At 54.2% G+C, this 255,469-nt stretch overlaps 9 protein-coding genes across 17 annotated transcripts; 5 read left to right on the top strand and 4 right to left on the bottom strand.

The window, feature by feature from the left end:
• Positions 1 to 17,265: 17,265 nt before the first annotated feature.
• On the bottom strand, positions 17,266 to 26,383 carry ISG20L2 (interferon stimulated exonuclease gene 20 like 2). Its single transcript, XM_032792098.2, has 4 exons — positions 26,239 to 26,383; positions 22,221 to 23,073; positions 20,871 to 21,071; positions 17,266 to 20,245 (listed from the first exon to the last, which is right to left on the bottom strand). The coding sequence occupies exons 2-4, from the start codon at positions 22,947 to 22,949 to the stop codon at positions 20,132 to 20,134; spliced, it is 1,044 nt and encodes a 347-aa protein (XP_032647989.1). The 5' UTR covers positions 22,950 to 23,073; positions 26,239 to 26,383; the 3' UTR covers positions 17,266 to 20,131.
• A 130-nt stretch (positions 26,384 to 26,513) lies between these two features.
• METTL25B (methyltransferase like 25B) lies at positions 26,514 to 36,585 on the top strand. Its single transcript, XM_032792097.2, has 9 exons — positions 26,514 to 26,585; positions 27,571 to 27,702; positions 28,064 to 28,185; positions 28,815 to 29,028; positions 30,269 to 30,331; positions 31,998 to 32,141; positions 33,573 to 34,420; positions 35,059 to 35,243; positions 35,847 to 36,585. The coding sequence occupies exons 2-9, from the start codon at positions 27,592 to 27,594 to the stop codon at positions 35,963 to 35,965; spliced, it is 1,806 nt and encodes a 601-aa protein (XP_032647988.1). The 5' UTR covers positions 26,514 to 26,585; positions 27,571 to 27,591; the 3' UTR covers positions 35,966 to 36,585.
• A 1,734-nt stretch (positions 36,586 to 38,319) lies between these two features.
• MRPL24 (mitochondrial ribosomal protein L24) lies at positions 38,320 to 42,205 on the bottom strand. Of its 2 annotated transcripts, none has more exons than XM_032792095.2 (6): positions 42,106 to 42,193; positions 41,378 to 41,613; positions 41,161 to 41,256; positions 40,505 to 40,608; positions 39,710 to 39,840; positions 38,320 to 38,670 (listed from the first exon to the last, which is right to left on the bottom strand). In XM_032792095.2, the coding sequence occupies exons 2-6, from the start codon at positions 41,558 to 41,560 to the stop codon at positions 38,534 to 38,536; spliced, it is 651 nt and encodes a 216-aa protein (XP_032647986.1). In that variant the 5' UTR covers positions 41,561 to 41,613; positions 42,106 to 42,193; the 3' UTR covers positions 38,320 to 38,533. The 2 variants fall into 2 exon arrangements, with proteins under 2 accessions (XP_032647986.1, XP_032647987.1); XM_032792096.2 differs by having other exon boundaries at positions 38,443 to 38,670; positions 42,116 to 42,205.
• Positions 42,206 to 53,186: 10,981 nt separating this feature from the next.
• On the bottom strand, positions 53,187 to 87,181 carry HDGF (heparin binding growth factor). Its single transcript, XM_032792094.2, has 6 exons — positions 86,763 to 87,181; positions 58,018 to 58,094; positions 56,712 to 56,850; positions 54,394 to 54,576; positions 53,832 to 54,049; positions 53,187 to 53,452 (listed from the first exon to the last, which is right to left on the bottom strand). Exons 1-6 carry the CDS (start codon positions 86,847 to 86,849, stop codon positions 53,446 to 53,448), a joined length of 711 nt encoding a protein of 236 aa, XP_032647985.1. The 5' UTR covers positions 86,850 to 87,181; the 3' UTR covers positions 53,187 to 53,445.
• Positions 87,182 to 95,233: 8,052 nt separating this feature from the next.
• PRCC (proline rich mitotic checkpoint control factor) lies at positions 95,234 to 110,688 on the top strand. The gene is made up of 7 exons (XM_032792082.2): positions 95,234 to 96,024; positions 99,597 to 99,644; positions 101,826 to 102,410; positions 103,822 to 103,917; positions 105,932 to 106,075; positions 107,999 to 108,064; positions 110,204 to 110,688. The coding sequence occupies exons 1-7, from the start codon at positions 95,518 to 95,520 to the stop codon at positions 110,288 to 110,290; spliced, it is 1,533 nt and encodes a 510-aa protein (XP_032647973.1). The 5' UTR covers positions 95,234 to 95,517; the 3' UTR covers positions 110,291 to 110,688.
• Positions 110,689 to 111,149: 461 nt separating this feature from the next.
• On the bottom strand, positions 111,150 to 129,055 carry SH2D2A (SH2 domain containing 2A). The gene is made up of 10 exons (XM_032792079.2): positions 128,741 to 129,055; positions 124,619 to 125,018; positions 120,869 to 121,062; positions 119,152 to 119,381; positions 118,602 to 118,691; positions 118,075 to 118,240; positions 117,192 to 117,395; positions 116,571 to 117,113; positions 115,659 to 115,814; positions 111,150 to 114,228 (listed from the first exon to the last, which is right to left on the bottom strand). The coding sequence occupies exons 2-9, from the start codon at positions 124,650 to 124,652 to the stop codon at positions 115,659 to 115,661; spliced, it is 1,617 nt and encodes a 538-aa protein (XP_032647970.1). The 5' UTR covers positions 124,653 to 125,018; positions 128,741 to 129,055; the 3' UTR covers positions 111,150 to 114,228.
• Positions 127,860 to 157,584, top strand: LOC116831803 (death-associated protein kinase 2-like). Of its 8 annotated transcripts, none has more exons than XM_032792084.2 (14): positions 127,860 to 128,601; positions 140,656 to 140,739; positions 144,024 to 144,211; positions 146,584 to 146,705; positions 148,203 to 148,424; positions 149,848 to 149,986; positions 151,069 to 151,198; positions 152,674 to 152,722; positions 153,403 to 153,429; positions 153,655 to 153,807; positions 154,570 to 154,615; positions 155,063 to 155,152; positions 155,736 to 155,819; positions 156,473 to 157,584. In XM_032792084.2, the coding sequence occupies exons 3-14, from the start codon at positions 144,143 to 144,145 to the stop codon at positions 156,551 to 156,553; spliced, it is 1,212 nt and encodes a 403-aa protein (XP_032647975.1). In that variant the 5' UTR covers positions 127,860 to 128,601; positions 140,656 to 140,739; positions 144,024 to 144,142; the 3' UTR covers positions 156,554 to 157,584. The 8 variants fall into 8 exon arrangements, with proteins under 8 accessions (XP_032647975.1, XP_032647981.1, XP_032647983.1 ...); XM_032792083.2 differs by lacking the exon at positions 127,860 to 128,601 and adding an exon at positions 136,166 to 136,317; XM_032792092.2 differs by lacking the exons at positions 127,860 to 128,601; positions 148,203 to 148,424 and adding an exon at positions 136,165 to 136,317.
• Positions 157,585 to 160,896: 3,312 nt separating this feature from the next.
• INSRR (insulin receptor related receptor) lies at positions 160,897 to 200,606 on the top strand. The gene is made up of 22 exons (XM_032792078.1): positions 160,897 to 161,011; positions 171,309 to 171,860; positions 180,734 to 181,046; positions 181,742 to 181,884; positions 182,536 to 182,680; positions 184,508 to 184,722; positions 186,631 to 186,757; positions 187,367 to 187,605; positions 188,021 to 188,188; positions 188,742 to 188,937; positions 189,822 to 189,863; positions 190,054 to 190,349; positions 190,673 to 190,809; positions 192,229 to 192,394; positions 193,216 to 193,324; positions 195,296 to 195,366; positions 196,084 to 196,313; positions 197,543 to 197,653; positions 198,538 to 198,697; positions 199,249 to 199,378; positions 199,641 to 199,775; positions 200,282 to 200,606. Exons 1-22 carry the CDS (start codon positions 160,897 to 160,899, stop codon positions 200,604 to 200,606), a joined length of 4,125 nt encoding a protein of 1,374 aa, XP_032647969.1.
• Positions 200,607 to 220,649: 20,043 nt separating this feature from the next.
• On the top strand, positions 220,650 to 244,117 carry NTRK1 (neurotrophic receptor tyrosine kinase 1). The gene is made up of 16 exons (XM_075070675.1): positions 220,650 to 220,654; positions 223,332 to 223,406; positions 223,807 to 223,878; positions 225,946 to 226,014; positions 226,950 to 227,104; positions 228,123 to 228,271; positions 229,597 to 229,723; positions 230,949 to 231,278; positions 232,623 to 232,711; positions 233,563 to 233,665; positions 234,606 to 234,752; positions 235,377 to 235,507; positions 237,479 to 237,651; positions 239,950 to 240,190; positions 241,874 to 242,032; positions 243,235 to 244,117. The coding sequence occupies exons 1-16, from the start codon at positions 220,650 to 220,652 to the stop codon at positions 243,418 to 243,420; spliced, it is 2,211 nt and encodes a 736-aa protein (XP_074926776.1). The 3' UTR covers positions 243,421 to 244,117.
• Positions 244,118 to 255,469: the final 11,352 nt, after the last annotated feature.

Raw genomic sequence — 255,469 nt, 5'->3', positions numbered from 1 at the left:
GTCGCTTGCTGGTGGATTCCCTGCAGCTTGAGGTCTTCAAATCTCAATTTTGAGGATTTCAATAACTCAGTCATGGGTTCGGGGTTGTTATAAATGTGTATGGGCAGGGTTTTGTGGCCTGCCTTGTGCAGGAGGTCAGACTAGATGATCATATTGGTCCCTTCTGACCTATGAGTCTATGAGTCAGGGTCAGCTGTTCCAGGCTACTCCACTGCCACCCTCCAGTCCTTCCCTCCATCTAGCCTAAGGAAATAAAAACCCAGCCCCCAGCGCAGGGTGACATCTGACCCAGCAGAGCACAGCCCTGCATGCAAATAGCATGGTGATCATATTAAGTCATTTGTGACCATGGAGTTTAGGAACTTGGCTTTCCCAAAAACAGCTTTTGAAAGGGATATAAAGTCCAATCTTCATGCTTCAGGGCATCAGCCAACAACTAATTAATGGGGGTCAGGAAGGAACATTTGGGGAAAAATTTAATCTTTGCTGTTGCTGGGTTCTCTAAAGCCGCTGGTACTGGTGAGTATCAGAATAAAGACAGTAGAACAGATAGACCCTGTGATCTGATCCAGCTGGGTGATCCCTATGTTCCATATTCCTTTTCTTCTGTTTGGATTCAGATGTTCCTCTTATGGGGGACTTTGAGTCAACAGCTGGTGCCTGGGCCACATCCATTTCACCACAGGCTGGCGATCAGTGCAGGGGAGGAGCTGGAAGAAGCTTTTCTAGGAATCAGGCAGACGGAGAGAGAAGAGGCCAGAAGAGGGTTGGATTCCGGAAGCACATGGACATTGTGCAGGCAGCAACAGGAGTTTTCCCCTTTACCTTGCCAGGGTCATAAAAAACCAAGTGATTTAACTTACTTATGAAGCAGAGACACTGGGTGATGTCAGGCTTTGTTCCTTTAGCCTGAATGAGCTCTGAGCTCTATCATCCCAGACACATACAGGGCCAGACTGGCCCCTGCCCCAGACCATAGTAGATGAATCAGGGGTTGAGCCAGGGATCTCCAGAACCATCCATCTAGTTGGGGCTGTAACAGAGTCATCTCCTCTGTGGATCAGCACCGAGGGGGGCCTGTTACACACTCAGCAGGCTATGTTTGCACGTCCCCTAGATTGCTGCTGGGAAGGCCATGTTATAAGCTTGGGCAGCCCAAGGTTAGGAATAGGGGTGTGGCCTATCATGCACCCTCCCCTTGCAACTTGTAGCAACAGAGAATGGCTAAATCAGAGGCCACACCTCCCCCAGACCCCTGCCCCAAAGAGCTTGCAAACAAAAGGAGAGGGGAAACTGAGGCACAGAGATTAAGTGACTTGACCTAGCAGAGCCAGGAAAGAATCCAGGAGTCAATCCCTGAGTCTCAGGCTAGTGCAGACAGTTACAGAACAAATCCCCAAGTTGCTACATTTCTGGAGCCAGTAAGACGGAGTGGTGTCTAAGATCTCTGTTATGGGCGGCCATAAATCCTTCCAGATGAGACCGTAACCCTTGATCCATCCCGTGTGTGACTTTATCAAATGGCTTTCAGCAGCTTGTATAACAAAAATAAAAGTTTATGTTCAAAGGCTGCGAGAACGAATGTGGTTTTAACAATTGAATTAATATGTTTGGTTAGTTTGTGTTCAAGGAACATTTGATCATAAAGTTGTAACCCAGGAGATTAGGGTCTGGTGGACATGTGTCCTCTATGGGCATGCAGCTGCCTTTGGGGCCAGATCCTCAGCCAGCGTGAACTGCTGGAGCGCCATTGACTTCAGAGGTGGATTTATCCCAGCTGAGAATCCAACCCTAGATGTCTGTGAAAGCACCTGTCACCTTCGATTCTTTGGGTCGAAGCTCCAACCACCGGGGCTTCGGAAGAAATTTCTTCCATAGGCAAGATTATTCTGTAGGTTCTCGCTAAGGAGTTTCTTGCGCCTCCCTCTGAATCGGGGAATTTTTGAATTTGATCCTCCTAAATCCCAGAATTCCAGTTGCTTGTACCTCACAGCAAGAAACATCCCAGAATGCAGAGAGCTCAGCAGCAAGGCAAAGCACCCTCCAGAACGCTTTACTCCAGATTAAGTCCCCGCTGCGCAGACACAACGAAGTAGGAAATAGCTGCATGCGGACGCAAGTACTGCAGGTTCTCTCAACTGCAACAGTTAGTGTGCAAAACACTCAGTGCGAGATCCCTTGGCCCTGCCCTCCCCCTGCCATTTAGACAAGGCCTTAGAGACCAGTCTGTTAATTCCTACATTCCACGCCAGAGTGTGGCTATTGAACCTTCCATTAGAGGTTGTCACCTCCAGCCAATTCCTGGCAGGGCTGCAGGAAAACCAGCCCCACCCATCCTTTTGGAAAGCCCAGGGAGATCTACAGTTGCCAGTTTTGGCTGGATGCATTCCTGGAGGTTTCATCACATGACAATCTTCAATTAAAGATGACTCTTTCTTTCCTGGAGACTCCAGGACAATCCTGGAGGGCTGGCATCCATACAGCTCCTCAGACGGGAGATGCTGTCGCAGGACCAGTAGTGATCGCTATGGAACAAGACGCGTGTAGCCAGATAGTCCAGGCCTCAGGACCCACCATGAGGGTCAGATTGTGAAAGAGGATCAGTGCACAAGGCCTTGAGCTCTGAAAAATCAAACCACTTATTTCTGCGGCTAAACAGGAGCTGAGTTCTGTATTAAGACCATCCCAATTCAGCTTCTTAGATCTTGTCTACATTTAAAACCACAGGGATTTGGCTCCCACCTCCCCAGGAGGCAGCAGCTAGGTCAACAGGAGACTTCTCCCACCAACCTAGTACTGTCTACACTGCTGGTTACGTTGGGTTGAGTTAATGGCGTCTTTCAGGGGTGTGGATTTTTTTTACCCCATAGCGATGTAGTTATACCGACCTAATCTCCTAGCATAGACGAGGCCTTAGAGAGATGCTAGGCATGCCTGAGGAACTGGCAAGGCCTTGGAGACAACACAAAGAGGAGCCATATAATACAGTTCATCTTTGCGAGCAGGCATTATGCAAAACAGCTCCTGGTGCTAGTCAATTCCACGTCTTCGTCTAGGTCGCTCTGGCACGGGGGCCACTCAGCCTGCTTCCTTGCACGACAACGGGCCGCTGTGCAGGGATCCAGCCGAGATCTGATCACGAGAGCACAACCAGAGAAAGGGGAAGGATAGCCCTGCTGTTAAGTCTCTGGACTGGGGTTTGGGAGACATGGGATCTGTTCCTGCCTCCGCCTCAACTTGCTGTGCATAGTCACCTCCCTCAGAAAGGTCCTGCTCCCTGCAGCTTACCCAGGGAGGGGTTGTTACCTAGACATAACGCCCCCCAGGTTACACATTTCCTGGAGCAACGGGGCAAGTAACTTCTGCTATCACCTTATCACCCCCCCTCCTGAGCTAGACTGCATCAGAGACTTGTTGGGAGGTAACTAACGCAGCAAGTAGGTTCAGCCAACCCGTGCCCTGACAGGGAGGGGAAGAGCAATTTCTCATCCCCTTCAGGGAAAATATGTCTAAGGGATGGTGCATGAGGCTGGGACTTAGGAGAAGTGGTTGAACTCTCAGCTTAGCCAGAGTCCCTAGGGAAGTCACCAGATCTCTTTGGTTCTTAGTCCCACATCTGTAAAATGGGGATAGGAGTAAAACCCACCCCCCAGGGGTGCTGGGAGGGTCAAATCCATTAGTGATTGTGAGGCTCTCAGCAATGCTGGAGCTACAGCTAGAGCCAGTGGTACTTTCTCTGCAAGATTTAAAGCCACAACCTGAGCCAAGTCTACCTCAGGCTCCTCCTACTTCCATGGGCTTCCTCACTTTTTCTCTTCTGCACTGTGTGTTACCAAAGCCCATAGTAACGCTGACGCAACCCAGCATGCTCCACCCCCGAGACAGCTGCATAACACACCAGAGGGTTAGTAACAGAATAAACTTTATTTCCTGGCCCTGGTGGTGATTTCTACATACAAACTCCCCAGGTGCTGTGGAAACCTTTGGTTGCTAATTAGTGCAGTCATCGTTCTAGGTGACAGGCAGATGCAGCACAACAGAAGACCCATGAGTCTGATTTTGCAGGGTATATCCTAGGCTTCTAGCACGGATCCGTGACAGGGCCCCAGCTTTGGAACTGTCTTTGGGAGGAGCCCCTCAGTGCCAGATCCCCGAGGCGTCTCACACTCCCTCCAGGGTAGGGCAGGTGGCTTCACTGCCTCTTTAGAACCGGCCTCTGGGCCAGCAGCACCCCTGCTTCACACCGTGAACTCCGGTCAGCGAGGGCCACTGAGACAGATGCTGATGGAGACTTATACGATCTTCGGGGATTCATGCCCCTTGTTCAGCATCTGTGGCGACACTCGCACAGCTGCTGTCAGAACCTTAGGGATCCAATGTGATTAGCCCTCGGTTCAAGCTCTGTCTGACCGTCCGCTTGGCCTCCTTCCTCCGACTCCCGCTGAGAGTCCTGACTCCTTCCAGCAGCCAGCTCAGATCCCCCATCTCACCTCCCAGCCCTTTGCTGGGGAAATGCTGCTCGGCCTCCCGGAGGAGAGGAAAAATCCATATCCCCCTGGGTTGTTGGTTGCTAGTCGTCGGGGCAATTGGATTTGCCATGGTTTTCTCAGCTGCTCCACTGAGGTGGGGCATAAGCGCTGGACAGCTAAGCACCATTGTCACCAGTGTTCTAGCCTACCCCGAGAGCAGACAGCCCTTGTCCATCCACTCGGTAACCATGCACATATAGGGGAAACTGAGGCACACACAAGCATCATAAAAATATTACAAATGATCCCCACTTTGTCATGCCTCAAGCAGCACTCCAAGCTCAGAGGGTCAAAAGGGGACATACCAGACCCCATGGCTTTAGAGGAGGAGGTGTCCCGTGCAGCTGTAACTCACTGGTGAGCGTGCGCATCATGGGTCCTCTTCTGTTTCGGGGCAGAGATGTTGTGCTGGTCACGCTGGACAGGTCGGCAGCCCTGGCTCTTTAGATCAGCTCAGGTCCCCGGTGTCCCGGCCAAACCAGTGTTCACCGAGCACCTAGGGGATGGTCATCTGGTAACTGTGGCAGCTGGCCATGGATCACCTCTGCCAGTGGCCGTGTGCCACCTTGGCCAGGACAGCATTGGGGGAGGTCTCTGCAATGTTGAGAGGGCTCCCCCACTCACAGCACATTTCTATGTCAGGCTGCCACTTCTCTCACTATGAAGTCAGGAAGTTTCATTATTGGGACGGAAAACTGAGGCACAGGCAGAGATGAAGTAATTTACCGAGGCAGAGAGTCTGAGGCAGAGCCAGGAACCAAGCCCAGGGCTCTTGAGTCTAACACCGCCCTTCCTCTCTGTGCTTAAGCAACTGCCACGGCTTTCCCACAGAGGGATAGCCCTTCCATCAGTGCAATGCATCTACCTCTGAAGTGGAACCTGGAAGCTGAACAGTTGTTCTGAAACAGCTTTTAATCACCACTGCCTTGGGGCTAGCTTTGAACCCCTGAACAGGCTGGGAAAGACTCTGGAACACCTGAACTAGCTAGCCCATTCCTCTGGTACACGCTCCCACATGAAGCTCCTCCATCCATCATCAGAACATTTCCTTCTCCACATCTGGTCTCCCATACACTCCCCCTGACCCCTGGATACACGCACTAACTATTCCAACTATGTTGTGGCTAGTGGGTCCTTTCCAACGGCTGAAATATTTCTGGGGATCAATTGTTTTAATGTCTATTTCACCTCTCCATTATTTCTCTAATAAGGTCGAACATCTGGAAGGTTGGATGCTTTAAGCACCACTGCTTAGTTCAGTTTAACTATCACACCATGGTAACAGGAAAAAAAAATCTATGCTACAAACATCCCAGACCATAAAATGCCACAGAAATTAAATATAAATGCAAAGGCCATGTTTCCTTTGTGGGTGTGATATGTTTGCAGCAGCTAACAATCAAAGTAAAAATCTTCCAGGACATGATATGCAGGAGTATGATTCTAAAGGGGAATATTTTAAATTCCTCTTGGGTGGTACAGCTAATGGACCCCAAATTTCTCTAGAGGCAAAGATTTTACAAAACTGTCCCTGGAATGCAGCCACCTCTGGGGTGGGGCATGGTAACCATACAACAGCCACACAGAACATAGCACATAGATCATTCACATGTAACGCAGCAATCTCTGGGGTAGGGGACAACAGCTGTTTAACGGTAGGGACAGGAAGTTGGGCGCGTTTGGATACAACTGAAAGCAGAGAGGAGTTATGGAGGTGAAATGTAATGACACCTTTCAGAATTCGGCCAGCCCTCTGGCGTTAAAGCCCCAACTCTTGCACACGCAAGAAGGCACCAAGGATCTTCAATGGCCGGGAGAAACATTTTTTGTGTTTTATCAGCACGGAGGGTACTTCTAGCATTACAGCACTTTCTACAGCTCACATCCCCTGCCGCTCCACCACAGCCAACACGTGTGAGCCTTCAGGTCCCACTGCAAAGCCCATCTGTTCGCCCTGGAAGGAGGGATGAGCGGACGGAGGAAAAGCATGTTTTGCTTTGGACAGAGGCTCCTGTTGGCTTGCATTTTTTTCCTCCACCCATCGCTTGCCAGCTTCCACCATATTTGGCAATGCCCTTTAATCCCCAGCTCCTGGGGTCACGTGGTTAGGGCAGAGTCTCCACTTCCATTTAAAGAAAAGAAAAGCCAAGCTGAAAAGCGTGCCCCCCTCCCCCTGAAGGCTCAGACATCAGATGGAAAATAAAAAGAACCCAATACATTGTGGTGTTAATCCCATCTCAACTTTAGGGGCCCAACTCATGAATTCAAAACACTTGGGGCTGCCGATACTGAGCAAGCTCTCTGTGCTGGCAGGGAGGAAGGGAGACTCCCAGATACCCTTGCTGGCCAGAGAATACAGTAAACCTTACAAGAACATCCCATGGCAGGCTTCCTGCTTTTCCAGAGCTTCAGCTCCTGGGCTAGAAAACCCGCTGAGCTCAATGCAGCCACCACATCAAATGTTACTAAAGCCTACAGCTGCCTGTAGCAGCCCTGGTGCTAGGCGAGAGGCAGGGCTGGGCTGGGCTGTGACGAATATGAAGAGAGCTGCTAGGCGCAGACAGACCTTGCCACTAGGCTGGGCTATATAGGTCACCAGACAGGGTTTCCCCAAAGACTAGCTGACAGAAGGATCACATGCAGGCTCTGCAGTTCTGCTCCCATCATCAGGACCTCTGGCCAACACCCTCTGTTAAGTTGGACATGTTTGCTGGCTAAGCGATGATAACCCCATGCTATCACACATCCCACCAGCCCCTCCGCACCCCTTACCTTTGCATTGGTGCCATGGGTCCAGGCAGGGGCTGTTGTTTTTGGCACCAGGGCAGAGTGCAATTGCTGACAGATTTCTCCCTCTCCGGCTTCGCTGCTCAGGCTGTTACTAAGGCAAAAACTTGGCCAGAGGGAAGGGGAAAGAACTGTGTTTGTAAAGGCCCCTGGGCTGCACCTGATTGATTGATTGATTGATTGGAAGCACACAATGTAGACACGCCTAAAGGCAGCAGGAGCAGGCAGTCTGGTGGTGATTTGGGATTCCATGCCTAGCGGGTAAGCCAGGGGTGACTCTTGCTCAGAATCAGCGGTTTTATCCTGATGCTCAAAATCTGAGACCACGTTAGCAGAGACCCTGGATAAAGGACAGCATCTCCTTCCTTCGAAACATGGAGCAGGGACTGCCCCATAGGAGCAAACCCACCCAGTCAGCATCTTGCAATTGCAAGAGGCTCTGGGTCAATGACTGTGTTTTTGTTTGTGGTACAGTCTTGTCCAGAGAAGCCACACCTGAGATCAGAGCCGCTTTCTGCCAGGCGCTGCACAGACATGTAGTGAGACAGTTCCTGCCCCGGTGAGCTCACCATCTGAACAGACCAAAGAGGGAGCAGGGAAACTGAGGCATGGAGCAGGGCTGTGACAAAGGTCATACAGCAGGGGAGGAGTGGAGTTGGGACTGGAACTCAGGACTCCTCACTCGCAGGCTAGACTTACCCATTGGGCCATGCTGCCATTCGCTTGCTGCAGCTGAAGAACAGCCTGGAAAAGGGACCCTGAAAAAGATCTGGGGGTCATGGTGGATAATCAGCTGAACAAGAGCTCTCAGCATGCCCCTGGGCCAAGAGAGCTAACATGATCCTGGGATGCAGAAACAGGGAAATCTCGAGTAGGAGCAGAGAGGTTATTTTGCCTCTGTATTTGGCACTGGTGCAACTGCTGCTAGGATCCCATGTACAGGCCTGGTGTCCACAATTCAAGAGGGGTAAATTGGGGAGGATTCAGAGAAAAGCCTCGGGAGAGATTCAAAAACCTGCCTTCCAGTGGTAAACTCAAGGGGCTCCATCTCTTCAGGGTAACAAAGAGAAGGTGAAGGGGTGAATTGATTACGGTCCCTACACGGGCAATGAACGGGCTCTTCTATCTCACAGAGAAAGGGCTCCAGTGAGCCAGCAGCTGGGAGGTGCATCTGGACAAATTCAGACTGTACATTTTTAACAGTAGGAATTCTTAACCATTGGAACAATTGACCAAGAGGCGGCTCCATTCTCAAAGATCTGCCCTGGGCATTATTGTGGGGATGGTCTCTGCCTAGTGCTATTCAGGAGGGTCTTGGCGCGGTTCACCCCCGTCCCCGACACCTGCCCTTTCTGTGGCGTGAAGGAGACCTTGGCGCACGTTTACTTGGAGTGCGCCAGGTTGCAGCCCCTGTTCCGGCTCCTCCTGAATATCTTTTTACGTTTCTGGTTGCACTTTTCCCCTCACCTTTTTATCTATGCACTCCCCATCCGTGGCCCCACGAAGTCGCGGGATCTCCTTCTCAACCTCCTCTTGGCCCTGGCCAAACTAGCCATCTACAACACCCGGGAGAGGAGGTTGGCCGACGGGACTTCCTGCGACTGTAGGGCCTATTTCCGTTCCTCCGTCTGTTCACGCATCCGGGCGGAGTTCCTCTGGGCGGCGTCCACTGGCTCCCTTGACGCCTTTGAGGAGCAGTGGGCGTTGTCCGGGGTTCTCTGCTCGGTTTCCCCATCCGGTTCCCTTAATTTAGCCCTCTGACCTCACTCCTGATCCTGTTTTTTTCATTCGTTGTCCCCCGGAATCACTTGGTGTTCTAGCCCTGTGGATCCTCCCCTTAGGCTGGGGGGAGGTCCTTTAGAAGTGGGCGGGCTTCGCCCGCCCTCCCCTGGGATGCCAATAGGCTATTCAGGAGGGTCAGACTAGATGGTCATGTTGGTCCCGTCTGCCTCAGCATCTATTTCCAGCCAGGCAGGGGCATTAGATGCAGTGGCTGGACTTGGGCACTGCAAGATCTCTGTTCTCCTGATGCCCTTGGCATCTGCTCCACTGAAGCCCAGCCTCACAGACAGAAGCCCTGTTTTTCTATGCAGCCCATTCTCTCCCCATGACTCTCCTGTGCCCAGCCACTACACAGGGGTCCCTCTACCACACCCACAGCGGGTGCAACAGGCTGGGGAGTCAATTGCATCTATCTAAGGCTCCCGCTATTACCAAAGCATCCCCTACGGTGCTAGGGGCTGTACGAGTATCTGAGCACCTCACCTTCTTTGATGTATTTATTCTCACAGCACCCTGTGGGCAGGGCAGTCCTGTTATCCTCATTGTGCAGATGGGGAAACTGAGGCACAGAGCGAAAATAAAGTCTGTGGCAGAGCAAGGACTGGAACCTTTATCACCTACTTTGCAGGCTAGCATCCTAACCACTGGACCAGCCTTCCTCCCACCCCCATGACATCTGGACCCACAAGCCTCATGGGGTCCCCTGTCCAGTGAAGGGGCTGTCTGAGACAACCCTTCCCACCCCTCAACTCATTTCACACAAGTCACTGAACAAATCTGTGACAGTTTTTGCTCACACCCAGCCCGGCTGAGATTCAAACTGGTGACCTTAAGGTGACAGACTCTGTATCCTGTTTCCAATGCCCCCACTGCCCTGTAGCCATGCAGCGCCCCCATCCCAAACACAGCTCCCTGAGTGGTGTGAGAAACCCTGCAGATGTGAAAGGAGCTAGCCAAAGGCCCTAATTAGTTTGGCATGTCCTGAGGTTTTGCAATCATAACGCCAGGCGGGTGTTTTCACTTTTCATTGTTCGCGGGGCCCCCAGGGTGAGGACGGAGGGTAAACAGGGCCTGTTTCTAACCTTCACGCCATCCCAGCCATTCCCACGGCACAGGGGAGATTGAAAACACTTAAGCAAACGAAAGCTGAGCCGGGGGTCTTTCCTGGCAGTGTCTTGAGCAGATCTCAGATAGGATTTTTTGTTATGACTCTGGAGGGATGAAGGACACCCACAAACCTATACAGATCAAAGGCTCTGGGAGGAGGCGGGGGGGTCAGCACAGAGGTGGTCCGGTTGAGTTTGGAGTAAGGGGCAGCAGGGACTTGACCCCAAAGTTATTTGCCTTATGGCTTGTTTCATTTATTCCTGGGGTCAGGGCATGCAGGAAGAGCACGCAAAGGGGTGGTGGGGGCCTGGGGTTGTTTGCAAAGCACTGGCTGGATTTCATCCAATGCTGTGCAGGGGTAAAGACAGACTGGAGACACTCTGAGGACAAACGGACAGCTTTGTGTTTGAGGCAGCGGATGGGCACTGGCTTCAAATCCCAGCTCTGCCACAGCTTCCCCTCATCTCTCTGGTCCTCCGCTTTCCCTCTGTTGAATAGAGCTCGAAAGCCTCCCTTTGTCTGCTTAGGCTGCAAGCGAATTGGGACAGGGGCTGTCTCAGAGTGTCTGTGCAGCGCCCAGCGTCATGGGGACCTGATTTGGGGAAAGATCTCTTTGTGCTACTGAGATACAAATAGGCTTGGAAGGGTCCGACTGTTATTGGCGACAAACGTCAGTTTCACCCTACACACTCGAGCCCAGGAAAGAAGATAATTGAAATTTACAGTCTGGCAATGTAAGAAAACTGAACTTCTTCGAGTCCTGCCTTCATGTGTCGTCAGGCTGGCCTCAATGGGGCTGGGGCAGCGGCGCCAGTTAGGTCGCTTTAACTTGGTCAGTCTCAACATCTCTGATCAATACATAATGATGGCATCATGCCTCAACACAGCCCATCGTTTTGCACCCTGGTGAAAATGTAAATGGAATAAAAATCTCAAAACATGCTAAAAAAGAAACGTCGGGATTCTAGCAACGGAATTCTGTTGCACCTAAATATCACTAAAAATAACCCTCCTGGAAATTCAGGTACCCCAGTAGTGTCGGCTCTGAGGACCTCCAGCTCATTCCCTGTGTAGGTGTTGGTCTTTCCAGAGCAAAAGGGGTCAGAGCCGGTTTCTCAGCTCTGAAAGGGAAGATATTGCTCCCTGCAACAGGGACACAGGGGTCAGTACTGATCCAGAGAACAGCGCCTCCTACTGAGCTTGCTGCAGCACAGCACAGCACAGCACAGCACCCCCTCTGCATCAGCTGGATTTTCACACATGGTTTGGCCTGACAGCAGGAAAGGTTATAGCCGCACGGTGGGTTTCCCTCCCCTCAGTGCCCCACCAAGCCATCTTTCATCAACACTTAGCCAGGCTGTCAGCCTCTCTGGCACAACCTGTTTCAGGGTTTGTGGGTCGGGCAGGGGAAGCTCATTTGTAACAGGCGCGAGGCACAGGAGAAAAGAGGGCTTGGGGAAGCAGATGCTGGTGGGTGACTGGTGATGCCTGCAGAGCTGCCTGACAGAATCCATCCTGCCCCCCACTAGGTGCATACTAGGTCCTGGAAATCCTCAGCAAATCGGCTAAGAAAAGTTGGACGCAAACATTAGACAGCTGTATTTTATGGGAGACATTTTTAAAGAGGGGTCACCGGGCAGTTCCCTTCAGCACACTGATTTGCTGGCCAAATTCTAATTAGATTCATTCCATGGCCTGCCTCCCCAAATTTCCCTTCCTTCGTTGTGCAGTGTTGCTAAGTACTGTTAAACCACTGCAACACCCCATCCCAGAGGCAGTTGCATTTCAGTGTTGGATGAGTGAACCCTGCGCAGCGTTGCTGAGGGCTGTTAAGCCAGTACTGTGTCCCACCCCAGAGGTGGCTGCATTTTAGTGCTGGGTGACTGAATCCTGGGGAGCAGTGCTAATAAACAGCTGTCACACCTCACCATAAGAGGACAGAGCTGCAGTGAAAGGAATGACAGATCCCATGCCTGGCACAGTATTCCACTACTGTACACAGCCTTCACAGCCAACTCTGCCCTTCCTAAACTAGCCTGATCTTACCCCAGTAAGGCAGGGAAATATGATCTCTAATTTATAGATAGGGAACCTGAGGCACAGAGCGGCAACTTGATCAGCTGCCACAGAAAGTCAGTAGGAAAGGAGGGAGTGGAACCCAGAATCCTGAGTGCTAGTCCTCTGCTCTAACCACTAGACCCCACTTCCCTCCCAGAGTTGCGCTCTCTCTCTCTCTCACACACACACACACAGACACACACACACACAGTCCTGACTCTCAGTCTGACACTCTGCTAGATCACAACTCACCCCTGCAGAGCTGGGAATACAAGCCCACCCACCCCCCACCGCTTGAGGCAAAACACACTCATCTCCAAAACCATCCTGATCCACAGAAAAACTTGAAGAGTTGGCTCCGGGATGTGACAGGCAACAGGAAGATCAAAAGGCAAGTCAGAGGGGTGTTGGGTGCTATCAGCAGGAGCCATCTCTCTGTGGGGAGGGAGCACCTCCCTAATTAATCACACCACCACTTACCCGCCTGCATCCCCCACCCAGCACTTCAGACAGGCCGGAGCTTGCAGCTGCTTTATCCAGGGGGGGGTATTAGCTCGGCTCTTCCACCTAGGGGTACTGGCCCATGTCCTAGGGTTCAGGGCTGGCCAGGGCAGGGCTGGGACTCTGGAAATCTGGGTTCACTTCCACCCTGGCTGGGGATGTAGGCCCCGATCCGGGAAAGTATCTAGACAACTAACGCCTAGGAACCCAAATCCCTTTGAGGAGCTGGCTCTGAGTCCCAGCCTTGCACCTTTCCCATGGCTTCCTATCTATCCAGGGCGCCCATTACCCGTAGCATCTGGGCTCCTCGCAACCTTTTCTGTATTTATCCACACAGCCCTGTCCCCAGGCAAAGGGCACCTGATCATCAAGATCAGGGTCCCACTGTGCTGGGTGCTGTACAGTCTCCACCCGGCAGAGCTTGCAATCAAAGCAGACAAAGGAGAACTGGCCCCCTTTTCCAGATGGAACCTGAGGTCAAGAGACTTGGGATGGGCTTCACGCAGACAGCTACGTCCCGTTCTGAGATCCTGCTGCGATCCATGGTCCTGCTGAACCCGCAGGCTCCTAAGTCCGCTCCGCGCCTACGACTCTGCAGCAAAAGGATCCCAGGTGTCTCCAAGTCCAGGCACCCAGACCCTCAGCTCCCACCTGAGCGATCCAGGAACCAGGTCGGGCGTTCGGCTTCCCACCTCACTCATGGAGCCTGATCTAGTTGGTGTCTCAGCAGCCACCTACCAGCTCGGGGCCCTCAGAGCAGTCACCCCAAACACTCAGCTGGGAGGGTGGGACACCCTCACCTCTCTTACAGCCTATAGTCCAGTAGTGCAGGTACTCACCTGGGACACCCCTGGGCCCATCCCCCCCCCCCACCTGGTGAGGATCAGCCACCTCTCCAGTGCTTGTCCTCCCCACTGACTAGGTTTCTTCCTAGTTAATTATTCAGCTATTTAATTACGGTGTTGGATTGGGAGACAGAGTGGATGGATAGCTGACAGGCTGGCAGCTGCAAATCCTGTCACATCAGGCAGAGTGAGGGACTTATACGGGGTCTCCCCCATCCCACCAGGCTAGAGGGAGGTGCCCTCCCCACTTCCCCCACCAGCTGGTTTGTGTGACTTCACTTGTGGGGCCCAATCCGGCAGCGCCCCCCCCAAGCACATCTACTGGATTGGGACCCACCCACAATGTAGGTGCCCCGACGCCTGCCTTCCCCAGTTACTGGAGAAGCAGAGCTAAGTGCCAAACATTGGGGGATGGGCAAGGTCCTCCCTTCAGCATCTCCCTGTGTAACCCGTCAGGATAGCCCTCGTTTAGCTCGCCTGTGGGTACATCTGCTCTGCAAAGACCCATGGCACGGCTGGGGGCAGCTGACTGGGGCTTGGGCTTCAGGGCTATGAAACCGCAGTGTAGACATTCGGGGTCTGAGACCCCATGAGGGGGGAGGGTCCCAGAGTCTCCCCCAGGGTTAGAACACGGGCCCCCCAGGAAGCAGGGCTGGCTTTTCCCAGCTGTGCAGACAAGAGAAATCCCCCTGTTCTAACTCGTCGGGGCCGTGGCTCAGGGGAAAGGCCGTCATTGCTGTGGAACAGGCAGAGGTGCGGCTAGACAGCAGAGCGAAGGGATTACGAAGGCAAAGGGACGAGGGGCCCTTCCAGGCAGGCAGGGGACGGTTTGAGGGAACTGCAGAAGAGAAGGGGTTAAAGGGAACGGAGCTGCTCCTGATTTACATCAGGATCAGGCCCAAAGGAAAAACCACAGGCCTCTGTTCCACATTGCCCCACCCCTGTGCTTTCAGTGGGCAAGTGGGAAGGTAGCTTTAAGTCTCCTCTGGATTCCCTGTATGGGGCTGTACAGCCCAGCCCTCAGGTCAGTCAGAGCAGCCTCTGGGCTGCTCTAATTTACACTTGGCTCCCCATGGCCCCAGGAGGCAGAGAGTAGCCACGGGGGGCTGGAGCAGAGTGGATGCAGGGCCCTTCCCCCAGTTCCACACCTGAATAGGGTGGGGTGGGGATTCTTATGGGGCCATTTCCACCTGCTGTCCCCCAGCAACACTGAGAATCATCCCCCAGCACTGACAGGAGGCTGGGGTGGGGCATTCGCTGCCCACATGGCACTAGGGCCTGTGTGGAGATCGGTGTCTTCAACTCCCACCTCCCGTTGCTCACTCGTATTGTCAAGTGTTGCCCGGCTACAGCTCAGCCCAGGAGCTGCAGCCACCCCAAGCCTCCTAACACCGGCTTGCCCTTCCCCTCCGCTCTGCAGCCGGGGGTGAGGGAGGAGGAGTGGATTCAAAAGTGCTTCCCGTGGAAAACCTCCTCGGCTTGCTATTTCCCAGCTGGCTCAGAGTCACGCAGCCCATTCTGCAAGGGCTGGAGCAGGGCCAGCTGACTGGAATCGCCATCAGCCCCTGGCTCGCCCAGCCGCCTCGACCTGCAGCGCCCTGGGGGCCATCTGAATGCAACGGGAGCTGTGCACGGGTTAATACAAGGGGGCTGAGAGTCAGGATACCTGGGGTCTATATCCAACGGTGGGAGGGAGCAGATCTCCTGCGGCCACGTGCTCTAACTGCTTCAGCACATCCACTCCCAGAGCTGGGCCTAGAACCCAGGAGTCCTGGCTCCCAGGTCACTGCTCTAACCATTAGCTCAAACTCCCAGGGCTGGGAACAGCTCCCCAGAGCCCCCCTGCTGTAACCACACGAAGATGTTATAATCAGTCCCGTCTCCTGCTAAAGAGCGCCTAAGGCAGCACAAAGAGCGGTGTCGAGAGAGGGCTCTGGCCACAGGGCTAGTGGCCCCCACGCTCCCCAGCGCTGCACCCACGGGCCTAAATACCTGCAGAACAGCTCAGCAGCCACAGACGCAGCCGTTCTCGCTGGGAGCCCGGGAACAGGGCTGTTCAGTGGAGGTTTTTCTCCTGCCCCAGGAGTCCAGAGAGGAGGGAGGCCTCGGGCTGAGCCCAGAGAGGGAGGGCAGCACAGGGCACACCCCCTCCTCCCCAAACACATCAGCCTGCCATGGGTCCCTCCCTGCAAGAGCCGGAGGAGAGTTCAGTCCCTCTGGTCTATGTGGCCCCTGGCCACAGTGCTATCCGCTGGCCCTGGCCCTGCTGTTCCCCTTCTGGGACCCCCCCCTCTTCCCCAGCTCTGCCGCTGCCCCACAGCCCCCTGCTATCCCAGCCCCACCAAACCACCCTGCACCGTGCATTGGGGGAGGGGGGGGTTGTGCTTTGTTCCAGCAGCCCCGCCCAGTGTACAAAGCTGCTGTTGCAACCACACTCCCCTCCCACCCACTCCCCCAACCCCCGGTGGCCCTTCGCTGACCCCCTTCCCGGACTGGTTTAGATTTGGAAAAGCAATATCAAGGGGAACCAAGCACTCGGCCCCAATGCAGCAAAGATGTGGGAAATGCTCCCACCCCCATCAACTCCAGGGCCTGCTCAGCCTCAGCTGTCAGGGGAGGTACAGCCCAGCCCAGCCCAGCTCCAGGGGGGCAGAGACGGGGAGATCCGGGGGGCGGGAAGGGGAGGAGGAGCAAGCCCTTGGGTTTCATCATCTGACTTCTACTAGTGTGAATACCCCCCCTTATACACCCACCTCCCCACACATACACTCCGTCCCCCTTTCTACACCCTGCCCCTTACACCCCTATGCATTCCCCTCCCCATTCTGTTCATGCCCATATAACCCTCTCCAATACACGCTCCCCCCTCCCCCTTTCTCAGACACCCCCCAACTTCCTCCCCTTTGCCCATCATCCCCCTCTCCTCCACTCTGGAGAGTAGCAAGAAGAAATTCAGCCAAAATCCTGGCAGCTTTGGGCCTGATTGGAATCAAAACCCTCCCCTAGGATGCAGCTGCTCCGCTGCATTAGTCTGGCCCCATCTGAACCGGAGAAGAGCCGCTAATTCGCTGAGAGTCTGAACAAAAGCCCCAGATCTTTAAAGACCCCCACGTGTCATTTCCTCTCTAGGCACCAGGGGTGGTGGTGGTGCAAGCAATGATTTCCTCTCTGTTCCCCAGGTTTGACTGGGGAGCTGGTACGGGGGGGGAGGTGCATCATACAGTTCAATTTGGCTTAGCAAAGGGGCTGGGGAGAGGGACAGTAGCACCTAGAGGTCTAACCAAGATCCCACCCCCTTGGGATGTACAGATCCCAACCAAAAGCAGGGCCCCACTGTGCCAGGCGCTGCCCAGACCCCAACCGAGATCAGGGCCCCCTTGTGCCAGACGCTGCCCAGACGCCAACTGAGATCAGGGCCCTGTTGTGCCAGACACTGCCCAGACCCCAGAACAGGCAACTCTATCAAAAGTAGAGTTTCATAAGGGTGCCCATCACCATAGTAGCTGGGCATCAGGAACATGAACCAGCACTGTCAAGCCCTGCCCTGGAGTCTGATGGGAATTGTAGTAGAGTGCCCCTAGCGAGAACCAGACCTACAGCTCCCCTGCGGATACTCTGAGCCCCCCGCGAGCACACACCCAGTGCAGACGCAGAAATGAAATGATCTTTTAGGATTTATTTTTCGACAAGTGATTTTGATAGTGACATATTTCATTTTCAAACAACCCAACTCACTCCCTCAAAGGACTGAATGGTTCATTGCTGCAGGGATTAAAGGGCTCGGAAACATTCTGATTTCGAAAAATGCTTGTGCACAGAGCTGTACATGTATGTGAAAAGCACCGTGCTCCATTCCCCAGACAAACAGTTTGGTCCGAGCACTACGGCAAAGGCGAATTCGAGTAACTGTTACTTGGGCAAGCCTTCTCACCAAACGGCTCAACCACAGAGCTGACGCCAGCCCTGCCACACTGCTAGAGCTGGGATCCAGTTCTCCAGCACTCTGCTGCTCCTGTCTTCACCGACACCAACACAAAGCAAAGGAGAAACAGAGGCAGCTCAGAACAGGCAGCATTTCACCCCCACTTTCCACTGGTGGAAATGACAATGCCAGAGGATCCAGCCCTTTAAAGAAGTCAGTGCCAATCTACTTGAAAGAGATCATAAATTGAAATGCAATCTGCCAAATGAGAGTCGTCCCAGTGAAGGATCACAAAGGACTTTACTTCACAATTCCAGCGGGGCGAATAATTCACTTTTGGGGTTCAGTGGCAAAAAGGCCATTTCAGGTCTGTTTGTGAAACGGGAATCTGAGCCCGTCTCCCCCACCCCTCGGGTGAGGGCAACACCACTCCCACCGCCACCTTGAGCCATCTGGTGACCAGCCGAAATTGTGTGTCAAATTCATGAAGAGTGGTGGGTTTGGAAATCATTTGCTAGCTCTACTCGCAGCACCGCACTGAGGTCAGGATCATCCTCCCCATTTCACAGGTGGGAAAACTGAGGCACAGAGCAGCAGTGTGACTTGCACAAGGTCACCCGTTGGGCCTGAGCTGCTTCTCGGTCACGTCAATGTAAATCAGGAGTAGCTCCACTGAAGTCAAAAGGACTTCCGCCCATGTAAATGAGAGCCGAATTGGACCCAGGATGACCCCAGTGATTAGAACCTCACCCTCCCAACGCCCTGGGTGACCGCTGTAACCGCTAGACCATGCTTCCTCTCCTACAGACTTGTCTCTGAAGTTCCTCCCTTCGTCCCTTATAGCGAAAGTTCCCTGTTTGGCAAAGTTCACCCATGGAGCCTGAGGGGTTGTTTGGGGGAGCGGGTATCTCTGCTGATTTCCTTAAGCTTATCCAGACTGTGTGTCTGCTACCCGCGTCCTGCCTGCTGGAACAGACCCAGAAGCCCCTCTCTGTCTGGTGGCCTGCCCCCAGGCACTGCGGATCGGACACTGCTCCACCTCAAAGATCTCACCCGTTGCTGTCTCGAACTCAGGGCCACCCCCTGGGTCTTGTCCCAAAACCCGCAGTGACAGTCCTACCCATGATCCACGCTCAGCCAAGCCCAGCCCCAGAGCCTGAGGGAATCGTAGTAGACCACCTCCTGGCTAGAATCAGAAGATCAGGGCCTTTGCTGAACTCAAGGGGGTGAAGGCAGCAGCTCCGGGTGGCCCGCACATATGGTGCTGGGAGATGATTCGTCACCCCGGAGGGGTTCCCCCAGGCTGAGGCACGGCCCTCGCAGAGGCAAAGGCTGGGTGGGGGCAGAGATGAGTCAGCTGCGGCCTTGACCTGTAATGGAGATTTTCAGTGGCCCAAGTGACCCCATGCTGCCCTAGAGAGGCCACCATTGTGGTGCCAGCTGGCTCAGGGGACGAAAGACGGGGTACAGAGCCTCACTGCTGGATGCTGCCCTGACCCTAGAACAGGCTGGGTGTCTCGGCAGAGTCTTTCTCCCTGTGTGAGATGAGTTTGGTGGGTCTCACCCGCTGCCCGCATTAACAAGCCACCGCCGTCTCCAGCATAACTGCCAGCCTCAGTGGGGGGCCAAGGAGGGAACGGGCCGGGGAGGATTGACTCGCAGAATCCCCCAGCAATGGCAGGTGGCACAGACCCCGATGCCCAGGGTCTAGAATTTGGGACCGGATTCTCTGGGATAAATCAGTGCAGTGCCAGTGGAGCACCACTAACTGACCAGCTGGGGCTCTGCAGGGCCGTTCATCAGGCCCCTTAGAGGCACTGAGACTCGCAAACAGCTGGGTCAACCCATCCCTCCTCCCCCCAGGGTGGGGGAACTCTTGAGAGTCCCTTACTTCTGATCCAAAATAAAGCTATGGTGGGAGGAGTGTTGGGGGGAAGCCACCAAACACCACTGAGGTGCCACAGAAACCTTCCCAGGGAAAGGACCTTTGGAGACATTTATTTACCAGCGTCACTTTCAGACCCCGAGATCTTCTCCTCTAAAGGTCTGATTCGAACTCACTGCCTGACCCGTGCCCCCTATGGAAATCAGATCAGAATGAGAACAGAATGTGGGGCCTGTCCACATGGGAAGAGGGCACGAATCCCACCCGGAGGCCTGGACCAAGCAGGTTCTAGGACACGAGGGGCAGCCAGCAGAACCCACGGCGTGACCCGGGCAGGGAACACTGGGGGGCGGGCAAAGTATGGGCTCCCCAGCTAGGAGGTAGCACAGTTCCCCTCCGGGGTTAAGACAAGACGGAAGAGGCGGCACTTGGTGAGGCACGTGCGCTAACAGAGACCTGGAGGTGACGCATGATAGCTGCTACTTCCTTGTGCCTCTGACTCCCACCTGCGTCAGACACACTGCACCAGGCTCCTAGCTGCCCGCCCACCTCTCCCTCGCCTGCTTTCACTGGCCCCAGGCAGCTGGTCCGTACTCCTACTCCCAGCCTGGCCTAGGATCCTCCTGCCTGGCGCTTTGCTGATCCCCTTTTCGCTTGCTCTGGGGTTCGGGGCCTGCTCCTTTCTTGGCAGCACTGGGGCAAGCCCCAAGGCCACTCACTCCTGCTCGGGGTTCAGCGCCAGCTGCCTCTCCCACTCAGCTTCGATCACCCGGTACAGCTCCATGGTAGCTTTGGCGTCTTCCACTGAGGAGTGGCCGTTTTTGCCGACCTGCGAGGAACAAGGGAAGAGAGACACGATCCATGAGGGGTGCTAGAATCAGAAACACTAGCCAGTGTGACCGTCCGACAGCTCTGATCCTCACTCGCTGCTTCCCCAGGTGATCAGCACACTCAGAACAGCCGGCGACCTCATTAGCCCAGCTGCACAGATGGGGAAACTGAGTCCCAGACAGGGGATATGACTTGCCCAAGGTCACCCAGTGACAGAGCAGGGGAATAGAATTCCTGGGCTCCAGTCCTGTGCTCTATCCACTAGGCCACAGAGCAAGCAACTCCTGGGAAAGGAAATACCTCACCTCAGTCTCTAGTGAGGCCTCCTGGCTAGCCAGGGGACTGCACTTTATTTTTCCATTCAGGTACTGCGTCTCCCTTGGCTTCTCGAGGGCGTCTCTCCCTGAAGTAGCAGCTCAGCTCTAGAGCGACTCCCTGTGGCTGATGCTGGGAACCACAGGAAACTTTCAGGATGGGGAAGTGGCCAGACACAGCACAGGCAGCAAGGAGGAGAGAAGACGTGGGCCTGGGCCCAGATTTCTAGGGCTGCCTGCATGGCCTGGGGCATTGCTAAGCATGGGCATGGTTGGTGCCTGGGGGCCTGCCCCAGAGGCAGAAGGTACCTGGATGTCTTTGTGCAGTAGCTGTTTGGTGAGGCGTTTCAGCGAGGCCGACTCGTTCTCCGGGAAGCCGGCCTTGCGGTTCAGCAGTGGGATTTTTGACGTGTCCCTGGTCACCGATTTCGGATGGAAATACTTCAGCGCCTTGAAGTCATTGTGGATGGCGTGGCCGACCACGATCTTTCCCGCTAGGAGCTTCAGGATCTGAGAGAGAACCAGGGCGGCTCAGGGGCTGGGGAAGCCAGGGACTGGTGCTCAGGCAACAAGGAACGTGCCACGGCCGTCTGATCGGGGTCGACGCTGGCTCTGAGGGGGAAGGCGCTCCCTACTGAGTCACCCATGCTGCTCCTTGCAGCACAGCACCGCCAGCCCCATGCCGGTGCTTTGGGATCAGCACTGACTGCCAAGGGACAGTGCCTCCTGAGAAACCCACACCACTCCCTAGCACCGGGGTCAGCACCGGCTCAGAAGGGAGAGCATCCCCTGCTGAGTCACCCACACTGCTCCTGAACCACCCCACGAGCTCCTCTGGTCTCTGGTTCCAGCAGTGACCCAACTTTGTCTGGAAGCTCTGCCTGTCGGCTTATTTCACCCCAGCGCGGCCAGAACCCCATCTCCATCGTTTTAGAGCTTCGCTAGTACCGGCCTTCGAAGTGGCTGCGCCCTGGACCGTTACACAAGGTGCTGAAAAGCCACCAAGAGCCAGCTACACCGAGCTGACGCTGGGGCAACCCGTCACCCACCAACATGTCTCAGAGGCAACAACAAAAAGGCCTCAGCACATTTGATTGAAGGGAGGGCTGGAGCGCCCCCTAGTGAGCTTTGGACAAAACAGGTTACAGGCAGAGTCAATGCTTCTCAGTGGTCAGGGAGGGTGTTTAAGCAGAGGACGCTGGCCCCCTCGGGCATGGCTAGTTTGGAGGTGCTGACTGCCTGGGGATAGCCAGTGCGAGCTTAGCATTGGTTGAAACCTCTAGTGTTGCCGCAAACGGTCTGTTCCTCAGAGATGCTGAGAGCCCCGACCTCCCTGGTCCTGTAGCTCTCTTAGTCTGGTAATGCCTAGAGGGCCCAGCCGAGATCGGGGCTGATGGACCTCAGGAAAGGATGTGCGAGGCCTCATGCCAGTCATGGAGAAGCAAAGGGCCCCCCAGCCCCAGCAGGGCAGGGACTTAAGGCCTCTGAAGGGCAGCTCCCAGAGGCACCAGAAACCTTTACCCCAAACCGACTGCGAAGAGAGAGCGCCCCCTCCTGAGTCAAGCACATCACTGTGCTCCCAGCCACGGTGCTGGGCTGAGAGAGCAGAGCGCCCCCCACTGAATCCCTATAAGCCCAGCCGATGCCCTGGGCACTTACCTCTTTCTGGGCTGTTTTGAACGGGGTGGCGTTCTTCATGTGATGTTTTCTGATGCCGCTCCACCGGGTGCGATAGTCAGTGATGGGGTCAACGGGCCGGACGTACTTGTCATACACCACGTCACCATGGTAACTCACGATGCTGCACCTGGCCAGGTCACTGATCCGGCCGCCAGGGCCCGTGCCCACCATCTCGCAGTCTATGGCCACCACTTTGCTGGGCTTGCCCGGCCGGGGCACTAGGGGCAGGCCGCTGTCATACTCGCTCAGCAGGCTGGCTTTCTGCACGCCAGCGAGGGGCTGGGCGCTGTGGTTCCCAGGGGTCCCACTGACCTTTGCTGATCTGCACGTCACCTTCCTCGTTCCTGATGGAAAACAAGGCAGAGCGGAGCCAGAGTCTCTGGTGGCGCTGGGCTGGTCAAAGCAACAATGGTTATTTGCCTTGGGGAAGGTTTTTAGCTGATGGGAAAGCCCATCTGTCTGGAAAGAGTTCTGATCCTCAGCGAGCCATTTCTTCTTGGTCCTCCCCCACGAGCAGGAGTCCTGATGGGAGACTTGGCCTTTGGGGGGGTGATGCTGGGGTGGCGGCAGCTGCTTCTGCTTCAGAAAACCCCTCCTCTCCAGGAAACGGCGCCGTTTCACAAAGCGCTGGTGTTTCTGGTTGCTGTCGGTTCCCCTCTTGGGAGCCTGCTGGAGGCCCAAGTCCAGGTTGATGATCAAATTCGACATGGTGGGTTCAGGAGGAACACAGCAAACATGAGGAGGAGGGAAGATGGAGAAGGGCCCCCGGTCTCTTTCACTCCTCAAGCAGCCAGCCCCATACACACGGCTCGACAGAGGTTCACGCCCACACCTGAAATAGAAAATCAAGACCGTTGACACTCCTCATCAGAAGAATTCAGTGCTTGAGAAACGCTCTCCACATTAGAATCACTCCACGCCCCAGTGAATTGCCCCCACCTTGGTGTGTGCTACACCACATACGAAGCCAGGAAGTAAAGAAGAATCCGGCAACCAGCTGAAAGTACAGGGAGGTCTGAGATCCAGGGCTTTGGCCAGGCCACCAAGACTAACACACTTACCTTTGTCGAAATAATCAAGGTCTCCACGTTATGTCTCAACTGAAAATCAACACTGGCAGTAGAAAAGCATATGGGCCCCGGGACTTTTCCCCAGAGGGTAGGTGCAACATTTAGTAAATATCTGACCACACTGCAGGGAACTCCCTGGGTTTCTCTTCTAGTTTGACACTATTGTGAAGCTGACTCAACCCTGCTCAGCCTGTGACCTGATGAAATCAGTCTGTGGCACTATAGCAGATACAACCACCATGAGAAATTTGGATGAGTGGCATCCGACAGCTTGTTAGACGGTTTATCAATCAACCAGTAATGAAAGACTCATCTTTGGGGTTTGGTTTGGTTTGGTTTGTTTCCTTAGCCTTGTGTGTGGAAAATACCCAACCAAAATGTAGGTTTAGGGAACGTATACGGGGTGTGTAAAAGAACAAACCTCCAATGTGTGTAGAACGACAGACACTGCTTTCACTCCTTCAACATAACCCATTTTAATCTGGATTGAAACCTTCCAGTGAAGTGCTGGAGACGCAACCAATCAGTTTTGTGCTGGTACCTGAGAAGTGGCAAGTGACTCTAGGGGCACTGCCAATGCCCGCATCTCCACGGGAGCTGAGAGAAGTTTACTAACAAACTCCCCCAGTCCCAGCCCACTCTGACTCCATGATTCACCCCTTCCAACCCTCCCACCCACTAACCCCCAAGTGCTTCATTAGTGCAGCCTGCTCCACTCAAACTCCCTGCTACTGCCTAGTCTAGTCTCTGTCCGGGTCGTACACTCAGCGCCATGTCTGGGCACCTTCCAGTTATGCATTAAGCAACGGCACCCACATCTGCCACTTGTTTGTTCTCTCATCATCTCCCCAGGGGAGATGCAGGTGCAGTGAAGTGTCTTGTTCTTTGTGGGTTTTTAAAAAATGATACACTGTGCTGACCCCCGCCTCTTGCTCATCCCCTCCCCCATGAACCCATAACCTCTTCAGTGACACTTCTCCCCCAAGAGAGTAACCATCTCCCTCATTCACCCGCACCCAATGACCTCCTTTTTCACCAACATCCCTTCCCTTCTGACTCCCTCCTCGGCCCTCCCTCACTGATCACCCCTTACCAGCCCCAACAACACTGCTGCTCCCCACCCTATCATTGATCAACCCCCAACCCCCTCTGTGATTACTCTTCCCCCGTCCCTACACAGCACTCCCCCAACTGCTCCTCTCAATACCCCACCCCCCCGACCGGTCTCCTCTCATTCCTAATGCCTTCTTCCCTCACTGACCCTTTTCTATCCCAAAGCTTCCTCCTCCTCCACTGATCCCCATCTCAATATTCCCCCTCCCCCACCACCCACTGATGCTCATCGTCAATATCTCCCCTCCCCCCACTGATCTTCCATCCATCCTCCCACTGATCTCCATCCCCACAGATCCCTCCCCCACTGATCCCCTCCAACATCCCATCCCCACTAATCCCCCCCATCCCCATGATCCCACCGCCTCCCCCACTGATCTCCCATCCATTCCTCTATTGATCCCTAAACCCTCCCCCACTGATCTCCATCCATCCCCACACTGATCCCAATCCAACATCCCCCTCCCAGTGACCACCCCACTGATCCCCATCACCCACTGTCCCAACCCTCTCCCCCCACTGATCCCAATCCAACATCCCCTCCAGTGACCCATCCCCCACTGATCCCCATCACCCCACTGATCCCACCCAACATCCCCTCCCAGTGACCCCATACCCCACGATCCCCCACCCACTGTTCCCAACCCAACATCCCCCTCCCAGTGACCCCATCACCCCTGATCCCCTCACCCACTGATCCCCACCCCTCCCACACTGATCCCAATCCAACATCCCCTCCCCAGTGACCCCATCACCCACTGATCCCATCACCCCACTGATCCACGCCCTCCCCACACTGATCCCAACCAAACCCCCCTTCCCAGTGACCCCATCCCCCCACTGATCCCCCATCACCCCTGATCCCACCCCCCACTGATCCCAACACCAACATCCCCTCCCCAGTGACCCATCACCCACTGATCCCCACCCCCACTGATCCCAACCCACATCCCCCCCAGTGACCCATCCCCACTGCTCCAACCCAACATCCCCTCCCAGTGACCCATCCCCCACTGATCCCCAATCCAACATTCCCCTCCCAGTGACCACATCCCCCACTGATCCCCACCCTCCCACATGATCCCAACCAACATCCCCTCCCATGACCCCATCCCCCACTGATCCCAACCAACATCCCCTCCCAGTGACCCCATCACCCACTGATCCCCAACCCAACATCCCCTCCCAGTGACCCCATCACCCCACTGATCCCCAACCCCTCCCCACACTGACCCAATCCAATCCCCCTCCCCAGTGACCCCACCCCCACTGATCCCAACGCCCTCCCACACTGATCCCCAACCCAACCATCCCCTCCCGTGACCCATCCCCCACTGATCCCACAATCCAACTCCCTCCCAGTCCCCTCCCCACTGATCCACCAAAATCCCTCCCAGTGACCATCCCCCACTGTCCCATCACCCCACTGTCCCAACCAACTCCCTCCAGTGACCCTCACCCCACTGATCCCCACCCACTGATCCCACCAACATCCCCTCCAGTGACCCCATCCCCCACTGATCCCACCCAACATCCCCCCCCAGTGACCCCATCACCCACTGATCCCCCTCCCCCCACTGATCCCAACCACATCCCCTCCCCAGTGACCCCATCCCCCACTGATCCCAACCCAACATCCCCCTCCCCAGTGACCCCATCACCCCACTGATCCCCCTCCCCCACTGATCCCAACCCAACATCCCCTCCCGTGACCCATCACCCCACTGATCCCCCTCCCCCACTGATCCCAACCCCCCACATTGACCCCATCACCCTATTGATCCCCTCCCCCACTGGCCCCCATCCCCCCTCACCCTCTCTCCTCGGCCGGTCAGACCAAGCCGGGCAGCTGCAGCCGGAAGCGGAAGTGAAAACTGCCCCGCCGCTGGGCACACGGGGAGGGACGCACAACGAAAGTCAGGAAGCAGCATGGGCAGCGGAGAGTCGTGCGCATGCGTCAGGCGCGAGCGCGGCGGCGGTGTGTGTGTGTGAGGTGGAGGGGGGGGCGGTCAGCCGTGAAACAGTTTACGCATGCGCCGAGGCTGCTGAGGCACAGAGGCGAGATTGTGCGCATGCGTGTGCACCTCGGGAGGCGCGCGGGGCTGGGAGGGCGCTTGCGCGTGCGCGGTCCTGCGGGGAGGGAGACCATAGAGAGCTGGCGGTGAGTACATGCGATGTGCCGTCGGGCACTCTAGCGCTGCGGAGGGTGAGCTCTATGGGGCCAAAGGCGTCGCGGGAGGGGGCGGGGCCAGGAGCCTCGGGCTGTGCCTCCCTCGGGCGGGGACAGGGGCTGGTGACGTCTGCTGGCGACACAGACAGAAATGCATCATGGGTGATGTCATATCGTTGCGCCATGCGATGACATCACAGTGTTGTGACGTCACGATACTACATGTGTGTCACGGGGTGCATCACAGCATGATGTCACAGTTATCCTGTGTAATGCCATGACAACATCTTCTGGTGATGTCACAGCCCAGTGTCATGGCAATGCCTCACTGAGTGATATTGCACTGATGCCCCATACATTGCGATGTTGCAATGTAGTGTCATGGGTGATGTCACAGTGACGTGGTGTCACAGCACAGTGTCACGGCCACACCTCACTGAGTGATGCCACACTGGCGCCCCATGTCATGACATCACAACAACGTCCTGTGAGTGTAACGTCACGGGAACCCCTGGTGACGCACGGTGTGCCGTGTGACGGTGCAGCCACAGTGCCCCACCCAGCCAATGTCAGAATGGCACGGCACAGCGCAGCAGTGGCACGAGGCAATGGGCTACGGGCCTTCCCCTCTCAGGCACCAGCTTGGATCCAGACCTTAAGAGGGCTCTTCAGCATCGTACGGGAAATGAGTTGGCTGGACCTCAGCCCATTTGCTAGTGTAAAGGAGCCCACGTCACCAACCCACTCCCAAACCTGGCAGAGACGTCAGGGGGTGAATGCCCCATTGGACTGGTCTTGCCTCTCCCCCAGGAAGTGTCCCTCACCCCCATACCCTTTACATAAGAAGCCCCTGGCTGCAAAGAGTAATTAAAGGAGCCAAGCGCATTCATTCAGACCTTCCTGCTCAGTGAGTCGCTCCCTTTTTCCTTTTAGGAGGTTGTAACTCTTTCTTCATGCACCATTTCCCATCTCTCAGGTTCACCCTACAGCCACTGCCATGACGGGGCTCTCCGGCCAACCCCTCTCTTTGGAGGAGCAGAAGCAGTTAGCAGTGAACATCACCCATGTCCTCTCTCTCTATGGCTCCATTGTGGACTCCTACGTCATTGTGAGACCTATTCAAACCACGATTGGGCTTTGCTGAGAGGCAGCATGGTCCAGCATGTAGGGCACTGGCCAGGGACTTAGAAGACTGGGGATTCATTCCTGCCTCTGCCATCAACCTGCTGTGACCTTTGTCAAGTCACTGCCCTACTCTGTGCCTCAGTTTCCCCTCCCACTCTTTGTCAGTTTTGTCTATTTAGATTATAAACAATTTGGGGCAGGGACTGTCTCTCACTATGTATATGAACAGCGCCTAGCACAATGGGGCCATTATCTCAGTTGGGGTTTGAGTGCTGGGGATGGGCTGGGATGATGAATGCTGTTGCCTAAAATTTCCCTTTCCCCATCACCCTTTCTTCCCTTAGGAGTTTTTCACCGATAATCTTTGGGAGAAGCTTCCTTATTCCTGGCAGGCAGTGCTCACCGATCTCCCCTCCCCGCAACTCGCTGCTGTCTTGCTCGAGAAAGGAAAACCAGAGGAAGTTTGGTAAGAACATGCTCCTGTTAAAGGGGCTTTACTAGTGTCCTCTGCGGGCTTGTTTTAGCTGCAGGGGTTTGCAAGGGGCATAGGACCTCAGGCAGGGCTTGTGTCTGCAGGCTGCATTGTCAGTTATAACAGAGGATGTTTTTCTCTCTGAGTCAGTCCTAGACCAAAGCCCTTGCATGGTGCTAGGGAGTGCTGTGGTGATAGGGGAAATGCCTATCAGAGAGGATATGAAACCCTGACCACTCAGTGGCTGGATATGTTGACAGGTGCTTTGGAAAGGCTTAGAGATACAGATAGGCAGAGACTTGTGGCCGTTAAAGACACCACAGAATTTTTTTTTGTTCGCAAGAGTCAGGATGGTATTCCCAGTGGCCTAAATCCAGCATTCTGCCTCCTTAAATTCCCCATGCAGTTCAACTTGGATATGATTTGCTTCGTTACCGCCCATCCTGAACTTCCACATACTGTTCCTCTGTGCTGTTAAACAGCTGTCGCATTCTACTCCAGAGGTGGCCGCATTTCCCCGGTGGGTGAAGTGATCTGTACAGCTGTAGTCTGTTCAGTCCCTTTGGTGTGACAGCAATGGGAACTCCTTGTCCATACACTAACTGCGGTCCTTGTTCTTCCAGTTACAGCGTGGTGTGGCCGCTCTCCTTGCTGGCCTTTAAAGCTACAGCGCACACATTGGCTTTCTCTAGAACACCTCGTGGCAGAGGCGGCACGTCGGCGAACGGGAGGCCAGAGGAGTTCAGGGAGAACCGATGTCAGAGCTCGAAGCTTAACCCCCTTTTCCGGAAGCACGTCAAGCCAAAAAAGCAGCATGAAATCTGGCAGCTCGGGAAGGTCTGTGGCTAACATTTCTTGTCCCCAGTAGGAATGATGACTCCAATCCAGCAGCCCTTGGGTCTATCCCCATCTCTAGGGTCTCGCTTTCTCCCATCCTAGCCTCCTCCCCCACTTCACATCCCCAGGAGCATCAAGATGCATTTGCTGAAGGCAGCGGGAGTCTTTCCATCAAATCCAAAGGCCTTTGGCTCAGGCTCTATCTCCCTGTAGGCAGAAAAGAAGACAGCATGGTACTGTGGCCAGTGTGGTGAATGTTGAGGTCTCGGTATTGCCTGCAGCACTGAGCTCACCAGAACTTTGTGTCTCTGCTTATTAAAGCCCCATAAGCTATGCTGAAAGACAGCCTGCGGGAAAAGAGTGTTCATGAGGGGCCTAACCCAAAGCCCTCTGAAGATGATGTAAAGATGCTTATTGATTGGAACAGGTGCGGAGTGCTCAGGAACAGAGCCACAGAGAGAAGATTCCTAGCAGCACAGGGTTCTGGTCCATGACTGAGTCTCCTAGCACTAGGATAGCACAAGTCATTAAGAGCAATGCTGTATCGTAGGCAAAGGCAGCCTAACGTGCCACCAAGTCACTCCATTATCATGCACCTTCCATCCACCACTATGGCTGGCTGTATTGTTCCCCGTTTCTCCACTGTGTCTCCAGCCCACGTGACTAGAATGCCATCAATCCAGAATGAGCAACAGCCTCCATAGTATAATTCCTAGTAGCAGGGTGATGAAGTGATCAGATTAGTTAGAAGGTGACTCTCCTCAGCTCTGAGGAATGGCATTTCTTGGAGCAGGAAGACCAGCGCTGGAGTCCAGTCCTTCCTCTGGCAAAGGCCAAGATCATGGGTTCCCAGCTGGGGAGTTGCAGGTCCAGAGGGAAAGGAGGTCACACACAGGTCTGAGAGCAGTCACCGCTGTCCTCCCTTGATCAGGGGGTCCCCACAGTTTTTTCGGTTGCAACATAGAGTCACGGTAAGGAAAAATGCGAAGGCCATTGGCCAATGTTCTCCTAGCTGAGGGTTCTCCTAGCTGCATCCTTGACTGAGCAGCCCAATAAAAGAGGCCCGATTTGTCAAGATGTTGTACTCTGAAGTTGGCGGAAGCTGCGTTGAGAAGCAGGCCAGCTCCCTAGGTGTTGCAATATGGATTTCGGTGGCTAACTCTCTGCACCGAAGCTGGACAGCCTGGGCCTTTCTGCTGACAAGTTCCATGATGAGTCTGTATCTTTATCTTTTCTTCAGGTGGTGAAGAAACTGAGCGAGATCACAAGGTGTGACCAGGTGGTAGATATTGGCTCTGGCCAGGTAGGTCGCTGGGAGCCTGTAGTTCCATAGTTTGCATTATTCTGTGTCCCAGATCCTTCCCTGGAGGGATGAGGTGCATTGTCTCCTGCTGCATAGGAGGGGTGACAGGCTGGCTCACAGGGTTCCTTTCACCTTCATGTCACCCATTTGGAGTCCTGCCCTGGACTGTGGGTGACCCTAAGACCTTGCCAGCTGATGGCGCCTGTGACATAGTGGGGTTGTACTCAAGGTGCTGTACGGGATCTTTTCAGGGGGATTAAGGCACATTTCTTAGTAATACAGGTATTAATTAATACTCTATCATATGCATATGATATATCACAGTCATGCATTCACACACACACACACACACACACACTATCCGTCTTGCTGTTGTACCAACTAGTTGCTCCCTTAACTGCACTGGCCAGGTGATTAGATGGGAGGGGTGAGCCGGCTTCTGCGATCCGGATCGATGCTCGATGGTGACAAGAGGACCCGGGTCCTCTGCAAGACACCTCGTATTAAGGCTCCTCTTACGCAAATCCAGACCAGTTCAAAATCTGGTCTATGTCGTTGGTCTTGTCCGTTGTCTTTGGTGCTTTTTTTTCTGGTGTTGTCCCAATGCTGCTCAGAGAGGGCGTTTTGTAAGAGAGTGCTTGCTTCTAATCCCTGAGGTCGTCAGATGTCTGCCTTCTTTATTGGGCCCACTTGACAAGTTGTATGTCTTTTGCTCTGGCTCCATTCCCTTTAACTGTTGTAGCTGTTCGAGGTGGGTGTCTTCCAAGCCTCACTCATTCACACCGTCATTCAGTCAATGGGGCCAATTGATTAACAGAGTGGGGGGAGATCTTATTCTACTTCTAGCAAAAAGGCACATGTTTCTTTCACTTTAACTATACTATCCTGAGGGGCTATAACATTTGATACAAAGTTTTCTACCAATTTTCTAATACAAAGTTGTATGAGAGAGGCACAATGCCAAGTCATATGAAATACAAAATAACATCATGCAAGATGCAATGTCATAAAGATACTTAATATAGAAAGATACTTAATACAAAATAACACAGTGCAATGTTATCAAGATTTGTAGAGAGAGTTAATACAGAGATTTCTCTACAGTGGGGAGTAACTCACTTCCCAGGAGACCGTATCCCAAAACTCACCAGCATGATCAGTGCCAGGTGCTTCCCTCGCTGGCAGCCTTAGTGGAGAGGCCAAGGACTGAATGGATTATGGAGACCAAACTCACCTAGGAGTTGTCTCTCTATGGTCCCTTTACCCTGGCTTTGCTGGCCTGCCTTGCTTTCTCTTTTGCCTTTTCACTCCCCTCTTGTGCTCCTTACTCTTGCAGTTAATGGGCTAATTATCTCCTTAGCTCTCCCCAGCTCAGGCTGAGCTAGACATTAGCCATTCCCTCCCTCAATCAAGCCCTTTGGTGAGGCGGGAGGGGAAGAAATTGGATGTACAGTGACCAGAGTGCTGATTCGGCTGCTGGTTCTCAGCACTCTGCCACAGGCCCCCAAACCAAGCACTCAAAAATCATGACTCGCCCCAGTGTGGGGAAATGCATCCCCCTCCCTCCCTAGTAATCTTGACTCTTCCAGTGCAGGGGGAGGGGAGGGAGCTTTCAGAAACCCCCAAAGCAGCAGCAGTGGTGACGGTCGGCGTGTTCCCCTTTAAGGGCCATCTCTCTCGCTTTCTGGCCTTCGGTCTGGGTTTATCTGTCACGGCAATCGAGGGAGACGGACGCCTGGTTGACATGGCGACTAAGTTTGACCGAGAACTGGTGTGGGCGCTGGAGAAGGAGCAAGCGCGACGAGCCCAGGTAGACGGTGCAGTGGGGGGCGGAGGAGGGGGCCCAAGGCTAATGCCCTGTGCGGATCAGTGGGCTCTTCACGTCGGACAGACAGCCTAGTGGGTAGGGCACTGGTTTAGGACTCAAGAGACTTGGGTTGTGTTTTTGGCTCTTTGAGCGACCCTTAATATACCCTGTGCCTCAGTTCCCCATCTGTGAAATGGGACTAAGCCCCCTACCTGCCAGGGGTCCATCTCTTCTAGTGAGGTGCTCAGATAACCCGGTGCTGGACAGAGATATCCTTCTGACGCTTCCCGCCCCGAGGAAAGCCAGGATGCGGCCCATTCAAGGAGACGATGTTCATATTTTTACCCTGAAGACTGTCTAGGGAAGAAGCCAGGCTCCAGCTGAGGGAGCATGGTCTAGTACAGAGGTGGGCAAACTACAGGCCTGCGGGACCGTTCTGCCGGCCCCAGAGCTACCAGCCGGGGAAGCTAGCCCCCGGCCCCTCTTCTGCTGTCCCCCCTCCCCTGCAGCCAAGCTGCCATGTGGGCAGTGCTCTGGGCAATGGGGTTGCGCTCTCCCGCAGAGCAGCGCGGCAGCGTGTCTGGCTCCAGCTGGGCGGCACGGCTGCCAGACATTCTACTCTGAGTGGCCTGGTAAGGGGGCCAGTGCCAGGGGGTTGGATAAGGGGCAGAGGTCAGGGGGGCAGGGGTGTGGATAGGAGTTAGGGGACAGGGAACGGGGGGGTTGGATAGGCATGGGGTGTCAAGGGGCCTGTCGGGGTGGGGATGTGGATAGGGTCGTGGGGGCAGTCAGGGGACTGGGATCGGAGAGGTTGGATGGGGGTAGGGTCCTGGGGGGCGGTTAGGCGCTAGGGGTTGTAGGAGGGGGCAGTTAAGAGACAAGGAGCAGGGGGGACTGGATGGGTCAGGGGTTCTGAGGGGAGCAGTCAGGGGGCAAAAAGTGAGAGGGGGCGGGGGCCAGGCTGTTTGGGGAGGCACAGCCTTCGCTGCCCGGCCCTCCATACAGTTTTACAACCCCAAAGTGACCCTTGGGCCAAAAAGTTTGTCCACCCCTGGTCTAGTAACTGCGGCGTGGGACTGGGTGTCAGAGATTGGGGTTTTCATCCTGGCTCTGCTGGGTGACTTTTTGTTAACAGCTTACTGGGTCTGAGCTGCCCCCGATCAGGACAGCCAGGGTATCCTGTGCTCAGGCTATAACCAGTCAGTCAGGAGTTAACCTTTTTCTGCCAGAGGCGAAGGAACGTCCCTTTATTCCTTGGTGGCCCACTGGGACGGCGCAGTTTGCACCTGCCTCTCAGGCAGCCGGCATTGGCCTCTCTTGAAAGCAGAACCCCAGCCTAGCCAGATCCTTAGTCTGATCAGCTGCTGCAGTATTGAGCTCAGACAACCACCGCTGAGTGGCTGGCTGTGATTCCTTGTTTCTCCCTTCCTGCAGGATCCGGGGGAGGTCTCCCTCCGTGGACCGAGCCACGTGGCAGGGTGGGTCGACCCCCAAGCACCATGGCAGGAATTCCTCCTTCCACCGCGGTCAGGAATAGACCCAGCTCATTCTCCCATGGCAGAAAGCAGCCTGTCCCCGGAAGCCGGTGCCATCTACGACTCGCCAGGGCCACAGAAGATCATTCCTCCCACTGCCCTTTGTGGGGATGGCAGAGATGGGGCAGAGACGGGCAAGGCTGGAGAGAAGGGGCCAGGAGGATGTGGCTGCATGGCTGCTGCAAGAGAGGAGCAGGGGGGATCCCCAGATCCCTTCAGAAGCAGACGCTGTGGCTGCATTCCCAACAGGCCTCACCCTCTTTATCAACCGAGCCACCCAATGGCAGTAAATCCCCTGGGACCGCTGGCGCAGGGCAGGCTGCTCCTGACCGGCCTCCACGCATGCGGAGACCTCAGTGTAGCCCTGCTCAGACACTTCACCCGCTGCCCCCACGTGGTGGCTATGACCTCGGTGGCCTGCTGCTACATGAAGCTCACCACTCAGGAGGAGCCGACCCCCCCTGGCCTTGCTGCACCGGCTCCTCCTTCTACCCACCGACCTGAGTATGGCTACCCCCTGAGCGCCTGGGTGGCTGGCCTGCCGGGCCACGCCCTCTCCTACAAGGCGCGGGAAGTGGCCTGCCACGCCGTGGAGGACTACGTACTGCGGCTGAGGAGCGAGAGCTGCGTCCTGCGGACTCACTGCTACCGCGCCATGCTGGAGACACTGATCCGGGCGGCTGACCCAGCCAAGAGACGTCTTGGAGTGCAGACCATCAACAAGGCCCACCAGCTAGCCTTTGAGGAGTGAGTCAGCCGGCGCGGTGTCTCTTAGCATAGTCTGGCCTAGCTCACCGACTAACGGCCACGCAGCAGAGACAGGCCTCATCCCATCTCGACAGCCCTAGAAGCCGGGGAGACCAGAGGCAGGGCTCTAATTCTGGCTCCTTACTGGAGATGGGAGAGCTGATCCTGCTCAGAAATTCCCCAGAACTCGGGGGCTGTTTGAACCTCATTGAAAGTGACCAAGGCAACTGTCCCCTGGTTCCTAGCACCCGTCTCTCCACTCCCATTGATTGCTATTTAAACAACTTAGGGGCACGACTCTTCACTTCTCACAGATTGGGGAAACTGAGGCACAGGAACATGCCATCACTGATCCGCCCTATCTGACTGGCTCACCTGAGGGTAACTCAGGTTCGTGGGCTCTGGGCACAGGCCGTCTGCTCCCCATGCTATGGCTGACAACGGATGCCCAAAGCTGTATATACATGAGTGGTATACAACCCCTGGGTTCCTTTCCCTGCTCGGGGCTGGGAATGCGGCTTGGAGGCTAGAGCTAGTGGCAGGGTGGCAAGTGCAGGGGCGGGTCTTGGGTTGGGGCCCTGCCAGGGTCCCGTCAGCTCAGCTGGAGCTGACAGGGCTACGCTGTTTCCCCTTGGCAGGTACGCCCGGCTGGGCTTGCAGCGCGTGGGGCTGGACTCCACTGCCCCCCTGGATCGGGCCTGTGTGGACACCATGCTGGCTCAGCAACAAAACATTGTGGCCTTCTTCAGCCTGGCCTTGTTGCTGGCGCCACTGGTGGAGACCCTCATCCTGCTGGATAGGATGATCTACCTGCAGGAGCAAGGTGAGTGCCTCGGACCAACCCACCTCCGGTGCTGGCCTGGGATCCAGGGCACCGACACCCGGCTCCTTCACATTGGGGGGTGAGTGGGCTGCAGCCCTTTGCCCTTGCCCTTACCCTGAGCTGCACCTTGTAGCCGTCTGTCTCCAGCGTGGAGGTATTTAAACCCTACACCTGGCATGGACAAGCACGTTCATCCTGGGGATGCTGGATGCAGCGGGCGAGTGTTTTCCCCTCCCCTGTCCCTCGCCTCGCCAATAGCTGCCCTTTGTAGGCCACAGAGCCCTGGCCTCAGTAACAGTAACTCCCCAGGCTACCTCCTCGCTGGGCGAGCGAGCCCGTGTCCCCCTCTGTACGGCTTCCACTAGCTGGGGTAGCGAGCGGGTCCGGCCGTACGGCCTTCTGTTCACCCAGTGAGCGAGCACGTGTGTTCCTGTCTCTACTGCCACCTGTTCGCCAGGCTAACGTGTGCGGCTGGGGAGTCTGGGGGTGGGTGGGGGGGAATGATCCTTTTGAACAAGCCGTCTGACCCGTAGGAACTCAGTACAAACCCAGGGGCTGCCCCCACGTGAACTACTTTGTGTCCCTCCCACTCTTCCCCTGCAGGCTTCCAGTGCCAGTTGATTCCCCTGTTTAACCCCAGCTTCTCGCCCCGGAACCTAGTGCTGGTGGCGGCCAAGGCTGGGCTGGACTCTGTGTTATCCACGCTGGCAGGGGAAGACTGACTCACACCAGCCTCCACTGATGCAGGGGAATCGCCTGCTGCGGCCTCTGAGGAGGAACGTGGCAGCTGTTTAACAGCGTATGGGAAAGGAGCAGGCGCTCGGTGTAAGAAGAGGCAGGCACTGGTGGAGTGCGGGTCTGCCTGTGGCAGGCTGTAGCAGCCTCACAAAGTTCAGCAGCAGTTGCAGATGGGGAGCGAGATGATGTGGCCCACCCAGGACCAATCCTCCCGCCTTCAGCCCCACTCAAGGGCAGGGAGGTTTCTTCCCTCCCGGCACTGTTTCCTGAGGCTGCAAGGCATGCTGTGGGCTGGAAGAGTCCAAGAGGAGCCAGCCTCGGGCACCAGAAAAAGCCCAGCAGGGCCCTGCTGCAGCAGCGAATCAGGGACAACAAAACTAAGTGATTGGGCAACAAAATGGCAAATGAAATTTAATGTGGATAAATGTAAAGTAATGCACATTGGAAAAAATAACCTCGATTATACATACAATATGATGGGGGCTAATTTAGCTACAATGAGTCAGGAAAAAGATCTTGGTGTCATTGTGGATAGTTCTCTGAAGATGTCCACACAGTGTGCAGAGGTGGTCAAAAAAGCAAACAGGATGTTAGGAATCATTAACAAGGAGATACAGAATAAGACTGAGAATATATTATTGCCTTTATATAAATCCGTGGGACGCCCACATCTCGCATACTGTGTACAGATGTGGTCACCTCACCTCAAAAAAGATATTCCAGCACTAGAAAAGGTTCAGAGAAGGGCAACTAAAATGATTAGGGGTTTGGAGAGGGTCCCATATGAGGAAAGATTAAAGAGGCTAGCGCTCTCAGCTGGAAAAGAGGAGACTAGGGGATATGATAGAGGTCTATAAAATCATGGAGTGATTGGAGAAAGTGATAGGAAAAGTTATTTACTATTCCATAATACAAGAACTAGGGGGTCACGAAATGAAATAATGGGCAGCAGTTTAAAACAAATAAAAGGAAGTTCTTCTGCACGCAGCGCACAGGTCAACCTGTGGAACTCCTTGCCTTGAGGATTATGAAGGCTAGGGCTATAAGCATTTAAAGAGACTGGATAAATTCATGGTGGCTAAGTCCCATAATGGCTATTAGCTAGGAAGGTTAAGGAATGGTGTCCCTAGCCTCTGTTTGTCAGAGGGTGGAGATGGATGGCAGGAGAGAGATCACTTGATCACTGCCTGTTAGGTTCACTCCCTCTGGGGCACCTGACATTGGCCACTGTTGGTAGACAGGATAGTGGGCTGGATGGACCTTTGGTCTGACCCGGTACGGCCGCTCTTATGTTGACTGGCTGGTTGCCAAGGCTCTGCACCTCCACCTGCCTCCCCAATCTTCCTGGCCTTGCATATCCCTCCCCCCCTTCAGCTGATCCTCTCAACCAAAATAAACACCCCCCAAAAGAGCAGTGGGATGTACCACCAGGTTTGCATTGTCTGTCACTGCTCCCTGCCTTGTCTACATGGGGACAGGCACCAACTCTCCCACGGGTCTGTGCAGAACACGATGAGTGAGGCTGGGCGCTGCCGTTAACACACCGTCTTAATCCTAATGGGGGTAGTTTATGGATCCCCTTACATCCCAGCTTATGAGGTGCTCACTCCTCTGGTACTTATCCCACTCCCCCCCACCCCACCCCCCTCATGGTGGAAGGAATTATCATTCCCCACCCCACCCCTTACAGAATGGAACAAGGGTTAAGTGACTGCCCTAAGGTCACCCATGCAGCCTGTAGCAGAGCTGGGATCTGATCCCAAACTGGCACCCCAGACACCAGGCCTCCTTCCTCGGTACCCAGAGGCCGAACCAAACACGGGGGCCAAATGGGGCTACCCTGCCCTCCCCAGTTTAGCCTTGGGGGGGGGGAATTGATATCCAACTGTCTCGGCCTGTGTGGCTTGGCTGTTTGCTCCAGCCCTCCCCCACCGTCTCTCAGACTCAGCTCCATGCCCCCCCTTCCCCTCCCACCCTGCTTCTCTCAGATGCCCTCCCCCCTTCTTTGCGTTCAGTCCATCCCCTGCCAACTAAACCTACCCACAAAATCCCAGGAAACTGCCATGCCACTGCTGTGCTGGCTCCTCGGGGATGCCGTACCCCTTTCCCCGAGCCCGCAGCTGGTCAGACTGTCCACTCTGCGGCGCAGGGACTGGCTTTGTACAGCACCGAGCACAGCGGGCCCCCACTTGCGCTCTGCCATAACCAACAGGATTCATAAGCCAGACCCAGTTCCGCTCGGCTCTCTGCCCAGGCGGTGGCAGCGAGAGGCCACGTTCGCTGCCACAGGAGGGATGCGCGCCCTGTGGCTCAGAAAGAAAGATGGCCAAGGCTGGCGTACAAAAGGGGTCAGGATGTCTTTATTGCCAGCCGACAGGAGGGGCAGGCCCTGAATGCAAAGGGCCTGCAGCCACAGCTATCGCCTTGGGCTGGGCAGCAAGGCCTTTGCCGTCCAGACGTACGAAGGCAACTGGGGACTTCAGGAGAGTGGGCCACCCACGAGCCACGTGGCATTAGCGCCAGGGTCACAGGCAGAGACAGCTGCAGAGGTGCTAATACCAATAGGACTTCTTGGCTCGGCGCGTCTCCACGATGCCCTGCAGCTCCAGGACTTCTTCTTCGAATAGTTTCAGGGACGGCTGGTAGGTCCTGTCCAGCGCATCATCCACTGAGGTGTCCTTTGGCCCATCTGCCCGGGGACAGGAAGCATGTTACAACCTCGATCTTGGCCCCATCTCCAGGACGCTGCAGAGAACAGCATCCCTTTCACCTCTGATCTGCACAGCAGAGGCAGCTGTGGGGAAGAAGGGGGTTCGCTCCCATGAGGCCAGCCCAGCCCAGCTGTGTGCGAGGGAGCTCGAAGGTAGCCCTGTGGGGCCAGCCCAGCTCTGGGAGTAGCCGAATTCTAGTCCGGCTCACATCTCAGGGGAATCGGACCGGGCCACATCATGGCCAGGGTAGGAAGAAACGAGCCCGGCTTGAGGCACAGATCCGGGGGGAGGGGCTTGCCACCGTTCTGATCGGGTCCATGCTGGTTTCAGCAATGACACAACATGCTGGGCAGGGAAGAAGCAGGCCCATCTCTTGGGACCTGGGATCGCCAAGGCACACACTCAAAAGCCACGTGGGTTTATACGGTCGCTTCCCAGAGGGGAAACGAACATCAGTGGAAACAGGGCTAATGAGAGAAGTGTGACAAAACCCGCTCCTGGCTTCCTCGAGTCTGGGCGAGGCCACAGCTCTTCTGACCTGGGCTCCTCACCCGAGCCATCAGCTGTAAATGCAGTCAGTGCTCCAGGCTGTGGGGCGACTGACAGTACAAACAACTCAAAGAAACACTTTCCCCTCCCTGGCCCAGCAGCGAAGCGGGCTCCACAGAATGCTTTAAACCTCTCGGCCTGATTCTCAGCCCCACGCCCTCAGGAAAACGTCACCAGCGCCCACTGGAAAGCCACTTGGCCCTGGGAAGCAGATTGCAAATTAGAGCAGCTCTGTGGTTGCTCTCACTTACACCAAGGTCTGTGCGGCTCCAGAACACAGAGCACGAAGGCAGCTTAGAGCCAGCCACAGGGCTGGAGCGACTGAGAGTCAGGCCCCAAGTGTGCCACATGCTGCACACACCTTCCCATTACAGCCCTGTTGATGGGAGCTGCTGAAAGGTGCCCAAGCAGAAAGCAATGGCGGATCGCCCAGGGCCAGCTGGGAGAAGCCCCCGGCAAACTGCTCACCTTTCCACTGCTCTGGGATGATGCCGTCCCGGCGCTGGTGGACGGGTGCAGGGATGATCCTGCCGGTTCGCAGAGATACCCTCACTCGCTCACCCTCTTCGGTGTAGCGCCACTCCACCTCGGTGGGCTCCCTAGGGGAAAGGGCAGGGGGTGGAGGGATCAGACAAGACCTCGGAGGGGTTGCTCAGACCAGCCAAAAGCCTTTGAGGAGGTTTTTATTGGCATCTTTGGAAGTCTCTCTTGCTGCAGCAAGGGCATTGCAGTTAGTGCTCACCCAGAGGAAGGAGCACCCTCTACTGTTCCCTCCAGTGGAGTGTCCCCTAGTACCATGCTGGGGCATTGGGGTCAGCACAGACTCCCTGGGGCAGGGCAGAGCACCCCTTACTGAGCCCCCGCCCCCCACTCCCTGGGGCACAGCGTCCCCCTCGCACGACACTAGGTCAGTTCTGCGTTTCCTATCGATTCCTTGCCATGTCCAGCCCAACTCTTGGTTTCCCTTATTACCCTTTGCCTCGCAGGAGCACCTAGCGGCCCGAGTCATTGACTAGAACCCGCCCGGTGCCAGGTGCCGTACAGAGAAAACAAAAACAGGCCCTACCCCCAAAGAGTTTGGACTCTAACCTTGAGTGTCTCCCATCCAAGTACTGGCCAGGCCTAATGCTACTTAGCTAGACAGATCTGGTAGGTTCATGGCTGCAGGGAGTGCCTTAGGTGAGGGTTTAAAAACAGCGCCAGCCTCCCGCGGGCAGCTGGAAGGATGCCAGCGCGCCCAGCCGAGCCCTGGGGCGGGATTACCTGTCCGTAGGGTCAACCAGGGCAATCTGTCGGAGCAGCAGGGGTGCCTCGCTGGCAATGTACGTCCCCGGGTAATCGGCGGTTTTCCCTATGTAGTGGTAATGCTAGAAACGGAAAGCTGGGTTTCAACCTGCCACCTCTTCCTCACCCACTGGCCTCGCCCCGGGGTCCCTCGGGCAAGGAGACCATCCCAGCCAGGGCAGTGGCTGAACCGGGTTGTGGCCTTTTACACTCTCACGTCACTAACACCAGTGACTGTTGGGGGGAAGTGGGGGGAATAATACCACCATTCTGCAGCACATTACAAGCTGATTAATCCTCACAGCCAAACCCACATAGTGTAGGTTAGCCCTTCTTACAGATGGGGAAACTGAGGCACAGAGAGGGGAGTGACTTGCCCCAGGGCTTGGAACAGGCTCACTGCACAGTCATTCTTGGGGTTCCTTGGGCACCGCACACCAGAGACTTGGAACTACCCGAGCAGCAATGGGGATAGAAGTCAGATCCTCCTGCACTGAGAGCCCAAGCCCCAGCTGCCTGAGCCAAAGGAGAATCCTCATTGGCAGTATGGGACATGTGACACACAGCAGAGCAGTTCTGATTCCAGCTGGCCAACATATAGGAGATTTGAGGCTTTCCCCCTGTCCTTCCCTTACCGTATTCAAACCTTGCACAAAGACCCAGTTGCGAGCTCGGATGACCTGGTTCACCATTCCTTGCTTCCCAGCATCCTTCCCAATTAATATCTCCACCTGAAACCCAACAAATCCCCATTAGAACTCCTTTCGGGACCCCCCGGCTCGGGGCACGGAAACTCAGCGACGCCCCATGCTAGACAATCCCAAAGGGGGACGACTTATGGCTAGGGCTCACCGTGTCCCCGCGGAACACCTTCCAGTCCTCCTTGCTGATGGGCTCCACAAACACCTTCTTGCGTCTCCGCCCGGGGGGGTTGTTGGCCTTGGCCGCCGCCGTCCAGGGCCGATAGATGCCGTGGCGATAGTCTGGGGGCAACTTCATCCTCGCCGCCATGGCGACCAAGGCGGTCAGACGCATGGTCCCGCTCCGCGAGGGCGGTCACAGGTCAGCAGATCCAGCCAAGGCCAGGCCTAAAGTCACAAAGAAAATCAGCAGCTACGCTAGGAACCAGAACCCAGGTGTCCTACCTCCTGGTCTCTTCCCCTTCCCCACAATCCCCAAACCCACAAAGCCTCACTCCCCTCCCAGAGTCAGGGAAGGAACCCAGGAGTCCGGGCTGGGGGAAAGCAAAGATTTTAAGGGGGACACCAGCAGGGAGCTAGCTTTTCCCAGGGGGTTTCAAGCCTGCTCAGGTCCCCGTTAGGGTGACCAGATATCCCGATTTTATAGAGACAGTCCCGCTTTTTGGTTCTTTTTCTTATATTAGCTCCTATAACCGCCCACCTCATGTCCCAATTTTTCACACTTGCTGTCTAGTCACCCTAGTCCCCATTCGCAGTAACCCTGCTTCTTGCAGCACCTACCTCCCCAGCATCCTCCCTACTCCCCTGCCCCACGGCCCCTGCGTGCATGCCAAGCAACCTAGCCCGGGGGCAGCCCCCAGGAGCCAGAGGGAGCCGCACCCCTTCTCACCTTGCTCTTCTGCTGCTCGCAGGCCCCTCCAGCAGCAGTTTGCAGTTGCAATACGCTATGCACATGAGTTTTCAGAGGACAAGCAGCATTGCACGCCAGGGACTTGTAGTCCTGCGTGGGAGAGCCCACTCGCAATGCACCCTGGGATTTTCTGTCATAGTAGCCCTCCAGCGTTGCACTCTGGGATTTGTAGTCCCATCCCGGGGTTTTGTTGCATTTCTGGGTGTTGCACTCCCATCTTCCGGCCTCTGTCCGGTTGCATTGCATTCTGGGCTTTGCAGCTCCTCCCCCCCTTGTCCTGTTGCATTGCATTCTGGGTATTACACCCCCTCTCGCCTGTCCTTTTGCATTGCATTCTGGGTATTGCAACCCCCTCTCTCCCGTCCTCTTGCATTGTATTCTGGGCTTTGCAGCTCCGCCCCCCTTGTCCTATTGCATTGCATTCTGGGTATTGCAGCATTCCGCCCCCCCATCTATCCTGCTGTATTGCATTCTGGGTATTACAGCTCCTCCTCCCCGCCTTGTCCTGTTGCATTGCATTCTGGGTATCGCACCCCCCAGCGCCCCATCTTTGTTGTGTTGCCTGGCATTCTGGGTGTGGTAGTACCACCCACTCCGCTGCATTGCAGTGTTTTGTGGGATTGGTAGTCCTAGTTTGGGGCGCTGCTTTCTGGCCCTCTGGGGGCGGGTCTGTTCTCGCTCGTCCTGTGCAGAAAGGACATGTTGCATGTCAGAAGCATGTTACCCGTGTGTGCGCTGGTGTAGATGGATGCGAGGGGGTCACTTTCCATAGGGGCTGACAGTCACTAGCTAGGGAAATGGCCACAGAGAGCTGGGGGGACAGACTGGCAGCCTCTAGCAACCTGTACCCCACTAAGGAATAAGCAACACCAGATGTCCTCAGGGGATGCCCACACACACACATATCACAGTGTAGATGTGTAAAAAATGAGGCTATAAACAATTGTCAATTTTCCAACAGAATTTTTGACGTTTCAGGGGGAAAAATATTTTTTTTTGAATACCGAAAAATGTTGGCTGGAAAGCAAAATATTTAAGTTTTCAGATGTTCATCTTTATACATAAAATCAAATTTTCCATGGAAAGCAGATACTTTTTGCAAAAAAAAAAAAAAAAGTGGTTCAGCAAACCCCTTCCCACTCCCACCCACCCCCCAATTTTCCATCAGTTTTTTGATGGAGACTTTTTGACCAGCCCCACCGCAAGCCTTTCACTAGACACAGCCCGATTTATTTTGTCCCCTTTGCGCAGATCATCACTTCATAGAAATGTCAGGCTGGAATCATAGAATCATAGAATCATAAGGTTGGAAGGGACCTCACGAGGTCATCTAGTCCAACCCCCTGCTAAAGGCAGGACCATTTTCCCTAAATAATCCCAGCCAGGGTGCGGTCTAGCCGGACTTTAAATAGCTCTAAAGATGGAGATTCTACCACCTCCCTAGGTAACCCATTCCAATACTTCACCACTCTCCTAGTCAGAAAGTTTTTTCTAATATCCAGCCTCGACTTCCGCAACTGCAACTTCAAACCATTGCTCCTTGTTCTGTCCTCCGTCACCACTGAGAACAGCCTAGCTCCCTCCTCCTTGGAGCATCCCTTCAAGTAGTTGAAGGTTGCTATCAAATCCCCCCTTAGTCTTCTCTTCTGCAGGCTAAATAAGCCCAGTTCCTTCAGTCTCTCTTCATAAGTCATGTGCTCCAGTCCTCTAATCATTTTTGTTGCCCTCCGCTGGACTCTCTCCAATTGTTCCACGTCCTTTTTGTAGTGTGGCACCCAAAACTGGACACAATATTCCAGATGCGGCCTCACCAGTGCCGAATAGAGGGGAATAATCACATCCCTCGATCTGCTGGCAACACTCCTACTAATACAGCCCAGTATGCTATTAGCCTTTTTGGCTACAAGAGCACACTGTAGGCTCATGTTCAACTTTCCATCTACCGTAACCCCAAGATCCTTTTCTTCAGCACTGCTACTTAGCCAAACAGTCCCCAGCCTGTAGCAGTGCATGGGGTTTTTCTGTCCTAAGTGCAGGACTTTGCACTTGTCCTTGTTGAACTTCATGAGGTTTCTTGTGGCCCACTTCTCCAATTTGTCTAAGTCTCCCTGAATCCTATCCCTGCCCTCCAGCGTGTCCACCACTCCCCCCAACTTGGTGTCATCTGCAAATTTACTTAATGTGCAAGCTATCCCACCATCAAGATCATTAATGAAGACATTGAATAGAACGGGACCCATTGAATAGAACGGGAAGGGACCTCAAGAAGTCACCAGGTCCATCCCTTGTGCTGAGGCCAGAACAAATAAACCCAGAACATCCCTGATGGGTTTGTCCAGCTGGTTCTGAAAAACCTCTAGTGAAGGGATCCCACAACCTCCCTTGGATGTCTGTCCCAGAGCTGAACTCCCCTTACAGTTAGAAAGTTCTTCCTAATATCTAACCGAAACCTCCCTTGCTAGGCAGGTTTGGTTCATTTTATACATCAGCTGCTTTTGCCAGACCCAGACTGTCTTTTAGTATGTGCTTGTCCAGCGTCTAGCACAATTGGGCCCTGCTTCTGCCTGGGGTCTCTGGCGTGCGTGCTCGAATCATACAACATTCCCATGTGGTTTTGTTCCATGCAGACCTGCAGCCATCCCCCCGAGCATGTGGTTGCCTGACACTGTAGTAGCCACACCCCTGCCGCTTTCCATTCTGGCCATTACATTCCTACGGGGATGTGACTGTGCCGCATGCTGTAGGAATCAAGCCTACACGGCTCAGCACATCGGGAGCTGGCTTTGGCTGGGGCATTTCCGCTCTGATCTCCGGGGAACATAACTGCTGTGCCTGCCAGACCTCAGCACTTTTCAACAGAGACTTCATCACAGAGGGGTGCAGGGTCAGAACATAAGAATGGCCACAGTGGCTCAGACCAAGGGTCCATCTAGTCCAGTGTCCTTTCTTCCAACAGTGGCCAATGTCAAGTGCCCCAGAGGGAATGAACAGAACAGGGAATCATCAAAGGATCCATCCCCTATCGCCCATTCCCAGCTTCCAACAAACAGAGGAAAGGACACTATCCCTGTCCACCCTGGCTAACAGCCATTGATGCACCTGTCCTCCATGAATGTATCTAGTTCTTTTCTGAACCCTGGTATAGTCTTGGCCTTCACAACATCCTCTGGCAAAGAGTTCCACAGGTTGACTGTGCAAATACTTCCTTTTGTTTGTTTTAAACCTGCTGCCTATTAATTTCATTAGGTCACCCCTAGTTCTTGTGTTAGGACAAGGAGTAAATAATACCTCCTGACTTACTTTCTACACACCAGTGATGATTTTATAGACCTCTATCATATCCCCCCTTAGCCGTCTCTTTTCCCAGCTGTAAAGCCCCAGTCTTATAAATGTTTCCTCATACCGAAGCTGTTCCACACCCCTAATCATTTTTGTTGCCCTTTTCTGAACCTTTTCCAATTCTAATACATCTTCAGATGCGGCGACCACATCTGCACACAGTATTCAAGATGTGAACATACTATGGGTTTATACAGAGGCAATATGATATTTTCGGTCTTATTATCTATCCCTTTCTTAATGATTCCCAACATTTTGTTTGCTTTTTTGACTGCCACTGCACACTGAGTGGATGTTTTCAGAGAACCAGCCACACTGGCTCCAAGATCTCTTTCTTTGGTTATAACAGCTAATTCAGACCCCATCATTTTATAAGTATAGTTGGGATTATGCTTCCCAATGTGCATTATTTGCATTTATCAAGACTGAATTTCATCTGCTATTTTGTTGCCCAGTCACCTGGTTCTGAGACATCCTTTTGTAGCTCTTCGCTGTCTGCCTGAACTTAACTATCTTGAGTAATTTTGTATCATCTACAAATTTTGCCACCTCACCATTTACCCCTTTTCCAGATCATTTATGAATAAGCAGAATAGGACTGGTCCCAGTACAGACCCCGGGGGACACCACAATTTACCTCTCTCCATTCTGAAAACTGACCATTTATTCCTACTCTTTGTTTCCAATCTTTTAACCAGTTACCGACCCATGAGAAAACCGTCCCCCTTATCCCATGACAGCTTCCTTTGCTTAAGAGCCTGTTCCTATGATTCTATGTCAAAGGCTTTCTGAAAACGCTTTGCTCACTCCTCATCTCCCTGCATCAGATGCGAGCACCAGGGATGATTGCACATGCTCCGAAGAGGCTCCAGGGGCATGCTGGGACATGTAGTTTCTGGAAGCACTTGGAACTACTCCAGCTCATCTCCATTTTCTATTCACGCTCTCTCCCCTTAGGTGCTGCAAGCCTGGGCAGCTCTGCTTCCCCTGGGCTTTGCACAGCCTGCTGGGCTGAGACCTCTCCTTTGCAGTGAATGTGCTTGTAGCTCAGCACACGCTCTCTTAGGGGGATCTGACAGCAAATGTGAAAAATCGGGACAGGGGTGGGGGATAATAGGAGCCTATAAGAAAAAGCCCCCAAAATCGGGACGGTCCCTAGAAAATCGGGACATCTGGTCACCCTCCGTTCCCTTTAGCAGAGAGGTGGCACATTTTAACCCATCGCCAAGACCTCCAGCTCCCCCCGCGTGCTGTGGCTAAAACTCTGGGCCACAGAGGAGGGCAGGTGTGAGCCTGAGTATTTCTTAGCAATTGCTGTGCGTGGGGCTTTTTACAAACAGTGGCCCAGGTCCGCGTTCCCATGCAGTGCAGAATCTAAGCAAGAGCAGTTTGCATTCACCGTGCCCCAGGTAACGGGGGCAGGAAAGTGGGGGAGTTCTTCCCTTGTCTTACGAAGTATTATTTGCCCTGCAGTAGCAGCCAAAAACCCCGACTCATTTCGCAGCCCTATTGTGCCAGCTGCTGCGCCGACAACACCAGCAGAAGCGGCGAGGTTTACAGAGAGATTGAATGACTTGCCCACAGCCCCGCCCGGCGTTGAACCCTGCTCTCCTGCGCGCCAGGCAAGTGCCTTAGCCATAAAACCCCCCTGCAGCTGGCTTCTCACCTCGCTCTCAAAGCAGCGCACGCAAGAGCTCCCCATTACAGCTGGGGAAACCGAAGCACAGAGTGGGAATGCAATTTGCCCAAAAGGACAGAGTGAATCGAGAGGAGTAGGTAGGTCGCTCTCACAGGCAGGCATAGCCCACGGGGCAGGGTGCTAATCTGGGATTTAGAAGCCCCAGATCAATCACACACGTGTGTGACCTTGAAGTCACTTAAGCCCAGATTTGCTAAAGGTAACTAAGACACACCAACCTCTTAGAATTGTTTGAGGGTGTTAATAAGCATGTGGACAAGGGGGATCCAGGGGATATAGTGTACTTGGACTTTCAGAAAGCCTTTGACAAGGTCCCTCAACAAAGGCTTTTCAGCAAAGGAAAGCAAAGGAAGCTGTCGTGGGATAAGAGGGAAGGTCTTCTCCTGACTCAGTGACTGGTTAAAAGATAGGAAACAAAGGGCAAGAATAAATGGTCAGTTTTCACAACGGAAAGAAGTAAATAGAGCAGGGGGCAGGGGGACAGGGGTCTGTACTGGGACCAGTGCTGTTCAACATACTCATAAATGAACTTGAAAAGGGGGTAAACAGAGAGGTGGCAAAGTTGCAGATGATACAAAATTACTCAGCATAGTTAAGTCCAAAACAGACTGCAAAGAGTTACAAAGCAATCTCACAAAACTGGGTGGCATAATGGAGATGTAATTCTAGGCTGATCAGTGCAAAGTAATGCACATTGCAAGATATCATGAATTGTCCATACAAAAGGATGGGCTCTAAATTAGCGGTCACCGCTCAAGACAGAGATCTTGGAGTCACCGTGGATAGTTCTTTGAAAACATCCGCTCAAGGTGCCGCGACTGTCAAAATAGCCAACAGAATGGTAGGAACTATTAGGAAAGGGATAGAAAATAAGACAAAAAATCTGTTCTTAGGTAGTTGCCTCCATTTCTTTAAAAATCTGGTTCTGAGCCACTTTGGACTTCAGATCTGTACAGGGGGATAACAGCACTGCCCTTCCTCACAGGGGGTTGTGAGGATAAATACATTAAAGACTGGAAGGTGCTAATTAATGGGAGCCAGCTAAATGCTTGGATCAGAAAGTGGGTAGACACCAGAGGGAAATTGCCTCCATAGATAAATAGAAACCACCGAGAAGTACGTACTATGGCCCACTGAAAGTCAAAGCCACGGAGCCTCAGAACAACCAACGATAAATAACAGCCACTCCTATAATAACCAACATTTTTTATTGTCCTAGAGAATTAAAATAATCTACATTTTTCTGTGTTTCTTTTATTCTCTGTACTATTCCAAAGCTAAATTCAACAATGGTGTTCATCACAGCCTCAGACAGAACCAAGGCAGGGTTGTTTGTCTTTTATTTTCCAAATCGGAATACGATTACATCACATGGCGAGAAGGACGGGAGAGCGAGAGAGAAAAAGAGGAGACACCTGGGCTCAGGGACAGGTAGAAACACGAGTTTAAAAATAAGGCAGACTATGAAAAAAAATTGCTAAACCAATGACTTTTCCAGCTACTCATCGTAGTTTCGTTTTTAAGAACTTTTTTTTAATATATATATATATATATTGGTAAAAATGTCATTGTATTTTTTCTTTTTTACAAATATTTTGATAAATATTCCCCAGAAACCTTCTGAATTTCCTTTCAGATCCGTGACCACAGGCCATGCTGTGGAAAAACAAACCAACCCTCCATGCATATTTCCACAACGGACGCTGAATGTGTCTTACATCCCCCTGGAGACCTGGACTCAGGTTGCCACTTGGACCACAAGTGAGGTCTAGTTCCCGTTATTTTATAGGCACATTCCCTGGGGTCAAACTGGCGGCCCCTGAGGTTAGCGCTCTGACTCTCAGACATGCTCAGGTTGGCCGTTCAGGGCCTTAATATAGGTGGAACTGGCTCTCTGGGAATCACACCGGGGCAGGGAGTTGGTGTAAAAGGGAAGATTAGGGGTGTAACCAAAGCATACTGTGCACTGGCTAGTCTCTGCTTCCCAGGGCCCCTTAAGTGACACGGGGAGCAGAGCATAAGTTAGAGCAGCCCCTAAGGCTGCTCTAATTTAAACTGCAGGCTGGGCAGGGCTTCTGCACGCCCATGGATCACAGGAGACCTGGTTTTCCATTGCCCTGTGCCTTCTGCAGGATGCTTTGGTATTGATTCGCAGTCACTAGTGTAACTAAGTGCACAAGGTGATGGGTGAAGGGTAATTGGGCCCGGAGAACATAAAGGAGCTCTAAAACAACTCCCCCTCCAATCCCAAACACAACCCCTGCTCTGAGCACAGGAACAGAGCAACCAAGAATCAAGCCAGTGTCTTTCTCTGAAGCTTCAGCCCTAGACTTGGTCTCTGGCTACCCCTTTTAGGAGTCTGGCAGCGCCCCTGAGGGCGCTTAGACTATCTGGTGAGGGCTGGAAGCACCACGAAGGCAGCACACTCCTTGTGGCATGGACGCCCCCATTCCTGTCCTTCGCTTCCTGGGATTGTGGGTCTGGGAGCCCTGGAGGGGCACAGCACAGAGCTTCTAGCAAAGGGAGCACCCCCAAAATGGCATCATTGATGGGTTCCCCTTGGCCAACAGGAACTGCTGGAATGTGGGGCTTTTGGAGAAAGGGGATCTCCTTTAGGGGAGACTCCTCCTCACACAGATGTTTCCTAGAAAGGCTCTGCCCAACAACAGCCCATCTCCTGCCGTTGCCCAGCAGACTGCTCAAATGCACCTCCCAAAAACGTCCTGCAAAATCAGAGGGCCCGCACTTGAAAATCTGCCAGCTGTCTCTGTGGAACAGCAGCTGCCCTGCTCGTTCCTGGCGCTGAGATCTGCAAACACCTGGTACCCAGCTATCCACCGGCCTGCCCGTGGGACAATCCCCGACACCAGTGCAAAACAAGCAGGTGGCATCAGTATCATTTTGCACCCATGTAAACGACTGCACAGGACGCAGGGCACTGGAGAACCAGGCCCATTAGACAGGCAAAAAACTGGGCTAGAGGCGATGCAGAGTCCGCTCCTGTTCCTGTTCATGTCAAACGGAAAAACCTGCAGCAAGGCCAGAATCCAGAACTCAAGTAACGCACGTCCACCTTGCTGGGAGACATCTGTGAGCACGCAGGATCTACACGGAACCCCAGGCCCCATGGCTGCATAGCCACGCCAAGCCAAGCCACTAGATTCGCAATGAAAACTACTTTCAACCCAGATCTTCATTCCGCCTCGGGGCAACAATCAGCAGCAAAGTGCCAGCGAATCACTGCTCTATAGCCTCCAAGGTTTTTCCAGCTTTGTCCTTTCACGAGACAGTCACAAATACAGCTGGTTACGGGTGGAAGTGGGGGGTGGGAGGGCCAGTATGGAGGGGACATTTTTTCCTCTATTGCCTCAAGAAAATTAATGTTTTTGAATTTTCTCAACTATAGAAAATTTTCCCCATTTTTTAAAAAGAATTGTCATCAACATTTCAGTTTTTGTCAAAATGGCAGCAAAAGTTTCGAAATTCCAGCAAGAATTGTGTCAAAAAGTCAACATTCCAACAAGAGTTGTGTCACAATTTCAAAACTCCAGCAGGAATTTTGACCAGCTCTGGTCGCGAAAGCTTCGGAAACATTACATGGGTGGGCAACCAGCTGTATCAAAGCCCTCATCTCGTTGAGCAAATCTTTGGGTGGCTCCTTTGCTTCCCTTAAAAGACTGAACCAGACTGGTGAACCCAGACGTCTGAGTTCTAGGAAGGTCGCTAACTGCACCCTGATGTCTAATGGGGAGGTGGAGGAAGGGGCTTTAATTGGTAAAAATCTCCAATTCTTTTTCTCCACGGAAATTTTCAACTGAAAGTTTAAAATCTGTCAATCAGCAGCTTGAAACACGGGTAAAATTGCATGCAAGTGGTCAGCATTTTCCTCATTCCCACCCCCATAAGAATTCTGGAAATCTTGTGCCCATCAGCAGCGTACGAAAACACCTAGATAAAACACAGCAACATGCCCGTCTAGCCCAATTGGCCACAACATCACCGATCAGACCAACCTAGGACTAGCAGCGATCACAGGTCTCCGCTAATTCCAAACCACCACATGGATGCTAGAAGCGTTAAAACACTTTAGCAATTCAGTTAAAAACAATAATAAAAAAACCCTACTGAAATAAAGTAAGAGCGGTCTCTATATCAGAGTGCACACTTCATGGATTTCCATGGGTTCACTCATAGAATATCAGGGTTGCAAGGGACCTCAGGAGGTCATCTAGTCCCCCTCATTACCTCCCCCAATAGGAAGAGGGGGCAGAGTGTGCAGCGATCGAGGGATTTCTGATTAGCTGAACACTTTGGAGGCAAGGGTTTGTGAGCTGTTGTCAAAAGAGTTCAGATCTGCTTGTAGTTCCCCTGAAACTTGCAGAATGACACCAGGGACAGATTGTCCGGATTCTTGGGATCACAGACAGGATGGAAACGGCGGATAAAACTCGTCCATCTCCTTACAGGCGAATAGGCCAATCCTCACGGCCGCCTTTGAAATTTTGAAAATGAATTTAGTGCTGGGTGAAAGGTACTGGAGGGACAGCCCAAGGCCACTTGATTCATAAGCTTGGGCCACACACATCATTCCACCATGTTTCCCCAGAGGCTCATTCGGCCATTGGCTTCTCTGGCAGTCTCAGCAATTTAGGGGTGAATGGTGATGGCTTTCAGACACACCTATCCCTTGGTCCAAGAGCCGTCAATCATCACATGAAGGCTACGAAACGGCATAACCATCCTCCATTGCACTGGCTCCAAAATGGGGCCCCAGAGACAAAGAACTTCACAACCTCCCATTAATCTCCTGTCTGGGGCTGGCTGAAAGTTTTTTCCATCAAAACTGGTTTTTGACAGAAAATTGGGTTTGTGGCTAAATGAAATATTTTGGGGAAAATTTCTGTTTTGCTGTGGAAATTTTGAATACATATTTTTTGGGGGGCTGAACAACCAAATGCCCAAAAACAGATATATGTTGATTTGGACATGCTGCCACAGTGCATCATGGGAATCTCCCAGAATGCACCATGGCCAGGGGCTCCCAGGATGAACTGTTTCTTCTCTCTCAGAAGCAAGACTCTGGTGCATCATGGGAGATGTACTCTGATCAGGGAGTCTGGTCTGAACTACAACTCCCATGAGCCTCTGCCACAGCATTTCCCAGTTGACCTTTTTACAGTTTTTTCCCAAATTTTTTTGGTATTGAAATTCCTGCCAAAAAATCTAAATTTTCCACAGGATTAAAAAAAAAAAATTCAGCCAACTCTATCCCTGAGCCATCCAATCCCATCCTGTACCGGCTCAGCCAAACGACCTGCTGAAAGATGACCTGGTAAGACAGAGGTGCACATGGCTAGCACATCCTGTAGTCAGCCTAGGACGGCAGCAAGGCTGGGGTTTGGGCACCGACAGCAGAGCAGCACTTGCCACCGAATTTGAGGGGAGACCTTGCAAGGAACGAGACCAAAGACTGTCTGACTGACAGGGGCTATGGAAAACAGCAGCTGGGGCAAAGCGGGATATTATGCCTCTGGTCTTGTTTAAAGGGACTCGTGTCCATTAACAGAGCAAGAAGCAGAAGCCAATGGTGAATCCCACTTATGGAGTAGGGCATGCAGTTAGGTCAGGGATCTCTGTGGTGTATCCTCACAAGAGCAAGATTCCCAAACCTGATTGGTGCATCTCCCTCTGCCATTGCTCTTCCGGGATTCAGAACTGGAAACAGACCAATGGTCATGCAAAGGGCCCTTCGTGTGCATTTTAAGGCCCTTTTAACACAGCTCATGCAGCACCCAGGGGCCTTGATGTAAAGCAGAATGAGGTTCAGTTCATCTAAATTATCCGGACATCGAGGAAACCCCTCAAAAACAAAAAAAAACTATCCAGCAATTCTTGAAAGAGACAGATTCCAACTCTGCCTCTCCTCCCCGGCTTTCCGGTGATCACCTGACTTTAAACCCTCACGAAAGCCCCACTGAAGAGGAAGCAATTCGTAGGAAGTGATAGGAAACATTTTAAAAAGGCATGAATCGCTTTTATTTCAAATCAACTGATCAGCGCCCCCTAGAAATCACTATTACAAGCATGCGCCCTGCTACGGGTGGGCGGGGACAGGGGACGGGATGGTTCGTGTTACTGGTTTCTTTTTATTTCTTTCTTCCCGAATTGCAGATGCGACGAGCCGACTAGGAACGAAACTGTTTAGCACCCAGGGAGCCCAGCAGGAAAGGAACAGCCCAGACGATGAGCTCAGCTTGGGAAGGCCGGCCAGCTACAGACTGCGGGAGCAGAGAAGGAACAGGGAAGAACATCAAGGATGATGAACGTTGCGGTGGCAGCAAACAGGATCAGGGCCGCATGCTGGAGGATAACGGGGGGCGGGATCTGCTCCTGCCATTGGATCCTGCCTGGAGCTCTCCCATCCAAGGAGTAACCAAGCCTGGCCCTTTGACTCAGCAGAAGGGCAGGGGCCTTGTTACGCACCCTCCCCTGTTTCTTACATCCCTCTCCCCCTGAAACAGACGGGCAAAGTCCTGCTGATTTCCATGCGACCTGTACCAGACCCTTAGGGCCTGATGCTGTGATGGGAACCAGACCCCAAGCCTCCCTCCTCCGGAGGGGTGACGTGCCAGACTCTGCCCTCCTCCAGTCCCCTACCTCTCCTTGTGATCTCTGATTTCCTCCGCGGCGGCTTTCTCCTTCCCTTCTGGCTTGGCCTCTCTCGCGTCCGGGACTCCAGCGGGGTCGCTGTTCTTCTCTTTCTCCCCTTCGGGGGGGCTGGGCTTCTGTTTCTCTCCCTCCTTGGGGACTTCTTCGTTCTCTACTTTCTTCTCCCCTTCCTGGCCCTCCGCCTCTTTGGCGCGTTTAGGGGAGTCCTGCCAATGGGAAGGGGGGTCAACCGGGACCCACGGCGGTGCCGCCCCCTCCCTGCCCGGGCGATGAGAGAGGTCCTGCGCTGGCTCATGCTAGGCCCTTGCCTGCAAGCACAGATACCCCCACACGGTGCTGGTGGAGGGGCGTCTCTGATCTTTTCTCAGAACACAATCCCTCAACCCCCATCTCAGGGACCAGCCCTGTTCCCCGGTCCCAGGGACAGGCCCCGATCTTTATTCCATGAGCTCAGTTCCAGACAGCACTGTCCCCATGCCCTGGTCTGTCTCCGATCTACAGCCCGATCCCTCCCTGGGCAGCTCACCGGGGACCTCCCCCTGACCGCTACCTCCAAGGCATCTTCCGCTTTCCTCTTGATCCCAGCCTTCTCGTTCTTCTCCTTGCTTTGCTCGTCGATCACCAGCTTGCCCTCCTCGTCACTGCTGCCCTCCGCGTTGCCTTTCTTCTCACCGTCGCCCTCCGGCTCCTGCTCAGGCTCTGCATCCTCTGGGCAGCTCTTCTTCTGGGTGGGCTGCAGGAGGACGGGGGGGAGCGGGGGAGGGAGGAGAGACAGACAGAGGAAGATGGGAGGGGGATACAGTTATTGCAAGGTGATAGGAAGATCAGTGCCCTTGTCTTTGACGCTCACGCCTGACAGCTGCTCCCTGGTGCCAGCTGCTGTCCAGGGTCAGGGATGATTCTACACAGCCTATTTCTTCCCCCACGACAACAGCATCTTGCAGCCGGTGGCCTCTCAAAGCACTGTGCAGCCGTGGCCAAAGGACACACAGAGAGAGCTGCAGCCACTTCTGGAGTGGAGCGTGACAACGGCTCATGGGAGAAGAAGCAGAAAAGTTTCAACGGCAGGGGGAATTTAGGGAGGTGAGACTGAGTTTGCTGATTTTTGACCAGGACTCGGGCCAACACCCTCAATGCCTATGAAAAGATGGGTCTCAAATGACCACAAGTCCTTGCTTTTAGCCATCTTCCAGAATATGGCACCTCCCAGAAGCAAAGCACCCTCAGGGGTACTGCCTCCCAGAGAAGAACGCTCCTCTGTGAATGCCCCAACCCCACTTGCCGAGTACCCAGAATGTCTTGGAGGTCTCCGATCTACAGCTCAGCCCTCGCTTAGCTAATAAGAGCTGACAGCATCGCAGCAGAAAGCAGGGCTGCTGCAGGCTACCCAGAGAAATATTTTAGTGACTGCAAAGCAGAGCATTCTGCAGCTTGCAGAGAAAACCCACCCCCAAAACGTTAGTGCAGCGGGTTCACTCACTGGTTCAAGTCATGCAAGACGCACCTGGCTTGAGAGCTGCACTGCCCGCCCCATGCACCTGAAGTAAGCTATTACTCTTGACAGGGTAAAGAGGGCAGGCAGCGTGAGCCCATTATTCAAGCACTGGACAAGGGCTCAAGGGATCTTGGTTATATTCCCAGATCTACCACTGGGTGATCTCGAGCAATTCGCCCCCTCTCTCCCCAGCCTCAGTTTCCTCTCCCACGCTTTGCTCTTGTGGTGTATTCAGACTGTGTTGGACATACAGCTCCTCCCACTTGATATCGGTTGGGGTCTCTAGTACTGTCATAACGATCATCATTAACGGACAATTAAAACAGATTAATCCTTGAAACTGGAGCTGATCGAAGTTTTCCTATAGAGATTCCCTACCCCAAAGCGACTTTTCAGCAAAACTGAAATTCTTGTGAAAAACTTCTATTTTTGTCAAAACAATAATCATAATATTGCTTTTCACTGAAAAGCTAAAAGCCAACATTTTTTTATTTTAAATCAGAAAATTTTCAGTTTTGGGGATTTTGACTTTTCAACAAAGTTTTAGTCTAAAAATGTTCATGGGTCGGGGGGAGGGGAGAGAAATAATTTCCCCACTGTCTTCACTCGCCCCCTCCCCCCGTAAGGGACTGAAGGAATAAGGCTCTCGTTAACTTCAATCAACTTTGGATCAGGGCAGGAGAGATTGAGGTCAGCTTTCCTGTCCTATCCCCATTTTACAGACAGAAAAACTGAGGCACAGAGAGGGACAGTAACTGATTAAGATCACCCAGCAAACTGAGGCAGAGCTGGGAATAAATTCCAGGAGTCCTGATTCCCAGGGCCTCCTGCTCTAACCACTAGACCCCACTCCCTCCTAGAGCCAGAATCCAGGAGTCCTGACTTCCAGCCCCACACTTTACCCACATGACTAAATTCCCTTTCTCCCTTGAGGATTACCTGTCTTTAGGAGAGTGGTATCTTGAGCTCAAGACTGAAAAGATCACTGGGTTGGGGTCTCTTAAACCCTTCAAACCGCCCTGCTCACCTTCCCCAAAACCCCGACTTCGTATGTAGGACGTGTCTCTCCAGTGCCTGGCCCCAGCAACTACAACAACCTGCTACTGGTGCACCCGGGGAGAAATTGCTACTTCACTCCAGTGGAAGACGCTTGGGGTTTTTGCTGGCAAAGGTCCTGGGTTCGATCCCTGCCGAAAGCGATAATGCCAGCATGGACTGGCCACGACTTGCTTGTATAACAAAGAAGCCCAAAGCAGAGTTGCTACAGGTAAAATTCACCTCTGGGCAAAGGATGCGCAGGCCTCTGCCCGAGGACAAGCTCTGCCCTCCAGGAAGCAGCCAGGCCAGCAGAGAGGTTTAACGGGTAGACGCACCTGATACCCAGAGGCTTTGACGGTCGGGTTGTTCTCGATCTCCCACAAGCCTTCGCTGAACCCTTTCCGCTTGTTGGGTTTCCCGAACTTCTCCTTGCACTCTTCATAGGGGAAGAGGTCTTTGGGACCCAGGAACGCCCTGCACGGTGGGAAAGAGAAGCAGTAACGACAGGCCACGGGTAATACGCCTCCACAGCACCTCCTGGCTGAGGATTGCTAGGCAAACGTTCCAGCCGCGACCTGTCTGGGAGGCAGGGTTCGCTGGTGAAACAGAGGCACCAGGCATGGAAGTAGAGAAACACCCAGGTCCTACAGAAAGTCAGCAGGTCCCTTAGGAGCTTCGTAAATTCCCGCTCATTTCCTGCACCTGCCTTATCCGTTTTTTGTCGGTGAATTCAGTATTGGGGCTTATTAAAAACAACCCTCCTTTGCTTCAACAGAACTCTGCACTGGGGGGGTTGTTACATCACTGAAGGGGGAAGGGGTCTCTTGAAACTTCTCCACGATCCAGCTTCCCCACCCGTCCCTATACAGCAAACCTGGATACATTCCTAGCACCACGATGATCAAACCACCCCCAGTGGCATTAAATACCTTGATGTGACCCCACCCAGGCACTGAGCTGGGAAAGGCTGCTGCTGGGTTGGAGGCGGACAGGCCTACGCTGGTCAGGGGGATATTAACATTTCTATTATTATAATTATTAGCATTGCAGTGGCTCCTAGGAGCTCTAGCCATGGACCAAGAGCCCATGGTGCTAGGTGCTGTACAAACACCTGGTCCCTGCCCCAAGGAGCTTACAATGAGAATATCTTGGTCCATTACATTCATTTTATATTTAGTGCCAGTCTGTTGGAGGAGGGAAGCTCCCACCTACAGGGGACAGCTCTGGTTACACCACAGGAAAGGGGAAGGCACCAACGGAGACCATTTCCTTTCCTTTCCTTTCTCATGTCGTTTCATGCTAGGCTCCCCCTTGTCTTGCTCCCATGCCCCTCCCTCATCACCATCTCCCCTCTGCCCCCGTGCAGCTGACAGGAGGAGGCTGTCCGGAGGGGGGCACAGCTCATGTCCCAAGAGCATGGGGGGTGAAGGGGGGTCTTGCTGGAAAGAGAATGGCTGCCATTTGATGACTCTGCGAAGATTTGAATACAAGACCCTACCCTTGGCCAACTGATGCGTTTGCCTTAACCCTACTCACATGATTCTGACTGACACCCCATCTCACTTCCCTAACACACACACATTCCCCTGCCCTTACACACACGTTCCCCCCACCTGCCCCCATTTTAAAAATCTCACTCACGTTTCATGGGTCCCGAAGAAGAAGACTTGATATTTATTGGAGGAGGATTTGACGGCGGCTTCTGGCATCTCATCGATCTGTTCAGGGGACACAAATCGTGGGGTGAGAAACAGAGAACAAACAGCCCCCTATGCCGCAACCCAAAGCCAGGCTGAACGGACGCAGCTCCCCCACACACACACACAGTTGAGCCTCAGCCGGGCACAACAATGCTCAGAGATGAATTGAGAACAAAGGCTGAGGAGTTCAGCAACCCTTGATCTCCAAAGTCCTCCAGGAAAGAAGACGGAAATATTTGGGCCACGTGTTAGAGGCCAATGGAAAGCATCCCTCCACCCTTCAGCAAGGGTCAATGTATGAGCTTGAACAATCCAAATCTCCTGTCTCTGTACAGAGCCTTGCTCTTCCAGAGCATCTTTCACTGGCAGATCTCAAAGAGCTTCACGAAGGAAGGTCAGTATCATTAGCCCCATTTTACAGATGGGAAAACCGAGGCTCAGAGCGGGGAAGTGACTTGCCTAAGGTCACCCAGCTGGCAAAGCTGGGATATAGAGATTGTGCAAAGAGCGGCCCAGGACAGACAGGTGTGTGCAGCCTTGTGGATGCGCTAAGTGATGTCTCATGGCATGGGCCAGTTTCCAGTTACTTGGAAATGAATCATTTACTGACAAAGACACAGGAAAAGAAACAAATAATGTATTTAAGACGTAGTATCCAACTAGCTGCAGGGCTAGATGAGAAATGAAAACATTTATTTGCAAATTAAATTTTTTGCTAATTGGGAGGAGAGGTGCTAGACAGGATGAGAATCTTAACATAACACTCGCAGGGAATATTATTTCACGTGCCCTGAGCCGAGGGCCAGGTTAGCAGAAACGAGCTAGCAGGACCTGTCTGGCCTTGACCCGTGCACGGATCAGGGCATAGGCAGGGATCAGGACCAGACATTGTTCTTGCCCCACAGAGCTCACAGTCTAGACAAAGGAATGATTTATTACCTCCATTTTACAGAAGGGAAACTGAGGCACGGGGCAGAACCAGGGATTAAAGCCAGCTCTCCAGCCTAGTGCCTTTCCCACAACCCCACCCCTTCTCCAAAAAGGCTCTTAACCACGCTTCCTCTGCCCAGCGTGAAGGGGAATTTTACATCCTGAGGCCTGGGCTATACACACCAGCCATCCCAGAATGCACTGCCCCACCTGCTGCTGGTGCTTACTTGCATGTGTGTTACTCAGGTAGTCTGTCCTTGCTGTGGCATTATGGGATAGCTCCCCAGAGCTCCCCCGCACCACACACACACACACACACACACACACGGCAGGGACTGGCTCTTGTTTTGTGCATGCACCAATCCCGGCTGAGGCCTCTGAGCACTGGTGAAACATTACTGGAATTATTAACCATTTTCTCAGAAGGCACCAGCCAGGTGCTGTGGTTGGTAGCAATACAGCTGCACCAAGACAGGTGACTTGTGGCAGGGCTGGGACCAAAGCAGCCTGTCAGCACAACTTCCCCGTATGGGTCACCGTCAGCCAGAGCAGTGCAAGGATACATTGTTGTGCTTGTAGTGTGGACGGGACCTGCACGCTGGTTTTGTGCCAACATGATTAACTTGCTTTGCGATAGCGCCCGTGGTGCCAGGCGCTGTACAAAACGCAGAATAAAGGACAGCCTCTGCCCCAAAGAGTTTCCAACCGTTCTCTGTCCCTGGGCACAGTGGATGGGGTAAATCAAGCCAGCAGCTATAGCTTTGAAGCACAGCTCTGATCCCTGGGCAGTCAGTGGCCTCCAACTTCCTAGAACATTCACCCTGCAGACATGAATATACTGAACCTTGAAAACAGGGGCATGTTCCTCTACCACCCTTGCACAGCCATTCAAAACCAGGGGCCGAAACACAACCAAACCCCCAAGGATCTGGCCTGGCGTGAACGCCTCCAGCAGGCAGGGAGCAGGAATGAAATACAGCCAGAGAACCCAGCAGGCACAGGTCGGGTGTGCACATAACCTCCACAGTGACCATGGACATTTTACTCTGATTCCTGCTGGACACCCGCAAGCTCTCCGGCAGCCAATTAACTCCTCGCTACTAAATTATGCCCCCCACAGAAATAGCCTCCCTCTCGCTAAAAATCTTAATTTTCCTGCTCTCCCCCGCCCCCCACCCGTCCAAACCCAGCCTCTGCAACTGGTGACAGCACAGGGCACAGCCCGAAGAGCGAGAGATGATTTAGGATTGGCTGTTTTCCTAGCCAACCGTAAGCTCTTGTCTAGACTGGCTCAGACATATTTAGCTCAGCAAATTCGCGGGCCCGCGCTGGGGCCGTGTGCTAAAAGGAATGTCCGTTTCAGAGAATCTGGGGACGGTTGTAACAAAGCAGGAAAAAAAAGACCCCACCCACAGATCAGATCCAATCAGGACAGCACTGAGATGGAGAAGGGGAAATTTCCAACTATCAAAGTTGCTTTTTCCTTCCGTACAATTGAGTTGGGCCTGCTTGTGTTTTCACTTCTCTGTTTATTCTCCCGGGGAGGCATGATCTGAAACCGTGGTTCTCAACCGGGGTGCACGTACCCCTGGGGGTACGCAGAGTTCTTCCAGGGGGTGCATCAACTCATCTAGATATTTGCCTAGTTTTACAACAAGCTACAGAAAAAGCCCTAGCGAAGTCAGTGCAAGCTAAAATTTCATACGACTTGTTTATACTGCTCTACCCACTATACCTGAAATGTAAGCACAATATTTATATTCCAATTGATTTGTTTTATAATTATATGGGGAAAATGAGCAAGTCAGCTACTGTTCAGTTACAATGAGCTGGGACACTGCTGTATTTTTATGGCTGATTTTGTACGCAAGTCCTTTTTAAGTGAGGTGAAACCTGGGGGTACACAAGACAAATCGGACTCCTGAAAGGGAGACAGTCGTCTGGAAAGGTTGAGAGCCGCTGGTCTGAAACATACATAGATCTGAAAGTTGGGGGGTAGACCAAGGATCCATGGGTCTAAACTGGCAGAGGGCCCATGGACTTGGTGTAACTCTAAAGCAGTGGAGTTGGCTTGCTGGGGTGGAGTCTATTAGCAACTGGGAGCCAGAGACAGCATTGGCAGGGGGGAGCCACTTTGATTTGCTGCCACTTAACCTGAACCCAGCCCTGCGCAGTGAGGTTCCTTCCACAGCACTATCGTTATCCCCCCCGGGCTGGTCGCTGGGTGATTCAACAGTACAGCTGCAAAGGGGGCACGGCTTTCACATCCAAACACAACCCGCCTAAGAGGGCAACAAAGCAAAACAAATCCAAACGCCATTGAGCAACAAGCTGCTCTCTCTCCTGGCCCGGTGAAACAGCCACGAATTAAACCAGGAATGTTTCACTGCCAGATTTAACGCAAATGCACATAGGCACGCAGCCTCCAACCAGCCCTAACGCCCATGCCCGAGGGTCGGCACCAATCTACACATTGCATCAAGCTTCGGAATTCCCCACCCAGCCCCCTCCTCACGTCCAGCTGCTGCAGGCAGGGAGCGTCTTTTGGGTCTGTGTTTGCACAGTGCGTGGTACCAGGGAGCACTGAGCAGGGCCCTACCTGATACTGTGAACCCCAATAATGACCAGAAACATTTATTTTTCTGGTTATTCCTCCATTTTCCAGGATTCTTCAGAACCGGGCCCCACACGGTGACAGGGTCAAACTGTTTAAAAACGATTCTCTCATGTGACCTTTTAGATCTTTGCAAAAATCCTGCCCAAAGGGGTTTGCACTGATGCAGTGGGGGCTTGGTGGGTGGGTAGGAAAATAAGCAAGGGGAGGGACCAGACTGAATAGTCTTGATTCCAAGAAAACATCGCAGTATCTTGTTTACACCGAGCCAGGGTCAAGGCCCCTTTTCCAAATCACTTTCTCATGGCAGCACCAGATCCGGGCATTTCGGAGGCCTAGAGGGATGGTCATTTCCACCGCAAACATTCAAAATGTTCCTAGAAGCAGTGCTGGTATCCAGGAAAAACAGGCTGGGCAGAATACAACATGCAAGACCCCAAGCATCCCCCCCAACTCCCTTGTTTCATAAATTGCCCTTCCCAGCAGCAGCTGGTCTAGGGAACACAACACCGTGACACAGAGAAATTCCTCTGCCGCCACACACCTCCGCTGCATGGGGTGTCTGACTTCAACCACAACATTAAAATTCTCCATAGCAGGCTGGGATAACAATGCAGCTTTTCTACTTGGCTGGTGATCAAAGGCTTCCCTGCGGGATGTCTGGGGTGGGGCGGGGGAGCTAGGGGGTGGGAGGTCATATCCCGGGGCCCTTTGCATGCAGGGAATAGAAAGCCCCTCTCCTAGAAAGAAATAATCACTCCTCCAATGTCTGCCCTCCACTCCCTGGGTTTAGAAAGGAGGCAGGAGTGGGGGAAGGTGGTCAATTGTAATTGGATCGGCTAAAAACCATCTAGGAAGGTGAGGGGCACTGTTCAAGTGATGCAGTGTGGGTTAGTAGTTGGAGAAGGGGGTGGGGGGGCTGGGAATCAGGACTCCTGGGTTCTAATCCCAGGCCTGGGAGGGAAGCATGGTCCAGTGGGTTACAGCAAAAGGCCCTGGGTGTCAGGCCTCGCGGAAGCTCTGGTGCTGCTGTGCAGTGTGGCTTTCATCAGGTCACTTGTGCCACGCGCTCTGCCTCAGTTTCCCCATCTACAAAATGGGGGACAAGCTGTTTATAAAGAGCTCTGAGATCTGTGTAAGTGCAGCACCCTGAACATCCCCTGGCCTTGGGCCTGCACCCCTCCCAGCCCCCCCCACAACCCCCTACACACACACACACCCAACTCTACCCCCCCACCACATAACCTGGCCCCCCAGTCCCACCAGGTGACCACACATCAGCTTCCCGCACTGTCACACCAGCTCTTCCACACACAATCACAGTCACTCACTCACAATCGCACCCCCCCTTAACTCTCTCCCCCAACAGATACTCACAACATATCACACTACCCCTCCCCCAGGCACATTCGCAGCAGCCCCTCCCCCTTGCACACACCTGTTCCCCTCCCCCTCCGAAAGCAGTTCCCCTCCTGTGCACACTCACACACACACACCCCGGGCCCCCACCACTCTCACAATGTATCCTTCCATTGCCCCCACTATCACTTCACTCCAGAACCTGCATGTGCAACCAGACGGGCATACACACCATTGTATGCCACCCTGGGCTCCTCCCCCTAGCTCTCTGGCCTGTCCAATAACCAGCTCCCCGTGCTGCCCCGGCTCAGCGTGGAAAAAAGGTAGCCCCATCTGCCCCGCCACCCACTGCCAGGCCTGATAGAGACGCCACAAAGGAAACCACAACCTCCTGGTTGGGCCCGATCCCCTGCCCCCAGCCACACTCTCTGTCCTCCCCCCAACCTCCCGGGGATCATCCACGCCGGGGACAGACTGCAAAAGAAAGTTTCACCAACAGGGAAACCTGCAAGCACCCAAATCAACAGTGCAACAGGCGAGTCGCCAACACCTGGCCCCATGCAGCTTGGGTGGAGAGCCAAAGGAACAGGGGCAGGGTGTCTGCCAGAGCGGCAGCACGGACCCTTGCTGCAGAATTCAGGTGTTATTTTCCATCCACGCCAAGAGGAGTTTGGATCTGGAGGTTTCAGGCTGGACCATCTCTATTATTACAGAGCAGATCAGAGGCCTCCCAGATCTAGGACGAGAATCCAGGCGTCCTGCCCCCCACCCCATGCTCTGACCACTAGACGACACTCCCCTTCCAGATCTGGGAATAGAACCCAGGAGTCCTGGCTCCTCTTCCCCATGCTCGGATTTCTAGACCACATTCCTGACAGAGTGCTGGGAAGTGAGGTCAGCCATCCAGGTGGAAACCAAACAGAAGCAACATTACACAGCTCAAAGCTACAAACACAAAACAGTCCTCAGGAAAAAGACAAGTGGGACAGGGGGGAGACGGTGCAGGCTCCCACATCCTTCCCCTGGATGAGCAGCTGCTGCCTACACCTGCCTTGGGTTTTATTCTAGAATCAGAGCAATGTGGGGCTGGAAGGGGCCACGAGAGATCATCAGGGCCAGCCCTCTGCGCTGAGGCAGGGCCAAGTAAACCTTGACCGGGTGTCCCCAATACAGTGCGGGGCATCCATGTGCGCCCGTGTACTGGCCGGCGGACGAGCATCCGCTGAAATGCCGCCGGAAAGCGCTGATTCTCAGCGGCGACGCCTCTCGATGATGCTACTTTGACGGCATTTCGGCAGCAACGCCTCTTGACATTGACGCTTCTCGGCAGCATTTCGGCAGATGCTCGTCTGCCAAGCATGGTCCCCGGTGGCTCGTCGTCCAGCGCCCACCACCCGGAAAAGGTTGGGGAGCACTGATCTATTCTAGACCATCCCTGACAGGGTTTGGCCAGCCTTTCTGAAAAACCTCCAGTGAAGGGATCCCACGACCTCCCCAGGATGCCTGCTCCAGAGCTCAACCCAAACCTCTCTTGCTGCAGATTCACCCTGTTACACCTGCTCCCGCCTCCAGTGGCCACGGGGAACAATCGACCTCCGTCCCAGTCCTAACAGCCTCAATATATTTGAAGACTGTTCTCAGGTCCCTTCCTCCATCTGCTTTTCTCAGGGCTAAACGTTCTGGCTGCGGCGTATGATCTCATTTCCACCGGCAGCTCTACCCCACTGTTTGATGGGGAGAATATCCCCCTTTGGGAACCAAACCAGCAAAGCTCCAGCCCTCCTGCACCCCATGCCCTCCTCCCTTATCTCCCTCTGCTGCCAGAGCAGGTTATTCTGCAGGCAGGGGTCAAGATAATGTCTCCCTTACAGAGCAAATCAACTTTGTGCCCTGCTCAACATAGAGGGCACCTCCAGCGCCTTGGCAAGCAGGTAATGGGGCTGGAGGGCCAGGCTGGGTCAGCCCCTCGGCCGAAACTGAGTGGTAAACCCTGAACCCCACCCTAAGGGCCATGCTGTCAGGGCACCACCTGTGGAGGGTCCAGGAGGCTTCCCCCAGCTTATTCCTCTCCAGCTGATGGCAGAGATGACAACAGAACCCAGGCGTCCTGTCTCTAGTTCCTATCCCTGCCAAGCGCTGGGAACTGAACCCAGGAGTCCTTGCTCCCAACCCTCCTCCCACCACGTTAAGAACTAGACACCCTTCACTCCCTTCTCAGAGCTGGGGCTAGAACCCAGGATTCCCGCTTCCCAGTCCCTTGCACTAGCCGCAGAATGACCGCTCCCTTCCCCCTGCCCAAGGACTTGGCTACACCTGAGAGTTAATCTGCAATAAAGCAGGATGTGAATGTAAAGGGGATTAACTACTCCCAATGACTGCATGCACGGGCAGCACACCAAATGCAATTCGGAATCAGGTGCTTTGATTCTGGAATCAGAGCATCCACACAGGGAGTTAATCAGGAACATTCAGGGACCATTGCTGATGGCTCTGGCCAGAAGGATCAAGGCCAGGCCAGAATTTCCTCCTATTCACCCCTCGTCTTTTTAATCTCTGTGTTTAAAAAGAAAAAGAAAAACGCAGGCTCCCCGGCTTTCATCTTCACCGTGTCAGGGCTGGCTGTGCACAGGTGCGGGAGATCTCCCTGGGGAGCCAGGAACACAAGCTGCACCTGCCTTTGGGGATAAAGACGCTCTGGCAACACAACATCACAGGCGGGCGGGGGACGGACCCAAGAATCGCCCCTCCCCCTACGCAGAAGCTAGCAAGTGGGCTAGGATGGAGAACAGAGACCTCTGTCTGTGCCCAAAGCAGACACCCCCCAGGCAAGGTCAGTTTCCCATGCGCCCTGCTCTCTGCCAGCGCATGCCTCAGCCCGGATCTAGTGGGCAAAATGGGCCTTCAGAGCTTTGGCCTCTTTGCTAAATGACTACAGCCAACTGGGGCTGAGGCTTTCTGTGATTTTTTCCAGCCTGTTGGCCCGCCCAGCCTCCTGCACCACCGGCTGCAGCAAAAGGATCTAACTGTGGGAACGGGCAGTGATGGCCCAGCCTGTCCATCCCTAGGAGATCTGTCCTAACACCAGGCAGCCAGCGACTGGCTAGGATGGTTCCTAACTCTAGCTGGGAGCAAAGGAAATTTAGGTTTGACCAAAAGATTTTTTTTTTTCCAGGAAGCTTCCATTTTTGGCTGAAAAACCCCAAACAGCAAAATATTTCCATTTGGAAAATTACCGCACTGCTTTCTGGAAGTTGTAGTTCAGTTGATTCCTGTCCCAATTTTCCATGACAGGCCTGGCTCCCTGGCCAGACTACACCCCCCATGAGGCTGTGGGACTTAGGGCTTGGCTACACTTGCAAGTTGCAGCGCTGGTGAGGGGGTTACAGCGCTGCAATTTACTCGGTGTCCACACTTACAAAGCTCAGCCAGCGCTGCAACTCCCTGGCTGCAGCGCTGTCTGTACTCCTGGTCTGCTACGGGTGTAGCGAATCCAGCGCTGGTGATGCAGCGCTGCTCATCAGGTGTGGACACTCACCAGCACTGTTATTGGCCTCCAGGGTAGGGTATCCCAGAATTCCTGTCTACAACAAACTGGAAGGTACTCCCGGAGCTACCAAACACAGCTGCTCTTTGCTCCAGCGAGTGAGCCGAGCCGAGTGGAGGCTTTGGAATGTTCACAGCTGTTTGCTTGAGGAGACAAACAGCACGGCGCGGGCGGGGCGGGGGGGAGGGAGTCATCGGAGAAGCTGCTTATCTGGTCTGAAGCCTTTTTACATTTAAGAGTGATTGAGAGAGGGGTGGGGGAAATGGCCAGAATTTGCAAGGCAGGGAGCTCACAGTGTCTGCTCCAAAAATCCGCTCTCTCTGTCTCCCCGACGCTCCGTCACACTCCACCCCACCCCCCTGCTTTTGAACTTGCACGGCAGGGAGCTGTCACAGTGTCTGCTCCAAAAATCCACTCTCTCTGTCTCCCCCACGCTCCCTGTCACACTCCACCCCACCCCCCTCTTTTGAAAAGCACGTTGCAGCCACTTGAACGCTGGGATAGCTGCCCACAATGCACCACTCCCAACAGCGCTGCAAATGCTGCAAATGTGGCCACGCTGCAGCGCTGGTAGCTGTGAGTGTGGCCACACTCCAGCGCTGTTCCTGCACAGCTGTACGACCACAGCTGTACCTCCCAGCGCTGCACATTTCCAAGTGTAGCCATACCCCTAAATTACAGGATGGTTGTTCTTGCTTGGGGCTCAGCTACAGGTAAAGGGCCAGATCTTCCTGTGGTATGAATCAGCACAGGGGAGTGGGGCAGCGCCTGTTCACACCAGCTCAGGTTATGGCTCCAAGTCTGGATCATCATCCCACATAGGGTGTTTATACCAAGTTCAAGTCTCATTAACAAAGTCTGTTTCTTACATAGTGATTTCACTGGTAGATCTCAAAGCGCTCAACAATCTTTTGGGCGTTTTATCCTCCCAACTCCCCATGTGAGATAGGGAAACCTTGCTTTGTACAGATGGGAAACTGAGGCACGGACAGTCTAAATGACTTGCTCAAGATCACATAACAAGTCCATAGCCCTGCAGGGAATTGAACCTGAATCTTCCTGCACATTAGGCCAGTGCCCCAAGCATTGAACCATCTTTCCTCTCTAGTCGACCCCTTCTACCCCATCCTCCCCCAACGACAGCCAGTTAAAGCTTACACCAGGTGCTATTGTTTCAGCAAATAAAAATCATACACACACGCCATCAATGTGTGAATAAAAGCAAAAAGTCACTCTCTGGAAGCTTTTTATAGCTTCTAAACATAGCTCTAAGTTTCAGCCAGAACTAAAATTCAGCCAAAATGTCCAGAGAAAGCCACCTCAGAGGATTCACAGCTTGTTCTTGGGTAGAGAGATGTTGGAATCAAGAACACCGACCCCTGGGAGCCAGGGCTCCTGGGCTCTGCTGCTGACTCACTATGTGATCTTGGGCAAGTCACATGCCTTCCCTGTGCCTCAGTTTCCCCATCTATAAAATGGGCAACAGACCTACCTAAATCATACAGCTGCTGCAGGGAGTTAGTTATGGTTTGAAAAAGGGGTTCAGTAATCCTTGGAGGGAAGGCTGTGTAGGCACAGCACAATATTAGGGCACATTTTAATGTCATATACGCAATAAATTATGTCTAAGGTAACGGATTCTTTATTGGACAAGCGCAGAGCCCGAATGACAGTTCTAGAGAGCGCGTTAAAGATTGGCTGAGATGCTTTGCAGGATGAAGCAGGGTTGCTGGGAAGGCGATCCTGGTTCTGCTCTGGTGATTGAACCTGGGTCACTAACAGGTTATTACAGCACCAACGTTAACTCTCCGCTCCCACCCCAGTATTTAAAAAGTCCCTGACCCCAAAGCCAAGGCTCCTCCAAAGCCAACGAGCCTTGGGGAGACCCGGACTCTTTGCAGCTGTTTGCTAACAAAAATTAGAAATCAATCGATATGGACTTCAGCCCTGGGAAACCCAGAGTACAGCGTGTTCTGAATGAGCAAAGTGTCACGTCTAGGAAAACCTAAGGGTCAAATCAGGACAATTCCCTGCGTCCAGACTGACGATGGATTAGATTGGAAGTCTACCCAGCGCAGTCTCCGGTCACTATCAAGGCAGAGGGGCAGTGGAATCCAGAGGGCAGGATACTGGACTGGGACACGTTCTATGCCTAACGTGGGGCTGGCTTTTCAAATGCACCCCAAACAGAGGGGTGAATTTTCAAAAGAGCTCAGCTCCTGTTGTCCAGAGCTCCTGGGAAATCAGGCCATGATGGTGACGTTGCACTCCATAATGCTTTATAGAAATATGCTTATGAGTGTAAACATGACATAACTGGATTATGTTTTATTCTAGATCTGCCATGTAACACATCTTTGCAAAGGTTGTGTTCTTCTGCATGTATTCGTCCTATCCGTATGCATGTATCATTTTTACATCTGGAGTTATGAGCATTGCCTTGATGCTTGTATTGAAAGTGTTTGTTGTAGAAAGCACCTAAGGCAGATTAACCCCTTCACACTATGTTGGCTAATTCACGTAATTGGGAGTACTTGGCGAACAATGAACCTTGATAGATGCCAATCCACATTTGAGCTTTTCTGGGAATGTCCGGTAGAAAATGGAGTCATGCATAGACTGAGTCATGCAAGGGGCAGGGACAGCTAAGTGGTTTGTGCATTGGCCTGCTAAACCCAGGGTTGTGAGCTCAATCCTTAAGGGGGCCATTTAGGGATCTAGGGCAAAAATCTGTCTGGGGATTGGTCCTGCTTTGAGCAGGGGATGGGACTAGGTCCCTTCCAACCCTGATAGTCTATATGACTCCCAAACTCCATTTTGTAGCTGGATTCTACACATGAGGAGAGAGGGGTTTCCACCCACAAGAGAAAGTCTATTGAAGCCCCTCCATTTTGTCTTCAGCTGACTCAGGAGATGGCCTCTCAACCCCAAAGGATACTTGAAAGAAGCTGGAACAAAGGACAGTAACCACAGGGGGGTGGGTGATTGTTGGGTCTGTAAAAGAAGTTTTTTGGAACATCTCTGAGGATGAGATTTCATCTGTGATCACTTTCTTACTGTATCAGGCTCAGACTTGCATGCTTTGTTTGATTTTGCTTGGTAATTCACGTTGCTCTGTCTGTTATTACTTGGAACCACTTAAATCCTACTTTTTGTATTTAATAAAATCACCTTTTACTGATTAATTAACCCAGAATATGTATTAATATGGGGGGAGAGGAACAGATGAGCACCTCTCTCTATCACCGTTATAGAGGGCAAATGATTTATGAGTTTACCCTGTGTAAGCTTTATAGAGGTTGAAACAGATTTATTTGGGGTTTGGACCCCACTGGGAGTTGGGTATCTGAGTGCTGGAGACAGGAGCACTTCTTAAGCTATTTTCAGTTAAGCCTGCAGCATGTGGGGAATGTGGTTCAGATCTGGATCTGCATTTGCAGTGGGCAAGCATGTCTGGCTCACATCAGGCAAGGCGCTGAAGTCCCAAGCTGGCAGAGAAAACAGGCTCAGAGGTAGTCTACGAAAAAGATGGGAGGGGAAACTGAGGTAGAGAGAGGGGAAATGACTTGCCTGAGGTCACCCACCGGGTCTGTGGCGGAGCCAAGACGAGAACGCAGGACTCCTGAGTCCCAGCGCTGGGCCGCTTTAGACCCATAAGCCTCATCGCTTGGGGTGGAGGAACTAAGCTGCAACATGGCCCCCTGCCCTTGTGCGCAGGGCTGGAGCTCAGCTCCCCCTGGCGTGCAGTGGGACCTCAGCTACCTGGCTCTTGGCCTGGGGAAGGGGGTGGGAAGGAGGGTCAGGTCGCCTCTCATCTACTCGTCGCTCCCGTTGCTGGGAGAGGACAAAGCTCCAGGATCACGAAATATACCTGCCCAGGGACTGTAACCACAGCCGGGGAAGCTGTTAGCCCGCAACAGACAGGAAGCAACAGAGTTTTTGATTTCAGGCTGTTTGCTGCCTCCCTGACTGCCCCCCCCCCCCCCTCTGCCCCATCCAGCCACCCCTTCTCCCTGTCCCTGATCACCCCTGGAACCCCTGCCCCTGACTGACCCCTATCCAATCCCCCGTTCCCCATCCCCTGCCCTCCCGAACCTCTGCCCCATCCAACCGTCCTTCTGCTCCCTCCTCCCTGACTGCCCCCCCCGGAACCTCTGCCCCATCCAGCCACCCCTTCTCCCTGTCCCTGATCACCCCTGGAACCCCTGCCCCTGACTGCCCCTTGCCCCCTCATCCAACCCCTCCCTCCTTCATGACTGCCCCCCCCAGGACCTTTGCCCCCATTCAGCTCATTCCCTGCCCTCTGACCACCCCGACCCCCGCACATCCTATGAAATAGTGCGGCCTCTCTCAGTACGTCTACTGACCAATCACACTCCACAGCTTCCATCACCGGGCAAAGAAGCTGGTGGTGTGCGCCCACGGAAAGACATTAGAGCCAGGAAAGACTAGTGGCGCATGAGAGGCAATAGTGTGGAGAGCAAGTAGCTGGTACCTGTTCCACGTCTCGAGCTCATACTACGTTGCAGTGGAGTCTTGTATAGTCACATCTGTCACCATTTTATCAGCCCCGTTGCAATGGTGAATCTGCCATACGTAGCAACCGGAGTAGTAGCGTCGTGGATTCGCTCATGTGGGACGTCCTTCGACGTGCGATAAGACTTATACTACCGTGATGTGAGACATCGATATAGACGGTGCGCTGTGATAAACTTATTTTAGGAAGTCTTACTGTTGGAACTTTGCCTACAGTCGATTCACCCTCGAGTGACACGATCTAGATTGCCGCCCTGCAGTGTCTTATCTCACACCGGGGCAAAGAGGGGTGGGCCGCACAGAGGGCTGGGAGCCAGAAGCACAGGCTGAGGCCAGGTGGAGGGAAACTTCCTGACCGCACATCATTTTAACTGCATAAGACTCTGTTTAATGCCAGCGTGCACCGGTGGTAGTGGGGTGGATTCCAGTGGCGTCGCTGCACTCGTACAACCCCTTAGTGTAACAGGTGCTGCACTGATGTAAAAAAAAAGGTGACTGGCTCCCGTGCAACTTGCACGGGTTAAAGGAATTTACCCTAGGGATTTGCACTGATGCAGCGACGTGGGTGCAAAAAACCCACAGATCCCTTGAGCCTGCAGCGACCCAGCCCAAGAGTCTTAGTGTCGTTGATAAACGAAGCCTCCATGTGCAGGTACCGGATAACCAGGGCCGGAAGGAGGCCAGACGCAAATAAGGAGTTACGTGATGGGGACTGGCTACTGTCTGGAAAGTTTAGGAGCAAGGGCCGCGAGGGAGGACCCATGCGGTGAGGCTCCAGTTATGCGATTACAATAGCTGCAGGGGGCTACAGTGTGGCCTAAGGATTAGAGTACTGGATGCAGAGACCTGGGTTCTATTCCCAGCTCTGGCACTGACATGCTGGGTGACTGTGGGCAAGTCAACCTGCCTGGTGCCTCAGTTTCCCCAGCTGGAAAATGCAGCTAAACGACCGTGACCCCCTTTGTAAAGTCCTTTAAGATCCAGCATAAGAACTAAGTGCTCCTATATTAAAGTATCTTCACACTCCCTCACCACCCTCCACCTCTCGTATTAATGGATTTCATTCCTCTCATCCTCTCCGAGAGGCTGGGAAGGATTATCCCCAATTTACAGACGGGGAAACTGAGGCACACAGCAACCAAGGCCCAAATTTTTAAGGGCTCAGCATTGCAAACGTAATGCCTCGAAGAGCTTAAGTCTCCAGTAACTAAATCCTTTTTTAGGCTTAGGCTCCTAAACCCGTTGAGTCTGCAACACTGAGCGCAGCAATGCCTCAGTGCCTTTAAAAACCAGAGCCAAAATGGTTGGCCCAAGGTCCATCAGGGAGTCTGTAGCAATAATGGGATCTGAACCCAGGATATCCTACCTCCCAGTCTGGTACCCTACCCACTACCTCGGGGGGTAGGTCTGTGACTCCAGATATCACAGGACCCAGAGCTCCGCATCTCCACCACACGCCTTTGTCTTTCACTAGCAGTGGTGCCCGCAGCCGTGCACACGGGCAGGGGGGAGGGGGGAAAGGGAGTCTGCCTCAGGCCCCCCATTTGAGAGCTGTCCCCCCAAAACCATCACAATGGGGGGTGGCCGGGCTAAACCAGGGCCAGGCTGTGACCTCACATGCCAAGTCATGATGCCTGGGGCGGGGAGCCAGGCACAGCCCCACGGGATAAGAGCCGCCCCTGCGAGATGAGTGCAGTTCAGTCGTGCAAACCACATGAAAACACGGCTGTGGTGGGGCCCTGGACAGAAGCCGAGTGGGGCGACACTGAGCGACGCTTGTTGCTTTCCCCAGCCATTCTCCTCCATGGCACCGGGGAGTCCCACCCGCTCACAGTAAGAGGCCTGGGCTGCGGCACTGGGGATCGAACCCAGCTCAGCTGTCCGGAGATGCAGAGGGCAAGTCCAAAGCTCCTGTGCCAGCCGCTGCCACACCCCCACAGCAGACAAGCTGAACACAGAAAGCTCTGTCATACGGTCACGTACGGACTGGCGAGAAGTGACTCAAGGCGGGTGACTAATCGAACTTGCCTCTGCTACATGCGATAGCAGATGATAGGCAAACTTCCCTGGCACCGCTCTGCGTGTGCCCTCCAATCCTGCCCCAGCCCCCCTGCTGCCCCTGCCCTTAGCCCCACTCACACAGGCAATCTCAACTTGCAGTACCCCCCCACCCACCCACCTCTGTCAGTGCCCCCTCCAATCCTGATTTGCAGCCCCCCTGCTATTCCAAGCCGAGTTCCCCACCCTGGCAACTGTGCCCACAACTCCCCTGGGCCTCCCCTGATTCACAGGCTGCGCTGAGGAGGCTGAGTGTCTGCAAAGTGCTTAGGGAACCTCAGCTGATCAGCTAGTCTCTGGCTTGCAATGTGAAAAGGCCCCATTGCTTCTGCTGCCCGAGCACGAACGTGCCAGGCAGCAGCTGGCGATGGGCTGGCCCCTGCCAACCAGCAGCCTCAGCACGGCTGATGAAGGTTGGAATTGGTTCCCTAGCCTGATTCGATAGGACAAAGGTCAGGCCCACCCTTCCGTGCAGCTGTCACGCCCTAGGCTGTGCTAGCAAACTACAAGATCACAGGGTTTAATCTTTAAGAATTTGTGTTGCGTAGACTGCCTGCCTCCCCCCACCCCAACCCAAAGGTGTTCCCACCTCTCGGCCGCGTTGGAATGGCTGTGACTAATCTTGAGCAGCAATGAGAAAGGAACAATGACTCAGAGTCACCGCAGACTAGCTCCCGATTCCATACACCCTCACCCACCAAGGACAATGCTGGCCCTCAGCAATCCTGGGGGGATTGAGACCCCAGGCCCAATTCTAGCGTTTGCACCATTCCAGCAGCGTAAAGGAGCCTTGGTGTAAACATGTGATGTACCAAGAGTCTGATGGGTTCCCCAGAGTCTGACTCACTTAATTCAAACCGCACAGTACTCCTGGGAAATAGGGATTACACCCACTTTTACAAGTGGGAAAACTGAGGTAGCGAGGGGCCGAAAAGCTGAGTCTGAACTGAGGAGACAGACGGCGGGATGAGAGATGAAATGGAGACAGCGTGAGAGAGGAAGACACTTCTCTGAGGGCAGCGGCAGAGCCAGGAGCAGAACCAGGGCTCCTGGCACAGAACCCTAACCACTAGTCCCCCCAGCCTCTCCCAAAGAAAGAGTCAATAGCAGAAATGGGGCTGATTCTTGGCTCCTTGCCTCCCCCAGGGCCCACCATTGGGCAGCACATCCTTGTCCACCTTGAATCCCACTCTTCCAGCGCATGACTCAAGAGGAGTCTGACTCCACTGGGCTTAGGATCAGGGCCTTCACAAACCCCACTGCCTTCAGCTGGTGTCACAGTCCCGACGGAGTGTCCCCCCCCGCTTCCCCAGAAGCATCAGTGGCCGTGTGCTCCACCTCCCCCCTTCCAGGGCCCTGCCCCCTTACACAACCATTCTCTCTAACACCACATGCATGTGAGTCACTGTCACCCTGAACCTGGGAACCGCTGTGTGCACAAGGCACAATCCCGGGGACACCAGGGGCTGAGAGACGACGGGTGACATTTTCAAGCGGGTCTAAATGACTCCTGGCCCTGGGATCCAAGCTGGGGAACTGCCCAGTGCCCTCAGCTCCCTGCAAGATCAGGCCCGTCAGGGAGCAGCGGGAGATGCACCGGGCCTGGCTCTCGCTGACAGCACGCTCTGGGTGAGTGAGAATGTAACCGACACCCACCACAAGGCCCCAGAGCAGCGTAAAGGAGCCTGGGTGCAAAGGAGAAGCAGGCCCCGGGGTTTCGTGTTTACATTTAATCAGCAGGAAGGTCAGGCAGCAACCCAGCTGCCACGTGCAGGCTCCGTGCAGGGAGAGGTCACAATAACCTAGGGGTCCTTTATCTGTTACAGGGGATTGCTCAGCCTGCTCGTGTTCAGTCGCTTTCCCTGGGCCTACTTTCTCCAGCTCACTTGCAGCTCCTAGTTGCAGCTCTTTGGGTGGGAGGAGGGGGGGGTAAGAGGCAGATCATGTGATCTAAACCACTCGGTCACCTCAAGCAGGGGCCTGGGGTCAGAGCACAGAATCCTGAGCTGGACGGGAGTCGAGCCAGGAGTGCACTGGGGTCTCTCTGCCACCGCTTCTTATGGGAACTCGGGCACGGCTCTTCCTACACCATGCCTGTGCCTCAGTTTCCCCACCTGTAAAATGGGGGCACACGATGAAAATTCAGACTGTTGCTGTAGCAGTGTGACAGACTGACAACATTTGTTACCTGTTTAGCTAGAGTGTTGTGGGCAGGCCGTGTGGCCTAATGACTAGGACTCGGGAAACCTGGCCTCCCTGCTGGGTCACTTCCCCTCCTGTTCCTGAGTTCCCCTTCCCATTCTTTGTCTGCCTTGGCTATTTAGACTGTAAGCTCTTTGGGAGGGGAGGTGGGGGGGCTCTTACTATATGTCCGTACAGCGCCGAGCACAATGGGGTCTTGGCCCATGAGTGGGGATCCTAGCCGCTACCACCATGTGGATGGTAAAGACGTGCCTCCCTGCCCTCTGCTGGATGGAATCTGAGCAGTTCAGTGGCATGTCACAGGCCCTAGACTGCACTCCTCAAGCGGGTGATTCTCCCAGCACTCAGAACAGGAGGCTGAGAGTTCCGTCTCCGCTGCCTCCACGCCGTGCCAAGAGGCTGTGGCAGGGAACGTGATCCTGGGCTTGGTACTGTAGCATTTTTAGCACACGCTGACTCCTTGAACGCCAGAGTCCTTGCTTTAGAGAGAAGCCGGCTCCCCCAGCAAGGGATGAGGGTCAGAGCAAGGGATGCTACTCAGACAATAGCCCCCAGGCACTGCCCCAGACAATAGGGCTGGGCAGGAGGGAACGGGACAGGCCTGAAGAACAGGACAAAGAAAAGAAAATAATACTGCACTCACTCTCTGCCACTGGAGAGCCCCAGACATCCCCTCAGCCAGCCTGGCATGCGACGCGTCTGCATTACTGCACGTCTTGTAAGCTGGGCAGGGAAAGGAGGGCTGGGCTGGCTCTGCACAGAGGGCCCTGGTGGATTGGAGCCCAGTGAGCAGTTCGGAGGCTCCCAGCAGTGCTGAGAGGAGACAAGCAAGGCAAGACCAGATTAACTCCCGCAGGCTCTGGGGCAGTATCTGCTGCACACTGCTGGCCTCTGCACCTCCTCCTCCAAACAGCACCCCGACCCTTTCCCGTGCCCGGATCACACCGTGCGAGGTGAACAGACGTCCATCAGGACAGGCAGAGGCTGGGCTGAGGACAAATACACTCGTGTCATCTGCCTTCCGAAGGAGGACTCAAAACCAACTCTCTCGGGTGGGTGGCAAAGGGCTACTCAGCAAGTCATGGAGCGCGCTGCGGATGCGCAGAAAGTCAGCCAGGTTCTAATCTCAGAGTAAAACCAGAAAAACTCTGGAATTAAATTAGCATCTCCGAGACCGAGATCCAGCTGGAAAATCTGTTGCGGTCTCGTTTATCGAGAAGAACTTCACCCCAGGACTAGCGCCGAGTGAGAATTTTCCAGCAGGACTTTTTTCCACTGGAAAACGTCACTGCGCTGAAATTGAAACTTCCCGCAGGAACACAGTGATTTTGACAAAATTTAGGGTTTGTCTGGTTTTTTGGGGAGAGGGAAATCAAAATGAAGCATTTTGATAAGGTCGTAACGCTCAATTTTTGCCATCTGCAGAAAAGAGTATGTTGACTTTCCATTTTGAAATTGGACATCCTAAATTACTGTTGACGTGGTAAGTGATAATACAACGAACATTTCCACAAAACCTGTGAAAATTCCTTTTTGCGGGAAATTCGGAAACTCCGACGCTGAACGAAAGCCAGCTTGGAAGTCACGGAAGAGCCAGCCCGGGCCTGAAGGAGACCCTGAGATTGGGCACCGTGCCCTGGGGGAACAGGGCGATGCATTTGAAGGGCTGGGTGTGCATTGAGGAGAAGCTGCCCACTCCCTCAGGGCCATCTCTGGAACGCTGGGATGGCGTCACTGATGTGGCCGACCCAATTGGCTTTGGGGGTGTTTCTAGGAGGTGGTGGGTTATGGGTAGAATGCACAGTACAAGCTAAGCAAGGTCTGCTTCACTCCACGACTGGATGGGAAATCCACTGTCCTGCTGGAAGGGGTCCTGATGATTCAATAGGACCCACGTGTCCCTCGGAGTCGGGGTGAACCTCCCCCGCAGCCATAGTGCTGGAGGAAGCAGTGCGTATGACTCAGTAGGGGGCGCTCCCCCTTCATGGCCAATGCTGGGGGTGGGTTAGGTGCCCGGTTAAACGCAGCAGCTCCTGATCACAGCTGATCCGTTAGGCCGGGACCTTGATGGTAGAATCAGGGCTGCCCGGGGGGGGCGGGGGCGGGAGAAGTGGGGCAATTTGCCCCAGGCCCTGGGCCCCACAGGGGCCCTGCGAGCCCTGGCCTGGCAACGGTACGGGTCTTCGGCGGCATTTCAGCAGCGGGGGGCACTTCAGTGCCGCCGAAGTCACAGAGTGACTGAAGGGCCCCCCCGCCGCTGAAGACCCGGACCGCCACTGGGTGAGTATAAGCACCGGAGCTCCCCCACTTTGTCCTCGGCCCCCTGAATCCTCTGGGCGGCCCTGCCTAGAATCCCAGGCACGTTCAGATCCCATCTCCTTAACTTATCCCCCTCATTCGGAGCTGATAAGGCCCTTCTCATCAGTCAAAGAGAGGAAGATACTTGGGAACTTATCTCACTGGCCAAACCCAACAAGACTTTAGTACTGGGGGGAGATTTCCAATAGCGAGGCAAATTGGCCCGATCTACCCACAATCCTTATACCAGTATAACTGCATCAGTAAGGCAGGGGTAGGCAATCTATGGCACACAAGCTGATGTTCAGTGGCACTCCCACTCCCCAGGTCCTGGCCACTGGTCTGGAGGGCTCTGCATTTTAATTTAATTTTAAATGAAGCTTCTCAAACATTTAAAAAACCTCATTTACTTTCCATACAACAATAGTTTAGTTCTATATTACAGACTCAGAGAAAGAGGCCGTCTAAAAACGTTGAAATGTATGACTGGCACGCGGAACCTTAAATCAGAGTGAATAAATGAAGACTCAGCACAGCACTTCTGAAAGGCTGCTGACCCCTCAGCTAGGGGCATGATTTTCTCACTCATCTAGTTATACCAGCGCAACATGAAGCACAGACGCAGCTATGCCAGTACAAAGGTACCTTAGCCCAGTATAGCTTATTCCTCTGCCTGTATGGAACTGGCTACCCCCGGTTTAAGCACCTTTATACCAGTAGCCCTGCACCCTCGCTGCACCGCTTTAACTAGACCAGTGTTATTACAAAGGTTCTGCTGCTTTGTGTAGACAAGGGCTAAGCGATTTGACCAAGGGCACTCAGCAGGCCAGCAGCAGAGACAGAATTCAAACACGGATCTTCCTGGGCCTAATCTCAAGGCCAGCCTTCCTCACACCCCATTTCTAAATAACAACAACCTCATGCTCTTCAGCAGTAGCTCCTGTAGCACTTTCCAAAAGGTCAGTGTCATTAGCCCCATTTTACAGATGGGGAAACTGAGGCATGGAGTGGGCCTGATCACCCAAGGTTCCCAGCAGGCCAGTGGCAGAACCAGGAATAGAACCCAGGTCTCCTGACTCCCAGTCTGGTGTTCTAGCCACTAGGCCACTCTGCAAGCAGCCCTTGAAGCTGTACAGAACTTTGGACATGTTGGGTCTCCCATCACCCTGTAGGCACGTAACAGGCTGCTAGGAGAGGATGCTGATGGATCCAACGTCGCACTGAGCCTGGAAACCGCAACAGGCTGCTCCAGAAAATCCTTTAAAGAAAAAACTCTCCAGAGCCCATGATCTGCCGGAACCACCTGTGTCTCCGAGCGGGGGGCGGCTAAGCATGATGGGGAATCAGGCCCGAAGCGAGAGTCACACCCGGGAACAGTGGTGAGCAAACAGCTCGGGGGGGAAAGCAAAGCCAGAACCACCAGGCAGAGGAAGTGTGAAGCCTCGGTCCTGCCGGGACAGTACTTTGAAATCCTCAGCTAAACCGAGGGCAGCTCCCCTTCGAGCTGCTGAGCTGGGAAAGGCTCCTCCTCGGAGCCCCTTTCTCTCACACGGCCAACACGGTCAGCCTGGCCAGGACTGAGACACACCCGCGTGCAGCCTGGTTCTCAGCTACTCCATTGCTGGGTTTGGGGCATTGAGCCCCCTTTGTGCTTCCCAGATTCCAGGGCCCACTGCCAATCGCAGCAGCCTCAGGGCTGCTCTAATTTAACACTCTGGTTCTGTGCCCCCAGGAAGCAGGGAATAGCCACAGAGTAGTTCACAGGGGCTGGGAGCAGAGCAGATGCAGGGTTACGACAGTCTCACACCAGCCAGAGGGCCCCCCTACTCGGGGGACAATTCTTAAGGGGACATTTCAACCCCTTCTGCTGCCAGAGTGGTCTCAGCATCACTGAGGATCAGGGCCCCCCAGAGGCACAAGGTAACAGACCTATCCCAGGTGGATCCAAAGCTAACAGGGCTGGGATCTGGGAGTCCAGCCCTCGGCAGGGTCTCCCATTGAAGCCGCTGGGAGCTGAGAGCACTCAGCACTACGCCCCCATGGCACCCCGCACCATCGGGCCCACAGGCTGCTCAACCAGACCCTGCAGCAATCGGTGGGCCCTGGCTACAGCAGAGCCTCAACTTTGTCCAGACAGGACCCAAGCAGTGACCCAGCCTGGCTAGAAAGCTGCCTCGCCCAGCACTGAGAAGGGCGTGGCTCAGGCAGCATTATCCAGGAGGGCCTGGCTGCTGCAGGGGGACAGAACGCAGTGACCCAGGCACCCTCCCTGCAGCCGCTCCCACACCAGAACCGCACCTAATCTCTGTGCTTGTATCTGGAGCGAAACATTGGGACTCGCCCCGCAGGCCAGGATCAAGAGGGCAAGGCAGGTCCTGCACTCCAGGCAGTCGCTTGGGAGAGCCAGGTTCAATTCCCAGCTCTGCCACAGATACCACATGCCCTTGGGCAAGTCCCTATCGTTAACAGATGGGGAAACTGAGGTTGACAGGGGTGGCAAGAGGAGGAAATTCAGGTGGCTGCAGGCGGTGCACAGGTAGCCTGAGCATTCGGCAACATGGGGTGCGACTGGAAGCCAGAAAAGACCACAGGGTCTGTCTGAGTCCAGCAGCCACAATAAAAAGCCTTTTTATATTCAGCCGAGTCCTGTCCTTTCACTGCTTCTGGGGATGCGGCCGCCACCTCGCTCTGATGTGGGGGCTGAGACCAAACCCGGGATCCCTGTCAGAAATTGGCAGGCTGGGTTCCGCATCGCTCTAGAAAGATGGAGAGAGAAGAGAGCCCGGTGGTGTCACTGCACGGAGACAGCAGGGGCCTGGATACAGATTCACATGGCGTTTCCCTTTAAGAGGTTCCCGACTAGTTTCTTGCCTTTCAGAACAAATGGCGTGCGCGGCCCGCGGAGACCAGCTCCATAAAGCGGCAGCGGAGCCTGGGGCTTGCAGCAACAAGGCCAACTGGATCCAGTTTCTTGTTTAAAGAGGCAGGGAGCACAAGGAAGGAAGCGCCAAGAACAGCTGAAGGGCCCAATCCTGCAGGGTGCCAAAGATCCACCTCCTCCCCCCACAATCTCATGTATGCATGTATGCATCCAGCCACAGGAGCCTCTTGGGGCCACGATTCTGAAAGGTGCTGAGCACCTTTCCCCCCACTCCCCTGGAAGGATCAGGAGCAAACCTGCAACACCTCCTCTGAAGTCTCTGTAAATAAATAATTTGATTGTAATTAAGAAGGGACTTGGATCCCACAGCTGCAGAGGGGACGTCCCTAAGGTCGGGAACACAGAACGACTGTAGCTGCTGTGTGCTGCACGTATGTCTGTATTGCTACCTGCAGCGACAGGCCTCAACAGAGATCAGGGCTCCATTGTACCAGGGGCTGCACAGACAGAGAGAGATGTGATTCCTGCTCTGCCGAGCTGGAATTCTGAACAGACACCACCAAGGTCCTAAAATCAAGAGGAAGCGCGGCCTTGTGCTTAAAGGGCTGGGCTACGAAGACCTGGGTTCGACGCTCATCCGTACCATAGGCCTTCTGGGTGACCATTCCTCTCAATGCCTCAGTTTCCCCTCCAACTTCTTGTCTATATTTAGATTGTGAACTCTTTTGGCAGGGACTGTCTCATATCACACCTACGTACAGCACCTGGCACTGTCTCAGCCTTGGTCGAGGCCTCTAAGTGTTACCATGATCGGTGTAATTATTAGTATGGAGAACAGAGGCCTACAGAGCTGGAGCAACTGGACCCAGCTGAACTGGAAATTGAACCTGGATCTCCTGAGTCCCAGGCTAGTACCTCAACCACAAGGCCAATCATCCCCTCCATCCCTTAGGTTACAAATATTATTTCATGGGTTAGGTTTGTTGGGATTTTTTTTCCTTTGAGGTGGTAGTGATGACGACGTTCGCTTGGTGGCCCTCTCAAAGCTGCCCAAATCCCATCATGGGAACTGGGAGTTTAAACCCACTGGGGATCCCGGTAAATCTCAACCTAAAACTAAGGAGACATGTTAATAGTGAAGGTTGGTTAGTCATGTTAATTACAGTAGAGCCTAGGGACCAGCCAAGAACCCCATTGTGGTAGGTGCCGTGCAGGCTCCCGGACGGCTCCTGCCCTGAAAGAGCCGACGATCTAAGTGAGCTATGATCTAAATAATTTGGCTTTCAAGCAGTCCCCACTGGTCACACCTCTCTCCTGTTTATGTCTCTCTATTTTTAATTTATTGATTGTCTCTTCAGATTCCACTCACACCTGATTTAGACCTGGGGTATTTTGCACGAATGCACCAGACCAAAACACATTAACAAGAAATCTTTAAGGTTTAAACAAATTGGCTCATTTCTTCTGTGAGCAACCCTGCTCGGTCTACTCACATGAGTAATGGGATTATCTGTGGGAGTAAGGCCAGGAGCATCTGCCCTTCCAAGGCTGCATCCTGCAGCCATTTCCTGCCCTGACGAAGGATTCCTCCCTGGCAGGCGAGTTGCAGGATTAGACTCTTGAGTTGCAGGATATTCGCTCCCGACAGCAGTGCTTACTACCACGAGCAAATCTACTGGGTCCTATTCCCACTGCCCTGATGCCTGTCGTGTCCTTTATCCCAAGGCAAACAGAGAGAGCAACGCTACCGTTCTGATGTGGGAGTCCTTTACATCACTGCACTGGTGCGAACGGCGGCACAAGGTGCAGGGAACAGAGGATACAGCCCCTCATCTTCACATGGCTGCAAAGGGACAAACTTGATTTTGGCATCAGAGAAACAACTGCCCGTGCGCTCTTCGGGGCAGGGCACGTCTCTCGCGCGTCTGCGCAGCACCCGGCACACGGGGGCCCAGACCGGGGCCTCGAGCTCTGACTGGCCTACGAACAATTCATGAGAGAGCTGTTCTTTGTGTGCACCGAGCTGATCACACGCCCAATACGAAACCTGCCCATGTTCCCCTCCTCCCCCAACCCCACGCTCTGGTTTTATAATTTGATCTCCAGGGAGCTCAGGCAAGCTGGCTCCCCCCGCCGAATTCCCAGCGGAAATTGCAGAGCCCGGTTCCCAGTGACTCCGCCGAGAGGCCCTGAGGCACGTCAAGGGGCCTTAAAGCGGGTACTCCTGTAATTCACCCCCTCCACACTCCTAGGCCCCTCTGGGCAGCATAAGCGAAGAGGAGAATCAGGCCCAGGTCCAGAGATTTTCCTCTCCTGAAGCAAAACTGCAGCCGGGAATTAAAAGACACATCCCTTTGGGAGGTCCCCGAGAAACGCAGCAGGCCTCTCTCCCCCCTTAATCGGGCTGGGAGAAACGTAACTAATCTGAATAGCAACATCGCTGCTCCCCTCAAGCCAGAGATCAAAAGCCCCCAAACAAGAACCTGGCCCAAGCTGCCCCCTTCCTATCCCCCCCAAATAACCCCCCCCCCCACGCTGGAAACGTTCAGAATCGGCTCCTCCTAGAAAAGCTCCTTTCAAACACATTTCCAGGCCAGAGCCAAGTTAGTATCCCCCTGCCCTTCCCCCCACACAGTATGAAACTAAACACAATTCCACAAAAGCCAGGAGGTAGGGGGAGAGAGATGGGGGAGGGAGGGCTGGGCTGCAAAACTCAGGAGGTTTTGAACCCTCTCCATGGCTTTCAAACATGCTGCTCTTTGGGGCGATTTTTCCATTTGAAATCGCTTTCGGTTTCAGACTGTTCTGTCTGCACCGAGGAGGAAGAGGGTGGGGGCAAATCCTCCAAGGAAATTTTAAACTGCATCATCAACCACTTAAAAATAACCAGCAACGTATTCTGAAGCAAGAGTCTGCCTTCCCCACCCTCTCGCTCCAGAGCGACTAGATTCCTGGCGAAGTCTCTCTCTTAAAGATCTGGAGCTGGCTTGCCGTTGAAGCGCTTGGTGAAGGCTCTCGCTGTCTTTCTATAAGAGCAGGATCAGGCCCCAAAGAAGCCCCAAGTAAAGCAGCGAGGAAAACCTCACTCCCCCGAGCACATATGCTGCAGCCCCTGCTCACACCTACGTCTGGGGACAACAGCAGGGCTCAGGAGAACCAGGGTGCAGGCCCCAATTCTGCCAAGCGCTGCACATGCTTAAGTCCCCAGCTATCAGTTCAGTATCAGGGGGTAGCCGTGTTAGTCTTTATCCACAAAAACAACAAGGCATCCGGTGGCACCTTAAGGACTAACAGATTTATTTGAGCATAAACTTTCCTGGGTAAAAAACCCACTTCTTCCGTTACGTACATGGGCCAAGCGCTTTGCTGAATCAGGACTTCGACTCGATCTTCCTCTCGTTATTATTAAACAACAACACTATGGCAGAGCCCAAAAGCCTGGATCAGGGCTTTGCCATTGGCTTGGATGGGCCCAGCCCGGGGAGTGCAGAACACTCCCCCATAATGCTCGAAATATTCATATTGATTTTTAAAATGTAGGTGTTCACACGTGTGCCAACCAGCCCCACTCTGGTTCCAGTTCAAACAAGGGCAGAACTCCTGCCAGCTGCAACAGAGTCAGGCTCTCTGCACAGACCCAGAATCGGGGCAATCGTGTAGGAATCCCACTTTATGATATCCAGCTGTTCGGACACAGCCAGTAACATCAAATCAGGCTCATTATGAAATAACAAAGTACGTTTAACCTGAGCAGCACCACCTAGGAGCGAAATTAAATTATAACCAATGCACGAATTCTCCGGCAACATAATCCTATGCCTGGGCTCTGCACCTCTCAGTCTCTCCTGGGATTTTTGCTCTACTGTAGCTACATCAATGTACTTAGAGACACTGCAACACCTACCCCCTAGCCCCAACATCCATGAGCTCCACTGGTGCAACGGGGGGCCTGTACTGATTTTTTTCTTCCTTCACTGGTTAACCCCACTGTGTACCAGTGCAGCACAACTGCATTATAGGGTTTTGCTCTGGTGTGTCATCACCCATGTAGTCCCACTGGGATACAATTCCCTACCCCAGCCTCATAGCGTCTGGCACACCACGTGACTCCAAGGACCCCACACGTGCTCAGAAATTACTCGTGGGACCTATGTTACAACTGAGCAGCGCGCACGCACACACACACGTGTGCGCACACAGACACAAAACAGGGCCCCCATCCCAGTAAGGGAACCAAATGGTTAGAATTCTGAGCTTGTGGGCCTACGACCCAGGTCTGTTAACAGAGTTTCACTCTAACAGAAGCACAAAACTAAACTAGGTCAAAATATGAAGGAAACGTCTAATCTGAAGTTCGGGTTCGGTTTTGGTTTGTTTTTTTTTCTGCCGTTAGTTTGAAGTAATGAAGAAAACACATGTCCACATTTGTGTTACCAGCTTATAAAATATGTCGTCTGCAGCCTGGTCTGATAAACCTTCCCCGCCACAAGCAGGCAACGGACCAGCACACGTGCTTCCAGAATTACACCCGCATTTCCTAGGCTGAGCCAACAGCTTCGCAGAGAAACTTTCTTAGCACTAGCTGGGCATTTGCTGTTTAGTACCGTGCAAAATTAAAATTCCAGCCAATCAAACGACAAAGGAACCCCCAAAAGGGCCAGGTCCTGAGCTGCTGTAACACATGGGAGCTACTTTACACCAGCTGGAGATTGGCCCACAGGGCCCAGGGGGCCTACATGGAACTACCCTGCCTTTAAATGAAATTTACAAGATAAATAAACAACCCTTAAAGCTCTGACAAAGAAGGCAAAAGCAGTTACTAGAGACCTCCTGACTGCAGCTTTAATTCTGTTTGGCCGCTAATATTACAAAAATGAAAAAAGAGCTCTGCTTGTAGCACTGAGGATGAAATATGACAATCCCATTGGTACCCCCTCCAATTCCCCTCCTCCCACTAAAACACAACAGGGAAAGTCTAGTCTCACTTACTGTCTCCAAGGAGATTAGTAAAAAAAAAAAATGCAAGAACACCCCCTAGCAGAAAACTTTGAATACAACCCAGTTTACTTTTTAAACAAACTGCACCATTTTCATGAGCAGGTAACAGACCAAGCGATATTTATTTTTAAGTTGCACCAGCTTTTAACCCTGATGGAATAATAATGCACGATTGTAGAAACACACTGACAAAGGTGAAATACTGTATGTGCCACAAAGATACACTATATATATTTATTATAACCTACTTTGCTTCCCATATACAGGTGTATGATCTAAGTTCTGTTCCCAGGGATGCCTATTGCACAGCATGAAACCAGACAGGACCATGTAAACACTCAGGGAACACTAATCAGATTCTTGTGCACTTTTTTTTTTTTAAATATTCACCTGTCCTCCATACATTTATGAGGTGGTCTTTTCTTTCAGAGCAATATATGTATTGTCCAGCATGAAAATGCTCACGCCAGAATATACAAACATTCATTAAAACAAAGTAATGGATTAACCTAGTTACAAATCTACTTTGTTCCCTATTATACGGCCTAATTTCAGTTTTTGTGCTTGCACAGATGCCAGCATCTACACTGAATTTCTTTTTTTCCATATAATTTATCTGACCTGATTTCACACAAACTATATAAAATACACCTCTCACGTGGAAGCTGAAATTCGATCCTCTGAAATATGGCTGAAAAGAGATTATGAAGAAACTACAAAACCTGAACCCCGATATCACACTCTCTTGGGCATTGGTAAAATTGAGAGTTATATAGATAATCTGAGGGTTTATAATCCTTGTCAGGCAGTGCTCCATTTCTAATCGGTAGGCTCCCAGGCCCTGTTCTATCCCAGGTTTTGCAGTGTTATCCCCTAATCTCTGTTTTCCAGGAAAGACTCCATAGGTTCCCTGGCTACGTTTAATTTCAGAGCCACGGGGTTTATAATCCAAATCCCCCTCCGCAGGTGGTGCCCCACTTCCAGGGCTCCGGGCCCCCATGCCTAGGTTTCTAATCCCATGCACGGGCTGAGTCCCGCTCCAGATCTCTAGGGTCTATCCCAGATGCCCAGGCTCCCAATAACCTAGATCTCCAGGCTCCCATGCCATGCCATACAGGGAGCGAGCCTGGGCCAGCCGGGGGCGCTGAGCCTGGTCGGCCTTGCACCCCCCGTGCAACGTGCAAAAAGCCCGCGTTATGCAACTGGGGGGGCAGTGTCGATCTCCCCCCCTTTGCACACAGCCCCCCCCCTTTGCAGGCTCCTTACCCTAGCAGGCCAGTGGGGGTAACCCTTCATCTTGGCAAACACCAGGTCCCCGCATTTGTACTCCTTCTGCCTGTTGGACCGGGACATCTTCGCCCTGAGCGCCAGGCTGCTGGAAAGTGGGGGCTTAGGTGTGCGTCGGGGGGGGAGGAGGGGGAAGTTTGGAGGCAAAACCCAGCGATCTGGCAGGCAGCTCTCCCCCACCCCTCCGGAGAACAAGCGGCCTGGGGGCGGGGGTGGGGGGGGCAGGAGCCAGCGGCGCCCAGGTGGTGCTAGCAGCAGGTTGGCTCCCGGGAGACGGCTCGGTGCCCCATGCAGTTGTTTGTGTTTGAAATTCAATTGCTCCCTCCCTTCCCCACCCCCCTCCCGGTGGATGCGATCGGAGGCTCGTTTGCTGATGCCTTGTCCCAGTCTCACCACTTGGTGTAACGCCCCCCCCCGGGAGGAGCAGTAAGCGCTGGGGGGGGCTGAGGGCGCGGAGCCCAGAGCGAACAGATACAAAGGGGTGGGCGTGGAGGGGGGGCTTGGGAGAGAGACTCCAGGCTGGAGACGCTCAGGTGCAGGCAAACACAGTTGCAAAGAAAGAGTCTGTGGTGCTACATTTGTCTTGTAACAAAAGAAAATGTTCCTAACCCCAAGTATCCGGGGGGCGGATCTGGCTACAGTTGTTGCAAATCAATAATTGATCAATGACGTGTCCAGCTCCCAGGTTGGTCGGGTGACCAGATGTCCTGATTTTATAGGGACAGTCCTGACTTTTGGGTCTTTTTCTTACATAGGCTCCTATTACCCCCCCATCTTGATCTTTCCTATTTGCTGTCTGGTCACTCTACAGGCCCGGGAGGCAGAATCCAGCTAAATATTGTCATGTTGCACCATACAATTAATACTCCTACAAATACAGCATCCAGGTGACTTTTGGGGAGGTTAGGAGGGGGGACTAACCCCCTAGATTTGTCTTGTTGCAAACTAATGACAATACTAATTATTTAGCCTCGGGGTGGGGGGATGGAAGCCTCCAGGTAAATTTGGCTGGTTGCAACATAATAATTAGCTAATGATAAAATATCCAGCTTCTAAGGATGAATAATCAGGCAAATGATACAGGATTTTGGTTCACGGTTTTCAAGCTAAAGGTACAAATATCCAACAACAGTTTCCTCTCTCCGCACCCCGGAATTAAGTCAAAATCTGACTCCCAGTCTTGCAAAGATTTATGCACCTGCTTAACTTCACATATGTACCAACCCCACTGACATCAATTGAATTTATGCTCAGGCATAAAGTTAAGCATGTGGCTGTGATCGGGGCCTGAGCTGATTTCAGTTTGTCTGCATCCCTGGTCTTGCAAAGGGAAGGATGGCTCATTGGCCTGCTAAATGCAGGCTTGTGAGTTCAGTCCTTGAGGGGGGCATTTAGGGATCTGGGGCAAAAATCTGTCTGGAGATTGGCCCTGCTTTGAGCAGGGGGTTGGACTAGATACCTCCTGAGGTCCCTTCCAACCCTATGATTCTAAAGAGCTCTGAAACAATTTGGAGGATCAGGCTTTTGTTTTAAACCAAGAAAAAATAAATGTAGTTAAGATCCTCATTTCCATTACCACTGAAGCACCCAGGTAACTTTCCATTTGTGAGTAGCCCCACTGAGTTCACTGAGGCTTACAAAGTGTATTTAAGTTACTCACTCATGTCAGTGATTTGCAGGAGCTGGGCCTAAACGTGTCTTGTTGCAAACAAGGTAGGAAAAAAAGAAAATACAAGACTGTCCAACTAAAGATACTTTATATGGACAGAACATTCTGGTTCAGAGCTGCTATTGGTCCTGTACAAATAAATAAGTAAACAGAGTTTCCAGCTATAGTTAATGAACAATGGCCCACATACTTAAGGCCCCAACAATGAAGCTACTTATGTGTATGTGTCAATGTGGCCAACTCTGGCTGTATTTAGTATGTTCCTTAAAGCTGGAGTCATAGGATTAGGTAAGAATCTTGGCTTTCATTTAAAGAAGAGATATTTCTAGCCCTTTTGGTTGCAAAGAAAAGCTTGGAAACGTGACCCTCCCTGAAAGGCTCTAAAATGAAAAGGGAGATAAAAGGAAAGCCAAAATGTGGTGGTGGTCACAATTGTGAGATTTTGAAGCCAAGGACCTGCTTGTGTGGATCCGAATCCAGGGTCAGGGCCTTGAATAAGGGGACGACTCACAGCCTGTGAAGTCAAGTCTGTGAGTAAATCTTTTCAGGGGGGCAGCCGAAGTTGTGAACAGACCGGAGAGGTTACTGAGTTGTTAATGTCTGATTCATAAGCTCCCTCCACCACACTTTCCCCCAACACTACAATTAAAAGCAGCCAACTTAAATCAGGACTGAAACTGGTGAAGGTCTGAATATTGGGGATTTCCACTTCTGTACTCCCCCTTCCATATAATTAACGGACAGTCGAAATAGCAGGGCCAAGGGTTGAATGGGGAGAGCTCCTGGCAGCTGAGGGCTTGATCTTGCAAGGGGCTGAAGATAATTACACCCCTAAACTCTCATTCATTTCAATTGGAGATAGGCACCTAACTACCTTCAAGGATCTCGGCCTGACCGCTTTGGCCCTGATCAAGCAAAGCAGTTAAGTAATGAGCGGTTCCATGGAGTTCAATAAGGCTACCATGTGCTTAGCTGTAAGCATGCACTGAAGTGCTTCACTGGGTCAGGATCAGAGTGCTCGGTACCTTGCTGGATCAGCTTAGCTGGTAATTTCCCCCCCAGTGGCTTTAATAATCCCCTGGATGGATCGGTCTTCAGCTGTCATTAAGACTGTGCCGGTCACAACACATCCACCATTCTTCTCGCATTCTTGCCTTTCTTCTCCACGTTCGTCCGAAACGTTTAACAGTGTGTCACCTTCCCATCTTCTTGGAGGCCAACCAGGTGGTCTTTTCTGTTCTCGCAGGTACCACTCAGGAATGATTGCGGTCCACCCATTGTCCATGAACCGTGCTCTGTGGCCCGCCTATCGTATCTTATTATATCTGCTTTCCATGACAATATCGTTCACACCGCGGCGTTCGCTAATCGTTTCATTTGGGATACACTCCAGAGGGGAAATTCCCAACCTAGCTGGTTCCATTGCCCGTTCAGCTACTGACAGCCGCTGTTCTCTCTCTGTCAGTGCCCAGGTTTCGCTGCCATTCAGCATGGCTGGCAGCACTGTTGAATTGAAGGCATTTGTAACACAATGGGAAACGGCTCTCAGTTTAAGCCTTTAGCCACTATTTTAATACTAATTATTAATTATTTATTAATTATCATAAGTCTTCAACTGAGAGTAGGTCCCAATTGTGTTAGGGAGTATTCACACACACAGCAAGAGACAGTCCCTGCTCCAGGAAGCTTACAGTCTAAGCAGACAAGATGGACAAAGGGTGAGGAGAAGGAAATTCTGTTATCCCCATTTGCAGGTGGAACTTCCAGATTTAATTAAAAAATTCGTTCCCTACAAGTATTAATTATTATCATTATTATTGTATGTGTATTACCATTAGTCCTAGCCCTTGTGGTTGCGAAGCTAACTTCTGATGCAGGAACCAGCTGTTAACCGGATCAGTGAGGTCTACCTGAGTTTGCCACCCACCTGAAACAATAACTCTAAGAGGTCTGAACTTTCCCATTCATCTCAATGGGTTGATCATTCTGAAGCCTCATAATGACAATTGTAATGCTCATGCTGCTAACTACAATATCTCACTACTGGAAGAGAGGGAGGAGGGCAACCGTTTTATCTTGCTGGAGAAGATCCAGTCCCAGCTTCTTAAGAGTTTCCTTTATAGTCCGTGTCTGCTTCCCGAGTCACTAGCTCAGCCCCAAAGTCTGGATGCTTCATCCCATCTGGTGATTGTGGTTGGCTGCCCAATAGTCCCCTTTCAAGTTCATGCTGCTTTCTTTCACCTCCCAGTTTGACAGAAGACAGAAGGGACTGTCTCTTACCATGGTCCAGATCGTGCTACTATGACTGTCACTAGATTGTGCCTTATGCTTGGCATAATCTCACTGAAGTCAAGGGGGTTACTTGAGGAACAATGTACAACTCAGTGTGAGGAAGGGTGTGGTAATTAACCCTCTGTCTACATACAGCATGTAAAACAACAGGGCCCTGATCCTGGCTGAGGCCATATCATATGCATCTTTCCCAAATCTGGACCTTAGCGTCCAAAATCTGGGTGCTTGTATGAAACTCCCCCAAGCTTATTACCAGTGATCTCGCTGCCACCATCCAAAATTTCCAGGGTTTTGGCCCCCTCTGGTCTCCCCAAAACCTTCCCTGGAGGGACCCCAAGACTCAGAAACCCTGAGCCTACAACAAAGGGAAATAACCCACTTCCCTTCCCTCTCTCTGTCCCACCCAGACTTTCCTCTCTGGGCTAACCTGGGAGTATTGATGCAATCTCTTTACATCACAATACCAAGAAGCATGTCTCCTCTATTCCACAAAGAGACAAACCCCAAATACAAGGCACAGAAGAGATTCTATCTCTCCTCCTTAGCTTCTTCCCGCCCTGAGACACTAGGAGAGTTAAACACAGAGCGTAGTGTTTCCTCTCCCCCTGTCTTTCCTTTCTCCTTAACCAGAGAAAAACTCAAACAGGTTTTAAAAAGAAAGCTTTATGTAAAAAGAAAGAAAAAAGACATAAACATATATCTCTGTAAAAAGATGACAATACAGGGCTATTGCTTATAAAAAAATATGAATAAACAGTCTGATTCAAAAAGATATCCAATTTGAAACATTCCAGCAAGTTACACACATGTAAATACACCCAACAACATAAAAGCCTATATTGTTTTTCTACCTGTACTTACAAGTTGGACACAGAAGATTAGAAGAGAAAAGTTCTCATAGCTGAGAGACAACAAAAGACCAAAGATCCAAAAATTCCCTCCCTGACTTTGAAAAATCCAGTTTCCTGATTGGTTCTCTGGTCAGGTGTTTGGTTCCCTTTGTTAACCCTTTACAGGTAAAAGAAACATTAACCCTTAGCTATCTATTTATGACAGGCCAACCCTTAGATCAGGGTCCCATCATGCTAGGCACTGTGTGTGCACATAGAGGGAGACAGCCCTTGCTCTGGAGATCTTTGCAGTCTAAATAGTAGACAGACAAAGTGGGAGAGGAAAACAGAAGCAGAGTGGGAAACAGCTTTGGCCAAGGTCAAACAGCAGATTTGTAGCTGAACTGGGAATACAACCCGGATCTCTGACTTTGTTTAGAGAGCCCTAACCACTAGACAAGGTTGCCGGCAGTGATCGTGTAATATCATTATAATTATCTAAGTAAATCAACCAAACGCATAGAGGGAGAAATAACTCCTCCCCACTATTCAGAGTTAACACAACCATATAAAACCAGCCACATCACAAACATAGTAACCAAAGCCCCTTCCGCCAGGTTATAGCTCAATAAATCTGAGGCGAAGCTGCTCCGCATTGCCACCTAGTGATGTGGACTTGTGAACATCCCAAAGAAGCTCCCACAGCAACTCACAGGATGATCTCTCTCCTCTTTTGTTTTCATTGCCTTGCATGGATTTTGATGACTTCTGGCACTGAAACAGCCCTTGCTCGGAAATGATTTGGGTTCGGTGGTGTAATGACAGTGCACGAGAGACATTTTTACGAGCAGGTGTGTTTAAGGAACTCCCACAGGCAAAAATGCCGTGGAGGCGAAGGAAAACTACAGAACATGGGATGAAGTGGATACATGAAGGGAACTCTAGAGATCTCTTTTGAAGGAGCACGGCTGGTTGTAGTCTTTGGAAGCTCAGGATAGATTTTTGAGATGAGTATCAAAGGAGGTGGGAGCGAAGTCCTGACTCTAACTTCATTCATGACACTAAACTTCCATTGACTTCAGTGGGAGTTTTGCCTGAGAAGTGACTGCAGAAGTGGACCTGATAAGAGCTTCCATGATTTTTTGGTTGTTGTAAGTTTCAGTGAAAATGGTTTTTATTAGCTTGTGAAGAGAGAGCGGGAGAGGGAGAGAGCGAGCGAGAGCAGGAAGACTATTTAAACATTTTCCAGCTGTGATGGAAACCCAGTCTCTTTTAGGATATGTACAGTAGCATATAAAGGCCCCAAGATCAGAGCCCCGTGGTGCCCGGCACAGTGCACACATGTAGTGAGAGAGAGACAACCCTGCTTTGAAGACTTTACAATTGGAATAGACTAGGCAGAGAATGGGTTAATATTTCTGTGTCCCAAACAGGGAACTGAGGCACTGACAGGGGAAACAACTCTTGAGGTCACACCATAATTCTGCAACAGTGGCAAGAACTGAATCCTACTCTCCTAAGTACCACACCACTACCTTTAACCGCTAGGCCAGTCCTCCTCTAGCATGCTCTAACATGGCCAAGAAAGTAAAACTGACTAAAAACAAGAGTGAACCCAACCAGTTTCATTTCATAAGAAATGGAGAGAAATTCACAATAAAGATCATAATCAGTGAGAAATAAATTTGGAGGTTAACCTTCTTTCAGCTTCTGAAACCTGAGGTCTTCATAACCCATTTTTAACACAGCAGGGACTTGCCAGTTCTTCACGCTAATGTCTAGGGGGTGGTGACCATCTGCAGCTTAGCCAATACCCAACCCTTCAAAAGTGGAAAAATTAAGGGATTTTACTAATTTATCTTGATTTAACTTTAATGATTTATGTTAATAGTTCACAGCACACTAGCAAATAGGCTTCAGCAGGCTTTGGATCAGGCCTCACATTTCTGAAAAATAATATCTCAAGTCTTCATTCTGCTCCTGTATGTCAGGAGGACCTCCATTGAAGTCAGTGAAGTGATACCAGTGTAAAAACAGCTTGCATGAGATTATTATGATTATTGGTCTGTATTGCAGTAATGCAAGAAGCAACTTTCCTAAGCAGCAAATCAGTGGAAGAAATGAAAATAGATCCACGGTCTTGTCAATCAGAATTCATCCCTGGGCCACACAGCCCTTCGCTAAGCAAGATGAGAAGTGGGACTTTTGGTGAAAATGATTCAGTTTGTGGCTAACCCAGATTCAACCCTTTCTGGTCCAAATCCTAGGCACTGAGGGATTTACCTGGGTATTTGCACTTGGTAGTATTCCTGTAAACGCAGGGCAATGATATGGCAAAGCAGCCTGTGCAGTAACAAGGAAAGTCTGGGAGCATGGAATCCAGTACGTGAGCATAAGGAAAGTAGGTATTTTGGTTGCAAGGCCTGTGCAAAGATGGACCCAATTACTGCATAACTATTTTATGTGCTACCAGGGGCCTGCTGCTGCACCGATTGACATGTGTAACCTGAATAATAAAATGGCTAAGTGCTAATGCCCCCAGCTATACCACCGGAAACAGCGCACAAGGTGAAAAACGGTGGCTTTCTACACTGAGGGAGCAATGGAACAGTTTAGGGGAGCAATGGGGCTGTGATTAAGAACATGACACTGGGCGCCAGGGCTCCTTCCAATGGTCCCTGCAGCCTGGAGCCCCTAACTGAATCCCTGACACCACTCACCACGCTCGGCTTTGGGGTTAGCAGTGACTCTAGGATGTGAAAAACCGGGACAGTGGGTGGGGGTAACAGGTGCCTTTAGAAGACAAAGTTCCCCAAATTGGGACTGTCCCTATAAAATCAGGCCATCTCGTCACCCTAAGTGACTCTGAGAGGAAAGTGCTTGCCTAGTGAGCCACTCACCCTGCTCCCTACACCCCGTCACTGCACTGGGGCACTAGCGTTAGCACTGACTCGAAGGAGAGATCACCATTTGGTGGCAACAGGGCAATTACTACGAGTCCCAGCATGCACAATAGCGCCCCCTGCTGTTAGGGACTGAGAAGAGTCTCCCTTGGCATTGTGGGAGTTGTAGTCCGTCTGCCATAGGGCACTCTGGGTCCTGATTTGGCGATTAACTAACAGTCCTGGTACACGGTGCGTCAGGTCCCTCTCTCAGCCAATGAAGAGTTCGGCGTGGTGCATTGCGGGCGTTGCAGTCCACCAACTGCAGTGCACCATGGGAGTTGTAGTCCTGTCTCTATGAACGGAAATCTCTAGCTGACCTTTTTTGCAGATAATAAATGGTGGGATAGGAGAGGGCACTAATTACAATGTATTATGAGAGTTACAGATATTTGAGTCTGGGAAAGCTATTAAATCCCTACGGCCCAGTGCACTCTGGGAGTGGCCGTATGAGACCGCGGTGAGCGTGCCAAATGACTACAAATCCCAGGATGCCCAGCTTCCTGTCTCTGTGGGCTTCAAGGGCGTTTTGCTGCGGTGCACTCTGGGATTGGTAGTCTCCCTCCCCTGAAGGGGTCCGTTAATTGGCCGTCTGCCGCGTTGCTTTCTGGGAGTTGTCGTCTCGCCCTTGGGTGAGCATGGACTCCCCTTCCCGAGGTGCAGCGCGGCGGCCCCCCGGGGAGAGTCAATGGGGTTAGGCCGCGGTGCCCTCTGGGAGTTGTAGTTTTGTTGTGCTGAGAAGGGGGGCTCTCTCGGCGGCCATTAGCTGTGTGCGCGCTGGGCTGGTTGAGAGCGGCTGGGTCGGAGCCTTCGCCTCCCCTTTCCACCCGGGGGTGGAGCTGCCATGGCGGCCCGCGCGGCTTAGCTCCGCTCCCGTCCTCCCCCCCAGCTACGGTAACCGAGGAAGCGGGCGCGGCCTAGTCGAGCGGGCGGATCCCCGGACGCGCGTAGCGGCCGCTGCCGCCCAGGGCTGCCCCTCGGCCGGCCGCGGGGCGGGGGCCATGTCCCTGGTGGCCTATGGCAGCAGTGAGGAGGAGAGCGACGCGGAGGAGGCCTCAGGCGAGGAAGAGGAGGCCCCACCCGTCCAGCCCCCCCCGGGCAGGGGGCTCTTCTCTGCTCTGCCCCCTCCCAAGCTCCCCCTGCTGCCCCCCCACCAGCTTTTGGGCTCCGGCTTCCCCCTGCTGCCCCCGTCCCACGGGGGGCCGCCCCCTCCCTTCATGCTGGGGCCCCCTCCCGGAGTCAGGGGCTTCAGCACCCCGCCTCCAGGCATGAGCCCTGCCCAGGCCTCTGCTCTGGGGCTGGGCCTGCCTGAGCCAGCAGCCTTGGGGAGCCTGGGGGGGGAGCAGCCCAGGCTTGGGGGGCTCCCCCTGCCCCCGCCCAGGGAGCCTGCTGGACTGAATCTTCCCCCTCCTGCCATGGCCTTGGCTGCTCCCCCCGGGGCTGGGGCCGGCTCGGGCCTCCCCAAGCCGAAGAAGAGGATTGTGGCGCCCGAACTGCGCAAGGGGGATGTGAGTATGAAATAAAGTCTTGTGTTCTGGGGATCCAGTGATGCCAACACCCTGAGCCGGGGGTGCACCCGTAGAGAGCATCTCCCGTAATGGGATGGGGGAACCCCTGGTGCGGGGATGTCTTCAGCCCCTGGTGGGGGAGAACCCCTTGGGAGACTATTCCTGCAACTCTCCCTCTCTTATTGGGGTGATCCCCCGGCGGTGTCAGGTGCCCGTGAAATGTTGTCATGACCCCAAGCATCCAAGCACAAGAAAATGCAGAAAAAAGTTCACACTGTCATTGCAGCGTCTCAGGGGAGACATGTCCTTGCCAGTAACTCTAATCCTAAAGTGCTTTGCAGAATTAAGCTGGCATAGAGACCTTATTTACAATCATCATACAGCAAAAGTAGATTATCCATAGGCTTGTTCGTTAGAAAAGTTAACTAGTTAATGAGTCGAAGCCTGACTCTACCAGTTTTGGGATATCCAAAATAATTTTTATTTTGCTAGCCAAAATTTCACGTCAAAACTAAAATTTGTTTATTTAAAACTGATTATTTGAAGGTTTTAGATTTCTCCTGGGACATTTAGGTAATAGGTTATCTGTAACTTGCCTTTGTGTTTTCATAGTATTTCTGATCCCACTGGGTCCCTAAGCACCATGAAATTGCAACTAATTAGGTTCTGTACAATAGGGAGGGGAGGAGAATATTCTTGGTCAAGAACAGAGGGTGACCACTCCTGCAGAAAATGTCATTCTCAGAGTATGCAGAACTGATGGGACCTCAGTTTCTCTTTTGAAAGAGCCTCCACAAAACTCAGTTCTTTTACTGCTAAAGGATTAGGGAGATAGTCTGTGTTGCTCGGACTGGAACCTTTGATTCTAGGACATACATGTGTCAAACCTAATAGTGCAACTAGTTGGGTTAGGACTACTCCCGTCAGCAATGCCTTCTATTTGGAAAGAATCTGTTATATTTTAGCGTAAGGACTCAAATATAAACCATGCGTGGGAATGGGATTGATCTGTATACCAGTAAAATGCAACCTCCTCCTGAGTGGAAAGCAACAGCTTTTTAGCAGTGCTTAGCAGTCCAATTTTGTAAGACTAGGAAAGGAAGTGGAAGAATATCCTAATCCAATTGCTGTTGTGGCAAAAGCTTGGGGAGGCAGATTGTAGTTAAACCCCACAAAGGGTCAGGAGTTTGTTTTAGGTCTCTACTGAAAGATGGCATTTTCACTGACACACTGGCTTCCTGTTCCCTGTCATGGTGTTACCTATTTTATATTGCCTCTCAGGATGCAAAGAATAATCAGCAAAGTACTGGAGAGACCACAGGCTGTCTATTTTGAGACAGGCAGCTGCAGGAGGTGGACTCAGAGTATGAGCTTATAAATAGTTGCAGGGATATAATTGGTCAGCCAGCATCTTAGCCTTGGGAGAACTGGAACTGTGTCAATGTCAGTTTCCCTCTCACCTTGCTAGGAGTCTGCAGGGATGTCAGAGGGGACATTGAAGAGTATACATTGTTCTCCATAGTCCCAACAACTCAGGGCGCTGGTTTGCCTGTTAAGAGACCTAGCATAACAAATTCCAGAGCCATAAATCCCTCTGCCAAGATGACCAAAACATAAGAGATGTGGCAGAGAATGTCTTGTTGCTATACCTTGGGACTGTTTTTAGCAAACTTGAATTTAGTCAAAACATTGACAGACAACAGGACAATTCTTTCATTCCATTTCACACCGCTTTGCAATGTGCATGTCTCCATCCCAGTTAGGGTCATAGGGGGAGGAAATGGCTTCGCTTTAGGTGTGCTTCACTCTATCCATCTCTAATGTCCTGTGTCGTAATCCTCTTATTTCTATCCCTTCTGCTGGCTCCAGTGATGATGTACATCTGTTGGGCAATGCAATGTATTGATCAGTCTTGTTAGCAGACTCAGCAGTAGTGTTCTGCTCTCTCACATCCCCTGTTTGCTCATCCCCTTCTTCACGGCATTTGGCTGAGAAACAGACATTTCATAATAAAACAGATGCCAACCTATTGCAGTAAAGTTAATGAGGAGGCTTATTGACAACTCTTGTGGGATAGTCTTATACGAAAGGGATCAGTTTCTCTTCATGTATTGATCTCTCCCTCCCCCCAGTGTAGCAACATATTAACTTTGAACACTTATGTGGCACAGATTATCACTGGCTATCATGTTGATGAGCAAGGGTCAGTAAAAGAAATGCATAAAAATGGGGCCATTCTTAATTCTTCACTACTCTGTACCTCTTTTCCATTGTGACAGTCATCCTAATCCTTCAAACCCCTCTTCAAAATTCCCTTCTTTCATCTTGCATCCCACTGAGGAATTCTACCTCAATCTCTTATTCAACATAAAACAGAACTCATCATGTAAATTCTTAAAACACTTGACTCTCCTTATCTGTTTACTTTATCTAGCTTCATGTTCTACGTTTGTATAATGTAGGTAGTAAACTGGGATGAGGGCCATGTCTCCCTTAATCTCTGTAAATCACCATGGAAAGCTAGAGGATTGTACATCTTTAGGGCTGGATTCTCTTGTACGCTAAGGCCCCGTTATGGAGGCAGAGCGTGGAAAGGGGCCTCAAGTGTAAGAGAATCAGTCTCCAAACATGAATTTCTAATAGGACTTGGGTGTCCAAATTTCTAAGCACCTTTGAAAAATCTCCACGCTAAATTATCAGATCCACAATGTTATGAGTTTGTCTTTCCACTTTGGTTTACATTGTCTAAACACAAAAGCAGAGGGCTGTCAGTTTTGGGGTGGGTATTTGTTGTGATTTCAAAACAGAGCCTGACTTATAAAAGACTCAAATTGAGATTTACCTCAATGTTTTATTTCTTATATTAACAAACAAACAAACAAAAAATCCAGCAAAAAACTTTAAAATGCCAGAGCTGTTGGTATGCTGTGTGCTAATCGCTGGTGAGCAGCTAAATAGGTGTAAGCTATGCCTCTCATTTTCTCCTACTCACTCCTGCTTTGTAACAGTATTAAAATGACAGTCTTAATATTTTAAATCCTGACTTAAAATTAAGTAAATGGGGTGGGGTTTTGGGGGCCACATACCTTACAGATGAGCTTAATCTTTAGTTGGACAAAACATTGTTCAGTTGTGTTGAAATTGCTCTTATGAGATTTAAAGCTCTAATACCAGTGTACGTCTTTATATAGCTATAGTTTTTACAGTAGCTTAGTGTTTTATACATGGCCCTCTCCAAACTGCACTGGTTACAACTGTTGCTAAACATAGCAGCAAGCAGCACAGTCTTGCTTCCATTGTGGACAGTTTGCTTATCTCTCATGATAGTAACCAGGGCTGGCTTTCAATAAGACAGCACTTCTTGACCTGATCTCCCCATATCAGCAGGACTGGAGGTGAAAGAACCTCGATCTCCTACCGCCTTTTCAGCAGCTAGGTCCTTGCTTATCAAAAAGCTGTCCCTGCTGCTAACATGATCTCTTCGATAATGAGTACATTTCTTCTTGTTTTTTTTTTTTTTTTTTAACTATCACAAGTGATACTTAAATTGTTTGGTTTTTTTTCTTTCTCAGTCAGATTCAGAGGAAGATGAACCATCAAAGAAGAAAAATTCTCTTCAGGTAATGACTTAAAATGTAATTCTCAAACTTACACTTCCTGTGGAAGCAACCTGATCAGGGGTTCTCAAACTGGGGGTTGGGACCCTTCAGGGGGTCACGAGGTTATTACTTGGGGGGTTGCAAGCTGTCAGCCTCCACGCCAAACTTCCTTTGCCTCCAGCATTTATAAAGGTGTTAACTATATAAAATGGTGTTTTTAATTTATAAGGGAGGGTCGCACTCAGAGACTTGCTATGTGAAAGGAGTCACCAGTAAAAAAGTTTGAGAGCCACTGAATTTGATTGTCACAATCTTGGGCTTACAGCTGGGGCCCTCAGGCAGGCTCTTATCAGGACTAAGGGGGCACTAATGTACAGTAGCAAACCGCCAGAGTTCCTAGAGGAGACTATTTTTGTGGCATACAAGTATGGTATATTCAGGCTCTACAACAACTGGTTAGGCTGGTACTAAAACTTTATCAGTCAGTTGAATCAAGTTGCCACAGGTTAGATGACACATGAAACTTAATCTCTATTAGCAAACAGAATAATTGGCAGAGTCTCAAGTCACTTGGAACTCTGAACCTGCTTCCAAGCCCATAAAATTGCAGGAAAGTAATCAGACACTTGATTATCAAAATGCAGCAGACTTCAAAGTATTGTACTTCAGAAAAATGACTGTAAGCCCAACCCTGCTATTTTTGAAATCGAAGCATTGCATTGTCTTCAAAATGGATGGCCTTTTGGTCAAGGCACCGGAATGGGGCTTGGAAATTGCAGGTTCAGTTCCTGGCTCTGTCACAGACTCTGTGTGACCCTGGGGACTTAGTTCCTGATCCTGCAACTTGTTGCACTTTGGCAGCAAGATTTTTAGTTCAGGGATCCTAAGGGTCCATTTCTTTATTACTTAGCCAAATTACTTTGCCTCTTGACCTCCATAGACAAACTGGTTACTTCAGTGTTTTCAAACTATCAGCCAAGCAAGCCCATCTCCAGAGATTGGTGGTAGTTCCTAATAGAAGCAGTGTTTTAAAAAGAGTAATATACTTGCAGATGCATTTTAGGTTGGATAAACAGGAGAACTGAAGGTAACAGTTTATTGCTTCCTGTCCTATATGGGTCTGAATATTGTTCAGGAGTGTCTAATCTATTTAAAAAACACCTTTCATGAGAGGCAGTATGGCCTAGTGCATAGAATATGGAACTAGGACTCAGGAGACCTGGGTTCTTTTTCTGGCTCTGCTACTGGCCTGCTGGATGACCTTGGTCAAGAGACTTCACTGCTCTGTACCTCAGTTTCCTTTCTGTAAAATGGGGATAATGATAGGGACCTCCTTTGTAAAGTATTTTGAGATCTAATCAAAAGCATGGAGCTGTAGGGGACTCTTTAGTGTCTTGTTCCCCCAGTATTCTGCCTCCTATTGCTTCCAGATGTGAACGTGATGATGGAATTTATTATGGCTTATATTACGATAGCTCTGACGGGCCCAGTCGTGGATCAGGGCCTCATTGTGCTAGGCTTACAAACACATCAGAGATTCTCCCACTCCTGAGCACTTACGCACTATTCATGCTTCCATAGTAATGAGTGGCCTGCAGGGTAAAGACTAAGCTGTGTGGTATGAAAAGCCAGCACAGACAGACAACTCATCCATCTTTCCCTTACTTGCAATCAGCCTGTATATATTAAAGTTGGTTTAAACCCCATACTGGAGGGTCTAAGGCAATGGTGGGCTGCAGGTTGCCCACCACTGATCTAATCTTAAAAGGTTTCTTTAGGATAATGCTCTGAACGTGGCTTTAATTTGGAGAACATAGACTGATGCCTTTGAGAGCTATACAGTCACTTAAAAGCCCCCTCTTAATTTTGGATAAGGAAGTCTCTGGCATTTTTCCCTTCTCTGTTGTAGAAGTAAAGTAAAACCTCAGTTCACAGCGCTAGCATTCTGCAAAACCTGGTTCTCTGGTCTGTCAGATTTTTCCTGTCACCACTTCCCAGCAGAATACAGCCTCCTTTGTATCTCAGGCCAACGTAATTTTCAGTCGCTGCAGTGCATGCTGAGTAGTGGAAGTGCCCATTGGCAAGGTTAGATAGAAGTGAAACGGGGGGAGATACTGGGCACTGGGTTAAGAAAATAAACTCGCTCATCTATTTTCTTGTCTCCTATTTTTATGAACCATCTTTTCTGAATGAAACAACCAGGGACTCAGCGAGGGCTCTGGTTTGTCTGCTTTGCTTCCTCAACCCAAAAACTTGACGGTGAAAGAGACAAACCGGTTGCTTTTGCCCTATGCTTTCTCAAGGAAAGCTGCAGAAAATACCCCTGAGTCGAAGCCAGCTAAGGCTCCAACCTCCTCCTCCAAGCCAAAACCTTTGTCTAAGCCAGCAGTGGCCACGACTCCTTCGCCATCCGCCATCAAGGCAGCTGCCAAGAGTGCTGCCCTACAGGTGACCAAGCAAATCACCCAGGAGGAGGATGACAGTGACGAAGAGCTAGAGCCAGAGAACTTCTTTTCTTTGTCTGAGAAAAGTGAGCCCAGCGTGGTCAGCGTGGAGACGTATGTGTATTCCGGCACCGTGGTGACAGAGGATCTGCCCCCTGGGACGGAGCCGGAGCCTGAATTCCAGGATGCTGCCGCTAATGCCCCTCTGGAGTTCAAGACGGCTGCAGGTTCAAGCACCACTCAGCACAGCTGGGCCCCCAAGCCCGGAGAAGACTATGGCAACCAGCCATATAACCAGTTCTCTGGCTACAGCGTTGCCAATGCTCCTGGGGCATACTATCAGGTAAGAACCAGGATTACCCATGGGCAAAATACAATGGCTTTGGTTTCAAAAGCAGCCTTTGAATGTGTGGTGTGAATTACCCACCAGAGCAGGTTATAGCACTTGGAGCTTGAGCCTGTGCAAGCACTTTCGGGCTAACCCCCCAGCACACTGAGCCCCTGCTGTGAGGAGGTCTCGAGGCGTGAATGCTCTATTACCTAAGTTTTGAAATGCATCCGCAGAATTGCACCTGCCATTGTCTAGATGCAAAATCAGGGGCCTGTTAAGACCATTACAAAACCTGGGGGCAGCATCTGTGACAGGTTCTTACTGATTCAGCAGGAGGGTTATGCTAGGGAAGTAGCAGTTGAGTACATGTAGCCAATAGTAGATCTTAAAGGGGAAAAAACAGGGTGTGTGTCCTATGTGCTGCTTCATAATGCCTGAAGGTGGGCTAGAAATGTCTTTAAGGGTCTCTAGGGTTTTTTTTTTAATTTTTACCGTTAGGAAAGGAAACGAGGAAGCGTACACCACACCCAGCTCAAACTGCAGGGGTAGCGTAGGCAGGTTGAATGTAGTTCCCACGAATGGGATCCTAGGAGTTAACATCTCTGCTCTTGCAGAAGGTCCCCTGCGTTCTTGGACTTGGTTTTATTACATCTCCGAATGCCTGTCATTGGCACAGCGCCTCCTCACGCTGTGCTGGGGTTTTGGTTTGATGTGCTCTTCCCACTGAGTCAGTATGTACTGACAAGCCGACCCTGCTTCTAGAGCCTTCTGAGTCTGCCTTTGTGGTCTCACCTGCCAGCATTAACCACTCCTTAATCTACTTTCCACATGAAGCCAAAGGATGGGGAGAAAGCCTTAACAGATTGTCCGTGTAGTGGAGTTCAGGAGCTCCCCAAATATTCAGAGTCTTTTTGAGGGCAGAAGGAAATCCATGCATGTCAGCTTATCCTGAAAGTAGGCAAAGGTGCAGTGAACAGTACATCACAGTGTTGGCATGGGGACACTTTAGGTGTGGTTGTGAAGACACAAAGCTATGGCTCCAGCCAGAGCAGAATAGACTGCAGTCTCAGGTAGTAGTCGCCATGTACACGTGTGTAAAATGCCACTCAATCTGATGGCGCTGCCAAAGTAGTGATGAACCAGGGGCAAGGGCTTACAGCAGGTTGCATTCCCCCTGAGTGGGGAAATAAATTCTCTTGTTGGGCCCAGGGCAGGGCATGTGAATGGCTTATCATGTGCATCAACAGGCTAACACACCTCTAACATCAGGTGATATCCCTGAAGGCAGCCTTTTAAAGGTACCTCACCCTGAGGGCATCTGGTTCCAGATCCAATTCTGCATCTTGGTATCTGTGTCCAGTTTTGTTCCAGTAGCTGTCTGATCACACCTTGATGACAAGCCTATTTTTCCTCTCGATTACAGGATTACTACACCAGTGGCTATTACCCAGAGATGGATCCAGCCCTTGGACCACCACAGGAGATGGGCACCGACTCGTCCTTCATGGATGATGAAGCGGTTGGCATTTATTATATATCCTACCAGAAAGTTCACATTGAGATGTTATAGGGTTATAGGAACATAGGCTCTGCTTGACAGCTCAAAACACTGGTCTCTCAAGCTTGGTGCCTCGCTACTTGCCATGTCAGATCTGGCTGTTGTTCTTTCAGGTCTAGTGTCCTGGTGTGGGCCTTGGTTGATAACTGCTGCTGCCCACCTCTGCTCCCTTGAAGTACACAGTCAGTTTGGTAACACCAGATCTCATGGGGAAAGGGAAGAATTCCTTAAATGTAACGATAATACATTTGCTTCTAATGGTGTTGAGTGTTACGAAAACATTCCCCCCCCACCGTCCCAGCTGGATAAGCAACATAGCCAGAGAAGAAGAGATCAGAAGCAGTATTAACATTGACTGATCTGACGCCAGTCCCCAGAAATAAATAAATGCTAAAGAAGGAAATTAACTCTGGGTTGTAAGTCAGTGGAGCTCTGCTGATGTTGATGGAACTACAGTAGTTTACAGTGAAGTCAGTGGAGCTGCACCAGCTTGCATCAGCTGAGAATCTGGCCTTGTTGCCTGTACATGAGAATGATCATACTGGGTCATACCAGTGGTCCATCTATACCAGTATCCTGTACCCCGGCAGTGGCCATTGCCAGTTGCTTCAAAGGGAATTAACAGGGCAATCATCACGCGATGCATCCTCTGTTCTTTAGTCCCAGCATTTGGCATTCAGAGGCTTAGGGACACCTAGAGCATGGAGTTGCATCCCCAGCCATCCTCGCTAACAGCCATTGATGGGCCTAGCCTCCATGAACTTATCTAATTCTTGTGTTTATGTTCTTGGAAGAATGTTTGGCAAAGCCAGTGCTATGTCATTAGGCTTTCCTGCCTTTTTTTCCTTGTATACTAGTCCTCATTATGAGATCACTGATTTCAAGATGGGCAGCTCAGACACACTTTTTCTCACACCCCAGCCTCTTCCAGTGATCTCCAGATCTTCTACTCCAGCTGATCTGGTTTACTTTATAAGCTGATATCAGATATTTCCAGCAGGAGATAATCCAGCAAGTCCAGCGTAATCTTTGCTCAGGATGTAGCAAGGAGTAAATGTCACACACAACATGGTGTGTGGTATGCACAGGTGCTAGCTGACTTACAGCTGCAAAGCAATACAAAAACTGCAGCTAAAAGGGCTCAGCATTTTCAACTCAAAGTCCGTTTGAAATGCACGACAGATTGCTGCCGCTGTCCAGAAACTGCCAGAAAAGCTGGCATCTGGAATCAAATGATGCTGCAGAAAGCACTGGCTGTGGTGTGCAATTCTGTTCCAGCTGCCTCACCTTATTTCATGTGCCACCACCCTGCTGTGTTGCTTTGGAGCCCTGTGGGAGAAGGCTAGCTCAGTGGTTTGAGCATTGGCCTGCTAAACTCAGAGTTATGAGTTCAATCCTTGAGGGGGCCATTTAGGGATCTGGGGCAAAAATCTGTCAGGGACAGTACTTCGTCCTGCTGTGAAGCCAGGGGATTGGTCTCACTGACCTGTCAAGGTCCCTTCCAGTTCTGTGAGACAGGTACATCTCCATATTAACCTGTTCAGTTGCATAAGGTGGATTTGCCAGTGACAGCATTTTCAGTGCTTCCTTGACTCTTAGAATGGGGGGCATGGAAGCCAGGACTGCTCAGTTCTATTCCTGGCTTTGCCAGTGACTATGGGCAAATGTCTTTACTTGCTTCTGTCTCTCAGTCTTTTAAGATATATTTCCCTACCTCCTGGGTTAGGTGTGGGGGAGAGAGTTTGTGGGGCTCACTGTTTTTAAAGAGCTTTGAGATCTGTTGATCTGTAGAAGAGCAGAGTTATACTATAAACACAGGACTCTCTGGCTGGGAAGATGAGCATAGTCATGGCCCAGCACTGCAGGTGATAAGCTGGATTGTTCCAAGACCATCACCTTTGCTCGGTGCAGTGTATCAGAGCCATGTCATATGAGTGTAATTCTCTTCTAACCTGTATTTTAATTCCTCTTTCAGTTCAAGCGTCTCCAAGGTAAGCGGAACCGTGGGAGAGAAGAGATCAACTTTGTGGAGATCAAAGGGGATGATCAGCTGAGTGGAGCTCAGCAATGGATGACCAAATCCTTAACAGAGGAGAAGACCATGAAATCTTTCAGCAAGGTATGGGTAGGGCGTATTGCCTAGTGGGTAGAGCACTAGACCAGGATGCAAAAGGGCTTGCCTTCAGTTCCCAGCTCAGCCCCAGACCAGGGGCAGGTCATTTAACCCACCTTTTGTTCCAGTTCCCCATCTGTAAAAAGGTGGTGATGAGGATAAAATCCATTAATGTTTGTGAGCCACTCAGGTGCGGGTCAGATAAATAGATAGGTAGCAGAGGGATGGCAGGCCACGGGGCTGCTGTTTGGCTGTCCCTTCAGAGCCTTAGGGAGCTTGTTTTCACATCTCTGGATTGCATGGGCGAGACTGCATCCATTTGTGCTCGTGTTTTAAAAGGAATGTTGAAAAATTGGAGAAGGTGCAGAGAAGATCTACATAAATGATTTGAGGCCTGGAGAAAATGTCTTACAAGTGAGAGACTTTCGTTTATCAAAAAGATCAAGAGATGATTATGGTGTAGATGATGGGGAGAAAACACTGGGTACTGAAGGGCTCTTTAGTCAAGCAGAAAGAGGCAGAACAAGAACCAGTGGCTGGAAGTTAAAGCCAGACTGATACAAATTAGAAATAAAAGTCCAAGAGGAGTGGTGGATTCTCCATTTCTTGAACTCTTCACATCCAGACGGAATGCTTTTCTGGAAGATGCTTTAGCTAGACACAAGTTATTGGGGTCAACACAGGCGTAGCAAGGTGGGAGTCTCTGGCCTTTGAAATACACGAGATCAGACTAGGTGATGTAGTGGTCCCTTGTGGCCTTACAATCTGTGACTAATGTAATGGTGAATAGAAATTAAAGGATACGCCTTTCCAGTTATCCAGCTGCAAAGGGAAGGCCATTTGGGAAGCAGTCAGGAACACGGTGCAGCCTGTATGGTTGTGCCGTTCCCAAGCTGATCACTGGAAACCAGCGGTCATGAGACAGCAATGAAGGTTGAAGGGAGGTTGTTGGGAATGAACAACTGAAGCAGGAAGGCTCTGGTGTGGGCCCCAAAGTCCTGCTAGACCTTGAGAACTTAACCCACAGCTAGCTCACTGCTCAGGGTAGGGACCATGCCTTGATTTATGAGGCACTCCAATCTACAGTTATGTAGGGAGTATGCAACCATATATAGCGTAGAATGGATTGTATAGCAGTAGGCACAGCATGACCCTGCTCCTAATCTGTGCCTCTGAGCCATCCCCTAATAGAAATAACAACAAACGATTATTTACTGCAATTGACTGACCACAGAAACAGTGAATCACAGAATAAAATCTTCCCATATAGCAGGCACAAGGAGTCAGCATGGCGTGGGGATTAGAGCAGAAGACTTGGGATTGGGAGATCTGGGTTCTATTCCCAACTTGGCTTTGACTCTTTGTAATTTTTGTAACCCATTTCACCTGTCTCTGCTTCCATTCCCCTCTCTGTAAAATGGGTATATAACACCTAGCTTCTGTATATGCTGTGAGGCTTAATCAGTGTTCATGAAATTCAGAGCATGTGGAGGAAAGTGCTGTGTAAGTACAAAGTAATTAGACACAGCGTGGCAGTAGAGCATCTTGAAACAGGTATGTAGCCCCAATGCGTGAGTGGTGAAGACTGAGTAGGAGCTGCATGAACATTGGATCTGTTGTACAGATTCATACATTCCAAGGCCAGAACGGATCATCACCACCATCTGGTCTGACCTGTATGGCGCAGGCCAGAGACTTGCCCCACAATAATCCCTTTTAGACTAGAGCTTATCTTTTAAAAGGAAAAAAAAATCGCTACTGATGGAGAATCTACCACACCCCTTGTCACAGGCTTTAGAACAAGCCAAACACTTCTGGTTTCTGGAGCATTGGCTTCCTGTCCACGTGACACCATCCCTTGCTGATTTCACTAGGCAGGGCAGTGTCTTTCCAGCACTGATAGTCACTTTGATTTTGTGTTTTCTTTAGAAAAAAGGAGAGCAGCCCACAGGACAGCAGAGAAGAAAACACCAGATCACGTACCTGATCCACCAGGTCAGCTGCCTACCGTGGGTGTGAAAACATCTCTTGACAATGTTATAAATGTGCTATCACTTAAGAGCAGAGAGTATCAATGGAAATGAGCTGATGGAGTCAATAACTTCTTCAGTTACAAGAGAGAGGCCCCCTAGTGTGTCCTACGTCAGGCAGACCTCAATCTATGCACAAAGAATTTCCATTGCAGCCTGGAGTGGTTTTGCGGGAGGAACTGAGGACTGCAGCAAGTGGTATGGGGCAGAGGCCAGGGCTTTCTTTGCTCCTTGCACAGAGCTGAGCCCACTGTTGGTGCAGCAATAATTTCTGCCCTTGGGCTGAATCCATTTGTGGTGTCTTCTGAGATCCCATCCGAGCCCTGAGCGGCTTTCATCTCCCTCTCAACTCTTGTGTACATGCATCTACCAGAAAGGGACATTAGAGGGTAATGCAAGCCACTTCCGTTCTGCCTGTTTCCGTCCTCCCTAGCTGGGGTGAATGTGCTGTGCAGGCTGATATATGTATGACTGATCTGCAGAAGATAAAAGCCCTAGGAGATGACAACAAAGCCATGTGGTAGAGGAGAGTGCAGTGACACCCTGTGTCTCAGGAATAGCAGACAACCTTGATGCTTGTCTGAAGTTATGGATTTGTTGCACCATGAGAGACAGCTCAGCCGTGGAGCTTTGGCACCAGGCTAACAGGGTATGCCTACGACATAGGGAAACCGAACAACAGAGATAGGTAGAGAGGGATCATGCAAACAGTTTACAGCCTGGACCTCCCTTTGGCAAGCTTGCCAGTATGTGCATCAAGGCTGGTTACTGTGCAACTTCTCTGGATTCCCCAGACACTCAATTAGCTATACCAGCCTCTTAGTGGGCAGCACAGCCGTAACACTAGGAAAAGGCATGCCCAGGCCAGAGGGAAAGGTGAGGACCCTGACAGACAGTACCTCTAAAGGTATTTCTGGTAGATCTCAGGTAACTCCCTGACATCCCGCAGTGCCGCCCCCCTGTACTTCTCCCCTTCCTGTCTGGGACTGCATGTAATGGGACCAAATGCTAAAGCCAGTACTGTCTTGCCACTAGATTGCAGAGGGCCTCCTTTTGTTGGGAAATCACCACCACCACTTCTGGCTTCCTGGCTGGAGGGTGAGGGTGTCAGTGCAGTTGCCTTCCTCAGCAGAATATTTTCTTCTCCCACCTGAGGCCCAGCACCCCGATGTGGAGCTTTAGAGAGATGGTTTGTCATCGGTTTGTGTTTGGAGGTCAGTGTCGTGAGGCCACTGGGTTAGCCACCCACTGTTAGAGTTGGCTGAAGGGAATGTTGACTAGTGGCTAGAATGGGGGCTTGAGTCTGGACTCCTGGGGTCTGTCCCTGGCTCTGCATTGACTCACTATGTGACTTTGAGGCACATTAACCTGCTGTGGCCCCCGTCCTCATACTTTGGGGGGGGGGGCGGGGGGGTTGACTGCTCTACAGGGCTTTTGAGACTTGATGCGTGTCTGTGATTGAACCTCTTGGGCAGTCTCTGAGGTGAGACCTCTAAGGAACTAGCTGTTGCGGGAAGGGTTCTGTAGAATCAGCACTGAGCCATTTCCCAGCACGAGTTGAAGGGTGCTGTGCTGCTGTGGATGGGCCTGGCTGCCTGGGGCCCCTCAGGATCCCATGGCACTTCTCACATGACTAGGGACTCCGAGCATTGTTCCAACTTGGCTTCTCTACATCCACCTGGATACAAGATTATACATTTCCTCTTTTAAATCGGGTGGCATTGTTGTGTGGCTGCTAAGGCTCCACCCCCAAAGGAAGTGACATTTCAAGCATGGGAGCTATGATGCCTAAGTAGCCCTTATCTATTAATTCATGTCTCTCTTAGGATATTTATATTACACAAGTGGTTTTCAGCCTGTGGTCTGCACACCCCTGGGGGTCCGAAGACTATGTCTAAGGTTTCCAAAGTGGGCCGCATCTCCCTTTGACGTTTTTTAGGGGTCCACAAATGAAAAACGATCGAAATCCCATAACCATGGTACCAGAGGACTAACTTAAGTGCTCTGAGCTGCTCACTGTGGAGGGACAGAAAAGGGCCAAGGACTACTAAAACAATGAACAACTGTTCTGATTTTGACCTCTTCTCCACCCCCTTTTCTGCAGGCGAAGGAGCGAGAGTTGGAACTGAAAAACACATGGTCCGAAAACAAACTCAGCCGACGTCAGACCCAAGCCAAATACGGATTTTAGCACCTCTCCTATTCTGTGGGCATTAGCCCAGGTGACCTACCATGTCAGACTCCTCTTGGCTTACCTAGAATTGAGGAGGCCCCTTGATCTAACTGTGTGGGTGGGACGATACAGCACTCCCCTGTCTGTGAAGAGAAGGGTTAAATACTAACCATTTCTGAAACCCACGCTGTAACTTTTTTAATGATAATGCAGAAGGTTCAAATCAAGTCTGGTTCGTGCAGCTGGGGACTCTGGCACTGAACAGCCACAGGCTTGTCTGAAGAGGACGTGACTGGCACAAGGTTTTGAGCTCTCGTCCTGTAGGTGTACAGACTACCCATTTTTTTCTTTAGTCGCCAGAACCTTAGCTAGAGTCTCAATAAATTTCCAAGTCCAACACTGCTCCTTTCTTTAGACCTACTGTGTGTCAAGAGTGTAATTTCCTTTTTGAAAGGCAGTTTCAAGGCAAACTTTTTGTATTATTTGAAAAACCCTTTGGGATAGTTGTACATGTGTAGACACATTTCTCTTCTTACAAGCAGTCTGAGCAGGTTTGAAGTGTGTCTGGTTATTTTGTTTTCCTTGCCATGTCCTCCTGTAAATTTTGAGTCACTTTTGAGGGAAAATTTTTGTTTTCAAGGTGGATGTTGGCTAACAAGACAGTGCTTGTTTCAGTTTGAAAACAGCGCACAGATACCCCCAATCTCTGGACTCCATGGAAGATATTAGGGTTTCCTCTGCCAGCACAAGAAGCTATTGTAAGCTCTGGGACATATAAGAATGGGGTAGGTGTGGGTGTGTGTCTCCAAGCGAAGGCCCAGAGCGCTGTAAAAATCTGATTCAAATACTATTTGAATCCAAGTATTTCTGGGGTGAGATGGTGCCCTGCAGCTTGCAGTGAACTGAAGCCACAGCAGTATTGCCTGTAATAACCCAAACCTGGGCAAAAGCTGCCTACAGCACACTTTTTTTTTTTTTTTTTTTTAACTTATCAGCCTATCTCTATAACTCCTACTTCCTGCTGAGGCATCAACTCTGGTTTAAATGTTAACTCCACCCACCTGGCTGGAAAAGGGAGGCAATATCTAGACTTAAACGTGTTTCACAGAACACTTGAAAAACGAGTTTCTTCATTTCACTTAAGCTGCTGAACTTCCCAGAGGCAGAGACGGGCATGTCTGCAAATAATCCCCAGGCCAACTCTCTGAAGATGTGTGTATCTAACCATTCTTGCTGGCCTCACTTCCTAGTTCACTGTTTGCTGCCGAACTCTTACGATGCTGAAGCAAGGAGTGAGTCGGTCCAGTTCTTTAAGTTACATTCCTGACATCAAAGGTTTTGTTTGTTGTACCACAACTAAAGCAGTTGATTGTGGCAATTCCATTGAGAAAAACGCCAAAGGGCAACTTGCTCTCATCTACTGTTCTCAAAGAAAAAGTACCTGGTGAACGAAGTCTGACGGGATTTTAAAATCAGGTTTATAGGTTAATTCCCTGGTGGTTTTAGTACTTTGCAAAGCCCATTTTGAGTGTTCCAATGACCAGAAAAAAGTTACTGTTGAGTAATTTATTCATATCTGTACAGTGAAATCCTCTGACAAGAGATTTGATAAAGGAATAAAACTTTTAAATGAACCAAACCACCCCTCTGGTTGCCTCTTCAGGGGATGAGATTGTTCACACACTCTTGCCACTCTCAGGAACTGGATTGGCACCGAAGTGATTAGATCTTACCGGTTTTAATACACTGAACCCACAGGGCCTGACTCCTGTACACCAAAGCCCTGTTGCACCCTACTGGCGTGGAGCGTTACAATGGATACAGCTGTAACTTACACCCACTTGAAGGCCCCTTCTGCCAGAGCTGTGAAAAAGCATTAAGGCTTGTCTACCACGTGCAGTGTTGTAGTGCTTAAGTGAAGATGTACCTACACTGAGAGGGGAGAGCGTCTCCTGTCGGTGTAGGTACTCTCCCCTCCCCAAGAGGTGTGGCTTTGTTGATGGGAGAAGCCCTCCTGTCAACGTAATGCTGGGTACAGCCGGAGTTCCATCAGCGTAACTGTGGCATTCGGGTGTAGATTTCCCACATGCCTGGGCGATGCGGTTGTACCGACGTAAGTCTGTAGTGTAGACCAAGCCGAATCAAGGCCAGGACCCTGAACACTTGGGACTACTCTAAACATATACATGGGTGACCTTGCCTGAGTATTGGCAGTATTTCTACATCAGAGAATAGGAGGTGACCTGCTGGGCAAACGGTGGAAACCAGAATGATTCCCCTCCCCTGGAATTGAACAGGGAGACTTCAGGGCCATGGAACATTCAAATGGCTTCTCTTGGTGGAGCTGAATCATGGAGGGGTCTCTTGGCCCAGATGCTGGCTCATGTGAGCCCAGCTGTTGCTTTTATGCTGATCTGTTTGTGGTTGCCTTCCCCACAAAGAAGTGGTAGGTCTTGGGGTGGAGAAGGGGGAAGAATCTGGCAGACAGCAGAAGCTCTCTGGCCACCTGCTGCTTAGTAGCCATGTTACCAGGTGCATATTGAGTCAGATTCCCCCTGTGGGAGGGAGCTGAGTCAGGGAGGAGGCAGAGGTAAGGGTGTTGGGGGTCTTAGGGACCTTTCCCATGGAAGTTTCACCTTCACTCTGAATTTTCTGGCTTTGAAATATTTATTTTTTCCTAACTGCAGCGTTCCCTAGGCCTTTCCTCCGGATGTTACCTAGTGGAACCCTCAGCCGCTGAGACTTCTCGCAAACTGTCCTTGTAGCATGCAGCATTTCCTGCCTGCCAGCTTCCACAATCCATCCATTTCGTAGTCCTGCCACTCTGTTCCCACATCCCCCAGTACATCCACCCTCTGCTCGCCTCCCCATGCTGCTCCTACCCTGTGACACGTGGGTTCCTGTCTGCTACTGGGCCAGAGCCTAAAGACCATCCTTCCTCTCTGACAATGCTGCCTTTGAACCTGCCTGTCGACCTGGCGGGGGCGGGGTAGGGAGGGGAGGAATTACAGCTGTGCTTGGGCTGAGCAGCATCCAGATCAGATACTTTTCCTTCTCTTCGTTCTCTCTGAGGATGCTAAGACACCTTAAGGGCAGTTCACGGCTCAGTGAAGGGCCATTGCTTTTATTTACAGACAGCACCTGGCGATCAAGGGAAGGAAGAGCGAAATACAGCCCATCTGGTTACAGATCACGCGGCAGAGGGTCCATAGGACTTAACGGAACTTAAACCCTGAGGCCCGCCCCTCATTTAAGCAGGATTTAAATGCTGCCCACCCTGCATGTAAGTCGATTTCATCCCATTTGCTTCTGTTTATTCCCCTTATTTAAAAATAAAGATCCTTCTTATCTGAACAGCTCTGCGGCGTCAAGTCAATGAGCATCTCCGTCAATGCCAGAGCGTGTTCGTCACCCCATTTGGACTCGGTAGTTCCACCCCATGAAGCAGCTTCTACGACTGCCCAATGACACCCAGAAGCAACGACCCCCCTCCAAGGGGAGAAGGGAAGGAGATGACATCATGGGTCCAAAAAAGACATGAGTCTTGAGTACCAAGCAACCTCTGACTGAGAGCAGGAGGGATGGGAAAACCGACAAAGCTGGTGTCGTAGCTGTGAGGAAGAGGCTTTGTGAGTCGAAGACCTCGCTGGGCTTTTTATTGGCATTGGATCTCATTGTCCTTTCCATGGAAGGATCTTCCCTGCTTCCTGAATCTCCCACCCTTGGAAGTGGGAGAGAGCGCGAATGTGTGTGAGCCTTGAATTCACAGAGCAGGCTGCTCTCTGCACAAATGTGAGAGAGGCAGTCGGAGCAGCAGTGTCTTGAGGGCTTATGTCTGCAGCAACTCTGCGTCCTAGAGAGCAGCTGATGGGGAAGAAGTCTTCTCTGGCAGCTCTCAAGCCCTGGAACCCTTGGCAGGGGGTGTCCTGCTGGCTTGCCTTGAATCTGGGAGGGCTCTGAAAAGAGTGAAAATGCTTGTGTCAAACATCCCAAAGGGTTAGGTGTTTGCCATTTTCCTCTTTCCAGCCCAGGGAGGGTGGGAGGGCACTGCAAGGGCTGGGCATCAGGGCTCACAGGAGGGATATGAGGGGATGCAGGCATCTTGTGGGGGGTGTAGTGACACAAGCTATGGAGCATATGACTTCTTGCTATTTAGATGACAGAAAACTTAAATGCCTGTGAGAAAATCTAGCAACTTCCTAAGAGGTTAAGACCCCTCAAGTGTCCCCTTCATCTCGTAGTTCCCTGTCCTTTTTCTTTCTTCCCTCTGTTGAGGGTGGCCGTGGCTGGCTCTTTTCACTGCACCACTGTTAATTCTGTGCCACTGGTTTACAGATGAACTAACTAGCAAACAGGCCGGGCAAGTGTCTTTTAAGAGTTGTTGAATTTAGATTCTGCAATGAGTATAAAGCTGCAGCTCCATGGGCCTGGTTCTCAGTAACTCAGACCCACGGATGTTGGCCTGGAATGTAAAGGGGCCGCAAAGCGGATGGAAATGGCTGGCTGAGGAGCCCCGAGCTCTCTGGGTAGTGTGGAGCTGGTGACAGGCCCTGCTCCCATCTGCTAGGGTAGGAGGTGAATTGGGGGCATGGCCGGAGAACCATAGAGGGCCCAGCACCTGCTTATGGGGAGTGCAAAGATGGCTGAAAATCCATCCCAGCCCCAAGCCCAGAAAGGGGGCAACTGATAATATATCGCCCTTCGGCTCTTATCATCCATCCATCTCAACATGGGTCAGTATCGTTAACTCCATTTGACTGATGGGGAAACTGAGGCACAGAGTGGCAAAGTGACTTGTACGACAGCAGGCTAATGGCAGAGTTGGGCCTAGAGCCGATGTTAATTGACTCTGTCCTATGCGCTGCCTCCCTTTCATGCCTTTGGAGAGATGCTCCCGTCAGTTTAGCCTATTAGTGGTTGGGTTCTTTTCTAAATTAAAAAGCAGATTTTCCTCCCCAAAAGGCTACTGCATGAAATGCCTTTCCCCATTCTCCTTTGAGATTCATTAAATCCACTCCCTGCCACCCCTCTTCAATCCCTCAAGGGTTTAAGAGTCAGAGCAGGGCCACAGGCTGGAGCGTGAGAACCCGAAAGTGACACTCGCCCACGGGTAAGTTCAGTGCTGCAGTGGCGTACAGGCCTCGTGCTCTCTCTCTCTCCGCACAGGGGGAAATTTCAGCCACCGACGGCCTGATCCTACCCCCGCTGAAATCCAGGCCCATTGCAATGGAGACTGGATCTGGCCCATCGGCCTGGGTCCCCCTGCCACTTACGATGTCATTTGCCCCAGTGGGTGTGGACGCTAGCTGTGGGCTGGCATGATGCATAAGGATTGACTTTCCCCTTCTGCCTACCTAATTTCTTCTGGATTTTCCCTAATACCTACCTAGGAGTTACTGCTCCCCGAGGCATGCAGGCTAGGATGGTCTCCAGAAATCAGCTCATAAATGTTTTCTAGACCTTCCTGTCCCCTGGTGGCCACCGGTCTGGTCAGGCTGGCTGCCTTCCTGCCGTAAACTAGGTCGTCAAACTCCAGCGGGGTCTGAGAGGAAGGAGGAGAGAGGGGGTAAGTGAAAGGGGCGCAGAATTGCTCCGCGCCATTCCTATTCAGGCCCTGGGGAGAGGCGTGGGACAGGCAGCGCTGGGGACGGATTCCTGATGCACACACAGAGCAGGGACAGCAGTAGATCACCCTCCTTCCCCACCCCCATGCACCATTCCTCACCAATATTCCTCAGGCCTGACTTCAGCGGCAGCATGGGCCTGTGGTAGGGCACTGGCATGCGACTCAGGAAGCTGGAGTCTGTTCCTAGTTCTTCCACTGCTCTGCTCGGTGACCTTAGTCATGTCCTTGCTCTGTGCCTTAGTTTCCCCTCCTACCCTCTGTGTTTTCGACATAGATTGTAAGACAGAGACAGGCTTTTGCTATGTATCTACAGCACCCAGGACACGGGGGCCCTGATGTCTGGTGCAGCCTCTAGGCATTACCATAATACTCCAGAATAGTGGAAGGTTCAGGGGAAATCGGTCTTGGCCCATTAAGTCCACGGTCTCTACCAGCAGAGGGGGGAAGTAGCATTGGTGGGTTCTGTGGGAGAGACCCCCACTCACTAGGATCGGGACTGAGCCCCACCAAACTCATTGAACACAGGCCCCCAAGAACAAGCACACGTGAACAACCAGCTGGATTTGAACCAGCGACCTAAAGTGTTTCAGGGTCCATCAGACGCGACTTGTCCTGATCCCTCGTGGCCATTTAAAGTGCCACTCCCCACTTTTCCTTCCTTGTGGTACCCACCTCTGAGGATGGCCTAGACGGCCTCCTCTGGTCCCCCTCGACGGTGAGAGCTGCAGGCAGCCGCTTCCTCCGGGACCCCTGCCCCGATGTGCTCCGGAGGAGCCTGCGGTGTCCTGGGGATGGCTCGGCGGGAGGTCTGGATGAGCCCCGAGGCAGGTTGGAGGCTGCGTCCTGCAGGACTCTGGGTAGAGCCTGGGGCCGGGACTGGCACGCCAGCTCTACCTCCGCGTAGACGTTCTCGGGGTCGGGGCTGGGCAGCGAGCCCCGCCCCATGGCATAGAAGGGGATGGGCTCATCGGGTTCATAGTAGACGTGGCGTTCACGGGGCGGGAAGCCCTCGCGGGGCTCGGCATAGGTGTGGAAGCGCATCAGCTGCTGGTACTTGACCTCTGTGGGCTGGGCAGGCGTGGGCTGCTCAGCGGGGACAGGTGCTTTGCTGATGTGGGCGTAGGGATCTGCAGAGGCCCCTGCCTCTTGCACAGGGCTGCTCGGCCTCAGAGCGGGGCCAGCCTTGGCGGGGAGCAGGGGAATGGAACAGGCAGCCTAAGGGAGGAATGAAATGAAATCAGCTTCTCTCTAAGCAGCCCTGCTCCTCCCCACTTTCTCTGTGTCCATGTTTACCTTCTTGGAAGGGCATCCCTGGTTCCTTTGCCCTGCAGCCAGCGGGCAGGGATGGGTCTGTTGGCCTGGTGCCTGCGGCTGTCTGAGAACCAGGCTGTATGCTTGGCCACCTGCTGCTGGGGGGACATTTGCTGGCTCAGGTGGGGCGCCGGACCCTGCTTTGTCTCCAGCTGGGATCTCACCACTTTCTCGGCTCTTGTCGCTCTGCGGCAAAGGGAAAAGCTGCTGAGTGACAGATGTGGCATTACAAGAGAGGGGAGAGAGTGTGGTGCAGCGGTTAGAATCATATTTTAGCTGTTTGTACAGCGCCTAGCACTGGGACTCCTAGGTTCTACGGCAATAAAAATAAGAAACTGCAACAGAGCACAGGGCTGGGTGTCAGGACACCTGCCTTCTCTTCCTAGGGTGCAGGGCATAGTGGGGAGAACAGAGCACAGGGTATCAGGACTCCTAGCTTCTATGCTACTAACTCACTGTGCCACCTGGAACAACTTGCCTTTCAATTGCCTCGTGGTGGGGAAATTCTCCCAGTGCACTGGGGATAGTTCTGTGCTGCTGCACGTCTCAGGGGGATGATTCATTTAGGTGCTAATTACTCTAACATCTGTGACTGCCTCAGATTCCACGGCTGTCATGGTGCTGACCTCAGCCCCTGATGTTGCACAAGCCCAGACCCTCGCTGCTTGGCCTGGAGAATCCCCATCAGCGATACAGGGCCTATGACACACAGTGGAGCAATTCTGCTCCCCTCCAGCAGAGGTCAGTGGTGACACCAGCCAGCCAGCACATTCCCGTGCCTGTCTTATGACGGCAGTTGTGGCATTCCAGCGATGCCTGGGCACGCAGTGGGATGCCAGGCGCTCTGGGCAAGTCGCTGGCTTACCCTGGGGCATGGTGCTGTCAGGAACTCATAGTACGGGGTGACGGGGGCAGTGGTGTAGTGCTGAAGCAGGCCCTGAAGCTCGGCATGGGCGCTGTCCTCTCCTAGGATCACGTAGCATTCGTCTTCCAGCTGGTCAAGGATGAAGTGCCGGCAGCGATCCCTGCCCCTGGAGCCCAGAGAGAAATCAACACGGGGGTGGTGAAATTCCAGACGCACTGGAGTAAATGGGAATTATGCCACTTCCACTCAGTGCGTCTGGCTCAGCGGCATCCACGTCTTCAAAGAATTGGGGAGGCCGGGGGTGGGGGGTGGCAGAGGCACTCTCCACCCCCAGGCAGCTGGGCCACGTAATAACAGTGATCCCTAGCTCTGAGAGACCGACCGTCCCCCCTACACAGTGCGACGCTCAGCAATCAGCATTGATGGGGACCTGGTGGAGCACAGAGAGCAGCGAGGGGGGCTGTGGTAGCTTGGAGATCTCACCTGCGGGGCTGGCTTAGGAGCAAGGGGCGGCCAGGTGACCTCACCTGTATGACAAGACAAATCCGACTGTGCTTTCACTGAAGCGAATCAGGAAAGAGCCCAGCGGCTTCTCCTGCAGCAGCTGCTCCGTGTCCCTGTGCGGGAAGGACAAACGGGGTCAGAAATAACCCGAGCAGGAAGCAGCAGCTCCTGCGTGAGAGAGGCGTCCTGGTAGGGCTGGGGTAGATGCTGCTGGTAGTTCGGGAACAATATCTCAGCCCCCCGCCCCCTGAGCTTGGAAAGGGGCAGTCTAGGGATGGAGACTCCTGCAGGCTCAGAGCCTCCTGTGTCCTAGCATGCAGCGAGTGGGGCAGATCCTGCTTGTTAGTAGGAGGAGCTGGGGAAAGAACCCAGGAGTCCTGGCTCCCTGGCTTTCCCCACTGTCACTCCCTTAATTTAGGCAGGAGAGTGAAACTCCTCCCTTAACCCTATTTGTGGCAGCAGGACGTGGCGCTGCCTGTGGGAAAAGCCCTCGGGTCCTGGGGACACTGCTGTGAGGCCGAGGGCAGGCAGCCGCGTACCTACCCCTCCGGGGTACCTGCCCCAGCCCCTCACCTCCTGCTGATGAAGCCGTGAAACCAGGGCGGCAGCTGCCCCTTCTGGCGGATCCGGCTCGCCTGTGTTTGCTCGAACCACGCCTGGGTCCAGGCCTGCAGCACCGACGCGGCCTCGGGAGGATCCAGGCCAGGCCCCTGCCTCGCCCGCATCTCTGCTCCCTGCGCGGGGTCCCCGAGCAGGGACCAGCTCAGCTTGGCGCTGGCCGCTGGCCACGAGCTGAGAGGGGCCTAAGGGAGTGAGAGCAACAGAGGCCTAGATGAGGGGGAGGGTGGCAGAGATGGGGGCCATGTCCTTCCACACACCCCCCCTTAGTGCCAAGCTGGGGCAAGCAGTGACTGAGGGGAGAGCCCCCCGCACCGCTCTGCAGCATGGTGGATGTGGCAGGCGGAGCGCCGAGTCCTTAGCCTGGGCCTGGTGAAGGCAGGAGAGGCCTTGCCCCCTTTGTCAAGCCCCTTCTTTCCGGCAGCCCCTTGGGGTTCCCTGTGTGCTGACGCCGCTGGGGAGCTGATCTCTGCTTCTCAAGTAGAGGCTTCTGCTTCCAGAGACCCCAAGAGGATCCTCGGTGGGTTTCTGTCTTTCTAGAACCAAAGGCCCTGGCCGATCTGATAAGAAACCCGGGCGAGATGCCATGAGCGGGTGACTGGGCCAGGCAGGCATCCCAGGCTGATTAAAAATAACCCCACTCCAGGAGCCAGCTCTGGGTGGCAAAGCACCTGCAGCTCAGCTGGGGGAAGGGGGGCATCTTTGCAGCATTCTGCTAAGGCAGTCGTGAGGGGTCTGCCACTTTGTGGGCTTTGGAGGGTGGGGGGAAGCCAGGGAACAGGCCCCCCTGCAGAATGGGGGAATAGTCGGAGCTGGACAGAACCCAGCACTTCCTGCTGCTTTCATCAGCCGGAAGCTGGCGGCAGGGTCGCTGACGGTCCTGGATCTGCGAGCAGGGCTCAGAGCTGGGCTCACAGCCTCCCTTTATGCCCCTGGGCTTTCCCATGCTCAGGGCTTGGTGCACCAGCTGCCACATCCACAGAGCCTGCGTGCTGGGGGCATGTGCCTATACACCCCCGGGGAAATAGCTACTGAAGGTGGCTAGGCATGTGGACCGGTGGGCAGGGACTGTGGGGTGGATGGACGGACGGATGGAGAGATACTGTAGAGTTCTCAGGTGGATAGACTAATGGATGGATGGATAGATACAGGACGGGGAGACAGAAGGATGGACGGATGGACAGGTACTATAGAGTGGACAGATGGATACTGGAGAGTAGCTTGATGATGGACAGATACTGTAGGGTTGTTGGATGGATAGACTGATGGACAGGTACTGTAAAGGTGGATGGGTGGACAGCTAGTGAAGGATGGACAGATGGACGGATGCTGTGGAGTGGGTGAGTGGGTGGACGCTGTAGGGTGAATGCCCAGTCATAGATGGGTGGCTAGACAGATGGATGGACAGAAGAGTGGGGTGAATAAGGTACCTGATGGATTTCCCCCCGGCGCACACATTTGTTCCATTATTTAACCCGCTCTAGCAGCCAGACACCCAGGCACGCTCCCCCAGTTCCCCTCCTTCTGCACTCGTCAGACGCTCCCCCCGCACCGCAGAGCCACGGGAGGGGTCCTGCACAGCCCCGAGCAGCTGGAGAATGGCCAGTCCTACACCTCCCGGGACAGTGACACGAAGCCTCAAGGGGCCGGATCGAGAGCTCTCGATTCCTACCCTGATATAAGTGCCCTGGTCCCTCTGAGAGCCAGGCGGCTGCTCCTTCTTCTGGGCCCCAGCTGGCGCCTTGCTGAGCCCAGCACTGGCGCCGTCCAGCTGGACCGGCTCGTCCGCATTGTCGTCTTTGCTGAGGCCGTTGGGTTTAAATGTGCTAAAGAGGAGGGGTCCCTGATTGTCCCAGACATCAGCCTCTGGGGATGGAAACAAATGGGTCAATCCTCCAGCAGGGCCCCGCTGTGGGTTCAGAAGCCTTCCCCTCCCCCTGCGGGTGCAAGAGTCTTCTCCTCCGCTCCTCTCATTCCCATCCCAGGTCTCTTTCCTGCCTGGCCTTTGTCCCCTTTATGCAAGCCACCTGGGGGGACCGCACTGGGCGGGGAAGAAGAGGTGGAGCTGACCTGCAACATAGCTCTGCATGGCATCCACTGCCCTGCTTCCCATGGGCCCTCCCAGCCAAGAGAGTATTCATTGATGGGGAAACTGAGGCACAGATGTGCCATGCCCAAGGTCACCCCCAGCAAGCCAGAATTAGAACCCAGGTCTCCTGAGTACCAGGCTAGTGTTCTATCCACTAGGTCACCCTGCCTCCTAAGTGACAAGGGCTGTCTGTCAATCCTAGCCCGACCAGGCCAATGGGAACTTTGGCACTGACTCCCTGGAGCCAGGATTTCACCCTGATGCTGGGAAATGGTGCCAAATGGGCTGGCTTGAGGAAGTGCCCTCTGAGCTGGAAAATGCCCCGGGAACAGGGTGGCCTGAGGCCTGACTGCCCTGTTCCATTAACCCGGCCTTGCTACACCTGGGCTGGGTGCTGACCCTAGAGGTGGAGAGCCCAGGAGCTGGTGCTGATTGGGGTTGCTTTATTCTGCTCCTGTGGGGGTGGAGTGGGGTTGGAGGCTGGCTGAGGACTGGGGCTAGCCTGAGCCCTTGCAGATGGGAACAGCCTGGCAGAAAAGTAGTTTGTTTTGGGCTCTGGTTAGCCTAAGTCTAAAGGACGCTGTTACTCGTTACCTGCCGAGTCTAATCTGCAGCTGGAGCAGGCTGGGGAAACTGAGGCAGGGTGGCTGCAATGCCGTGCTCTGCTGTGAGGGGGCACTCTGAGATGGTACGTCTCACACCCTTCCTTAAAGCCTTGCGGTGCTGGGTTCTTCACACACCCACCAGCGCTTGGGCCTTTATCGCTAGTGTCACGATTCTGGGTGTTTTTCATCAAGCCCCAGCTCTTGTAGTCCTGTGATGAGGTGAGGCCCCTAGCTCGCTCTCTCTTTGTTAAAATACATTTCTAGCGTGGGGTGTGTGTTCATTTTTTTTTCCAAAATATGAGCCCTGGTCTAATCCTAAAGGCACAGAAAACTAGAAGGCAAATAAGAAGCTCCCAGAATGTCTTATTGTTTTAAACAAAATTTCATGATTTTCTGGGCTCCGAATCATGGCTTTTGAACCCTCCTAGTTGGCAGAAGTGCACCCTGCAGATAACCCTTGGCGCCTGTTTTCCCCAGGTGTTCATGATGCCATGGGAGTGGAAGGGAAGGGAATGAATCCCTCGGTGTGCAGCCAGTTTCCAAACACAGCCACTTTGCTCCAGAGGCATGAGGAGAGGCAGAAAGATCATTGTGCATCTTCTTCGCCCAAGCAAAAAGATGCAAAATAAATGCAGCTGCTTTGCTGAATCTTCTCTGAGGTTGTGATAAAACAGCTGCTGTGCTGGGACTGCAGCTGGGTCAGCTCAGCCACTCTCTCCGCTGTGCCCTTATTCTGGACAGCACTGGGAGCAATGCCTAGAGCGGCCGCTGGGATGCTTTCCCTTTTAACAGGCAGTTTGGGGTTGCTCTGAAACTTTGCCAAACTTCCACCATTTGGGGGAAGTTTCCCACACTGGGTATCTGAATTTTTGGGGAAAATTTCCGCTAAAAGCGTTCAGCTGTTTCGGAGAAAGAGGGTGGGAAAAATCCATCCTTGTACCCATGCAGAAAAAATGATTCCTATTCCGTATGTGATTGTGTAATCAAAGACTGCACCAGAATTCAGCCCCTTGGCAGCAAGTTTTCATGGGAAGCCTTAACTGGGCACTTCTAAACTTTGGAGGGTTTGATTTTTTGCGAGCGTAATGTTCTTTTAATGGTTTTTTAATGTAATCGCAACCTCTTTCAGGGCAGGGACTCTCTCCCAGTGTGTATATCTAGCACCTGTGGCCCTAATCCTCGACTGAGACTGCCAAGGCTACTGTAACAATCACAGGAAATACAATTGTTCTGTTGTGTTCTAATCCTGATCTAATTACAGGAGATCTCTCAATAGTGTTTAATAACAGTTAATTAAAATAGGAAGTAATTATTTAAACCAGTTGATCCATCCCACCTTCTTAGCATCCCAGAGATGTCTGCCAGCGATTGCCGTGGCATGTTTCAGAGTCATTTTAATAATACCCATCTCTTGCTGCTCGAATGGAGACCAGCGTTGCAAGGCCCCAGTCCTGCAACGTGATCAATGCGTGTTTGTGCCCACAAGTTGATCTCCTTGGAGCTCTGCCCAGGGCCAGGGTTGCATTCCCAGGGATCTGACTCCAGGATCAGGGCCTACGCTGGGGCAAAAGAGAGAGACACCTCTCTCGAAAGAGATCTAACCCTCTTTTCTTGTTGCTGCAGCTGAGTTTGTCCCAGGATATCAGAGAGACGAGGTCGGGGAGGTGATATCTCCTATTAGAGTTTTGACTCCTGTTAGAGTGACCAGACAGCAGATGTGGAAAATCAGGACAAGGGGTGGGGGGTAATAGGACCCTATATAAGAAAAAGACCCCAAAATCGGGACTGTTCCTATAAAATCTGGACATGTGGTCACCCTAACTCCTGTTGGCGAAAGAGACAAGCTTTCGAGCTACTTGGAGCTCTTCTTCGTGGCTTGAAAGTGTCTCTCTTTGACCAACCGAATTTGTTCCCATAAAAGAGATCCCCTCCCCCTCTTGTCTCTCATTTTTCCCCCTTTTTTTCTTTAAGAAAGGAAAGGCACTGATTCAGGTCCCCAGCCCCCTGGTCAGCACGAGCACGGCGGGAATGCAGGCTGCTGCCCATTCCACTCGGGCAGCGTTTGACATCTGCTATGCACTGGGGCAAACGGCCAGCCCGAGGCGCAGGAGGATCGGGCCTCCATCTTTGACAGCATTGGCGCTAGGACAGAGACATGATGTGCTCACCCCTCCCCTTGGAGAAAGCATTGCAGGGATGGCTCCGGAGCAGGGCATAACTGGCCCATCAAACTGTCCGGCCCAGGTCGGCAGCTCAGGGCGTGGATGTCTCCTGGAGGCTGGCATGGAGCGATCTGTGTGGGTCTCAGAGCGACCCCTGCCAGGCAGGCGTCTGCATTCCCCCAACCCAGCCCCCACTGCTGGGTAACCTCCCCAGAGAACCCCAGGATTGCCTGGGGATGGGGGCTGAGCTCCGCTCCGAGCTTGGCTCGTGGGAGGGGACCCGGGGCTCCATTGCCTGAGGGGACATGTCCTGGTCACAGCTGTGTCTGAACAGCTGCAGGACTCATGCATTGGATCAGCTCAATGCCTAGCAGGCAGTTGTCGTGCTGTGGCATGGGGCGTAGATTCCCCTGGCACCGCTGCCCCACTCCTGCCTGCAGGACTCTGGTCTCCATGGCTCTCGCCCACATCCCTCTTCACTGGACTCCCCTTAAGGGAACAAATCCGTTCCTGTGAAGCGTGGTCGAGGTTGCTCCTGTCTCCCCCCGCTCCCCAGCGGCTCCTACCTGTCCTAGGTTCCTCCTTGACCTGGGAGTCCATGCCCTGCGGCGGCCCAAGCGCCGAGGCCCTGGCAGCGATGTCTGCTGGAGGCAGGGGAACTTAGAAGTCCTCCTTGCGCTCTCTCTGCATGCAAAAGGCAGGAAGCAGCTACCGAAGCCACAAGATGCTGCTCGTTCACGGGCAAGCAAAGGAGCGCTACCGGCGACGTCATGGAAAAGGAAAGTGTCGCGGCAGAGTTCTGGGGCGAGGTACTAGGGCCGGAGATCAGAGGGTGGTGTCACTGCAGCGCTGGGCAGGCCTGGGCCTGTGACACAAGGGCTGTGATGGGAGAACGTCCCTGGATCTGCGAGACGCTGCATGAGCCAGCTGTGAAAGGCTGGGCTCGGTCGCCACTCCAAGGGGTGGCTGCAAACAGTAGGGTGACCAGAGAACAAGTGTGAAAAATCGGGACAGGGATGGGGGGTAATAGGAGCCTGTATAAGAAAAAGATTCAAAAATTGGGACTGTCCCTATAAAATAGGGACATCTGGTCACCTAGCGGACAGCCAGCACCTGTAAGCTATTTGACTGGCCCTGATTCTTATCTAGGCTAAGCCCCTCTGTGCCAGTCTGGGACACTGAAAAGCCAGCCAGCTAGTGGCGCCTGAGGATGCTTAGAGGGGTCTTCTGAGTGCCAGGCCATAAGATCTGGGTTCAAGTCCAGATACTGCTCTGGGTGACCTTAGACAAATCACTTGACCTGAGTTCCCCCTTGTATAATGGAGAATCAGCTTTCCTGTCTCTCGTTAGACTATAAATGGCCACTGCCCCACTGGAAGGAACAGTCTGTATCTGTGAAGGGCCTGGTGCCAGGGGGCCCTGATCTCTGTTGGGGTGTCTGGGTGCTGATGCTAGACAAACAACTACCATCAGACAGGAGACCCCCTTGGTAGTATCCTGCCTGCTGTTTGAGATCAGGTGCATTTGCTATTTGGAGGCCTGACCTGGGCTACATCAGCCAGGGGAGACCTGGAGAGCAGGGCACCCTCTGCTGCAAGGAGTGAGGTGGCTGACTCAGCAGGGGGTGCTCTCCTCCCCGGCAGGGCTGTGCTGCTGAGAGCAGAGCAAGTGAGCTAATTCTCTTCCTGAGGAGGCAGGGGCGTGGGTTCAAGGCTCAGAGCTTCCACCACCATTCTGTGTGCCCAGAATCTGTCCCAGATTTCCCAAAGGACTGGGTATTTTATGATCCCGGCGGGAGGCTTGTCAATTAATCAATTAATGTTCGGCCAGGGCTTTGGCAACTTAAAGAGCCCAGTCTTGTTTATCGGACCCAGCCCACAGATCACCTCGTCTGACCCAGAGAACGGCCCCAGAACAATCCCTATAGCACAGCTTCTAGCAAAAACAGCTCGTCGTGATTTAAAAATGGCCAGGGATGGGTTAAGGAAGCAACTTGGGAGCCAGGACTCCTGGGTTCCTTTCCGAGTTCTGGCAGGGGAGACCTTAGTGGTTAGAACAGAGGGCTGGCAGGCAGGAGTTCTTGGTTTAAACTCCTCTGCCAGTAATCCTGGGTGAGTGTCTTCCCTCCTCAGTGCCTGATTCCTCCCGCAAAATGGGGTGAAATATTTGCCCCCTTAGGCTGTGAGCAGAAGCCCCCTCTCTCTGTGGAGTTGGGGGAAAGAGAAATTTAGGAGAGCTCGTAAAGCCGGTGGGGGGGGATGGGTCAAAGGTTATGGCCCCACCCACCAGCTGATCTTCATACAAATATTTTTCATCCCCCGAATCCAGGCCAACCCAACCGGGTGTTTTGCTATCAGCCTGTCTGTGAAAAGTCTTCAATCAGTCCAGCCAGGAGGGAGGAACCGTCCCATGGGGTGGGGACTTCGCCAATGGCTCCCATAAGCTGGAGACTTTGTCTGAACAGCTCATACTTGGCAGGAAAAGGAGGGTGAGTCGTGGGCCACTGGGAAGCAGAAAAAGAGCAAAATCCTGTAATTTACTTATAAGGAAAAATGGACCCAACTCAATGCAGCCAACTGCAAGACACTGGCTCCCTCTAGTGGGCCAAACTTCTCCCTGCAGCCTAATTAGCCCCTGGGTGTTGCAAATTTGGCTTGGGGTGATGCCATGTGCTTCAGTGGGTGCCTTGCTGTTTCTATGGCAATCGTTCCCAGAGGTCTGGGTTCCAGTCCCAGGCGCTTTGCCTCTCTCTCACTTTCCCCTCTGTGAAATGGGGGGAATGCTCCTGACCTTCCTTTGTGAAGCCCTCCAAGTTCTATGAATCTGGACAGCCAGGCTGGTTATCTGGGGTAACACAAGCTTCATTTCTTCTTTGTGTGTGTTTTTGCCCCTTTCCCTGACTTTCTGCAGTTACCCAGCTGGGCATTTCAGGGCCCCTCTGCACAGAAATGCTTCATTAACTCTGTCTAGTGAAGTTGGCGGAAGCCCTGTGTTAATAACTTTGATATAACACCGTGTCTACACAGGAAAGTTTGACCAGTTACCACAGCGTAACCCCTCATGTGCATGCACTGTTTCAACTACCAAGGTACCAAGTATTTTTGTTTGTTTAGTTAAAATCTCTTCTTAAGCAACATAACTTAAACTGGGGAAAAAATAATAGCCCCTGGCTCTTATAATCCATAGCTATTGACATGCTTTACAAAGGATCTCAGTGTCGTTATTGCCATTGTACAGATGGGGAAACCGAGGCACAGAGGGACAAAGTGACTTGCTACAGGCCACCCAGCAGCAGAGCCAGGACTAGAGCTGTTCACCTGAGTCCCGGTCCAGTATGCTATCCACTAGGCCACACTACCTCCATCTGCCAGATACTCTTAGCTCAGAATGGCTTATACCAGTATTACTATTTCAGTTTAAATTCTCTCTGTAGGTTACACGGTGCAATTATCCCAGGTGGACAAGACTGCAAGCTCTGTCCCCTCGTCAATGCCTGGACAGCACCTAGCACTTTATGGATGGGGCTACAAATGCACCCTCAAGCCATTGTGGCATGGCTGAGTTGGGGGAATCCCTGCAGTTCCAATGTCCTTTAACCAGCTGGGGGTTCAGTCCCCACATGTGACATGCAGTTTTATACTATCTTAAGAGATCTGTCCCTCCTCTTTCTCTTCACACCTCAGCAGCCTCCTAGCCTACCCTGTTTCCCCTGGGGGCATTTTGGTTAGAATATTTTTATCTGTCAAACAGGTTTCCTGTTTGCAATCCCCCAGCTTCTGAGCCACAGAGCAAAGGCGGAGAAAGGGGAAGAGATGCCTTTTTTTACAGCTGATTCGCCCTGCTTTCTGAGCTCAGCAACTGTTAAGCAGAAGGCAGGAGATCCTGTGGTTCTGGGAACAGCCGGACTCTAATTCCCTTGGATTTGCTGTTCCAGCGCTGGGAGATATCAAGGCACTGCGCAGTGCTGCTTTGAGTGATGTTAAGAAACCTGTCCTAGCTTCTGCTTGCTATAGGCCATGATTTTCCATTGGGAAGACCTATCTCGGGCTGTCTCAAGGGAACTTGATGGAAGGATCATATTTTTTTAACAGGTTTTCTCAGGATCTTGCTCATTTCCAAATTTGCTGCTGCTTATTATTATTATTTATTATTTTTAAATCCCATGAAAATCTAGGAACTCTGAGTCACTTGATTTGGAGCCTGCTTTGCTGAGTCTGGGGGTGGTAGTTAAATAAAGAGGAGGAGGAGGAACCAAACAGATGGGATTGGTCAATATCAGAGGAAACTGGCCAGAATTCCCCACCAGGAGAGGTGTCATAGATCCGAGCTCCTTCATATCTATCGCCTCTCAACAGAAAACTAACCAGAGCTGGTTCATCTGAGCTGCCTACACACTGGGGAGATAAGACATCTTGTTGTCCAGGAAAATTCTGGAGCGACTCTCCTGTATTTGTTCTGTGTGCGGTGGGATTTCTGGAAAGGACGCAGTCACAAGCCACCAGGAGGCTAGTTCCAAAGAAAAACAAGAGGAGCGTGAGCTGAGAACTTGGTGAGTAAGGATAGACGCGACTCAGAGTTTGTTCTCATCCACCCAAAGCAAACAGGTGGTTGGCTTTGTAATCAGCAGACCCCCAGCCAGTGTAATTCAGCCGAGGTGCAGCAAAGTCAGCGGAGTGATGCTAACTTACCCAAGCGGGGATCTGACCTTGCCTGGTTTTGCTGCAGGGGGAAGATCTCAGGGGATGTTCTGAAGTCAGTGATGGGGTGCGGGAGGTGATCTACCATCTTGTTGTGATCCTTTTAATCTGGCAAGTTTCAGAACAGTGGCTGCAATATAGTCATAGAAATCGAATCAGAGAAATATAGGGCTGGAAGGACCCCAAGAGGTCCATATTCCCTCCCTAACCCCACTGAGCCAGGAGCATTTACCAGTCCATACACAGAAATTATTTGCCCACTCCAGAGAAAAAGCAAAGGATGTTTTCACTTGCCTGAACGGATCAGAATTTTGCAAAGCTGTTTGTGCCCATCCATGGGCTGCTTTCCCTGCTTTTTGCTAGTTGGACAGGGAGACAGAGGAATGTCTGGATCAAAAGGCTGAGTTATCTCTTTCTCCACAGCTCCGATCGTTGTTGTCTGCCATCCCTCCTCATTTGGGCACCAAGATCTTTTGAAAGTGAGATTCTATACTTGGAACCTGGCTGGCTTCTTTTCCTCTTTATTGATTGATGCAAATAATATTCATTTTGTGGCAGCTGCTTAGTGGAGAGGAGGCTGATTTCAGTAAACAGCCCCTGTGGGCAGCAGCAGGGAGTGCTGATGTATTTTTGGATCAGCTACCAGGAGGGGATTCTTGTCACGGGGAGCAGATCGGTCCCTGTCACTGGGATCAGTGGCAGATGCGACAGAAACCTCCGGACCGTTTGCCTTGCTTGGTTGGGTCTGTTTGGAGCAGATAGCTTTGGTTGCTAGTGCTGTTGAGTTAATTCGCAATTCCCTGGCTTGACAGTGATGTGGGTTTTACACAGCTGAAAACAACCCAGCCCTGGGTGTTGACTGGTTTTAAATCCTATTTGAAGCCTTCTGGAAACTGATGTCTGTGTAGGTTATGGAGCCTTTTCTCTTGTAGGTTGCTGTTGTTACTGTTATGCCAGGATATGTTAATGACCATCAAGCAGGCCTTCGATCTAAGACAATCACAGACCTGGTTAAAGCTAAGCAGCCTTCTTCCAGACTAAAGGGAAAGGAGTAAGTAAGCCCCCTTTTACACAGTGAGAGCTGGAAACAATAGAAGCCACTGCGCAAGGCAATGTGTGGCAAGGTCTGATCGAGATGCTAAATTGTGTGGGCTGAGGGGTTCCTTGACTGCAAAGGTTGGGGCAAGGTGAGTGTTAGGCAAGCTGGGTGTGTGAACAGCAGACAGCACGAGAAGCAATGTCGCGAGTGGCACTGAGAAAGAGCAGAGGCAGAGCTCTTTGGGCACAGAACGCACTGGAGAGGCAGGCGCGGGGATCACTGAACAAGGGAAATGGGGACTGTTTGTTCCTGCTGTGTTCAGGGGCACGAGACCTTGTGCTCACTCTTTATAAATAAACAGGATTGCAGCAAAGAATATACCTGCCTCGTATCATCGGTTTCTGAATGACCCAGCGAGGCCCTGAATATTGTCTAAACGCTCGGGCCAAAAAAGCAACAGAACCCTTTAATATGTGTCCAGTGGCTTCTGTGAAATGAGTCAGCCTCAGCCTGTCTTCCAGCAGGCCAAGTGTCAACGTACATGGCACGTAACTGACTGGCTCTGGCTGGTGATCTTCTTGGGTCACAGAGACCTAATTCCCTTTTAGCCCTTTGAGGGGATCCCAGCAAGGGCAGAGCTGAGGAACATTGGCTGCCCAACTGAAGACCTGGCCCTGCATGTTTTCAAAGTCTCCTGCTGCTCCAGTGAGAGCTAAGAGGCTACGTAGTGGGCTTCTGGATAGCTGATCTGGCTCTGATATTGCATCAAATCTGGGTGCTTCCTATTTGGGGGACAGGACCGGGATTCTGTTCTTGGCCCTGCTGCTGGCCCTCTGGATAACCATGGGCAAGTCACTTCGCCTCTCAGTTCCTCAGTTTCCCCATCTGGAAAATGGGGATAAAGATCATGACTTCCTTTGGAATCCCTTTTGTCTCTGCTGACAAAACGTGCCCGATGAGCAGTAGGTGGTCAGCATGATGTTGTTGTTCCGTGTACTTTGCTCTGGACGGGTTGAAAGGTCTGTTTGTATTTTTTGCTTGTGGGGAACAGCTGAACTATTTCAAGCTTAACCGAGGGTACGACTCAGGCTCTTAGCCACTCCGCATGCCTCCTCTCCCTTCTGGCTGGTTCCCTAATGGAATTCCTGAGGATTATAATGGCCGCACCGCACACCATCGGCAAGACATTCTCAGGCCAGGCAGTGAAAAAACTGCCAGCTCCCTCCCTCCTTCCCCCATCCTTCTGCAAGCATCACGAACCCACGGCAGTTATCTGGAGCTTGCCTCTGGACCATAAGAATGGCCAGCCTTGGTCAGAACAAAGGTCCATCTAGTCCAGTGTCCTGTCTTCCAACAGTGCCAGATGCTTCAGAGGGAATGAATGGAACAGGACAATTAGCGAATGATCCATCTCCTGTCGTCCAGTCCCAGCTTCTGGCAGTCAGAGGCTTAGGGCCACCCAGAGCATAGGGTTGCATCCCTTACCGTCTCGTTCCTCAGTTTCCCTCACATTAGACTGGGGACAGTAACACTCCCCTAGCTCTGTCATTTAATTCATGCTCCGCTCGAGAGCAGGTTGGAGGTGCAGGGACAGAGCAGAGGCTGGGACGAATGAGGGTAGATATTTATTAGTAAAGGCAGCAGGGCTGTGCCATATTTGGTGATCTGGTTTCAAGGAGGGAGAGGAAGGCGGAACCCCTTTGGTTTTATGTTCAAAGATCCCTCTCCTGCCTCAGAAACAAGCCTGCTGAAAGTTCACATTCAAGTGATGCAGGTTTTCTTTGGCTATGGTCTCTGAGGCCCCATTCACGCTCTGAACCCCCCGGGAGTGTTATTAAACCCCTTTTATATAGGGGAAACTGAGGCCAGAGAGGGCAAGTGACTTGGCCAGGGTCAAACGGAGCCAGGAATAGAACTCAGATATCCTGACTCCCAGTCCAGCTCTGCTCCCCTCCCTGAGCTGCGACTATAACCCTGAAGTCTGCCAGTCACCTGCTCTAACCACTGAAGCACACTCCCCTCCTCCCACAGTTGAGTTTAGGAAGCAGGATGCCTGGGTTCTGATCTGTTGCCTAGCCATGTGGTCTCCCTTCTGGGCAGGACACTAACACCAGTCTGGGGCCAGTCAGGGAACTGGGCAGTGCCGCATGGCCTCTACCAGCTCCTAGCCCAGAGTCAGATAACTGGATTATATTATCTGTATCCCCTGGCAGAGGGCTCAGCAGCATGACGCACTGTTGCCAAGATCTTCCCATCAAAGTTTCATCCCACTAAAGCACAAACAATGTCTGGAATTTAGCAACTGCAACATATTTTCATGTCAGTAAATATAGCCTAGGGCCACCTCCCTACCCCCTCAATCAAGGGACTGTCCATTGTATTCAGGCTTAAAGGGACAGTTCTGGAAAACCTGGATGTTCCCAGCAGCTCCTCTAATGCGCCTCAATGCCGATCCACAGCCCCCTGCTATCCCACCCTGGGCTCCCCTCCACCGCTCTGTCAATGCCCCTCAGTCCTGACTCCCAGCTGCTATTCCAGGCTTCTCCTGGCCATCCTGTGCCCCTACGTTCCTGCACCCCCTGCTTTGGGAGAATCAGGTCCCAGGATCAAAGCTCTCCTCATTCTGTCATATCTAGATGCTCCTGCTAAGCCCACCTGCTGCAGCAGGGCTGGTAGTGAAATCCCTGCAGCAGAATGAGCGTCTTCTCTTTAGTCTTTTGTTCTGCTCTGGACAGGGGCTGGGAGCCTGGGTTGGGGGATGCAGCTGATCAGAGAATGGAGGAACATGGCCCAGGGGCTGCAGGGGCCAGGCTGGGAGTCAGGTGACCTGTGGTCTGGTCCCAGCTCTGCCACTGTTCCGCTGGGCAACCTTCGGCAAGTCCCTTCCCTGCTTTGTGCCTCAGTTTCCCCCATCAGGAAAAATGAGGCTAAACCTGATGGACCCCAAAAGGACTTGGTTAGTGTTTGGGAAGCCCTGTGAGAGTCCCAGGGCAATGCAGCATTTCAGCTCCTGCTGCTGAAGCCTCTAGCACCTAGTCCTTTATCAGAGACCTGTTCCCCCCTAGCCCCCATGTTTCTGGCATGTTTCCCCTCCTTGCACCCACAGATTCCCCTTTTCATCTCTCCTTCCTCTTCTTGAGTCATGGGGCCAGATCCTCAGCTAGTGCAAACAACGCAGCTCCTCAAGCCCTGATTCTGGTTTGCATTGGGACCCCTTTGCCCCTCTCTGGCAGAGCAACGTGGTCTTGAAGTGAGTGTCACTGGAATTCATGCCGCCAGCTGACAGATCAGCTCACGGATGAGAATTGGGCCCTTTGATATCAGTAGAGCGATGCTGATTTGCACCAGTTTTGAATCCGGGCCACTGTGTCCTTTTCACTTGAGATAAAACTGGCCATCAATCCTGCTGCACCACAAGCCCTGTCTGGAGGAAAGGCCAGGGCTGTGTTCTTAGCATTTAGCGGTTCGGCGCCTCCCGACAAGGGTCGTGTGCTACCCAGGATCTCGGGGCTTTTGCTGAGCTCCATGCCCAGGGAATTCTGCTGGCAATCAGCCAGGCGTTGTTTTTTCCTGTTGAGGGAAGACCCCACCCTTGAACAGGCAGCTGAACTACCTTGAACTTGCTGTTTACCCAGGGCCTTGTGTGTGCTCAGCAGGACGGGAGCGTTTAGCAGCATGGCCTAGGGGACAGCCCTCTAGGTGCTTCCGGAATAGAAACAATCCTTCTGGCCCAGGGTCATACAACAAGTCAGGGGTTGGACCGGGGACAGAACCCAGGAATCCTCTGCTCTACCCACTAGCTCAGTGGTTCTCAAACTTTTGTACTGCTGACTCCTTTCACACAGCAAGCCTCTGAGTGCGAACCCCCCCAACATGAAAAACACTTTTTAAAATATTTAACATCATTATAAAGGCTGGAGGCAAAGCAGGATTTGGGGTGGAGGCTGACACCTTGCGACCCCTCACGCTATAACCTCATGATCCCCTGAAGAATCCCAACCCTCAGGTTGAGGACCCCTGCTCTAGCTCATGCTGCCTCGTGCAGACAAGAGCCAGACCCAGCAGAATGGCAGGCGAAGGATACACTTTAAAAAAAATCATTCTCTATTTTCCTTTTGTGTGTGAAATCTTTCCTCTTTTCTTTCGGAGCTCGGGAGGAAGCGAGAACGGAGCCGGGGGAAAGTTAGGCCGAATGTGGTAAATAGTTTCAGCTGGGGTGGGGGGTGGGGTGGGAAATGAGAACCGTCGAAACGGGATCACGTTGAGTCAGAAATTTACCTTCACCTTGATTTAAAAAAACATTAAACCTATTTTTTTTAAAAAAAACCCTCCTCTAAACTAAAAAAATACTCGGTCTGGGTGGTTGAAAACCAGGCTTTTCCAAATTGGCCACTGAACTGAAGACTTGTTGGTTCACCGGGCTCTGACCAAGCATCAGAAATGGTTGTCGGGGTGGTGAGATGGAGCCAGCCGCTCTAGTCTCTTGGAGCCTCTCGTAGTAACTTGCTGTTGGTTCTTTCTTGCCTTGTTTCCCTGACCCTCAGATAAGCGCCCTAGACTGAATGTGTGCTGCTCGGTGCAGAACAGGGCAGTCCACACTAATAACCTGCTGCAATTCCTGGCTGGGTCCGTAGGGGGTGTGGAGGCTGGAGGGGGTATTACAGGCAGTGGAGAAACCAGAGCTGGCTGCATTAGGGTTACTCCAAATTGCACTAATCTAACCTCAAGCCGGCCTTGCAGCCCCGCCCCCACCACCCCACCGAGAGAGCCAGGCAGGGGAAGGGGGAGCAGGAACTGGGTACTAGAGAATATAGAAGTCCGGCCAGTGGCTCCAGCCCTCGGAAGGGGAAGTGAGCAAGGAGGCCCAGGTGGGGGGAGCTGTGCTGGGAAGTGTATAGAGAAAGCCAAGGCTCCCGGGGCCTGGGCTGCGTCTCGCCCCTGCCTCTGAGAGAGGGCCCTAAATCGGTATCCAAACGCCACATGCGTAACATAGACCTCAGCCTAAGCATCCTGCCCCTTGAACTCAGCTCTCCCTGCAGGACCTCCTCTGTCCCTGTCCCGAGTTCTCTCTCCCTTCATCAGCCCCAGCCTTTCTCCTATCCCACGGGGCTCCCCACTCCCCAGCAGCTTTGGACAGGATCCTGATCGATGCAACGCTCCTGCCTCTTGTCCACCCCCCTGCAAAGTGAGGGCCTCTCTCCATAGGGGGCTGGCAGCCAGGAGGCCAGACGGCTGCCCCATGGATCCCAAAGCACCTGTGTTTGTCTCGATGCCTTGTGAAGGGTTGATCCCAGGCATGTGAGGGATGTTGTTGAGAAGGAGAGTTGGAGTGGTGGGGTCGTGTTGTGTAGGGGGAGCAGATTGGGTCCAGGGAGGAGTTTTGGGGTCTCCTGCTCTTCTCGTCTCCCCCCCATGGTTGAACAGCTGGGCTATGATCCAGCATCGGGGCTCCCTGCCCTGTTGGGACCAGTTCCTGGAGAGGGCAGAGGATCGGAGACCTGTCACTGGCTCTGCAATGGTCCTAGGAGAGGGGTCTGCTTTGTAGCTTGGGGAGGGGGGAAGAATCTTAAGGGCTCTTCCTGCCCTAGTCCAGCCCCCCCGCCCAGATTTAACCCTAACTTCACTCTCCCCTTCCCCCAACTGGCGCTAGGTGCAGTACAAACACAGAACAGACAAGTAGCTTCCAGGCTGAGCCCTCTTTGGGTGCGCCGTGCTTGGAACTGGGAGTGGGGAGGATCTGAGAGTCATTCCCTCTTCTGGCCCTAGGTTGCTCTAGGGGAGAGGCAATGGGGACTAGTGGCTAGGGTCCCCCCCCCCCCGTGACCCTCAGGAGAGCTGGAGTGACCTGATCTTGGGCCTATCCCTTCCCCTGAGTTCACCCCTCCCATGTGTTCTCTGTCTGTCTCACCTGGAAGCTCTTGGGGGGCCAGGAGTGCGTCACCTCATCTGTCTGTACAGCCCCAAGCGCAGCAGGGCTGCCGTGGGGGGGGGAGGGGGGAGGTGTCTCTGGTTTCTATTGTACTAGGACTGGAACCTGCCCAGCACCAGCCCTTCCCTCCAGCCCAGTGGTTCTGGGCAGATCAGCTGCCTCATTGATCCTATATTAAAAACTTACACTCCCATGGCTGGCGGGGTGTGAGCTCCCGTAGAAGTGTGTGTGTGTGTGTGTGTGGAGGGTCGCTCGGGCTCAGGCCGGGGGGGCTGTCCTTGTGCAGAGAGGGCCGGCCAGCCAGGACCCCCTTCCCCGGACAGGATTTTCACGCTCCAGCCTGGGAGTGACAATTTTCAGAGGATCCCTCGCTGCGGCTCCACCTCCCTCTTTGGGACTTCACCCCCCCCTCCCCAGGCGTTAGGTGAGCGGCAGCCTTGGGCTGCAGGTGCACTGGGAGCCGGAGCAGGCAGCCCAAACTCCCCCCCACCCCCTTGCAGGAGTTTTGCGCTTCGCTGCGTGGGGAGCACTTTCTCCAGGCTCCCTGCCGGGCCACGGCATGGCTTTAAGGGGGCCCCAGCGGGATCCTGCCCCGGACAGGTGAGTGGGGGCCCAGGGCCTGGTGGGACAGGGGAGGGGGCCTGGCTTTGGAGCAGCTGGGATGGGGGTCCTGCAAATATCTGTGTGTCCGTCCGATCCAGCCCCAGGCGAGCGAAGGGGCGGGGGTGTGTGTGGGTCGGTTGCAACGTAGCCCGTGTTGCATAACTGTGTGTGTGTCCCCGCGCCCTGCACGACGTGTGTGTGTGGGGAGGGGGGAGAGGTGCTATGAGCCATGGACATGAACTGCAAACCCTGCCTAGGATGGAAACCACCTCCAGCCAGGGGGGTGGCAGCTCCTCCCTGCCCCCCTAGTTCCAGCAGGTGTGTAAGTGTGTGTGTTGTGTAGCGCTGCAGGGGTGTGTGCTGCACAGTGGTAGGGGTGTGTGTGCCAGGAAGGGGTGTGCACATAGAAGGGTTTGTAATACTGTGTGTTGGAGTGTGGTGTGCACGATGCGGAAGGGGTGTCTGTGAGATCTTTGCAGCGTTGTGTGTATGATGCGGAAGGGGTGTGTGGTGTTGTGTCTATAGAATTGGCCGGGGTGGGTGCAGGCTGGGAAGCGGGTTGTATATAAACTATGCTGGGGTATATGAACTTTGCAGCATTGTGTGTGTGCTGCACAAGGGTGTGTTGTGTCTATAGAATTTGCAGTGGTGTGCACGCTGTAGGGAGAGGTGTGTATTGTGTAGTAGGAGCATTGTGTGTAGGCTGGGGAAGGGGTGTGTGTGTAATCTTTGCCACTTGTGGGTATGCTGAGGAAGGGTGTGTACTGTGTCTATAGAATTTGCAGTGGTGTGGGTGCCTGCTGGGATATATAATCTATGGTGGTGTGTGTTGTGTATATGGAACTTGCAGTGGTGGGCACATCGTAGGGAGGGATGTGTGGTGTGTACTGGGAGCATTGTGTGTATGTTGGGGAAGGGGTGTGTGTTGTGTGTATATAGAACTTGCAGGTGGGTGTGTGCTAGGAAAGGGGGGTTGTATGTTACACTCTGTGCTGTTGTGTGGGAAGCGTTGTGTGTCGCTGGGGAAAGTTGTGTCTCTAATCTTTGCAGCGGCCTGGAGGTGCAGGGGAAGGAGGAGCGTGTGTTGCACAGGGGAACACACAGAGGTGGGGTGGCTTGGGAAAGTGTTTGTATAGATCAGCGCTGGGTTGTGTGTGATCTAGTGATACGGTGTGAGTGTCACTGTGTTACGGAGGTGACAGGAATGGGGGGATGACGACAGAGGATTCCCCAATTAGCTCAGATCCATTGATCCAAGACCGTGCCACCCCCAAACCATAGCGCCGGCTCTCCTACAGGTTCCCCATGCAGTTGTGTCCCTGCTTGGCATCTTCCCACTGAAGCACCATCCTGTACTGTTCCCACCCGCAGTGCTCGGGTACAGGGCAGTTGCACATGGTCCCATAAGGCAGGAAGCTCAGCTCCGAGCAGGGCTCCAGGGAGCAGGGTACCACCTCTTGGAGCTGTGACATAATTGATCCCAGAGCATCTGTTGTGCCCAGATTGTTGGTTGAGGCACTTCCCTGGTGCAAGGACAGAGCAGGGCTGGGAGGCACAGCAAAGCAGAGGAAGGATGGCCTAGTGGTTAGTGTGGGGGGGGCCCTGGGGCTTTCACATTAGAGGGTCAATTCCCACTTGTGCCACAGACTCTGTGTTCGACCTTGGACATGTCACTTAGCTTCTCAGTTTCCCCATCTGTACCATGGGGCTAGTGGGGTGGCCCTGCCTCGCAGCAGTGCTGGGGGGATAGATATAGATTGTAAGGAGCTCAAATATTGGCGGGGGGCCAGAGCTAGGGTGAGACGAGGCTTAGAGCTGACTGGGGGATCAGTTTTTGTGTTCCCAAGAAAAAATGAGATGAAAACAGAAAAGGTTTTGTCATCTACGTTGGGGGGTTGGCTGGTCTGTTTTTTGTTTGATCAAAAAATGGAACAAATGTTGTGGGGAAAAGAAACCTATAAAATTTCAGCCCATAATCCAATATTTTTGTGGGTTTGGCTGGAAATTGTGTTGGTTTTTCAACTACCCCCTCCCCCATGTCATCAAAGATGCATGTTTCCTGGAGTCCTGTTTGGAGACCCAAAACCTGGTTTCATTGAGGTGGGGAAATGTTTCCAATGAAAAAGTCTCCCTGTCACAGCTATCATTGTCCCTGGGGCCAGTGTCTGCGTGTGGGGTCGGGGCTTTGGGATCTGCGCACTCAGGCCATTTGGATGTTCTGCCTAGCCTCGTATCCCCTCTCTAGAAGTGAGTGGGTGCACCAGGGGCAGGTGTAACTCTCTGCAGATGGTGTGCGATTGTGCGGAGCAGTGTTGTAAGAATAGAGATTTCTTCCTGACCGCCCCTGGTGGCTTGTGCCCTGAAGCATCTGTATTGTTGATATCTGATGGTTCTTTTCAATATGAAACAAACCTTTGCTGGGCTATCCTTTTATAATTCTGCTTGCAGTGATCCAGAAGGCTGGCTTCTTGGCTTCTGTCACTTTTCACTGTGACCTCAGAGAGGGTCCATCTGGACCCCAGGTGCAACAGTGCAGGGGAACTAATTTTGTTTTGCAGTGTAGATTGGCTCTTGTCATGTCTTATAAATTGCATTAAGACCTTGGACGCCTTCCCCACCCACCCCCGTGCCAGGCTGAGACCTCTGTTTTATGCTGCAAGGTCAGTCTTTGTTCCAAGTCCTCTGGCACGGCTGGGTTTGTAATACGCAGATGCAGGCATAGTTACCCAGCTACTTGGTGCCTGGAGCCATCCATCACTGTGTGGTCACCCCCATCTCACTGGAGAACATTCCTGCAGCCCGTAGAGCAATTACGTCTAAAATAACTTGGGCACTTTTGAATGTTGCTTAGGAAGTAGAGGCAAGGACAAAACTGAAACTGGCTTCCCGTGGGTCACACACTGGGCTGGACTCGGGAGGCCTGGGCTTTACCCCAGCTCTGCCACTGTTCTGCTGGGTGACCAGTCGCATGCCGTCTCTGTGCCTCAGTTTCGCCATCTATAAACTGGGGATAATCCACATCATTTGTAAAGTGCTGAGAGATCTGCTGATGAGGAGTGTTGCATAAGAGCTGGGTATTATGAGGATTGTTCTTTGACCAGGCTCCTAGACAGCATTTGGGCAAGTCTCCATGGGAGAAACCTGACCCTGCCTTTCCCCAGAGAGGAAGCAGGCTGATGCCAATTAAGCAGGGGCTGTGGAGCAGCTAAACATGTCACCCTCTGGGAGCGCTCGCGCAGCTGTGTCTGAGAGCCGAGGGGACTGGTACTACACAACAGAGATGCTGATCAGCCAGCATAGGGTAGCACCTTTTGTTCTTGCATCTGTCCTGTCTCTGGATGTGGTCATCTCAGAACTGTTTAGCTAAGCAGGTGTTGGCTGGTCAGTTCATGCGTGGGAGATGTCTGTGAGTGTCACCATGTGGTATATGTGCCTTCTCCCCTCTGAATCAGTGCTAGAGGGTGCTGTGGAGTGGGGTGGGTGACCCCTCTGAACAACTATTGAGCTTTCTGCCCTCTGCTGAATGGCATCTGAATGGCTCAGCGGAGTGTCATAAGCACTAGACAGCTAGCAGGGATTCTCCTTTAGAGCAGTGGCCCATGCTTTTGGATCAGGAGGATCCACGTTCTGTCCCCAGCATTACTAGGACGCTCTGGTGGACAACAGTGGGTGGAATCACATATGACAGATGCAGTGATCATTTCCCCCATAAATCATTGGAGTCTTTTGTCCATTATTCTTCCCTACCCATCTGCTGAAGTAGATTTAGGAGGCAGATGCTGCTGTTGGTGATGCTGATAAGGCCTGAACTTATCAGACCCAGAAGAACAATGAGACTCTAACGTTTTCATTTCACTCTGTGTGGGCAGCGCCGGTCAGTTTCACTTCCTCTAGTCACTTTCACTTTCTGGATTGGTGATTGCTAGCCACAAAGCACTTGTGTTCCAGGCAGGGCTGGACGGGGGGAGGGGGGAGGGCAAGTGGGGCAATTTGCCTCTGGCCCCGCAGGGGCCCTGCGAGCCTTGGCAGCAGTCTGGGTCTTTGGTGGCATTTTGGTGGTGAGGGGCCCTTCACTGCTGCCGAAGACACAGAGCGACTGAAGGGCCCCCCGCCACTGAATGCTGCCGAGGACCCGGACTGCCACTGGGTGAGTACAAGTGCTGCAGTGCCCCCACTTTGCCCCAGGCCCCCTGAATCCTCTGGGTGGCCCTGGTTCCAGGGTTAAGAGAACCACAGCATTTTGATATCATGTGCTCTTTTGTGGTGGTGGTATGGGGGAGCGCTCTCTGTCGGGAACCCCTTGCTCAAACGTTTGGGCCCCTGATCCTTCCCCAGGCCGTTATGAGGTACAGTGATGATGAAGACCATCTAAGTCAGCGTGTGAATTTAAGAGCACTTATTAAAACCGGCAGTTAAATGGTAAGTGATTCTCAGCCTTACCTACAGCAGAGCTGCTCCTCCGCTACTGTCCGGAGGGTTTTCGCTTCTTGTGTCCGAACACTTTTGCGTAGCTGGGCCCAGGTTTGGGTAGGAGACCTGGCGCGTGAGCAGCGTCTGGTGCCAAACAGTTTGTGCAGCTAGGCTGAGGGTTGGATAGAACCTGCCCGCCCTTATGGTGCTTTAACCTCAGTTAATTTCAGGGGAGCTAATCCTGCTTTACCCAAGTAGAAGAAAGAGGAGGCTCCGAAGTGCCTGGGGTTGCTGAACAAGCAGTTGAACTGCTGCAGGGGGCAGATAACACTGCGCTCTGGGTAGCGGCTTTGTTTGCATGGCTCTCCAGAGCACCAAGCCAGTCTCTGCACCCTGTTCTTCAGAGTGGGGGAAACAAGGCACGGAGATGGCAAGTGACTTGCCTGAGGTCACCCAGGAGATCAGTGTCAGAGGTGGTAATAAAACTCCACTCTCCTGAGTCCCAGCCCATTGTCTGCTTCACTGGACCACAGCAGATGATAAAAGCCACAAGGGCTGCTAACGAAGGCCTGGTCTATGCGAGGAAATTAAGTGGGCTTAACTATGTTGTGAAAAATCCATGCCCCCGAGCGGTGCAGTCAAACGGACCCAGCCCCAGGTGTAGACAGAATTCTTCTGCTGCCCCACCTCTTGGGGAGGTGGATTGGCTACGCCGACGGGAGAACCCCTCCTGCCGATGCGGGTAGCATCTAGATTGAAGCTCTGCAGCATTTCATATGTAGACAAGCCACAACTCCCTGTCTGGCTTTGTAGCCATTAGCCTGTGCTGCTGGATGAAGGGGAGGGAACTCTAGGGTTTGCTTGGTGGTGTTTCATTGCCCCCATCCCTTGGGGCGGGGGGAAAAGTCCCATAGCTGCCTGACTCAGCTGTGGGGCTGTCTGCCGACTGTGGTTCCCTGGCCCATGATCAGGGCCTGGGAGAAACAGACACTGCCGAGGTGTCTGGAGAATTTTAACGAGGTGCTGGGAGGGTTTTGTAACCAGTGTCAATGGAGCGAGGGCTGGGTATGGGGCCCGCAGGGCTCAGCTGCCTGGCTGTGTTGCTGACACACCGGATTTATGGGCCTGTCACCCGAGCGTCCAAGCCCTGTTAACATCAGTGAGTTTAGCTTCACAACCCCTCTACAAGGTGGAACATTGTTACCCCACCCTTGCAGAGGTGGGGAAACTGAGCCAGGAGGGAAAGGGACTTCCCCCAGACTGTCACTAATAGAGTTGGGAATGAAAACTAGGAGTCCTGACTCTCAGCCTTCCCCCCACCCCCCGCACATTTCTAACCACTAGACCCCACTCCCCTTCAGAGCTGGGAATGGAACCCAGGAGTCCTATCTGTTGCCTTAGGCACTTTGCCAACCTTCCTCTCTGGATGGCCATCAGCTGGTTTGAGGTCGCAATGCCAGGAGGTAGCAGGTCATGTGGGAAAGGTGCCTGAGTGGCCTGGATGTGAGGGCTGTAATTAGCATGTGTGGTATGGGGGTGGTTGGTGGCAGGGCATCTAGCATTGTGATCTCTGGGACACAGGCAAACAGGCCGTCATCTGTTTCCTCCCAATCGTGCCTGGTTCCCTGTGTCTCTGTCCTGTCTCCCTGGCTCTGGGATTCAGGATGCATTAGGAGCGGGATCCTCTGGCAGGCCTCACTGAGGAGTGGAGCTTGGATACTTGGCAAGCCCTGGTGTCTGGTGTTCGGTTTCAGTTTATTGTCCAGCTGAGCTGGAAGATATTTGAAACCTGCTGGCTTGTAATTTCAGGGGAGGAAATCTAATTAAAAATCAATCTGGAGACGCTGGCTTGTCCGGTTTCCAAACATCATCCCTCCCCACCAGCCCTGACCATCCCCCAGCAGGAGCGGTGATTCACCTCACCAGGGGCCTTGGGGCTTCACCAGAGAGGGTTTCAAAACAAAACTGTAATTACTGTTGCCAAAACTGCACAGGGGGTGGCTTCTCTGGGGTCAGTGCTGCAGGCACCCCAGGCAGTGGGCGAGCTGGGGGAATGACAGCCCGTGGTTGGGGTGGGGATTAAAGGCTTTGTGCTCTCTGTATTCTCAGGCTATGTGGGCCCTTCCCATCTCTTGGGGCCATTTAGCGCAGCCCTGATGTTGCTCTAGCTTATGCCCTGCCCCCTAGGGGCCCTGGGAAGCAGAGGATACCCATAGTGCAGTGTACTGGGGCTGGGAGCAGGATCCTTCAGCCAGCTCCATGCTGCCTGGGGAGCCCCTGCACAAGAGGATTCTCAGGCCCCCTTCTGCTGCCAGACTGGCCTGGGCAGAGCCTTGGTGAAACTAAGGCTCAGGCCCGGAGGTGTAGCAATGAAGGCCCCGATCCTGCAAGCTGATCCGCAAAGCCCCATTGGTGTCATTTGGGCCTTTGTCCAGGCTGCATGGACCAACTCAGGGCCAAAAAGTGGCTGTGGGCCTCCCCCTCCCCCCACCCGATGAACCCTAGCAGCTCCGACACACCTCGGGCTGATTCCTTCCCCTCCGTCAGCACCCCCATTTGGCCAGGCCCCTCCAGCAGCTTCACTGGGCCTTCAGGCTGCTGACTTTCCCCTCCAGGAAGTTGGGAAAGGGGCTTTAATACAGCTGACGTTCGGGCCCCACTGAGCTCTGGGCAGCGATAAGTCAGAGGAGAAGTGGTCCCATTGGAAGATCTGAGGGTGAAGGGGGGGAGCTGCCCCCGCCCAGGGATTTTAATTCTTTCTCCCCCTCAGCCATAACGCTGTAAATCCCTCTGCAGCTCAGCTGTGACCCAGCAGAGTAATCTCCCTTGTAATCGCTCTCCAGGGTCTCCCCGGGCTTTGCTTTCCGGCTGCCTTGTTGTGCCTCAAGTGTCTGTCTCGTCTCGGCTTCTGATTTCGTTTCCCGTGGGCGTCCTTCTGCGTCCCTGCGGTCGGGCCCCCTCTGTAGCCCAGGGGGCTGGAGAGGAGCAGGGGGAGCGAAGGGTTAAAGGGCACCCGGCCTTCCAGATTGGGAGTGAAGGTCAGAGGTGAAATGAGTTTCTGTGGAGACGTGGACCCAGGCGGGGGCTTATTTGGTGGTGTTTTCAGGGCTGGGTCAGGATTGAGGAGCATCAGCAGAGGTGTGTGTGTGTGTGTGTGTGTGTGTTCAGGACTTGGATAGAAGGGGGAGTTAAGGGGCATTAGAAGAGCTAGGGGGACATCAGGGCTGCGGTGGGGGCTGGTGGGTCAGGATTGGGGGGTATCCGCATCCCCACGTTCTGCTTTTCTCTAGCAGGTGACCCTAAGCGCCGCTGCTCACGGCCAGGCTCAGCCCATGACGGCAGGGCCCTGCCCCATCCTCAGCACCACATCTCTTCCCAGCTCACCCGGGCCCTTCGTTTGTCTTTGCTGCCGATGGCTGAGGACGGTGGGGCAGTGGGCCTTGCCAATGGGAGGGCCGGAAGCCCCTCCGACACTGTCAAGGTGAGAGTTGACCCTGGTGACTGGTGGCTGGGATCTGCTCTCTCCTCAGGTCATTGAGGGTCCGAGGGTCCTGGCTTGGGTGCATGATGCTCCGCAACCCTGTTCTGGCTGTTCAGCTGAGCCTTCTTCCCCTCTGTTTTCCTGTCTGGGGATGGTGGGGTAGTGGTGGGGTCTCCTGGGAACAGCCCGCTGCCAGAAACCATTCAGTCCTGCAGAGCTCTGGGACCCAGTAATATCCTGTGGCAGTAAGTTCCACAGGTTAATCTTGCCCTTTTTAAAAATAAATAAATACATTTAAAAGCAAATTTATTTATTTATCTGACATACTTTTCTGGGCCCATTACTGCAGCATTTGAGCACCTCCCAACCAGTAATGTGTGTATATTCTTGAGGCAGGACAACTATACCCAGTATATAGGTGGGGAAACTGAGGCACAGCAGCTAAGTGACTCAGCCGAGGCCACACAGAGTCTGTGGCAGAGTAAGGAGTTGAGCCCAGGTCACCCCAGCCCTTGCTTAGCTGCTGGACCAGCCTCTCTTGGCTGCCTTTTGCCTCTGTCAGCTTTCCTTCAGTCCCTGCAGCCCAGCTCCCTGCTCACCCCTCTGTGGACCAGCTGCTAAGGGGCAGGGTCTGGTAGATAGTGCTGTGCTCTTCTGTAAACAGGGATTAACGGGCATGGCTTTGTATCCAGGTGAGAGCTGAGTGGTCCGGGGCCCGGAATGAGGCAGGGCACAAGGCAGCTGGTAGAAGAGGGTTCTTTAATCTGCCAGGTGGTGGCAGAACGAGTGGCTGGAAATTGACCCAAAGTAAGGGGCAAGTTTCTAACCCCGGCTCAGCCTCCTCGCAGACTTGGAGGATTCTCCGTTGCGTGGAGTCACTGACTTCCAAGCCTTGACCCTCTGAGGGCAGCAGGGTGGCCTGGGCTGCTCTTCTCTGTTCAGTTGCTCCAGTCGATTGCATGGGGTGCTTACTGGCTCCTGGTCGGCAGCCTCGACAGAGAGGCCAGGAGTTGAATGAGCTGCAGAGAGTGAGCTCTCCTAGACAGTGAGGTGGGGGACACAATTCTTCCTGTGCCATTGTGCCTCACCCCAGAGCTGGCTGCATTTTGGTGCTAAGGGAATGATCCCAGTACGGTGTTGCAATGAGCTATTTTGCTGCGACTCACGCCAGAGCTGGTCGCTTTTCAGTGGCAGGTGAATGATCCCTGAGCAGCAGTGTGATGTGCTGTTCAACAGCTGTTGCACCCCACCCCAGAAGTAGCTGCACTGCAACCACCCCATCTACTGGTTACCATTGAAGAGTTACCATTTGCTGGTAGAGGGCACAGCGCTGCCTTATCCTAAGTCCTGCGGGGAGCGTAGCCTGGAGATACCCGTGTGCGCTAACTGACAGCGCTTTCTAATGTCCCTCACTGTGTGGGGAGTTCTAGCTCCTCAGAGCTCTGGGTCTTTGACACCCCGTTTGGATGGAAGATGCTGCAGCGTGCTGGTGTGAATGGAGGCGAGCCGGCTGAAGCCGGGCGGCAGAGGATGGTGTGTGGGAATGCAGGCCTGCCAGAGGAGTGTCCTGTCAGGGATCATAGCTCTGTTATTCCCCAGGCGTGATCCGTGTGACGAAGTGACCCCGCCTGTGAACCAATGCAGGGCGGGAAAACCCTGCCGTTCCTCAGGGTACCTTAAAGGCATGGGGCCCGCACGGTGACCGTAGCAGGGTTGATGTTAACCTCGGTAGTGGGGGCTTTGCCCCCTCCCATTCATGGGTCCCAAAGAGCTTCAACCAGGATACCCCCTGCTGCCAGTAACCTCCTTCCCATGGCGAAGTGGGGTAGGCGGAAGGGAAGTGATTTGCCCAGTGGCATGCAGGGAGTCAGCAGCAGAGCCAGGAAAGAACCCAGGAGTCCTGGCTCCCACTCTCCTTTGCTTTAACTAACTAGACCCCAGCCCTCTCTTGGAACCAGGGATAGAACCCAGGGGTCCTGGTTCTCAGCCAGTTTCTCTGTCCCAAATGTGGCAGTAGAATGCAGGAGTCCTGGCTCCTTCTCCTCTTTGCTTGAACTAAATAGACTCACTCCCATTCCCCAGGCAGAGGTTGTACCCAGGAGTCCTGACGTTCAGCCTGCTGTGCCTTAAACACACAGCCAGGGCAAGAGAACTGCCCCTGGGGACTCGTACTGAATTTCTATAACTGGTGGCTGGCTCGGTGCGGATTGAACTGGTGACCTTCTGCAGCAAGTACAGGGGTTTCTACCCACGGAGCTAAAGGAGGGGCTCCTCCTGCAGCGAGCAGCTGCCTCAGCCACCCCCAGGGGAGCCATGGTCCTGGTGGCTAAGCTGGGGGGTTGCATTCAGTCTCTTCCTTCTGCCTTCTGCAGGAGACCAGCTGGCCCGAGGACGAAGAGGTCTTTGTGACGGAGCGGCTGAGCCCCACCACCATGGCCACGTTCAGACCCGGCAACGTGGAGGAACTCTACGAGCTGCTGGAGAAGCTGGGCAGGTGAGGGCCGCAGGCCAGGTTGTCACGCTGCATCCAGGCTGGTTCTTGGTCCAGCGTGACCCAGAATCCTTTGCACACGCGCCCTGTTGCGGGGTGGGGTGGTGGTGGGAGGTGCAGCCTGGGAGCTAGATGGGGCTCCGCAGGTGATGGGGGAGAACTCAGGTAGCTCCGTCTTTCTTCCTGTGGACGTGCGCCTCTCTCACGCAGACCGAGGGTGCTAAGGACTGGGTCTCTCCCCCCAGCTTGGAGCGGAACAACCACAGCAGGAAACTCCTCTTCACAGATCTGCCCCCACAGGAAACCCTCCTCCCCCCAGCTTTTTCTCACCATCTCCCCACCCAGCTCGGGGCCTGCTGGCTCCTAGGCTCAGACTTTCCCTTCGGATCTACACTAGACAGGTTCCTCTGCAAGCCGAGCAGCTAAAGGGTCAGACAGCCTCACAAGGGTCCACTGAGTTGAGCCAGCACCAGCAATTGCCCAAAGCACCTTCTCTAACCACTAGGCTCTCCTTCTGTCTCACGGCCGCAAATAGAACCCAGGAGTCCTGGCTCCTCCCCTCACTGGGAATAGAACCCAGGAGTCCTGGCTCCCACTTCTGTGCTAGACCTACTGCACTCCCTCTCAAAGCTGGGGAGGGGGGAATCCTAAGAGGTCTGACCACTCCTCCTCAGCAGCACTCCCTTCCCTAGCTGGGATAGAACCCAGGAGTTGTGCCACCTGCTCCTGTGCATGGATCATGCCACCTCCAATAGACCACATCAGAGCTTGCATCTGCCCCCCACCGCCGACATCTGGGTGGCATTAGCCTCCAGCTGGGAGCGCATATCACAGGCCAAGCTTCGGCGGAACGGTTAGTGTGGCTGGCACGGCCAGGGGAGACGGAGCGATGCGATACACCAGGAAGTGCAGGCGTTTATGGAGCTGTCGATTTCACGGCAGGCTGCGCGCGCGGCCGCGCTCAGGGAATGCCAGGGCTCTCCGGATGCTGAACATACATTCCTCACAGGAGGGAGTTTTATGGCTCACGCCTTGTAGAGGTCCTATGTCACGGAGCCAGCGCCAGATCCTGGCCCCAGCAAGGCTGTGCAGGGCGTCAGGCACTGACTGGTCGGGCCCCTGCTCTGTCAGCCCAGACTGGTCCAAATCTGAGTGTGCAATGGGCTTCTTTCTCTTTGCACTGTTTTTTCATCACTTCAGTGAAAACACAATTGCTGATGTCTCAGTAGTTCATTGGCTGCTGTGTCTGAGACAGTGGGGTCTAGGGGTTACAGCAGGGACCTGGGGATCAGAACTCCTGGGTTCTGTTCCCAGCTCTGAGGAGGGAATGTGGGGAGGGGGCTGGGAGTCAGGACTCCTGGGTTCTATTCCCTGCTCTGGGAGGCGAGTGCTGGCTGGGGGGAGGAGGCCCTGCTTACCCATTCTGAGGTCCACTGCCCAACTCCTGCCCCCGCCGACTGCTCCAACCCGCCAGGATGTCTCTCCACCTTGTCCCTGCAGCGGGCACTTCGGGGTGGTGAAGCGCTGCCGGAAGCGGAGCTCGGGGACTTTCTACGCCGCCAAGTTTGTGAAAATGCGCAAGTGCAAGGGGAGCCGACTGGGGCTGGACCGCGAGCAGGTGGATCGGGAGGTCAGCATCCTGCAGCAGCTGGAGCACCCCAATATCCTGTGCTTGCACGACCTCTTCGCCAGCAAGGCCGAGATGGTGCTGATCCTGGAGCTGTGAGTGTGTGGGGGGGCAGGGTGTGTGGGCTCCCCTCACCCCACTGTAATAATGCTCTGTGTTTATAGCGCCTTGCCCCATCCCTGCTGGGGGATCATCCCCCACTGCACCCATGGGGAAACTGAAGCATAGAGAAACAGACAAGACTTTCACCAAGGTCATTCAGTGGCACAGCTGGGAAAGAACCCAGGAGTCCTGGATCCCGATCTCTGCTCTAACCCCTATACATCACTCTTTTCCCCCCTCCCGAGATGGGGATAGAACCCAGGAGTCCTGGCTGCAGGTCCCCACTGCTCTAACCACTAGCTCCCACTCTTCACCTGACTGGAAACAGCTGCTCCAGTCCCCAAGCGTGTCATGCCTGGGCTCTGAGCTCTGTGCCAGGTCCCCGTGGGTGAGTCAAGGTGTTTGTGATGAGTTCCAAAGCCCCAGATGGTAGGAGGTTGCTTAGATCCGCCCCTCACGCAGCAGCTACAGTCCCCTGGCATGATGGAGCCGTGGGTTCCTGGCCCTGAGTGCTCTGGGATGGGCAGCTGAGGGTTTGAAATCCTGAGCTCTCCCCTTGGGATGGTGCCTCTCTGGTATGAGGAGCATGGATTTGACTTAGCGGCCGTTTAGCGCTTTGAGCTCAGTTGGCTGTTTTTTTTTTTTCACCCCCACAAATCCAGACAAATCTCATTTAGATCCTGCAGATAATGGGCCTGATTCTCCATTGGCCTATACCTTGTGCCGGCAAAGTGGGTGCCACAGTAACCTTTCATACCCCACCTTGTGACTGCACAAGGCAACCAGGACCCTATGTGATTCATGCCTGTATATGCGTCCGTACGCTCATATCCGTCTGCCTTGTGTGTATGAAATGACAATCTGTCCGGATAGCGCCTCCTGTCTAGAAGGCTTCTACACAATGGCTGTACAGGGATCACTTCCCTGCCCGCACTGAATTGCAGTCACTTCTTAGGTAGAAAATGGCAGCTGATTAACAGCAGCATTGAGCAGGGAGCACTCACCCTCCTCTGAAATGCAGCCAGCTCTGAGGAGGAACTGGCTGCTGTAATGGACAGGAACTGCAGCATGGAATTGGGGCAGCGTGCTCAAGTGGGTTGTGCACAGGCCTAAGTCAGAACTCCTGGTTCTATTCCCCACGCTGTCCTGTCCAGCTCTGTGACCCCCAGGACAAATCACTCTCCTCCTTGTGCCTCAGTTTCCCCAGGGGGATGTGGTACTGACCCCCCCACCTATGTCAGGACTTTAAGATCCTCTGATGTCAGGGTGCAATAGAGCTCTAGCATGAGCTGGCAGCTGTCCCTGCCACCCAGGCCAGCATGGCTCCAGCCACTCCCTGGGCCTTGGTGTAAGTGAGAGCAGGATGGGCCCCTCTGATGTCTGTAGACCTCACCTGCTGTCCCTCTCCGCTCTCAGGATCTGCGGTGGGGAGCTCTTTGACTTCATTGCCGAGAAGGAGACGCTGACGGAGGCGGAGGCCATCGAGTTCCTGCAACAGATCCTGCAGGGCGTTGCCTACATGCACGGGCGGCATGTCGCCCACTTCGACCTCAAGGTGCCCAGCCCCCTCCGTGCCTGGCGCAGGCATTGCCTCTGGCCCCTTAACCACTGATTCTCAGTCCCTCCTGGCTCCAGCCCTGCATGCGGGAGGGCGTTGGAGACAGGCAAGAGGGGCCAAACACGTTTTGCAGCTTTGCAAGGCTCTCGGTGTAAATCAGAGCAGACTCAGGGCTGCTCTAACTCTCACTCTGCTCCCTGCAGAGCAGAGAATACCCATAACGCAGCTTGCTCCAGCCACCCCTCCAATCTGACCTCATTCTGGGGACTGGGACGGTGCAGGGCCTGTTACACCAGCTCCACCCCAGCCAGGGAAGCCCCATTTATGGGAGCAGGAGGGGCTGTCAGGGGGCTGCTTCCACCCATTTCAAGGCCCCTTTACACTGCAAGAGCAGCTTCAGAGACCCAGGTCCATGGTGCCCAGCCTCTGGCTTTTCCCATGTCCAAGGGGGTCTGGAATGGACCCATGCATGTGCGTTGGCCCCACTGCAGAGCTGCTCTCCCTCAGGCTGTCTCCTGCCTGTCCCATCTCCTCTCTCCCCTTCCCTACTCCCCCGCAATTCTCTTCTCACCGAATTCTTTGCACGGCCTCTGAGATTACACTGACACCTGCTGGCCAGAGGTAACTCTGCAGGCTCTGGCCAGTTCTACACCTGCGGGTCCTGTGCCCACCCCCCCCGCTGGAAAGCAGCTGTAGAAATTAGACTGCTCTGGGGCAGTGAGATGGGGCCAGGGCCGTGGACTGAAATCCAGCCCAGACAGTGGGGCTGTTTTCCCTGGCTGCATGAATCTCCCACGTCTACGCTCAGATCTCGGCGTCGCCTGGCGGGAGTCTCGGAAGTAACTCGCCTGGGAAACCCTGCTGACTTGTGTGTTCCCACCGTCATCCCTGCTGGCTCCTCCTCCAATCACACGCCCACCGCATGACTATTCCAACCTCCGCTGCTGCCGCAGCCCAGCAGTGGGCACGGGGGAGGCTGTGGGGCGTGGGGCGCTTGCTTTGCACCGGTGTCAATGATCACGTGGGGTGTGGGGTGATAGCGAACTGGGCTCATGGTGTCTCCCTTCCCTCCCCCACAGCCGGAGAATATCATGCTGCTGGAGAAAGATGTCCCCAACCCAAAAATCAAGATAATCGATTTTGGTCTGGCCCAAAAACTGGAAGATGGAGTAACCTTCAAAAGCCTTTGTGGAACTCCTCAGTACATAGGTAAATGGCTGACCACTAATGATCTCCTAGGAAGGTTGCCAGGAGCATGTGGGACTCATTGGCATATTAGGCTATTGGGGTTAACCTGTGGAACTCTCTGCCACAAGATATTGTTGAATCACATGCTTAGGGCCTTACCAAATTCACAGTCCATTTTGGTCAATTTCATGGTCACAGCATTTAAAAAATCCTAAATTTAATGATTTCCACTATTTAAATCTATTGAAATTTCACAGTCTTGTAATTGTGGAAAAAGGAGTTGTGGCGGGAGCGGGTGGGGTTTGCAAGGTTCTTGCAGGGGAGGTTGTGGTACTGCTGCCCTTACTTCTGCGTGGCTGCTGGCGGGGCATCGCCTTCAAAGTTGGGCACCCAGCCAACAGTCCCCTCTCTCCAGGCACCCAGCTCTGAAGGCAGCACAGAAGTAAGAGTGGCAATGCCCCGGCGCCCCCCTCCCCACCACCCCCCGGCAACTCCCTTTTGGGTCAGGATCCCCAATTTGAGAAACGCTGGTCTCTCACGTGAAATCTGTATAGTGTAGGGGGAAAGCACATGCAAAACCAGATTTCATGGTGGGAGAACAGATTTCACGGTTCATGATGTGTTTTTTATGGCCGTGAATTTGGCAGGGCACTGCACAGTGTAGCAAGATTCCTGAAAGCTTTAGGCAGCAGGGACTTGGATAATCTCACGTGCTGGGAATACTTGACAGTAAGGAATTCCACCCACATCTAAAATGGAGCCACCTCTGGGGCAGAACGCAGTAGCTACAGGCCTGTCGCATCTTAGGCGCATTTAACATTCGTGATTTCAGCTTTACACGGTTTGCAAAAACAAAAACAAAACAAAAAAGAGGGGGGAAAAAAACCCAGTTGTAATACCCTTTGGACTCGGTCGTCTCTCAATAGATCCTTGTCTCGTGCGATTCCACCCGCCGTTACACTCAATGTAATTTTGACTATACGCGATTTTCGCTTTACATGCTGACTGCGGAAGGTAACCCCAGCGTCAGATGCGGCAGACCTGTACTTCGAGCAATGTAGAGACACTTTAGGACGGGAAGTGAAGGAGACTCTTGTTTCCTGCTAACCTGCAGTGGGGGTGGAGTGTAAGGAGGCACCAGAGTTTTGGGGGCAGGGGAGATGTGGCTCTGAACAGCCCTTCCCTTCCCGAAGAACCAGGGGATCTTAGTGACCGCTCATGGCTAGGACTCTGGGTTCCTGGCCTGTCTGAAAGAGCAGCCCAGCATCCCCTAGCACCACTCAGAAGCAGTGAGAATGGCTGGATTTTAGAGATGGAAACCCAGCAAGGTTTAGCAGCGTGAGGGGCGTCCAGGCTGACACAGGGGTTGTACATAGCGAGATCCTTTCTGCTTTGACTTGCTGTACGTCTCGTGTCCCATAGCGGCCGAAAGGAGTCAGGCAGGGGATGCAAAGTGACTATTCTAGATTTCTATTTTTTTTTTCTTCTCCTCCAAGCTCCCGAAGTGATTAACTACGAGCCCCTGAGCTCGGCGACAGACATGTGGTAAGGACGGGGAGCCTGGGCGGTGCCTCTCATTAATGTTGTAGCTGGAGGTGTAACGTGAGCTGTCGTTGCCTCAGCCGAGTTCTCGGCGTCACCCAGGCAGTGTTCCCAGGTCCCCTGGCCTTGTTTTAAACACGCCAAGCGCCGCTGGGAGACGAGTCCCCGGCCTCTTCCAGCCAACTGAAGAGCCACAAAAATGCTCCGGCAGCGACTGTCTCAAGGAGCTCAGTCTGCTCGGCTCTCAGAACAAAGATTGAGAGGTGACTGGTGTTTGACGTGCTGTTGGGGGAGCAAACACCGGCGCCTGTTTTCTTTCTGACTTTCATCCCAGTTCTGCTAGTTTGTCGGTCTGCTTAAAAAGGAGGTTCTGCTTTCCCGTCCAGGAGCGCGTGTGGGCCGTGCGATCGGAGGGGCGGGGGTCAGTCGCACGCCAGGAATGGTGGAAGCGAGCAGTGGGCAAACACGTCACAGAGTGGAAAACTGCTCCATAAAAGTGAGGGAGTGATGCTGAATCAGCAGGGTTTGGGAGAAGAGTCAGGAGCAAAAAAGGGTGAAATTTACCCCGCTCTGCTATTTGTTTACCAGGGTCCCTTCCTTGTTTTCTACCAACGTAGTCTGTGTGCACTGATTGTTCCCAGGCGCAGGCTAGCTAACCTAGAACGTGTCTTTGTTTATTTCAGGAGCATCGGCGTTATTACCTATATCTTGTAAGTACCTGACCTCTTGGGGGTGTCTTCTTGTCTGACCCTCTCATCTTTAGCTCTTGCTTGGGGTTTTTTATCCAGAGACCACCCCCAAGTGCATCACTGGAGGTCAATATTCTTATACAGAATGGGGAAACTGAGGCACAGAGCAGAGTCACAGCTTCCTCAGGGGTGGGTCGGGGGCCCTTTGGACTCAGCCAGCTCTCAACAGATCCTTGTCTCATGCAGGCTGAGTGGGATGTCCCCATTCCAGGGCGAGACGGATGCCGAGACCCTCTCCAACATCATCGCAGGCAACTACGAGTTCGAGGAAAAATTCTTTAGCGAGACCACCGATATGGCCAAGGACTTCATCCGGCAGCTGCTGGTGAAGGAGCCTGGGTAATGCCTGGCACCCACCACAGCCCGCTGGGCAGCAAGACTCTGAGGCTGGCACCTGGCAGGAGGTTACCCTGGCAGAGCTGCTCAGAAAGCAGGAGCCCCTTAATCCCTCTGCTGGAGCAGGCCGGGTGGGGGTGACATTCACCGCTGGGTACAGCTGGCATAAAGCACCTGGCAGAGGTCTCAGGTGGGAAGCGAGGGGGCCTCGTTCTGTCACCCGGCACTGAGTGATATCCACCCTGAAGGATCTAGGCCAGATGTGATTCCCAGCTGCGGGGGGAGGTTTGTTCAAGCCAGCGTACCCCCCCAAAACCCCAGCTGGAAAGGCTGGCACAGAGGGTGCCGGCTGGCCTGTGATTGGGTCTGTCCTGCATGGTGCAGGCCAGCTGGACCGCAGCCTAACCACAGCCTGTAACCTGCTGGGGGTGGTGCTGTTGGGTTAGTGCTGGAGGGAGCAGGAGTAGCCGGTCTGATAACCCGGTGGCACTGGAGAGGGGCTGGCACGGAGAGGGGGCGTGAGGGCAAATTGAAGGGGGACGATTGAATCCTTTGCACTACGTGGGACATGGGCGGGCTGGGGAGATGGCTCTGGGGGCAGGGAAGAGATTCCTGCCATGGGACGTTCTCAGCAGGGCAGGGAGTGCTCGGTGGGTAAGCACCGTGAGGGGGAAAGGGCCCGGGGTTTCCTGGGGAGGAGGAGGGGGAAAAGTTTTTCTTTTCCGGTGGGAAAGCAGCAAATGGTTCCCGTTCTCCTCACTGCAGGAGTCGCATGAGCGCGGCTGAGAGCCTCGTCCATCCGTGGATCAAGGTGAGGGGGCTGCTCGCGTTTCCAGGTGGATGTGGGGGTGTGTGGAGGGGTGGGGACCGCCAGGCTAGCAAGCAGGGGGATGCCCACGGCGGTGTCTGGTGGGTCCTGCTGCAGCCCCTGGGGATCAGGGAACCCACTCCTGGTAGCTGTTCTTTCCTGAGGGCCAGGCTGGGGGGAGGGCATGGAGCCTGCTGCGAAGCCAAAGACGGGGGGCAGGCTGCAGAGGCAGCAGGTAGGTGCCTGGCAGCGGAGTATTGGTCCGGGGCCATTGAATGTGGGATGAGCCCTGAGTGGCAGGGAAGCCTTCGGAGGGGGCCGTTTTCTGCACCATGAGGAGTCAGATCCCTGCAGGAAACGGACTCGAGGTCTCCTTGCTGCCTATGGGCACGAGCTGGGGCTTGGGGTGGCATGCTGGGGGTGACGGCTCACGTGTTTGCCCCCTGGCAGCCCCTGAGCCGGAAGCAGGCCACTAACCGCAGCCGCTCCTCCATCAACATGAAGAACTTCCGCAAGTTCAACGCCCGCAGGAAATGGAAGGTAAATCTACCCCAGCCTCTCCGGGGACAGCTGGGGTGGTGCAGGGGGCGCTCTCCCTTCCCAGTGTGGCGCTAAGGGGTGTTGCGCTGCAGGGGGTGGATGCCTCATACGGGGACTCCCCCCTCGCGGTCAGTCACCAACCCGCTGACCCCAATGCCCTAGGGCAGCCCTTGGGAGACTTGCCCCTTGCAGGTGTGACATTAGGAGAAGACTATCTTTTGTTCCCTGGCATCCTTGAAACAACAGAGGCATCAAGCCCCAAGCTCTAGCTACATTTCCCTTGACCTAAAATCCCCCGGCTCATTTCAGATGGGTGCAGGATCCCTCTTTGCTTCCCATCCTAAACTTTTCAACGGCTGCTGCGTTCCACCCCAGAGGTGGCCGCATTTTAACGGCAGGGAAGAAATCCCTCAGCATGAAAGAGGCTGCATAACAGTGGGCTAGTTAATAGGGGACGTCGCTCCTTGGTTTGTGGGGCTGGGGGGGACCCTCCTTATGTGGGCACAGGGGCTCAAAGGGTCCTTAGCCTTAAGCTGCCCCATTGCGTGTTTTTTTTTCCCCCACTCTCTCTTTCCCCCCCCAGCTATCCTACAACATGGTGTCTGCCTGCAACCGGCTCTGCCACCTGAAGCTCTTGTGTGGCCAGAGGATGGAGGATGAGACTCTGGTGAGGCCATATTGCTTAGCTCGTGTGCTCGCTCTCTGGGCGGAGAGCGCTGGGGACCTTCTGCTCCGGACTCGCTGTGTAGGGGGCGGGGGGGTGATGGCTGAATGGGCAGGGGCAGGGGCAGGTCTCTGGGCTGGGAGTGGTGGGATAGGTTCCAAGTTGGGGTGAGTGTCAGGGGTCACATGTTGGAGGGTTCGGAGTGGGGTTAGATGCTGGGGTGAGCACCCAGAGTAGCATTAATTATCCAGGTACCCAATGGGCCCCACTTCCTAGAGCTCCCGGCACCCCTGGGTGTTTAGAGTCAGGGCTGCCGCTGGCTGGCCGCTCTTTAGTTAATGAAACACTTTGTGCTGGCCCTTCGGCTGCTTCTGGGTGCCCAGGGCTGGCATCGACCTTGCCTGCCATGTGCAGGGTCTGCCTGGGGGTGACAGGGCAGGGAGAGAGGGGGTGGAAAGGGGGAGAGAGCGCGCGCGTGTGCACCAGGGGGCCTGTGTGTGTACGTGTGCAGCAGGGGACCTGGGTGTGCGGGGGGGGGGTGTCTGTGTGCATGGGAGCCTGGGTGTGCACCTGTACTCAGGTGTGTACACGTATATCATGTGCCCTCCTTCCTATCCCCTCCCTGACCCTCTCTGGTGCCCCCCCCCCCTTTCCAGCGTGGCTGCGAGAGCGACCAGGAGGATGAGGCCACCCAGCCAGTGACACTGCTGCGCCGGCGAAGAAGCAGCTGCTCTTGAGACCTGTCCCCGAACCACAGACTCCAGCATGCTCCCACTGCACCCCCTCTACATCAGCTGAGGGGGCAGCCACAGCCCCCAGAAGTGGGGAAGGCGGGATCCATGCTCACGGCCCTGTGAGATCAGGCACCTCTGGCCCCACCTTGGGCCCCACCCCGACAGCTGGCCTCTGTCTGTTGAGGCCCAAATGGCGGAAGGGGCATTGACTTTGGGCAGCAGGGACTGGCTGGGAGTGGGAGGGGGCTAGAAATGGGATCCTGCCTCTTTTCCTTCCCCTTCCCCTCCATGTCCCTCTCTATCCACACACCTGAGGACAGGGAGTTCACTGCGGATGGAGCTGGTGAAAGGGGAACACATGTCATCGGGAGAAGCTGAGGCTGGGGTGATGCCCGCAGCCCCTTGGCACCCAGTCACCATGTCTGTGGGGCAAGGTATGGGGAGTGTGGGAGAAGAGATCCCGCTATTGACCCTTTTATTATCCAAAGAGAGCCCCCACCACCCGCACCATGAGGGTCTTCTAGGGTGCATTTTCTGCACCCCTCTTATGCTTTCCAATAGGGGTTTCCTATGTGGCTGTTCTATCTGGCACTCATGGGGTTAATTGGAACCTCCCGCTCTGCCCTTTCAGACATTGTGTTCTGGAACTCGTGGGGTTAATCCAACTAGCCACCCCCCGCACTTGCCCCATGTGTTAGGGGTTCTGTTTATTCCAGCACTCATGGGGTTAATATGAGTCTCTTCCCCTCCCCACTCCACCCCCAGTGGTACCCTGGTGGGGGGATGGATGGCGGCTCCCGATGCGCTAGCCGCTGCAAGGCAGTGCCAGGTGCCTTCACCCAGCTGCAGCTGTTGAGGGGCAGCCTGAGAGCTGGATGGTTGCCCCTTTCCCAGCACCCCACAAACCCTTGTGTGCTGGCCCAAGGTGCGTGGCAGACCAGACCCCACTTCTCCACTGGCTGCCTGGGGAAGATCTGCCCAGCTCAGTCCCCCTCTGCCTGATTATTTGTAAAGAAATAAACTTGCCAAGTGTCTCCCCTGTCTCCTGCCTGCTCTGGGTGCCTTTGCAATAAGAAAATAAGAACGGCCGTACCAGGTCAGACCAAAGGTCCATCCAGCCCAGTATCCTGTCTACCGACAGTGGCCAATGCCAGGTGCCCCAGAGGGAGTGAACCTAACAGGCAATGATCAAGCGATCTCTCTCCTGCCATCCATCTCCACCCTCTGACAAATAGAGGCTAGGGACACCATTCCTTACCTAGCCTGGCTAATAGCCATTAATGGACTTAGCCACCATGAATTTATCCAGTTCTCTTTTAAACGCTGTTATAGCCCTAGCCTTCATAACCTCCTCAGGCAAGGAGTTCCACAGGTTGACTGCGCACTGCATGAAGAAGAACTTCCTTTTATTTGTTTTAAACCTGCTGTCCATTAATTTCATTTGGTGACCTCTAGTTCTTGTATTATGGGAATAGGGAAAAGTTATTTACCTATCTACTTTCTCCACATCACTCATGATTTTATAGACCTCTATCATATCCCCTCCTAGTCTCCTCTTTTCCAAGCTGAAGAGTCTCAGCCTCTTTAATCTTTCCTCATATGGGACCCATTCCAAACCCCTAATCATATTAGTTGCCCTTCTCTAACCCCCCCCACCCCCCCGAGTGAAGCCGGCTCAGGAACCAGCCTGGCCTGCCCATGCTCCACAGCCCTGACTCGAATCGGCCAAGCAGAGCCGGCTCTGGCCCCTGGGTGGCGCTAAAGCCCAGCTCATGGTGCTTGGCCTCTCCACAGCTGGATGGTTGGTAACTGGGTGCTGGTGCTGGGCTCGGTGCTGTTCAGGACCGAGCCCCACGGCTCTCACGCCCTAGGGCGCTGGCTGGCTAATGGCCTGTCTGTCCTGGAAGGGTAGGAAGGAGCAGCGCTCAGACAGCACCTGGGCAGGGCGTGTCCCTTAAAGGAACGTAGCATGGAACGGGTGCTGACTGGGCTCCCTGAAGGCAGGGGCGGTCAATGCTTTTTTGGTCAAGCTCCACGTTTCTTGGTTAAGGTCCAGACGCCGGAGACACGTTTTTCAACCACAGTGACAATAGAGAGGATCGTCCGGATTTGGGGCCTACGGCCTTCCTCTGCCTTATGGGGACAGGGGTGGAGATGACACCGAAAAGTTGGCAAACTGGTGTGGGCGAGCACTCTGCCCTCTGTGGCTGCCCTCCCGGGAGCGTGTGCAGAATGAGAAGGGGGACGTGGATGCAGACAGTAGCTGGACGTGCAGCTTCTGGCGAAGGTAACGGCCACCATTGCCAATCCCTATTCAGAGCCGCCGCTCAGGTTTCTGAGTGGTGCCCAGCATGCTGGGCACTGCTACTACAAAGCACAATAATCTCAGAGTGGAGTTGTACTGCGCACAGTGCCCCCCAGGGGGCTTGGGAATTCAGAGCATGTGAGTGGAGCACTTTGCTCATGCAGAGATGTTTTAAATCCCCCCCTTTCTTCATCACCTGCGCAAATCCGCAGCCTTCTGTCTGCAGGCCTGGAGCTCACGGGGGTGTGGATCTGCCTTCTCTCTCCTGGGAGAAAGGTGGTAGGTAGAAAACCCCGTTCCTTGAAACCACTGACTCAGAAAAGCAGTTTGCCATAAACCCCAGGTTACTATTTTCAAGGAGAAAGGCAGGCCTGGGAGCTGGGGCTTTCTCCCATGCCAAGCAGCTGATCAGAGCAGTGGTGGTTTGTTTCGTTAAGCTGAAAGCGAGAGTCCCTAGTGGTGCAGATCTAATGTGCCCCTTCTGCCTCGAAAATTTGCTGCCAGCTAGTTACTGCCTGTGCCAGTTAAAGTTCCCTTAACAAAAGAGCAGTCATAGCTGTGTCAATGGCAGAAAGCTCCCCTGCTGGCTCCATCCTGGAGGGATTCTCCACCCCGCTCTGATCCAAGGTGAGGCTGCGGGAATGTGAGTTACTCCGCTGTGGCTAGATTCCACCAGCTGGGGCGACCGACTGGGTTCAAAGCTCCACTGCCCTTCCAGAACCCCTGCCCGGCCTGACATCTCACTGTGCCCTCATGCTGCACCCCAGAACGGGATGGGGATAAGTGCTGCATTGCAAAGGGCCCATCATCTCCCCTCCCCTCCCCTGCTGCTCATGAAGGGGCCAGGGGCCAATGTAGCTGGCTGGGGCAGGAGAAGATCTGGCACTTTCAGGCCCTGTTCGTGCCTAGTACAACAGGAGTGGTTCAAAGACCCCTGCTCCAGTTGCACCAGGCTGTTTGCTGGTTGTGTGGGCTATTTGGCCAAGACCGTGTAGGTCACTTCGCCCGGGATTGTGGGGGGGCAGGGAGCAGGGATTCTCTACAAGAAGTTTGAAACGAGAGGCAGAAAAAAAAATCCCGTTGGGATTGAAAGTTTTCCCTGAATTTTTTTTTTTTTTGTGGAAAAAAATGTCCAGTGGCCTCTCTGCAATTGTGCCCATCCCTGTGGCATCTGGGTGCTGATCCATAATGAAGGGTCACACCACGTTCCCTCAGCAGCAGCACCCCGATCCTCCACCCGCTATCATGAACCTCGTGACAGCTGGGGAAACTGAGGCCCAGAGACTTGCTAGGGGGTCGTACAGTTGATTGGTGAAGGATCTGGGGCTGTTGGCTGCAACCCCTGCCTCCCAGTTAGCTGGAGTGTTTGGGGGAATCTCTCTTCCCTGGCCAATCTCTGGCTCCTTATTTTCCAAACAAGCCCCCCCGGCCCTGGTCCAACCCCATCTCGGTTCAGTTTTCAGGCTAAATATTTTGAATGTAGCAATCAAAAACAAAAGTGAACCTGAGCCAAGCCCCTCGTGCCTGCTTGGGGCCCGACAGCTCCCACCATGCCACCACCCTGCCTGCGACCCAGCCAGGGCAGCAGTGGAAGGAGACAGGGCCCCTAGGCGAAGGTGGGACCACTTTGGTCCTGCCCCTTGGCTGGAGTTTCACCTGGCTGCACATGGGGCGGGCGTGAGGCAGCTCCACCCAGCTGTCTGCGCCCAGGTCTGCTGTTCTGTGCACGCTCAGAGTTCGACTGTTCGCCCAGCCCTATGCATGCAGCATGGAAATGGGGGAACACAGAAGCCGGGGGCTTTCTCCTTAAAGCCCGGAGTGAGGTGAATCGAGGCCAGTTGCAGTGGAGGCCAAGGATCGGCGCTGTCCCTGCTGGTCCCCTGGGAATGAAGTGGGAGGCGCTGGGGTCCCTCTGTTCCCAAGCTCCGCAGCCAGGGTGGCGCCTGCTTTCCGCCCCATAAGAGGAGCTGCCGGGGCCAAGGGGGTGTGTGCATTCTGCCTCACTTTGGAGAACGGCCGGGGGATTTTCTGTTCACGGACCATGGGGGTGGAGAAGGAGACAGCGGCATCATCGTCCCTCTGCTGCCTGCCACTCGGGATAGTTTTGCTGGTGCTCAGCCTCGTCCCACTTGTGCCCGCACTGGCCACCCCCGGAAGTAAGTTTCCCCAGCCTGGCTAGCAGACCTCAAAAGTCTGCTCCTGGGTCGCCAAGAGAGACTAGACTAGACTGGCTGGGGGTGTGCGGCCTCAGCAGAGGCTCTCCTGGTGGAGCTGTGTGGGATGGGACGGGTGGGTGACCCAGAGGCGAGGGTTAAGGCAGCAGGCTGGGTCTGCAGACGCAGTGGGGGGCTAGTGGATGGAGCACAAGGCTGGCAGGCAAGAGATCCTGGCTCCTGTTCCCAGATCTGCACCTAACCTGCTCCATGACGTTGGGCAAATCCCATTAGAGCAGCTGGGCTGGGTCAGCCCAATGGTCCATCTAGCGTCTAGCCTGTCTTGGGTGCTTCAGAGGGAATGAACAGAACAGGGCGATTAGGTGATCCAGCCCCTGTCGTCTGGTCCCAGCTTCTGGCAGTCTGAGGTTTAGGGACACCCAGAGCACGGGGCTGCATCCCTGACCATCTTGGCTAATGGCCATCGATGGACCTAACCTCCAGGAACTTACCTAATTCTTTTTTGAACCCAGTTATGCTCTGGGCATTCACAACATCCACCGGCATTGAGTTCCACGGGTTGTGTGTGTTGGCTGAAGTACCTTCCTCCTGTTTGTTTTAAAGCTGCTGCCTAGTAATTTCAGTGGGTGAGCCCTAGGTTGTGTGTTAGGGGAAGGGGTGCCTTTGTGCCTGTTTCCTGTCTCACATGTGTCTTCTGAGGTTGTAAGCTTTCCTGGAGGAGGGATGGCCTCTTGCTGTCTGTACGTCCTGCACCCAGCACAACGGGTGCTTTAATTCTAGGTATGACTGTAATACAAAGAGCAAAATAATAATGGATCTTGGGACAGCGGGGGACAGGTCCCAGCTCTGCTGCTGACTCTCTGTGTGACCTTGGTTAAGTCACATTGTTGCTCCGTGCCTCAATTTCCCCATCTGTAAAGTGAGGACAACCCTACTCCATTTTCTGGTCTGTACCTGGATTGTGACCTCTCAGGAGCAAGGAGTGTCTCTGACTGATGTGTCCGTGCAGCCTCTAATAAAATGGGGCCTCCAGGTTGGCACGGTAATTTGGAGCTGGGACCTCAGGAGTGAAAGGCATCTGCCTGCCTACAGCCTGAGCTAAAAAAACCCGTGCTGCACTCTCCGTGGCCCAGCCACCCCTAGGAGGGAACAAAATGGCCCATTGTAACTCCCAGTCCTTCTCCCATAACCACAGGGCTCTCTGCACCTTCCTTTGAAGCAGCTTGCGCTGAGTAGTAGGAGACGGGGATACCGGGGTAGATGGGCCCCCTGCTCTGAAACAGTCTAGTAATTTCCAGGGTCCTTTGTTGCTAAACACACTGGACTTTCACCATCAATCAATGCTGAATCCCTCATTTTTCAGTGTAAGGATGAAACAGTGTCTCTGAGAAACTGGCCATTTGACTTCAAAACACAGAGACCCCCCTGCCAGGTTCTGGAGCAAAAAGGAATACGCAGGAACTTTTGGGGCAGGGTTGGGGGGTGGTAGCTGCTTATTTGGGTTCTTACTGGGCTTTTGACTGGTGATGAGAAGTTGATCCGGTGGAGTGAGGAACGCAAGAGTCCAGGCAATAAATAATTCAGATTTGCAGGGAGTCATGGAAAGAGACGTGAAAGTGGAAAATTGTAGCTAAGATGGGGCTGGAGGAATTGAAACAAAGACATCAGCGGGGCTGCGATCAAAGGCAAGAGTTTAACCCCTGCTCCTCATGCTGCACCCGATGCAGTGAAGTGAGGCAGATCAGAGAAAATCCCAAACTGTCTCATGGAGAGGTGGGGCGCAAGGCGGGATGGGAATAGTTTTTCTGGGCATAGGGACTGGAAAGAGAGGCCATTGCAATCCGGTAAAGACCCCTGAGCTCTGTTAGAGTGTGGCCCGCGGGCTGAGATCGGGAGGGCTCCTAGTGCCAGCTTTGCTGGGCCCTCCCTGGCAAGTCCCGTCTCCTCCTAGTGCCTCAGTTTCCCCGTCTGTGTAATGGGGAAGGATACCGACCCGTCTCGCAGCAGGGGGGGAGGTTGAACTAATGATGAGTGTGTGGGGAGCCCTTTGAGAGCCTCAGGGGGATGGGTGTGGAGCAGGACTAAGGGTTGTTATAAGGGGTGTGTGTGTCACTGGAGCCCAGGGAGGATGCAGCCGCAGCTGTTTGGGGGTGACAGTGGATGGGCTGCTGGGTCGGAGCAGTGGCCTAGGAACACAGAATGCCGTGCTGGATCCTGGGGGCTGCTGGGTAATAGAGAATGTGGCTTTTGGGGCTGGGGCTTTTTATAATCTACCTATTTATTGGGAGCCTGTCTGCCCAAAAGGCCGGGACCTGGGGAGAGAGCACCGCTGGGGTGTCTGTTGGGAAGATGCCGGTGCGCTGCCGGGAGGACGCCACGTCCCTTGTGACCCTGCATGGGAGCTATGTGTTTCCCTAATTCCAGTCCCACGGGAAGGCTGCTGGATTCTGAGCATCTCTCCCCAGCTCCTCTGCCCCATTGGTGGGAGGTGAGGCAGGATCGGGGCCTCAGAGGAGTGACTCAGGCGTGGCTGCGTGTGCTGCCTTTCCTGCTGGCTGTGGTTTGTGGCAGGGGCAAGTGAGGCAGGGACGGATACCCAGATGGGGCGCGGGGCACAGGGGGGTGTGTGTGTCTGGCCTCACCAGTGCAGAGGGGTGTGGGAATTTTTTGCCATTCACATCAAGGGGCCCAGGATCTCACCTCTGGGGCTCGCCCCGCTCTGAGCAGCTGGCTGATACCAGTGTGTACAGACCTGCTGGGGCGTCGTAAACAGGGAAAGTGGCTGTTGGAATCACTCCTGATTTAGGTGAGTGTAAATAGGAGAAGACTTGGACCCTTTTGGGCCAAATGGATTAGCCAGTGGAGCCGGGGTTCTGACCCATTGACTCCTGCTGGGGAAAAGAAAAGCTGGATCAAAATCTCAGCGCTGGCTCCAGATCCAGGCTTCTCATGGCGTGTGCCCTTCGCTCATTACCCTGAGACAGGGACCGCTGTAAAAAGCTCAATACAAACCCTGGATGGGAACAAGCCCCAGTTGTGGGGGTTGAAACCCCATCTTTCCCACAGTGCCTGGGCCACTATAAGAATGGCCCAAAGGTCCATCTAGCCCAGTGTCCTGTCTTCCACCAGCGGCCAGTGCCTAGAACAGGGAATCATCAAGTGAGCCATCCCCTGTCGCTCATATATAATAACTGATATCCCGGCAGCCCTACGTGAGCTCATCACCCATTGTGCTCGGAGCTGTACGTTCCACTGGAAGAGACGATCCCTGCCCTGTAGAGTGTATTTTCTAAAAGCCCAGCTTTGCTAACTCTGTAGCCAGCTGTAGGATAACAGGCAATTTTAGTGACTAGGCTTACAGGCAGTTGGGACCAGAGTAAGGAATTGAATCTAGATCTCTTGATTTGTCAGCCAGCATTTTAACCACTAGGTCGCCCTCCCTCTTTAGTGTCAAGCTGTAATCTTTCCTCTGGAGTTTAGGTTCAGGCGCCGTCTCTAATGTCCTTGGCGAGTTTCACTGCAATACTGTAGAGACGTGGGTTACTCTGGGAGTTAGCTAGGTGACCCTGGAACATTTATATGTCATTCTACTATGTGTTTCTCTGGAGGTGGTGCTGGGCAGGACTTCCTGGAACAGAGATGCAATCAGTGGCCTGGCCCTAAATTACAGTATATAAAAATATCTGGTGCCTACAACCTTCAGGGACAATCGCCTGCTGCCTTGCACGTGTAGTCTGGATTTATAGTCAGGGAATAAAAGGACCTGAAACACCTTTTGTATTTGCAAACAGAGAGGAATCATATAGCAGCACCTGGCATCTCCTTTTGAAGCTGCACAGGGCACAGATTGTGTTGGGGGATGAAAAGCAAAGTGTTGATGAAAAGAATAAATAAAATTTAGTCAAAACACAATATCCTGGCTGGCGAGCGGGGGGACCTCGAGCATTTCACCTGCTCTGGCAGAGGGCAAGGGGGTTAATGAATGACCACAGTAATAACAGAGCTGCAACGAAAAAGCGTGTTTGCTCCAAACAGAGCTGGGAGGTGGGAAAACTACTGGCTCTGACATGTGCCACCGGCAATGCCCGCTGAAAGTCAGCTGGCGGCGGGCCTGAAATGGGAGGCAGAAATAGCCTGGCGCTGCAAAATGAGGCAAAGGTGAAAAGAAACGTGAGCTCCACCAACTTTGCTCCATTGCTCCGCACCCTGGGTTGGCGCCTCTACCTGGGCAAACTGGTGCAACATTGCCACCAGCCCAGCCCGTGGGCTCAGCGTCTGCACTGGCAGGAATGGCCAAAGCTGCTGATTTCCACCGGCGGAGGAGCAGGCCGGGAAGGGTTTTGCTCAGGTGTAAATGACAGCCCGATAGGCAAGGCGGGGAGAAATAAAGAACCGTCAGCCAGGAGGCGGCTCCCTTCCAGGAGCTGACAGAGCATGGGGCTTGAGGTGGGCAAGGGAAATAAAGCCCTTAAGTTATTGCAGGGTTCCCAAATCCCTGAGCCATGTGGTTTGAGCCTCAGCCTGCTAAACCCAGGGTTGTGAGTTCAGCCCTTGAGGGGGCCACTTAGGGGTCTGGGGAAAAATCTGTCTGGGGATTAGCCCTGCTTTGAGCTGGGGGTTGGACTAGATACCTCCTGATGTCCCTTCCAACCCTGGTATTCTATGATCCTCCCTGCTGAAGCTTTGGCTGCTGCCACTTCCCCCTGGAAGAGCTTTCCTGGCAGGTGGTGTGTTTAGGGTTGAAGCCAAGTTCACTGTGTTTGATTTTTGGTGTTTACTGTAAATTTTGTGCTGGAAAGCAAGCTGCCCTAAAAACTGTTCTCTCGGTAATAACTCGGCATCAGGTTTCAGTTGCGGTGTGAACGGGGAGTGGCCTAGGTTTCTGGGGCCAGAACGGCACTCGAGGAGTTTGACCGCCTGCAAAACTCAGGGGGGACTGGCTGGGCATGGGGATGACGTAGCCCATCATGCAGTGCTCTCTCCTGACAGCCCCCTAGACGAAGCTATTGCCCCACGGCTTGGTTCTTGATGGAGCATTGCATGCTGGGAAGTGTGGTCTCCATATGCCCCCGTTGCTCTGTCAAGCTGGTGCCCAGCATGTCGCTTCCATGCTGAGTGGCAGGATGGGAAGACATGGGGTGGATGGCATGCAGCTCCCTGCCCGCTGGTCTCTAGTATCAAACCCTCGGTGAATTTCCTGGCCAGCGGCCGGACAGGCTTAGGGGCCTGCAGAGTTGGATGTTGGCCTGTTCTGAGCAGGAGAGCGTTCAGGCAGTTTCTCCCAGCAAGGAACATTTATGGGAGACTCCAGTATTACAGTCGGATAGGGCTTAGGGGACCCCCAGCTCCAGTCCCGGGGACAGTCCTCACTAGCAACTGGGTTCAGTCGTTCACATAAGAATGGCCAGACTGGGTCAGACCAAAGGTCCATCCAGCCCACTATCCTGTCTACCGACAGTGGCCAATGCCAGGTGCCCCAGAGGGAGTGAACCTAACAGGCAGTGATCAAGCGATCTCTCTCCTGCCATCCATTCCCACCCTCTGACAAACAGAGGCTTTACACATCCTGGCTAATAGCCATTAATGGACTTAACCTCTATGAATTTATCTAGTTCTCTTTTAAACGCTGTTCTAGTCCTAGCTTTTACAGCCTCCTCAGGCAATGAGTTCCACAAATTGACTGTGCTGTGTGAAGAACAACTTCCTTTTATTTGTTTTAAGCCTGTCGCAGATTAATTTCATTTGGTGACCCCTAGTTCTTATATTATGGGAACAAGTAAATAACTTTTCCTTATTCACTTTCTTCACGAGCAACTACCAGGCTGGTGTCTACAGGCATCTCAGCCAGGGGGAAGAGGACAGCAGAGCCGCTGCACCTGGCAGGTTATGGTGCAAGAACCAGTGACCTCTGCAATTGGCACCTAGCGCCCTTGGTCCTCTATTTTCCCCTCTGAGCAGATCGGGCTGAAGGCTCTGTTGAAAGACATAGTAAACGGAGTGGGCCTCCATGACAGGTCTCTGAAGGGTAAAGGACGCAGGGCAGTTGTCTAGAATACCTGTGGTGGGCTAGCTCCCTGGTGGATGCTAGCCGGGGAGAAATGCACTTCTGGTTTGCTTGGGTTTTTTGAATGTCCATAATTCTCATAATCCATAAATGTGTCATAATGTGCTCACCTGGCTTTAGTATACTTCAGATATTTGACTCTATAATGTGAATGGTTAGACGCTAAATAACTCATTTGCATTGCAGTTGCAGACGAGCAAAACCTATTCCTAAAAATCGTATTCTGTTTGACCCTTGTTTTATGTAAAGGAGCCCTGCTGGTTTAATAGTGGTGCGGGGACCAGTGCTTAAACTTAATCCCAATGTGTGATTTTAATGGATTTGGTTTGGTGTTTTTTTAAAGTCACAAGCACAGAGCACACGCCAGAATCAGTTATTCAGAGCGTTACAATAGGACATCGAGGGTCCAGCCGAGACCAGAGTCCTGTTGTGCTAGGGGCTGTACATACCAAGACAAGACAGAAGTATTGTCCTAACTGGGAAATGAGGCACCGAGAACCTAGCCCAGGTTCGTGCAGGGGAAGCTGAGGCAGAACTGGGAGTTGAATTGAGGATTGGGTGATGTCCTTCTCAGGGCTTTATCCCAAAGACCACCCTTCCTCTAATTGATTGGGAAATGTGTATATAAAACCATTTGGCAAAACATCAGAAATGCCTGTGAGGGACAGAAAGTGCATGTTCTCTGGGCGTGGGGTGTTGAGAACATGCTGTGTTTGTGTGTGTCCTGGTGTCACACACACCTATTTAGCAATGCTGGCCTGGGAGAGGGGGGTTAATGAGAAGAACCTCTCAGGAGGTTACTTAACCTCCTCGGTAAATATCAGCCATGGGAGAGAGATTAGAGGCGCTTGGGGATGAGAAAATGAGATGCCAGGGAGCTCGGATGGTTGCTACCAGCCAGATGAGGCTGGAGCAGTGTGCTAGATAAAGATGGAGCTGCGCTGTGAAAGGCAGGTCGTCAGAGGGGCTGGAACTAGGGGTGCTGCTGCACTCCCTGGCTGGAAGTGGTTTCCATCCTTGGCAGGGTTTGCAGTTTGGTTCAATGGCTCTCTGCACCTCCTTTATACCAATTGTTCCAACGCCCCTTCAAATTGGGTGGTTTGTAAGTGGAGAAGAACCAACACAAATGTTTCCACTACACTTTTTTCCTAATGAAAAATTCTCAGATTTTCTTAGGGTGGATGGTGTTGAAACTGACTTTTTTCCACTGGGAAATGTCTTTTTTTTTTTTTTAATGGAAGTTTTGATTATTCCCACGGGGAGATTTTGAAACAAAACAAAAGGTTTAGATTCAAGATGACTTATTTTTTTCCCAATGCTGGAATGAAAGGGCCGTTGTTTTTTTTTCAATATGACTCAAATTTTGATTGGTATCAAATTGAAATGAAAAAGTTTTGTTTCAAAATTTCCCAGGAAAAAATTTCATTTTCATTCCAAAAATTTTCCTGGAGGCAGGGACAGGGTGGGGAAAATAAACCCAAACACTTTTTCATTCAGATCCAACATGGAGCTTTGGTGCTGCTCATTGTACAGATAAAGGCCACCACCACAAAATTCAGACTGTTACTGCAAACCACTCCCTCCCATCTCCAAAATTTAGGTGGTTTGGGACCTGGGCCTTTGGTACAGCATATAATGATAATATCATCATATTGCTCTTTATCAGTAGATCTCAAAACATTTTACAATGGAGGTCAGTATCATTATCCCCCTTTGACAGGTGGGGAAATTGAGGCAGAGGGGTGACTTGTCTAAGATCACCCAGAATCAGAATTGGGAATAGAATCCAGGTCCCCAGTGTCCTAGCTGAATGCTCTAACCACTGATACACACTGTCTTATATGTTACCACTACTCTGTGCAGACATATTTTACTACCATCTGTGCCCATCAAGATTTGGGTGGAGGGAAATGCGGGGCAGGCGGGCCAATGTGGGAGGGGAAGGAGCTGGATTATAGAAGTGTGCCAGCAGCAGGCTCTAGAGAGGAAGGTTGGTTTTTGGTTAGAGCACTGGCCTCGGGCACAGGAGAGCTGAGTTCCAGTCCCTCTTCTGCCACAGGCTGCCTGGCTGACCCTGAGCAAATCACTTAATATGGGTGTTCCTCCATTTGTAATGTAGAGATAATCACCCTTCCTTTGCCTATCTGGTATCTTTAGATTGTAAGCTCTCTGAGGACGGGAATGTCTCGCATGACACATATGCGCAGCACCTTGCACAATGCGACTCTGATTTTGGTGGATCAGAGCCCCATAGGGCTGGATCATCTACATCAGGGGTTCTCAAACTGGGGGTTGGGCCCCTTCAGGGGGGTCACAAGGTTATTACATGGGGGGGGTCTCAAGCTGTCAGCCTCCACCCCAAACCCTGCTTTGTCTCCAGCATTTATAATGGTGTCACGTTTTTTCATTTCTAAGGGGGGTCACACTCAGAGGCTTGCTGGGTGAAAGAGGTCACCGGTCCAAAAGGTTGAGAATCACTGATCTACATGCTACTGTGATACAAAGGGGAGGGGGCTGGTGCACAGATATCCCACTGTCCGGGGGGCTGGGGCTCATCTTGAGCTGGCTGGAGCTCCCAATGCACCTGGGCCCGCAGAGTCTGTCCTTCTGGCTGATCCAGCTGCCCTCGCATGGGGACATGGTTCCCCAGTCCCAGTGTGTGCTAGGGTGGCCCAGTCCCTCGCTCCCTGCAGGCTCGTCTGCCTGAAGGGAAGCTACAAAGGGCACCTGCCTTCGGCTGCTGGGATTTTCCATCCCTCCCTCCCACAGGTAGCAGCCCTTCCCCACTGTGTGGAGGGCTAGGTGAGGCAACCAGTGGAAGGCCAGAGGAGCTGGAAACTTGCATTGAGAGGCTATGGGGACATAACCAACAGGCAACACTTCTAATCTAGCAACCCACTAAGAGTCAATGTAGACGTTCAAGCCCTGGGTTCAAGCTGCCTTGAATCCCGCTAACCTTGGGCTTACATTGCAGTGTAGACATGCCCTCTGTCACCATATGTATCTATCTGTCTACTCTTCTGTAGCCATATCTATCTATCTATCTATCTGTCTACCTATCTACCTATCTATCCCCATACACCCCCTCTATCTATCTGTCTGTCTACCTATCTATCTATTCCCACCCCCCCCATCTATCTATCTGTCTATCTATCCCCATACACCCCCTCTATCTATCTATCTATCTATCTATCTATCTGTCTATGTATCTATCCCCATACACCCCTTCTATCTATCTGTCTATGTATCTATCCCCATACACCCCTTCTATCTATCTATCTACCTATCTATCTATCCATCCCCATACACCCCCTCTATCTATCTATCTGTCTATCTATCTATCTATCCCCATACACCCCCTCTATCTACCTATCTATCTATCTACCTATCTATCCCCATACACCCCCTCTATCTATCTACCTATCTATCTCCACACACCCCCTCTATCTATCTATCTATCTGTCTGTCTATTATGCCACCCCCTACTTTATCTGTCTCCATCTATAGCTATCTATTTATTTATCCATCATTCTGATTGCACCTACATCCAGTTATTTGCTGGATTGAGCTAAATCGATTTTAAAATGGTGCCAGTTCCGCTTTCCTCGCACACTTTGGAGTGCTGCAGAGTGGAGAGAAAAACAGAATTTCCATCCTGCGGGAAATTCTGGGATTTTGACCGTTTATTTTTTTTCATGCTGAATCGGGACAAAAAGGCAAAATATCAAAACTTTGTAGAAAAGAGAGTTCTGTCCATTTGGAAATGTCTAAATGTTTTGTTTTGGGTCAACATTAATCGCTACGGCTGCCAGAGCCACCGCAGTGCTTCATGGGCGCTGTAGTTCTGCATCCTTTATGCCCTTATGTTCCTTTATGGGTCCTGTTGAACCGTTCTACTCCTCCCATGACACACTGTGGCAATTCAGTCACAGCTGGAAACTGTGATGCATCATGGGAGATGTAGTCCTACCAGGGAGCAGAATCCCTTAGGGAGACAGGAAGCATTTCAGACCTAGAACCACATCTCCCATGCGGCACGGCACCGGCTCAGCTGGACGTAGTAACTACCGTTGACCCAACTTGAAATGAAACAGTGAGAAGCTGGGTCTAAGAGAGCGGGGAATTGAAGGCCAGTTCCCCAAAATTGAGGCCAAGGCCCAGCCCTAAGCACTGGGTTGGCTTGGAGGGTTCATGCCTTGTGTTACTCTTTTCCAGTCTGCAGTAGCATGGACATCCGCAATGACGTCTCCCAGCTGAAGAAGCTGGAGAACTGCACCATCATCGAGGGCAACCTGCAGATCCTCCTCATGTTCACCACCGCCGCCGAGGACTTCTGTGGGCTCAGTTTCCCCCGTCTCATCATGATCACCGAGTACCTGCTCCTCTTCCGGGTCTATGGGTTAGAGAGCCTGCGTGACCTCTTTCCCAACCTGTCTGTCATACGGGGCACTAACCTGTTCTTCAACTATGCCCTGGTCATCTTCGAGATGCCCCACCTCAGGGACATCGGCTTGCACAGCCTGACTGATATCCTGCGAGGCTCGGTGCGCATTGAACGCAACCAGGAGCTCTGCCACATCTCCACCATCGACTGGGGGCTGCTCCTGCTCGACTCGGTGGAGAACAACTACATTGTGAGCAACAAGCAGGTGGAGGAGTGTGCCGATGTGTGCCCGGGCATCCTGGACGTGGAGAAGCCCTGCGTCCAGACCAGCGTCAATGGGCATCTAGAGTATCGCTGCTGGACATCCAGCTACTGCCAGAAAGGTAGGTGTCTGCCCTGCTCCAGCTCTGAGGTGCTTGGCCAGCTTGGTAAGCTAAGCAGCTTTGCTTTGGGATGGGAGACCATGTGGTGGTGTTGAGGCTGTAGTAGAGAGGGTGTGCTTCCCTGGGAGACAGGGTACTGCGAGGGAGTTCTGTTCTGCAGGGACTGGTAAGGCTCTGCTCTACGAGGGGTGCTCTCCCCTTTGAGCCTATGCGCTGACAGTGTGTCTGAGTTTCTGCCTTCCCCACGAGGGGTGAAACCAAGTTCTTGCCTGCGTGTGGCACTTTTCAAAACCAGAGAGGGCGGGCTGTTGGCGGGCAGGTCCGCAGCGCGTAATGAAGACCCACATCCCTCCATTGCTTCCGCAGTTTCAAGCAGGGTTGGGAGTGGCTTCCTGTCCTAAGCGGCGGTGCTGCTCTTGAACAGCTGCCAACAGACTGCCCCAGACAGGGCCGGCTCCAGCGTGCCAAGCGCGTGCTTGGGGCGCCATGCCGCGGGGGGCGCTCTGCCGGTTGCCGGGAGGGTGGCAGGCGGCTCCGTTGGAGCACGCCTGTGGGAGGTCCACTGGAGCCATGGAACCAGCGGACCCTCCGCAGGCAGGCTTGTGGGAAGTCTACTGTAGCCGTGGGACCGGAGAGCGGAAGAGTGCTCCCCGTGGCGTGCCACCATGCTTGGGGCGGCGAAATGGCTAGAGCCGGCCCTGGCCCCAGAGGTGGTTGCATTTTAGAGTTGGCCCAGAAGTTTGGTGTATTTTAAATGGAGCCCTGGGAAAGAGGGACTAGTGGGCAGAGTGCAAGTGAGGTGGTCAAAGTGTCGTGTTCATGAAGTTGATAACATGATGCTGCATTTCATCACATGGACATAAACTCATAAGGGCCAAGATTGTGAGTCTGATTTGCCTTTTCGCTCCAGGCCAGAAGGGGCCACTGTGGTCGAAACTCCTGCATAACACAGGCCAGAGAACTGCCCCAAAATAATACCAAGGGCAGGTCTTTTCGAATAACATCCAATCTTGATTTTAAAATTGCCAGTGATGGGGAATCCACCACGCCCCGTGGTAAACGGCCCTCTGGCATTGAAAAGGGGCCTCGGTGTAAGAATTAGACCCCATGTCTTCAAATTCTTTTGTCCTGCACCTAGCGCAATGGGGCCCTGATCCTTGTTCGGGCCTCTGGGCATTACAGTGATGGAAATGTTAATTAAGTAGTTAAACATATGAATGCAATATTGTTACAGAATAATAATAAATCCAAAATATGGGACATAAAATAGTGCTTGATATAGATGGATATAGAGTGAAACTCTGCCTCTAGAAAAATCATTGGCAGGTCTGCTATTGACTCTGTCAGGGCCAGGATTTCATTCATAGCACAAGAGAGAAACTGAGCTTGTCTACACCCAGCGGCTGTGCTGTTTTAACTACAGCGGGGTAGTACAAACACCCCTGGGGCCATGTCCCCACTACAGAGCCTGTGCCCCAGGGTAGACTCAGCATTAGCTAACAGAATGGGTTTTTCTGCTGGTGTAGGAACATCAGCTCTCCAGACAGTGTTAGCTACACCAACCAAAATGCTCGTCTGTCTGCAAAGCTGCATTTCGGCAGAGCTACATCGCTGGGGTGGGCCTGGTTTTTCACACCCCTGACCAGTGTAAATTATAAGTGCAGACCTGGCCATAGCGTGGCTTGTCCGGGTCTGAAGGTGCTTACATGCAGTTTATAGCTATTTCTGTTGAGGAAAGGAAATAAGCTACCCCACTCACCTTTGTCCTGGTCTACCTGGGTTCATCCTAGGGATTGTGCTGGTATAACTACAGTATATCAGTAAAAAATCACCCCCGTCACTGACACAGTGATATCAGGACAAAATCTGGGTGTAGAGGGTGAGGGTGTGGTGCAGCCTCAAGATTTTATCGGCAAGAATTCGGTGTAGCCATTGAGTGGCAAAGACACACGTAGGTTGGGCCTTTCATCCGAGGGCACTCAATGAAATTAAAAGGCAGGAGTTGTAAAACCGATTCCAGGAAATGCTGCTATACAAAGTGTTATTCGCCTGTGGGACTCACTGCTACTAGATGTTATCAAGGCTGAGAGCTTAGCAGGGTTCAGAAAAGAGATTGGACATTTGCACATGGTTTTAGTGGGTGTTTTCATGTTTATATGAGAGAGGACAAAAACGCGCAAGGGATGTAAACCATCATGTTAGCCAATTGCTAACTGAGAGGGTTAAGAAGAAAAATTCACATGTGAACAGGTTATACCTCTGTTGTCCATTAGAGGGTTTCCTGGACCTTCAAGCATCTGGTGCTGGCCACCTTGAAAGGCAAGATACTGGGTTAGATGGACCCTAGTCTTAAAATCTAGGAATTGCTAGACCACTATGAGCATCTAGTTTGACTTCTGCATAACATAGGCCATAGACCGTCACTCAGTGATTCCTGCATGAATAAGCCTCTTTACCCATCCTGCACTGACCACACCTTTGTGCATTCTGTTGATGTGACACCTGTTAGAGGACATCTATTTTTAGAAAACAGTTAGTTTGTTTATTTAAATTTCATTGGCACCATTGCTGATAATCCTTCCAGCACGTGTCATCTGCTGGGCATCTGAGTTGACAGGTGTCAGGACCGGGGGAACAAATAAATAAGAGTCACTGAGAGAAGTAGGGAAGCTGGCTTGCCAGAGTTCAGTGGACTAGCTTTGGTGAGCAGCTCACAGAAGTGCCCTGCTGTGACACAGTTTGCAGAAACAGAGAGGGAAAAGTATTAACTTTCAGCTTCAAATAACTTTGTTTTTAGATCAAGGGGCAAAACCAATGGCAAGAAAGAACTAAAGTGAAGTCTCTCGGGGGAGAGCGCAGTGTGTGTGTGTCTCATTGGGTAACAAGCTGCAGCCACTGCAAGAACAGACTCATAGACTTTAAGGTCAGAAGGGACCATTATGATAATCTAGTCTGACCTCCTGCACAACGCAGGCCACAGAATCTCACCCACTGTGATGAACTAGGAATGTTCTTAATGTTTTCTCTGAATACTGTGTTGGTGCCTCAGTGTCCCCATGGCAGTTCTTAAGTATCTGGCAGAGCAAAGGGCCAGTGCACCTAAATGCCTGACCCTCTGTCTCCTAGCAACTGATGGCCTGGGGCCCCTCCCCTGCAAGTGCCAGCTGAAGGTGTTGGGACAAAGAGATTAGGTTGACCTCGCTGCGCCCGGGAAAGTGAGCTGAGCAGAGAGGGGCTGGAGGGGGTTGTGTAGTCTGGAGCTGCCTGGGGATGGGAGTGAAGTACAGACCTGGTGGTACTAGTCCACTGCCCCCCAGAATGGACCCGCCAGGGTCCGGTTCGCTGTATCTACAACTCATGTTTTAGATCCGTTCTGTTCATCAAAATAAACCTCTGTTTTACTGGCTGGCTAAGAGTCATGTCTGACTGCAAAGTGGGGGTGCAGGACCCTGTGGCTTCCCCAGGACGCCGCTGGGGCGGACTCGCTGTGGGAAGCGCACGGAGGGGCAGAGGATGCTGAATGCTCCAAGGAGAGACCCAGGAGGTAAAGACGTGTGAGCTTCTTGCCCTGAACAAGTCTGCTCCAAGGGAGAGGAGGCTCCCAAAGTCCTGACTGGCTTTGTGGGGAGCTGTTCCAGAGCATTGCCTGGTCACTCCGTGACACCCACTCATTCCTGTAACAAACCCCTGACCTATGTCTGAGCTATTGAAGTCCTCAAATCGTGATTTGAAGACCTCACAGTGCAGAGAATCCTCCAGCAAATGATAGTTGCTGCTTAGAAATTTTTAAGGGGCGGTACACAGAAAACTAAAAGAACAGGAGTACTTGGGGCACCTTAGAGACTAACAAATTTATTTCAGAAAGCTTTTGTGGGCTACAGCTCACTTCTAAGGTGCCACAAGTATTCCTGTTCTTTTTGCTGATACAGACTAACCCGGCTGCTACTCTGAAACCTGTCAGAGAAAACAAAAAGCATCACAATTTCGTAGCTGCACCGTATACCACAAACACCTATTTCCAGGTAGTCTAACCAGCCCATAATCTCTCTACCATCTGCCTTGCTCCTAACCCATCTCTCCCCTCTCTGGCCCCTTCCATTTGAATGACCTGGGCTGGGCCTGGAGGTGAGATTTTTTCCCCTTTCTCATTACTAAGCTGCCCCCTCTCCCCCATTGGAGTGTTAAACTAGACAGGGACTCACGTCACAGAATTTGGGCCTGGACATCGAACAATCCAAAATTAGAATCCAGGATTTGGGTTTCGGCACATTATAAATGGGGGGCTGGGGGGTGGATGGGTGGGAGGGATGGAGGTGAATCACTGGCAAAATGTGGATCCAGATTCAATTCCGGATCCAGCTTCTGAGTTTGAACACCTGACGAAGTTCTGATTGGGGTTTGAGGTAAACAAGGATTCAGTTTTTCCCTGGAGCCTAAGGGAGCTGAAAGTCAATGGGCATTAGAAACCTAAGGGGGTTAGGTGCCTGTGAAAAACATCCCAACCTGTAATGACCTAGCAGGTCTGGTTTAACCAGCTGGCTTGAGTCAGACAGAGCAGAGACGGTGGCTGCTCTGATCCTTTCCTTGGGGGCTGCCTACACTGGAGGCCTCTGTACCAGGGTAGCTCTGCTGGTGCATATAGCGGCACTGGTCCAAACGCTACCTGAGATCCCCTGACCCGGTGTTGCTGCTGTAGCGTGTCCTGCTTTGAAACCCGGTAGACAGACCCCGAGACTTCCCGTGAAATCTGTGGAGGGGGCCGTCGGATGGCTGCTGCGCACTAGCAGACGGAGCGGCGCATCTCCACGCGGCTGGGGCGCTTGGCCTTCTCGACAGGCACGCAATGGGGAGTAATTGGATCTGCTTTGTAGCATGCTGTGGAGAAGAGGCCAGCTCCGAGCTGCCGTGTTTTCCCAGCGGTGGGATAAATACGGGACCAACCCGGGCTCGTTTGCTGTAAACAGGAGGCCTCGTAATGAAATATACACTGTAAACACAGACCCTTATCGGCAATGTAACCTCCTGCGGCAGCTGCATCGCGGGGATGGGGCTGCACCTCCAGCTGCCCCGTTCCCACCGCAGGCCTTGCCAGGGAACTGCGGGGCTCAGTTCGCTGTAGGAATTGCTGTATTGGCTTGGAGCGATCAGTCCATCCGTCCCCCCATATACCCATCCATCTAGTTCTTTCGCTCTCCCTTCCTTCTTTTCCATATGCACCCTTCCATCCATCCCCATACACACCCCTCCATCCATCCATTGCCCCCACCCCTCCCTCCATCCATTCATCCATCCATCCATCCATCCATCCCCCTCTCTTTCTCTCCCATCCTTCCTATACGCATCCCTCCATCCATTCCCCCCACCCCTCCATCCATCCATCCATTCATCCATCCATCCATCCCCCTCTCTTTCCCTCCCATCCTTCCTATACGCATCCCTCCATCCATTCCCTCCACTCATCCTCATACACACCCCTTCATTCATCCATTCCCCCCATCCCACCACCCCTCCATCCCCCTCTCTTTTCCTCCTATCCTTCCTTTATGCATCCCTCCATCCATTCCCTCCACCCGTCCTCATACACACCCCTTCATCTATCCATTCCCCCTGCCCCTCCCTCCATCCATTCATCCATCCATCCATCCCCCTCTCTTTCCCTCCCATCCTTCCTATATGCATCCCTCCATCCATTCCCTCCACCCCTCCTCATACACACTCCTTCATTCATCCATTCCCCCCCTCCATCCATCCATCCCCATACACATCCCTTCATCCATTCATTCCCCCACCCCTCCCTCCATCCATTCATCCATCCATCCCCCTCTCTTTCCCTCCCATCCTTCCTATATGCATCCCTCTATCCATCCTCATACATACCCCTTCATTCATCCATTCCCCCCATCCCACCACCCCTCCATCCATCCATCATATGAACTCCTTCTTCCATCCATTCTCGCCACCCCTCCACCCATCCATCCCCACACGCCCCATCCATCCCCACCCACCTCTCTCTCCCTGCTGTCCTTCCTATATGCACCCCTCCATTCATCCCCATACAGACCCCTCCATTCATCCATTCCCCACCACTCCTCCATCCATCCCCATACACACCCCTCCATTCATTCATTCCCCCCATAAATCCATCCATCCCTTTCTCTCTCTCTTCCCATATACATCCCTCCATCCATCCCTCCCACAACTGTCCATCCATCCATCCCCAGACACACCTCTTTATCCATCAGTCGCCATGCACCCACCCCCTCCGACCCCATCACTCAGGTGTCTGCTGCTTTAAAAATGGAGTCCCCCATGATACCTTTGGCCAACCACACCCTGTAGCCATCCCTCCTTGTCCCCAGGCCGGGAAGCTCAAGGATTTCATCCAAACCCAGCAACACCCTGTCTTAGTGGCACAAGTGTGATGGCGTCATGGCTTGAGCCAGGCATAACCAGCCCTGTTTTCCAGATGGGGGAGACTGAGACGGAGGGAGGGCTAAATGACTTGCCCAGGACCCACTCAGAGGGAGAGCAGAGACCAGAACTCAGGGCCCACCTGGCACCAGCATGAGAGCTCTGCGCCCCTGCGGGGTTTGAACCCACATGCATCCAGCAGCTCCAGCACGTGACCTCCCTAAGGGGATGCAGTGTTCCAATGGCGACCTACACCTATCTGTCCATAGCAGCAAAGTCTCCCTCTCTCTGTCTCGTTCCTTTTTCCTAGCCCTCCCACCCCCGCCATCTCCAGTCCCGGCCGATTTGCGTAACCGCCCAGCTGTGGCTTTTCCCACTGGTGAACAAATTTCCCCTTTGTCCCAGTTTGACCCCACTGGTGCTTTTCCACCCTGGATTTCAGCCAACTCGCCGGCCCTTCTGAGATTCTGAGTAATCATGTAAATGAGATGGCGGAAAAGTTGGCTGCTGGTGGAAGTTGTTCCCTTGGAAATGGAACTTTAGAATTCACGCGGCGCCTTTCATGAAAGGCAAAGGCCCTTGGTTGAGAGGCTCTTTGCCTCAGTTTCTCTATGTGATTTGCCTGTGGAGTTGGTGGCTAGGGCAGGTTGAAAATTTTGCATCAGAACTTTTTCAGTGAAAAACTGGGCTTTCAACCTCAGTTTTTTTGTTGTTGTCTGCTTCCGGTGGAATTTTTACATTTTTCATTAACAAACCAAACACACAAAACCAGACATTTCAATGGGAAATCAAAATATTTTGGCTGAAAATCTAAATATTTTGCTTCTGGGGCACCTTATGGGAGTTGTAGTTTGGGTGCCTTGAGCCCCCATTTTCCTCTACAGGATGGGCTCCCCAGTTGAACTTCATCTCCCATGATGCACTGCAGTCATGCCGCTACCATGATGCACTGCCTTTCCTCATCAAAAGGGGGCATCATGGGAGATGTAGTCTGCTCAGGAAGCCTGGCCTAGCGAGGGTAGTGGGAGCTACTGCCAGCCGTCCTTAGGGAGAAGCCATATATGAGAGGAATTTGTCCCCACAGAATGGATGCTGTGGGACACCCAGTGGAAGGGAACTGGGGTGGGGTGAGGACTGGATTGAGACATGCCATGGCCCCTTTGACGAACTGGGACTGTTCTTAATGTTTGCTCTGAATACTGTGTTGGTGCCTCAGTGTCCCCTAGGCAGTTCTTAAGTAACTAGGTGGTGGGATAAGGGCGTGTGATTGCTGCAGAGGAAGGGGCCAGTGCACCTAAATGCCTGGCACTCTGTCTCCTAGCAACTGATGGCCTGGGCCCCTCCTCTGCAAAGGTGCCAACTGAAGGTGTTGGAGACAAAGGGATCAGGTGACCTCCTGGCCCGGGAAAGGAGCTGAGCAGAGAGGAGGGGCTGGAGGGGGTGGTTAGTCTGGAGCTGGCTGGGGACGAGGAGTGAAGTGCAGACCTAGGGGTCTGGCTCACTGCCCCCCAGAATGGACCCGGCCGAGGGGTCTGGTTCGCTGTATCTACAAGCTCTGTTTTAGACCCTGTTCCTGTCATCGAATAAACCTCTGTTTTGCTGGCTGAGAGTCACGTCTGACTGCAAAGTGGGGGTGCAGAACCCTGTGGCTTCCCCAGGACCCCGCCTGGGTGGGCTCGCTGTGGGAAGCCCACGGAGGGGCAGAGGATGCTGAATGCTCCAAGGAGAGACCCAGGAGGTGAAGACGTGTGAGCTTCTTGCTCTGAACAAGTCTGCTCCGAGGGAGAGGAGGCTCCCCAAAGTCCTGACTGGCTTTGTGGGGAGCTGTTCCAGAGCATCGCCCGGTGACTCCGTGACAGCCCCGCCCTGCGCTGTGGTGCTGCCCCCTTTGGATGGTTTTTGTCCCCTTCCAGAGAGCAGAAGGGAGTGGTAGGGGAATTTCTTGTCTTCTGCAGCAGGGCCCCCACGACTGACCCCAGCAGCTAGGTGAGAATGAGTGGAGGTGGGTCAGGCCTGCTGCACTCCTCCTCTCTTGCCCCCCCAGCCTCTTGCTGAGATGGGTTTGGCAGGGCCCATCAGAGCAGAGAGGCTTGGAGCTAGCGCTCTAGTGACAAGAAGGGGGCAGCTCCACCCCTCCCGGAGTTACTGGCTCAGGCTCTCTGCAGACTCAGGCAAGCGTCTCAGTGTCAGTTGCACTCGAGCTAGGGTCTCAGGCTCTCTGCATCATCAGGCCAGCACCACTGTATTGGTTACACAACTTCCCCTCTGGTCCCATTTTTGAGCTGTCCACGAGCGCTATAAATTTGTTGTCAGTGGAGGCTGAGGTTGGGATGCGATCTCACAGCTCCAGGGGCTGGGCACAGATGCACAGAGCCAAGACCTTGATCCGGCTCTTGTGGGGAGGAGAGGTGGCGGGGGGAATGGACTAATCTCTAGTTGATCTCTCTGTCTCTTGACCCCAGTGTGTCCCTGTGGAGACGGAATCGCCTGCACTGCCGCTGGGGAATGCTGCCACCCGGAGTGCCTGGGAGGCTGCAGCCGTCCGTGGGACAGCAGGACCTGCGTGGCCTGCCGTCACTTCCACTTCAACGGGCATTGCCTGACCTCCTGCCCGGCCCGCACCTACCAGTATGAGAGCTGGCGCTGCGTGACGGCCGAGTACTGCGCCAGCCTGCGCAAGGTGTCCGAGAACCCCCGCGAGGCCTCTGAGTTCGTCATCCACCACGAGAGATGCCTGTCCGAGTGCCCCTCGGGGTACACTCGCAATGACAGCAGGTGAGCGGCTCTCCTGGGGGCTGACGCCAAGCCGTGCCCCCGCCTCCGCAGCCCTGCATCCTGCCTGCCCCCACAGTGACCCCCCTGTATCCCATCCACACCCGCAGTGACCCCCATACCCGCAGTGACAACTCCTGCATCCCGCCTGTCTCCTGAGTGACCCCCCAACCCCTGCAGTGACTGCCCACATCCCATCTGCCTCCACAGGGACCCCCTCACATCATGCCTGCCCCCGCACCCGCAGTGACCCCCATCCTCCCCAGTGACCCCCCTGCATCCTGCCAGCCCCCACAGTGACCCCCCTGCATCTTGTCTGCCCCTGCTCCCGTAGTGACCCCCATCCTCCCCAGTGACCCCCCGCACCCTGCATGCCCATGCAGTGATCCCCTTGCATCCCACCTTCCCCCGCACCCACAGTGACCCTCATCCCCTGCAGTCACCCCTGTATCCCACCTGTCCCCGCAGTGACCCGTCATCCCCTGCAGTGATCCCCCCTGCATCCCGCCTGCCCGCGCAATAGCATCCCTATCCCCCACAGTGACCCCCTATCCCCTGCAGTGACCCCCCCCAATCCTGCCTGCCCCTGCAGTGGCCCTCCCCACATGTAATTGCACGGCTCGGGGGGAGTGCCCCAGGCAATGGGGCACTAACAAATCTGCCTCTGCCTCTCTCCTGCTCCTTCCTTTCCTCCCCAGCATCTTCTGCCACAAGTGCGAGGGGCTGTGCCCCAAGGAGTGCAAGGTGGGCACCAAGACCATCGACTCGACCCGTGCGGCGCAGGAACTGGCCGGCTGCACCTACGTCGAGGGCAACCTGATCGTTAACATCCGCAGGGGCTGTGAGTGTCGTCCCCACACTCCATGCGAGATGGGCCAGCCCCCACGCAAACACCCCCACCCGCCTCGGACCTCCTTCCCCTCCCCCACCTGTTGGCACATGGCCGTGAGAAGCATCAGCCAGGTTTCCCGCTCTATCCCGCCATTCAATATCTGGCCCGCTGCATCTCCTTGCAGGTCCCCTTTAGATCCAGCCTACAACCACCAGCTGACGCCCAGGGGCAATGGGTGATGTGAGTTTGCTAGGTCCCAGCTCACTTCCCAGTGCATCCAGCCTACCAGGAAATGCCCCTCTGACCACTAGCTGGCAGTCTCTGCAGAGTGGCCAAGGGGCAGGTGCTGGGTTGGTGGTGGAACTGGGAACAGAACCCAGGATGCTCAATGCACCGGCCTGCGCTCTCTCCTTTGCAATCCTACGAACGGACCAGACTTGGTCATGGAGCTGGCACTCGCTGGTTTGTGAATTCCCTCCATGGCCCGAGTGCAGGGCTGGTATCGGGGTGGCATAGATGTCTGTGTTAGACACCCAGGTTTGTGTGTATGTCCCGTTCAGCCCCTTCTTCCCCTAGCCTCTCCACTTGGCGTTTGACGTGGGGAATCTCCAAGGGCTGCCGCCCGTTCCTTAGGGGCTCTTTCTCCCTTCCTGCTTCCAGATAACCTGGCCTCGGAGTTGCAGAACAGTCTGGGACTCATTGAGACCATCACGGGCTTCCTGAAGATCAAGCACTCCTTCGCCCTCGTCTCCTTGTCCTTCTTCAAGAACCTCAAGCTTATCCGGGGGGACTCCATGGTGGACGGGTGAGAAGCCTGAGAGATGGTGCCTCTAGCCAGGGTGTAGCCACTGCTCCCATCTTGACCCCACTCACCTCCTTACCATGTGTTAGCACGTGGCGGATTCCCGGTCCAGCTGGGCTTCCAATGCCTCCCACATCTGGTGGCCTCCATCCATCCCACCACTGGCGTCAATCTCGCTGCATCTCCAGCTATGGGATAGAGGCCCCTTCCTCTTGCATAGCAGTGGGCATGACATGTTGTGTTAGGGGAGCAGCTAAGGACCCTTGCCCTGGGCACTAGGAGATCCCTTGCTTGGAAAACGTGACTTGTATTGTATAGCATGGAGGGATGAGAGAGAGAGAATCTGTTTCTGTGTGTGCACCCATGTATGTGTGAGAGACCTCGGCATACGTGTGTGGCTTCATGTCATGTGTTCATGTGCTTCTGTGTTAGGAGACCTCCACGTTTGTGTGAGCATGTGTGTGTGTCTGGTTTAGGAGTGCTGTGTGTCCGGGTGCCGAAGCTTGTCACAGAGCTGTGTGTGTGTATGTGTGTACAGGAGTGGGCGCCATCTGTCTGTGTGTCTGTGCGCTTCTGTGGGCTGTGAGGGTACGTCTACACTGCACGATTATTTCAAATTAGCTTAAACCGATATTACAAAACAGATCTAATAAAATCGGTTTAGCGCGTCCACAGTGGGATCACGAAATCGATTGTTTGCGTCCATGGTCCAAAGCTACCATCGATTTCAGGAGCGGTGCACTGTGGGTAGCTGTTCCTCAGCTATCCCATAGTTCCCACTTCCGGGTTGAGAGCACAGTGCCTGATGGTACATAAAACATTGCCCCGGGTGGTGCTGGGTACAGCCTCACCCCTCCCTTTGTGAAGGCAGCAGACAACCCTTTGGCGCCTTTTTCGCGGAGTGCATTGAGCAAACGCCATAGCACAGCAATCTTTCCCTTTTTTTTTTCACGTGGTGGTGGGGGGAAATAAACTGAGGAGCTGTTCCCTGAACCACGCCAGACACTGTGTTTGAACCTACAGACATTGGGAGCTCAGCCAAGAATGCAAATAATTTTCAGAGACTGCTGTGGACTGTGGGATAGCTGGAGTCCTCAGTACCCCCTCCCTCCCTTCATGAGCGTCCATTTGAGTCTCTGGCTTCCCGTTACGCTTGTCACGCAGCGCTGTGTATCCTGGAGTTTTTTATTCAAACGCTTTGGCATTTCGTGTTCTGTAACGGAGCTGGATACAACAGATTTGTCTCCCCATACAGCGATCAGACCTAGTATCTCCCGTACGGTCTATGCTGGAGCTCTTTTTCGATTTCAGACTGCATCGCCAGCCGTGCTGATCAGAGCTCCACGCTGGGCAAGCAGAAAATGTAATTCAAAAGTTCGCGGGGCTTTTCCTGTTTACCTGCCCGCTGCATCCGAGTTCAGATTGCTGTCCAGAGCGGTCAGTGCTGCACTCTGGGATGCCGCCCGGAGGCCAATAACGTCGATTTCCGTCCACACGAACCCTAATCCGAGTTATCGCTATCGAATTTAGCGCTACTCCTCTCGTTTGGGAGGAGTTCCGAAATCGATTTAAGGAGCCGTTTAACTCGATATTAATGACGACGTCGTGTGAACGGGTACAGCGTTAAATCGGTATATCGGCCATTAAACCGATTTAAAGTCGCAGGGTAGACCTGGCCTGAGTGTGTGTGTCATCTGTCTTGTGGGTGTGAGAGAGAGGTGTGTGTTTGGGTGGGCGTGCATACTTCTGGGTGTGTGTGCGAGCGAATCCTCTTGTTTGAGGAGTCAGTCCTGGCCCTGTGGTTCCAGCTGCCTCTCCCTTCACTCTCAGGAATTACACTCTTTACGTCCTGGACAACCAGAATCTGCAGCAGCTCTGGGACTGGAGCCACCACACGCTCTCCATCCCCGTAGGGAAAGTGTACTTCGCGTTCAACCCCAAGCTGTGCCTGTCCGAGATCTACCGCATGGAGGAGGCGACGGGCACCAAGGGCCGGCAGAACAAGGCTGAGATCAATCCTCGCACCAACGGGGACAGAGCCTCCTGTGAGTCTCGGACGCCCGGCTGGGACCTTGTAACACCCCTGCAGCTCTGGGAGCAGGAAGGGAGCAGGGAAACCCAAGAGCGTTTGCTGGGTGGCTGCTGAGAGCCCCATGCTGCCATCCGGGGGGCCTAGAGCCACCGGGCAGTGAGGTACCTCCAGCCCCTGGCTGTTGCACAGAGAGACTTTAAGGGATGGGCTCAGAGAAGAGCCACCCCCTCCCCTTCAGTAAACCCTAATGGGTGACTTCTGGGGGTGATTGGGTGGATGCCTGTCTTAGAACCAGACCAGCACACCCATGGGTGACACTTGTTGAGTGGGTCTCAGTGACTAGCCCCTCTTTCTTTGGCAGTCTCAGCAGAGAGGCCTCCGCAGGTCCCCACCCTTCTGGGCACCCCCACCCCTGAGTCCCCAGAGCATTGTCCAGGAGTGACCAGCCCAGCCCCTGATCCACTGGGTGCTCCCAGACCCTCTGCTCCCAAAGGCACCGTACACACCAACTTCCCCGTTATGCCTCTGACCACGGCTCTGCTTAACCCCCAGCGCTTAGCCTTGGTTCGAGTACAAACAAGAAGTTGATTTGACAAAGGACCGTGAGTCAAGGGGTAGCAAGTTGCCCTGCTGGGACCAAAGAGTTACATGGCAAACGAAACCAAATCATGTGTCCTAGAGCCCAGTCTTCATTAACAGGACACTGTCTGGCCCCAAAGAGGGTAGCTCGCCCCAAAGCCTTTCCAGCATCTCCCAGCCAGAGCCGTCACAGTCAGTGGGAGCCTTTCCCGCTGCTGCTCTGGGCTTTGGGGCAGACCCTAGTGGGGGCTGCAATCTCCCCTGTAAGGGGGCAGCACCAGGGTAGCCCAGAGGATTCAGGAGGCCTGGGGTCTTCAGCGGTGGGGACCTCTGCCACCAAATTGCCGCCAAAGACCCGGCACTTCAGCGGCGGGTCCCGGGGTGGAAGGACCCCCCGCCACCAAATTGCCGCCGAAGATCCGGAGCGAGTGAAGGACTCCACTCCAGGGCCCCTGAAAAGCTCTTGTGGGGGCCCCTATGGGGCCTGGGGCAAATTGCCCCACTTGCCCCTGCTCTGGGCAGCCCTGGGCAGCACAGAATTGTTAGGAAACGCCCTGGGCCTCACACCCCATAGCCTCTCCCCAGCGCTCCTCAGACTCCACACAGCACAGCCCCCTTCCCAGCACTCTCCCCTCAGGCCCTGTTCTCTCCAGGCCCCCCAGTTCTCCCCAGCCCCCCCCCAGCGCTCTCCCCCTCAGGGCCTGTTTCCCCCCCATGGCCCCATTCATACACACATTCCCCTCCAGGGGCTCTCCTCCTCAGCCCCCTTCCCCCAGCCCCTCCATTTCCCCCCAGCCCCTCCCACGCGCTCTCCCCGCGCGCCCATTCCCCCCTAGATCCCGCCCAGCTTCCCCCAGGCCGTTTCCCCCACACATCCCCCTAGTTCCGGCCCAGCGCTCCCCCCCCTCAGTCCATCAAAAGCTGTTTTTTAAAATCCCCCTCCCCGCTCACCCATTTCCAGGGCCCCATTCCCCACACATCCCCCTGTTACCCCCAGCCCTCCTCAACTCTTCTCCGGCCTTGTTCCCCACAGCCCCACCCCAGCATCCCCCAGGCCCCGTTCCCCACATATCCACCAGCTCCCCTCAGGCCCGTTACTCCCCCAACTCTCCTCTGACCTTGTTTCCCACAGCCTCCCCCCAACTCCCCTCAGGCCCATTCCTCCCAGTTCCCCCCTAGCTCCCCTCAGGCCTGTTCCCCACACATCCACCAGCTCCCCTCAGACACCGTTCCCCCCCCATATTCCCCTCAGGCTCCATTCCCTGCAGTCCTCCTGAGTGACCTGCAGCTTTTTTGAGGCCCTGTGCCACACAGCCCTCCATGCTCTCTGCTTCCATTGCAGGCAAGACCCAGACTCTGCGTTTTGTTTCCAACATCACCGAGTCCGACCGCATCTTCCTGAAGTGGGAGCGCTACCGGCCCCCCGAGTACCGTGATCTGCTCAGCTTCATCGTCTACTACAAGGAATCGTAAGTATCCCTATCTCGCCCCACTGCCCAGCTCCTGGCCGTGCTGCACCACTTAGCACGTGCCACGCCGGCCCCTCATGTGGCTGGAAGCCAAGAGGGTAACAACCTACTACTGCCGCCAGTGAGTGACGTGACTAGTTCAGCTCAAGTGCTGCAGCAGTGATGGTTCTGGTCCTGCCAAGGGCCTGGGCCAGGGGCTGATGCATTGGCAAGCTTGGCTCTTCCATGATATCCCTTGGGATTTCGGGGAGGCTGTGAGGGGGAGGACAAGGGCTGCTCACTTAGGACGAAGCTGCAGACCCCCCTTGTGTAGCATTGCTGTGGTGCTGTTAAACAGCTGCCATGCTCCACCCCAGAGGTGGCTGCATGCATTTCAGTGGCAGGGGAAGTAATTCCTGCAAAGGGGCACAATAGCTAGTAGCATAAGGAGGCAGGGCTCCACTCCACCCAGCTGATGTGTAACCACACTGTGAGCCCCTTGGTAGCTCGGGGATGTCCCTAATGACTGGGAAACTTAGCAGGAGTGTGGGAGGGGAGAGGGGCTGGGTTCACAGAGGCCCTGGGTGGCCTGTGCACTGACCCTGGGGGGTGGCATATCTTCCGGGCCAGGCCCTTTCAGAACGTGACCGAGTACGTGGGGCAGGATGCCTGTGGGGCCAACAGCTGGAACGTGGTAGATGTGGAGCTGCCGCTGAACAACGACCAGGATCCAGGGGTGGCCCTGCTGAACCTCAAGCCTTGGACCCAGTATGCCATCTTCGTCCGCGCCATCACCTTGACCACGGCCGAGGAGGGACGCAACTATGGGGCACAGAGTGAGGTGGTGTACGTCCGCACCATGCCGGCAGGTAGGAGGGTGGCCACAGGGGGGCATTGGAAAGAGTTGCCGCTTAGAAAACATGCAGAGGCTGGTGCATTGAGAGGATAACAGCCTACTACTGCAACCAGCTAACAGAGCTGCTCCTTTAGCTTAACTGGGAGAGGCCTGTGCTGATGAGCCTGGATTTGAATCCCCCGTGAATAGCCTGAGCAGGCTTCTCTACCCGGGGTGCGGGTGCGGAGATGGACTCTGCCCAGCAAGATCCAGCCCCCTGGGGCACCACGGTGGTTGTGGGGAGGTCAGTGCAGGCGGCTTCATAACAGACACGGGTGCAAAGTGGGGTGTGTGTGTTGGGAGGATGTGGAGCTGGGAGAGGGAGCAGGGGGCTCCAGCCCTGGATCTTTGGGGCTTAATGTAAGTGTCTCTGCAATGCCGGTGTCCAGCCCCCACAGTGCCCCGGGACGTCCTCTCCATGTCGAACTCCTCCTCCCACATCATTGTGCGCTGGAAACCGCCCAGCCAGCGTAACGGGAACATCACCTACTATCTGGTGCTGTGGCAGCAGCTGGCCGAGGACCTGGAACTCTACGTCAATGACTATTGCCACAAAGGTAAGGCTAGAGGCCGGGGAGATGGGCTACTGCAGAGCCACAGGTGAGAGCAGCGATGGGAGGTGCTTCTGCCATGCCCTGGAGGTAGATCAGAGACGGGGAGCTCTGTCTCGGGGCTCCACCGGGCCATTGGCTGAGGCTGCCCGCCGCCAGGGCTGGTTAGTGCCCCATGGCAATGGAGCTGAAAGACTAGGATGTGGGCCATGACAGCACTGGCCTTTCCCATGGCTCAGCCCCGCTCCCTGGGGGTATGTGGGGCCCATCCATAGTGGGGATGGCAGGATCAGGACTCAGGGCAGAGGGAGGGTGGAGTGGATTTCAGGAGTCTCCTAGTTTACCCTTCGTGGGAGGAGAGGACAGGCGAGGTGTTGGGGATGGAGTCAAAGCATAGCTCAGGGGAAGGGACCTGGAACTGAACATGCCCCCTGGGGCCTTGGCTGCTGTTTCCAATTGGGCTTCCTAGGCCGGAGCCAACACCCCATGACCCTCCTGGGAGGGCGTCACCACCCTGCTCCTGGCCCCACTCTCTGTCTCTCTCTGCCCACGCCTCCAGGCCTTAAGCTGCCCACCAGCAGTGCGGACACCCGCTTCAACGTGGACGACAGCGGGGGCCCCGAGCTGGAGCAGGATACGGAGGAGCGGTGCTGCCCATGCCACCGGGACAGCGGGCAGCTGCAGATGGAGGGCGAGGCTGTCTCCTTCCAGAGGAAGTTTGAGAACTTCCTACACAATTCCATCATCATCCCCAGGTACCTGGGCAGGGCTTAGTTGGGTGGAGGAGATTCCAGGGTGGGGCTTAGTTGGGGAGGGGATTCCAGAGGGAGGGACCCAGCTGGGAGGAGAGGGGATTCACTCTCCATCCTTGAAGTGCCATCTTCATAGCCACCTACCGGGGGATGGCTCAGCCCAGCCTAGTCTCTCCACTCCATCTCATCTCCACGTGCTGCTGGGTAAGGCTTAGCCAGGTTTCAGGAACAAGGGGGACTGCTGACCCATAGCAGCAGCTCCATCATCATCCACATGGCCCGGGGGTGGGTGGCTTAGCTGGGGTGGAGGAGACCCCCACCCAATCTTGCCTGGAAACACAGGGACGGGAAGGGAAGTGTGGGCTGGTGATTAGAGCAGGGGACTTCTGGGATCTACTCCTGTCTCTGGGGGAGGAATAGTGTCCAGTGGCTCCAGTATTCAGGATTCCTGGGTTCTCTCTCTCGCTCTGGCAGGGAGTGCCATCCAGCGGCTGGAGCAGAGGTGCTGGGAGCCAGGGGTCTTGCGTTCTATCCGTGCTATAGCCCTGGCACAAACTTGCATTGTGACCTGGGGCCAGTCCTTTTGCCTCTCTGTGCCTCAGTTTCCCATGTGTGAAATGTGGATGATGATGGACAGGACGGGCGCACTTGGGGAGGAGGTTTAGCTGAGCTCTGTGCTGACCCTGGCCCCAGGGTGGGGTTTGCAGCGAAATTCCACGCCTGTTTGTTAAGAGTAATTTTCTGCCACTCAAATTATTAGGACTAGGGTTTTGGCCAGCCAGAGAGACTCACCTCTTTGCGTCTGGGGTCCCTGCCATTCCGGACTCGGGTTCAGCACTGTCCACAATACTCTGCTAACTAGTCCCCTTTCATTGATGTCTTTTCAGACCCCCTTGGAAGGTGACGTCTGTCAAAAAGAACCCTCAGAGGTAAGTGAGGCTCAGTACCCCATTGACACACACGGGGTAGGGTTAAGAACAGCTGTGAAGAGAACCCAGGAGTCCTGACTCCCAGCGCCCTCTGGTCTAACTCACTGGTGCCCACTCCACCCCAGAGCCATGGATAGTCCTGCCTCCCTGCTCTAACCACTAGACCTCACTCCCCACTTCTCTCCTGCAGAACTCGGAAGAGGCGCAGAGACATCTTGGCCATGACCAGCTCTGGCCACCCCCTCTCCAATGCCTCCTCTCTGGAGCCCCCAGGGAAAGCGCCCTCCCTGAACCTAACAGGTGCCGGCCCCAAAGCCCAAACGGATTTCCGGATCTTTGAGGACAAAGTGGTGCGGGACCGGACCGTCATCTCCCAGCTGCGCCACTTCACCGAGTACCGCATCGATATCCACGCCTGCAACCACGCTGCCCACACGGTGGGCTGCAGCGCTGCCACCTTTGTCTTTGCCCGGACTATGCCTGAGCGTAAGTACTGGCCCCGAGGGCTGGGGTGGCAGTGGGAGGTGTGGGTCAGATGTCAGGGCATGGAGCAGCGTGTTTCTGGGCTAGTGCATTTTAGCTTGGCCTAGCCCCTCCGCTCCCCACCTGCCGCGGGCCCCTGTGGGGGTGAACTGACAGGTCTTTGCTTTTCTCTTCCTTGTTCTGGTGGGTTTGGTGTTGAAGTGGGGGGCCAGGGCTGACGGCCCAGGGGGCTGAGCTGCACTGGGGATCCGCACACGCTGCAGCGCTCAGATCCCCCCACCCCGCACTGAGCGAACCTCTCAGCCTCTCCTGCTTTGCCCCTCTAGTGGAAGCAGATAACATCCCCGGCAACGTCACCTGGGAGCCGGCCAGCAAGAACAGCGTCCTGCTGCGCTGGGAGGAACCCAAGAACCCCAATGGGCTCATCCTCAAATACGAGATCAAGTACAACCGGGAAAACGAGGTGACAAGACCTGTCCCCCCTGAGCCTGTTTGGCTCATGGCACCTGCCTGCCCTGCCCCAGGATAGGAGACCCCACCCACACCACATTCATGCATGTTCCTGTCCCCACCACAGCCTGCTGTGGGTGCTGCTCCCATGCAGTCAGCTCTGAGGGTCCCCGGTTTGAGCTCTGGGGCTGGCTAAGCTGGCAGCTGGTGTCTGGGCTTGGTTCCAGCCCATCCTCTGGCTAGTGGCTGTGTCGCTGGAGTGTGCTGGGTGAGTAGAGAAGGGCAGTGTGGGGTAGTGGACAAGGCCCTCAGTGGGGGCTCAGGACACCTGGGTTCCATTCAGGCAGGGCCGGCTCTAGCAATTTCGCTGCCCCAAGCACAGCGGCACGCCGCGGGAGGCGCTCTGCCGCTCGCCGGTCCTGTGGCTCTGGTGGACCTCCTGCAGGCATTTCTGCGGAGGGTCTGATGGTCCCACGGCTCTGGTGGAGCTGCCGCAGGCGTGTCTGCGGGAGGTCCATTGGAGCCGCGGGAGCAGCGGACCGTCCGCAGCCACACCTGCGGCAGCTCCACCGGAGCCGCCTGCCGCTCTCCCAGCAACTGGGAGAGCACTCCCCGTGGCGTGCCGCCCCAAGCACGGGCTTGACGCGCTATGGCCTGGAGCTGGCCCTGCATTCAGGGCAACGCCACTTGCCTGGCCTCTCTGTGATCCAGCAAGGGCTCCCACTTCAACCTCCCAGCTCCTCAGCTGTGGCCTCTCTTGGCTGGAGACCCACGTGTCTCTCCCTCCTGAGTGGGTCATTTTCAGGCTGCGGAGTCCCCTGTTTATCCTGTGATATCGCCTGCAAGAGACAGACGACTGGAGACAGCCTGCTCCATGTCTCTGCTCATCCACGGTACCAGCGTCCTCGTCGGCTGCCACCCGACCCTTTCTGAGCAAGCGCATTTACCTGTAAGGGGGAAGGCATTACACTAAGCAAACATTAACACCATCAAAGATCCTAGGAGCAGGCTAACTAGCTCACCTGAGCTCACCCCCACGCCTCTCCCTTCATGGGGGGGCTGTGGGCCCCCTCCCCGGTGGAGTTACAAACAGGAGTACAGAATCATTTGCCTTTTTAATACAAGGCACTTATTGAATACTTAAACCCTGCGTGGGGCTCAGGACACCTGGGTTCTTTGCTTTCTACCCCTGTGCAAGTCCCCCACCCTCCCTGAGCTTTCTCCCTCTCCTCCCAACGGATTTCTTTTTAGCCCGTTGAGTTCTCGGAGGCAGACTCTGGCTTGCACGGTGTCTCTGAGCTGCACACCCAGGCCCTGCTCTAGGAGCTACTGTAAAACCTCCCAAAATAAACCCAGGGCTAGTCAGCACAGATGTCACGGTGACTGGCCCCGAGTCCACGGGAATATCCGTCTCTCTCTCTCCCTGTCCTAGGAGGTCACCACTGTGGTGTGTGTCTCTCGCCACCGCTACGCCAAATATGGGGGTGTCCACCTTGCCCTTCTGCAGCCGGGGAATTACTCTGCCAAGGTCCGGGCCACCTCGCTGGCTGGGAACGGGTCGTGGACTGGACTCATCAAATTTTACATCCTTGGCCCGGGTATGTATCTGGGGTGGTGCAGTTCCAGCTCTCCCCAGCAGGGGGCTGGCTGGGGGGGTGGAGCTCCCAATGGGGAGCAGTGCAGAGCGGAGCTGGGGTGGGGTGGGGGGAATTGCTGGCTACTCCTCTCCCTAGACTCTGCTGTCCCAGGGGCAGGGGTAGGTCTGCTGTCTTGGGAGAGCCACAGTCTGTATGGAAGCCCTGCCTGTGCAGGAGACCACAATTCCTTCCCATCAGAGGTGGATTAAGAACATAAGAACGGTCATACTGGGTCAGACCAAAGGTCCATCTAGCCCAGTATCCTGTCTTCTGACAGTGGCCAATGCCAAGTGCCCCAGAAGGAATGAACAGAACAGGTGATCATCAAGTGATCCATCCCCTGTCACCTATTCCCAGCCTCTGGCAAACAGAGGCTAGGGCCACCATCCCTGCCCATCCTGGCTAATAGCCACTGATGCACCTATCCTCCATGAACTTATCTAGTTCTTTTTTGAACCCTGTTCTAGTCTTGGCCTTCACAACATCCTCTGGCAAGGAGTTCCAAGGCTGACTGTTCATTGGGTGAAGAAATACTTCCTTTTGTTTGTTTTCAAACCTGCCACCTATTCAATTCATTGAGTGACCCCAAGTTCTTGTGTTAGGAGAAGGAGTAAATAACACTTCCTGATTTACTTTCTCCACACCAGTTATGGCTACTGGCGTAGGAGAGGGCCCACCGGAGCCATGTTCTCTGTGCCCACATCCCAGTAGGAGAGGGGTAGCTCTGCTACTAGCATCTCAGTGACGGGCCTGTTTATTCCCCCCACTTCTCCCCCATGTAGCCGAGGAGGAGTCTGGCGGCTTCTACGTGCTGCTGACCATCATGCCCATTGTCCTTATGGTGGTGATCACCTGCCTGGTTGTCTTTGTCTTCTTCTACTATAAGAGAGGGTAGGTAACACCACTTGGCGTGGGGGAAGGCTGGGAGGGTGGGAACCACTGGCTCTGGGCTTGGAGCCAGTCACCTCTGGGACCTGGCTATGGAATCCCATTGCCGGTTGCCACTTCCCAGGTTCTAAGCCTCATGAAGGAGGAATGCAAAGGAGCCTGGACCCAGCCAGGAGAGATTCCCCCACCCAGTGTCACCCCCTCTCCCCCCGCTAGTGCAGGCTGGGGACATGGCTGGAAGGGTCTGCACCCCAGCTGTGGGATGCTGCTCTGTATTTAGGGCAGACCCTGAGTCCCCTGGGCCAGCTCAGGATTCAGGGGGCACAAAGTCACCTTTACTCCCATCTCCTGCTGGGCTGGGCCTCCAGACAGGGGCGCCCTGCAAGACCCGAGCTTCTGTTTCCAGCGTGTGGTGAATACATGCTGGCTTTTTGCACAGCTGCCTGCAGTGAGGTGCTTTGAGCTGTCCAGGGGGAGATGATCGATTCCCTGCACTACCTGGAGAGCAAACGGGACCCCCTCCACACACACCATCATCCCCTGCCCAAGTGCAGGACCAGAGGCACTGGGATTCCAGGCCCCCGGTGTTTGAAAACCTTGCAATCATTGTGCCTGGAAACAGGCTGTATTCTGTGCTTCAGAAGCTGCCAGAACCCAACCAGACCAGCCATGTATCTAGTAACTCAGCTGGGTATGTTGTGTATATTCATTAAATAACAGTGGCTCTTTACGGATGAGGTCAAATTTGCCTAGAAGACAGTTTTGGGGGGTGTGTGTGACAGGAATTGGGGGGGATGGCAGCATTTAGAGGAACCAGAATTAAAGGACCCTGTTTGCAATCATTGGCTTTCACTTCTCCTCTTTCCTCACCTGCCCTCTGCAGAGGTGACCAGCACTGATTCCCCCCCTCCAAATCTTTCATACACCCATGGCCCGGGGAGTACGTGACAGCAACTCTCAGATTCCAGCCCAGATAGGGCGCCGCCTCCCTCCATTTTATTTGCTTGCCCGAGTCAGAACAGGAAAACACCAGCTGCTGAGCCTTAGATCGCATCAGTTTTCAGAAAATAACCACCCCACAGATTCAGATGAACCCTCAATCATCTAGACACAGCTGGCATGGCCCCTGCCGCGGCTGGTAGGAGTGGACAGCAGTCTGACTTGAATAGACCAGGTTGCTCCATTCTTGTGTTGCAAACCCGAAGCATCTCTGCATGTGAATGGGAGAGCTGAGATCCGAGTGTGTATTGTGATGGCCCTGGATCTCTATGTAGCTCAAAGGAGCCAGATCCCTTCCTGTCTTTGGTTCTGATTCTTATCTACAAAAAGGCCCTGGCAGTGTAAAAGGGGTGTCGAGTATCACTGAATCCTGCTTCCAGAGCCATGTGTGCTACCGAAATGGGGTGGGCAGGGTCCTTGGTGTGAATGAGAATTTGGATTGTCTGGCTGCATTTTGACTGGATTTGAATTTTCAGTGTTTGCATTTTCCCCAGTAGCTGCAACTTCCCCTTCTGAACTTGCAGGAGTGTTTTACAAACTGCTCCAAAGTCCAGTCCCGTTGGAACACAGGCTCAGCCCCTGCTGGGGTTCCTTGCCTCCTGAACGGAGCCTTCTGATGCCTGGAAGAGCCAAATCCCCCTTGTGCAGTCATTTGCACCAGTGCATCACCTTCTGGGTGCTGTAGCTCTGTATACCGTCGCTGCCCTGGGGTAAACGACCATGCCAGGTGCGGAGCAATGGAGAATCGACCCCTTGTGCACATCCGCTGAGAACAGTAGCCCCAGAATTGCTAGTCCTGGGCTGTATCTTGAGAGGAGCCGAGCTGCAGGGGCTTGGGATGTGGATGAGTTATGGCAGGCGCCTGTTCCACTGGAGAATGCTCCAGGAGCTTGCCAGGCTTGGAATGACTTGCTGCCCTCGCCGGACGTTGTCGGAGCGAGGCACTTACTTTTGTCCTATTTCCCCCCCTCATAGGAACAATGACGGATACCCGAGCCGCACGCTTTATGCTTCGGTCAATCCGGAATACTTCAGCACCTCGGACAGTACGTGCGGCGCTCTCCAGAGGGGCTGGGACTTGGGCGGCTTCCAAGAAATAGCCATTGCTGGTTCCAGCATCGAGGGGCCGCTAAGTGATATTACCACTTTATGGATGGGGGAAATCGAGGCACAGAAAGGAACAGGCACTTTGTGTCAGTGCTGCCCATCCTGAGTTCGAACCACCGGACCCCTGGGCCCTGCTTAATCTGTCAGCTCAAGATAGGAGTCTTATTGTGAAGGGCTCTGGGGCTGCTTCTTTGGCCCCAGTCCTGCACTTGGGTGCATCCTTGGAGTCCGCTCCACAGAGGTGCTGAGCACCTGCTTCTCCCAGCCATTTCAGTGGCAGTTACAGGTGGCCAGGATCAGGTTGTTGGTGAGTCAGTCCCACAGCGGGTCACGTGGCTGGGTTGTTGTGCCTATAGGGTTCCCGGGGGCACGTGAATATAGGCTTTTAAACCACCAGCCATTTGTCTTGTCTCGGAGTCACCTAAAGGGTTAATCTCATCCCCACCCATTAGCTTGACCCATGAAGCAAAACCCCACACTGTGGGTCCCAGCCAGGATGGGACCTGCAGCACTAACAGCTCGAGCTAAAGGAGCAGCTCCCTCAGCTGGTAGCAGTAGTAGACTTTGATTTTCTTTTGTGGCTCAGCCACTAGAGGGAGCCACGAAGCACCCTGCGGGAGCATTGGCATAATCCTGGCCTGTGTCTTCCTTGTCAGTGTACATCCCGGATGAGTGGGAGGTGTCGCGGGATAAGATCACGGTGATCCGGGAGCTGGGGCAGGGATCCTTTGGGATGGTCTACGAAGGGATCGCCCAGGGCATCGAAAAAGAGGACGAGGAGACCAAGGTGGCCTTGAAGACTGTCAATGAACTGGCCACCATGAGGGAGCAGATTGAATTCCTGAATGAGGCCTCGGTTATGAAGGCGTTTAAGTGTCACCACGTGGTATGTGTGGATCCAGTGGGGAGGGGACGGGGGATGGATTCTAACAAGGGCTGGTCGAGGTAGAGTCTCTATCTCAGGATATGCACGAGCTCAGCCACAAGCTATGGGCTTGGTGTAGGAATCACTGGGTGATGTTCTCTGGCCTGTGCTAAGCAGGAGATCAGAATGGAATCTATTCATTAAAAATACTGCGACCATTTTTTGGACCCTTTCCCTGTTGGTTTTTGTTTTTCTTTCATCAAAATGTAACATTTTGAAATCTTAGGAAAAAATTTGACCAGCTCCTTGAAACACAGGGGAATTCCCTGAAATGTTGCCTCATCTTTCCCCTCAAAATTCAAATTTTCAAGCCAAAACATTTGCATGAAATTTGAAAAATTTGGACCAGCTCATTTTAACTTAATGTGAGAGAGCTGGGTGAGAAATATTTTTTCCCTCCTGTGAAAAATGTTGACTCTAATGAAACAGTTTTGGTTGAAGATTTTCTTGATTTTTTCTTTTTTTTTTTTTTTTAGGTTTTCATCAAAAAGCCCCAAACTGAAAAGTTTCAGCTGAAAACAGGAAAATTTATGATTTTCAAGGTTTTTTTTTTAAATGAAAACCTGAAAAATCTAATTGAAAATAGACGTTTTCCTGCAGAATTTTCTATTTAAACAAAAAAGTCATTTTCTCTTGCATATGGAATATTTTCAGCCAATTCTACACTCCCTTTTAGCTCCCATCCCAGACAGATGGGAGCTTTCCTTAAGGGAGCTTTGTTGGTGCTAATGTCTGTTTGCTATGCCCGCCCAGATCAATGGGCCATCTCTTCTGCTGCCTTATCTGCTGATATATCAGGCCAGACCATTTAGTTTGCTATCCTGAGCCTTGTCCTTGTGGAACAGAGCAGTGTCCATCCATTGGGGGTCCTGCACCACAAGACAGCCCAATGGTCGATCCAATCCGTGGTGCTGCCCCATAAGACAGACCAGGGGCCCGTGTGCTCCACTATCTCACCAGCTGCTGTCTGAGAACAGATTCTTGGGCCATCTAGTTCGGTTTCAGGTCTGCTGCCAAACGGGACAAGGGCAGGGATCTGGCTAGCATCAGATCTTGCCTCCTGCCCAGATTGGGTCAGACCAGTGGCCCCTCTAGTCTGGTTGCCCTTCCGGCTCCCCAGCCCCTTCTGGCCCAGCCACCCCCCAGCCTTTGGTGCTGCTTTTCTAACTCCTGTCTGGCCTTGGCCGTAGGTCCGTCTTCTTGGCGTGGTGTCCCAGGGCCAGCCAGCCCTGGTCATTATGGAGCTGATGACCCGAGGGGACTTGAAGAGTTACCTCCGCTCTCTCAGACCGGACGCAGAGGTGGGTGGCTCGCTGGGACCAGGTCTTGTGCTGTTCTGCTGCCTGGGGCCTGGAACGCAGGAGCTGGCTGGTGGGAGGAGATGGGACCCAAACTCAGGCTGACGGCCTGTCTCTCCTGGGAAGTGGTCAGTCAGCTTCTTGATGGGTGAGGAGGGAATGTTAGGGCAGACAAAAGGTGCTTGCTTTCTGGGAACCCAGGGGGTTTGGCTGGGTAGGGCTGACATCTCTGGATACACAGAGCAGGGACTGCCTGGGCAGCCAGAGGGGAAGGTTCCTCCCACTTTGCCACTGGTCAGAGCCCCCCAGGCCTGATATGGAGGGGCTACATCTGGACTGCATGGCCCACTGACTCTCTGTCATTATCCTTCCCTATACCGTCTGTCTGCCCATCCTTATATACTCTATCTATCCCTCCATCCCCATACTGTCCATCCATCCCCCCATCCATCCATCCAACCCTACACATTCTATGTGTCTGTCTATGCTCCTACCTGCCCTGCTGCCAACCCCCTTAGCTGTCCCATAGGTGACTCAGAATTAGAAGATACGCCCCACATTTGGGGTGGAGATTGGAAGCTCTCTAGGGCAGGAACCGTCTCTTTGCTCTGTGTTTGTATAGCACCTCGCACCGGGGGGCCTGAGCTGTGACTGGCTGCTTGCCACTACCACAGTACAGATAATACAAAAATAATTTAGGTCCCAGCTGGTTTGGATCTTCTGAGCCCATGAAATTCAGACTTGGAACTGCCAGGACTCTGGTCCCGCAGCTTTTTCCACAAAAATTGTCCATGGATGTTGATGGAGGGACTTGCATACCCACCCCTGGGCCCGCCCTTCAATAGCCACATGCCCTTCATCCCCCTCCATTTTGATGTATCACTCAGAACAACCCTGGCCTGCCACCCCCGTCACTCAAGGACATGATCCAGATGGCAGGGGAAATCGCCGATGGCATGGCCTACCTCAATGCCAAGAAATTTGTGCACCGGGACCTCGCCGCCCGCAACTGCATGGTGTCGGAGGACTTCACGGTGAAGATTGGAGGTGGGTGATGGACATCTCAGTCCCCGGCTGGCCTGGAGTTTATCAGCCCCTGCTGACCCGGGGCTCAGCCCCTTGCAGGGTCGGCCCCTCACTTTATCAACTCTTCTGCATGTGAACATTGTGTGTAAATTTTGCTGGCCCAAAAGGCTTGGAGAGTTCGGGCCAGTCCCAGGCAGAGCCTCCGGACCTCTTGGAGTCAGGCCATCTCTGAGCAGAGTCCGTCTCTGCCTTGGGCCACTGGAGATGTGGGTGAACACTCAGGATTTCTGAGCATCAGTCCCTGAGCTGTTATTTTCTCCTCTGGGCATGGAAGGCAGAGCTTTTTCTGGACAAGGAGCCCGGACTCTTGGGTTCCTTTCCTAGCGTGATGACTGACCTGGCAAGTGACCTTGGGCAAGCCCCAAAACGGAGCAGGTTTGGGGTGTCAGTTCCCTGCCTCCTTGTGCCACAAGGCACCGTGTAGGTGCCAGTGTTACTACCAGAAAGCTCAGCCGAGACAGATGGTCCTTGTGAGTGACCCCTTTTCTCCTTGGCCCCTTCTTCCCTGAAAGATTTCGGCATGACCAGAGACATCTACGAGACGGATTATTACCGGAAAGGTGGCAAGGGTCTGCTTCCTGTCCGCTGGATGTCTCCAGAAGCCCTGAAGGACGGGATCTTCAACACCCACTCCGACGTCTGGTAGGTGTTCGAGGACCATCGGGAGTTGTCTGGTCTGTCCAGTATCCCGCTCCCAACAGCAGACAGTACCTGATACAGTGGAGGAAGATGGGATTCTCCCATAATACACCTGGCTGACTGAGCAATGCTGGATGTGACTGGCATATGAGGGTTTGGCGATTTCTGGTGAGGGTGGGGGTACCCTGCCTCAATGGTTACACTGTTGCCACGGCTCTCGGGGGGAGGCAGGAGGCAGATCCGAGCTGTCCCTGTGTCCTGGCAGGTCGTTTGGGGTGGTGCTGTGGGAGATCGCCACACTGGCCGAGCAGCCCTACCAGGGCTTGTCCAACGAGCAGGTGCTGCGCTTTGTGATGGACAATGGCATCCTGAAGCGGCCTGAGAACTGCCCGGAGAAACTGTAAGTTGGTCCCGTGCCCTTGAGCTCCCTGCCTGGGGTAGGAGGCCAGGCAAGAGCCCCTTCATGGATGCGTCTGTTTCCCCTGCCCGTCCTACCCTGGGCTTTAAGTGAAAGGACCGGGTCCATAGTGCCCATCACCATCCCCACAGGAGTCTCTGGATAAGACCCAAGGCTGGGGGAGAGCACAGTCCTTTCGCCCTGCTCAGTGGAGAACAGGAGACAGGCCTGGCCCTGCTTCCTAGCGGGACGGACGCCACCAGCATGGACTGGTCCCCTGGCCGGCAGCCTCAGCAGAGAGGACAAGGGCTGAATGGGAGACCCAGCTCGCCCCGGGGCAATCCTGCAGGGGACTTGGGGCAGGGCAGTGTGTGGGGACTATTCTAGGGGCCGATACCCTCAGCCCTAGGGCATTAAGTCGGGTTCCTTGAGTACCGGGCGAGGAAGGACTGATCCTCCGCCTGGCTGGATCCGATTGAAACCATCTGTTTCCTCTCTCCCTCCCCCAGCCACGAGCTGATGAGCTGGTGCTGGCAGCAGAACCCCCGTCAGCGCCCCAGCTTCACCCAGCTACTGGAGAGCATCAAGGACGACATGGACCCCAGCTTCCGCAACATCTCCTTCTTCTACAGCGCCGAGAACAAGCGCCGGGGCTCCTGCGAGCCCTCAGACGTGGAGACGGACAATCTGCTGGAGGAGGAGCCGCCCACTGCCCTGGCTGCCCTGCGCCTCCCGCTTGCCACCAACGGCAGCCCTGGGACCACCGTTGCCGCACAGAAAGACTGGAGCTGTCCCAGGAACTGCTGTCACTTGAACGGGGCACCGTACCTCTGAGAGCTGGAGAGCTCCCGGCTGCGGCTGCTTCCAAAGCCTTCATTGCATAGAAGACCCCATAGCCATTATCTGTTCCATAAGGACTCTGCAATGGATTGTCTGGTTCCGCCTCTGACCTCCCTGTAGGTCCAGATTCCCAGGAATCCCCAGCACTGACACCACTTCCACTCATCACAGCACTGGGATTGGATCTGAGCCGTGGGAGCAGCTGGTTTTCATCCCTTCTGTCAGGGGAAAGGCCCCAACTGCACCCTACAAGTCCTTCAGGTCCCTTGCCTCCTGGGTGCCAGGACTTCTAGCAGGCTTTGAGAGGGGTGGCAGAGCTAGAAGCTGATTAACCATTTGGTGACTTGGCCTTGAATTGCAGCAGAGAGTGTCTGGGCAACGGGGAAACCTGGGGCGCTCCCCCACGAGCACAGAGCCTGCTCTGTCAGTGACGCTTTCGAGTTGTGTTGTGGGATGGCAGATGCCTAAAACGGACACTCCTGTCGCTGATGGGCAAAGCCATTGGGACGAGCAATGTACTGAGCCAGCTCCTTGGCTAGAAAACAATGTCCCACTTCTTTGGGCCCGGACAGCAGAGGGCTGGGCTGTTCCCTGGACATGGGTCTTTTCTCCTCTGGTGGGAAATGCAGGCGAGCGGCTGCTCCTGTGGGGTGTGGGGAGAGGGGAGTGGACCCTCACTTCTTGCCCTGTGTTTTTTTCTCTTGGTTCTCATTTGAGTTGTTTGTGGGGGGGGTGTCGAAGGCACTTTGAGATGTTTTTCCCTTCCCGGCCAAGGCACAGACAGATCCTTTGCGGGGTGGAATCGTCAGTGCCCCGCAGAACTCAACAGTTCCAGCTAGAGGGTGTGCTGTGGGGTGCTCCAGCGACCGCCTCCGGCTCAGAGTGGGCAATGGCTGGAGGTGGATCTCTGAGATGTGGGCAAGGCTGAGGCTGTGTGGGCTGGCATGCTCAGACACTACCGATGCTTCCAGCCCCCGGGACGCACACACCGGTCCAGACCTCAGCTGGCATAACCGGACACGGCTCCGTTGCGGCATTTTCCACTGGCTGGGAGGGCACCTGTTTGCTGTCGAATCCCTCCTCCCTTTTTGCCAGGGAAGGACAAGTTGCATCTTCTGGCTCCCAAGGACGGACATTCGTTCTCCAGGCCGGTCCTAGATGTGGGTTGGAGGCAACTTTCAGTCTCATCCTGAGGTCTCTTTCTAAAACCCACCTCGGGACAGTCTACACTGCAGCCAAGCCCTAGGGCATGTCAGTAGCTGCTCGCTCCCCCAGGTAGGGATCTGCACGGACAGCAGTGTGGCATTGTCCTCTGGGCCGATGGGGGTCGGCAGGCAGAAGGGCTGAAAGCCTCCAGATGTTGTTATTTATTATCTGTGCTAGGTGCCGCACAAACACCAAAAAGATGGTCCCTGCCCCCCGAAGTGGACAATCTAAGGGCAATTTAGATGGCTCGGGAAAATTTTTCCTCTCCAGACTGCCAATGAGGGGTAAGATCTTCCCAGTCCTGCTGAGTGGTTTCCACTTGGAGGCCGGTGGTGCAGAGACTTTAAGGATGGGAAGGGAAAAACCCCTTGGACCACCTAGTGCAAAGCAATTCCTCTCCCTCCTTGTCCAATCCTTGTGCTTGGTTTCTGGAAGTCACCCCTACCACCACCCAGCTCTGCGGGAGTTTTGCCCGTGGGATGGCTGGGAGGTCTAACCCTTGAGTTTCAGATGTTCAAGTCCTTCGTTCCCCGAATCTCGCCCTGCATCACCTGTCTCACCAGCCCTTCGGAGTCTCTTGCTTTTCACCAAGCTCCCTCTACACGCTGTGACATCTTTTTTGTATCAAGGAGATGCAAACTTGGCACCTTGTCCTGACTGGCTACCTATCAGTCCCAGGTAATCGGGGTTCTGCTCCCCTGGGGACATCAGTGAGGGCTTTGCAGTATCATTCCTGATTTCAGCATGAATCCCATGAGATTTGATGTTTCTTCTAAAGCTCCAGCTACCGGAGTCATGTGATGATGTGAGAATCTCAGGTTTAATTTTTTTAAAAAAGAAGTTTCTGTCTCTCGTGGTTGTGAAGAAAATCTTGGAAACTTGACCCCCAAAGGCTCAGAAAGCGAATGGCAAAGAAAAAGAACCCAAGGTTGATTTCAAAAAAATCTCATGTTTCACAAACCAGTTTCAGGATTTTTGGGGGCCTCCCTCATGCTGTCTGAACTCCTGAAGTGGGAATGTTCTGCCACAGGGCTGGGAAATTGGATGCTCATTTTGCCATGAAAACTTCACTGCTGAGAAGTTTGAGGCTTCTCCAGCCATTGTATTTCATGCTATGAAAGAGTTTGTTAATGACAGAGCCTTCATCCACAGGGCCCCCTGTTCCTGAATAAATTCTGCTTCCTCCGTTCCACCACCGTCTTTCAGATCCCTGGCTGGAGATCTGCGAGGACAGAGTTTTACTGATGGTTGTTTTTTTTAAAAAACGTACAAAGGTGATTTTTCTTCTTTTTTTGTTTTTTGGAGGGAAAGGAAAAAGAAGAAAATGGAACGCTTTAAAACTGTACTGGGGTAACGTGGCTGTGGACAGAAAAGCCCCAGCAGAAGCTGGAGCGAAAACAAGATTGGTCTGGTGAAGATTTGAAGCCAAGAGGTTGTGGAACTCCAAACATCTCCCTAGCCCTGTTCATCAGTAGATCTCAAAGCTCTTTACAAAGGAGGGCAGTATCACTATCCCCATTGCACATGTAGGGAAACGGAGGCACGGAGAGGGAACGTGACTTCCCAACGGTCACCCAGCAGAGCCAGGAATTGAGCCCTGATCTCCTGCCCTCCGTCCAGTGCTCTGTCCATTTGGCTGCACTGCTTAAAACCTTCACGCTCTGGATCAAGCCATGTTCTCAGTGACAGACCTGCAAACTCAGTGACTTCGGTGGGCATGGTCACAACATGTTTTGTGTGTTATTTGTCAGAGTTGGTTTCTACAAGGTACTTCGGAGAAGCCGGCTTCAGCAATTGCACAGAGAAGAACAAATACAGGAGGTCGTAAAGCTCCATGTTTTTTAGTCATTGCTAGCGAGAGTGCGTGTGTCACTGGTGGCATCTTGGTTCCTGCCAACAGGGCTCGAATGAGGGTGTGTTGACAACGTTCTGTCAAAGCTATGTGTGGAGGGCAAAATCGGGTTTTTGACAAACTTTATTTTATTTTATTTTTAGTGGAAAAAGGGAATTTCTGCTTTTCGTCAGCAACCTGGAAACTTTTCTAGTATTTTGGCAAACAAATAGTCTGTAGAAAATGGAATTCCTTTTTTGTTTTATGTGGAAATTGCCCCCTTCTCCCTATCCTGCCACCTCGAGTTTCCAGCTAGCTCTGGTCTGAGCCTGTGACTGTCAGCACCCATCGGGACCAGCGGAGTTAAGGAAATAACTTGCAGCTCCTTTGCCAGGCGTCTTAACCAGCATGGGACATAAAACCAGGGACTCTCCAGGATTAAAAGCAGCCGGCTCTATCGCTTGAGCTACGGGCACTGTAGTTGGGGCTTTAACAATCTGTGGATGAAGCAGGGGTGTGTGTAACACATGCTGGCCAGTGGCTTACACAAGCAGTGGTAGTAAGCTGTTATCCTCTGTATGGACTAGCCCCTGAAGTTTGAGGTGACATACAGGGTGTAAGCAGTTCCCTTGGGTTTCATTTTCAGAGCCTGGAGTCAAAGCTGGATGGGTTTGTTGACTGGACTGATCGCAATGCCTTTAGTAAGGCATTTGATACGGTCTCGCATGATATCCTTATCCATAAACTAGGCAAATACAATTTAGATGGGGCTACTATAAGGTGGGTGCACAACTGGCTGGATAACCGTACTCAGAGAGTGGTTATTAATGNATGGGAAAATAAAATCTGTCCATCAGTCATATGAGGCAATGTGCAAACTATGGGACAGATGGAGCATGAATGTATGGGTGGTAAAGGAAGGTGACCATGTAACAGTGTTTAGCCCACTGCGTCCTCTTCAGTCCATGCACTATGCTTGGCCTGGAAGATGGATAAACATTCTCCCCCCAAAAAAGACAAAAAGTGGGGAAATGTAGTAGGAAGAGAGCCTGAGACATATCAGAGGCCTGGTGTGAGGCCTGAGGCCTGAACTAAAGTAGTGGCCAAGCCTTGCTAATATAAAGCAAAGTTAGCAAGAGACAGGCCATGAGCAGAAGTCAGGGTCTGCCTGCATGCAAGCTCACAGAACCTGGCAAGAACAGGGCTGGTATGGCAGAAACACACACATTCCTAAGAAGTGCTAGGCACAGGACATGAATACAAACGCATTCCAGAAGGGTGGTACCAGGATACCTTGATACCAACACATTCTACAAAGATAACAGGAATATGCTGACGTCTCTTAAAGAAAGGTCAGGATGACATTATGATGGATAGAAAAGTTTTGATCAAACTGAAACGTGTGAGATAATGGGTGGTAGCTATCCTCGTCAGATGGTGGCAACTAACCACCTCTGAGGGGCAAAATGTAACTTGTTTGTATTGTATATAAAATGAAGTCTCAGAGGGAGTGTCTTCGGCCAGCCTAGGTGATAGCGGAAAGTCCCGCCACTGACAACTGTGTCCATTGTCACGGACATATTTGTCTGAATATCCCTGAAGAGTCTGCTGGTGCTATTACTGAATAACACTGGAATAAATTGCCTAGGGAAGTTGTGGAATCTCCATCTCTGGAGATATTTAAGAGTAGGTTAGATAAATGTCTATGCGGGATGGTCTAGACAGTATTTGGTCCTGCCATGAGGGCAGGGGACTGGACTCGATGACCTCTCGAGGTCCCTTCCAGTCCTAGAGTCTATGAATCTATGCCTGGCTCCGATGGGCTATATTCAAAATACACAATGGGTTGGCGTGCGACACAAAGTGACAGGCCAGGGCGTTGAGGCCTGGGTTGTTAGCACCACAATCTTTACTGGGGTAACCTACAGTGTGTGTGTCATGCGGCCTGCTAGAGAACAGTCTACTGCTGCCAGCACGGCGCGTCATTCCTTTAGCTCAAGAGGTGGAGATCTGTGCGCGGGTACCAAAGGTTGCCTGGCAGCCCATCTCTGCTGTTGGAATGGGGGAGAGAGGGAGCGAGCCCAGGCAGACAAAACCCTGATAATGGGCTCCTGGCAGGTGTAACAGTTCCCATGCTGCTCCGCCAGGGGCAGGTTCCCTCCCCCCCCCCGGGCCTCTCTCATGGCCGCCCTGGGCTTGAGCGAACGCAAGGGGAGGGGATTGAAAATCTGGGGCCTGTAAGGAGGGGCTCAGTCCAGCTACATGGGGCCCAGCCGCCCTTCATTCCATTTTCCCTGCCCCAAACGCAGCAAGGTGTTACAGTAAACGGCCACTGTGACTCACCGCCCCCCTGGCCCTTTCGCTTGTCAGTCAGCACATGGAAACTCTAAATCATCGTCACCTCCGGATGAGCTTTCATCAGTGCCAGCTCACCCCTGGCCCCTGCCGGTGCCTGACAGCTGGGGAAACTGAGGCACACTGCCCGGGGGCAGTGACTCATCTAGCCAAGCGGAGGCACCTGGCCCATGGCAGCCCTGCTTCTCCCCAGCGCCCCGAGAGCTTGCCCCTCATACAGTCCCCCTTGCCATGTGCCTCGCCCCACCTGGAAGGGACTCATCTCACCCTGACCTTCTCTGCTGATTGGCCACTGGTTGTGATGCAGACACAGGAACTAGGCTGAGACCTCACCAAACTCATTTCACGCAAGGGCCCCTACATGAAGAGGCCTGGTCGTTACTTCCTGAGACTGGATCCAAACCAGCAGCCGTCTGACCCCGCTGTCCCTTTCGTCCTTGGATATTTGTTGAATCTGTATCCTTCCTGTGACTGCTGGCCCAGCAGCCTTGGGGCAGGACTCATTAAACACCTTGTCCAACACCGTTCAGCCCCCTACGCTACCTGCTGGGCCCTGGAGAGGGGACCTGCCAAGGAGGTTAATGAGTAACCCCCTTGTAAATGACACAGCAAGGGCCTGCCAGGGCAGCAGACACAGGCGAACGTGGGCTTGGGGCCAGCCAGGTTCATTGGGCCCGGAAGGGGGCTGAGCTTGCTGGGGAGTGGGGGGAAGGGACAGTTCATGAAAGTGGCTGACAAAGTGAGCCCCTGGGAGCCGGCCAAGCCGGCCACCCTCCCTGAGCATTAATCCCTTGGGCACATGTAGCCCCGTTCTCCGTACACCCCCAGAGGGACAGGGAGGAGAAGGGATCTACTAGTGGTTGTGGCAGAAGCACAGTAAGCCATTGCTTTGGGCCCCAAGCAACTCCAGGGGAGATGGGGAGGATTTGGTGTTACCTTCGAAACACCATTTGTTTGATTTCACACAGACGTTTTCACAGGTGGGGCAGCATGCACTGTGTGGCGCTGGTTTGTGCAATTGGCGTTTTTAGGGGATGAGTGAGACATGATGGGGGGAGGATAAAATATTCCTGTTTAGGGCCCCCACTGCGTTTGCAGAGCTGGGCGAGCCAGGGACTGCAGCACTTGGATTCCTTCCCTCCCCGTCCCCCCTTCCAGCTTCCTGCCCTCATCTACCACTCTGAGTCCTTGCCAGTCCTCGCAGGACTCCCCCATTGTACGGTGGGGCGGGGCACTGAGATGGGGGCCACGGAGCAAAGGGATGGGAGCAGTGTGCATGAGCCACAGACATGCAGTGACTGATCACAGTCTGGGAACCAGCAACGGATCCATCCCCAGGCCTCAGATCTACTTTCTGGGAAGCTACTTAAACTGACGTCCCACTGGCCCTAGAGATCAGCTCCTGGGCTAGAGGCGACCAGCTCCACCTTGTGGCTGCAGCCCCAGATGGCAAAGTCAGAGCCACAAGAGCCTGCAGTGTTGCCCATGGACCCTGCATTGAGCCTGGCATCTGGCTTTATTTTCCAGGGAGGGAAAGAGAAAGATAAATTGAACCAACTCTGCTGGAAATATCCCTCGCTGAATACGAAAAGCCTCCAGCCTCTGGCAGAGCTGGAACAGGGGAACTTCAGCACCACAGCACAGACCTCTGGGCCAGTGTGGAGCAGCTCCGTCAGCTAGCGGCAGTAGTAGGCTGTCGTCCCCTAACCGGCAGGCCAGCCAGCAGCGGGGGCCATGACGCACCCAGCGAAGGGGTCACAGTATCAGAAAGAGAGATTTTTGCAGATGCTAATCTGGCCCCAAACTGGAGATAAGAGTGACCGGCATTTCCCCCAGAAGCAGGGTCCCCAGCGGCATGCCAGGCGGGTGTTCCTCGCCCCATTCCCAGGCTAAGGTTTGGGTGGCACATGGGGTTGCCAGGATCTGTGGGACAAACCCTGATCCCAGGCTCCAGCTCGGGGAGCCAGGCTGTGAACTTACAGGGACAAAGGAGAGAGGACAATGCTCTCTGGAGCCCCCCAGCCCCAGTCCACTGCAACCGCAGTGCCTCCAAAACCTAGTGGATTTACGCAGCCATGGACCCCCCAGCCCTGACCTAGCTCCCAGCATAGAAATGCAGCTCCCTCTGGGGTGGGGCATGGCAGCTGTTTAACAGATGTGCAATGGCATTTTAGGAGAAGAAGTGAAGAATGCTGTATCCATTTGTAAAGGGAGTGACAGGGTGCTTTCCCCCCTGAGCTGGGGAGGGGGCAAGTCTGGGTTTGGCAAAGCCAAGGCGATGAGGGTGTGAAAGAGGAGGCCAGACCCATTGGCTATTCAAAGCCTCCCTCATGGGGTGGGGTGGATGTGTCCCAGAGAGTGTCCAGGAGGGGGCAGCACGTTTCCAGGCCCAGGGGATGGGGTTAGCTGGACTCTGAGAACTCAGTTAGCTACCTCAGCACAGCTGGGGGGTGATCAGTGCTGGGCCGGGGAGGTGTCTGCTTCTCTGTCCAGGGAGAGGGAAGCCCCTGCTGAGGGGAGAGCCGGCTGGATCAGGAGGGTTGGAGCCGGAGGGCCTGATGCCAGCAGAGGTGAGAGAGGCCAGGGGGCTTGGTGGCTCTGTTAGCTTTGGGGAGCTGCCCCCTTTGCGTTAATGCTGGGGGTGGGTGTTGTGTCCAGGGGCACAGTTAAAGTCAGCAGGTTGCATGGAGCAAGGTGTCTTCCCAGGGCATCGGTGCAGGACAAGGCTCTGACATGGGGCTGAGTATTTTCAGGGGACCCCAGGTGCTGGGGCAGGGCAGGGCAGCCCTGGGTGTTGCACCCCCTATGGGGAAGTGGGGCAGTTTTGCCCATGGGGTGGAGGCGCATTGGCTGGGTGGGAGGGGTGGGCAGTGGCCATCTCTTACAGGCCCCACCTGGCTGCAGGGATGTGGGCACGGAGGGATGGCAGGGGGCTGTGATGGGGCCCTGCTGGCCAGTAGGCACTGGGCCCAGTGGAGTCAGGGGGCACCCACAGGGAGCAGAAATTATGCCCGTGTTGGGCCAGGGAGCATGGGCAGTCCAGCCATGGACCCGCAACTCACTGAGATGCCTCAGGTCGCCTGGCACCAGGCTTGGGAACCCGCTTGGTTCTGAACAATTCTGCCAGGGAGCCCTGGAGATGGGTCCAGCGCTGCCCTGTGCCCCCAGGGACAGAGCGTGCCGAGCACCTACCATGCCAAAAGCCCCCTCCCCGGCCTCATCCTTGGGAGGGGACTGGGTGGATTGTTAACTCTGAAACCCTAATGGGGTTTTCCATCAGTGCCAGTGCCAGAAGCTGTTTCAGGCTGATCATTTCAGCATAAATGTGGGGAGTGGGTGACAGTGGGAGAGCCCGGGATGGGTGGGTGGAGCATCTGGCAGAGAGAGAAGATTACTGGGGCAGTTGAAGGTGGGGAGAGGGGGACACACTGTTCACTGAAGGCCGGAACTCCCCCCTCCGAAGGATCCAAGGGGCTGGGTACAATGCCAGTAGCCAGCTAAGGCTCAAGGTCACACAGTCAGGCTAGGAACAGCCCCACCCACACATCCCCGTCAGCTCCTCCAGGCCGTTGAGCCGCTTAACACCTACACACCCTGGGGCGGGGGCAGAAGCTGCCAGGCTGGGCAGCTCCGAGGAGCTGGGAGCATCCTTTAGCATAGGGCAGCCCCAGCCCGGCGTCCCAGGCCCCCTGCCCTGGCTGGGAGCACGTGTGCAGGGATTGCCCTGCTTAAAGGCAGGGAGGAGCCTGCGTCTCCCCAGCAGGACCCCCTCCTGGGATGCCGTGTAATGGGTGCCCCAGTCCGTCTGCGCTGGCGCTGCCCCTTGGATGGGAGCTGCCAGGCCTCGGAAGAGACATAAAACTCCGCCCTTGGCCCGTGGGCTTTTCATTCCAGCACTCCCCACGGCGCAGCGAGCCTGGTGTTCTGGGTAAATTCCAATGTGAGGGTTTGACACAGGGATTCCCTAAAGTCCTCCTACAGCATCGTCAGGGTGCAGGGTCCTCCTCCACCTGCTGCCCTAAATGGCTGGGCAGCATTGTTGGGAGCTGCTCATCAGCTGCCACATTCCACGCCAGAGGAGGCTACCCCTCAGTGGTGGTTGGAATGATTTCGCTGTGCGTTGCAAAGATGGCTAATCTCCGCCCCCACCATGGGGCCTTCAGGAGACTTGGTACGACATGCCCTGGCATTGGGCACCACGGCTCAGCAAGATGTACTGTCTGCAGATGGACTGAGCTGCCTGTCCCTGTCCCATCCCATGATGTCACACGGGGAGAGAGCATGGGCCAGTAGCCGGGGTGCTGAAATGCCAGTTAGGAGACCCCCTCCTGCCTCAGTTTCCCCAGCTGTACAATGGTGGCAGTGGTATGCAGCCCCCTCTGTGCAGGGCTAGGCTCTGGACCTGGATTGCAGGGGGCCTTGAGATCACAGTCAGTTCTCTGATGTTTCGAATGGCACAAGTGCAGGTGGGTGAAGGCAGCCGGTTCCCAAGCTTAGTAGCAGATCGATAACTGGCAGGGGTGGGTTAGGAGGCGTAACTGTGTGCTCAGCAGTCAAGGCCCCTGCTGCGTGGGCTGCGGAGGCCCAGCCTCTCAGTGGAGGTCCCAGCTGGCAGCATCTCATCCCCTTGGAGGTCAGTGACGCAGAAATTACCCATAAACTCCTATGGCCCGGCAGGAGCAGAGGGCTGGGACCTCATTGCCCTGTGGGAAAGGACAGGACCCACTAGACCACCCTGCTTTCCCCAAGCTGGGCACAGTCCGGACTCCTTCCCATCTTTAGCCATGCATTGGTCGTTCTGCAGGCAGTGCCGCCCTCCCATGCGGGCTCTGTTTGGGGCTGCCATGGGGCGGCTGGGAGCCCGGTTAACCCACCGGGGAATGCTGGGCATTTCTATGACAGGGCTGGGGGCGGGGGTCTGACTCATAATCTTTGAACCCTTGAGGAGTGGCCACATGGGGGAACCCTCAAATCCAGACCCGCTTTGAGGGAGGAAACACCCAGTTTGAGTGACCTAACGGCCTTAACTGTGCCCCATGGCAGACCCTCTCCACCCCCCATGTCGTTAGCACTCAGTGGCAAAGCACAAATGAAGCAGCATGGGAATGACACCTCTGGCAGGATGAGGGGAGGTGGTGCTGCCTAGTGGCCACAGCAGTGCTCTGGCAGCAGGGAGACCTGTGTTCTATTCCCAGCGCTGGCCTGCTGGGTGACCTCTGTGCCTCAGTTTCCCCAGCCGTAAAACAGGGATGACGGTACCGACTTCTCTTCGTCAAGCACTTTGAGATCCACCAACGAATGGTGCCAGGGCTGGTGATTAATGGCAGTGCTTTCCTGGAATTCTTCCTCAGTGAAGGATTCATCATTTTTTATCAGGCAATAACACGATCTGAGACATAGGCGGGCCCTTCCCACTCCCTCCCACTCCTGCTTCCAAGAAGGCGGGAAGGGCAGGGCCAGAGAAATCGCTCGCTGCCAGGGCCCCCTGGGGGCTGGGGACCAAGGGGCGGAATCTGCAGAAACACCTTTTCCATCCAGGGGTTCTCGGGCATGGCCCAGCTTGTGTGAAGTGGGGGAGAGTGAGGGGGTGCCAGCGCCTTTGTGTAGGGGTGTGATGTGGTGAGGAGTGTTAGCCGTGTGTGTTGCACGTGTTGTGAGAGGCAGGGACTGTGCAGGTGTCTGTTGGGGTGAGGGGACAGTGCCCCCTACTGAGCCCCACGGTGCTGTCACAGCCCCTGCTCTGGGGGCCAGGTTTGTTATGGGCCATGTCGGGGTCACTGATCTCTAAGGCCTGAGGTGCTGCCAGCTGGGGCTTGTCTGTCAGCTGATGAAAGGCCCTGGGGGGACGTGACCCCCATGACCCTCTGGCTCTAGGGCAGGCCATGAGCAGGAGGGCAGGGCGGTCTCTGGGGGCTGGGCAGGCACCTCACTCATGTTAGCTGAGGACTTCCACAGAACTTGACTCACGGGCTGCCTCCCACGCCCACAGGCTGCCAGGTTCCTAGAGATCCCACCCCACCCCACTCCTGGCTGCAACACAACTGGGGATCCCGGGGGCCCAACCTGAGCCCCGGAGCTGCCTGCCCCACGGCTAATGGCACCATCTGCTATTGCTGTTCAGAGCTCCGCTCGCAGCACCACCGATGCCCCCTGCTATTCCAGCCCCAGACTGCCACCCCAACACCCCTCTGCCCTGGCCTGCTGCCTCCTCCCCTGCTAGCCCAGGCCTGGGCTCCCCCCAAGCGCTGACAGAGCCCCTCAATTCTGACCCGCAGCCCTTGCTAGCCCAGCCATGGGCTACCCCCTAGCTGTCCGGTGTCCCTCACTGCTGACCTGCAGCCCCCTCCCCTGCTATTACAGCCCTGCACTCCCCACTAGCTGATATCCCTCAATACTGACCCACAGCCCCCTCCCCCCTGCTATCCCCTCCTGGGCTCCCCCTGTCCACAGCTCTGACAGTGCCCCTCAATCCAGGCCCCCAGCTCTCGCAGCTCTGGGCTCCCCCCCAGCTCTGCCAGTGCCCATCACTCCCCACCCACAGCCCCCTCCTAGCCCATCCCTGCCCCCTCCCCAGCTCTACCGGTGCTCCTCAGTTCCGACCTGCAGCCCCCTGTTATCCCAGCCCTGCCCCCCCAGTTCTGTCAATGCCCTCACTCCCGACCCGCAGCCCCCTGCTATCCCAGCCCTGCCCCCCTCTGATGATGCTCCTCACTCCCGACCCACAGCCCGCTCCTAGCCCAGCCCTGCCCCCACCCGCTCTGATGATGCTCCTCACTGCTGATCCGCAGCCCCCTGCTATTCCAGCCCTGCCCCGGGATCCCCCCCCGCCCCAGCTCTGCCGGTGCCCCACACTCCCGACTCGCAGCCCCCTGCTATCCCAGCCCTGCCTCCGCCCCCCATGATGCTCCTCACTCCCGACCCGCAGCCCCCTGCTATTCCAGCCCTGCCCCGGGACCCCTCCAGCTCTGCCGGTGCCCCTCACTCCCGACCCGCAGCCCCCTCCGAGCCCACCCTTGGCTGTCCGGCCGGGTTGCAGATCGGGCTGTTTGCCGCTGGCTCCTGGCCGATCCCGTCTCCTCTGCTCCAGCCCCGCTGCGCCCCGGGGGGTTTGGACTCGGAGCCGGAGCCGGAGCCGGAGCCAGCCCGCAGCCTCCACCGCCCAGGGGCGCAGGGGGGCGTGTTGGGGGGACGCGGGCTCCGCCCCGCCCCGCCCGGTCCTGGCCTGCTTTAAGCCGGGGCCTCCCAGCGCACACGCTCCGAAGCCGTGCCGGCCGCGGATGGGAGCCGCGATGCCTGGCCCGCGGGATGCCCCGGCGCGGGCTGCGCCCCCTGGGCTGCTGCTGGCCTGGCGCTCCTGGGGCCCCGGCGCTGGGCCGCCCCCTGCCCCGGGCCGTGCAGGTGTTACCGGGCCACCTCGCTCCATGCCTGGGCCCAACCGCCCCGCGGCTGGGCCCAGCTGGTGGGGAACGGGAGAACTTCAAACCGAAGTGTGAGTGGGGGCTGGGGGGGCGGGGAGCTGGCAGGCCCCCCAGTGAGCGCAGTGGGGAGGGCCAGGAGCTGGCAGCGCCCCCCATGAGCGCAGTGGGAGGGGCAGGAGCTGGCCGTGCCCCCAGTGACTGCGCGAAGGGGGAGTGAAAGATAACCAGCGGCCCCAAAGTGACCCGGGGGTGGGGCTGGAGTGGGAGAGCCAATACTCGTGGGGGCACTGCAGAGGTGCGCGTGGGGCATGCAGTCCTTGGGAATTGGGGGGGGGCGAGAAGGGGTATCGGGGGGGAGCCAGGGAGATTGGGGTGGGGCTGGGATGGGGGGACCATAACTCGTGGGGGGCACCGTGGCAGGTGGCCATGGGGCTTGCAGCCGTTGGGAATTGGGGGGGGCGCGAGGAGGGGGTATCAGGGTGAGGGACCCAGGAGATCAGGGTGGGCGGAGCAGGGATGTTTTTGGAGAGGGGACATTGGGGAGGATGTTATGTGGGAGAGGCTCTGAGATGTAAAGGGTGGAGACCCCCAATCCAACCCCCAGGGCTCCCCCACACTGGCCATAAGTGAGTGCCCAGGGTTTTGAACGGCCCTGTCCCATGCCCTGGCTCCAGGCTGGGTGGCGGGGAGATGGATGGGCGACAGACCCTGTGTGCCACCTGTGCCTGCCCTGGCTAGGATGGGAGTAGGCTGGCGAGACCCGACCCACTGGGGACCAGGCGGGGAACCGCTCCCCTTCTCAGGTCCCCTCACTGCACCCCTGCCCATGCCCTGCAGGCTCAGCTCCCTGCCCCCTGCCCCCCCCCCACGTGCAGGGGTGGATTTAGAGCAGCCCCTGTGCTGGGGTGTGGGGCAGGCAGCCCCACAGCCTGGCATAGCCCAGAGAGGGCCGGGGAGGGGGCGCGGAGAGCCAGCAGAGCTCTGGCTGGGTAGGATAATGCCCTGGCTGGCTCTGTGGGTGTGGCGATGCCCCCTACGCAGGCTGCCCCATCGAAAGGAGAAGCAGAGGCTGGGGGGCATGGGTGTGGGAATGCCACTGGCTCAGGCTGGCCGTGCTTTGCGGCCAGCGACACCAGAGTGTTGGGCGGAGGGTTGGGGGGTGGCAGGGTGAGCACTGGCCACTGGTATTTCGAAGTGGGGAGCAGGGTGTTCTCGAGTTTAGATCTGCCCCCGGAGCATGGGGTGGGGCTGGTTTCTGCCCAGCTAGTCCGGCTGTTACAGTGGGGATTGTCCCATCCCTGTGGTCCCCCTTCTCCATGACACCCACTGGACCTTATCGGTTGCCCCCAGCTACTTCTGACCCTATTGGGGGCTTGCAAGACCCCTCCCCACCTCCATTTACCTCCAGGGAGGCTCATAAGGAAAAGCTGCTCTCTGGGAGAAATGTGTTGGCTGTACTAGGCAGGGTCTAATGGGTTAGGGTTGAGGGGGCTGGGAACCAGGACTCCTGGGCCTGGCTCTGGGAGGGGAGCAGGGTCTAGTGGATGCAGGAGAGGGGCTGGGAACCAGAACTCCTGGGTCCTGGGCCCAGCTCTGGGAGGGGAGCAGGGTCTAGCGGGTTGGGGTTGGGAGGGGCTAGGAGCCAGGACTCCTGGGTCCTGGGCCTGGCTCTGGGAGGGGAGCAGGGTCTAGTCAGGTTCTGTGGCCTGCTTTGTGCAGGAGGTCAGACTAGATGATCATATTGGTCCCTTCTGACCTATGAGTCTATGAGTCACAGAAGGGAGTCAGGAGGCCTGGGCTCCATTCCTGGAGTGAGGAAGGAGTGGGAGCTGGTGGTTAGTGTAGACGATGGGGCAGCAGGACTCCTGGGTTTGATTCCTGGCTCTGAACCTCCCTCACTGTGTCATCTCGGGCCGCTCCCCTGCCCGCCCCTCTGGTCCCTGCCTGTGTAGGGGCGGGGGGCCGTGATCCTGTGGCCTCCAGACACCGATGGTCTCTGTGATACGCCCCTGCCACTCCATGCTGATGCTGTAGCATGCACGGCCTGTCATCCTCTTCCCTCCCCCGTGTCTGCTTCCCCCTCCCATGGCAGGGTGGGGACTGTGCTCCTGGGAGGGTCCCCCCGCCCCCCCGGCTCTGTGTGAGCAGGAGGTACCAGGCCTGATCCCCATCGAGTGTAAATGGGTCTCGCTCCAGGAGAGTTGCGTGGCCAGATCCTTAGCCAGGGTCTATCCCTGTGACCTGCTGAGGATCAGGGCAGCTCCTGCTGCTGTATCTGGGCGGGATTCCTGGCTTTGGGGCCAATTGTTATTCACCCCAAACCCCCTTAGCACTGACCAGCCCGGTGCACTGAGCCGGGCGACCAGACCCTCCACCGCTGGACATTTGCCACAGGGACTGGCAGGCAGCCCCGCTGCTCTGTCTACATGGTAGCTCAGCTGAGGCTGCTTTCAGTTTGTCCTGAGCAGCATGGGATGAGGCAGGATGCAGAATTCCCTTGTGCTTAAAGCCCATGAGTAGGCGTCAAAAAAGCCAGGTGAGGCCTGCCTTGCAGAAGGTCCTGCCCTTCTCCTGCCTCAGTTTCCCAGTCTGTACATTGGGCAGGATGCCTACCCTAGCTGGAGGTGGGGCGCTGCTGGTGTGAATGGGTTAACGTCTGCATTGGGTGCTGATGGGTGGGGTCAGAGGGCAGCTTTGGGGTGGGGAGTTGGACGAGACCCCACCACACTCACTGCAGCCGGGACACAAGCTGGGACACAAGCTTGTTCCACAGTGCGGCACGGAGAACATGCGGGTTCATTTCCAGTTCTCGGACCCAGCTAGGAACCAGGCCCTGGTTTTCACCCTGCTCGTGCACATCCATGGGTGTTCGGCCAATGCAGCCATATCCCCCGGGCGGCTCTAGCATCCCTCCCTGCCCCAGCTGAGCTCTGTGCTTAGCAGGACCAGACAGCAAATGTGAAAAATCGGGACAGGGGGTGAGGGGTAATAGGAGCCTATATAAGAAAAAGACCCAAAAATCAGGACTGTCCCTATAAAATCGGGACTCTGATCCCCTCTATCTGTGCTCTGACGGACCCTTCCAGCCCCCAGGAGAGCCGCGGACTCTGCATTTACCTGCGCCTTGTCCAATCCCGCCACAGAGGGCGAACGTCAGCAGTTGGGCCTACAATGCCATGTGCCCGGGGGGCTGGGGTGAGGCTGCCTGGCTCCCCGGGGCTGTGGTAGTGGTGGTAGGGGGTTGAGAAACCCAGTTTGTGGAGCATCATCTAGTTTGCAGCCAGTGACTCTCTGGGCATTTCCTTTGTGTTCCCCTTCACAGAGAGCCTGGCTGAAGCCGCGCAGTGCGGTACCCCTGGGGCCCTGTTGTGCCACTGGGGATCGGTTTCGGGGGGAATCCTGCCTGCAAATCCACCCCCCAACGTCCCCCCATCCCCTGGTTTTGGCTTGTCCTAGTAGGGTCCATGCTGGTCAGCCAGTCTGACCTTCGGCACAGCGCAGGCCAGGGAGTCTCCCCCAGCTGTTCCTGCTCCCAGCCCATTCGTAGTGGACCCTCCCGTCCCCCAGCGCTACCCTGGTCCCGTCTGGCTCTGATCCTGTCCTGGGCGCCAGCCCTGCTCCTGCACAGGGCGGAGGGCCCCGGCCCCCATCCTGCAAAGCACTTCAGCGCCTGCTTCAATTTAAGCCCTTGGGAAGAAGCCCCCATGGAAATCAAGTGGCCTCTCCCTGTGCTGGCAGCTAAGCCAGAGTGCTGGGCACTGCATGGAGGAGAGATTTACCCGCTGCTGGGATGGGCGGCAGTTCCTGGCAGTGCCAGCGATGGGGCACCTCGGGCGCCAGCTGAGTGAAGGTTTAGTGCCGATCAGCTGTGGGGTGTGATATGGGAGTGGGGCTAGCAAGGGCTGTGGGCGTGGGGGATGGCATTTAAGTTCGGACCATTGGGTGGTCAGAATAAACCTTGATCCTTTTATGAATCATTTATCAATCAGAAACAAATTCCCATAATAACCAATGCTAATTGTTACGGTGATGCAAGGGGCACCTTAGCTAAGTGACTTAGGAGCCCAAACCCCATGTTTCAAAGGCCTGGATCTTCAAAGCCGTGTCTACACCAGTGGTTCTCAACCAGGGGGACACGTACCCCAGGGGTACACAGAGCTCTTCTGGGGGTGCATCAGCTCATCTAGATATTTGCCGAGTTTGCAGCAGGCTACGGAAAAAGCCCTAGCGAAGTCAGTACCAACTAAAATTTCAGACAATGACTTGTTTAGACTGCTCTGTGTGCTATGCCCTGAAATGTAAGCACAGTATTTCTATTCCAATGGATTTAGCTTACAGTTCCATGGTAAAAAGAAGAAAGTCAGCAATTTGTCAGTCACAGTGAGCTGTGATGCTTCTGTAGTTTTTGGCCTCGGCTCCACTTGCGAGTTACAGCGCAATAAAGCTGCCCACAGCGCTGTAACTCACCCCCCGTCCACACTGGCAAGGCACATACAGCGCTGTATCTCCGCGGCTGCAGCGCTGCTTGTACTCCACCTCCCTGAGAGGAATGGAGTATTGCGCTGCTGCTGCTGCGCTGGGGCGCCAGTGTAAATGGGGAGTAACCTGAGTACACAGTCACTGACCTCCGGAAACTCCCCATAATCCTTTTAAGTGAAGGTTCCTCTCTTTGGTTTGTTGTGAACTCCGGGCTCCGGATGCTGCTTGTCAAAAAAACAAACCCAGCTCCTGTTTGCTGGGACTGAGCAGAGGCAGGCAGGGGGGTCCCTTTGGAACGCCCAGAGCTAGTGTTTGCTTGAAGAGCGGTGGGGGGTCCCTTTGGCTGCTTATCTGGTCTGTGAGAAAAAAACAAACAGCTGCTGTTTGCTTTCAGTGAGTGGGAGAGGGAGAGGGGTGGAGTGGGGGGGGTCGGAACTTGCAAGGCCGGGTGCTGACACAGTGTTGGCTCCAAAAACCCACTCTCTCCCCCCCCACCACTCCCTGTCACACACCAGCCCCCCCTTTGAAAAGCACGGTGCAGCCACTTGAACACTGGGATAGCTGTCCACAATGCACCGCTCCCAATGCCGCTGCAGATGCTGCAAATGTGGCCAAGCCAGTGCGCCGGCAGCTGTCAGTGTGGACAGACTGCAGCGCTTTCCCTGCTCAGGTGTACAAAGATGGGTTTAACTCCCAGTGCTGTACAGCTGCAAGTGTAGCCAGACCCGAGCAAGTCGTTCTGAAGCGAGGTGAAACTTGGTGGTCCGCGAGACAGATCAGCCTCCTGAAAGGGGGGCAGTCGTCAGAGGTTTTGACAATGTTTGAAACTATTTCTCTTGCTTCATCTCCCCAATGTGCAAGACACGAGAAATTCTCCGCTCCCTTGGATCCCTGTGCCAGGCTTTCATGGTCAATAGTTTTCCGTCCCCCTCGGCTATACCTAGGCCCTGGAGAGCGGAATGAGCCCAGCATGGGAGCTCAGCTCACCCAGCGATGCCCCCTGACTCAGGGTGCGGGAGAAACGCGTCGGTCAGGAAATGGAAATCATGAGTCAGTAACTAGAGTCGCTCTTGAAGGCAAAGCTCCCAGGGGGAGTAGAATCCAGCCCTGGGAACAGCTTTCAGTGGCTTCCACCCAGCGATCTCAAAGCACGTGAAAGATTGTGTCATGGCCCCCTATTTAACAGCTGGGGAAACTGAGGCACGGAGAGGAGAACACTCAGGAATAGGACCCAGGCATGCTGAGCTCCATGTCAGCACCTTCTGGCCTGCCCCAGTGGGGAAACGGCTGAGCGCCGAGGTCTGGTAGCTCCGCAGCTGGGGACGGATGCTGGGAGCTTCGCATGGGTCGCTGTGGAGATGGTGACATCAAGCAGCAGGCACACGGGTGATAATGATGAAATAAGGCCCCTTGATGGCCAAAGCGAGCTGGGGCTGTAAATCAGGCCCAGCAGCTCTCGGCTCCTGCTGCTGGGGTGGGGAGGGCCATTGCCCCCCGCCAACAACCCTGCCGCGGCCTGGCCGTAGGGACTGCGCTGCTGTAGGAGGCTGAATTTAGGGCTGGAGTGGCTGGGTGCTGGGACCCCAGGAGTGGGGGAGGAGCTGGGGATGGGGGCCTGGTTTTCCCTAGGGTGCTCTGGCAGCATAAAGGGGCCTTAAAGGAAGGGGAAAACAGTCCCCTGGGAATCCCCCCTGCCCCCTCCCCCGTGCACAAGGGGCCTCCCAGCTGAGGTGAACCTGGTATAAGGGCCCTGCACCCCCCTGCCAGGATCGGGGCCATGGCTGCAGCGCACTGCATTGTGGGTATTCTCTGCCCTCCAGGGGCCATGAGGAGCAGAGTGAGAGTTAGAGCAGCCTAGAGGTTGCTCCGAGTGACCCCAGGGGCTTGGCAGGACCCAGAATACGTGGCGCACAAAAGTGGGTCAAGCCCCAGTTTCCTACTCTACCCACAATATGAGCTTTGTAAATGTGAGTTGGGGGAGCCCAGGGCTGGGGTAGCAGGGGGCTGTGGGTCAGGATTGAGGGGCACTGGCAGATCTTGGCCCCTGCCCCATTATGCCTGGCTCTAGCCGGCGCTCTCAGCTGCTCCCTGCGTTCCACGGATGTAGTGTGTGTAAAGTAACACCATGTGTCAGCCTATGGGCCTGCCCCGGTGCCCTGGGGTGGGGTTCACGAGGGGGACACAGTGTTGCCACAGGCCAATCTGCCCATCCCCTAGACTGCCCTTCCTCTGGTGCCCCTCTTAGCAGGCACATGTGTTCAGCCTCCGCCCGCTCAGAGCAGGAGAGCAGGGCCTGTTGGTTCTCACCTGTGCCAACGGGAAGGGGTCCTGGCAGAGCGATGGGGACTGACATTACCCTTCTGGGGGCAGTGGCGATGGCTGGTCCATGCTCCTTCGATTCATGGGGGGCTGGAGTGGGGTGCAGACAGGCAGGCGGAATATTCTGTAGCCCTCATGCTGATGTGATGGTGCGCTGGCTGGGGTCTGCCTGTCTGTGCATGTGCCACTACCCCCTGCTGGCTAGAATCAGCATTGCTCCTCTGTGTGTCATTGTTTCTGTATTGCTAAGAGCTGATGGGGATTCTCCTTCAGCTCAAGCGTGGACTTTTGGAGCTGGAGATGGGAGCCCAGCCCATGCTGCAGGTGTGATGTGCAGCTGGCTGGCTGGGATTTGCTGCAGCGTGCCAGCTGCTATTTGCCTGCGCTGCACGGCTGGCTGGTTGCTGGGCTGCCTTCTCCCCCCCCGGGATGCGGTACAGGGAAGCGGATTGCTGGAACATGGGCTGATGGGTCACAGGGGGTGGGATTGATGGGAGATCAGTGCCAGCGATAGGTGCTATGGAGAGCAAACCCCTCTTTTCATCTGCGTAACACTGAGCCCCTGATCCAGGACCCAGCTACGGCTGGGGCGGGGAAGAGGGTTCTGAGCCAACCTGACCTTGTTACCGGCTGCTCAGTGATCGGTGCCCACATGCAGTGAGGCTTGGGGAGGGGGTATCAACCACAGTCGGATTCCCCAGACTAGGGAAAGTGACACACCATGGAGTGGGGGGGCCCCTCCAGCAGAGGAGCCCCATGGACAGAAGAGGAAGGAGGGGCGCTCTCCCTGCTTGTGGATACCCCGAGGTGCGTGGCACTGTTATCTGTCCCCTCGACATGCTGACGGGGGAGCTGTGCAGGCCACTGGCTGCTCTGTTTGGGGATGGGGGGAACGGCTGGGTTTGATCCCAGTTTAGCCCAAGATCATAAAGCACCGCAGGCGAAACGTGTCTCACCATCCGTCCCCTGCCCTGACGCCCACCCTTCAGCATCCTGGCTGGGGCCGGTGGGCTTAAAGGGACCCTGCCCCTAGAGATCCATCGCATTGTCCCATCTCGGTCACTCTCTGGGCATCCCCCCTTCCCCTTTATCACTGATGCAAGGGGCCCCGATCTGGACACGTGTGCTTGCCCTGATCCACCGTCGCCTAGACTGGTCGCTGCGAGGCGGGGACGTGATCGCGTGAGGGGCGATGCCAGGAGATGGGGGATCTGGCAGGCTGGCCCAGGGGTATGGGACTGGTTTTGATGGGAATTGACCCTGCTTTGAGCAGGAGATTGGACTAGATGCCTCCTGGGGTCCCTTCCAATCCTGAGATTCTATGGGTCTGTGATGGGGGTTTGTGCCAGGGTCTCTACCTGCAAGCAGGATGCAGCTTGTGGGATTGGGGCCAGAGCTGGTGAAATGCCCCATGGACTCTGCAGGGGTGGGGTGGGTTCTGTATTGGGTGGGGGGGGGCAGTCTGTGCTCTGAGCTCAGTTGGACACTTGACCATTAATTTCAACCGGGGCAGGATCGGGACCCTAAAATACCTTGGAAACTCATCTCCTTCCCCCCCTGAATCAACCCTCTTTCCTCCCCTGACACCCCTACAAATTGCCAAGGAGGGCCCATCCCCACCTCTCCACTGTCTCCAGCTGATTCCCATGGGGGCTGGGCCCTGCAGCTGAGCCCCCTGTGTGGATCAGGCCCCACGGGGTTCCCCAGAAACAGCCACCCCCCAAATTCAAGGCCACTTTGGTCTTGAACACGAGTGGGAAGTGGGGGGGGGGGGAAGGTCAAGGAGGTGCAGTAATAAATGCAGCCTCCAGGGGGCTCCTGGAATTTGCTTTAGGGGATTGAGTGGAGGGGTCCAGGGCTGGAGCAGCTGGGGGGCTGCAGCTGGGGGTTTAGGGGCTTGGGCAGAGCTGCAGGGGTCAGGGTTGAGGGGTGTCATTAGCCCTGCAGGGCAGGGGGCGGGGTGGGGGGAGCCCCAGGCTGGACCAGCAGGGTATTCTATGGGCCAGGACCGCAGCGTTGGCTAAAGAAGCTGGGCAAATTTACGCAGCATCTGGCGTCAGCCGGTGGTCTCCGGCTCTGGCTTGCATGAGCAGCCTGGGGCTGATCCCCGGCTGTGCCCATCCCCGGCTGTCCCACGGGAGCCACTTTGGGGTTAATCGGAAACATGTCCGCTCTTGCCCTGCCGCCACGTGCCATGGGTTGGCTGGTGCATCCAGCCACGTGTTCGGACTCAGGAGACCTGGGCTGCAGGCCTGGCTCTGACACTGCTCCCTGTGTGGCCTTGGGCTGATTGTCCATGGGGCGCAGCCTGAAAATCCTGCTGTGCTCGTCCCAGCTGGGGAGGCTCCAAGCACTTCACCATGTCTGAGCAGCATCTACCAGTGCAGGGCCCTGATCTTGACTCCAGGGTATCGTACAATCTGGCCTGAAGGGGAGCTGAGCCCTGGGAAATTAAGCCCTGATCATGGGCTCTGAGAGCACTTGTCTATCTGGCCTGTAATCATGGTGTGGCTCAGTTTCCCCATCTATAAAGTTGGGCTAATGATCCTTCCCTGCCTCCAGATACATTCATTTTGCCCCTTTAATGACAATCCCTAACTCTTTGCAAAGGAAGTCAGGATCATTATCACCATTGTACAGGTGGGGAAACTGAGGCACAGAGGAGGGATGTGACTTGCCCAGGGTCACCCAAGAACTGGGAACTAACTGAAGTCTTTTGAGTCCCAGTCGTGTGCACTATCCAGTAGGCCACGCTGCCCCAAGGCCCCGGGGCTGCCATGAAAGCAGGGGGGCTGCATAGGCCACTAGACAGGGGTGAGGGCTTGGCAGCTCTTTGCAGCGGTGACTCCAGGATGGGGCCGCCCGGCGCAGGAGTTCCTGAGATGCTGGCTTTCGCCGTGCAGCCACGGCTCTGTTGACAGCGTCTCTTCCTGGCTGCCTCTCGGGCTCTCTGCCAATGCCACCCCTCGGCACTGGCACAGGCTCAGGACAGGGCAGGATTGGAGCCGACTGACGCTCAACCTGGTGCGGGGAGAGAGCCTGGCTCTGCGGGGGAGGGGAAAGGCCCTGTGGGACTGACGGGCCCCGCGCTGGGCTGTGTCTCCCCTGCAGCGTCATCGAGAACCAGAAGGACGTGACGAGCTTGACTCAGGCCGACATCAAGTCCCTGCGGGAGCTGAAGAGCCTGTGAGTAGCCCCAGCCGTGCATGTGCATGGTGTAGGGGGCGGAATGGGGGGGCATGTGAGGGGTGTATAAGCGGGGGCAGGGATATGCAGACTTAAGGTAGCTTTAACTCTCCCCTTTGCACTTCCCAGACGTTGGTGTCACTTAGAGCAACCTGAAGGCTGCTCTAATCTGTGCTGGGCTGCCTGGGGGAATCAGAGAACCAGGCAGGGGATGCCCGGCGGGAGTGGGGGGGCATTCACACAAGGCATTGTGAAGGGGTGGGGGAGTTGGGCTGTGGCTCAGAAGAAAAGCTGCTGGGCCAAGTTCAGCCATGGCGTAACTCCATGGGGGTGAGGGTTGCCATGGCATCGGCCTTCAGCACCTGGAAATTCGCCATGTCTCTTTGCACTTCCCTTCCAGCACCATCGCCGGCTCCGGGCTGCAGTACATCGCCACTGACGCTTTCCACGCCAACCCCAAGCTGACCCATTTGTGAGTAGTGCCTCCTGCAGGGCCCTTGTCGTGTCGCTCCATGCCAGTGCTTCCCCGCGGGACCAGCCTTTTCCCCAGTAAAGGGGGACGCCGTCTTTTCAGGGCAATGGGCAACCCATAGCTGTACTGAGGTGGGTCCCTGCTGCGCCAGGTGCTGTACATGTTCGTCGTGAGAGACAGTCCCCACACTGAAGAGCTTGCAGTTGAAACAGACAAAAGGTGAGAGGGGAAACTGAGGCACAAAGAGGATGTGACTTGCCCAAGGTCACCCAGCAGGCTAGTGGCGGGACTAGAACTCCAGTCTCCTAAATCTTGGATTAGGCCCTCTTGAATGGGCCAGGATGCTGTGTTAGCCAGCTCCTGGCTTCACCAGCTGATACACGTCTGTCTATCTATCCATCCGTCCATCAGTTTCAGGCCCCGGCTAACTCCTCCCGCTGCTGGGTGGCTTTGTTTCCCCTGCCTAGAGGCCAGGGGGATTGATCGGGCACTGCTGTCTCTCCGACTGAAATCGACATGAGCAGCCGAACTCGATCCCCTGGCAGCTGGGGCACATGGATGGGGGGAGTGGAGCCCTGGAGAGGGGGGCGACATGGGCTGCAGGGCCTTGCTGCTGAGTGAGAAATCATTGATCTGAGCAGGAGGGAGGCCTGTTCCCAGCCCAACCCATGGGGAAGCTGCGGTGCCCCCAAGCGACTGCATTGAGGTGGGAGTCCCTGTCCCTTGTCCATGTGCATGCAGCAACCCCCCCACCCACCTGCCCCCATTTCCGGGACAGGTGTCTCTCTCACCTGCTCTCCAGGGATTGGCATCACTCCTCAACACCCCCCCCATCCCTTCCCACCTCCCCCGCGAAGGCGTCCCCTCCCCTCCCTCCGGGTGATCCTCCCCTTGGATTGAAGGGTTTGGATCAATAGCACGATGCTGGGGCAGGGCAGGGGTGTCGGCCGCAGTGCGGGGGGCTCCCCTGGATCCCAAGGGGGGCGTCATTTGGCGGGGAGAACAAACACGTTCTCTCCCCAACGCTTGATGGAGGGACCCGGATTCACCTCCCTCCATCCACAAGGCCCTGCTTTGGGGGACAGAGAATGCTTTACTCCCATAATGCACCTCTCTGGTGCCCCCAGATCCGAACGGCAGTGATTTCTGCTCCCTGGTGAAAGTGACTGTGCCCAGTACAGGGGCCTAGGGTGGCCAAGGTATTTAGGTGCTTAGAAACGCAGAGGGGCAACTTGGGGGGGATTTACAAATGTGCCTAAGTGAGTTAGACACCTTCTTCAAATGGCTCTTTGGTGTGAAAGCCACAAAAGGTGCCACAGCAGTTAGGCAGCCGGTGAGCTGGCGCTGCTCACAGCCTGTCATGGTGCTCTGCCTTGTCGGCTGCTTTTCTTGTTGTCTGTCTCTCCCCACCACCTTCTCCCGTCGTTTATCAACCCTTTGAATCAGGGGCCCTGTCTTCACTGTGTGTCTGTACAGCACCTTGTGCCACGGGGCTCTGCTCCAGGACTGGGGCTCTCCGGCGCTCCCACAGGCCCTGCCCCGAAGAGCTGGGGGGCACCAGAGGTGATCATTTCGAACAGTTGAGCTCAAAGGCAACCCAGGCCAATCAGGGCACAGAGAAAGGGTGCAGACCTGCCTCTAACTCCCTGGGTGACCTTGGCCAAGGTCATTTAGTGTCTCTGGGCCTCAGTTTCCCTCCTGCGCTTGAAGGGGATAAACACCGTAGCAATTGTGCGAAGCGCAGCCACTGTGGTTATAGGGCCCTAGCGGTGCCTGATAGATGGGTAGGGCTGAGTGCCCGGAGGTTGTGGAATTGTCTTCGCCGAGGGCAGGGGGGCGGGTGGTATTTCTAACCAGGCTGGGGGAGGGGAACAGCTCAGTCAGGGAGGGTGGGGACTTTCCAGCCTCCCATGGGCTGCCATGTGCTCCGTGGCAGCTGGAGGATGCTCTGAACCAGGCAGGCTTGTGTCAGTTCATTGCAGCCCGGGGAGGAACGTGGCTTTCTCCGTGTTGCAGTGGGGGGACCCGGCACCCCAGCTCAGTTGGGGTCTCTCTTCCTGCCGGCAGGAACCTCTCCTCTAACAACCTGCAGTCGCTCTCCTGGCAGACGTTTCACCACCTGGCCCTGCAGGAACTGTAAGTGAACCTGTACGGGGGCCTTTCCCCAAACCATCACCTGCCAGGGCACCACTCAGAGCCTGGTGCCCCAGGGTCACTGCACCGGAGTCACTCTGGATCGAGTCCCTCTCCAAAGGTGGGGCCATTGTCGTGGGTGGGCCAACCCCAGAACTGGTGTATGCGGGTGCCACCTGCTAACAACTGCCCTGGAGCCGTCCTTCCTTCCCAAGCCAAGGTACAGGGGGATCTGGGTGTGGCTGCAAGTTAGTGACTGCGCCGGGTCTCTGTCCAACACTCTGAGTCCACAGACTGGTTTCTGTTTAAATCCTGGGGTGCTGCGCTCTTCTGAACCTGCTCCAGAACTCTTCTAGGACCCTCATTCCAGTTCAATTCTAGACGCATGTTCTAGGTTTCCGTGCCTGTTCTAGAGCTTGACTAGAAACCCTTTCCTAATTCAGTCCTAGCCTGTTATTCCAGTAGCCCATTTCCAGATTGGTTCTAGACGTCTTCTAGGACCCTCTTTCCAGTTCAGTTCTAGACTCGTGTTCTAGGAGCCAGTTTCCAGATCTGCTCTAGAAGGCCATGATCGGGTTCTATGTTAGGTGAAGTGAACTCTCTTGCTCCTCAAACCATTCCACTCGCTCTAGACCAGGGGGTCTCTTCCTGGGTTTGACAGCCCCGCGTTGGCCCATTGGCTGAATGTTTTGAGGGTCTCTGTCCTCTACTGACTCTGCCTGTTCTGGAGCCAAATGAGCTCAGCTCCCATTATACCCTCTGGATCCCAGACTGCCTGGGACGCGGAGTCCAGGGATGGGGTCGGCTCAGGGGTGAGAGCTTTGTCACCTCGCCAAGCTCCAGCAAGAGCCAAATTTTCCCCAGCTCTTACACAGAGCCCTTAGCATTCCCCTCTCTCATTCCACCTGACCTGCCTCCTATCCCTCTCCCCCGCCCAGGGTGCTCGTGGGGAACCACTTCCTGTGCTCATGTGAGATCCGCTGGCTGCAGCTGTGGCAGGAAAGCGGCCGGGCTGACTTGGGGAACCAGTCCCTAAGCTGCTGGAAGGAGAGAGAGGAAATCCTACTGAAGGACGAACTCATCGAGCACTGTGGTAGGACTCTGCCGGGAGAAGTGGAGCAGGGTGGGGCTGGGCGTGTGAGCGGGGCAGGCTGCTGTGCAGGGGAACCCACAGCCTCTTGTGCACCGACTGTGCCCCATGCGCATCCCACGGGTACTTGGGGTCTGCTGTGCCTCATGCCGATTCTGCATCATGGTTGCACCAGGGTAAATCTGGAGACATTCGGGCGATACTAGGGCACAGGTGTGTGTGGGGGGGCAACAGGGCATTTTGGTGGGGCAGTTCTGGGGGGTGCAGTGGGGCGTTCCCATAGGGTGGTATGGGGGAAGTGGGGTGTTCCCATAGGGTAGTACTGGGGGAGGCAGCAGGCAGAATCCATGTGGGTTTGGTGTTGGCTTGGATGAGTGACAGGGACAGCAGAGAAAGAGGAAGCCAAAGGACAGTGTGGGAGGGCCTGGCTTAGGATCCCCCCCCAACAGGCTTCTGGCTTGGCTGAGCGCTGTCTCCTGATGATGCCCAGGGAGCAGAGGCATGGGCATCGTGGCCAGGACGTGGCTCAGCCTGGCCCCCATGTGCTGCCAGCTGACTCCGGCCGAGGATCTGGCCTGCTCTCCCTTCTTGCCCTGCTAGCTGGCTGCTGATGGCGCTTCCTCTCCCCACCTGGGGCTCTGATCTCGTCAGGGGTCCCAGAAGTGAGGGGAAATCAGACGACTTCCTGAGGTCACAGAGAGCGAGTCGAGTTTCTGCAAGGGCCAGGCTCCAGGGTTCCCTCTGGAGTCCAGTGTGGTGCTTTGGGGTTTGTTAATTCAGGGCACCCCATGAGCACCACACGAGCACCCCCACAGCACTGGCCAAACCCTCAGGGCTCTGTCCCAGCAGGCACCAGGATCAGTGACACCCAGGCTGGATTCTCCAAGGGTCTGGCTGGGATCGGTTCCCAGGTCCTTCCAGTCTCTGGCTGTTGTCTGTCCCTGGCCCCTCTCCCCCGAAAGGCAGCGCCTGGGGGTCAGAGCAGAGCCAACGTCTTGTTCTCCTCCCCTTTTTCTGGCAGACCCACCAAAGATCTGGATCGACTACCAGGACGTGCCGGTGCAGCAGGGCGAGAGCGTGAACCTCACATGCCACTTCACGGGCGAGCCGTGGGCACACGGGCGCTGGATCGTACCCGATGTGGGACCAGAGCCCTTCGTCATCACCAAGGCAAAGACAATGCGGTCGCTATGGTTTGGGGCTCTGAGGGACAGAGGCCGGCCCCGTGTCCCTGCTGGGGCTGGTTGAAAACTCTGTCCACGGCCCAGGGAAAAACGTGATTTTTTTTTTTTTCATCTAAAATTTCCAATTTTAGGGGAGAAAATTTTTAAAAAGGAAAAAAAATCTACATTTTTCAAAGCAGAAAGTTGCACTTAAAAAATATCCACCACTCATGGCCCAGAGACCTAGGGCACCCCACGGAGCCCCTGCAGAAGGCCTGAAGCCAAGCCCCATTTAAACTGAGCTCCCTGCTCGCCAGCTCCCTGTGTTGCAGGAGAGACGTGCTTCTTCGCTGCAGCAGCACGATCCAATGGCTAGAAGCCATGTACCCAGCAAACCAGGGAGATGTAATGGCAGGAGCATGGGCTGCAGAGCCTTGCACTGATTGACTTCTAATCTTGGCCCTGCCAGTGACGGACTATATGACTGCTCTGTGCCTCAGTTTCCCTCAGGGGCGATTGTTATCCTTTGTTAATGAAGGATTCCTTAGCTGCGGGGTGCCTGCTAAGTACTGTAGACCTCAGTATTTTGTATGCCAGCCACCCCCACCCCCCAAACTGCCTATCCGCAAATACTGAACAGCAGGGATCATGCTGAGGTGAGATCCCGTCATACATTTCTACTTATAAAGGTGCTGAGCACTTAACGCACCAGAGTCTGACTCCGTGCCTTTGGGTGCTAGCATACCACAAATCACAGTCACGGTATTAGGATAGCAGTAGCACTCAGTGACCGAGATCAGGGCCCTGTTGCGCCAGGTGCTGTACGTACATGTTGTGAAGGAGAGCGCCAGTCCTGTAGAGGTTGCATACTAGACAAGGGGTGGGAGACGAATCTCAGTGGCACAGAGCGGGGGAGTCATTTGCTCATGGCCATGCAACAGGCAGTGATCAGACTCCAACTGTCCTGAGCCCCAGGCTGATCTTCCAACCACTTGACCCTGCTGCCTTGTCCTTTTTATGAGCTAGGCCAGGCCACGGGGTGTTTAGTACAAGCAATTGGTCTAAATCCTGCAGAAAGAGGGGTATTTGCACCCAGTTCACTTGTGCTGCCCTTGCCCTCTGCAGGCTGGCTTCCGAATAACATGGCAGCATGTCCAAGTCCCTACACTGGCAGCAGCAAGTGGAGATTCTCCCATAGTTCAGGTTTTTCCCTGCTGGGGCATGAGCTTTTGAATGGCCCCTCTGTGCAGGAAGCTACAGATCAGAATGTGTCACGGTGCTGGTGTCATAGCAGGCTGAGCGCGCGCTCTCTCTCTCTCTCTGTCCCCGCAGAGGTCGGACTCGGAAATCACTCTGCAGATCTTCAATGTCTCCTCCAGCTTTAACCGAAAAGACATCACTTGCTGGGCTGAGAATGAGGCAGGCCACAGCGAGGAAGCGGTGCAGCTGAATGTCACTTGTAAGCGGCAGGTGCATCTGGCTTGGCAGCTGGAGGCGGGGTTTATGAGAGCGAGGATGGCCCGGTCGTGAGGGAGACCTGGGTTTGAGTCTTCACTCTGCCACAGACTCCCAGAATGACCTTGGACGAGTCACTCAGGGTCTGTCTGCACTGAGGTTGTTTGGATCTAGCTAGCTCCAGGAACACTGGCTATGATGCTGCCGTGGCTTCCCAACTGCTGCTGTTCGATGTGGCTAAATCAAAGCTTCGTCCATGTGGGCTGCCATCACCCCTTTGTCACTCTGTGCCTCAGTTTCCCATGTTTGACATGGAGCTGATAGCTCTGCCTCGCAGGGGTGCTGTAAGGAAAGTACAACCCAGTTCAGGCGGGCTCAGATGTGACAATAACGGTTGAATCTAAGAGTGAAACGTTTGCTCTGTTCTCAGCTGAGAAGCCAGTTTTCCTGGCAGCCAGGCCAGTTTCTGAGGCTCTGTGCTGAGAGCAACAGGGCCAGTAGGGCTTGGACCCAGCAGCTGTTTCCTTCCAAGCCTCCACACCACCGCACCAGGCGCACGTAGACTGCAAGGCAGAGGCTGTAAACTCCAGCTGAGGTTTTCAGCATCTCCTCTGGGATCGGGATGCGTCTTAATCCCTTAGGCAGCTTTGAAAATCTCAGAGAGCAAGAGAGAAAGTGTGTGTGTGTGTGTGTGTGTGTGTACGTACGTGCACACACACGCTACACTTCTGTGGTTACCTACAGTGGATGTAAGAGATCAGGGGGCAGGAGAGGGCTCCTTTAGCTTAAGTGCTAGTGGTTTGTACTTTGGAGATACAGGTCACAGGTTCTAATCCTGCGTGGTAGGAGGGCCATCTGGTTGCTACCCGCAGAGGCTTTGTGTCTGGCTACGTTGCAGCTGCATGTGAGCTTCCCTTGTGCTAGCAAGGCTCAGGCTAGTGCACGGAAATTAGCAGGTTGGTTGTTCTAGTCCTGGCTCAGGGGGGCTTGGGAGCGCTCGCTGGAATATCCCTGCTGCTAGCTGGAGCCCCTCTAGCACCAATCTGGGAGGCTTGTTCCCAGCGGCAGTGTAGATGAACTCTAAGGGGGAATCCCTAACCCTGGCTGCCCGGCGGGCGTGGGGGTGGCTTAGTGACTGTGCCTGCAGCCTCGGGGCCCTGGCTCCACAACCCGCCCCACCCTGGGGCAATGCGCCAGCCTGAGCCCCTCTTTGTCATCTCTCCCCGCAGTCCCCGCCGTGATCCGGGACCTGCAGGAAGCCATTCACCAGCACGACTGGTGCATCCCCTTCTCGGTGGATGGCAACCCGCTCCCAGCCCTCCGGTGGCTGTTCAATGGCTCCGCCCTGGTGGAAGGGAAGTTCATCTACACCAAGATTGTGGACTACGAGCACAACTCCACCGTGGTGCACGGCTGCCTGCATCTCAACCGGCCCACGCACGTCAACAACGGGAACTACACGCTGCTGGCCCACAACCTGCTGGGCGCCGACAGCCGCACAGTCCTGGGACGCTTCATGGACAACCCCTTCAGCTTCAGACCCGAGGAGCCGATTGTTGGTACGGCTCCTCTCCCCTCCTCCAGGTCCTAATAACCCTGCTGGGCTGGGAACAGAGCCTTCCCCCTGTTGGGACCAACACTAAGGTTGGGGAGGAACTGCTTAGGGTGGGTAGAGGTGCCTCAGTTTCCCCTCCCACCCATTTCAGACCATGTCTGTGCCGTGACCAGCACAATGGGGCCCTGATCTCCTCCACGCTATAGTAATGCCCCTAATAATAATAATCGATTATGGGGTTACTCTTGCCCTCCACACGGCTCCATAAAAGATCTTGAAGATTATTCGTCGAGATGGGTCGAGACTGAAGCTAGAGGGGCCAAATCTGGCCCATCCCTGGAGCAGCCAATTGCACCGGTGCCTCGTGGGTGTGAAATGCCACTGCTCCACCTGGCACTCGCTTCGCACCAACGAGTCCGTGTCTGAGTCTCCTGCTCACACCGGTTTTGCACCAGTGTTGCTCCATTGGGCATCACTCCGGATTTACACCAGAGTGGATGGACATTCAGGCCTTGGGTTTGGGCTGAGCAAAAAGTCAGCGGAAGGGTCCTCTGATCCGGATTGGATCGAGGCTGAGGGGCTGCCGGCGCTGGGTTTGGCACACTTAGGGCAGACGGAGGGGTGGCCAGGGCCGGGGTCCAGGGAGCTGGTACTGTTGCTGTACGGAGAGTAATGATGCTTTTCCTTCCCATTTGCCCCGCTGCTGCAGTGTCCCTGCCTCCCGTGGGTGAGTATTTCCTAGGTGGCGGCTGCTTCTCTTTGCCCCCTGCTTGAACTTCGCGAGGTGCCTGAGCGGCTCTGTCTACTCTGGGCGGTAGGAGCACCCTGAACCCTACACACCCCACAGGAACTTGTCCCACCTCTCTGCTCCAGACCCTTCCCCTTGCCCCGTTACCATCCCTCCTTTGGTAGGGGAAGCCAGAGGATCAGTGGTGTGAGAGGCTGGATTAATGCAACCAGGGCCTTGCGTAGCTTGTGCTCCATGCCAGGGCTGCCTTCCGGTGAAACTGACAGGATCTTCAGAGCATAACCGTGGGGGTCTTATCTGGATGCACCTGGGAGGTTCTGCAGCAGCCAGGTACACTGAGGGGTGTGTGGCCAGGGCACTGGCTGGCCCTGTGATCTGGCTCTGTGGTTCAAGTGGAAGCAGGAATCGTGCAGAACATCCTCCAACATTGCACAGGAGAGAGGATGGGTCTTTAGGGTGTTCTGTGGAGCCCATACCCCATATCCCTGCCCCCCAAAGGGGTGTTTAACAGCTGAACTCCCAGATTTTGCTACTAGCCCCACTCCAAACCCAGACTCATCCCTGATCCCCCCAAAATAAAACTCTGTCTCTCAGGCTGAGCTAATGTTGCTGCCTTTCTCCCTGATGCAGGCAAGGGGAACAGCACGCTGGATGGGCCGGTGGAAACGTCAGAGGAGCACACGTTGGGGGTGAGCCCCGGGAAAGCGGAGTGGGGGATGGGGGAGGGACAGAGGTCACCAGGAATATTCCTGCCTTTGTTGCAGCATGAGGATGGGGCACACAACATAACCATAGGGTCTATTGCACCTTTCTGGAAGGAGGTCACTGCACTCGGCAAACATGAACCAATAATGCCCCCTATGAGGTGGGTCAGTATCACTAACCCCCTTCACAGATGGAAAACTGAGGCACAGAGCGATGACGTGACTCACAGCAGGTTAGAGGCAGAGCTTGGGATCTTGACTCCCAGCCCTCTGCTCGCAGCACTAGATCCCACTCCCTTCCCCGAGCTGGGAGCAGAACCCAGGAGTCCTGACGCCCGGGCCTGCGCTGTGACCTCTACATGACGTTGGCTGTACTGGGTTCTCTTCTGACCTTGGCTATCAATACCCTGGATGAGCTTAGGCAAGTCACTTCCCCTCTCCGTGCCTCAGTTTCCCACTCTGAGAAATGGGGGTTGTGACATTGACTCACCTTCCAGGTGGCTTGCGAGGCTTAGTTAATAAATATCAAGGGCTCTGAGGCCCTCAGGTGGCAGCTGCTGGGCAGGGCAGAGGACTTCAGTGGGTTGTTCTCCACCCTGCTGATGGCCATAATGATTTTGCATCAGAAGACCCTCGGCCAAAGCCCTGGATCCAACCTCCCCCGAGGTTGATGAGGGGGGAGGGAGGCATAAACGGCAACAGGGCCTTCACCCCTGCAATGGGCCAGATTGTGCCCCGGGATCCCAGCCCTCAGGCACCGGGAGGCTGGGTCCAAAACCAAGCCCCGACTGCCCTCCGGCCCTGTGGACCGAGCTGCGTCTTCTCCCTCTCTCCAGGTCTCCGTGGCAGTGGCGCTGGCTGTCTTCGCATGCCTCTTCCTCTCCATCATGCTGATTGTGCTCAACAAATGTGGGCGACATTCCAAGTTCGGCATTAACCGTAAGTCCCTGTCGCCGCTGCAACCCCCTTCTCCTGGCTCACCAACGCTGCGAACGTCAGTGCTGGCAGCAGGGGCCTCTGCTGCTTGAGCTGAAGGAGTAACTCTGCTAAATGGTAGCAGTAGTAGGCAGTTATCCCCAAAGTGGGTCGGCCACAGGGCTGTGTGGTGCATGTTGGATTCTCAGACCGAATGTGAGTTCCTGCACTATACGCTAGGCGAGGCGAGATCCCTTCCCACGGGCCCCTCTATGCAGCTCAGGCCCCACAGCATGGATTTGGTCCTGCTCGTCTTAGTGTGAGTGGGGCCAGGTCCTCAACTGGGGTAATCAAGAGCAAACCCAGGGGATCCCCGTCTATACTAGGTGTTGCAACAGCCCAGACTGCTCTAACCCGTGCCCCAAACAGTGCTGGAGCTTTGCCTTCCCCTGTCACTCCCTGCACCAGGGCTGGGATAAATTCTCCTGCAGGGGCTAAAATGGGGTCAGACGCTGCCACAGAGTGACCCTCACTCACTTTGCAGAGGGCTCCCCAAAGGTAGACTCGGGGGTGCTGAGGAGAGGCTGGCTGGGAGGGTTTTCACCTTCCCCTGGGCTGGAGCCAGGCAGGCCCCTCACCTGCAGTCCCAGGGCACCCGGGCATTGATGGGCATCTGCTTTCAGCTGCTTAGGAGGAGCAGGATTTTAGTACCCCAGTGCCTGGTCCTCCCCACCCGTGTCTGTGCCCTATTGGGCTTGGAGCCGTCAGATCTCCCGGCCCCACTGCAGGATCTTTGATGAAGATGCCTGGGGGGCGGAAGCACGGATAGCCCCCTCGGTAATTACTGCAAAGCTACCTGCTCTGCTCACTGGCCCCTGCTTTTGGCCCCCCAGCGGTGGCGGGGGAGGGGGCAGATAGACCAGGGAGCTGCTGGAGCCTGGCATCTCTCCCCCATCCCATGCAGGGGCGGCTGTGCTGGCCCAGGATGATGACATCGCCATGTCCTTGCACTTCATGAACCTGGGCAGCAGCCCCCAGTCCTCAGCCGAGAGTAAGCTGGAGGGGCTGAAAACCAACTTCATTGAGAACCCGCAGTACTTCTGCGACACGTGTAAGGGCCCTGGAGGGGCGCAGGGCGGGTCCGGAGGGGCACGTGGGTTCCGGGGAGGGTTAAGGGGGTGCTCCCAGAGGGTTAGGGAAGGGCAGGGTGGGTCCTGGGGGGGAGGGGATGGAAAGGATGTGGGTACACAGGGGTGCGTGTAAGTGGGTGCAGTGACACAGGGACTCGCTGGCACTCCCTGCCCCGTGCTTGGGGGCCATCTGGGTTCTTAGCAGGGGAAAGGTGCCCCCGCGCCCACGCATGTCCAGCCCTGGTTGGCCATGGGTTGGGGTGTTGACAGGGAGTCCTGGACTGTCTGTGCGGGAGCAAAAGCAAAGAAAGGGGGCAGGGGGAACTAGGGATTCAGAGCTGGCCCCTCCCACCTGCAAGACCCCATCCCACCTCTCAAGCAGCCAGATCCTTCTGGCTTCTCTCCTTCTTCTCCTGACTGGAGCCCCCAGCTACCCCTTTCTCCAAATTCAGCCCCCACCCCAGCCTGCCCTGTCTCCCTGGCCCTCTTTCCCATCCAGATCCCCGCCCCTGAGAGACAGCCGCTCCCCGCCCAGCTCTGCATCTCCCCTCCGGGGTGCGTGGGGGGTGACGCTGGGCGCTTTGCACAGTCCTTGTTCCTTGCAGGCGTCCACCACATCAAGCGCAGGGACATCGTGCTGAAGTGGGAGCTGGGGGAAGGGGCCTTTGGGAAGGTCTTCCTGGCCGAGTGCTACAATCTCATCCCCGAGCAGGAGAAGATGCTTGTGGCCGTCAAGGTAACCCTGTCCCCTTCTCCACGGGAAGCCTCCACTGGGGTGGGGGGATCCCAGGACCCACCTGGGAGCTTTGCGACTGAAATGTGCTGCAAGTGGCAGCCACTCGCAACAGGCAGGATGGGTCTTAACCCAGATCCACCTGAGCTATGGGAGCAGTATAGACCATATGACACACTTTTGAGGAGTTCTGATTCCATTCAGTAGGGGGCACTGGTGAGTGTATAGATGCACCCCAATGTATTGAATGGAGGCCCAGTCTAGACCCCTTTGGAGATCAGATCCAAACTCGCCTTTATGGTTCTAGTTATGGGTGAGACCCAAACAGGCCCAGGTTCTTGCCCAGCTGTGATGGGGACACAGTCCCACATGAACGGCGACTGGCCCAATAAATCCTCCTGGCAGTTAGACGGGACAGAGCCAGAGGCAGCTCTGTGAGTGCTGCAGTACCGCAGCACAGGGCTGAAAGTAGGGCCCCGTTGTGTCAGGTGCTGCACGGACACTGAGGAGGAGAAAGTCCCTGCCCCGCTGAGATCAGGGCCCTGTTGTGCCAGGCACTGTGAGGACGCCAGGGGAGAGAGAGTCTGTGACGTTATTGATATAAACTGGGACCATATAGAACATGGGTTGCAACCAAGGTTCTGTAGTGGCACCAAATCCTATGTAAAGGGGGTCATATAAGGTGTCCAAGATCAGGTTACGGGTTACTGGTTAGGATTATGCTGTCTGTATGTCTGTATCATTTCTGTAGTTGAAGTTATGTGTATTGTCTGTATTTCAAACTTGTTCTGTGTTACTGGAAAAAGTCTCAGACAAGCTGGTGTCAGCTCTGCTTAGCCTGCTTGATGGCGCATACGGACATCACTACACAATTGACCCATGGAGAGAAGGCGGATACGCCCTGTGACTCACTGGAGTGAGCAGAAACTGGCCCATGTGACTGCAACTCCATTTTGCTGTAACTTTCCACAGTAGGACAAAGGAGTGTTCTTACACCTGAAAAGTCTATATAAGGCGAAGGCCTGATCTCCATTTTGTCTTCAGTCCTGCTTCTTACCTCTGGAGGGACTTTGCTACAAGCTGAAGCTCTGCACAAAGGACTAGATGACCCATCCCAGTGGGGATGTTCTCAGAGACTGGATTTAACCTGCAGTTTACTTCATCACTGCTACAAGCCTGAACCAAGAACTTGCCATTACTGTATGTAATTGATTCATTGACCAATTCTAGCCTCCACCTCTATCTTTTTCTTTCATGAATAAACCTTTAGATTTAGATTCTAAAGGATTGGCAACAGCGTGATTTGTGGGTAAGATCTGAGGTGTATATTGACTGGTTGGGGCTTGGTCCTTTGGGATCGAGAGAACCTTTTTCTTTTACTGGGGTATTTGTTTTCATAACCATTCATCCCAGGACATGTGGGACTGGTGGGATACTGGGAGACTGGAGTGTCTAAGGAAATTGCTTGTGTGACTGCGGTTAGCCAGAGGGTGACACTGTTGTCTGTTGTCTGCTGGTTTGGTTTGCCTTAGAGGTGGAAAACCCCAGCCTTGGGCTGTGACTGCCCTGTTTGAGCAATTGGTTGGTTAAAGAGTTTTGGTCAAATTGGTGATGTCTGTGTCATCCCTTCCTGGGGTTTCCACTCTAAGGCAACCAAACCAGCTCTTAGACACCTTATATGACCCCCTTTACATAGGATTTGGTGCCACTACAGAACCTTGGTTGCAACCCATGTTCTATATGGTCCCAGTTTATATCAATAACGTCACAGAGTCCCTGCCCTAAATTGTTATCAGTCTAACTGGGTGGGTTTGTTTTCCATGTCACACGTGGAGATTGGGGCCCAGAAAGTTTAAATGACTTGCCCAGCGTGAGCAGAAGCAGGAAGCTCGGCCGCTGCCATGCCTTGGGGACCCCAGCCCCGGTGCTCACCCTGCCCTCTTGCCCTCTCTGGGCCTGTCTCCCTCCCTGCAGGCCCTGAAGGAGGCGACGGAGAGTGCCCGGCTGGACTTCCAGCGGGAAGCGGAGCTGCTGACGGTGCTGCAGCACGAGCACATCGTCCGGTTCTATGGGGTGTGCACGGACGGCGAGCCCCTTGTCATGGTCTTTGAGTACATGAAGCACGGAGACCTCAACCGCTTCCTCAGGTGGGGTCCGGCCAGCAGCCAGCACGGGGGGTGGCGGATGGGATGGGGTGGCTCTGTGCTGCTTTGGCCCCCAGCATAGATTAGAGCAGCCAGCGGGGCTGCTCTAACTTACCTCCGGCCTGATGTACCATCCAGCAGCCCAAAATAGCCAGAGTACGGTGTCCTTCAGCTGCTTCCCCAATACACCCCTCCCCGCCCTTGGCCCCCCTCTGGCATGGCCCCTGCATGCAGGGTGGTGCCCCAAAAGGCCGTTGTGCCAGCCCCACACGTGGTGAACGAGGCGCCCTGTGGCGCTCCAGTGCCAGAGGGAGGCAGAAGAACGAAGGGTCAGTTGTGAGAGGTGGTTTTCACCCAGGATTCAGGAATTGCTGGGGTAGCACCAGGGGGGCGACCCAGGCTGTGAGGGGGAAGGAGCTTGCGCCCAGGCTGGGGAGAGAAGCAGGGGTGAGGGTGGAGCCAGCTGATGGAGCATGGACAGATGTGGTCTGCCGGGTCAGCTGAGATGAAGATGGGGGATAAATGGAGCCTCAAGTGAGATGGTGGGTCTGAAGATGCGGGAGGGTGGATGAAGCTGTGGGGGGAGCCTGGATGTGGGGCGGCCGTGGAGAATGGGGGTGGCAATGTGACGGGAGGCAGAAGCCAGGGAGGGGCGGGGAGCAGAGGCCGTGGCAAACACAGACTGGCCCCCTCTGCGGTGCCCTCCTGGGCCAGCTCTGCCTCCTTTGCAGCATGAAGGAACCGCTGATAACTGCGAGGGTCCTTCTCCCAACCGGCTGCAGCGTGGCAGGCCCCTGCCCAGGCACCAGGCCTCACCGAAGCATTTTTGGGGGTTGGGGGGCAACTGTTGCCATGGGATGGAAGGAGGGGTGCCATCCAGAGGGCCAGAGTGAGAGGTGGTCCCGGAGACAGCCCTGGGGAGAATGGGGCCCCCCGAAGAGATGAGAGTGGGGTGGATGGCAGCTAAATACACCCCTGCTTCAATCCCCTTGCTAGGCCTGGTTGCTGGGGGTGACACAGGCCAAAGTGGAGGGACATCCCTGACCGCCTGCCATGGGGTGGGGGACACGTGCCCCACCAACCCTTTAAATAATACACACAGCCCCACCTTGATCCTTACAAGGGCGCTTTGTGGTCTCCCCTTGGAGCCCAGCTCCCCGTTAGGGGGCTGTTTGGTGACCCCCAGCCGGGAGCCTCAGGGGTGACAGGGCCATCCAGGGGCTGGGGTCCCAAGTACGGCACCACACACATTCGACACTCAGTGACACGCCGAGCGCCACACCAACACTAGCACGCACTTCTCCAGGCTCCCCGCCAGCTCCTGCCCGGCCGTGACTCGGGATTATTTGCCCCGTTATGGCGGTCCCTGCCTTGGATTCCCTCCCACCCCCCCACTGCTCCATTATCACGGCAGCTCAGACAGCCGGCCCTGCTAATGCGGCCTTCTTGCAATATTGATTAGATTAGCTGTCTGAGAGGCTGAAATAGAGGGAGATTGGCCATCAGCTGAAATAAGCAGAGACTTTTCGATTGGCCCCCGAGGTATTGGCACTAGACGGGGCGCTGCCAGCGGCATCGCTTAGTGTCCGCGGGATGAGCTCTGAGACCTGCCTTTGATGATTATTGTTATGGGACTTGGCATTAATGGTTTTACTTCCCCGGAGCCGCGTGGGCATGTCCCCGGCCTCCTCGCCCAGGCTGTCAGCAGCACTTGGGGTCAAATGAGCCCCATGAGTGCGGGCACCTGGCTGGGTGAGGGGAAAGCATCCCCCCGCCCACCGGCCGGGTCTGCACCTCAAACCTCAGCCCCACAGGGCTGCGGGGGCGCAGGGAGTTGGGCTAGCCACACATCCTCACACCCGCCTCGGCCAAACACATCCCCCATAACCCCCTCTCCTTTACATACACTCACATGGAGACATTCATAGAAACACCAGTGTGCATGTCAACACACACACACGCCCTCAAGCATACACACTCTCACATCTGCCCTCGGGAAGGAATTTTCCCCTCAGGTCATATTGGCAGAATTCTTGGGGGGCGGAGGGCATGGATCACCCACTTCCTCTGCTGCATAGGGCGTGGATCACCTGCTGGCATCACCTGGACATGTCCTTCCTAGTCAGTTGCCTGCTGGTGCCCGGGCCTCGGGCATTGGTGGCACCTTGGTCTGGCCGCAGCCAGGCCCACTTGCACTTCTGCCGTTGCCTGGAACGATCCGGAGTCAGACTCTGAAGAATCGAGTCGGTTTGGGTCCACTCTGAGCCCGGCCTCACTGCAGTCTGCCCTTGCCCTGCCCAGGTCCCACGGGCCAGATGCCAAGATCCTGGATAACGGGAACGGCCAGTCGTTTGGGCAGCTGACCCTGAGCCAGATGTTGCAGATCGCCACTCAGATCGCTTCCGGCATGGTCTACCTGGCCTCGCTCCACTTCGTCCACCGCGACCTGGCCACGCGCAACTGCCTGGTGGGCCGCAGCCTGGTGGTGAAGATCGGGGACTTCGGCATGTCCCGGGACATCTACAGCACAGACTACTACCGGGTGAGCAAACGGGGTGGGGAAAGGACCTGATTCTGCTGCCACGCCTGCCCAGGGCTTGACCCATAGCCTGGCGGAGTCAATCAAGGCCTTTCCATCAGCATGAGCATGGGCGCAGCAGGAGCGGATGCTACTGGCCTGGGCAGGCGCGGTGCTCTCAGCTCATGCTGTGTCTGTCCCTCCCTTGACTAAGGTGGCCATGTCCCTGGTGTCCAAACGCCAACCCCCTTTGTAGCCTCTCAGCACCTCCTCTGCCCCGCCTCCTCAGCACCTGTCTCCCTTCCGATTAGGCCCCATCAGGTTTGGGATGAAGACTCAGGCCTCAAGACTGGGGAGAAAATGCAAGTTGCCTCATAACTCACTATCAACATGTCTCATCCCTCCACTGACACTTAGAGGATAACAGCCTACTGCTGCTGCCAACTAGTGGAGCTCGGGGACTGGTCCATATAGAGGATAACAGCCTACAGTTACTGCCAACTAATGGAGTTCAGTGGCTGATCTGCATAGATGGCAGCCTAATGCTGCCAGCTAATGGAATTCAATGGCTGGGCCATATAAAGGATAATAGCCGACTACTGCTGCCAGCTATCAGAGTTACTCTGGTAGAAATCTGTGCTTTGGAGGTCCAGTGTTTGAACCCTGTTAGGGATCCCATCAGCCAATTCTTTGCCCCCTGTTTCCCAAGCACCCCTCTGCCCAGGTCCGTGAGGTTGCATTCAGTGCTAGTGGAGGGATTGCTCCTGCTATGTAGAGACAACGCTTCCCTTGAAGACCCCAGCCCACTCTCCCCCATTGCTCGAAAGCGCAGTGTCAGTCGCTGGCTGCCCCAGGGAAACCAATGCACTGGAAGTGTGACGCTTCTCGGATCAGACGCATCGCAAGCCACATGGCTGGTCGGCCGGCCGGAGGGCTCCGTTGGCTGCGAAGACCCATCCATCTCCATCTCCTTGAGAGCTCTGCTGGGATCAGCCTCTGTGACGGGCAGGGGGCTCCGAGGGGCCTCTTCCAATTTTCCCTTTTAGCTCCTGCCCCACCTCGGCCCCCTATGCATATTTAATAGGGCCTGCGATGGAAAAGGGAGCGCAGAGCACTTAGCGAGTGGAAGGGAAGCGCTGCCAGGAGGGGGGAGGGGCCCCCAACATGCTGCTGTGAAAGGGTTAAATAAAGGGAAGAGAGAGAGAAAGTACAAAATGAGCCCCTTTCTGGTCCCAATTCTGTTCTGCTGGTGTAACTCAGGAGTGACTCTGGTCTCATGCTGGTGTGAGCAAATGGAGAATCCAGCCCCGCCCCTTTCATCTCTCTTTATCTTTTTTCATTCCATCCTGCTCCTTCCCCCTGTCTTTCTTCCTTCTTGGTTTTTTTTTTCTTTTCTTCCTTCTCCCACTTTTTCCTTCTTTTACATTCTTCCTTCTCTTTTTAATTCTTTCTCTCTTCTTTTCTCTCCTGACTTTTTCTTTTCTTTTTAATTTTCTCTCAAACCTTTTTCTTTCTCATCTCATTCTCTCTCATCTTCCTTTGGCTTTTTCAGACTACTTTCTTCTTCTCTTTCTTTTCTCATTTTTTATCTCATCTCAGTTTCTTTCTTTCTTTTCTTTTTCTTTTTCCCTCTCTGCTACAATATTTTGGCCCCGCCCTTCTCCCCACCCCTCTGGCTAACCCATCCTCGCCTGGTCTCTCTGGCAGGTGGGCGGACGCACCATGTTGCCCATCCGCTGGATGCCCCCGGAGAGCATCCTCTACAGGAAGTTCACCGCTGAAAGCGACATCTGGAGCTTTGGGGTGGTTCTCTGGGAGATCTTCACCTATGGGAAGCAGCCCTGGTACCAGCTGTCCAACACTGAGGTGAAGAGTGGCTCGGCGAGCGCGGAGTGGGTGCAGCGCCGGGATTGGGGTCAGGGAGAACGGTTGGGTTAGTTCCAGGGAGCAGGGTCTTTGAGCTGCTGGTTCTCTGATGGCCAAGAAGTCAGCTGGGGGAAAGGAGATGGGCTAAGAAATAAGGGGGGACCCCGTCCCCCACGGCTTAGAGCAAGATGCTCATATCATGCTGTCCCTCATGTGGCAGTGCAGTCTAGAGGTTACAGACAGGAACTGGGAGTTGTGACTCCTGGGTTCTGTCGACAGCTCTGGGAGGAGGCAGAACAGGGGTCAGGACGCCTGGGTTCCATTGTGTGGTCTGGAGGCCTGAGGAAGGGAGTGGGAATCAGGACTCCAGGGTCCTCTCCCCAGCTCTTCCACTGGCTCATGTGTTCTCAGCGTCTGTCCCCTGCATCCATCGGGGCTAAGAACACTCGCCGGGTGGGGATCAGTTTGCAGGATCTTCACACGACGAGATGCCAGGGATGGGCAAAACACTCTGTGCCTCTAACGTGGCCCAGCCCGTCCCACTCTCTGAGATGGCTAGGGCTGAGCAGAGAGGGGCCAGCCTGGCTCTAGGGCTCATGGGGGTGCAAGATATTTCAGTTCTCCAAAGCATGAAAGATCTGATTCAATTTGCCGGCCCGGGGTGAAACCTGACCTGCCCCTAACAAACTCGCTGTGTGGCCTAAGAGCTTCCTTGCCTATCCCTTGGTCTAATGTTCCTCAGAGCAGACAGGGAGTCCGCTGGAGCAGATTGATGGCTCTTTCCCTCCCTTCTGCTGAGCCCAGGAGGATTCTGGGGGTGGGAGCCCGGTGTGCAAGGGAGATTGTCGGGGTGTCTCTTGGTTTCTTGTCGATGACCCCCTCCCATGGCCCCCAGATCAGAACAGCTAAGGACCAGTTGGAATTGGGCAGGGAGGGGGTCATCACCAATTTATAGATGGGGAAACTGAGGCACAGAGTGGCAAAGTGACAAGGGACTCTGCAGCAGAGCTGGGAAAGGACCTGAGAGTTCTGACTCCCCTTCCTGTGTCTTACCCCCAGCACTGTCCCATACCCCTAGCCGGAAGGGTGTAGTTAAGCTCAGTCCTGGGCAGATAGAGCGCGTTGGCTGTGTCTTCCGCTCAGGGCTAGTCGTTGTGGGGTTGAAACCCGGACACTTCATCTCCTCTTCTGCATCTCCGCAGGCCATCGAGTGCATCACGCAGGGCCGGGAGCTGGAGCGGCCCCGAACCTGCCCCTCGGAGGTGTACGACATCATGCAGGGCTGCTGGCAGCGGGAACCCCAGCAGAGGCAGAACATTAAGAAGATTCACAGCCGGCTTCAGGCCCTGGTCAAGACCCCTCCCGTTTACCTGGACGTCCTGGGCTAAGGACGGGGATGGAGACGGGGAAGGAAACCGGCTCTTCCTTCGGGATGAGCCCACCGGGATCCTCCTCCTACCTCTATGCCTGCCCCTCGCCCCATCAATGCAATGGACAGGATCCCTCCCCCATCCTGGACCACAGAGAGGTTCCCCGTCTCTGGCCTCAGCGGGACTGTTCCCTCAGCCAGGGGCGTCGGGATGGGACCAGGTTCCCCAAGACCCTCTCGACCTCACACGAAAGTCGCTCTCTTCAGCCTCTTTCCAGCTCTGGCTGGCGGCCCAGGCTGCTGCCCTTTGCCCCCCAAGAGCAGTGGCGAGAGGGCGTGTGCTGCCCTCAGTTCAGACTCAGCCTCCTCACCCACCAAAGACAGATGGACAGATGGATGCTAAAGGGCCAGATGGAGGACACCCTCCCCCTCAGTGGGTGGGGGACCCCTGCCCTGTGTCTCTTCCTACAGCAGACTCCACCCTGGCACTGCAACCCTCCTTCCGCCCCCTGCTAGGTAACACGGATGCCCAGTTATTAGTTACCCCCTGGTTGAAGGACTGATGCCAGCTGCCTGTATTTCAGGGGGAGGATGCTTCGTTGGCCCAGACCCCCAAGGTCTGGGGGAAGGCCAGCAGAGGCGTGGGGTGGGGGGACTGCTGTTGAATGGTATGAACGTGTTTAACTCTATTTATCATTATACACGCTAGCTCTTTACTGTAGTGGCTTATCTGGGGTAGGGTGGGGAGATTGGGCCAAGTCCTGGGGCTAGTTGATCGTACGTAATGGGACGTTTGTCTGCCGCAGGGCTGGCTGTGAAACCCCTTTGCAGCCTTTGGGCCTGGAACTCGTTTGTTGAGGCTGCATTACTGACACCCACCTCTGAGCGTCCAGAGCAGCATCCAGACTACATGTCCATGCTACAGTCCTGGGTTGTGATTGCAGCTCGCTGTGATCTAGCCGGCTCTGGGACAGATAGCAGAGAAGCTGCAGCAGCACCGGCTTGAGCGTGGGCCATACCGGCCTGCCCGGGACCCTGGGTGGTTACTCAAGGGGGCAGACTCTTGCTGACGCCTGAGCTGTCCTGATTTCACAGCTCTGATACCCACACTAGCTAGATTACGTCGCATCCCATGACTGCAGTGTGTAGCCACACCCCAAGTGTCAGACCTGCTGTTGCCTGGCCCGTGGGAGCAGATCCTCCCCTAGTGTAAATCTGCATCGCTCCAGGTGATGCTGATTTGCAGCAGCTGAGGATCTGGCCCCATGACTCTCGAGGTCTCAGGCCCTGCTTGGTGATGTGGGCTGGGGCTAGGAAGTCTACCTGGCCAGCTGCTGAAGGGAGGAGCTGTCTGAGATGGAAAGGTGAGTCAGGGAGCTAGCGTGCGGCTGTCCAGGCAATCAGTCATCCCCTCCTGACCCAGGAGTCACTATGGTTCTCTGAAACCGATGGGGCCTGATTCTGTTTCCTTACCCCCAGGGAATCTGGAGTGACTCCACTGAAGTTGCTGGGCCTGATTCTCATTTGCACCATGGCCCCTTTTTGCTGCTCTGGCAGCGTAAAGGGGCTTTAGCTTTGGCATGAATTATTATTCTGTATTTGTATTGTGATAGCACCCAAGACCCCTGTCATGGGTTAGGACCCCACTATGCTAGACCACTGCTGAGAGGGCTTGTCTACACTTGAAAATTAATTCAGATTAAGGCAGAGTGTGAATTTAAAGTGCTGTCACAATCCTGGAATAACTCTGGGTGTAGACAACCCCGTCAGTTTCATCCGCTTTATGGCCCCTTTACATTGCCGGAGCTGTGTAAGGGCCTACACCCAAACTGAGGGTATGTCTACACTACTCGCTTGATCGGCGGGTAGTGATCGATCTCTCGGGGATTGATTTATCGCGTCTAGTGTAGACGTGATAAAATCGATCCCTGATCGCTCTGTCGTGGACTCCGGAACTCCACCGTGTGCGAGAGGCGGAAGCGGAGTCAACGGGGGAGTGGCAGCGGTCGACTTGCCGCCGTCCTCACGGCTAGGTAAATCGACCTAAGGTACGCCGACTTCAGCTACGCTATTCATGTAGCTGAAGTTGCATATCTTAGGGCGACTCTTTCTCCCCCCCACAGTGTAGCCAGCCTGACACCAGTTTAGTTAAAAGTGGTGCAAGCTGCTGTGTGGATGCTTATTCAGATGTGAAGGCAGCTTATTCTGTTTTAGTTTAAGCCTGTTGCCAAATAACTAACTAAAGTGCAATAAACCTGATTTAAACCAAAATGGAGGGAAGGGGAAAGAGCGTTGCACCAGTTTAACTAAATCAGTTTTAATTCACACCTTAAGGGCTTGTCTTCCTGGGGAAACTCAGGAAAATTAATCCATATTAACATTTAATGTGGGTTAGTTAAACCACATTAAATTCCATATTTAGAATAAAAGTTTCACCTTAATTCATGGTTTTTCCTTAATTCAGTTTGGAAATGAATTAAATTAAACCAAATTTAGGCCACTTTCATTCTGAATGAGCGTGTCCACACAGGGGCTTAATGCAGTTTAACTAAGCCACTTTAAATTCACACCTGTAGTCAATTCCACTTAACTTGCCCATGTGTCCCCAGAGAGGCAAATCCTTATGTTACACAGGTGGAACTTTTCCCTGGAGCCCAAGCCTTTGTCACAAGGGAATTGATGCTGCTGTATGTGAGAACAGGATCCTACGAATCTAGAAGCTGCCTTCTGGATCTCTGGCTTTCTCAGTGGTCCTATCTCTATAGCGCTGTTTCTGCCCTTGGCAGGGCTCTGGGTAGCAGACATGTCTTTCTGAGCACTAAGTCAACTCTGTGAAGGAAAATAATAAGGAATAAAATCTCCTGTCCATTTCACTCAAACTCCAGGCAATGGATGGAGTGGGAGTTATTGTGTCTGCTGTTTCTTTACCACAGGGGCTAGCCTAGTGCCTCGCTTCTTTGGGAAATTATTCTCTTTCCTCCCTAACAGGATTATTCCCCTGCCTTCCTCCTCCTCTGCTCTCTCCTTCACCCTCGGCCACGGCTTCCCAGTCAGCCAGCACCGTGACCAGCGACAGGTCGATTGATGTAGCACCTCGCCCCTGCACCTGGCCAGATCTGCTAGGGGTGGGTCACGTCGGGCCATGTTGCCGCACACAGCCAGGCCCTGTCTGCTATGCAGTGCCTTCAGGAGGAGAGATGGGTTTAAGGAGAAATCAAAGCATCTTGGGACACGCAGGAGAAAGGGAAAATGCCCATGTGCTAAGAGAGGAAGGAGTGCCTAGGCAAAGGGTGGCCAACCTGAGCCTGAGAAACAGCCAGGATTTATCAATGTATCTGTGTCAGCAGGCCCCCATCAGCTCCCCTGCTGCTCCCAGCGCCTCCCTCCCGCCGGCAGCCCTGCTGATCAGCACCTCCCCACACGTCCCGATCAGCTGTTTCGTGGTGTGCAGGAGGCTCTGGGGGAAGGGGGGAGGAGTGAGGGCACGGCAGGCTCAGGGGAGGGGGCGGGAAGGGGTCGAATGGGTGCAGGGCCTGGGGCAGAGCCAAGGGTTGAGCAGTGAGCCCGCCCCCCCCCCCGGCACATTGGAAAGTTGGCGCGTGTAGCTCCAGCCCTGGAGTCGGTGCCTGGACAAGGAGCCACATATTAACTTCTGAAGGTGATGCTGGAGCCACAGGTTGGCCATCCGCAACCGCGAGGGTAGAGTGTGGCTCAATTCCTGGTTCTTGGTGTGACCAGGGGCATGTCTACATGGGGAGCTGTTCTGGAGCAGCTAGTCCTGATTAACTCCACCGGGGCAGTGGTGGTGGGGGGAGCGCTCGTATTCCAGAATGTGAGTGGCTTGTTCCAAATTAGCTTAATCCCTCTTGGAAGTGAATTAAGCGCAATCAGAATAAGAGCACCTACGCACTGTATTAACCAGAGAGAGTTAATCCATTTTAAATTCACGCCCTGGTTTACCCCGTACTAACTTTCATGCATAGACAAACCCTCTGCCTATGCCGAAAGCGGGTTGTGGGTTTTTTTTTTTAATCTTGCTATAAAATGTTAGTGGAGGCAAGGCCAGGTCGTTTTTACGGCAATGTAGCAATGCTATACCTCCCCGGTCCGGCTGGGACCTCACTACGTCGCCGTAACAGCTACAGAGCTGTGGCACCACCAGGGTTTTGCAGAGAGAGAGCTAACGCCCTCGGAAAACACAGCCTTTTGATGCGCAGAAGCCACGGTCTGGCTCTCTCTGGACAGCAGTTTCACACGGGGGGTACGAGCAGACAAACTACACTCAAGATTGTGAGGTGCTCTGCTGCCCAGGCCTGGGGTGGGGTGTAGATAGACAGGCACTTCGCTCTCTTGCAGGGGAATTTAAGCACTTCTGGATCAATGATTGCTGTTCTGGCTGGATGTAAAGGCTCTGTTCACGGCTTGGGCCGTGGGCAGGCCCAGCATCACAGCCGCATAAAGCACAGGCACTGGGTTTGCCCCAGAGAGCTGAGATCTCAGGCTGCTTTCCCATAGCTTGAACGTTGCCATTTGGAAGGAGGAAACTCCGCTGCCTGCCAACAGCCAAGTAAAGGAGAAGGGATCCTTCCAGTGGGGTGCTAGCTGCAGGAATGGGGGCTCCAGGGTTCCCAGCTCCTGCCACTCACCTTGGGCAAGTCATTTCCCCACTCCGTGCCTCAGTTTCCCCATCTGCAAAGCAGGATAATGTCACATTTGTTTATAATGTGCTGAGTATAACTGGTGTTGGGAGGGGGAGGGTCAGGCTCAGATCTGCCCCTTGAACAGCCTGCCAGCTGCACGTGCGATTGCCCCAGCCCTCCCCCTGGCTGACCATTGCCCCACAACAGGGTGTTATCACGGCATTGGCTGTACCTGGAACGTGGGGCGCCCTGTGCCACCGGAGCAGCAAGAGCTGTTGAGAACTGCAGGGGAAAACCTCAAGACAACTGCTGAGCCAGCCTTGGGCTCAGAGGTTCCTTCTACCCCTTGGGGGCCCAGCCCCTAGAGTGTTCCAGTGACCGGGGTCGCCGCACCAACATCCATCTGGGCTGGTTCTCCAAGGCTGCAGGCAAAGCTGACCAGCTGCTCTGCCCTGGGACAGGTGGGGGTCACCCCTGGGGAGTGTGTGTGTGACAGGCCCCATTGTGACTCTGAACCACGGAGGATGGACAGCCCCTGGGCTGGGTGTTCAGCGCACGCCGTTTGCTCCAGCAGTCCCTGGTGTGTTGGCCAAGGTGGTGGTCGTCACACTGGCACCCATCCAGAAGACACAATGAATGTATTTCCTTTGGCAACTGCACATTGGATGTAACTGCAGAGCTCTTAGCAGGGGATGTTTGCAATGTATCAGCACCTAGTGCCCCTCCCCAGGCCGGACGCAGTGAGAGATGGTCACTGCCCTGAAGCGTTCACAGGCCCAATAGGCAGCTCTGCCACTGACTTCTTGGATGACCTTGGGCAAGTCACTTATGTCTCTGGGCCTTAATTCTCCATTTCCTCTGTCTTGTCTGTTGAGATTGTGAATTCTCCAGCCCAGGGAATCTCTTTCACTAGGTGTTTATGCAGCGCGCGGCACAATGGGCCCCCCGACCGCAGCTATGTGGCAAAAGCCAGTAACACCCCCACCAGCGGTGACTCAGAACTACCTCCAGCGCGTGTGATCATAAACGCTTGTGATGGGTTCCCTTGGCTTCCTGCCCCGTTCCCCTCCCTTCGCTTCCAATTAAAACACCTTCGCCTCACGAGGTGGCTAATGTTCTTACTTGCAACTGACACGCGTCACTCCATTTTGCAGCCTGGCCTCTTTGCGCTGGCCCCAGTCACCTCACAGAGCCCTCTTGCAGAGCGGCCCAGGGCCAGGGGCCAGCTGCCAGCGGCATTCGGTTTTACTTTACTCTGCAACCTGAAAGGAGGTCGAGCCAGCAAAGAACACATGCACCTTCATCGAATCAAACGCCTTATCGTATCCCCGGCAGCATCCCCATAATCACATCTGCGGGGTAATGCTGGCGCTAGCCTGCTGCCTTGCTAATGTTCGGGCCCTGGATCTGACTGTAATGGAGGTGAATTGATTTCATCTGGGCAATTAGTGACTGCAGGCTTCGTCACTGCAGGTACTTTGTTACCCACTGCAACCTAAGATAAGAAATGGGGACTGCAGCCTTGACAGGATCAGGACGGTGGCTTCGGGCACTGAACCAGGGGTTGAACTTTTCCAGATCGGGGGGTTTACAGGTGGGGAAACTGAGGCACAGAGCCAGGAGCAGGGGTTTGGCCCAGCAAAGTCAGCAGCAAAGCCAAGAATAGGCCCTGGGGTGAGTGGTACACACCCCTTTTGGTGCTACCATGAGCCAGCAGTGAATGTATACAGGGCAAACCTTATACAGTACTGAGGCAGGACTAAACTCCTGGTCTCCTGACATTAAACCCAGTGCCTGGCCCACTAAGCCACCCTGTCTGAGCCTTGTCCCGGGGCACAAGAACAAGAGGCCATGCAATGCAATTAGAAGTGGCCAATTCAAAGCTGCTAAAAGGAAATACCTTTTTCACACCAGGCTTGTTTAGCCTGTGGAACTCCCAGCCACTGGAAGGCATTGAAGCTTAGCAAGATCCAAAGAGTGGCTTGGCCATTTCTGTGGCTCACAAGAGTAGCCAGCATTGAAACTGTGGGTGGTAACAAAAAAATCAGTGGGGATATTAAACCCCCTACTTCAGTGTTTAACTGTTCCCTGACTGTTAGCAACCAGATTGAGACCTAGTGGTGTGGGTGGAATAGTCTTACGCTGTCCCTGGGAGCAACTGGTGCTGGCCACTGTCAGAGCTGGGATCTTTGGCTAGCTGGGGCTGGCGTCTGAGCCACTCTGGCAGGCCTATGAGCTCCTTTGGCATGCAAACAGAGCAACACTTATCACCTCCCCTCCCAGTGTGGGAGCAGAGCTTTCCAGCTCGCTGGGGCGGCTAGCATGCACTGCTCAGCAAGGAAAGAGTTAATCTGCTTACGTTGAACTTTGTCACAGGAGGAATCCCCTGTGTTTAATTACGTCCTCTCAGCTGCAGCTGCGCCATAAAAATCAGCTCAGGCCTGGCCACTTCTGATCAATAAAGGCAGGGGGGCGTTAAAACCAGGCCCAGCAGGCTGCCCAAATTCCAGCTGTGGGTAATGCCCTGCTGCCTGTCTTTATAAATGCCCCCCTCTGCAGTTTGGACTGGTGCAGCTGTATGTCCCAGCTGGATTGTTGCTGCTTGGCTGTGAAATAGCTGCTGCACTCCACCCCAGAACTGACTGCATTTCAGTGCTGGGTGAGCGATCCCTGTGCAGTGTTGCTGCATTCTATTAAACAGCTGCCATGTGCTGCCCTGCAGTGAGTGCACTTCTGTGTCAGGTAATTGTTCCCTGCACAGTGGTGCTGTGTGCTGTCAAACAGCGGCCATGTTCCACCCCAGGGGAAGCTGCATTTCTGTTGCCAGGATCAGATCTTCATCTGCTATAAATCAACTACATTCCACTGGCACCAAGTGAGCTGGCCCAGATTATAGCAGGCCTGGGTTCCAAGCCTGAGCATTTCAGTTCCAGTTCCCAGAGCCACAATTGTCCCCAACCAGTGAGCTGGAAAGAGTCTTGATTTATCGCTGCTCAGTGCCTTGCTCTGCTGAAGGAGCCAGTTCTGCCCTGCATCTCCAGGGGCATTTGTGGTATAACACCCTGAAATCCAGGTGACCTAACCCTGTGTAACCTGACAGAGGATGCTTAACGGCAGTGGGTTGGAACCAGCGCCCCTCTGAGGGTAAAGGTCCTCTATGCCCCTCTGAACCAGCCAGCCCCCTAGTGCCCCTGTGCTCTGTGTGTCCGTGCACACAAGGGGGGTGTTGTTGCTGAATCCAGTTTGCTCCCTTAGCCCAGCTGTCCATACCCGTTTTTACTGCCTGGAGAGAACATCCAGGAAACTAGACCAGTCCCAAGTGCCCTTCACTACGTCAGCTGCTCTCAGCTGGTCTCCCCCAGGCTCGCGGCGCTGAAATCAATCTTTTCTCCATTAGCCCCCACCCTGCCCTGCTTGGCAAATAGTCACCGGGAAGCTGTGCAGAAAAGCTGCCCCATCCAGGCCTCCTTTGGCGTCAGATGCTCAAGCATGCCCATGAAATGGACAGCTGACGTTGAATGAGAGTAGACAGAGAGGATCAGGTGTTGTGTGTGGGAGGGGAATGAAAAGAAGTTAGGCAGGAAATAAAAAAATGGAGAGCCCCCCCGGCACCCCCAGGGAAGTGGGAGCTGATGCGCCGCGGGAGGTGGGTGGGGGGACGATATAGGGCAGGGATCTGCCATGGGAGACAGAGAGATGGGAGATGAAACTGAGGTGATGCCTAGGCAGTGGCCAGGCAGGCTGAGATTCAGGCCCAGAGCGAAAGCAGAGTGGTGGGACAGAAACGGCTGGGCTAGCATGGGCGGGAGGAGCTGCCTTGTGAGCACAGAGGGAAAGAGCGACATCTGCCTGGTTGGGTGACGCCGTGACGCGCTGGCTGGCCTGGAATGGAGGCCTACGTGAATCACTGACATTGAGAAGGGAGACGGACCCATCGCGTTGCTACAAGGCGTAGTAACATGGCGACACAGCCTGAGATGGTGGTTTCTATTCTGGAGATTCCTGGAAACCTGAGATCAGGGCCTCATGGGGCTGGGCGCTGCACAGACAAGGGCAGTCCTTGCCTTGAGCCACTTACCATCCAAACTGACAAAGCTTGGGAGGGGAAAATGAGGCACAGAGAGGGGCAGCAACTTGCCCAAAGTCACCCAGCAGGTCAATGGCAGAGCTGGGGATAGGTCTCCCGAGTCCCGACGCAGTGCATCATGTGCTATTTATTAATCTATCAGGGTTTCAGTTGTGGGCTTGTCCTAGGAGGCCCATTCCGCCCCCACCCCGGGTGCTCAGGGCGTACAGACACAGACCAAAGAGCAGGGCCCTGCCCCAGTGATCTATCCCATGCTGCTCCCCCCATCTCTCAAGAATAAGCCAAAGGAAATGGAGGCTGAATATGAGGCAGGACATATCTGGCGGGGGTGGAGTGGGAGCCCCTTTGCTGGAGTGAATCCAAATGAGACTGCAACAGCCTCTTCTCTGGCCCCGGCGAATGTGATCTGGCCCTACTGGTCCTGTTCCGAATGCTGCTGCAGAAAGCGTGTTCCTAGCCCGGCGTTTTGCCCACGTCATCCCCTCTCTCTGCAGCCCTCCACCGGCTGCCTCTTCTCCAGAGCAGCCAGCATCAGCTATGCATCTTCACACTCAAGGCCCTTCAGCGTTTACCCCCATCCGGCCTAGCATCTCGCAGACACTAGCGAGGTGTGGGCTCCTGCTTCCCATCGGTTCAGGATCCCAGCCTCCCTCCCCCATTTTCAAACAACTTTGGTGCTTTTTCCCTGGCTGCTCCTGAGTGGCTCCCCAGAACTGGCCACAAAGCCGCCTCCTTCAGATCCCTCCTGCAACCTGTCCTTTTCCAGGACGCCAACAAAAACTTGTCCCCTGCACACCAGGCTGCCCGCTATTGTCTCCTTGTTCTCTGTCCGCTGGGTTTCATCATCTCTTTGCTGATTTATGAGATTCTCTTTATTTAACTGGAGGATGGAACAAGATTAAAACGTTGTGTTCCCCCAGCCCTGTGCCATTATGTTTGTCAGGAAATTGCCTCTTTGGCAGAGGTGAAAGTAAGCTGGTGCGGTCCGGTATGCTGTACCGGCAAGAGCCAGTACACCGTGCTGGACCACATCGACTTCCATGGTGGGGATTGAAAGGGCTCAGAGCTCGCCCCGGCTGCGGGTAGCCCAGAGCCTTTTAAATCCCGGCCACGGCTCTGGTGGCTGGGCTGGGGCTGGGATTTAAAGGGCTCAAAGCTCCCAGCAGCAGGAGCTCTGGGCCCTTTAAATCCCTGCCCCAGCCCCACAAAGCTCGGGGTTCCCCCTGGCAGCCAGAGCCCCGGGCCCTTTAATTTGCCCCTGAGCCCCGGAGGGCTCCCAGCCACCTCTGCAGCTGGGAGCCCCTGGTTGATTTGAAGGCTCTGGGTCTCCTAGCCACAGCTGGTTCCCCAGGGCCTTTAAATCTTGAGAGGCCACGCCCCCTCAGGACTCCGGCAGTACCGGTAAGTCGTGTAAGTTACTTTCACCCCTGCTCTTCCACCAATACAAGAGCTTCTGGGTGCTTGCCATTTCTGGCTGCTGTGCGCAGGGGAGAGAGGACAGGACACGGCCTTCTGCGGCACTTGGTCAGTCATGCAGACTGCAGGCATTGCAAACTTTCCCCTCGGCTATGCCATTCCCCCTCAATCCCAAACCACAGCCCCTGCTGCCCCTCCCTGGCTTTTCGATTCCTGGGCTAACCCAGTGGAGCTCTGCCGATTGCCCTCCATCCCACCCCACCTCCCCGACGACATCTGTGCTGGACCAGAACTGCCAGACAGGATCAGAGCCATCCGAGTCTCTATCCTGCCTTTGAGCCCTTGTCTGCACTGAGAAGGACGTTGTTGATGTGCAGCCGTGCCAGCGACTGCAGGAGCCCCTCTGTGTGCCACACACCGGCTCTTGTGCCCTGGCACGCTCACCCTGGGCATACAGGGGAAGGGCAGGCAGATGGGTACAGAGGATTGTTTTTTCTGCTGCACTGAGAAGCAGGCCACATAAAGCTCATTGCAAGCTGTTTGCTGGCTCTTCACAAGCTCTCACTGCAGCAGTAATGACCCTGCCAGGGTGCGGGCTGTGTGCTTCCTTCCACAGTGTGAAGTGCATGGCTGCTGCCACCACCGCGCCCGCCCCGCGATCCATATGCTGTTTGTGGTTTATTGCTTAAAAAACACATTCCCCCGAGAATGCGCGGCCAGGCCAGGCACCACAGCTCTAGAAGCAGAGGTGCCATAATCACTGCCTGGCTTCACAGGACCCCATTGACCCCCCTGGCACACACCATCCCATGATGGCAGCTACTCAGCAGCTGCAGGTTTGATCCAATGCCATGCTGGGTGTAGCTCGGCGGGCTGAATGCAGAAGTGCAGCCTTTCCTGTGATGGGAAGATTCAGCCCTGCTGAGTCTGCAGCACCCTGGGTTTCATGGCATGCAAGAAAGCAAACGCTCCCCCCTCGGTGCGGCTACCTCTGGGGTGGGCCACGGTAGCCTGTTGAACAGCACCTGTTAATGCCCCACCAGCAGTTCAGTTCCCCCAGAGATCACAGGAGAAATGTTTCTAGGGTCAAACTGGTGGCATATTTTTTAATTAGGGGAAGTCTCTTGCCTAAGTGAGCGATTGCTTTGGGGAATATGTGTATAGGGTGCTGGGGATTCTGGGTAACGCCAGCACCCCATAGTATTCTCCCCTGATTTCCTTAGCTTCAGGCACCAGGAAGAAACAGCAAAATTATAATAGGTAAAAGGAAATGCTATTTTTTTTGTTTTGCCTGTGGAACTCCTTGCCACAAGGTGCCACTGGGGCTGACAACATAGTGGGCTTCAAACGCAGGCCTGGGCATTGAGTTGGATAACGAGAACGTCCAGAGCTGTGACAGGGAGGATTTAAAGACTAGCCAAGAGGCTTGAAAGGGATAAAAACTCTCCGGCTTCAGGGCATCAGCCTAGCTCTAATTACTGGGGGTAGGAAGGAACCTCCCCTGTGGGTGCTGTGCTGAGGCAGATGACCCCACCACCAGTCAAGAAGGGGTTAAAGAACTCCCCGTGGCCCCAATCAGCCCCAATCTTCCACACCTGTGAGGCTTGGGGGGCGGGGGGGTGATAAATGCCCAGCCCAGCTGAGGGGACACTCAGAAAGAAGCAGAGCTGGAGCTTGGTGCTGGAGAGAGTGTGAGTGAGGGGTTGGTGTGACACACCCACACCCACACCCCCTTGAGGCCCTGGAACCACTGGACTAGGATGTACCCCTGAAGGGGTGGACTTGCTACGAGGTGCGGCTGGAGGGTACACCCCAGACTGGAGCCTGGGGCTGTTGTCAGCCAGGGACTGATGCATGAGGTAAGTGAGGTGCCTGCCTTCACCCCCAAGGCTGGGGGTGACCTTGAGATGTAATCCTTGACTGCA

This window comes from Chelonoidis abingdonii, chromosome 11 (genome assembly GCF_003597395.2).
Source record: "Chelonoidis abingdonii isolate Lonesome George chromosome 11, CheloAbing_2.0, whole genome shotgun sequence".
Lineage (NCBI taxonomy): Eukaryota > Metazoa > Chordata > Testudines > Testudinidae > Chelonoidis > Chelonoidis abingdonii.
This window is presented reverse-complemented; position numbering and strand designations above follow the sequence as displayed.

What these genes read in the sequence shown, in the direction of transcription:
- PRCC (XM_032792082.2), top strand. Translation starts at nt 95,518, where the DNA reads ATGTCCCTGGTGGCCTATGGCAGCAGTGAGGAGGAGAGCGACGCGGAG. An exon ending in CCGAACTGCGCAAGGGGGAT is followed by an intron (nt 96,025 to 99,596) that starts GTGAGTATGAAA and finishes TTTCTTTCTCAG; the next exon opens with TCAGATTCAGAGGAAGATGA. An exon ending in CTCCTGGGGCATACTATCAG is followed by an intron (nt 102,411 to 103,821) that starts GTAAGAACCAGG and finishes TCTCGATTACAG; the next exon opens with GATTACTACACCAGTGGCTA.
- MRPL24 (XM_032792096.2), bottom strand. Translation starts at nt 41,560, where the DNA reads ATGCGTCTGACCGCCTTGGTCGCCATGGCGGCGAGGATGAAGTTGCCC. An exon ending in AGGTGTTCCGCGGGGACACG is followed by an intron (nt 41,257 to 41,377) that starts GTGAGCCCTAGC and finishes GTTGGGTTTCAG; the next exon opens with GTGGAGATATTAATTGGGAA. An exon ending in TTGTGCAAGGTTTGAATACG is followed by an intron (nt 40,609 to 41,160) that starts GTAAGGGAAGGA and finishes TTCCGTTTCTAG; the next exon opens with CATTACCACTACATAGGGAA.
- NTRK1 (XM_075070675.1), top strand. An exon ending in GACCTCAACCGCTTCCTCAG is followed by an intron (nt 237,652 to 239,949) that starts GTGGGGTCCGGC and finishes TGCCCTGCCCAG; the next exon opens with GTCCCACGGGCCAGATGCCA. An exon ending in ACAGCACAGACTACTACCGG is followed by an intron (nt 240,191 to 241,873) that starts GTGAGCAAACGG and finishes TCTCTCTGGCAG; the next exon opens with GTGGGCGGACGCACCATGTT.
- ISG20L2 (XM_032792098.2), bottom strand. Translation starts at nt 22,949, where the DNA reads ATGTCGAATTTGATCATCAACCTGGACTTGGGCCTCCAGCAGGCTCCC. An exon ending in TCAAAACAGCCCAGAAAGAG is followed by an intron (nt 21,072 to 22,220) that starts GTAAGTGCCCAG and finishes GTTCTCTCTCAG; the next exon opens with ATCCTGAAGCTCCTAGCGGG. An exon ending in TACTGCACAAAGACATCCAG is followed by an intron (nt 20,246 to 20,870) that starts GTACCTTCTGCC and finishes TGTTCCTCGCAG; the next exon opens with GTCGGCAAAAACGGCCACTC.
- SH2D2A (XM_032792079.2), bottom strand. Translation starts at nt 124,652, where the DNA reads ATGGACTCCCAGGTCAAGGAGGAACCTAGGACAG. An exon ending in GGATTTGTCTTGTCATACAG is followed by an intron (nt 118,241 to 118,601) that starts GTGAGGTCACCT and finishes TCTGGGCTCCAG; the next exon opens with GGGCAGGGATCGCTGCCGGC. An exon ending in AGGGATGCCCTTCCAAGAAG is followed by an intron (nt 117,114 to 117,191) that starts GTAAACATGGAC and finishes TTCCTCCCTTAG; the next exon opens with GCTGCCTGTTCCATTCCCCT.
- LOC116831803 (XM_032792084.2), top strand. Translation starts at nt 144,143, where the DNA reads ATGGCTGAGGACGGTGGGGCAGTGGGCCTTGCCAATGGGAGGGCCGGA. An exon ending in ATGGTGCTGATCCTGGAGCT is followed by an intron (nt 148,425 to 149,847) that starts GTGAGTGTGTGG and finishes CTCCGCTCTCAG; the next exon opens with GATCTGCGGTGGGGAGCTCT. An exon ending in TCGCCCACTTCGACCTCAAG is followed by an intron (nt 149,987 to 151,068) that starts GTGCCCAGCCCC and finishes CCTCCCCCACAG; the next exon opens with CCGGAGAATATCATGCTGCT.
- METTL25B (XM_032792097.2), top strand. Translation starts at nt 27,592, where the DNA reads ATGACGGGGCTCTCCGGCCAACCCCTCTCTTTGGAGGAGCAGAAGCAG. An exon ending in AAATCTGGCAGCTCGGGAAG is followed by an intron (nt 29,029 to 30,268) that starts GTCTGTGGCTAA and finishes TCTTTTCTTCAG; the next exon opens with GTGGTGAAGAAACTGAGCGA. An exon ending in AGCAAGCGCGACGAGCCCAG is followed by an intron (nt 32,142 to 33,572) that starts GTAGACGGTGCA and finishes CCCTTCCTGCAG; the next exon opens with GATCCGGGGGAGGTCTCCCT.
- HDGF (XM_032792094.2), bottom strand. Translation starts at nt 86,849, where the DNA reads ATGTCCCGGTCCAACAGGCAGAAGGAGTACAAATGCGGGGACCTGGTG. An exon ending in TTCTTCGGGACCCATGAAAC is followed by an intron (nt 56,851 to 58,017) that starts GTGAGTGAGATT and finishes CCCACCGTGCAG; the next exon opens with GGCGTTCCTGGGTCCCAAAG. An exon ending in TCAAAGCCTCTGGGTATCAG is followed by an intron (nt 54,577 to 56,711) that starts GTGCGTCTACCC and finishes GTCCTCCTGCAG; the next exon opens with CCCACCCAGAAGAAGAGCTG.
- INSRR (XM_032792078.1), top strand. Translation starts at nt 160,897, where the DNA reads ATGGGGGTGGAGAAGGAGACAGCGGCATCATCGTCCCTCTGCTGCCTG. An exon ending in CGTTAACATCCGCAGGGGCT is followed by an intron (nt 181,885 to 182,535) that starts GTGAGTGTCGTC and finishes TCCTGCTTCCAG; the next exon opens with ATAACCTGGCCTCGGAGTTG. An exon ending in CGTTTAAGTGTCACCACGTG is followed by an intron (nt 196,314 to 197,542) that starts GTATGTGTGGAT and finishes CCTTGGCCGTAG; the next exon opens with GTCCGTCTTCTTGGCGTGGT.